The 208,239-nt window shown below is 40.8% G+C and overlaps 3 protein-coding genes across 7 annotated transcripts; all 3 read left to right on the top strand.

The window, feature by feature from the left end:
* The first annotated feature begins 16,754 nt into the window (after positions 1–16,754).
* CLDN34 (claudin 34) lies at positions 16,755–18,892 on the top strand. Its single transcript, XM_076328896.1, has 2 exons — positions 16,755–16,846; positions 18,190–18,892. Exon 2 carries the CDS (start codon positions 18,248–18,250, stop codon positions 18,890–18,892), a length of 645 nt encoding a protein of 214 aa, XP_076185011.1. The 5' UTR covers positions 16,755–16,846; positions 18,190–18,247.
* A 33,489-nt stretch (positions 18,893–52,381) lies between these two features.
* Positions 52,382–158,282, top strand: WWC3 (WWC family member 3). 4 transcript variants are annotated; one of them, XM_076357755.1, is made up of 23 exons: positions 52,382–52,605; positions 90,880–90,989; positions 95,791–95,994; positions 99,090–99,166; positions 101,597–101,676; positions 107,975–108,104; positions 113,655–113,804; positions 117,820–117,893; positions 126,995–127,237; positions 130,515–130,604; positions 131,738–132,312; positions 138,479–138,599; positions 139,443–139,517; positions 140,578–140,664; positions 143,114–143,306; positions 147,401–147,568; positions 148,301–148,452; positions 149,179–149,338; positions 150,517–150,681; positions 152,037–152,129; positions 153,167–153,397; positions 154,137–154,264; positions 155,716–158,282. In XM_076357755.1, the coding sequence occupies exons 1-23, from the start codon at positions 52,397–52,399 to the stop codon at positions 155,780–155,782; spliced, it is 3,582 nt and encodes a 1,193-aa protein (XP_076213870.1). In that variant the 5' UTR covers positions 52,382–52,396; the 3' UTR covers positions 155,783–158,282. The 4 variants fall into 4 exon arrangements, with proteins under 4 accessions (XP_076213870.1, XP_076213900.1, XP_076213890.1 ...); XM_076357785.1 differs by having other exon boundaries at positions 52,397–52,605; positions 147,401–147,550; XM_076357775.1 differs by having other exon boundaries at positions 52,397–52,605; positions 147,401–147,550; positions 148,289–148,452.
* Positions 158,283–158,977: 695 nt separating this feature from the next.
* CLCN4 (chloride voltage-gated channel 4) lies at positions 158,978–207,688 on the top strand. 2 transcript variants are annotated; one of them, XM_076357732.1, is made up of 12 exons: positions 158,978–159,029; positions 174,092–174,243; positions 174,583–174,682; positions 180,643–180,830; positions 186,849–186,971; positions 188,566–188,772; positions 188,865–188,945; positions 190,086–190,631; positions 192,940–193,126; positions 195,588–195,986; positions 201,629–201,845; positions 203,394–207,688. In XM_076357732.1, exons 1-12 carry the CDS (start codon positions 159,026–159,028, stop codon positions 203,482–203,484), a joined length of 2,295 nt encoding a protein of 764 aa, XP_076213847.1. In that variant the 5' UTR covers positions 158,978–159,025; the 3' UTR covers positions 203,485–207,688. The 2 variants fall into 2 exon arrangements, with proteins under 2 accessions (XP_076213847.1, XP_076213857.1); XM_076357742.1 differs by lacking the exon at positions 158,978–159,029 and adding an exon at positions 161,740–161,806.
* The last annotated feature ends 551 nt before the right edge of the window (positions 207,689–208,239 follow it).

Genomic DNA, 208,239 nt, shown 5'->3' with positions numbered 1-208,239 from the left:
CTTACCGCAGTTCCAGTCTGTAACTTAACTAATTATAATGAGGCACAAATTGTACGATGGGTTACCCACGTGGTTTAGCAGTTCACCTCTGAAATCCTGGGTTTCATTCTCCCTGCCTACCATTTTGATAATGTTTCTATGAATAAAGTTGTTCCATTTCGAAACAGGTTAACTTAATTGTAATTTAATACACCTCAGGAGAAAATCTGAACTGAAGTAAATTAGTAAATTCAGTCTGGTTCAAATAGCAGAAGGTAATTTCTCTCCCAGACTACAACAGCACACCTGCAAGCAGAGCAGGTATAATCTTTTCAAGACGGGCCATGCTTAGGACCTTTTTCTCAGTTGTAGCCGTGTGGGCAGGTACCTTATACGGCTGTTGTTTATTTCAGGCTAAGGGTTTTACTTCAGTCAAAGCAGCTGAGCCTTTTCTGAGAACAAGGCTAGGAAAATCCCTTTTTTTTTTTTTTTTTCTTTTCCTTTTTCCTCCTATGTTAAAAATTCTCGCAACGGCTTCATTTTTAGGTGCTTTGATATCTCTGCCTCAGAGGCAGTCTCCTAAATTTGGCAGGGGGAGATGGCACTGTGACTAGGCTGTGCCTTCCGCTACTGCCAAACATGTCAGTATTAGTGGAGTCTATTGCTACGAATCTAATTCTCATTCCCTCTAATTCTTCTGGATGCAACAAACTGCTAACTGGTAAGGTTAACAAGAAACTTACCCGCTAACTGTCATTACCTGTTGCCTGCTGCTGCTTTCGAAAAGCTTGCCTGGTGCTGGCTGCTGCCGTGGGTGGGATACCGAGAATATCTGGACTACTGATGCGGTGGTTTCTGGCATCTCTTCCGGGATGAAGCAGGGCGAGGAATTCTGTGCATCTCCTGCTCGCTAGGTGTGAGTTGTTAACCTAAAATACGATAGTACCACTAGAGAACAACCAGATTCCCACCACATAGCCGCTTTTATTGAAATATTTTTATTTGCTATTCGTGATTGCCTGTCTTAACACAGGAGAGATTTTAATTAAAGCAAAGAGATTTGTGACAGCGGAGCTGAAGACGTACAAGGTGTTGAAAGATACAGAGAATAATCATACTTACTTTCAGTAACATAAATCTCCAGCAAAATGGTTTCTAAATGAAGCCTGCATGCTACAAGTCACAGGTGAGAACACTTAAGAATTTGAGATCTGTGTTCATACATTTTAATGGAGTTAGTGAAAGAAAGGCTTTTCTTAAGCACATACTAAGTTGCACCTATGTTAACCAGACTTTACTGATTCTGAGCAACTTCCGTAAGAGGAGCCAATATTCGCTCTGAAAAAGCTGTGGTCTGACATGCATTACCAGGAGTCGTTAGTTCGCTGCTGTTCCTTGCGACAGCACCGTTTGCTAGCCGCCTCCTCATGGAGAGCATATTCTGTAAACCGGGTCATGGATGTACAGTTACAAGAATTTTACCAAAACGTTATTTTGGTAGCGCTGTAAAGCCCAAAAGCCTGAGAGGCATTAATGAAATCCTCCTGATGAAGATTGTTTCAAGCATTTAGTTTCTACATCTGTTTCACTTCCCAGCTGTCTTCACAAAGTGTTCGTTACTGGTAAATTAGGCTTGTGTCTTTTCTAAAGCCTCGGAGAAATATAAATACAATGAGCAATTGCAGACTAAATAATAAGCAATGGAAGATAAGATTATTCATCTTGTTATCTAAATAGAAAAGCATGAGTCTTGTGAGTACCATTCGTAGCCACTCCCAAGAGTTACAGATTCAGCAGTTTTCTCACGCAAGTGTACGGTTCCTCCAAAGATAAAAAGGGAAATCAAGCTGCGATGATCGATGTGGCCAACATTGACCTGAAAGGGGTGGAGCAGGTCAAGTTCTTTTTATTAATAATGGGGTGATACAGAGCTCAAGGAAGTGAAAACTAAGAAAACCTGGAAGGATCAGTGCCCTGAAGGAAGAAAAAATAAACAAGCCATAAAGTGCATCAGGGCTGTGAATTTCCTGCTTTTCTCTTTCTCCATACGTGATACAGCAAAACCATTCCGTCTCCATATGCTAGGGCAGGCATTTTTCATTACCGTGGTGTAAAAAAAAACCTTAAAGCATCTTTGAAATTTAAACTTACGGGGAACAACTCGGAATTTCAGATTCTCAGTTCTCACCGTGTTAGGAGGAGGCCATCGTGCTGTTAAACGCACTCAGTAACGCCCCTTTCTTGGCTCGGGAGACACTGGCACGGCTCTCTGGCGCTAACGAGCACTCAGCACTGAAGAAGTCATCCTTCTGCTCTAGTCATCCTAAATTCTCTGAACAGCCCAGCTAGCTAGGTGTGCCGAGATGCTTAAGTCACCTGGGGTGTGAGATGAGGGTGTTTTCCATCTTGTACGGCACACCACACATTTACCAAGTGACCAACCTGGCTTGTTCTCCGGGGTTTTGCTTCCACAATCGCCACCTCTTAAGAGCTTGCTTTACCAATCAAAAGGTTGAGGGCAGAGCAATATCTAATTCCTGCTTAAGCTGGACCATCACACGCTGCCAGGAAAGCACGATTTAGAAAGCCAGAAGCAAAGCAGGCCTAAATATTCAGCCCAGGCATTTGGGTATCAATAGGGAGTGGAGGATCTTGGGTTTACTTACATAGTTCATGGTTGGCAATCAGTGAATTAAGAACCAGAATTAGTCCAGGGAGAAGGGCGACCAGAATCTGCCCCGCTGCCCTACCTACCCTCCAGATGCAGGATATAACATCTGGCTCTGAATCCAAGCTTAACGTGCTGGCTAACTGCAGCATTAAGGTAAGTGCCAAAGGCTGTTGAGGATACAGCTACAGGTACACCTTTCTCCTGTTTTTTTCTAGTCTGAGGTGCCTGGGTGCAGACACTGATACTAATATCGGTGTTGAAGTCTAACTCTTCCTCTTCAGTGTGTATGGACTGCTAGATCTGGATTACCATTTAGGTACATAGCTGGGGACCTAAATTAGGAGCTTAATTGTCCTTGATTCCCTCTATAGGCAAGCTGAGATAAGGTTACCAAAAGAGCTTGGTTCAACCCAGATACCTCTCCCTTCCCCACCTCCTTCTCTTTCTCAAGGAAGACAAAGCTCCTAATTTAGGCATTGAAATCAAAAGTGGGATTAATCCATGCCTTAGGTGCCTAACTCAGCATTAAATTCTAAAAGCCCAGGTATTGCGGAACGCAGCATTAATTGCAGGTCCGTTTGTCTAATGCCTGCACGTACTCAATCCCTTTGATGTGTATACAGACTGTATGTCTCTGGGGTTTGAGATCTACGGATTCTTACAATGCTCGGTTCAGTCACTCTGTTCTCCAAATACTCTCTGTGTGTTTGTATACATTTATAGTTTGAGAAGTAAATAAAATAGCTTTTCCTCCTATTTTTACGGCAATGGGGAAAAAAAGAACCAGGTGAGTAAACTCTGTTGTCACATTGGTTTTGCAAAGGTGGAGTTATTTAGAGTAGCATTTTTTTGCGATGGGCAGTTCCACCACGCAAATAAGAGAGAAGATTACAAAAGAGGCACAGTGATAATGGTTACCACTTACCACATACAGCAAACAATGAAGAGGAAAGCTGTATAGAGCAAGATTGGTAGTCTGGGTGTGTTCAAACAAATTGCCATTTCATACAGTGACATGCAAAGCAATTAATCAAGGAGCAAGCGATGGAGATCACATGGATGGGGTGATGGAATATAGACCAAAAAGCAGTGACTCTCAAAAACTGCATGGGGTCACAGTGAACGAACAGCTCAGATGAACTCTATGCTCTAGGAAAAAGGCTGAAACAGTGTCTCGGAAGAGAAGGGGAGCATGGGGAAAGTAGTATCTTGCTATGCAATATTACTGAAAACTTTCTAAACTTTCTAAAAATATTGTGTCTAATTCTACTATCCATATCCAACGCAAAGGTGTTGAAAAACTGGAACACATGAGAAAAGACTCATCTAAATTATTAGAGAGCAGCAAGACTATCAAAACTGAGATTTAAAGATTTCTGTGCATGCACTACCCAGCATCACATACAAAATGAGACTCATTTAGCAGAGAAAGGAGAAAGTCCTGTCAAGAACCAGCAAGCGCAAGACAGACACATGAAAATAAAAATTAGGTGCAAATGTTCAAGGGTGTCAGGAGTACAGTACCGGTGTCATGAACAGGGGGGAAAGCGTGCGGTGTGAAGGTTGGGCGTTAAGTCTCTGGAAGCCAGGAAACTCGGAATGAAAATTTTATGGTCACCATAAATCCACCTTTTGTGTTTGAAGTTCTTACATTACATGGTCACATACGAAGGTGTGACTACTTTGGTAAATATTTATATTGCCAACGGTTTTATAACTGGGGTCTTAAAAGAGCAGAGGTAATTATAACGTGGCTTTTGTAGACTGACAGGTCAGGAAAATAGGTGGGAGTTTGCAAGCCCTCAGCTTGCAAATGGGGCTTGAGTGCTCCAGGCGGCACGTCTCAGTCAGATGATCTTTCTTCTTCCATTACAGACCCTCTCCACGCCTGCACCTACAGGAATTGTCACAAACTCTTCTCCATATACTAGTTCGGTTAGTTACTAAGCTTGCTTTTGTTTTTCCTCCTGTTTTCTGAGAGAACACGTTGTATACAGGCGAGTCTCCTACCAGTGCTCCTGTACTGACAAACTTAGCTGTCCGTAAATACATTTCCCTGGGCCAACATAAAGCTGATCTCACTTCATCATCTCCTTCCAGGTGGTTGCCCCCCCTTTTTGAAACTGTCCCCCGTGTGTGCTGGAGCACACGTCGTTGGAGGATCGATGGCCTTGCATCTCCTTTGCCTTTGTAAGCTGGCTACATAGTGCTTTCAGGGAAAGCAGGGGCAGTTTGACACCTCTTTCCCCCAGCGCCCAGGTAAATGATAGACTAGCACAAGGATAAAAAGTAGAGCTGTCTTATCTTTGGGGCAAAGTTGCTGCAATAAAATGCTTTCAAAAAGCAGCTGCCTTTCATGTATTTAAGGAATATGCCCTCTCTGGAGCTCTTTACGGAACTGCATCATTCTGCTCCCCAGCAGCACCCTGCTTTTGATGATAAGATCGTTCATAAGAAATCTATTTTGCTTTCTGCAGAATCCTATTTTATTTGTGTTCTGTCTCGCCAGAACGTTTGTATCTGTTTCCTACTGCATCAGTCTTAATGGCGTATTGATCAGTTGAAAGATCACAGTCATTGTTCAGCTATGACGATAACCAGGAAGGGGGGTAAAGGCACAGAAACCCTGTGATCCTGAAGACCTTCTCGTAGCTGAAGCTATGAGATCATTAGCTGATCTCATAGCTGATCAGCTAATCTCTGATTAGCTGATCATTAGCCATGAACAGCTAATGAGCAACCAGTGATTCACGTTTCTCCTAAAGCAGTACTTAAAGTGCCCTGTAATTTGTGCAGCAAGTTGCTTTGTAAAGCTTTAAAACCCCCATGATAAAGGCTAAAGGTTTCTGTTGATCTCTTACTTTCTTTCCCTTTAATGGAAATTTATAGGAATTTGATTTTCTTGTGACTTCTAACGGCTGGTAAGAACAAGCTGCTAAGGCAGCTCCAATGACGTGAAAAAAGCCTGGCGTTGTAACACCGCGGCGCTCCCGCGGTGCAGAAACGCTGCCAAGGCGGAGCAAAACCCGAGTGTGACATGTTGATAACATCCTCCCATCAGGTGGTCTTTTCCACTAGCTCTTAAATGTCAACAAGTCTGAGGAAAATGTCTTTGTTAAGCTTTGAGTGACCTACTTTGGGGTATCTGGGAATAACCAGAAGACTACAAGAGTGCATCTAATTTTAGCTGCCCTTCATTTTGTGCATGTGAGCTTTTGTGTTCTGCATCTCCAGGAAAAACCATCGATTTCTTGCTGAGCCAAAGACAAATTTTGTTGGTTTTAAATCAGCCCCATGTTGAGTCACGATCACAGTGAAATCCTCTCTCATGGAATTATTGAGTCTGTAATTGTCATCTCACTTTTGCTTCAAAAACTAATACTGAGCCCATTCCAAAGGATCTACGGTTGCTGGTCTCTGAAGAAAACGTCTAAACAACCCATGCTGGAGATAATCTGGGCAGCTGCGTTCTCTTTGTTTCCATTTCCCCCTTGTTTTTAATTGACCGATAGTAAAAGGGTAGACTTCCTCATAGGAAGTTTCTCCAAGTCTAGCTCAGTAATAAGGGCAATCTGGCAAAAGTTAAGAACAAAAAAAAAAGAGTTGTTAGTGTGTCAGCAGGGAGTCTGAGGACACTACTGGTGGCATTGATGGTGGACTAAAGACCTCTGACATAGTTTGGATAGAGAAGCACTAAACAAGTATTTGACCGTTGATAGGGATATTAGTGCTGTGCAAGATTGTTTGGAAGGCAGCAAGTCCGGATATGGGTGAAGTACAGGCTTCCCAGCTTCCAATGCCTAAATTGGACATTGAACACTGTCTCTCTTGGTAGGAGGGGCAACATATACTGTCCCTCATAATGTCAGAGTCCACTGGAGTGTGAGATTAAAACGTGTTTAAATCTCACCCTCACTGGACAGAAAAAGATATAAACAGAACTAACACAGAGGATGGTAGGGACTGAGCATTTTGGACATTTATTTGGGACTTCACATAACAGAAGAGAAATCAAAGCCAGCAAAATGCAACGACATAATGGCAGTTGCACAACAAAACTATTACCAGGTTCTCTGGAGCCAGAGAACCTCCCAGCTGATGGGATCAACCATAAAAGCAAGCAGCACCCGCTGGCAGCTGTGAATGGGGTGAACGTAGTTTGGGATTGTGCTGAGCAGCTGATAATGTGTAGTGTTTCCCTGTGTAGTCTGTTGAGGTTGGCAGCGGGTGCCTCTCTTTAGAGGCAAGCCTTGGGTAGTCCGACCGCTGCAGGCTCCCAGGCTTGGCAGGACAAAGAGAGTGACAACCACTCTAAAAGCCAAAGTCAAGCTGTTCAACAACTGAGCCCTTTGCCATGCTATGACAAGAGCACCCCTGCCCCAGGGCTGTGTTTAGCAACACCCTGCTGCGGCCCGTCCATCCCACCACCGCCGGCCACCTCCATCTGCAGAGGAACAGGGAGCCTACCAAGTGGGTAGGCTCCCAACCCCCTCGCCTGGAAGCTTTCTTCCCCCTTCCTAAGGCATGCACGATGAAGGGCAAGGGGTTTTAACCCTTTCAAAAGCCCATCTTGCTTTTGGATGTTTATTATTGCAATAGCTGTAGAGTTTATCTATGCGGGTGTCCAGTGGGCTGTTTATGGGATTAGCCTCAACAGTGGGGCAACGATTGCGACGAGGTCATCGTGCGCGCTCTCTGAAAACACATCCTCATCTTTTAAGTGTCCTGCTTTTCAATGTAATTTAACGTACCGTTGATAATGTATTTGTGATCCACGTTTGAAGAGGCACAGGCAAAATGGGCAGAGAGTCTACCGCGGCTGGGCTATGAAGCACTTGGTCATGTGAGTTGTGTCGTTTGGTAGAGTTATTTGTCTCATCTCTGAATTTCCCAGGTTTCAAAGAACAACTTAGTTTGGCCATAAAGGTGTACAGTTAGGAAAGGTGTTTATGTAAATATTTTTCTCAGACTCAAGCTGTGGTTTTAGAGGCCCACACTTGGGTTCAGTGTTGGATTTGGAGGGGTGTTGGTCTGATGATCTGCTGAGGACAAGCGGTACAAAGAGTGAGGATGCAACAGCTCTAATGCCCAGTTCACCGATCACAGATGGGCAAGCTGCGTGCAGGGCCTCCCTGCTGTGCTTCCTGGGAGAAGTAACCTTTGTCTCGAAACAAAAAGCGAGAAAGTACTTGGACCTGAGCCTCCGAGCTGTTTACGGGGCTCTGTCTCATGCCTATTTGGTACCGCTCATTGGACAATGTATCTTGTGCAGCATCTTGATTTCAGGCTGGTTTTTTCAACGTGGCAAATGAAAGGAAAAATAACTTGAAACAAATATTTCCTGTTCTGTGGTATTTAACAATGAAATTGTAAACCACAGAAGGGACTGGGCTTGATCTAAAGGTCTTTGAAGTCAGCAGAACTATTCCCATTGATTTCAATGCGCTTTGGGTCAAGGCCACAGGAGGAAGAAAGCAAATGTTTTCTGCCCAAAAAAGTATTAACCATTGGCATTCAAAGAACAATAAAGTCTGATGCGTAAAATGTGTTCCTTTAAATAAGGCAGTCAGAAACTTACTTAATTTCCATCTGCTTCCTAATAATTTGTCACTAATACACTGAAAAGAAACACATTTATAGAAGTCACAATCATATACTGAGTAGAAAAAACACTTAATACTGTCGTTTGCTTCCTATCTTGCTTCCATTCCATTTTGTGTGTATTGTATTTCTCACTAATGTAATGGTGCTTATGCTGCTGGTTATGTTATCATAGACTAAGCACTGTAGATTTCCAGTTGAATTAAAATTCACTGCACTGATGGCGTTTGACAAATATATCAAAATTATTCTTTTTCTGTACAATTTAATCTTTAAAACATCACAACGTTTTTTTTGTGGCCGAGAAGAAACAGGTCAGAGATACAGAATTTGGGGGGCAAAGAAGCGTTGTTCTGGGAGTAGTGTAGGTGTTGCCACTCCTATCACGTGGTTAGTCAAATAGGCTGCGTGCAGCAGCTTCACATGTAAAATCAGCAATAGGTTTGCCTGCAAGTTTTGTCTCACACAGTTATTAAATCCAAGAAAAGGAAGCTATCTGCCAGCTGCCTACTGCCCAAGGATGCTGTCCTTCTGAATCAGCAGACCCATCATCATGTCAAAAGGCCGTACTCAAGCCTAACACGTGACACAAGCCCATCGGGGTCTGTGTGTTGGGGCTTTTTGGCACGCAACAGCAAAGCCTGAGCAGCTGAGTTTGCCCGTGCAACAAGCTAACACCATCTAGCTGTGACCAGCCAGAGAGGAGATCCCAGCCTGATGAGCTGCAGGAGAAGAGAAGACTGCGTTGCCATAGCCAGGCTGCGTTACCTGCACGTGAAACCAGTGAGTCAGCGTCAGCTGGAAGATCTAGCAAGAGAGGAGGGGAACTGCATTAAAGGTGATGCAGAAAACTGAAGGATATGAGTTAATGCCATTTTGCAGCCTTCTTTAGGGGTGGCAACCACCAGCCATGGTGCGTGTTACGGGTGAGAAGCATTTTTTCAATGAGGGCTTTGCACTTCAGGATACTCCTGTGAAATAAACTTCCTTGTCTTTCAACACCAGCCCTGGAAATGTCTTCCCCCTGTAGAAGCCAGTGCATCGTTTGGAGATTAGCATAGTTTATTCTAGGTTTCAAAGCAGGAGAAACCAGAACGGAGTTAAGAACTCTCCTACCATTTGTAAGAACCATTATTTACATTCCCAGGAAAACCACAAAGCAAGGCAAACATAACATAATTAAAAAAATGTGGGGTTTTGGGGTTTTTTTTAAAAAGCATCCGAGATAGCAAGCATGGTATATTTGTACTAAAGTATGGGTACTGCTAACCACAGTCCAACAAGAGACTGGTTCAGCTTGCGTTTACTCCTTGGAAAACCTCCTCCTTCTCCCCTACATTTCTTCCCACTGCAGAGCGGCACTAATTTGGGTTGCACAAATACAGGAGGAAAACTCTAACAAAGAAGAAAGGGTTATGAAATCACTTCATTCTCTTTCAGATGAGAATTCTATGTCCTTCAGGCTGTCAGGCTGGGACACTGTGGTGGTCTCAGGCCGGAAAATCATGTAATGACAAAGGCAGATTTTCTGAAAGGGTGTCTTACAGAAAACTGAATTTTCCATGGAAGTGATCTATATACTCCAGTAAGTGCATTAGAGCAATTAGAAAAAACGGCGTATGGTAGAGCTTTCATATTTTTATAATATGTTAATGATTAACTGACTTCCTACATCTTTCTTGACTTAGTGGGAGAGTGACAAGGAACTGTGAGGTACCTATTTGGTAGCGTAACAAGTCGGACAATTTGCACGGGCATTTTTTTCCACCTCCCTTCTGGAACTTGCTTCATCCAGCTGACACTGCTTCAAAGCCTTAGGCAACCCTCAGACTCACAGAAGTAAGTCTCCTTTTTTTTAATATGGCTTATTTTATGAAGTGCTGATAGAGAACAGATGGAGAGAGATTTAAATATTTATTTGTTTCCTATAAAGAATGTTTTCCCAACTGGGAATTGAAGAATTACGTTTTCAAGCATTAAATCATAGGGATATTGCTAAGAAGAGACCTTCTTAATTACTATGCTGTTGGGTTTTTTTAAACTCCCTTTCTGCTGCAAGACTTAGATTGAACAAAGGATTTGGTTAGTAAGCCATGTCCAGTACAGACCAATAAAGCTGCATCTAGGCTATAAAACTTTACAAAAGCAGGATTTGAATGTTAATTTCAAAAAGCACGTGGTGCCTGGCAACATCTAAAGCAAAAATATTTGCTTAAAACATGAAATAAATGGAAATAAATGAATTCCTGTTTACACAGGCTGGGAAAAATAACTTTGTGCATATTTTATATAGGACGAGTTTATCACGAACTTTCTCTTCAAGGTGGTTACAAGTTGCAGTAGAATTCCTAAAGCAAAACCGCCTTTCAGCAGGCAGACGGACTGCAGACAGGGAGACTCGTACTTCGCTCTTCTACTGTTACATCTTTTAGTGTATTTTATTTTAGCTGTGCTATCACTTACAAAGAAACAAGTACTGTCTCCTATCCTTTTGGAAAGCTCTCCTTTCAACCACCCACCCAACGTCTACGAAGAAAATCTCATCAGCAGGTTGCTGCGTGCAGGTCGTGTGCTCTCCCATTCCCCCTTCTGTAGGCAGTTCCTTACGCACTGTCGGCACAGGCAATGCTCGTTCCTCCTGACCGGGTGCCCGTGCAGCACGTCCAGGCTGATGCTCTGAGTGCTTCAGGTGTTCTTCATTTCTCCCGCAGGCACGAGGCAGCACTAGTTCCCGTTCTTTTGGCTGGAAGGTGACTCCTCCTGGGTGACATCTTCCCAGGCCCCAAGTCTGTATTCAGTGCCCTCATCTTCCCCGTTGCGTGTGAGCTCTCTGGGCCCTGGATGTGGTTGCCTTAGTCACACTTCTGACCCCTTAGCGCCCTTTTCTCTGTGCCAGACACCCAGGGTAGGCAAGCTTTTGGGCTTCCCTCTGCTTTCTGAAGCTTCCTGAGAGGATCCTATCTCAACACAGCCAGTGTATCTGCCTTGGTTTTTCAGGGGCTGTCGTGCCTGGCACATCCCTAAACTGTTGTGCTTGGGCTCTAAATGGAGATCCCTTCAAGGCAGAGGCAAAACAATCTGTAGACACTATGATAATATAGGGTCAGCTGGGTCCTGGGTCAAGCCTGCTGCCATCTCACTGCCTACAAGCCTGCAACATTTCCTTATTTAACGAGAGCTTAAGGTGGGCTGAACCACAGAAAGTTAAATTAGGTCCTGAAAAAACAGTGAGGAATATGTAGAAATGATCAGTTTCTCTTCACCCTGCCATCAAAGCAAATCAAACAAAATCTTTTCCTGAACTAGGCAAAGAACTTTTACACAGCTAAATTTCAATGTATTCTTACTCGGTGGAACAGAAGTGAAGATTGCTTTGGTTTACTTGTTTTGAAACACAATGAGAAAGTGGCAGCGGCAGAGTTCATACCACTGGACATTGGCATTTGGGAGGAAGGGGGTACATAACGTGTGGTAAATCTGGAGGTACTCTGTAATGACTTTTAAGACTCTGCCCTACTAGTTTGTCTTTTCTAATTGAAAATGAGTATGTTAGTGACAGCTGAAACCTAAACATGAGACATCAGGGTTCAAGACTTCATGAATGTCAGGGAACCTGTATTCAAGGAAGGGGTCATAAATGCAGCTAACTTTGTATCGAGGAAAATAGGAGCAAAAGAATTCCCACACTGTTTATTTAAATGTCTTTTGAAGAAGCTAGGAATAGACTGATTTAGCAGCTACTGCTGGCAACTCTTGTGGCAGGGACCACAGCAAGAATATAACCTTAGAGATAAAGCCACACTTCAACCAGAGCTGTGCTGAGACAGTGATGACAGAAGGATAAAAAACATTTCTGAAGTTCTCTTCTAGACACATCCAAACTCAGGGGTCTAGAGCATTAGTACAGCCTTTGAGTATCATGTCAAGGATCATGCAATTTGTGTAAGACTTCCACAATTTCACATGACAGACCCCAGCTCCGTCTCACACTTCCCTGCAGCCTCTTCCTGTGTCTGAGATCTTATGTTCCAGGTGTTGATGACTGGCCCACCCAGCTCTGCCTGGTGCTTCAGGTCCCAGAGGGGGCGAGATACGGCAGAGGGGATGCTGCTGCTGGGGAATGTATTACCTAGCACATACCAACCTCTAAAGGACTTCTGCTAAATGGCAAACTCCCTCCGTGCCGCTGAAAGCTAGTGCCATCTGGCCCTCAACACATCATATGAAATGATGCATTTAAAGACAAGTCTTGCGGGTGATTGCACGACTGGGGGCACTCTCTCATGCCACCCTACAGGTTGGACATCAGCCCCTGGCACAGGCTCTGACCCCGTGAGCGAGTCTGAGACCCAGTAACCTGAAAGACCCAGTTATATTTAAATGCACTAATTAAGAAAGTATGCTAGCTTTTTCTCCTGCATTTACCTGCAGGTTTTTTAAAATCTTTGTTTCAGGAGCTTAATGCAGGTTGAGTTTTAGAAAGCAGATCTGAAACCCAGCTGATGCATATAGATGGCTGAATGTAATTAAAACAGCTTTTCAGAGGACCCAGTATTAATTCCAGAAGTGAAATGCACGTGGTGCTATTTAGGTTTCTCTGCTCTGATATCATAGCCACAGCCTTTTGTCACTAGCCATTACTGGAAGTAAAAGAAGTGTTGACAAAATTTCAAGTATAGCTCCATTTCTCTTTGCTCCTGCTGCCGAGAACATCAGGAGGTGGGACTGTGGCCACAAAGAACTGACCTTTACCTCTTTGACTGCAGCATTTCATTTTAGTCTTTTTAAAGGTAAGCCTGATGCACAGATGACCCAAAAAACCCTCTATGAAACCACCTGGCAGTTGAGAGAGCAGCTTGCTTCCATTTTTTCTCCCAGGAGCAAGCTTGCAGCTGTAGGAAAGTCAACACAGCTCCCGGGCATCCTCATCTCTTTCTTGTAGCTAAGAGGGGGAAAGTCATGTCTCATTCTGTCCCTGAAGTATATGGGAAATGGCTCAACACACTTTTCATAAACAGCTACTCACTGTGCAATGCTTGATTTAAATAAAAATAAGCAATGAAGATGGAAGGATCCTTCAAGTTTCTATATTTGGATGAATTCACTAGCATGTATCATCTAGCTTCTGTCTTCTCTGTGCAAATTTCCATTGAATGCTAGCAAGTTTACATTTTGCATTTACTCATGTAGGATATTTAGTTAAAAATACATCCCTGAAGGAAAGCTCTTCCAAATGAAGGAAATGAAAGATGTATTAAGAGAGAAAATGATAGCAAGGGACTACCAGGTGAGAAGCCTGTAGAAGCAGCTCTCCTTTTTTAGCTATTGCTTCTAGACTTTCCAAAGACTGTCCCCAGAAGCTGCTGGAATGCTTGTTGGATTGGACTGAATCTGTTTTAAATGAAAATGTTGATGAAATCATGGGACACTGAGAGATGGAACTGTAGCCGCCTCTTAACACGCTTCTCTTGTTTCTTTGGGCGAAAACGGTTTTCAGTCACGTTTTTTGTCCACTGGCATACACTCCACGTAGACCTAGCTTGCTCCTCCTGGCAAGATTGCCTTTGTAGGCTACCTCCATCCCATGAAATAGCTGGCATGCAAACTCTGAATGCTGAAATCTGCAGCTCTGAGTGAGCTTCCAAACCAAGAACCGCATGCCAGTAACACCAACTAATTATTCAGAAGACCTCCTGTGGCTGACTGAATATGAGTTCATTTGCCTTAGGAAATTTCATATCGTGATCGTATTACATCACTGTATTATTCAGACCATATAGGTAATCCTACTATGCTAATTAAATTAACTCAAAATATTTATGTAATTACTAAAGCGTGAAACCAGCCAATAGATTATGCCAACGCAGTCCGTGCTAGCACAGGCTGCCATATGATCTGGGCTTTGAACTGTATTTTACCCAATATAGCTCTAAACATGCAGGGACTGAGCTTTCGCATTTTTCTCTCGGAAGGCCGGAAAGGGCATTTGCGCAGGGACCAAAGCGTTTTATTAAAAAAAAACCCACACTATTTCTTCGCTTTTTTACGCGAATGGCAAGTTAGTGACGGATCAAACTCTTCCCTTCTGAAGGGGATGCCTCTGGCTTTGACAGCTACAGGAAGGGCACTGCTGGTGTCGGAGCCGCGTTCAGGGCCTGCATCACCCGCCGCGGGCGGGGAGCTGGCCGGGTCACCCCAGCCCGCACGCTGCTCAGGGAGCCCGGCTGCTGAGGCGGTAGGTTGGTCCTGCGGAGGGCGCCGCTAAAGCCTGGCGCTGCCGGTAGCCCCAGCCACGGGCAGGGCCCCGCAGCTCTTCTTCCTCCTTCCCTCCTGCCTTCTTCCTCGAGGTCTCCCAGCAAGTCAGCCGCAGAGACGGGTGAAATCCTGGAGGGAGACGCCCTCTGCAGCTCACTCCCGGTTTTGCTTGGCATCTGCAAGAGAAATGTCTTTTTTATTTTTTTAAATGCTTGCCACAGTAGTCCAGAAAAATAAACGTATCTCGCCATGTTTGGGGGAAACAGAGTTTCCCTGATGCTCTTGGCCCGCCGGCAGGCACACGGCTTGTCCTCGGCTGGTGCCGCAGCTGGACCGCCTCGTGGGATGCCCCCCGTCCCACGGCATGCCCGAGGTGCTGTGGATGCTGTGACCTGTGGCAGTGCTCAGGCTTAGGGTTTATGTCAGAAACTCGAGACTAAGTATGTTCTTATCCAGAGCCTTCCCTTAAAATCGATGCTTCTGGCAAGTTGTCCCGGTTTCGGTTGGGATAGAGTTAATTTTCTTCCTAGTAGCTGGTACAGTGCTGTGTTTTGGATTTAGGATGAGAATATAACATTGATAACACACCGATGGTTTAGTTGTTGCTGAGCAGTGCTTACACTAGTCAAGGACTTCTCAGCTTCCCGTGCTCTACCCACTGAGAAGGCTGGAGGTGCACAAGAAGCTGGGAGGGGGCACAGCCAGGACAACTGACCCAAACTGGCCAAAGGGACATTCCATACCATGTGACGTCATGCTCAGCACATAAACTGGGGGAAAGCTGGCCGGGGGGGCCGCTGCTCGGGGACTGGCTGGGCATCGGTCAGCAGGTGGTGAGCAGTTGCATCGTGCATCATTTGCTTTGTATATTCTTATTATTACTACTATTATTATTATTAGGATTTTATTTTATTTCAATTATTAAACTGTTTTTATCTCAACCCACGAGTTTTCTCACTTGTACTCTTCCGATTCTCTCTCCCATCCCACCGGGGTGGGGGGAGTAAGCGAGCGGCTGCATGGTGCTCAGTTGCCGGCTGAGGTTAAACCATGACACAAGTGATACGTATCTGTTCTTATCTGATGATACCAGCAAAACCTATAGTGTATTTATTAATATTCATAATGATAGAGACTGGCATCAGGAACTAGATCTTTGTTTTAATTTTGACATGTTTTCATATGGCAAGCAAATTCCTGTAACTATTTCACCTTGATATTTTGTTCCTTATTTTCTTGCTGAATCTTACTCCCAAGAGGTGGTAAGTATAGGCTTCTGTCTGATTTTCTGAAACAGACAAGTATGGTAACTGTAGTTCAATTTCATCATGGATCTCAAAGGTACTTCTTTTTCACCTTGATTTTTCTCTAAGTCAGTCAGTGCTGTCAGGTTAGATCAAACAAGTTCCAGTGGGCAGGGTGTGGAGAAATGAGCCAAAATGAATCATTTCCTACATAAGCACTTTTTTGCGTCTAGACATTTGGTACCTCATCTAAAGCTCATCTTTGTTAGCTGGTTATTCTCCAATGTTTCCAGAATTTTTGTATAAGCCTTGAATTCTTTCTTCCTGCGTGTTTGCTTGTTCTGTGTTTTTTGTGAATCTCATGGGGAGAAAAAGATCTTTTCCTAATTTTTAATTTTATAATTCAATTCTGGACACCATTCTAAGTAACCTAGCACATGAAGGTTTGATAGAGGGCTCAGTAATCATGGATACGATCTCATTTAATTCTGTGGGAAGACAGGTGAGTAAATTCAATCCGTGAAGATACATACTGATATCATACTCTGAACAGCTCTCAGTGACACAGATCGGCCTGCTTGCCTGTCTTTTATGACCTTGATATCAGCAAGTTGTTTAAATGAATGTGTATGAGGTATACGAAAAGTCTTACAGAAATACGGGCTCTGCGCAAAATGGAGTCTCAATATGGTTCAGGCTTGGCCTCTGTGCGCTCAACTGATTCCAACAGAAGCAGAAGGGAGTCAGCGCAGGGCTCCTTTGACTGCGCTCTTTCCTGTCTAGCGTCTTCCCATCACTAGGCACGTGCAGAAATGACACTGCTTTGATGTGGAACTGGGACAGACAGAAAACCATTCATCATTTCCTGGGGGGCTACTATGCTGTACGGCTGGTAACAACTGTTAATTAGATGGGGGGGTTATAATCACTTCGTAAATAACGTGGCAGATTGAGATAGCGTTTATAAATTGGTTTCATTTTAAGTAGGTAAAAACACAGGAGGCCAAAATGACAAAATTGCAGATGTTGCCGTGTTTGGCTGGCGTCAACCACTCTGTCCCATCCTCTTAACACTGGCATCAGCTTCGGGACTGAAGTAAGTATATAGTGGGCACCGGTATGAGAGGATGGAAAATGTTTGCTTAAGGCCATATTGTTATGAAGACATTTTTTATTTAATATTTCCACAGCTGGATTTTTGCAACTAGATTGTATCACTGAATCTGTGAGGTTAAGATAAGTAAATAGAAAAGTTATTGCTTTAGTAACAAAACATAGTTGCAGATCTATCTTCTCGTTATTAGAGTGAACTTGGTACAGTATTTCTTCAGTCTTGAATGCAATGGGAGCAGGAGAAAAGGTATTTTAGATAACTCATAAAATACAAAGATCCCTAGAACCTTTCAGATCTGCACAATAAAATCAAGGCCACATCTTCTCCAATCACAAATCATTCCTATAATTGTTCAGAAGGTGGTATGAAAGGTGGGAAATTAACAGATTTTTTTTTTAATCAGAATAAAACCCTGATTTGCACTCAGAAAGTACAGTCAGCAAACAAACCTAAAATCTTTTGCTAGGCTAAATGACTAAAATCTTTTCCAACACAGCATTAGGATGATTTGAACTGGAGAAGTTGGGCAGGTTATGAATGAGTGCGATTTGTGAAGGTAAAACACTGAAGAAACCTTGGTTAAAGTTTGAGGCTGGGAAAGCAATGGCAGCGCATCCAGGCTCCAGCCCCTGCACAGAGCGTTATATTTCTGATTAATTCAAGTATTTCTGCTAATGCATTCACAGTTAAATAAGCTAAAAATGGTCAAAGTTCAGTGGTCGTTATTAGACTTCGTGGCCTGGACTTGCTCATGCCTCTGAACTACGACGTTTTCTGTCTAACGCTGGTCCCAGCAACTCTCAGTAAGGGCAGCACAAAAGCAGAAGTCTGTCCAGGTTGGGCTGCTGCACCGAAAACACAGCTGCCAGGAGAGAAGAGCGTGGCTTCTGCGGCTGCTTTGTAGGATCTCTTGCAACAGACAGGACCCCGAGGATTTTGTCAGGTTTAGTTTCTACTAGCCAGTAACACTAGGGCTCCTGATCACATGTAATGTGTATAAGGACCTTTGAACATAACGGTGAATTACCAAGGAAGAAAATAACTTGGAAAAAGATGTGAATTTCCCTTTTGGGAATGCAAAATGGAGGTTGTAATGGGAGCTAATCAGAGACCCTTTCTGCTCCTGGTGATACAATGAAATATACAGAAATAAAGCTTAGATGTTATTTGTCTGTAGGCATTAAACTTCAAGAAATCACTACAGTTGGGGAAAGATGACTACCATCCTCCCTCTGTACACGTATTCTCTCCTGCTTTTTCACTAACAGGTTCACCCGTTCACACAAATAACTGCCTTTGTAATTTTATGCTGTGTTTCTTTCCAGTGCCTCTCTTTCTTCACGTGGCAACCGTGTCTGCGACAGAGTAGAAGACCTCCAGAGGATGAGCTCCCTGGTCAGCACCTCGCACCTCCAGCTAGCTGCTTTTGCTCTGGGTACGGTAGGCTGGATCCTGTGCACGGTTTCAATGGGAATTGTGGAATGGAGAGTGTGGCACGTGGACAACACCACCATCATCTCCTCTGGCATTGCCTGGGTGGGGATTTGGAAAGTCTGCTTCATCAGTTACCTTCACGTCTCGCCTGGCTATGAAGAACAGTTCTGCCATAAACTCAGTGGCTATGACTCCTTCATCCCCCATGAAATTTATGCTGCTCAGGGTCTCCTGTTGATCGCCATGTGCATGGGCTTGCTGGGACTGAGTGCCACAGTATTTGCTCTGAGAAATGTTTATATGGGAATCACTCACAAAACTCTCATTACCCGTTTCTTCCTGGTGGGTGGCTTCTTCTACATATCGGCTGGTCTGTGCGTCCTGATTCCTGTGAGCTGGAATTTCTATTCTGTAACGCACAACCAGAGCATCGCTTTTCCTCCTTCTTACTACATGCCCTCCAGCCCAGCGGCGCAGGAAGCTGGTGCTGCCATTCCTATCGGGATTGTAGCCGTCATCCTCCTGCTGCTAAGTGGGACTTTTTCTCTCTCGTACAGATTTCCTGTGACCGCAAACGCTATCGCGAAATCCTGACAGGATAAATCCCCCCCGTGCTGTTTCACAGCAAGAGCATAGTCAAGAGATAAGGACGGCAGCACGAGTGATTTTATAGTCAAGGAACTAAAGAATTTAATTTTAGTCTACAGTAGCCACACTATTTTGTTATACGAACCAGCCGAATTACCATCTTAGTTGTCACATATGACCAGAGGTTCATCTTTGAGATAATTGCTGTTGAGCAGCAACTGCGATTAAGTTTTACCAGTTGTCCTCTTTTGTATATACAAACATTATTGATTAATTTATTTTTTGTGTAAGATATTTACCATGCTCAAAGAGCTGACTCTGAATTAACTGTCCTGTTAGAAAAATGTGAAATAACACGTGTTAAATGTGAACTTGTTTCCTTGTTGGTACTAAACTATTTTGTCCATTATTTAATTGCATCTGTGACAAGTCAAGACTTTTAATGCCAATAATACGAGCGTCATCATGGTTGTGTCAAATGAGTCTTCCCTGAATTGTCTTACAAAGGTCTTGCCAGTTTCTCCTCTTCCTCCAGGGCACATAAAGAGCTGTGTCTTTAATGCTTCTATTTTTCTTTCAAGCTATTTGCATCTTATGTTGCAACACGTTTGCCTGCGGGCAAGGTACACTCTTAGTTCCTCATTTAGGCGGAGCCAAAAAGTCTGCAAGTGTTTGCTTCTTCATCAGGCACTTCACTGAATCCAAAGGCATTGCAAAAGATGGGAACAACTTCTACAAGTTATTACAAAACTGCTGTCAAAATCAGTGCTCTCGGTACCCGGGAATATTCAGTGCAACTTTCAGGTTATGATTCATTTGACCTGATGTAGACATCTATACCTAAACCGGTCACTTCAGGCTCTGTTTATAGTCAGTCTAGAGACAAAGACAGTCTTTTTCCAAAATAGATGCCTAGAATGGCTGGAAGAAGACTTGCTCCCTAAAAACCTGTTTCTTTTAACCCACTGTAATGGCTGTAATAACTACAGTTGCTGACTCTGGCCTATGCAACTAAATTTCACCCAAGCTAGATAAAGTTAGGTGAAATGCATCTGCCACTTAAATGGCATTTCATATGCCAGTGCCATTAAAAAAAAGAGAGGTATGTCCCAAACACTGCAATAAGGGCAATTAAAAAAAAAAATAAATTAAGAGTTTGGGAGGAATGAGTAAAGAGTTTTGACAAACTGATGATCTCTTGAAAACAGGTTCCTCAAAAAGTTATTACATTTTTAAAGAAACGCTACAGGAATCTAAGTATTTTAGTTTTACTCTTTTAATTGTCCTCCATTTTCTAAAATACTCATGGATTCATAGAAAGAAAATGTAACAAAAATATAATAATTCTTGTACATGACAAGAAAAGGTAAAATGACAGCAAACCAGGTCTTATTGCTTGTGGCTGTTCCTACCTCAACTTGTCCTAGCAGTCCAACTCTTCCTCCACATCTTCCACACGTTGTCGTCTTTGCTGTACTGTCTGTCTATACAGAATCCCTACAGCACCTTCATTTCCTCTACGGTCTTCCAGTCTCTTCTGAAAGAGCAGCTTATCTCATCATTGGTAATTTTTTCATCTGCTGCAAGGGTTTATCTTTTGGCTGTTTACAATGCTGCAAAGGACTTTCAAGTGGTGTTTCAATGAAGGCGAGTGATTTAATAGCTTGTTTATTCTATATTGTTTCTTGTTTGATTTCTACTATACACCCTTTACAATGTTGGTAGGTTTCATTTTTAAATGTGCAAGTCAATAGAACTGTTATCTCTTCCCACAGGGCCTAAATAATACGAGATTTTATCTTCTTGTAGTTGTAAGGAAAAAAAAATCTATCCATGTGTTTATGCCAGCATTTCCCCACACTAATAAACCACCAATATTCCCTGGCAAGGAATTTGAACTTTAACAGAAAATGACTGATTCTTCAACTTTTTTTGAGTTCACGTATGCACAGAAATGTCAATAACCGCAACTGTATTTCTCAGCTATAGTCACTAAATGATTGGATTCGATTTACATTTATTTTTCTTGGCTAAAAGAAAAAACAACAAACAACATCAGACACACGCCAAGTTTCTGCATTGCTGCCACAGCTGTTTCCACCAGGGATTCTGTTGCTCTGTCCTGATGCGTGGCTATAAAACACTGGTGGTGTGTCAGACGTAGGCTAGATGGCGAGGAAATTCCCCATCTAAACACTGGAATAGATTACCTAAGGAGATGTGTGGGTTTTTAAAATAACATTTTGTCAAAAATAAGTTTAGACCAATAGTGCCACGATGACTGTAGGTTCGAGTGAGCCTGTCTCAGGACAGAGGGGTGATGTAGATGGAGCTCTTCGCATCCTTTCCCACTGTACCTCCTAGGTCTCTAACACAGAAGTCTATCAATAGTCACGTGGTCCAGATTATATGTTGATATATGATAAAATGTAGTCTATGGTCAAATACCAGGCTACATTAAAACTCCCAGTCCTTCCCTGAAGAAAAGATAGGAGAAAAAAAGAATCTTAGCTCAAAACAAGGGAGAGACAAAACTTCCATTCATTTCAATGGGCTCGAGCCTGTCTAATCTTGATCCCTCAAGGCTGTGTGATTCATTAAATTTTAGTGAATGTTTGTGTTCATTAAGATTTTGGTATTGGAGGAAAGTAAATCTCCTGTGCTTTTACTTCGCCAGCGAGGAGGCATAGTTTCTTTGTGTGTATTTTCATGACATGTTTGTTTCAGAATTTGAGAAGCTAAGTTACCTCTCAGTAGGTCGGTTTGTTACCGTTTCAGTTGTGCTTGTACAGCTATTTTTAGGGTTGTCTGCAAAATTAGGCAGCTGAAATGATTTCAGTTTAAAACTCAAAAATGTAAAACTTTTCTGGAAGGCTATTTTTAACCTAGATGACTTGAGGGAGCTACGCTATAGCCTGGCCCCGCAATCATTTGTAGTAGCATAGTTGAGGACAGGCAGCGAGCTGTAGTGCAAAGACAGGAGTGAGTGGTCAGGGCCTTGAGGTAGAGAGATAAGGGGCAAGAACCTCTCAAGCAAATTTCACCACTGAAGAGATCCTATCGCGCAGCTCCGTCTCCAGCTTCGGTGCAGACTGGGACCTGCTGCCTCCCCAGTGACAGCACCGCTCGCCTTGTGGGCTCCACCCTGTCTGGGAATGTCTCCACGCTGGCCTCAGTCTACACATAAACCAGTCTCGCTTTATTTTTTCTGAGTTGACAATAAACAAGTATCTTGTGATTCACTCACGTGTCTGAATTCACTGCTGGGGGAATGATCTGAATACTAAGACTCCCTTTGAGTTCTGCTGGGTATCTAGGCATCGTGGTAAGGCACTCATCTTCGGCCTCCGTAACACACTCCTTGGCATTAATCTACCGCACGATGTGTTTTGTTAACCTTATTTATGCATACCACCTACCTCATCTGTCCGTTCATGGCCGCAGACCAAAATGTCTGCGTGTGAATATGCATTCAATATTCTTCTCAAAGATGGATGCTCAAATAGCAGATGGAGCTGAGAAGTGCCCAATAGTAAAACAAGCCAATAGCACAACGTCTACTGATGTTTTCTTCCCAGGTGAATATGCAATTCTGACCAACATCATTTGTGTTCAGGTAAAGGAAGAGGGAGGAACTGGAGATGTTGTACTGCAGAGTAGGTCACCAAATTAGTCGAGTTAAGTCAGTAAACAAAATTTTTATTCAAGTCAGCAGTTTTACATGAATAGAGTCTTAATTGTGATTGTGAGTTCTTTAGCTGATTAAAAACAATGCTAGTCTCAGAAAGAAATGTCTTTGTTGTCACATGGCTTATGGTATATTACAATGATGAGAGGGAGGGTGGTTTTCAGGAGAGAGCTATTTTTAGACCTTGGACCATTTTTCCCTTAGAATGGAAAAACTGAAATGTCACAGGCAATTTCCTGTTCTTTAGGCCATTAAAGTACTTCAGGACAAAGAGGTTTTGCTTAAAAAATGTAAGTCTGGCTGGCATAGTGTTTAACAGCAAATTGTTGTCTTAAAATAGGAAACCAATGTACGTTAAATTAAAGGTTCCCAGAAGAGACACGTTCTCTGAAAAAATATACCTGTCTCAAAACTGAACAGGGTTCCTTTCATTCTTGCCAACATCTGTATTGTCAGATCCAGTATCGGCTCATAAAAACATATTTTTCAACTGACATATTCCCTTTCCACTACTCAAATAATTTACTCTATTTCACTTGCTTGAGAGAGGTGAGACCGTTCAATAATTAGCACGGTGGTTTGGAGTGTATTGGCTCTCAGTTATTGTGTCAAAACCAACTAGATGCCAATCAAGAAAATTTAAGTGAATCGCATCTCAGAATTATAAACCCAATAAATACCAGCTCATAATTGGGAATGGGGTACAGTACGCACTGTTAAGATCCAATTCACAAAACGGCATGTCACCCCCTTTCTCTTGGGATATATGTGGAAAAGACCAAGTGCAAGGGTACTTCCCAGAATGGTATTTTGAAGAACCATATACATTATGGGCAGGGTTTTATACCCAGCACCGTCCAAGGCTACTGCACATGCAGGCTGGTTTCCAGCAGCTGAATATGCAGACCCATTATGGAATAAATTGGTAAAGGTAAAAAAATAGATCTCGCTTTGAATTAACGTTGCCAGAATATTACCAGATACCTGAGATCAGCTGATGAGAACAATTTGTATCTGCCCATCCAGTCTGCCCCACATGGCCTCAGGAAAGACATTGCAAGTAGGAGAGAAAGCATATGGGAAATTGGAAACGAGAGGCATTGCACCCACTACGTAGGTATATCGCAGCTGCCGGCCGACTGAAATTGAAGGGGAAAAAATCCCTTGCACAACAGAAGTGCTTAAAAAACCCTGAAATGCTACGGAACTGGAAATGAAGCATTCGCAGCTTGGGGAAGAGATTGGAAATATCAGTGCTATTGCTAAATAGCAGTTTGAAGGTATGGGAATAAAACTGGCCAATATGGAGATGTTTCATCTATCTCTAAGAGAACTATGCAATACCCAGTAGCTAGCCGTGGCCAAAAAAAGGACTAGATTTTGGGGTGAATTTGAAATTACTTAAACCCAGATTTCTAGTGATTTGTCTGTGTAAAGATGTGGTCATCCGCTTACTAGCCTTTCAGAAGTCCTACTGAAAATCTTAAGCTGTCCATATGCAACTTTTGGAATAATTAATATCAGTGGACCTCAGAGCCTTATTTACGCCTGAGCTTTAGTATTACAAATAAAGTCTGACCCATAGTCTTTCCATACGACAGTTTCCCATTTGTAAAATAAAGATAGTAGCAACTCACAAAAAGTTACAGCAGTAAATACATTAAAGATTAGCATGATGGGAGCCACAGAAGGCACTGAAATAGATCTGCTGAACCACTGGGTTTTGTTTGTACTCCAAAGCTGTACTCAGGGATGCAGAAGTCCCTTGGGTGTGTGAAGCTGCCTTGCTGTTACTAACAGAGCAGAGGCAGAAGAGAAATAGTGTCATGCAAGGGAATCGGGGGGGGGGGGGGGGAGGAGGGGGAAGAGGGACAGCAAGGGAAAAGAAGGAAGAAAAGGAGGGAGTGAAAAGGAAAAAGAGGCAAATTCCAGGATGTTATAAAAATACAAAATATTATCACTATTTGACTTCATGATAATAAATATTTAATAAAAATTTCAACAACAGGCAGAAGGGCTGACTAACAAGTGATGGGTCAAATATGGAAAAAAAGATGAACAAGAAAGCAGGAATCACGTGTTTCGAAGAGAAGTGAAAATGAACTGAAGAAAAGCAGAGGAAAAAAGAGGCAGATGATACAGAAGGCAACACTGCAAAAGAACAGGGAGGGGGCCCAGGATGCTCCCATCTAACTACACCGGCTTTGGCAAAGTCCTCCTTGATGACAGTGACTCGGGTGGGAACCGTGTCCTTTTGCAGCACTGAGGATATCAGGGACCCAACCGAGCGAGTGCAGGCAGCAGCCGCATGTGCTGAACCCCACTGTGCTGCTCAGGCCAGGCAATAAAATAATGTACTGTACTTATTTTTTTTTCCCTCAGTGCATCCATCCTGGGCCGCGTTTGCCTATGACATGGCTGTGGCAGTTTGCAGAGGTGTCTGGACCATGCCCTGTTTGGTACCATCCTTCAGCTGATCCATGTCAGGTATGCTGGGCTGGATGCTGGGTGTCACCTCCCGAGCAGCGCCGAGCATGGCATACCAATGATACCTCCATCATCTCCTCCAGCACCGCTTGGGTGGGAACTGGGAAACTTGAGCAGTTGCTGTGGAGTCTCCAGGGACTTTTGAATAAAGGTCTGTCACAGAGTCAGACCCAGTGAAGACGTTACCCCCTGGAAACCTTGTTTGCTCAGATGCTTTCACTGGCTGCTACGATCCTGGGAACACTAGGAAAAACCTATAAGCTTTGCTCTAAGAAATATTTATAAGGGTTGTGCTCAGAATCCATGTATCAGCTTTTTCCTAGCTGGGGGGATGTTGAAAATGTTCGCTGGCGTATGTGTGTTAATCCCTGTGAGCTGCAATTTCTGTTCTGCAGCGTGCAGCCACGGTGTCTCATTTCCCCTTCTCCCCACGCCAGCCCGGGGCGCAGGAAGCCGGTGCTGCCGCTCCTACCGGGATTACGGCCCTTGTCCTGCCGCTCGTGAGTGGGACCCTTTCTCTTTAACATAAACATGCTATTGTGCTGGATGCCAAGGTTCCTTCTGATAATACAGGCTTCAGATGCCTGTGAGAAATGTGAGGCAGGGCTAGAGGATAAACATAGCAACCCAGTGACTTCATCTGCTCAAGGAGCTCTCTGGGTTCAGCTGTGACTCTTCAGTGACATTCACAATTTGCTGTTTGAATTCAGGGGAACAGAAATAAACCATGCAACAAATGACTTTCACCCAAAGCATTATTTCTTATTAACTAACTCTGAAACACTGCTATGTCTCGGTCGGGTAGCTGAGTTCACTTCAGTGTTGCTGATGAGTGTTATTTCTAAAGTGACCTTCTGCATAGGTAGCCTTTGTTTTGCTTGTTTTCCAGAGGTATGTAAATTCAGTGTTTATTTAATTAAATTTTGCCTACTGTAATCAAATGCTGTATCAATGGACTCTTTTCCAAAAGGCACCTAAAGGATGCTTTTTTTAATAACATTGTTTTAGAACTGACCTGCACTATTTCACATAGAGATCACGGCCTGCATTATGCAGGGGGACAGACAAAATATTTGCCATGGTTTCATGTAGCTTTAAATATTATAACCTATGATAGGAGTAAAATGGCATTGCTGAAGTGACTGTACTTTTTAATGTGAGGGTTTCAAACTAACTGGTATAATAACCCTCTGGCAGGAATGCGCTCAGCACATGCCAGTTCACCCTATCTTTCTGTGAGTGCAGACGGTGAAAGCATACCCCATGAACCTATCAATGTGATTAGTTGCAAGAGCATTAATATCTTATCTTCTTGCTGCTGTTTCTCAGAAATGTTTGTATCCGCCAGGACATCTCTCTATAAATAGCTTCATTTCCAGTGAAAACTCAGGAATTCTGAGACTTACATTTTGCAGCTGTACATGGTAAACGTTGCTTGGTTTGCTGATAGTCCAGAATTCCCAGATGGTCCTGGTGACATTCAAAGCCGATGCAAACAGTCACCAAAGTTGGTGGCAGTCTTCAGTGCCGCCAGAGTCCTTCTAGCTGCCATGCTCAGTCCAGGCCTCCGACGTTGCTGTCAGGTGCTGCTCTCTCTTTTGAAAGGCTGGTCATCAATCCAGTCGAAGACAGCATTGACATCATCCATATCCTATGCCAGGAGGAGTTTTGTCCACAAATTTCACAAGCTTTGACATGAACATTTAAACAGCAGTCATATGAAGATTGTTATTATCGGTCAGAAAAACTTGCTTCTGACAAAAGCATTGCTTGCTTCTCAGAGACCTAGCAGTGCTTCAGAAAATCTGTTTCATTAGTGAAAAAGATTTTTTGCTGCCACAAATACAAAGCACTCTGGAGTAGGTATAACCAAAATGAACCTGAGTGTGAAAAGGTAATTCAGGCTTTTAGCCTGAAAAGTGGGTCTTACAGGAGTCTGATCCTGGAAGTCAAAGGGAATCTAGGAAAGTACTCAGCATCTTGCAGGATTTCTCTTCAATTCTAGTCTAAAAAGGCTAAGCTCTGATATGGAATGTAACTGCCTAAGGACATGCTGTCAGAACTTCTCGGTTTAAGCTAAAGAAAAACTAGATAGTTTGAAGAAAACTATCAGAAGTCCATACCACCTAAATTACCCCATTGTTCTATTTGCAAATCATGTTGTTTCTAGAAAATCTGACAAGGAACTCAAATTCTTTTTAAATTACGTAAATTAAAACCACCCTTATTGTAATGGCCACTCCAACGCCTTAAGAGATCTAAAAGATTTTTTTTCTTGTCTAAACAACCAGTGCAAACTGAAGATCAAGAGTGAGACAAAAAAACACACGAGCACGCGAGCAATGAAGGACAAACCATGAGAGGCATAGGAGAAGAGCACACTGAACAGGAGAACTACAAAAAAAAGGTTGTGAGGGGTAAGGGAGAAGAAAGTTGAGTGAGTCACTGAGGACAAAACTGTGAGAGAGGCAGGAAAATGCTAAGAAGAGAGAAGCAGAAAGGGAAAGCAAGAGGACGGTGATTTAACAAAGACAGGGAAAAGTAGAGGATAAAATCTGGTTGGAGATTCAGAACATACAGTTTTTGCCTGTGCAGAATTCAGCCTGAAATGGTCTTCTACTCAGAAAATGAGAATGGACACTTTTACTTTACGGATTCAGATTCAGAAGGAAGACAAAAAGAGTAAGTTACACAGAGAGATAACTTAGCTGGCCTGTGATTTCATGGTTGACAGAGGACCTAGCACTCAAATCTGGAGAGCTTAGAGTTGGTACATCTGGCAGTGGAGAAAGCAAAAGACTGCAGATTTATATAACACATATAAAATATATTTTGCAGCATACATGAGTCTTGGAAGTTCCTGTCCTCATAGTATTCATCTGCCTAAGCCTTTCTCAGGAATTAACTTTTGGAGTTACAGGGGTTTGTAAATGTATGGCCAACATCTTATTTGGGATGACCAACATCTTCATCCTGAGTGGGTATATCCATGTTAGTTTCTCTCAACTAATAGCTTTCTCTGTCCACTCACTGCAGTCTGATGTATCATGCTGCAAGAGGAAGATTTAACCCCAAAGCCAGTTTAATCCATTGTTTACACAAAATCTTAGAAATTGTGCTCAGTTACTGGAAAGCCAGCAGAGGAAGCCCATGTTAACACAGCCTTTTACAAATGCTCTCTCTAATGAATTCAGTGCTGGTGAGTAAACAAAAAAAAGCAGAAAGTCCCAAAGAAAAAGAGTTCTTTGTCTTTTAAAGCAGAAACAGTTTACAGCAGAGTGGATAGACATGGTAAGAGTAGCTTCTGCTTTCAAGCTTTTACAAATAACAAAAGTTTTTATCTCAGTCCACTTTGGCAGATTGGTGTTGGTGACCAAAGTCTGGATTAGGAACCACAAAAATGCTGTTACCCAGCTCCTGTGGTAAGTGATCTAATCACTGTGCGATGGCTAGACGCACAACTGTTGGGAGATGCATTCATGTCTGAGAAGTACTCAGAAAATTGTTTGCATTGCTCAGACAACACCTGGATGGCTGAACTAAGGATCAGTGACTTAATACCATTCAGAGTGAGTTGTAAGCAAGTAGCTACAGATACCAGCTTGGTTTTAGGACAGGCTGCCTTTTCGCCAAATCATCACTGGGAAAAAGATTATCAGCCGACATCTTAAAATGAAACCAATTAATGTTAGTTGAGAAACTGGGTCTTGTCCTATAATACACATACATGAAGATTAAATATGTTTAAAAACTCAACTAACCTTAGTTCAGCCTTCTCGGAGTACCACCTGGCAATGGGATTATGGAAAAAAAAACCCGCATGTAACTTGTGATGTCTGTGCTAGTTATTTGAATCCCCTTTTCTGATCACTTGTCAAATACTTTACTTATTTTGCATGAATTCTTTTTTCTCTTTTTTTATTATAGGTATTTCTGATGGGCTAAATTTTGCTTCTTTCAACTGAAAGGTTGAAAGGCTGAGAGAACTAACTGATTCAAGCCTGGGGATTCTTGCAGAAGGAAATTATAAAAACTGAAAGGAGTTGATCTTGACTGAGAAACTCTTTACACCCATGAAAGGCATAAAAGAAAGTTTCCTTCTTATGTATTTAAGCAAAATTGTTAAAAGAGAAAGATTCCTCTTAAAATAATTTGGTCAAGTGTTTTAGACCACAAATGCAATTGCAGCACTATTGACTTGCAACTGCCATCCATTGCATCCACATTCATTTAATAGAAATCTACCTCCTTTAAGAATTTCACTGTTAATTAAATAAGTTAATCATTTCAGACTAGACTAGACTAGACTAGGCTAGAATCATTTAGGTTGGAAAAAACCTTTAAGATCATCAAGTCCAACTGTTAACCCAGCACTGCCAAGTCCACCACTAAACCATGTCCCCAAGCACCACACCTACACGTCTTTTAAATACCTCCAGGGATGGGGACTCAACCACTTCCCTGGGTAGCCTGTTCCAATGCTTGACAATCCTTTCGGTGAAGAAATTTTTCCTAATATCCAATCTAAGTTTCCCCTGGCGCAACTTGAGGCCATTTCCTCTCGTCCTATCGCTTGTTACTTGGGAGAAGAGACCAACACCCACCTCGCTACAACCTCCTTTCAGGGAGTTGTAGAGAGCGATGAGGTCTCCCCTCAGCCTCCTTTTCTCCAGGCTGAACAGTCCCAGTTCCCTCAGCCGCTCCTCATAAGACTTGTTCTCCAGACCCCTCACCAGCTTCGTTGCCCTTCTCTGGACACGTTCCAGCACCTCAACGTCCTTCTTGTAGTGAGGGGCCCAAAACCGAACACAGTATTCGAGGTGCGGCCTCACCAGGGCCGAGTACAGGGGCACGATCACTGCCCTACTCCTGCTGGCCACACGATTTCTGATACAGGCCAGGATGCCATTGGCCTTCTTGGCCATGTGGGCACACTGCCGGCTCATGTTCAACCAGCTGTTGGCTAGCACTCCCAGGTCCTTTTCCGACAGGTAGCTTTCCAGCCACTCCTCCCCAAGCCTGTAGCATTGCATGGGGTTGTTGTGGCCGAAGTGCAGGACCTGGCACTTGGCCTTGTTGAACCTCATACAGTTGGCCTGGGCCCATCGATCCAGCCTGTCCAGGTCCCTCTGCAGAGCCTTCCTACCCTCGAGCAGATCAACACTCCCGCCCAACTTGGTGTCATCTGCAAACTTATTGAGGGTGCACTCAATCCCCTCATCCAGATCATTGATAAAGGTTAAATATCTAAATTAAAATCTTAGGACAGTAAGTTAAGGATTTTTATAGATGCAGCCCACTAGAGTGAAATCAAGCAATAATTTGTCATTGCTACAAACTCCTGAAATTACTCGTTTGGTTTACCTACTGGAGACCTGGGCTGGGATGAGGAATGTCTTGGTGCCAATTTCAGACAAAAGTTTGGATGCCCACATGTTAACGTGCTCTAACATGTGAATTTTAGAAGCCCAGAAACCTGAGTTTTTACAGCTTTGTTCCCGGCACAGTGAATGGGAATAAAATACTGAACTGTATTTTTCTTCAATGGGATTTTTAAAAAAAACAACCACCTTCCAACCTTATGCACAGCGCAAAACACCACACAGAGTTAAACATCTGGAAGCTCTGGGGATATCCTACTCCTCTGTTCCTTCTGCTGAATCTGGGTCACCCAGTGGCAAAACAAAAAAGCAAGATTTTGATCATACAGAAAAGCTTGGCTGCATAGCTAGGGGCTCAGCAGTGCTAACCGCAGAACCTGTCTCGTTGCTCAAGATAAGGAGGGCCTTGGACCCAGGTCACTCACTTTTAAAAGAGGTGTGCTCTTATGATAGAAAATTGTGATTAACATCCTTGCAGACGTTTTTTAAAGTAGCTGTCACTGCATGTTGTGAGGGGCTGGATCATCTTGATGAGAGTCAAATGTGCTCTGTCTGCGGCTGCTGCGTTTTAGGGTGTTCCAGAGCTGTGGATGGATCATGTTTTTAGAGTCTAATGGGGCTTTAGCAGGAGTTACCTACCTGGCCAGGAAAGTCTTGGGCTCTTGCTCAATACAGAACTTCAGGCATCATTAAAGCTTTGCAGGACACAAAACGCACAACTTAGACCTTGGACCACCCCAGAACTCAGGCCTTTCCTTCTGTAAATTCATACTCGTCGCATGCACTGGGTTTTTCAGTGAATGTTTAGTTTTCTGCACAGCCAATATCATACCCAACAAAAATGTGACAACAGCTGATCACCTTCAGGTTAGAAATTTCTTGTCCATCATTTTTTATATGGCCTAATTGGACTTGCTTTCCATAAATTAGGGTGGGGTTTGTGTATAGCATTAATGCTTCTTATAGAACGGAAACTATGGTATACTGAGGATGTGACTTTCAGCTCATCTGTGGACATTTTATGGTTCAGACTCTGGAAAGCTCCACATTATTTGAAAGAACTCTTCTAAAAGTTTTTGTCATTTGTGTTATAATCCTCCTGCCTCCACAGAAATTACTGCCAACCAAGACTGCCCTATGCTAGCTGCTGCCATGGAGATAGCAGTGCTGTGCTTGGGCCTCTTTGCTCTGTGGAATATCTCCAACAAAGAGTTTAAAAAATACATCACATTTTGTCTAGCGGGAGGAATCCTAAACGCCATTCCCAGCAATGCTGTTTTAATGCCAGTAATCTTGAGTTCAATTAGTAGTTAAAAATCAGGGCATTTCTTTTTCTCCTGAATTCAAATTGTCCTCCAACCCAGGAGGAGGGTTCCTCCTCAAGAAGCTGGGGATGCTGTTTCTATTGATTTAACTTCTGTTGTTATGCCATTCTTAAGTAGGGTCTTAATGATCTTTGGCATATATTTTTTTATAGGGTACATCCTACCAATAAAATAAAATAGTCTAAATTTGGGCTCTTGCAAACAACCAAAAAAGAAAATTCTTTCTGTCGACTCAGAACAAACCTGTCCTCCTTGTAGCTCTGGGTTATCAGTTGATTCATGGTGCTCAGAGAAAGTATTTGTTACCGATAGTTGCTCTGGGACTGTCTGTGTGTGAAATATCTTGCATTTTTAAAAGAACTTTTGCAACAAAAACCTGAGGCCAACCTCTCTCCCATTGCTGTTGGATATCTTCCATGGCAAAATTGTACATATGTAAGGGTTATCATGGATCTTGCAGCTATTCATGGAGAAAATCTTTATCTTTAGTTTGGCTAGCCAGTTTCAAAATGCATCTTTAAAACAGAAGTTTCATAAAATCTCTGGAAATGGAAAAACAAAATTAAGGATATCTGTGCTCGGCAGAAGATGGAATGGCACCTCATATGTTATGTTGTTTTGAGGCTTTAAAAGCACAAGAAATTAGTAGAGTTGCTCTTTAAAAGCAAGGACTGCAAATCTGAGAAATGTCATCAAGTGGGCAAACTTGCGAGGACTGGGATGGGGAAATATTGTCCACAACGGCCATGTGAAATATTTGCAGGTTTTTAGGCTAGCTTTACTTTCTATGGCTTAACTCATGTATATGTCCACAGCCACAACTTTGTGTTTATTTTCACCTTTCAGAATGTATGAGGATTAGAAGGGTTTGTCTGGGAGCTGATGGTGGCAGTAAACCCACAGTTCCTTCCCTATGCCACTTCTGTTTTAAACAATAATCAGACTCAGGGTCACAAAAAGGTGTGGACAGCCTGCACCATGCTCATTTGTGAACAAGCCAAAGCAGAGACAAGGCAGGTGTATCAGCAGCAACAGAATTAAAGGTTGCTGTCACATGCAAGGCTTTATACAAGCAATGGTGGCAGGGGCAGTGAGCCGGTAACATCGCTTGTGAAAGACAGACACAAGGACTACACAGGGCATCCTAGGGTGGCCTGCTGAGGGGTCTACAGTTGAGAAAGCAGAGCTTTCCTTCAAATAGCTTCAAACCATATATATGGTTAATAATTGGCATGTTCAGTCTAGGAAAAATAGACAGGTCTGAGAGAAAAGCCTATGAAAAGGATGTAGTGTAAATGTCAGGGGCTCCTCAGGTTCAATTCCAGGGCCAGTTTTGTTCAATATATTTATCAACGATCTGAATGCAGGAGTTGAATGTGCCATTAGCAAGTTTGCTGATGACACCAAACTGGGAGGTGCTGTTGTCTGTCTTGAGGGACAGGAGGCCTTGCAGAGGGATCTAGAGAGATTGGAGCATTGGGCAATGATTAATGGCATGAAATTTAACAAGACCAAATGCCAGATTCTGCACCTCGGACAGAGTAACGCTGGGCACAAGTATAACTTGGGAGAGGAGTGGCTGGAGAGCAGCCCTGCAGAGAGGAGCTGGGGTTACTGGTCGACAGCAGGCTCAATACGAGTCAGCAGTGTGCCCTGGCAGCCAAGAGGGCAAACCGCATCCTGGGGTGCATCAAACACAGCATAACCAGCCGGTCAAAAGAGGTGATTATCCCGCTGTATTCAGCGTTGGTGTGGCCTCGCCTTGAGTCCTGTGTGCAGTTTTGGGCCCCACAATTTAAGAAGGATGAGAAGGTCCTCGAATGCGTCCAGAGGAGGGCAACAAAGCTGGTGAAAGGGCTGGAAGGCATGTCCTGTGAGGAGCGGCTAAGGACTTTGGGCTGGTCTAGTATGGAGAGAAGGAGGCTGAGGGGTGACCTCATTGCTCTCTACAGCTTCCTGAGGAGGGGACGTGGAGAGGGAGGTGCTGATCTCTTCTCCCTGGGATGCAGTGGCAGGACATGTGGGAATGGTTCAAAGCTGCACCAGGGGAGGTTTAGACTGGGCATTAGGAAGCATTTTGTAACCGAGAGGGTGGTCAAACACTGTAACAGGCTTCCTAGAGAGGTGGTCGATGCCCCAAGCCTGTCAGTGCTTAAGAGGCGTTTGGACAATGCTCTTAATAACACGCTTTAACTTTTGGTCAGCCCTGAAGTGGTCAGGCAGTTGGACCAGGTGGTTGTTGTAGGTCCCTTCCAACTGAAATAGTCTCGTCTCTTCTCTCTTCTCTCTTCCCTCTTCCCTTCCCTTCCCTTCCCTTCCCTTCCCTTCCCTTCCCTTCCCTTCTCTTCGTCCTCAGCACCCTCGGCTTCCATCGACTGCTCTCCTACCGTCGAGCACCATGACTCACTAACATGGGCTTGGCACTCCAACACTGCAGAGCTCTCTGGAGGAGGTACGTGGCTTCTTGCCCCCTCCCTCCCCCCAAAAAAAAGATACTGGAAACTGTCAGACAGCTGCCGGGGAACCGAGAGCACCACAACCTCACGGCGGCCCTGTAGGAGGCCGGGGGGGGGGGGGGGGGGGGGGGGGCGCGAACAGCCCTCAGTGCCGCGCTGCCGGGAGGCGGCAGAGGGCGCCCGGGTGAAGCGGCGGGGCGGGGCGGGCCGCCCACTGCCAGGGGAGCCGCCGGCGGCGAGTGGCGCGGCAGGAAACAGCCCCCCCACCCTGCCCGCCAAAGGCCGGTGTTTCTGATGGAGCACCGCAGTGCCGTCTGTACCCCCTCACCCGCACCCCGGCAACAAAGGCTTTGAGAAGAAGGAAGGTGGATTTAACCGTTTGTATCCATACGCGTGGCAGGCATTTTAACAAAGCACTAAGCTTCCATCACGCACCACGGAGAGCAAATAAATGCCTTTGCGGTGGTTTCTTTCTCCCTGTTCAGGCCTGGCAGACCATTATGGCCCGTATGGGAAAGGAAGCGTCTCTTTCTTCGGACCAGCTGGAGAAGGAGCGAGGGAGATGCAGGCCCAGGTCGGCACGTGCAGGTGCTCCAGAGGGCTTCAGCTGCCCGGGCCTCTGCCTCTGGGTAACGAGACAGAGCTGCTTCAGTCAGAGAGAGCGCTTCATCTGGAAGTCCTACCTCAAACCGTTTTCCTCAGAAGGCTGCCTCTCTCTGCTGCCTACAAACACGACAGGGGGAGACCAGAGTACTTGTCCAGACAGGAGGTTTTTAAGGTGATTTATTGTAACCCCCCCGCCACACACCCATGGAGAAGACAAGGTGAGGCAGCATGTGAGTGTGCATCAATGGAGGTTGTCCATGAGTGACATTCATAAACGTTTCTCAGGAGATGCGTGGCCAGGGCGCTGGAGAACTGGTTTTGATGCAGGACAGATGTGATAAACCCTCTACATCCCTTTAGCCCTTTTTCTCATGATTCCAATAATTTAATTAATGCCTGCCTTTTTTTTTTTTTGTTCCTTGTGTTGTTTCATTGAATTTTTGCAACACATGGTGCAAGGTATGTTAGTTGTATTCATTCAGTAAAGATTTTTTCCCCAAAATAATACATAGTTTAACAAACTTGGGCCTTTTTTTTTCCTTTGAACACAGGGACATTTTTTACTATTGATGTTCACAAAGTGTTTCTTGAGGTCAAATTTAGAATTTGCAGGAAGGGGAATAAAGATGCCCTCAACATTTTTTTCTGAAATTTCAATACATTTTGTCTTACTCTACTGACTTTGAAGTTCTAGAACTTCTAGAAAATCAATCTGAGAAATTCATCTGACTCCAGTTATACAGGACTGAGACCATAAAGCCTGTTGAACCGTGCAATATTGGCATGCTGTATTGAGCTGGAGCCCTCCTAGGGTGCTTGCTCTGTTCCCACACTGCTCGATGTTACTCTGGTGTGGTAAAAGGATGTTAGTGTTATTTGAAAAACATATGTTCCTGAAGGTACTGCTATGTATATATCACAGGGCAGAATTAAATTTACATATAACATTTCCAAGGTTCTGCTTTGTGACACTGAGACTGAAGCTTAGAGGCATGGGTCTAGTACAGGAACATGGTACCATGGTAGACCACTCTGTCTACTGCAGCCTGGGCTGAGACAGTCACTTGCATGGTAATTTATTGATGTAGATACAAAGGATATGTTTATTTTACAGCAAGTCTTTTTTTTTATGCCTAAATGATACTACTGTGTCAAAAATAATTACGATTATTCTGAAAGACTTTTCTTTTTCAGTTTTTAAGGCAGAAGACAATCTTTGTCTTCTGAAGACCTCAGTTTCCTACTGCCAGAGATATTTTTCTTCTTTCTCTCTTTAATTTTCCTGGTGCTTGACATTGGTAATCTCCCCTCCACGGCGCTGACACATCTCCTACAGTTCAGGAAAGCAGACATTACAAAAAATGAGTCCTGAGAAACACACTGTGTATCACATGCCAAACTCTTACGAATGTTTCAGGTTGTTCACATTTTAATCTGGCCGATGAAGTCAATCTGGAGGACGGCCTGGACAGGTGGTGATGAGATGTTTGGATTCAGTTTCAAGGCAAACCATCAAATGACATTTCTTATGCCAGTAAAAGGAAACCAACCTGAGGAGCCTTCTGGTAAAGACTTCCTTCCTTTGAAGAATTTATGGAAAGAAAAAAAAAAAAGCTTTTTATTTAAAATTAACTTGTGGTTCTCTCAAAGACACAACTAGAAAGAGTCTTGACCAGGTAGGAAACACCTGATTTTTAATATTCTCTCTAGTTTTCAATCTATCATTAAGGTATGTGGGTAGCAGAGTATGACATCCACTTTAACATTCAGAAGGATTTATATAATTAGATATTACAGAATGAAGATAACACAACGGTGCAGAAATCTATCAAAGACAGCTAATGAGTTGCCCTTTGCTCTACCATTTAAACACATGCTACTTGAGCTGGTGTCATTCCACATTGATTTAAGGAAGCTGGGAGAGGAGGCTAGCTGCACAACGCACTGTACTCAGATTTTTCAAAAGGTTTAAGGGCGATTGGTGCTCAACTGCTTTTGACCAGAAGCGTTTCTTTTTCTTTGACTGGAAGTCAGTATTGGACACCTAAACTTTAAGTTCCCTTCCATTCCAGCTTTCAAGTTTTTATCTAAATGAAAAACTGAAAATTCAGCTGGGGTGGAAAAGGGAAACTCCTTAGCAGGTGACATTGATAGGTAATAAAAGACAGAAGACAGAAGGCAAAAACTAGCTATGCAAGACTAATACTGCCCAAAAAATGAATGGTGCTATACCTAATTTAACTCAGATGCTGTCATGACAGCTCTCATTTGGTTAAGCATTACCCATAAATCTACTTTCTAATAAAGATCTACAAAGCTGGAAAGAAATTGCAATACTGTGCAGCAAGAGGGAGTGTTTGCGTTTACATAGGTATGTGTTGCGCCCTGCCTAGTGGCATAAACGTTTTTTCTGGCTGAAAATTTTCAGGCTTGGCCTGGGTTCCAAACTAAATCGAGATGGAAAGAAAGAACTTCAAGTAACATTAGTTTTGGGAAAAGATCTTAGACCTATATATAGGCAGCTTTCAGTAAATACAATGATATGAAAGATGACAAAACATGTAATATGAAATACTGAATTAAAACAACAGACAGAACCATGAAATAGGTAGAACTTCTATTCTTTGTTCATAATTTTCAAATTGGTTGATCACCAAAATGCATATGCCGTGTGAGTGAGCAGCTTCATGGATATGAATGAGTGAAGGTCCTATTGAACAGTTTCTAGGACTGTGGCCAATATTGCCAACACATTCAAAAGATTTTATTTTCTTACAACCAGGAAATAAAAACCCACAATCAATATTAGTAATTAAATTGGTTTATTTTTAATTGGCATATACATAATGATAATAATTAATGCATTGTTTTTTACTTCAGTGCTGCCATAAGAATCTGTTTGGCTATTTAGCTTTTTTAAAGACTTCTGAAGATTGCAATTCAATGTTTCCTTAAAATACAAGCGATTGCCTTTGGAAAGATAGCTGTTTTCTCTTGTTGGTTACTGCGCTGGCTTTTACCCTGCAGTACCAGGAGCAGGCAAACTGGAGGCTGTGGTTTGGGAATCATACCACTACCTCTGCCTCTGGCATCGCTTGGATAGGAATATGGAAAATCTGTTTCCCTCCAAACTAGAGGTGTCTGTTGAGTATAATGTAGTGTGCTGCCTTGATTTTCATGTCAATGAAATATTCTTCCCTCTAGAAATGCCTGTTGTTCAGATGCTTGTGTTCTCTGCGTGTTTCATGGGAAGACTAGGAATACTTTTCACCTTCTCCTCATGGAAGGTATTTATGGAAACATTTCTCAAAGACCAGTTGGAGGTGAACACGTGAGGCAGGAGGAATGTCATTACGTCTTTTCAGGCCTCTGCTTCTTGGTCTCTGCGAGCTGGAATTTCTATTCTGTTGTAAACAATGGAAGTATCTCCTTTCCTCCTCCTTTCCGCCTGCCCTCCATCCCAGCCAGGCAGGAAATGGGGTTTGCTCCTCCTCTAGGGACCCTGTACGGCTTCACATTGCTTACATACGGGATCTTTCTCCGAAAACCTGTGAAGCCTCCTGTCGAGATAAATCCTGTGATCACGCCACCTTAGCTGTCGATCAATGGGGCACACTTGGTCACAGCAGCCGGTTGCAGGAAGCTCTTTGGCCTGCAATCCTATACGTATAGGTAATAATATTTGAGTTAGCTGCGAACAAATAAAGCTGACGGTTGGAAGTCACAAAAATAAAACTTGTTTTTGCTAACTGGCTAACATTTGCAAGGAATTGGCAATGTGATTGCCAGCTGCTACAGCTTGCAATTGATGTCACCTTCTCTTTGTATATAAACATTAGTCATTTACTAAAGAATGTAAAAAACAGGTGTTCAGTATTCACTGGTAATCTGTTCTTTTAATGGGATGCTGTAAGGTAGCACCTGACATAGAACAATTCCTTGTATGCTGCTTGTTATTAACATAAACACACTTGTACTGTTACTTGTGCAGTGCCGTTGGTATGCATCCTACAGAAAAGATAAACAAAATGACAGATGCCTAAGCCAGATGAAATTACAATTAACCTAATGACAGACAAAAATAAAGGAAGTGTGGCAGGAAAATGTGAAAGAACATAAAAATCACTGCAAGCTACGCTCACTAACTTTTTTTTCTTTTTAAAGAGGCAGTTCTGCATTTTGTGGCTAATATGGGAAGTGAAGGTTGAAGCTGCAAACTAACAGAGGGAATTTTGGCTTCCAAACATGACTCTTTAAAAAGATTTTGAAATGCAGGAGTGCTTTTCACATAGGATGAGAGAAGATACTGAAGACCAAGAAATTTGCATGGAAAAAACACAGTGATTTGTGGAAAAAGGGAATTAAGCTGCCTTCTGAAGGTGTGCCCTCCGAAGAGCTTTAAACTTAACCTTCCTATCAGCTGTATAACGTAGCAGGACTTCTGATGCCGTGGCACTCAAACCTACACTTTTGTTTGAACTGCCAGGAACAGATTTCATTAAATCATTTCAAATTCATGGGTAGACAAGTCCAAAATTAAATTAAGAAAACATTTAAATAAAATACATCTAAATGAAAATGTATTAATAAAAGGTACCCTTTTTTCTACAGTAGGTTTTAAATTTCTCTAAATGGGGTACACAGAGATATTTACACGTAGCTGCTTTGGCAGAGGAAAGGCTTACTAAATCAAAATCAGGCCTCCCTGCTTTTCAGCCCACCAGGTACCCGCTGAGACTGAGATTCACCCAGCTGGCTGCCGTCCGGTGCTGCCCTGCAGCCAGACCCCTGGGTGGGTGAATTGCAGCTCGGGTCCTGCTCTCACAACCCCAACGCAGCTGCCCGGCTTTCGGTTCCCCACCTCACTCGTACGGGCACAAGGCAAAGGGAAGGAGGGGCACGCGGCAGCGGGGAGCGTCGCCTTTCCGCATGGTGCAGGTAGCGGGCTCTTGCTCGCAGGTGCTTCATTCAGTGTGGTATCGCTGGAGCTGGAGGTGAGCCCATTCGCTTTGGTTAGGATATAACAGCTGCGTCAAGGAGTGATTTGTTCAAGGCATGTTCTCATGATGTGAAACATGCACGTTTCATGTATGTTGACTACACCCTAACAACGGACTGTCCTTTCTCATGGTAATTGCAATGGGATGACGTGATTTATGTCACCATTGAAAAACACAGCATAGCTCTAAACTAAAGTCACCAGACTTTTTTTCTCCCAGGTATAAGGGGGATGCTAAAAATGAGAATGAAAAAAACGCTGTTGCTAATTACGGTAATTGCGGGCTAGCATTTAAGAATGGTAGGGTCCTGTTCTGCTGAAGAAGGAGCTTGAAAAGTCCAGACAGACATGTATAAGGAAAGTGTGACACAGTATTAGTGTAATACGCAGTCATAGCACACTGGCAGTCTAACTGCAGTCAGACTTTGTGCAGATATCATCAAATTGTTTTTTAAGGATTAGTGGGGTGGCTTTGAAGATACTACTGAAGCACTCCTCCTCTTCAAGAGAAGTTACACTGGGATGATACACATTCAAAAAAACAATGATCCAAAGAAAAAGTAATCTCAATTTTCATTCATGTATGGTAGTCACACTTTTTTAATGTAGGAGATAGACAACTACCTAAAAGTGGCAAATTTTTAAAAAGGTTAAGTTCTTCCAAAAAAGTGTGAAACGCCCAGCTGAGGGTGAGCAATCAAGCAGCACCCTAGCAGAGCTAAAACATTTTTCTGTGCTTGTGACAGCATCGTTTGCTTTTTGTCACAAATTGTCATAGCCTCCCAGCCAAAATTATTGGAATTTTTTCCATTGTGCATGAAGCATTTTTACACAATAATTCCATCTATTCTTAGCAAGATGTTCTTTGGTGTGAATTCTATCTATTGTTAGAAAGTGTTTTTGAGAAAATATGATTCTAATCTTGTGGCTTTTTGCCTTGATATCAAGAGAGTTACTACCAAATATGCAGTCATATCTTTCGTTAATAAAACCAAGTTACAGGATCTATTCATAGAGTAGTACTAAATAATGATGGTGTTGGGGGGGGAGGATTATATGTCATTTTACTTCTAGTAAAATGATACTCCCAAAGGGTAATGATATTGGGAAAAATAGCTGCTATTAACCTGGTTCATATACAGTCTGTCTCGTAGAAAAAAAAAAATGCATTGGAATAACCTCTGTGGAAAGGAAAATGTCATTTATGAGTTTTTCCAGCCAAAAGCAAAATTCTGCTATTTCAGCCCTAAAGCATACCACTCATGTATGCTTCAAGGGGCATATTTTGTACAGTGCGGTCCTAAAACTTCATCATAATGTTGTCAGCCATGGCAAACAAAGAAGCCACAGTCAGGAGTCTCAAAACGGAAAAGAGAACGCCACCTGAAATGGTCATTGCTCATTTTCTAGACTTTCCTTTATTCTCACAGCAGAATATAGGACATCCTAAATATGCCGACCAAAACTTCAGCAGAGTGGTTATAGAAAAGCACGTACAAATAATGTATGCCAACTGGATGGCAACAGGAAGATCCAATGGACTACCATAGCTTTCATGCACACAATTATCACATGCTGAATAGCATTGTAAATTAATGCTTTCTTTTTTCTTTTTTTTTCTTTTTTTTTTCTGTGTGACCTCCCTATTGTTCTATCAGATCTGATAATGAAATTAAATCAGTATAATGCATAATCTTCAATTCAGGCATAGATTAAAATTATGTCTCGCCAGATTTAAGGCACATGGCACATACTGTTTGGTTTTGGGGTTTTTTTGGTTTGGTTTGTTTTTTGTGTTGATTCAATTCCATGAAACATTTAATGGCCCGCAGATTTGTTTTCTCCCGGTCATGTCAGTGACTGGCAGAAGTGGTGTCTGAGACCTACAAACCAAGGAATACTTTAGTAGGCAGCTCACTCTTTTAGGACAGCCAGGCCTGAAAGCTGGGCATGGCAGCCCCCTTTCCATCTTTCGACTGGATGTCTGCAGGATACTAGCAACGGCTAAAAGGAAAAAGCTGCAGTCCCTCAGCTTCCCCCCCCCCGGAAATTTCCCTCTGGCAATCCCAGTGTCAGAACTTGTGAAGGAAACACTCGTGGCCCTTGGACCTGCAGAGTCTAATGTCAGCAGCACTGGTCAGTGCCATGCTGGTCATCCATCATCAGCTTCTTACTCGGCGTCCTTATAAACCTTTCAACTTTTGTTTTGACAGAACTTCGCATTTTTCACTTTTGCATCCCAAAAGCTGGAAGTGTTTAGTGAATGAGGCAAGACACTGCGCAAAGAGAAAGTCTGGTGATTAAATCAGCTGCTTCCCGCCCCGGAGAACTGTCTTGCGGCCTTGCCTTTGCCACAAAATTCTTCATTCTTTGTGATGATGGGCAGCCGTTTGTAACAGATATTACTAAAGGATAGTATCCATCATCCACTTCAGGCAATTCAAAGTGTGTGACTTGGACATAAAAATCCAGAGCTTCCGAACTAGATGCCTACATTGCTGGTAGAGTCAATGGAGAGGAAAATACATTCACTTTTCTAGGGGTACGGAAGAGAAGTTCGCTCCGCTTGGAGCCAGACCACATCTTCAGCGTTACATTGGCATGACACAAGGCGTAACTCAGCACCGATCTCCCCAGCATCAAACCGCTCTGACGGTACTGACCTTGACATAAGTATTTTTCTGTGCAGATGAGGCATTGGATCAAGTAATGAATAAAACCCTAGGTTTTTAACTTTGTGCCAGATTGTTCTGTTTAGTGACAGAAGCTCACTGCTGGATACTGTTCTTAATTCAATATAGTGAGCTCAGCAGATGCTTTTCCTTAGGCTGTATTATTGCTATACCAAGTATAGCAATATGGTTTTTACAATACTAGGCATTACAGAAACTTGCAGATTTTCCTATAGTAAAGGTAAAATAAAAGAAAAGAGCCTCGATTTTACAAGTTTGATTTTAAAGGGCTGAGAGATCTTAGAATTAAATTTTAAAAGCCAATTACAGCTTTTTAAACACTGGAAAAAAGTCTAAGCAGCCAAAATGATCATTTAAACTTTCCTTAACATTATGAGAGATCCACTGAGACTATTAATCCAGCTATATTTAAAAAATAATCTCTGGGCGTCAGTTTAAATGGAAACGTTAATGTAAACTTAACAAGAACTTGAGGATATCTGAACTTTAAAAGCTCTCAGAGCACACAGAAGTCTTCTGCCTAGGTAATTTGCCTAGGTAGTTTTGATGAGACGATGTTCACTAAGGGATGACGGAGGACAAAAATTACAAAGGACAATCATCAGACTCATTTTGCTTACTTTTATTTTGCTGTTTTGAACATTAGAAATTAAAGAAATTAGAAATTCTTTGCATATATCCTGCATCTAGCAATGATCTGTTGCACCACTATAAAATATTGACTTGATTTCTGAGGGTGTTGTTGGCTTAAAAGAACAGTATCCATCCAGCTGGGTTGGCAGTGCTGTCCAGAATAAATTAAAAAACAAAAAAAACCAAAACCCAACAAAAAAAGAAAAAAATAAAAAATCCCTGAACAAATATCAATGACTGCTATGTAAGAGGAACTATTGGTTATGAATGTAATACTCCTATAACATTAATCTAATAGTACTATGGCTGTGTTTTTCTGCTCTGGGCATACTGGGGAGTTCTGTAAGGAATTCTGCTTTTCTGAACTGATATAGCCTTTGGGGGTTCTGAGATTCAGCACTTCCACGCACGTCCACCGCATGTGAAACATGCACCGAAGGCCAAAATAAACCATTGAATTGTATTTTTGCCTTCATTTCAGAAAGGATAGACTAGTGGGGACTATTATCCAACCCTGTTCTCTAATTTGTTGGTCAGTCATCATGGTGAATGAGGGGCAATGATCACTCCAGTCCAAGGTGAGTGAAATAAAGGCTGGGAAGATCACAAAAACCACATCACGGCAAGGATGGAGGGGGGATATGATGCATCTGCATGGAGAAGACAGAGAATAATCTGAGTTTCCATTAGCACAACAGATAGGAGGCATCAACTGGTAATAGCACGAAGGTTCAAAACAAAGGTAATACTTCTTAAAGTGTATAGATAAAGATCTTTGCCATATATATTGAGCATGCTAAAACAATTGGATGAATTCAATAAAGAAAATCCCTCAGGAGCTGTCGAATACAAGGATAGCAGCTCTGGGCCAGAACATCCCGAGCTGGAATTCACTGGAGATGGGAAGATGGTTCTCGAGAAACATCACTATGTGTCTGATTTGGTCTTACACTCCTCTGGGCAGCTGGTAGTGGCCACCGTTAGAAACACAGTACTGGGCTGGATGGACTTTGGTTCGACTTGATAGAATCATTCTCATGTTACAGAGGTTTTATAGCACGTTTCCAGTATCTGAACCACGACGTGCATTGCCAGCGTTATTCTCGTATTGCTGAACTGGAATGTATACTTGCTGGAACGCATGTGAACTGGCATGTTTCTTTAGCTGGAAAAAAAAAGGAGGTCACGGGGGGTTGTTTTGTGTTGTTTCTTTCCCTAAGAGTATGCAATACCACAGACAATACATCTTTGGATGAAAATGAAAAATGAACTGTAATAACGTGCTTTTGTGAAGCAAAATCGGGCATATTCTGCCCAGCAAACATCTTGTGTTGGAATAAATATCTCTCCGGTGATGTCAATGTGAGAACAAGCACTACAGTGTTGTTGAAGTAATTGGGAGTCACTGAGCGAATGTGCTGGGGAATCCTGCAGAAAGCCTATATATGGTAATTTATCTAAGAAGTTCTCTATTTCTGTTTTTTAAAAGCTTTATGCAGGAGAGTGAATACATTTACTGTCCTTCAAATCGACACAAGGCACATGCCAGTCTCGAGGCCTTCCAGCGAGCACACTGTCCGAACGGTAAGCAGCACCAGCAGCAGGGAGGGGGCCTCCTCACCGTGGGGTGGCACAGCACGCACACTGGCTCTGAGGCCAGCAGGCAAAAAAACATGTCCCGTTGGGGCTGAAATGCGGTGGGCTGTGGTCACCGGCTGTATAAAAGCATGCTGGCATGAGAGATTTCTTTGTAAAATCTAACAGGACAAATAACTCTCCCTTACTTTAAATATAAAGTGAAATGAAACTCCGGCAGATAACTTTTTTCCTCCAAGTTTAAATTAACTAACATTTGGAAAAAATCAAGCTAACTTCAACAAATTTTTTTTTAGACAAGTTGCCTTACAGCAACTTGTTACGATGACACAAGTAACACAAAATTGTCATTGCAGTCACTGAAGTTAGTATAATACGGTGTAAATACAGTAGAATAAGCCTTAAATTATAATCTGCCAGTTGAAATACATTTTTATATGCTGGAGTTCACAATTTTGTCTGCTTACATCTCCGCAGGTTCTCCCTAGCACCCACCATCTCGTCCTCCAGCCTTTGGGTCCTCTAGGTCAGTTCCACCCTCTCTTCTACCATCCCGTTTTATTTTGGGCACGTGACAAGTCTGAGCTCAGACTGGATCTGTTTCTCAACGTTATTTTTTTAATAAAAATCAATAGCAGCATGAATAATGAGGCAAAAGGAATAATAATGTGCCAGTATACAATCATACTGCAAATGGTTTGAACCACTAAAGCGTTCCAGGTCCTCTGTGGCCAGTTACAAAGATCTGGATTGAGGAGGAAAAAACAATTGTATTCTGCCAGGAGAAGCTGTTAAATTCCTGTGAGTGAATGTGGTCCTGACTTAATTACCGCTTCCAAGACCCTATTTATAGTTGTCTGGGAAAGCACTTAAGTGAAATAGACTTAAGTTTGCAAATAGAATAAGTGGGTGAGTATTCACAGTGAAGGCAGAGATGAGAGAGAGGCAACTGTCAAGTAACCACCCCGTACCCTCTCCAGCCCTGTGGTGGGATGTTAGAGCAGGAGTTTTATATTGACTGAATTAGTTTGATGACTCATCAGATCCCTATAGAGAATTTTAAAAATCTAAGATTTTAAATGTGCGATTTATGCACAGCACTTCACGATGAGCTTCAGACTTGAAAGCTGACTGGGACAGAGCGTACCACAGGAAGGCATGTGAAAAATTTCTTGCATCTCCGTGAGAATTAGCTTTTCGTAATTATAAACATCCTAAATATTTTGATAGATAAAATGCTGAATCTGGGCATTTCAATGGTTGGCAAGCTGGGGTGTAGCGTGAAGAATGGGATTTGTCCAGGGGAACGTGGTCAGTGGGATTTCCTGAGTACGCGCACTTACACTGTTCTAAGCAAATACTACTGACAGCTGATAAATGAGTGAAACGTTATATTAGGAACGATAAAGAGAAATTCACATTGCCTTTATCCTGGGCCTTTTAGAGACAGATGAGTAGGTGCCATGCAACGGAAGATTAGAAAGGGATGTGAAAGTTGGATGTAAGCAGGCCTGCACACTCAGAGGAATTGATCTATATTTAAATCTATTGCTACAGTTATTTAATATCTAACTTCTATATATTTCATAACTTTTCTGTTTGTAGCTAACCTAGTCTTACCAAGCTGTGAAGCCTAGAGAAGTATCATATCTTACTGTTTCTACATAATTTGGTTTCTTTAAAATTTTCTGTTCAATAATTCCACCTATATACTGTGTATTAAATCAATGTCATAAATGAAGAATTTTGGCATGCGACGGAATTTCAAATGTGCATTAAAAAAGCACATTATATACATATTTTAGTGATTTGTAGGTATAATTACATAAGAACAAAGAGTTGTGTATACATTTCATTGCACTGAGTATCTAAGCACTTGCTTCGCATTCATTCAAAGGCTAACCACACCCTTAACACTTGAACTAAAAATACTGTAAGGTGCTATTCTCTTCATGTGCCCAGATGTACTGTCCTATTTGTCATCGACCTCACGTGTCATCTATGCATACTATGCACTATGGCAATGCAACTCTTCATGCAATTTCCCTACCAGGAAGTAAAGCAGCAAACAATAGCTTGTTATTATTTCCTTGGCTGGATGTGGACTACTGACCCAAAGACACTAACTACAGACCTTCCATGGTCCATTTAATTGGAATTACTATGGAGAAAAGAAGCAGGGGGAAAAATACCAATGACTACAAAAGGCTTGTAGGCCTACTTCTTTTCTCAAATGTACTTGTTGCTGCAGAATGAATAAATCTTCCTCCATATGCATGCCTTATGATGAAACACCCTTGTTTATGAAATCTTTCGGTTACACTTCATGTTAGATTCAGACTTATCCTGTTTTTTCCCCCTGATTTGGGATTGTCTGTTTTCTATGTGGAAATACTCTGTCTCAAGAAGAGTATCTTACCAGACCTGCCCAGTGTGTAGAGGGAAAGACTTGCTTCTTTCACGTGTACACAGACAAAGCTCCCTCCTCTGCCTCCCACCCTGAAAGCCCTCAGGGATTTTACATTTCTGCTTTCCGTCTCGGCACCCTTCACACCTGTAGCTGAGCCAAAGAATGATCATCGACAGACCCTCTATTCCCGGAGCCCTGCTCTTGGCTGCTGACAGCAAGTGAGGGTTGAGGGTTTGCTACTCTTCGTTCCTCTGAAGTGGGTAACTGTTGATCACGCTTCCTACTACATACCTTATCTCTCCGTGCCGCCTATTACGCCATCCCTGAATCCCTATGTAATCATCAGGAATTGGCGCTCGTCCAGTTGCCCTTCCATGCCGTCTTAATTGCTACCTTTAGGGCCAATGTCCCACCTTGTTTCACGTATTTAAACCCAAGATCCCAAAGATCTCTCCTTTGCCCAGTGACCCTCTGAAAGAACTTCAGACACCGTATCCGCCTGCGGCTGCAAAAGTGGGGCAGCCAGCCCAGTTTCCACCGTGCTGGAGGATGCTTAAATCTCTGTACGGCAGCCCAAGGAGAGCCTTCCCACGAGACAGATTTCCCAGCAGTAAGGCAATTCAACCAGCTAACAGGTTGTCATATGCAGTGTGTAGATTGATTTTGTTTGGAGATATGTGTACACGTATATGTGTGCGCTTCTATCTCTATCTCTAATTTATCTTTACATTTATATTTATGTTTTTACATACACGTGTATGTGTGGTGAACAGAAGAGACCTGGAGGGACAGAGCTAATACGTCCCAGTCTCTTGTGAGCCTTTTGTTCTGTTGGATATGGGAAAAGTAGCAAGCCCCAGCTTACAGGATGAGTGGGATAGCTGGCCATCAGAAGGACAATGATGACAAAGGAGCCTTCGCTTTCCCATTCCAGAAGACATCTATGATCACAGAGAAGTGACAATTTTTAGTTAGGTGTGAGGGCAGTGTAAGGGTCCCATGCAGGTTGGAAGATACGGGAGATGGGAAATAAATTGCAAATAAGTGCTCACAACTAGAGGATGAGGATGGAGTTGTTATTATACACAACGAGGTAACAGTTCTGACTGGCTGCCATTTTCCAGCAACTGTGAGAAAGAAGTGGAGTGCCAAAATGAGGTTGGGATTTTTATGCAGAATTAAGGGCTTTTCCTGTGGGCAGTAGGAAAGTTGGAACTTGTTATCTACCACCTACAGCGGGAAATGTTGTCTACATTTTCTATGGAAAATGTTGTGATATCAATTACGGACCTGGGTGTAAGAGCATGTATAACTGAGAAGATGTGTAGGTAGAATCTGTGATTATAAACACTGAGGATGGCAAGGGAGGGTACATGAAGAAAAGCTACTTATGTAATTTTGATTTAATGGGAATAGGTGTGCCTGAGAAATGAGTGAATGTGTGAACAATGTTTGTGGGTGGAAAAAAATAGAAGGAAAACAGGTGTGGAATGAAGGTGTGTGAAATACATGCAAATTGAGATCTGTATTATGTATATATGGAAAAGATGTAAGTGAGACAAAGGAGTGATGTAAATTTACATAGATATACCTTTATGTGAAATAGAAGATATTGGCATCTGTGCAGATTGATTAAAATATGCACTGCAAGCATTTAATTTCCAGTGGCAGACTTCAGTCTCTTCTAAGTCTACGTCTTCCATGTTATCACCTGTTCCATACTATGCAGGTTGCCTTTGTTTGGCAGAGAGGTTTCTTTCTGCAACGCAAAACAAAGAGATGCTGTGTTGCACTGGGTTCTTCATCCCTCTCTTTCCCTTTATCCTAATGAAGTATGACAGACATGGAAGAGGAAGGAAAATAAAAGGGAGGGAGCAGCGAGACAGGCTCAGGAGGGTTTCAGTGTAGGGTAAAGATGGCACAGAACACATTGCAAATTAGTGCTTTGGCATGAAAACTACAGTGACTTTTTCAGGTTCTTCTCTTCTTGCCTTTTCATGTTACTCAAAAATAATCCTTGGCTCTCGAATGCTTTGTTCATTTCTTCCCAAGGAACAGGCAGAAGGATGAGGTAACATCCGAGGAAGGGTACCATTCTGGCCCGAAAAATAATTGAGAGTTCCTGCCCGGCATCTTGGCATGAGCATGCTGCAGACTGAGGGAGTTTCTATTCTCGTGAGGCAACCGCTAGCCCTATCATTTCCTACTGGTTACAGTAGGCAGCTCTGTGCACACTTGGCTGGATTCTTGGAATCAGGTTTTTCAACACCTTTATTCATGAGCATTTAAGAAGCTTCAGCTCCTAACTGAAGCTAATGATTTTTCTAAACACAGAGAGCCTAAAAGTTAAATCTGAAGTCTAGGACAGTTTTAAATCTGAGTTTTTTAGGACATGTTCTCATGTTTAGCCTGCAAACTTTGCCCAGGCAGAATCTAAGGATTTTTTTCATGTTTGTTCAAGATTTAGGGACATGTAACCTACCAGGTGCAGAAGCAGCTACAGTGCACCTGAAAATCTTTGACCTGTCCTTTACATAGCAGCATATGCATCCTCAACTGCATTTATAATGAATCTATGAGATCCAGGCCACACTGGACATACAGCTCATGTTTTACACGGAACATGTGTATCATAATTCTGCCTGAGAAACCACAGCCCAGCCAAGTCCTTTTCTGGCTCTAACCAGGAGCAATTTGCCAAAGTTAAGACAAGAATTTAGTCGAAGGGCTATGAGCTGAATGAAATGTTCCATATTCAATCACGTCATTTCCCCTCTTGCCCACTGCTGTGTTGAGCTCCCCACCCCCATTTGAAATCTTTTTGCTGCCTCTGTGGTCAGTCCCACACCGTTTCTGCAACCTCCGTCTGTAGGTTCTTCACTGAAGCTTGACCCTCTCTTGGGACTCTGGGGACTGATGAGGAAGAACCAGCCCATGTTGGAGGGCGATGCTGCACGTATCCTCAGCAGGGCTAATTAGTCTTGGTGGATTATTATAGCAACCTGGCTCTACTGCTTCCAGGTATTATGAACTAGTCCAGTGTCTTGGCACGGTGCTGTGCTGTGCAGACATTGTGCTAAGGTAATTGCTGCAATGACATTAAAAGCAATGAAGGGAGAGCTGAGCTGTAGTGCACAAAGGAGAGGTTTGGTTTTTTTTAAACAAGAAAATCCAATGTCCCAAAACGTTGTTAATACAGACCTGGGCCATTTGAGAATACCTACCTCTGCTAAATAAAACCTCTGAAAATCTGGGAGACATACTTAAAATAATAGAAACTGCAACCACTGAAAAATAGGAGTTTGTACCATGCCTTAATTCTGCCCTCTATGAAACATGCCTCAAAAACATCCGTAACACACAAGCAGCACCTTGTTCCTGGACATACTGCTGAACTCTTGGGACCACATGAGACAGCCTAACACCCAGCGTTTGCTGAAGCAAACTCTCTGTTCAGATGAGCTGATCCAAACATAAGCTGTCATGCTTTTGAAGATCGGATCTACAACCTCGCATTTGCTAAATTTTACACCTTTACCACATTTTTAATCTACTTCACCGTTGCCCTCAGAGCTTCATACACTGCTTTGCTTTCATCACTAAACCCACGTATTACTCTCCTATCACACCTCACTGCTGACAGTAGCCCTGGTAAGAAGACTGCAGTCTACTACTATTGAAATAACCTATGAAACATAGGCAAAACGCCTGATCTGTCCTATTATCTATACTGCCTCTCTCATGCGCTGCTCTGTTCTTTGATAGCTAATGGTCTGGGGGGAGAGAGGGATAAAAGAAAGAGAGAGAAAGGCCTAAGAAGTCAGGAGCAAAAGTCCATTAATTTCCTGCATTTATAACCACACTGCAGCAATTAATGTTCATAGAGCTGTAACTTAAAATGGTGAATGCAAGTGGAACATAATTGGAATTGCAATATAATCCCTGGCAGGGTATTGCCAATTTCAAGGGGCTTGAGTTAAGGTTGGTTGAGAATATATTGTTAACTGCTTTCCTAGTTTTCAGCAGCTTAGCCTGCATTACCTTAACTCTTTATTTCCAGATTTTCAAAGGTTTAGCTGAAGTCAGGCATGGAGTACCACAGGTCAACTTTAACTCTGTTCTAACTAAGTTTTGGGGAATTTAATTCTAGGTGGTAGCTGGAACTCTGCATTGTGGTCTCCAGCAGGCTCAGGTCAAATCAGACACAGCTGCTTTCTGCTCTACAGGATGAGGTTAAGGGACCGGACTGAGATGTCAGGCGAGTCGGATGTATAATTTTCCACTATACATTATCCAAGGATCAATACAACATGATTGCTGTGACTCGTGTGGTCTTCAACACCTCCCCTCCATCATCTTTCCTGGCTCTGCAGTGGACCTCTGTCCCTTCCCCGCATCCCTACACACATCCAGTTTGCTCAGCACTCCCGAGGCTTTTCGGGCGGGCACGGCGGGATGCATGATCCAGGGAGGGCCAGGCATGGCTCCCCTTTTCCTTCGCCCCAACGGGCTGTGGCAGAGCACAAGGCCCGGGACGGGACAGGTCGGGCCCCGGTGGGGCCGCAGCCACCTTCCCTCGGCCCGGGCCCAAGCCGGAGGGCTGCCGCCCTCTCTCCGTAGCCGACGTGTCTGGGTTTGGGCCCGGCTTCCGCGGCGCGGGGTGCGGCCGCCTGGCCGGGCCCCGCCGCCTCCCTCCTCCCCCGCAGGCCGGGCCGGGGCAGGAGGACCCTCCCGCCCCGGCCCCTTCCTCCGGTCCGGCCCGGCCCTCCGCGGCGTGGGAACAGCCGGGCGGGGCGGAGGCGGGGGCCGGGCCCTGGCGGAGGGAGGGAGGGAAGATGGCCGGGGCAGGCGCCGGGCGGGAGCGGGGGGAGGCGACGGCGGGGCGCTGCTGAGCGGCGGGGCGGGGGCGCTCGGGCCGGCGGGCCGAGGTCGGGGGCTGGGAGCCGCGGCGGCGCGGGGCAGGTCCCGGGCGGGGTTAGGAAGCGCGGCGGGGCTGGTCCCGGCGCGGAGCGGGGCTGGCGCGGGGGAGGATGAGCCCGGCGCGGCGCAGCCGGAGCCGCCCGAGTCCCGCTCCCTGCGGGGCCGCCTGTTAGTGCTGGAGGAGGAGGAGGAGGAAGAGGAGGAGGCGGCGGGCGGCCGCGGCCCGGACGGGACGGGAGCTGCCCCGGCGGCGGCGGCGTGCGGGGAGCGGGTTTCGGCCGGAGCTGGGCGGCGGCGGCCCGGCGGCGGAGCGGCCATGCCGTGGTTGAGCGGCGGGCGGCGGCGGCGGCAGCAGCAAGTGGCGGCGGGACAGGGCGGCGGGCCGCCGGCGGGCGGGCAGCGGGGCCGGGAGAGCTCGGAGCTACCGCTGCCCGCCGGCTGGGAGGAAGCGAGGGACTTCGACGGGCGAGTCTTTTACATCGACCATAACACCCGGCAGACCTCGTGGATCGACCCCCGGGACAGGTAAGGGGCGGGAGCCGCCGGCGGACGAGGGAAATCCCGGGGGAAGGAGGGCCGAGCCCGGTTCACGGCGCCGGCCCCGCCGCCGAGGGGGAGAGGGCGCGGAGAGAGACGGGGACCTCTCTCCGCGCCCTCTCCCCCTCGGCGGCGGGGCCGGGCCCGTCGGCGACATTTTCCTTCCCCCGGCCGTGGCCGCGGGGAGGGTGTGGGCGACGGGGCCGCCGGTGCCGCTGTCGGCGGGGCGCTACGCCTCGCCTCACTTCGCCCCGAGGCGGGAAGGCGGGCTGGGGTAGGGGGGGGCCCTGTCACACCGGCCCTCCTCGGCCGATGTGTGTGGAGGGGCAGCCCCTGCCCCAGCGGCTGACGAGTTTGCCGCCAGCGTTAGTGTTAAGTTAGATTAAAAAAAAAAAGGGAATTAAGGCTCTCTTGCCAGTGGTGGGTGCTCAGACCAAGCGTTGTCTCTGTGTGGGGGGAGATGGGGCAGACAGGAACATACTGCCTCTGTTTATACTCCTCAAATACTGGACTAGCCCCACTGTAACCGAATGGCTTGGCCATCCTGATTTATTAGCCGGGCCGAACTAATTGGCAGCAGCAGGCTGGAGGCATGCTGAAGTAATTTGGTAGATTACCTCCTCATAAAAGATAACGCTGCGTGGAGGTAAGCAAACCGGTAAATTCCTGCAGTTAATTTGACAAATACGCGGTCTGCTACAAATTACCTGTCTGCTGCGTTGTTTCGGGATAGCGTTTTCATGTCTCTTGGGCCTGGCGGTGCGTGGTAAGATAGGGTTAGGCCTTTTCATTTTAATTAGGGTGAATAAATACAGGTAGGGTTTACATATTTCAGTAGAATTGTGTTATAAGCAATATTTAAGCATTATAGCTTGAAACTGGTGGAAGCGTGGACTATCTGTAGCGGGTACTGCCCGGTAAATACAACCTCGCTTGAAAGCGTTTGCCTAAAAATTTCCACGCAGAGTTAGTGAACACAAGTGTCAGTATTCTACGTGTCTGCGAAATAAGAAACATATGTCTCTGTGTATGCTTTTCTATATTAAACAATGTTTTTATAGTAAGTGAAAGTTGGACAAGGACAGTTTGAACCTCAGCCAGAGCTACCTTGCCAGAAGTATGCCTGGAATGTTAAGCAGGCCACAGAAACATTTAAGCACAGTCTGGGTTAAAGACTGTAGTAATTTGAGTGATTCCTGCAGTCTTGCACAATGATACATAACTGTTTAAATAGCCTAAATATTTACCTACCAGATCAAGATCTTTTGTCTCGTTATTTAGACGTACTTATGCATGCACATATTTTTTTGCTGAGGCATTAAATATTTGTTAGTATGCTTTAGATAGCACATTTTTCTACAATATGTATATGCATTTTAATGGTAGCTTACTTGTAATATGCTGTTTTAAAGGTAACTGGTGACATAACGTGTATGTGGCTTCTCTGCATGTCATCCTTTCCATTAAATTTCAGAGGGTATGCGGTTTCGTCTTCTGGAATATCTTGCATACAGACAATAACGAAAAAGATTTAGCCATGTACTGGAGTGTTTAAATTCAGTTACCATTCAACTTAAATAGTATTGCTAAAGTTATGACTTCATGTTTTGAAGAAATAATTGAAATGCCCCAAGATGCTTGAAAATTTGTCTAAATATTTCACACCAATGTTTAAACTTAGAGTTATTTTTCACGTTGGGTAAGAACAGGCTGTAGAGCAGATATTGAGACATTTACATTGGGGCAGATAGAAAAGATGTGATGTTTTCATGCGTGCACATTAGTAGTTTCTACATAATTCAAGTAGCAGGAGCTAGTTTAATGATTGCAGAGTTAATTTCTGGTTGAGAATAGACTACTGTTGTTACTTTAGTGAGATGTCTGTGGAAAGTGACCAGCCTTTTTGGTTTTCATTGCAGCTATTCAGATTCCCATGGGCAGCAGCAAAGTAGGAAAGGATCAGGTTAGTTGTGTTCTGCCAAAGTTTGGGAAAGAAAGGTCAGAGCAGCAGGGAAATGGTACTGAAGCTGTATTTTTGCAAAAAGAAGTTGAAAAAGTGGAGGGCAGAATAACCTACTTGTATCACATGTACCTCAGCGTTTTGAGTTTGGCATAGAGTGGCAGAGACCAGCCCCCTGTTTCTGTGTTTGAGTGGTTTCGTTTCTATCCAGGAGGAATTGGACAAAACTATGGGACCTCGGGCCACGCTGCACTTGATCAGGGCTCTGAGAATCAGCACCTCCAAGCTTTCCTATGGGCAGTAGTCTCATAAACATCCCCACAGGCTCCTCTTTCCCTGAAGCTGGCACTTAGCAGTTTGTTTTTCTGTTTGGCATTCCCCCTGAGATTTCTCAGCCTTTTGTATAGTTTGGTTAGTGAATTTAATTTGAAGCAGTTATTTGATTAAAAAAAAACCAAACCAAAACAAAAATCTCCTGCCTCCCCAACGTTTTTCCCATTGAAGCTAAGAAGAGAAGGAAATACTATTTGGAGAAGTTCAGGAAGGAGAAATGTGCTCTATAAAGGATTTTGGGAGTTTGGGAAAGAGAAGGTGACGAGGGCAAGGGAGGCAAGTCAAAGTAGTACAGAGTGAGAGGGGATAAAGGACTCAGAAGTGGATACCTTATGATTTTCTATGGTAAGAAAATTGGAATAAATGAAGAAAAAAGAGGGAGGATAGTAGAAGAGTGATAAAATGAGCAGATTTGAGAAGCATCCTATCTTTGGTATCAAATCAGTGGTTAGGTTGGGGAAGATACTGTGTCGATCTGTGTGGATTGTGTGTAATGAATAGATTGCGACAGTTATCTAGCAGATCCTGTAGATCTGCACTGCATGATGAAAACACTGCATGTTTTCATCTTGCGGCAGTAGTCGTCTTTTATCTTAATAGATTGTAAGTTCTTCAAGGCAGCAAACTGCCTTTTTATCTTGTGTTTGCATAGTACTTGCTATATTGGGATTCTGGTCAATAAGTGGGGATTGTAAATGATCTTATAAAAGACTGACTATGTTTGTGGTTGATATTGATGATCCTCGTGGCACCGAGGATCTTATTTCTGTTGCTGTTTGTTACAAGACTGTGTTTTCAAGTGATTAGAGCTTAGCCAAAACTGTTGGAGTTTGGCAAAAGCTTTCCAAGCTGGTGAGTCTTGTTAGATTTGTTGTATGTGGAAACTTCAGCTAAAATACAGTGTTGTTTTTTTGGAACAGCGCTAGGGGAGAGGGAGTGTTTCCTTCAGCTTCTTAATGTGAGTTGTCTTGTTTGTTTGAAGATTTAAATCATCTTGTTTTAAACTTGTAAGGTGTAGCAGTGTTTTTGCACGGAGAAATTGTCCATTTGGGCCAGTTTGGGAGGCATTGAAAAATCAGCTGGGTAAAGAGTTGGATTTTAGCAGCTGCATTTGCAGAAACTTCCTGCAAGCTGGACTGCTGGTACGTTAATTGAAATCAGGGAGTTTTTCTGTCCTGTGTCCTCATCAGCATCTTAATTCTGAGACCTAAAAGCTGCTTAATTTTAGCACAGGAGAAAAACCCTGGCCTTGTAGAGGAGGTGGGTTGGAACAAGGAGTATGGGAACAAGTGAGGTTTTCCTTGGAATTTGACAGAGGCGGGGAAATTTCGGTAGGTTGTGGAAAGCAAAGCAGTCAGGAGTTGGGGGTAGGGAGAAGGAGGATGGCACCTGAAGCCTGGGAAGAAATAAGTAGGGGAACTGGACTGAAAACCAGTAGGGCAGGGAAGAACAGGTAAGAAGAAACCGGTCTGATGAGGGTTCAGGGTATGAGGGTGTCAGCTCTTTTCTTGGCTGTACAGGGAACCCCGAGGGAAAAGGAGGAGCACTGAGTTTGTATGAGGAATCTTCAGAGCCAGAAAATACTCATGTGGGGCAGCATGCAAAGTCTAGGTGAAGAAGGGAAGATAGTTGGAAGGGGAAATACAAGAACTATGTGTGAAATGTGAGGATGGGGGTCAGGAAGTGTAAGATGTGCTGGACAAGGAGACTGATGAAAAATCAGAATTGTAGAGATTGGAAATAAAGACTAATGGGCTTGAAACAAGGAGTCAGCTTGAGAAAGTCAGTAGGCAGGTATCTATGTTATTAGGGGTGCAGAGTAGAAATGATCAAGTGAGTAATGGGCAGAAAAGTCCAGAAGCGCTGGCTGTTTTTTGCTGAACTATTTCAGGACTCCTCATTCTCATCATTTATTTGCTTTTAGCAAATGTCTGTATTGCCCAGTTTGTCTCTTCTCTCTGTGGGGTAGGACAAAGACAGCCCATTACTACTGTTGTTTCCTCTGTTACGGCAAGTGGCAAAGCGAGGTGTTAAACCCATGTGCCGGTGCGATGCTGCACAATGTGATTTCTTTCCTCAGTTTGGTTTTATAACGGAATGGAAGATTGCAAGTAAGAAGCTTAAATCAAGAGAATATTCATGTCAAACATTCAAAGCTAGAAAATGCCAGACTTAAGTCGCTTAACTACTTGTTTTGTATTAAGAGAGCATTTTTAGTGACAAACGACTTTTTCATATATTTTCTTGCCTTATTTGACACATGGAGAGGAGCAACTCTGAGGCCAGATCAGAGGGCTATGAAGTGGTCGAGAATTGCGTCTAAATTTTTTTTCCAAAATTGGAAGATGTGCCTCTCACTAGTGAGGCAAAGGATCTTTTGGCACACCAGCATGTGATACGGTTGGAAAGGTAGTGGCCTCTTTGTCAAGGCAAGAGAATATCTCCTAGAGTATTGGAATGTATCTCTACAGTTGACATTACTCAGCAACCCAAAGACAATCAGAAGAAGCATTTAGATAAAGATTTTTCACAAACAGCATTTTTCTGGGCCTAGCTTAAACCCCTGCACTGAGGGTCACAATTAGTGTCATTCAGTATTAGAATTCAAATACTTGTATTCCAAAGCATCAGAAAGGTGAGGGCAACAGAATAGTTAGTACCACTGCCATTTTTGAAAGTTTGCTTGAGGTTTGTATGTGTTTTCAGACTTTTCACATCATACTTCCTTTTTGTTGTATTTTGATTATCAATTGTGTTAACTCACAATTTTGTTTTGAACTAATGCTATTTGTGGAATGGGAAGAAAACAAAGTGTTTATTGATCGTTATTTTAGTATTCCCTCTGAAAATATTACGATGACCAGACAGATTTAAATCACATGCTTTATTTGACTGCAGACTGTTAATGTAAAACATAAAATGTAACCTATAGGGTACAGAAATATATTTTTGGAAGTGATGCTTTGAAAATGTTTAAAGGGGAGCAGAACTACTGAAGTACTAATTTGGTTGTGATTTTATAAATTGGCTCTCTAGACTGTCAGTGCCAAGCTCACAAGAGATGGTTGTAAAGGGGAAAAAAACAATTGAATGAGTATGGATCTGGAAAATATGCTCTCCCATGAGAGCAAAAGAGCTGAATTTATTCAGTTGAAGAGGTGTTTAAGAAATGGTTTGAGTACTGTTCATAAAAAGAGATGATACCAGAGACTTTAGAGCTCTCTTGTTTAGTAGACTTACAATATCTGGTAGTCAGAAGTTGAAACCAGAAATACGATATGTTTTTAATAGTAAGAGATATTAAATGTCGGAGTAGCTTTTCCACTCCTTTAGCTCCCTAGATGAAATGATCTAGTTCGATTTTTTTTTTTTGCCTGATTTGCCAGCTATCACTTGAAGTCCTGTTGTCTATGACCATCTATTTTTACTGCCTCCATTGCATGATATGTCATTTGACGTATATATAATATATATATAGCTAAATATATCTCATAAGGATTGGCAGAGCAGCCATCCTTTCATTAGAAAGTGGAGAGCTTCTCTATCTGGTTGCTTCTCTTAACACAGCGAGGAAGAAATCCAATTTATCCCTGTCACTTGAGGCATCTGGGTCACTGCAGTTGCACATTTGATTACCTCAGGTTAGCAGTAAATACAGTGGACTTGGTAGAATTTATATTAAAAGCATTGCATATAAAGTTGTCCTTGAGATCCAGATGTTTTGAATTTTCTGTGCAAATGTCAAGCCTGGATGCAGCCACAGTGTGGATGGGAAAGCTGTGCAGCTGTGTGACTGCTCTCCTGGCATGTGACTGGGAATACATGCTGCAGCACATGGTGTTAAGAAAGGGCTGCGGTGCCCTAAGCTTCCCTGGGCAATCTGCACATATTATTGTTCAGAATAATTCAGTAATATTTTTAAAGGCATGCTGTAGCTGACATTTGTTTTGAAAGTTTCACATACATATATATATATATATGCCATGATAAATCTACTTCTCTGCCTTTTAGGAGGGAGATGCATTCATATTTTTTTTCATCCTGGCCAGTAGGTCTTCAGACAGGCAGATACTTTACCTTATATTGTGAGCGAATTCCATGAAAATGTTTATGATTAAAAATTGATGTAGGCACAAGTGTCCTAGAATTAATGTTAGTTGGTATTAGGTATGGTTTTCAAGCTGAGTCTTTCATTTGATTGATAGATTCTCATAACAAGTACATGTTAATCAGCTGATTCATGGTCAATAATTTAAAATTTTTTGTTTCTTCTCCCCCCCCCCCCCCCCCCCCCCCTTGATCTCAGCTCTCTGATTTAAGCGTTTCAAAAAAGTAGCTTTTAATTTCTTGTCAAATTTATGTTGCTTGGGAAAAAGCAATGCCTGTATGAAGTGAGCATTCACATTTTCTTGTAATTCAATGTTGTTAAAAATGAGTACTACATCTCCAGTCATTGAGGATTATAAATGTTTTTAGTAGTTTTTCAGTGTCTCAGAAAGAAGAGGTGGGAGGCAGCCACTCTTTCTTCCTAAAGGTGAAAAGTTTTCCTTATAGTACAATGGTAGTGAATTATGGTTTATTTAATTGGCTTTTACTGGTTAAAATACATATACTTTGAAAATCTAGGTTAGGTGGCATAAAACTGCAAGACCTAACGCACGTGGGCTAAAGCATCAAAACAGCTATTGAGCCAGGGTAGCCTCATTAACAAAAACATGCTGTTAAGCTTCTTAACGTTTTGTTAAAGGTGAAGGGTTTTTTGTGTGCGTGTGTAGGTTTTACCTCTAAATTGAAGTGTTTTCAGCAATTAGATAAGGAATGCAGACACCTGCCTTACTGTATTTGTGTGCATGCAAGAAAGGACTAAATTAGCACTTGTGACTTCAGCGTGTTACAGCAATGCGACGGCAGATGTTACGAGGGCTTTTTCTTGAAGGGTTCTGTGAGGTGGTATTGACTGCCTCATCTATGAGTTGGGCCTTACAAAATGAGAAACGGTGATCTGTCAGATGTTGTCAGTGCTCGAAACTGTCAGAGAAGGTACTTTGCTATTTCTGGTATGTATAAATCAACATATATCTGAGACAGTATAGGCATAATGGTTGTATTTATTGTCATTAAACAGCACCAAGCATTGTTAAAAGAAAATTGGGTATCTGCATTAACATTATCTTCTAAAGGGTGTGGGGGGGAAGTGTCTACTTTTCAGGACCTATAATCTGCACGTGTGAGAATGCAAGATTTGAAATATCACAAGGCTAGGGCTGGGTTTTAAGTTCTATTATCTGGAGAAAAAATTCCTTGTTAGGCTTGGATTCTAGTGATAAGTTTAGTTTGAGAGATAACAACTTAGTGGTTTTAGTGAATGTAAATACAGTGACAGTACTGTGCAAACATAAGAATAAATGACTCGTAGGCAATAAAAAAAATTAGAAACTTATCTATAGCAAAGTCCTGTTAACAAGCTTCATAGAGATGCCTGTTAAATGTAATGTTGGTTTATAATTTTGTGTTGTTTACCGGAAGGTAGAGCTTTGTAAAGTTGTATGTGAGGCCAAACAGAAGTATTTAGTTGATATTTTGGTGAAACAAAGTAAAACTAATGCTTTTCTGCCTACAGTTAAAAATAGAACTTCCTGAATATCTTATCTGCTGCAGATGTGACAGTTCACATGCACCAGCAAAGCCAGCCAGTATCGCAGCTTTTAAGTAATCTTCAACTTCTTTCTGGTTGAAAGAAGCTAGCTAAAGAAAACACGCTCTAGGTACTTTTCCTACCTCTCCCCCTGCTGTGGCAGAGCAGCGTGCACACTCAGCAAGGTTTTGCAATACAGCACCCTTGAGCTACTGGTTAGCTGCTGCCAAAAGCAGCAGTGTCCTCCCTGCCAGCCACATGGTCTCGCCCCTCTCTTGCACTGGTACTGGTGGTTATCCAGCCTTACGGTAAGATGAATTAGCAAAAAAACCCTGTGCAATATTTAATTTGTCTCTCTTTGGGGAGGGTAGTTTTCAGCCGGTTTAGTTCCCTAAGCTGACTTACCTTCAGGGCAGATGGGTATTTAAGTGGCTTATGTCAATTAAGTTTAATTCAGTAAGGAATTGGCTTAGGCAAAAGTGATGAGTCAGTTTAAAATCTTCTTTGAGTAAATCCTCTTTGTGAATGGCAGTCCTGACTACTGATTTTTAAAATACCCCCATAGTAAAACAACACATCTCTAAATAAGCTTCAAATTATGTTTAAAAGGAAGGATTCACTTTTCAGATGTAAGATGGATGTATAAAAGCCAGCAGAAGTTGATTAAATAGGTGTCAGGGTCAGTTTTTCAGTAGAGTAGCAGCGTTGAAATGGCTATTAAGAAGTGAGAGCGCTAGAAGCAGCAGAACTGATTTGGGAACTGAGTTTGGGGTATTGGCAGCAGCTTGGAAATGCTCATGAAAAGTTTGGTGAAGTTAGTGGTGAGTGTTGCCATCGCTGGCAGGGAGCAAAGTTGGTGCGTAAGAGAATTGAATCTAGGACCGGACAAGTGTCTGGGGAGGATATCAGCAGTGCAGTACCTTGGAGGTGTGTGTGAGAGGGAACTGGATATAAGATCAGCTAGATGTGGGGAGATCTTGACAGTGGGGCACCTCCAAGGAAGATCTCAGTTTGGTGTAGAAGCATAGGGTGTAACTGGGGAAGGGTGGAGCGTGAAAAGGCATCTTGAGGTAATAACAAAAACCACAGAGCAGCTATTGGGGTGACTTGGAAGGTGGCTTTGTCACCAGTGTTTGGACCTATAACTCATCAAAAGATTGTGACAGTGTGGCTGGGGAATTTTTTAAGGGACTTGAATGGGTCAAGGTTGAAATTGCCAGGTTGTAGAGGAGGAGACTGTAATATTTGAATTAGATGAATGAGACTTTTGTCTCTGCTGATGGAGAGGAGCAGAGATTTTGATGTTGTATTTTTGCCTTGCTACCAATCCCAAGCCTATTTCATGGAGATAAATCCCTCAGTTCTTAACTAGTCATCAATGGCAAGGGAACAGGGATGTAGGCTTTGTTCTGCCATGCTACAAGGATCTTGATCGTTTCTTGATTCTGTTCCAGATAGGAAAATTAATTTGGACTTAGTATAATTAGGGTGTGCTAAAAGCATGGCGAGGCATGATCTGTCACTTTTAATGGCCCATTGAGTCATTTGAGTCAGCCATTTAATACAGCTAGCCTCCTGGCGAGGCATGCTCTAGGCGTATGTTGCATGATTAAATAGGCTGGAGTATTTCTCAGTTTGTTTCTCTGCCTGTCTTTTTGTGGGCTTTTGCTAGAGTACAAAAGGCTCTTGCGTCCAGTGATGAGCTTGGTGATCTCCCCGTGGTTTGCAGGATGGAGGCGATTCTGTGCTGTACTGTTGGTTCTCTTGGCTGAAGGAGCTGATTGCCATCAAGGACTGAATTAGTGAATATCAAAACCTGAAGCAACTAGGTTTTTTATTTTTGTTTTCAAAGACTTTTCTATTTCAGTATATTTAATTGGCAGTGGGACAAAAATAAAGTACAGTGGTATCAACACCCTTGAACCAGCAACAGAGAATCAAAGGCTATCTTTCATAGCTTTCTGAAAGAGTTATTTTCAAGATGAAATATCTATGGAGAATCTTGTTGAAACTATTTTGATTTATATTGTACTTAGGCTGAAGCTCTTTCACACACACAGTGATTAGGATTCTTTATGGCAAAATGCGAAGTTTGGTATCAAAGCTGAATGCATAAGATTTCAAAATTGATTTATTTAACCTTGGATTACAGTTTAAACAGCTAAAAATAAGACTTTTAAAAAAACCTTAATACACAACGCATTCGTAGAAAGAGTGGCTTATCCATGTTTGGGAAGGCAGCTGAAGTACTGCATAATTATCCAATTCTATAGCATAAACAAATTGTGACACACTTCTCAAAGGAGAATGCAGTCCAAAGTTACTTGACTTGAACAGCAATTCCACGCATACTGAAAAGGGAATTTCAGAATAAAAAGTAAACTACCATTGGGGGTTTTTTTGGCAATGTAGGGATAACTAGTAGATGGAGAAAGTATTGCATGTGTTTGGAAATTGCTGTTTAAACACTCGTGTGTCCTCTGCTTCCCCCAGATTACATCTTTTGGATAAGACTAAGACTCCCAGTAGGAAAGATATGATATGGCACATAGGTAAAAATCCCCGAACCCCAAACTTCAGAATAAGTTAACCACAAAACCCAAGAGAAATTGATTTAACTACCATCATGGCTGTTGGATCATATATCAATTTTAGTAGTATCTAAATAGTCTCTAACACCATAGTTGATGTCTTAACACATATTAATGATAATCATCAGGTTATGAGGTAGAGAAAGCGTAACTGACCTCTCCTTTATATAATAAAAAAACTAATTGGAAATGCATGTAAAGACTGGAAATGCAATAGATAATTTGTCAAAATTCAATTAAAGAACATGTATATTCATATTGCATGTTTATATGCATATTTCCAACTGTGTGCAGGGTACTGAGTGATGACATGAAAACAAAAAAAGTGCACGCCACTTTGTGTTGGTTTGAGTTGTCTTATCTTTGCTTTTCTGCCAGCTCATAGTTTATTCAAGGAAAAACCTAGCAGTGCTCTTGCGGTTATGGGTGTACTGAGATTTGTGATAAATAGGCACCATGTGCTCAAGACTCTGCATGGGCATTTGAATTCCACTTCTGTGGTTAGTGTAGCTACTCAGTTGGGCCAACTAAATTATAGAATGATTTGTTTAGAAAAATGTTTACTAGTACCAGCTTGCAGAACAGCTGGTTAAAAATGCTGCCCTTTGAAATGATGGTCTAATTTCTCATGTGTCTCGAGATTCCTCTGAGTAATCAAATACAGTCTTTCCCTAAATACACCTACACGTGTGAGCTTCCAGTTTCTTCATTTGATAATGCTTCAGACAGTGAAGTCTGAAGTCTTCTTTTAGAAGTACTTTGATAATCCATTGTAGCCTACTTCTTAATCGCTGTTTGATTTTGATGCTTCTCTCATCTGTGTGGCAAAAGACATAGTTTTGACTAAATCTCCGTGTTTCACAGAGGTTTTAAAAAATTATTTTCCACAGAAGGAAAGCAAAAGCGTTTTAATTAAAAATGGTCAGGTATTTTTGGATCTGGACTGGTTAACCATAAATTTGTGTTGGCTGTAGGGGAACTTTGGGAGTAAATCTCATGTCATCAAGAGGAAGAACTGTTATGAAAACTTCTTTTTGATTTCATTCTTGGAAACTGCAGCTTAATGCACATATGGTCCAGTGTTTTAATGTACTTGTTTATAGCCAGGACTTCAGAAAAAGAAGTGACTCTCCAGTTACCTGTATTAATCAAAAGTAGCTACAACATACTTACATAGGAGTCCAAGAAATAACAGATTTCTTAAGTCTTGTGCCTTAGTCAAGGGGAGCATGCACAGAGACGGAACGAGAGATCCTAGGGCTTGGCCTGATCCTTCCTTTCGCGTTGTTTGTATTTAATAGTTGTCTGTGCTTTGAGAGTCTTCCGTACTGATTCAGCTAAACTTCTTGATTTCTCAAAACACCGTGTAATGCACTGAATTTAAGAAACGTTTTTATTTTGCCTTAATGAATGGGTAGTTTCAGGTAAGTCCCTTTAAATTGATCTGCAGTGTGGAGCATGATTACCATTCTTGAAGTGTGTTGGTTAAGTGCCTTCTATTCAGGAGGATGATGAGGGAAAAAATTAACTGCTGAACCCTGCGTACGTGTCTTAAGCAGTGTTAAAGTGGTAGGTTGGGATTTTTTTTTGTTTTGGTTGGGCCGTTTTGGTTTTTTTTAAATAGGGTATAGCTACAAATGTTTTTCCAATAAATTGTGAAATAAACCCTTTAATTTTTGCTTTTAAAAAAAAATTATCCTATTTTGGAGCAAAACGTCAGGATGTTTATGATCAGGCTGACTCTTGCATTCTGACTGATTGATGGTGCTATGAATATACTGTATTTCCAGTTCCAGGGGTTATTTTCCTATTGTAAAATAAGCCGCTTTGCAAATTCCTGGTTGTCTTTTTTAATAGTGTTCTGTATGTGCTTATATGAAGTTTTGGAGAAGTGTTAAAAATTTCTTCAGTTAAACATGATAGAAGGCTTTCAGAGCAAAAAGCCCTTTCAGTCCATGAGCAGGTATCCAAACACCAATATGCAGGAAGGAATATGTGGATGTTTTGTGCAATGTCATTTAATCATCTGGAGTTTCAGGCAACTTACCATCTACGAGATTTCTTACAGCTATAGCCTCAGTGCTTCTGTTGGTAACTGTTATTCTGACTTTACAATTTGGAAAGCTGGAGTTCAGAAATGTTTGTGGGAAATGATCTGTGGAAGGTTTGCTGAGTCATGATCAGGGTTGGTTTTTTTATTGTTGTTTTTTTTTTTTTTAAAAGAAAAAGCACAGTAGTGTTTCCTATCATTGGCTGCGAATGGCACTCAGAACCTCCTAATTCTTTGTACTGAATCTGTGCTTAGCGATTCAAGGGAATTATCAACTACCTTCACTTTTAATGCATTTTCAGAAACAGCTTGTGGGAATTCTGGCACAAATTTTGATATCCCAACGTTTTCTCTTCTAGGAGTGTGTCACATGCTTAGGAAAAAAGTCTTAAGTTTTCCCAGAAGGGCATCTAAAAAAACCTTGAACATTTCATTGAGCTTAGATGTAAACCTGTTTTCATGCTAAGCCAGGTCATAGGATGTCTTTCTATGACTTCCTAAAAGGCAAAACACCAGACGGTTCATATGGATGAAGATAGATAGATATATTTATTTTGAACAAATGTTCATAAAATTTGTCACAATTTTCTGGAAATCTGACAGACTAGATAAAGCGCCAGTGATTATGGAAAATAGTCCACTTTTGTAAACATCTCCCTTCCACTGAAATAGAAAGTGCCTTGTCCGTAGACCTTGTTACAGGTAGAGAGTGAACTCTCTTGTACCAGAGTATGCTGTACTATTGTGTTAGGTAAATTACTTCTGAGAGTAATCTTGTAGATCTGTCTGTGCCTGTTCAGGGCTTCTGTTCGGTAACAGGATGATGTAGCTGATCTTGTTCTCTGGACATCTGCCTGCTAGGAGATGTTCTGTTTCACAATAGCTGCCAAACAACTCCAAAGCGATAATGCGCTTTCATTACTATTGACGAGGACTCAGTTTGGATCCTTGAGTTAAAGACTTTCTCTCTTTTGCTGGTTTCTGACTTGTACGAAGCTTTTTGGCCGTTACCCGATTCTTTTGGAAATAGTATCTGAAAGAGGATATTGATAACGTTTTTCCTTATAACACCTTACATGTAAGGGGTTCAGAATTTTTAAAAAGTTTTGTTGTTCTTGTTTTAAAATACAGCTGCATCATTTTATCATTAAAACTTACTGTAATACATTCCTGGAATCTCTCCTTTGTGTAATTACGTGAGGTATGTAAACATGTGGGGTTTTTGAAGTTTTGCACATATGACTGCCCACACTGTTCTTCAGATTTGTTTTATTCTTTCTGAAGTCACTTAATAAAGAAAATCATGTTTATTTTTTACCTCAATCACAACCGTAAGTTTCTTTTCTTTACATTTAGAATCTATGGAACATTTAGAAAAGGCTTTTCTATCCTTTTTAAAAAATAAATTACCCTGTGTCCAAAACTCTGGTTCCATTAGGAACACCCCAAAACTGTGGATAGTGTCCTGGCTGTGGAAATTTTCTCCTCACCCTCCAGTCCATGCATGGTGTTCTTTAAAATGCAAGTCTTTTGAGATCATACATTCATTTTTCTGTCTTTGGCCTTTAATGTATGTGCTCTGAAGCTTATTCTTCAAAGTGGATGAAGATTTTAATACTAATACCTGTATCCAGATATTTTTAGGATACGTCTCCTGTAAAGACAAAAATAAAAAATAAAATCCTGAGATGTTACACAGATTAATAGGCTCTTAATGTAATGTTAGTACATTATGTTAAAAATGAAATAGTTCCCCTTTACTGTGATTTCTGTCTCAAATTAGGAATACGTCATTTTTTTCTCCCCATTAGCAAAGATGGTCAGATGTCCAGACTTTTACGAGAATAAATTCCAGATAGTTGTCAGAGCACTTTGGTTAAAGAATTTCTGAATGTTTTAAGATACTGCACCTGGTAGAATTTAAAATACATGAATTTTGTTGGGGTTTGGGGGGGTTTAGGTGTGTGGCTTGTTGTGTGTGGTGGTTTGTTTTTTTTTTTTTTTTTTTTAGAAGAGGGAAATCTGTGCTATGAATAGAAAGCTAATACAGGAGATTTTCCTCAAGTCCCCATTTTACCCATTTTATATACTCTCTATGCTAGCAGGCACGCTTTTAAAATGTTGGTTGGTTTTTTTTTTTCATGGTAAAAATAGCTTGCAGCTTATTGAAAAACAAGGCAGACCTGTGCCTTAAAATCCAAATGAAACTGCTGCTTAGATGAGGCTCTAAAGAGGGCATTTATATGTTGTGGAATGAATGGCATGCCTGCGCTAACTCCCGCAGGCCGGATATTTCCAAGGTATCAGACAGAGCTGTATATACTGCTCTCTTCCTCCTTCAGATCAGAAGGTTTCTCCCTCAGCAATGTCCGAAGGACCCCTGGCCCCGGCGGGGAGAACAGGGTGGGGAGTGGGGGGCAGTGGGGGTAAAGACAAAAATGGGCAAGGTAACTATATATGTGTGGTTTTGATTTTTATTTTTATGTTCCACCCAAACTGTCCTGTGATAGTTCCTAGGCTCCTTGTACTTTGTGAGCTAGCGTTGTTTTTCTATCATTGTTCTTTGAACAGTGTAGTTAGGAATTTCCTGTTCACGTTTTACTACAATGGTTTGTTTAAAATGACAGACCACAGTCTTTTTCCTGACCTAAAACTAGATTAGCCTTGAATGTTGAAGAGAAGTCGGACAAATAAAGAGGATAGACTCTATTTGCTTATGTCATGGAGAGGGGCCTTTTAACCACAGGCTCAGTTATATCAAATACCACAAGTCATGTTTCTTAAATATTTATTAAGACAAATAAACATAGTTATTGTATGAACTGGCATGTCTCCAAATTCCTCTCTCTTTGATTCTCATGGGTGGGTTGCTTTTAATCAGGAGAAATATTTTTAATCAAACTTCGATATCTACTGGATTACTGAATCTCCAGTTCTTCACTCTCCCCCTGTTGTTACATGTACAAAGTGCAACAAAAGAAACCTCAGCAAAGTTCAAGTTAAAATGTGGCAAGAAACTGTCAGGAAATACTGAAATTGGGAATAAACCTGTCTTTTCTCACTACATCTGGTGCCTGTGTTAAGGAACAAGTAGCATAGTCTTCTTATGTATTACCAGATGTTTGCTTTCAAATTTTTTGGGAAAAAAATCTCTCAAGCCCAGCAGTGCTAGATGCACAAGGAATTGCAGCATCCTTATTATACAATTTATGTTTACTTAGGACACGTTCCTTGTATAACACTGCTAATGTAAATAGTGCACACCTGTATTGATGGAACAGTACAGGTAATAAGGCTATTGATTTTTATCTGGAAAAAGATAAAATTTCAGTGTTTAAAAACAATATATGACCTCCAATTTGGGTTTTTATTTTACAGAAGAATTACTGTAACAAATTGTGTTATGGCATGGCACAAAAGTCTTATCCAGTTTTGGAGGGATGGCGTATTGACCTGCCTGAGTTGGCTACTAAGATCATTACTGACAAGCGTCAAACTCGTGAATATACACTTTATACAGTGCTCTTGGGTATTTTTAATGCAAGAATGTCTGTGAAAGTGTGCATGTGAAATTCTGATAAACCTGCTAAATTAATTTTTCAAGCTGGGAGATGCCAGATTTGTAAGGTTGCAGAGTCTGTAGCTGATATGACACACAGGCATGTCATTAAAGGGTGTTGCCAGTTAAAATACTCAGCTGTTATGGTATTTCCAGCTTAGCATCTAACTTTGTTCCACCCAGCAAATAGTCACATAAATAGGACTAGCTATGAATTTTTAAAAGAAATATTTAATATATTTTAAAAGAAAATAACATTTGGAAGGGAAAATATTTGGGTAGCTTGCACGTGAATGTCTAGGGTAGGGCAGGGAGATGCCTTGCAGGGTACCGAGTTTGATGTGCTAAAGAAGCTCGCAGTAGATGTTATGTGGAAAATGTTACCATTTATAGAAATCAGGTATTTCCGTGAGTACCGGAACTAATGAAGTCTGGTTTCCTGTGGGTTTGTGTCTTACGGCTGATTGACTTCAGTGTCTGGGAAGGTGAAAGTTCTGCCGGACGCTTTTTGCCTTGCATTTGGGGTATTTGCATCCACTTGCTCCCGAGCAGATTTCCTGATATCTGATGAGGTGTAAACATGGGCTTCTCGCTTTCTACTAGGCCTCCTCCTTTCATAAACTTTCATAGGTATTTGAATTACCTAGGGGGTTTCCCTAAAATTTGAAACTCATCAATGGAATAAAAGCCAAATAGACTTAGGTCTATTAATTAATATTGTTATTAATAAAAATCACATATCCATATTTTTATAGGAGATGGGACTACAAGCTCTTGATTTTTTTTTTTAATGCCCCTGTTGTCTGCTAGCTTTCTAGTAGTCAGTTCATTGAAACAGAAGCCAATTCCTAAAAAGCAAGTGGTGTTTTTACATAGTAAGTAATAGAAATACATTTTGAGATTAGCGTACCAGATTTTATGGTAGAGGCTTGGACTATAATAGTTCTGTGGTGTGTATGCAATGGATGGGTTATTCTCCCACAGATGAAACAGAGCATTAGACAGATTTAAGTTTCCAGTGTAGCTGTTAGGCTGCGTTGCCTGTGGTATGCTGCCTGGCTTTTAGGTTTGGTGTCCTGTATGCGTGAACAAACAGTGCAGTCTTGAGTAGAGATCCAGAGTCCTGCAGAAGGTTTATCAGTGAGATACGTGCTATTAATGGACCTCCTGGAGCTGTTAGCAGTTGTTTCTTGTTCATAAGGATCAGAGATGTATTGCGTGAAATACTGTCAAGGCTAATGGGTGCCATTGGTTTCACTGTCAGCAAAGATTGTTCGCTTTGGTTTTGACCTTCATTAGGCACATATTTTTCTACCTGGAAAAGCTGGAGCTCAGTAAGCTTGGGTGTGAATAAACAGGGCCCTCGATCTTCCATGTGAATGCTTTCCGTGTAGCAATACGGGCGAGTAGTTTATTCCACCGGATGAAGTAAGTGAGGTGAATAAGGTGAGTAAGCAATTTCATTATGAGACACTCTCAGCTGTGTCTAAATGCTGTGTTGCAAATTCGGCTCGTGCTTTGAGCTGGTCGGGAGCCAGGTGGCTGTGGTTAATTCATCACTGAACCTGAGCTAACAAGCCCTGTGTAGGCTAGGTTATATTAGATGGAGCTCTGTGCCATACTGAAGTAGCTAGAAGCTGTATGCATGGGAGCCAGGGCAGAGCTGCTTTGGGTCTGCTGGAAACATCCTGTGTAGACAAACTCTAGAAGTGTTTGTGTGGAGTAATTAATTTACTATATGAATTTACAGTAACTTTACTGAAATGTTACGTTCTTTACAGAGATCAGTTAACGTTCTTTTTGTGCAAGTTGTAGGCGCTAGTTATTTCTCGTAAGGTTGTATTTATAAAGCATACATGTGTATTATCATAGGATGTATCACCAGTGTTAGTTAAATGGATTCATAACTTTCTTGCCTGTTGATTTGCAGTAGTATAGCATTTTGTATATAATAAAGTTATATTAAGCAAAGATCTTTGGAATAAAGCCATAATTTCAGGAAGATTTCTAATATAATCCAATCACAATAGCTGCTTGGAAAGAGAAGTTGAATCTTCAAAGTAGACAATTAAATTACTCTCTTCAAATACTTGACAGAAACAGAAAAGCGCCTTTAAATTTTCCTTCCCAGTCTTCCAAAATCCTGCTTTAGATTCATTGCCCTATCTCCCAGCTGTATTACCGCAATGCCTTTTCTGACCTCCTCTTCTAGTTGTTGTGAAATACCAGTCCTAAAACGTTGTTTGCCTATTTTAATCATGCCTCTCCAAAACAAGAGGGGGTATGGTTCAGTGGTACTGGTTTGGGATTTGGGAGTTTGGGGTTCAGTTCTCTGCTCTGCCACGTGTTTTTTTGTATACTGTTATTTTTAAACTCCTTGTATCTGGTGTTCAGGTGGGTACTAATTACGGTATTTCTTAACTTTACAGTGATGTTCTGATTATAGATGAATAATGTGATTGTATGAATACAAATAAAATGAGAGTAATGTAAAGATTCAATTCTCTTCTTTTTGGCTTTGTTTGCTAACGTTCATGCTTTTCCATTGTAAAGAACTTCCTAAAATCAGTGATACTTCAACACTTTCAGTTACAGCCTTCCAAAAGCAGAAGACCTCAGTTCCTGAATCTTTTATTACTTTGCCTAGATATTTGAAATAAAGTTTTGCTGATGACACCAGGAAGAAATGTAGCAGTGAGCGACCTTGATTTGAGGATGGAATGGTGTGGTTTCTCTCTCCCTCTCTCCCCCCCTCCTTTCTACCTTGCTATCAAAGGCAGTAGGTATAATGTTTTTCAAGGAGCATTAAAAATTGTTGGGGTTTATTGATCTTCATATTACAGTTGTGCTTGCCAAGCACAATATGATAAATGTAGATGTTTCTCATTTTCTGCAAGTGGACTTTCTCTCATGTTAAGCTGTGTCTTTTAGCTATATAGCTTGAGTTAAAAGTTTTCTTTGTATTAGGTTGATGGGGGTGAGTAATAGGTGTCTGCCACAGTACAGAATGGTTGGCAGCTTAGCCTGTAGTGGTTTTGTTTGGGAAAAGCAGTAGCCATAAGGTCATCAGAATACTTTGGAAATTAATAAGATGCGTGTGACTATTGACAGTGTGTGACAGGAAAAGCTGTATTTATAAATGAGTGTCAAGTACCCCTCCAGTTTCTCCTCCGAGACGCTGCATTGTGAAGCACGATCAGCACGCGCTGCTCCTGTGCCAGCTCCCCGGGATGGGAGCTGCGTCTGGCTGCTGGGCGCTGAAACGAGCTCGAGGAGTGCGTGCCACGAGGCAGCGCATGCCACGAGGCAGCGCGATGACGCTGGTGTGGTGCTCGCGGAGGCACCGCTGGAGCGGGCTGTCCTTGCGTAGGAACCATCTGCCCTCAGCTCTGGAGGGTTGGGGTGGCTCCCGGTGCTGTGAGAAGGCATTTATGTTCTTCCAGGAAAGAAAGATGGAGACAGTACTAAGAAAGGAGTATTTTTGTCATCGTTCAGATAGCTATGCATTTTGTACGGTCAAAATTTACACTTACAAAAGCTTGTGATTAACAGTAATGTAAAGGGAATGGAGTAATTTGTGCCGTTAGTGTGTGTGTATGGGGAAGCACGTGTCTGATCTGGAAGGTGTGTTTGAGAATGCTTTTGTAGTTCTCTTGTTTTGGAAATTGGAGATCAAAGTGGTTTAGGTTCAAAACAATGGAAGAATGCGCTGGGCTTAATTGTACAAAATACATGAGGATGAGCTGTTTACTGAGGACAAGTTGAGTTCATTTTCATGGCTACTTTTGAAGGAAGCAAGAAATGAAACTAAAATTAATCTTGGATCTCTGAAGACAATGATTTCCCCCCCCCCCCCCCTTCCCAACAATAAAGTTTGGATTTTAGAAGCTGCCAGAAGAACTTGTCCATGCTTAAAATATCTTACAATATCTTTAATACCTGTTAAATTAAACCATGTGTGAGACTAGCTGCTATTGAAAATGGCAGTTAAGAGTCCATATACAAGAGCTCTTTAAACATTTCTGTTTACTTTTATACTGTTCTTGGACTGCATAAAATGTTACATTGTGAAATTGTTTTGGCTCAGTTGTCAATAAATTGTGTGTTAACCTTTTAAGTATTCTGGATTTATATTATGGCAACAACGATGCCATCCCGTCCTTTGCTTCTGTCAGCATTCATTTTCTGGGAAGAAGTAAACACTGCATAGTGCCCCTTTTATGCATTTGCTGGAATTTTGAAAAGTACAGATTATTCAATCAGTATAAATGTGCTTGCGTCCATGGATGTCCACCCTTAGCATCATTGGAGTGCCACCTCAGAAAGCAGTGTATTTTAGAGACGTCTTGGATAGTTGATATGCTGCCTTGCACGTTGCTCTCTGTTTTAGAGAGTTTGGAGGGGTTTTGGTGTTTTTTTTTTTGTTTGTTTGTTTGGTTGGTTTTTTTTGGTGGGGTGGGATCGGTGTTCTTCCCCAAATCAGCATTCCACTTGAGACTTGCCTGGTGTCTGAAATGAGTGTATTTATTACTGCTTCTTTATTGAGAGGAGTTAGGAAAAATTAATCATCTCCATAAAACTAACTTTTGCAGGAATTAGAAGCATTAACTCATTGTGAGTAAGAGGCATTGCTCAATATATGGCCAGAGGGAAGGAGGGGGTCTAGACCAGTCATATCTGTAAAACTTAGGCTTCCATTAAAATGTCGCACAGCAACAGGGTTTAACTGGGCGTGCAGTGAGGCTCCTTGCATTAGAAGGCTGTTCTGAAAAGAGATTGAAGATGATTAAATAGGCTGAAAAGCAGTGCTGCTGAATGGTGATTAAAAATACCTTGTTAATTGGGGGGGGGGGGATAGATTTAATGCAATACGGTAACAGTTTATTTAACCGGTGATATCTTCATTGTACTCTAATTAGAATTTGAGGGCAAAATTGTCAAGGAAGTTAACTTCTTGAGGATGTTAAAAATTTAGGATCAGACTTTCAACTATAATGAGTAGGGAAGGGATGGACTGAAGACCTTTGCTCTTCTGACAGCTTCCATCTTCAGTAATTCCTTGCTGTTGTGCTGCGGCAGTATGAAATCAGAAAATCCAAATCCTGTGAATAAGAATCCTTTGGATTTAACGCTGGGAAGAGCCGAGTGGCGATGTATGTAAACATCTGAGTTCACTTACGGGGAACACAGACCTGCAAAAGGAAGCTAGATGAAGGGTGATGGTAGAAGACAGGCTTTCCTGGCAGCAGTGGTGGTCTAGGAAACAGTGAGAAAACCTCTTCTTCAAATTAGGTGTTCAGTTGTGACATAAGTACAGGATCGGGGAGGAAAGAGGGAGTACTCCTGTTTCTTTTTCCACAGCTGTCTTATGAGAGGCTGTCTTCTTGCTTAATGGGTAATAGTAAAAGGTTTTTAGAAAACGATACGACATTAAAATGTGTGGAGCAGAGTAAGTGCGTAAGAGTCATTACCACATTTTTCTGGGAATTTCCTGTCATGCTTGTACGCTCTCCTGCCTTCCTGTGCGCCGTCGTTTCCCTTTCAGTTCACTCGGGTTTCCTAATAGCCTTTGAGGAGCTGGTGGTAAGTTTTTGAAGTCCCGGTCTCTTAAACAGGCTTTAGTCACAAAGTTTTCAGCACACATTAGGCATCTGCTGTGTGGAATAGTAATCGTGGTTCAGTCTGCTTCGTGCCCTTCTTTTACTGGATCTCCTGAAGCATTGCTCATCAACCCAACTAAGCAAGCAGGCTTGCACCGCTTCTGAAAACTGTGGATTTTTTTTTCTCTTTCAAGCTACTCAGAGATTGAATCGGTAGATCTTTCAGTAATTGGAAGTAGCTTGTACTGTTGGGAAAAGTTTGCCACCTGTCTCAAATTCTGCTGATCAAATCCTAAGTCCAGGAGACAGTTTTACCTACCATCCTCACTTCAAAGACCGAGTGTCCCACTGATGGTTGGAGTAAAAGAAACTAAAAGTTTAGATGCTTCCTCTGCTAGTAACACAAAGGGCTGTGAAATCCAGGGAACAGTTACTCTGACAAGGCTTCATGTAATTTCTGTGAGCAGGTGATTTTCTGTATTTTAAGTAAAGGAAATGTTATGTCCCTTCTGCTAGCACTGGGAAGAGCTTAGATTTCTAATATGTCAGACCTAAACCCCCACTTCTCTTCTGAATGCGTCTGTCCAACCTGCTTATTACTCAGTACCAGACAGGTCTCTTGGAAATGCAAATGTTTTTCTCCTCCTTCCTCCACTTCTCCTCCTGCAGTTGATTTAATCTGCATTTCTGATGTCTTTGTGGCTTTTCTGTTGTTGCTTGTAAGTGCTCTCTGCATTAAAGATAGACTTGATCTTATTTGAGAAAAAGAAGAGAAGCTGGGCAGAGATTTTAATTGCAGTTACTATGAAAAAATAGTTTTTAGTGAGCATATTGATGAGGATATGTCTCAAAACACAGTAGCTGCCTCTCTTTGCACACCTTTCTTTTAACAGTTGTTTGGTCAATCAGTCTTTACATGTGCTTTAGTAGTTCATTTCCTTCATGAATATCTAATTATTTCCTGAGTAGCTCCCAGTGTGTGTTGGTTTTTTATCCAATCTTAATAGATAAATGGATTAATTCGGTGGTTTCCAAACATGTTATCCATGTCAAGTTCCTATGTTGTTAGGTCTTAACCTTTCATGAGCAATGACGGAAGCGTTCGTATTGGGGATTACTGTTCCTGGGGCAACAGTGCCATTGCCTAGCAGTGGATATTCCAAGGTGCTTTTGAGGTTTTGGTTTTTCATTTGCTGTATACTTGACTTTGTCAGAAAAGAATCAGACTTTTTAAATAGGCTTTGTTCTTCCCCTAAACTTTAGAAGGCTCTTTAAGATATGGATCCTGGTGCCTAAATGTACTCTTCCTAACTGAGATACTTTTGTGATGCATATGTAAGGTTTTTTCATGTTTATTAAAGTTGCATAGCCAAACGTAGACACATTCTAAAATGCCAGAATTAAGGTCTACATTGTCATTATTGTGAAATCATTTTTATTTATGTGGCTGCATTCTGGTTTTGTTTGGGTGGGTTTTTTGGTTCCCCATCCGTTCCCTGCCCCCCGCCCTGAGGAGTGAGGCTTAGTGTACCCTTAGGACACTGCAAGTTGGATTAACAGCTTTTTATGAATAGTAGGAGATCTTTCTCAACTCCCGCCTACTTTACATTGCCTTTTTTGCTCATCTGATAGCAAAGTAAACTGATTCCATTCAGTAACCGTGGGAAAACCCCCAAATTACTACTTTCCCCCTTCCCTGTTACTTTTTTTGCAGTTCTAGAGAGTTGAAGCATACCTACTACTAGCTTACTGTATGATCAGATAAGTGTCAGAAGTAGTAGTGCTATGAAATGATGGGATTGTGCAGTTAGGGCAGCAGAGGAGGATGCATTTGAAGACAACAGGGATCTCTCCAGTTCGATGGTACCAAGCTGTTAATCCAGCTTTCATACAAAACTGCAGGTGGAGTTCATGGTGTAGTTGGAGAAGGGTAACTACGTTCAGTGGAGCACACAGGGGAGAATGGAGCCATGTTCTGCTTTGGGTTTTCGGAGTCCGAGAGCAGAGGGATGTACAGGACAGCACCTGATACATTGGGTAGTCTCGTCTTTCCCCATCCTGCTGTTTAGGCTGTGGTCTGTTCACAGTACTCCCAGCCATTCCCATCTGCTCCAGCTCTGCTGTTAGTCCTTCTCCCTGTGCTTCTCCTTCTTTCCTGTCTGTGCCTCCCTGCACCACTTCCTGCTTTCTGGTTGCCACCTCTTCTTCCAGCACCTGGTTCCTGTTCTCCTCATCCTTCTGTATTACGGTGTGCCTGCTTCCTTCTTTTCCTCCATGGTGTTCAGGTGCTAACGGGGATTGCATTGAGACTGGAAGAAGAAACTGGCTTTCTAGTCTCTGTTCCCAGGATACAAGGAGCAGGGAGCAGGGTTGTACTGGAAATGTTTTTCTGGAGCTGCTCCGTGCAGCTGGAGCAAGCCTCGTGATGTCCTGGCACACTGGGGTTGAGTGAGTGTGTAGCGAGGAGAGGTCCTGAGAAGCTGGCGCATGTTCAGGGTTTCCGTACTTGACAGAGTTATGTTGAGCATGTGCAACAATATTCCCCCTCTTCCACACCCCTGTGCCTTGACCAAACTTGAACGTTTTTCCATGGGGATAGTAGGAGACCTAAAAAATTCACATCCCGGTGTTAGTAGCGCTGAGATTATCTGGGAGACTGCTGTAGGAATTCTAGCATGGGGGTGTGGAGGGACAGCATTTTTTCTCTGCTTTGTTTCAAATGGCTGAGCTGTTTTAATTGAAACTTCTCACAAGAGATGAGAATGAGGCACACCCGCAGGAGGGAGAACTTCAGTCAGAATGATTTCAGTCTACCAAAATTAGAAGCAATCAAAAAATTGCCTAACGAGGCAATGCCTAACGAAGCATACCAGACTTCCTAATGAATGGGTGGCACTGCATTATAGTAATGTGTAGATGATACAGCTTTATACTAGAGTGGTATTCGGACACCTGCTACTTTTTGTTTGTTGATATGCAGTACTTACAGATAAACAGTTCAGATACATATTCTGCTTTTTCAATATAAACAAACGCTGCTCTTACCACTATGGAAAATATGCTCTAGGTCAACCACGAGATGTTGGGCTTGATGCAAGAATTACCAGCTGAAGTTTTGTGGCCTGTATTATGCAGGAGGTCAATTAGATGATGACAGTGGTTCCTTCTGACCTTAAAATATGGACCTGGACAGCTGGGGCCACTCTGTGCTGCCGTGGTAGAAGTTAGGGGCTTCCTGTGGCTCCGACTTCCTCGAAGGCTCAGGGCTGGGAGGGAGGGAGCTGAAGCTGGCTTTCTGCAGCTCTGAAGCTCTTCCTCCTAGTACTGGAGCTGCTCTTGGATATGGGGAATTGAATGCTGTGCACTGAAAATATCTGCATTTACTAACTGCAGAGGAATGCGTAAATATAGAAAAATATGCAAGTACAGAAGATTACCCCCCAAAAAATGTTACTGTGTGGTGCAAGGGGCCTTTGGGTGGGCAATATCCAAAGGGAAACTTTGGAAGAGAGGCCTACAACTTCTAGAGGGACTTGTCATTTACAAATGATAATAATGCAAACCGCACAAGTCAGTTTCCTGAGTTGCTGTAAATGGAAGCGTGTTTTTAACACTCCTTCTTTTCTAACACAAATGTAGGAAGCTGGCAAAGTAGCTAATTTCAGTGGTCTAGAAAAGTTTAAAGTGAAATAATCTAAGGAAACGGAAGCCTCTATTTTTAACCTTCTCGGTCATGGGAGATGGGGAAGAAGAAGAGGAGGCCATCTACTGTTGAAGTCTCTTTCCTATGTTACTGTATAAACTTAATCTAATTTCCACTGCTGTTTTAGTGAAGAAGTACTTGTTACTTGTGGATGTTCAGTTATGTTCAAATTAAGAGCAGTGTAGTTTTGATGGCATGGTGTGTCTTCTATAATTGTGCTTTCTCTCCTGTTGATTGTTTCTTACTTTCCCATTTTTTTTTGTAGATCTGAAATTTTATACTGTAAAAAAAAATACATTACTTGTGCTGTCTTACTCTTTGATTTAGTTTCTTATACTGAAAATGAATTTTTCTAATAGTTCTAAATACTTTTTATATTGGGTTTGAGCAGGTTGTCTTAAGATTTTTTTTTCTTATTGCACTATTATTATTCATAAAAAGTACATTATCAGGCTGGATTTCTCTGGATTTTTCACAAGATATTTATTCCTGTATTTTAGCAAAAGCATGACAGTGAAATTATGAGTAACTCCTCGTATTACTTAGTTGGAAGTACTTTATTGGTCTAGCTTGAAGCTTAAATATAATATATTGCACAACTGCTGGCAACCGTAGAAGTAATAGCACCAAACTTCATAACTTCAACCTCTTAAAAAATTTCAGATGAACATAAATCTGTAAAACTGTCTTTTTCTTTAGGATATATTACTAAATTACTAATATTGATTGGGGAATACACTGTGTTAGTTTGCAAGGTCAGCATTAAGGAGGACTGTAGGAGGCAAGTTTATTTGGGGAATGGTAATAATACTGGGATAACTAAATATTGGGGAAACAGGGGCTAAGTTTTCCTAAAAGCTTGAAAATTACTGGTTGAGAAGGGGGTCAACCTGGAGTGTGGAAGCAGCTGTAAGATTTTAAGTACATATTTTAGAGAATCTTCTCCCCAACACCTGCATTAACATTATATATTTGTAGCTTACATGAATTTGTATTTGTGACTGGTAGGTTGAGAATGTTGAGAATCAAAAGCTTAGAAATGATACAAACTAGCGTGTCATAAAGTGTAAATAATTTGGCAGCTGTATCTGTAATTTTAAAGTAAAGGCAAAGAGTAAGCTGTGGAGAAGAAAATGTAGCAAATCATTGCAGAACCATTGCTTTCTTCCTTAGGTAGTTACTGGGCTTTAAAGAAAAAATTACTTAGCAGGGGGGGTTGTTGCTCCAGTGGTATAAAAGAAGCAAAGATTTTAGGGAGATACAATTTCTTTTGTTAGATCTCCTGATATGTTTGGAAAATAAAAGACACATTTTAAGCACAGTTTTCTTTAATGGGTTTATTTTTCGACGACTTTTAATGCCTTAAAGGTAACCATTAACTGTTTTTGTAATACCAGTTAAAATACGGAGCTTTTAAATAAGTAGGCAGATTGAGGATGTCTGTATGTGTATGCTAATGTATACAATATCCACTAATGACTTGTCCATCGCCACTTCTAGGCAGCTGAAACATGCGCCCATATGTGCTTGACTAAGGGTCTCTAACTCTTGGAAGAGTGGAAAAACCTTAAATAGTGAGGTGACTGCCATAGATTGCCACTTGCAAGAAATGGAGTCCGAAACCAAAAGCATCAAAGATTCTGTCAACATATGTCCACTTCAGTTGCTTAGAGCTAAGTCAAGCTTAGTAGCTCTTCAGGCAAGTGATTGAAACGGTGCCCTTGGATCGTGTGCGTGTCACATTAGTTGCACTCTTTCACTCCCACATAAAGTATTGCTTTGTTAACGTAGTTCAGAAACTTAACAAGAGAAGCAGTCTGGAAAGCCTGCCTTACAAATCTGTGGCGTAGTTTGGGTAGGGGTCTGCTGGAGCGCAGTGTAATGCCCTCTCTGCTCGCAGGTTTCCCTCTGTGCCCATGGGCACCCACTCCACAAGGGCAGGGCTGTGGCCTTTTGCAAGGCAAAATTTCTCTGCCGTACGGGCAAAGTCGGTGCGTGACAACGCAGTAGCACGTTAGAAGACGTTACACAGAAATGGTACAAGAGTCCATAAAACTTCCAGGAATGTGATAATTGAACATGTTTGAAAAATACCATATGTGGTACTTTGAGGAAAAATACAGGACAAGTATAACACTGTTTTCAAGCAGGCTGGAGGAGGAGAAGGAGGAGCAAAGCTGTTCTGAAAGGTTAAATGAGAAACTCTTGTCTTGAATTTCTAATATTAGCTGGCAGCGTAGACTTTTCTGGGTGTGAGGCATTTGTTTACTATTGTACCTCACAATTTGTTTTTAATAGGATGTATGTGAAGTCACAGTATGCATATTCTTTTGGCACTTATCTACACATCACTTTGTTCCAAGACTTGAAAAGAATGGTCTCCTGAATATATATTTTTTCCAACCATTGTTTTATACTCAGTCCAGTTGCATTTACTTTTTCCTCCCATTGTTTGTCACTTTCTGCTTCATTTCTCCAGAAACGGTTTCTGGTAACTTTTAACGTGTGTTTTCTCTTTCATTAGTATCATTGAGTAATACTTATTGGTGGAAACAGTTTCATGAAATTAATTTCAGTAAAATTTAATTGAGTATACTCCAAGTATAGTAAGTTTCTGCAGGATTGGGGCTTAAAATATTTTGAAACATCACATTACTTAAATTTTCACTGATAGTAGTGCTGAGCTTGTTTGTGCATGTAGACATGACAGATGTCTGTTTCTAATCTCATTAGACTTCAGTTCACCTCTAGGGGAACACTAGTAGTTAAGTATAGTTTGGCTATAGCCTATTCTAAAACACTGTTTCTCCCAGACTACGGAAGTATAAAATCCCTTTAGCATCATGTTCGTTGGCATGTTTTCTAGCATAATGGGCCTTCTCAGTGTATGAGAAGGGTTTCCTTTGGTTAATAAGCAGTTATAGACCACACCAGGATGTAATTGCGTATATACCTCAAGATTCTGGTGTTAACCTCTGTGCATCTTCAACTACTTGCCTTCTAGTCGGCCTGAAGATTGCCAGTTAACCTAAGATTCTCAGTTCTGCTGACTGAGACTTGTCTAAAGTGATTTAAAGCTATAATCTGCTCACAAAAGTGTTTTACAGTGCTTTCTTTATTGACGAACGTTTAAGTTAAGCCTCTGTCATTTGACACTTTAATGGTATTTGGACAAATCAATAAATTGCACGTGTGTGTGTGTATGTGTATATACATATATATGTGTGTGTATATACACACGCATACACATGCATACATATTTAGTTATCTCCAGTCTGGCTAGTTGGTGAAGAAGAATGATAAATTTAAGGGGGGGAGGCCTTCCACAGTGCAGAGCCAACCATTACAAATGTACAGAAACTTGAATTACCAGTAGTTGTTAGAACATTTTAGGAAAAATTCTGCCATAACGTTTGGGATAATCACATAGACTTCAAAATTTTGAAGAAAGGTTTAGTCTAGCAACGTCAGACTTCAGGGTAACAAGCTAGTCAGCAAATGCTGACATAATCTTTCTGGATATAGGACATGTGAAGTTAGTGAGAGAACACAGTAGATGGGAAGACAGTTTTGAAGAACTTTACCCTTTTGCTTCTGTACTGCTTGAGAGATAACCAAGATACCTTAATAAACTAGAAATGAAGGAAGCAGTGTAATAGTGAGGATGTGCTAATCTTTTTAGATATAAACTTGAAGTGATGCTGCAAGATCTGCAGGAAGTACTCCACTGCATCATAGTGTCTTGCAGCATTTAAGACCATTTTAGTTACTTGTTATTGAGACGTAAAGTTTCTTTTGATGCATCCTTTTCTTCTAACAGGTAGAACTTCATGGGCTTGAATTTGGAGTTCTAGGGCCCATTTTTGTTCCTCCTTGTCTGCTGGGGACCTCCCTTTTCCTGTCTGTTTCATTTTCTTCCTGCTTTGAACTCCTCCTGTTATTCTTGTTCATGTGCAAAGGGCTTATTACTAAGAACTTGCTGTTAAGGTCTCACAGATGCACCTTTTCACCCTTGCTCAGCTGACTTCCACTAGGAAAGTGCAGGTGTTTCCTCCTCATCTGGTAGTTGCATACAGAAGGTGTGACCAGCAGTCAGAAGAGAAAAATTTTGTGTGTGTATGCATATACTTACACACGAGCACATACACAGTCCTCTGTGTAAGGGTGTAGCAACTCATCACCTCTCCCAGGGACTCTTCTACGATGGTTTAGTGGTGGGCAGGATTGTGCCCAAGTAAGCTAGTCAGAAATTTGAGTTCTCAAACCAGAAGAGTCATTGTAAAACTAAGAATACAACTGCCAAGGAGTTTGTTAGACTGAACTGAACCTAGTTCAGAGCCTAGATCTTTAGTAGACAGGCTTTACTAGGCTCTTTACTAGGCTTTAGTATGTACTGAGGACATAGAAATCCGAGAGCTGCATGACTTGCTCTTCTCCAGCAGAAGGTTGCAGAGTGGTGGTTTGCAGGATGGAAGAAATAAAGAGATAATCTGCAGGGCTGGCCTGTACTAACTAGGACCTCAATTACCAATAGCATGTAGTTGGAAAACACTGTTTTCACAGAAATTGGTGAAAAAGTTACAAATGTTAATTCCGAATCAGTGAAACTAGAAAACTAGAACACTGCTTTACTTGCCTGCTCTAAAGCTGTGCTGTGTCTGGACAGGTGTAGTGTCATGTTAGGCTTCTTACACGGGTGGAAGAATTCAGCTTGGTTCTCAGATTCTGAAGTTCCCCATTAAATTTTCCTTATCTTTCAATTTAGGCTTTTGATTTTTATCTGGGGTTTTTTGTTTGGTTTTTGGGTTTTTTTGAAGTCTCTCCCAATATGCAAGTCCTTAAGAAGACCTTGTAAATATTTAGAGATTTTTGAGTAACAAAGGCAGCTTTATTAGGATTGGCAAAAGAAAAGTTGTGAATATCTTGCATGTTACTGTTTCTAGCTAAGAACATGTTCAATACGAAGGTCCAATTTGACATCAGTTTAGTAGAACTGTAGTCTCCTAATTTCCCCCCCTTAACTGTCTTATCTGCTGCATATTCCTGCTGTCCTCCTCTTACGGCTTATTCCCAGCTGCCATATGTAATTTTGTCTGTTTTCTGGTCTAGATGTCAAGTCACCTGCTGCCCAGACTGCCTTCCTTCAGCCAGCCCCTCCAGCGATTGCCTCTGCCCTGCCGCTAATCTTAGGTTCTGGCTGGTGGCTTTGTACAGTTGCCTGTAACTTCAGGCTATCTGTGCATACACAAACAAAACACGTTTTAAAATGCTCACGGACAGTCTTACTTAACCCCTCTGCCTCCTTTTTTTTTATTGTTTATTCTCTGTAAAAAAAAAAAAAAAAAAAAGTGGCGGGGGTGGGGAGCAATTGTTTTAAAAGCACTGACTTTTAACCTGGCTGTGATTTTTGAAGGAGGAATTTCAGTCGTCTTGATGAAATGCGGGTATATTTTCAGTAAGAATTTCCGATAATATTTGTGTCCTGAATCTGGATATGGATCATAGCTGCTGTTAAGAAATGGATAGCTGCTTGGAAGACTTGGCTGCTTGAGTGGAACGGTTTCAGCAGTTCCTGAGCAGCCAGACAAGTCACACGAGAGCTGCAATTGGACATAGCATTTTATTTTATGTTTCAACATACTAAGCCAGTATTTCTTAGCTGTTTTGGGAGTATGATAAAGGATAAAAACAAAAGTATATTATTTCTCTGTTGTTGCTTGTTAGTTAATGCTTACTGTTTCTGTAATAGTGAACAGAAAGGAGGTTAGAGGGAGTCCTCAGGTACATTTATGTAGATGTTTGAAGTAGGCAGTATAAACTTCTGTTACTTCTTCTAAGTTAAGAATTATATAGGGTGTCTCCTATCCATACAGGTGGGTGCCTTTGCATCATGAAATCTAACTGTTCAGGGTTTTCATGGCCACCTGCCCTATTTAGCATTATATGTAGCAGAGAATGTTACGTATGACAAAGTTTTCATCTAATATGTGTATAATACCCTGCCCATTAGAAAAGTGTTAGTGGGATTTAAAAAAAAATGTAAAGGGACTGCCTAGCATGAAAAAGTGAATTCTTTTTGTTTTGGAGTCAATTGATTCAATATAGTGCACAACAGAAGACGTTGATGATCTGAAAGGCTGTGTGAAAAAAAAATCATTTCATTCAGGTTTAGGATGCCAAAATAGAGTACTCGTGCTCATTATTTCCATTTTTTCCTGAATGGTTTTCTTCAGTACAAGGTCACAAAAAAGGCAGATAGCTGATACCACTTACTTTTCTTGGTCCACATAAGCTCAGGTGGCTGTAAAAGAAGGGCATTTATGGACTGAGGAGTAGGATGGCCGATGAAGTTACCACCTATGCTGCCCTGTTGCACAGATGTTGGAGCTGCTTTCTACTCAGCTCCTGAAGCACTGTAGCTTACAGAGTGGGGTTAAAAGGACCTGCCACCAGCTTGTTTGCCACGCTGTAAACAGCAGCAAACCATGGCTCGGGAGGTGGTGATTGACAAATAACTCAAATATTTGTGGGAATGACATGCTTGTCAGCTGTCTCAGCATAGGTTGTCCAGGTTTGTAATACTATGTGTTAAGGGCAGTTAACACTTGTTTCCATTAAAAAAAATTTAAAAAGTCATCTAATAATGAACACACATTTTTCTCCACACTTACAGATGTTGATTCATTACTGTAGCTGGCTAATGCCATCTCTGTGCCTTCTGTTTTGCACATCGATGTACACTGTGTTGGCTTATGTTACTGTAAAATTAATTGAATCAAATACACTGATTTGACACTATTAGCACTTTTCATGTGCTTATTTGCGGTTGTTTTAAAATTACTGCAAAATACAGTGTGATCTTAAAAAGACTGAATTTCTAGTGGCCTTTAGAAGAGCTGGTGCTGTTATTTCCTTCTGTAGGGCAGCATATTATTTCTAAGGGAAACGTATCCCAGTGATGACTTTGAATGCAAGTTACTTTCTTTAAGTCTTTGTCTTAAGCACAGAATCTCATTTGTGCAAATTTCTTTCCGGCCATCTGTACTGTGGATTTATTTTAATGAAGGATTGAGTAGATGTTCACTAAGTTACTTTATTCAGAACTCGAGGTTAAATTATGCAGTAAAATGAAGATAGATCATTTGGATTAAGAAAAAAGTTCTAAGGGATTTTTATCTTGAAAATATACATATAGTTTGGTGAACTTTGTTGTACTTTTGACTAAGCAGTCAGTATGTAATTCGCCAAACCTTATTTCAAAATCCAGTTCGTTTTTATGACTTGGCTACTTGAGAAGAGCTGAGTCCGTAATAGAGGACGGACAGTGAGGAAAGCCATGGTGTACTCCAGAGTGCTGTAACAGGGGGTCTGGAGTTCATGGCAGCGTTTGCTGCAAACAGCCTGTGCCTGGCTGGCGTGTGCTGCCACGAGGTGAGGCTGCGTGGGTCTAGCTGGTGCGCGGCTCTTTCTGAACCGTGCAGGAAGCTCCTTGCTTCAGCAGCCGGGCAGCGTGTGCGGGACGTGTCCTTGCCCTGCTTGGTGGGGCGGGAGGCAGTGGCCGCTGAGGAGGCGGGTGCTCACTTCAGGGCAGCCTGCTTGGAGGAACTGGCTGGGTTGGGGCTGCTGGGGGGTCACGGCACAGCTGGGTAGCCACAGACCCTCTCTGTGTCTCACAGAGAGGGTCCTGCAGGCCTGGAGCGCACTGCTGCCCCGGCCCGAGCTATGGTGGTGGAGGATGTCCATGAAGTGCCTCCAGGACTGCAGTGTGATTTTTTTTTTTTTTTTTTTTTTTAAAAAAAAAACAAAGTAACAACCACCCCCCAATCCTCCCCCTCAGTGTAAACAGTTCTTCTTGTCCATGTCTGTGAAACAATAAAAAAATCATCTTCTATTACTGCTCAATTTCTTGGGTTGGTTTTTTTTTTTGCTGTGCAGTTGGAGGGAATAAGAGCCATGATACAAGACGAGGATTAGTTGAATTTTATAACAAAGGCTGTAACTTAAATTCATGTTTGAAAGGAAGTAAGAAAAAAATGTCTGGCTGAAAGCTTTTAAGTGTGTGCGTGATTTCTCATTTTGCCTTCTCTCTTTCTTGCCTTGTGACACTTCAGTAATATACTCAGCATAATACTTCACTTTGGATAAACTGTTGCTAGATTTATCAGAATGTTTAATTCTTTTCTAGTTATACTGTTACTCATTTTTAAATTGCCTGGTATTTTTCAGATCTGTAATGTGAATTAATACAGTTTCCTAGCCTGTAATTTGCATTTGTCAGGCAAAACCATTTATCCCATTAGACAGCTCTTTAGACTGAGATCACATGTAAGAGAATGTTTGTCCTAGTTGTCTGTTGAGGAGTATCGGATTTTATTAGACATTTTCTGCCTCTGCTGCTAGACCTGACCAAAATCAGGAACAAAAATAAAAGTACTGTTGGCAGTTGCTGTTCTTGCGTCCTTCCCTCTGTCTCACCTACAAATGGTGGCTTTTCTTCAGAACTTGATGGTTCTTTTTCATAATTAGCCCTCGTGGTTAGTGCTTTCCTCTTAATCCAGGCCCACTTTGGGGAAGATAAGGTGACCTTGGATGTAATTCAGGCATCTAGATGTTGTCTGAGAGATGGCGTTTCTACTTTGGAAACACCTTTTCGATTTCCTGTTCAAGATCTTGCAAAAACAGGCTCTGTTTGTCTTAATTTAGTTCCTCCCAGGGGAAGTTTTGCTCAATTATACCTACGGATTTCAAGCAGCTAGGGCCCTCTGATATGGCATCAGGGCCACGGGAAAACTGAGGATCTTATATAATATTTTCTCATGCCTTGTGTTTTTAGTGATCTGGTTCTGTTTTTGAAAACCCATGACAATGAAATTGCTGTCCCACGCTATCGGTCAAACTGTGTTTTGAGAGTTGAAGTATGCCTTTTCTTTGAACCCAGAAGTGTTCCTTTATTATTTAAAGGTTGAGGTTTTCTGTGGTTTTCTGGGGGAGTTGAAATTAGATTCTGTTAACAAAGTATAGTAAAGCTGAGAGCAGTTCTGTAGTAATTCATCTAAAATGGTATTTAGCCATTGCCTTTTGCTGTCTTCTTCCCTTCCCACCCACTCCCTGCCATGAACTGATGCATTCAAGAAATATCTGTTGCTGCTGCATCTTCAGAAAGCTGTAGTAATGTATTCTGGAGTCCTTCTGTGTTATGGGTAAAGATATGAAATAAGTACGCAAGGAGGAGGAAAAACATCTCTTAGTGTTACTCAACTGTTCGGTTTTATTTTGTAGCTTGATTTCTGTATTCTAACTGTTTAGCTTGATAATTGATGCAGAGAAAATATTAATAAAGCTTGGGTTTTCAGACACGTCTGTCTTACTGCATGCAAATACCAGACTTCCATTTCTTCTTAACGAAAACATTTAATTTGGGCAGAGTTAGAGGTGACAGATCCAAGGCGCATGACAGTGCTCAAAGATTTTTCTTTCAGCTTGATGTGCAGGATTCGGTTTATGGGAAGCTTTTTTGTGTTTCTGTATTTGAAGGGTTTCAGAGTCACAAAAGATTGGGTGCCTAATGACTGAAGAGCATCATTACTTTTGGAAAGGATAAACGTTTCAAGATAATGAAGAATCAGCAAATCAGTTAATCTGAAGTTATGGTTGGCTCTTTGATATATGCAAAACTGGCCCCCGTGGATGACTGTCACTTGTACGTGGCTGTACATCCAGTGGCTGCAACCAGTTAATGTTGTAAACTGGTCCCAGAGGAATTCTGTCTTCAGCTGGAAGTTCAGAACCTTCTTATTAGTGTCTACCAGTTGTCGTGGGGGGGACAGGAGATGATCGCTGGTGGCAGATAAAATGCCTTAGTTATTTTTCACTACTGTGAATAGCATAATTCAGGGCAGCCCTGGTTTTTATTTAATTAAAGATGTCAGCATTTTTATTCTGTCTTTGTCTTTATAATGCTTTGAAAAGTTTTTTGTCTTTATTTTAATACTTTGAAATGTTATAACAGATGTACTTGTACCTTGTACAATTCTATATAAAATAGAAGCAGAGAAGACCTGTCCTATTTTACAGTGCTTAAGCTAATTAAAAAAAAAAACGGGGTAAAGCAGTATTTCCAGAAGATACTTAATTTCAGCAGTCTACTGCTGTAATTTGTTGCTGACCTCCAATATACATATCTGCATTTGTTCCATTTTGTCTTTGTTATTCTGGAAGCCCTTAGTTTCCCTAACTGGAAAAAAAATAATCTTGTCCTCAGAGTTGTGCTGGTTAAACCAGAAATGTATTTTTTCAGTTGACTTAGTTAAACCAGTGCAAAACACAGGGAGAAACTTCCAATTCCTAGTTTAAGCTTTGCACGTTTTGACCTAGATGAATTGAATGAAGAAGGTTCAAGCTACATAGATATAAATGTGACTGAATTGAGAATCAGTGTGACATTTTGCTTTGTCTGAAGGGAATCCAATTTGGAGCAACTTTGAATATAGTTTAAAATGAGAACATCACGTTAATAATGGTCTGAATATCTGGAAGACAGCTTTTTATGTGTTCTTTTTCTTACAAGGTTTCCTTCAAAATCGTCAATTAAACTGTTCATGCATGCTTTATAACCTTGGAATGAAAACCGGTTAGACCAGATGCATTGGCTTTCTTCAGTCTCCCTTTTCCAGAAAGTGAGCGTTGTCCTTGTCCTGGAAGTCTGAGCCCTGGTGGGATCACGGAGAGCATTGAATTAAAGTTCTTGTAGTGTGAAAGGTTAGAGTATCGTTTGCAGGTTTTATTTACGAATAAAGGGTGAGGGTGCGTTTATATAACAGGCAAGCATGTCTCATAACTCATTCCAAAGAAAATCTTGTCTATAGTGTGGTAATTTAGGAGCCAATGTCTAGACTACTCTGAGAAATTGTAAACATGATGTCTTCAGAACAAAACCGTGAGAGTTTAAGAAAAAATGTTGCACGTTATATTTTTGACTGAATTCCAGGGAGATCAGAAGTATTTTGGCAATATATTTGGTCTGCCTGACTGCTAGATGAATTACTGAAAGAATGCATATGCCAGTCCATAGTAACATTTTCTTTTTTGAATACAGCAGCTTTGGATTTGCATGATTACATGATGTAAATGACATATTTGTCAGAAATGGAAAATTTTTACTTTAAATAGTGGTGCACAAGTTTAGGTACATCTTCATCTTATTAAATTGTTTATACATGTTTGAGAATCCCTAAATAACTTGATCTTTGTACTGTTGTACAGAGCTGTTCAAACATTACATTTAAGCTACTGAGGATTTTTTTTTTTTCCTACTACAGTTAATTTCAAACACTTTAATCTCAAGAATACTAAGATAGTTTTAGGAGGCAGGTAAATGCAGTTTTTCTGTTTGCTGTGTGCGAAGTTATGTGCTTTTTGTTAGTGGTTGAACGGTGTGCTTACAGGACCATTGGAATAACTAGAATGTAGCCGTAGTAGTATTTCCATCACTTGAAGTCTTCACCATTGGATTCTTCTGGTTGGTTTTGTTTTGGGGTGGGAAGGACTTCTAGTTCAAAGACAGACGTTTTAGGTCAGACAAAGTTATTTTTTTATGCAGGTGTTACCAGATGAAGTGCAATTACCAGTCCCAATGATCTCTCTATTCCGCAGTGTATTTGTAAGCATAGTCCAAATCTAGTGCCAGGAAACCTTAACTGGGTATTATAACATAAGAACAGAATTTCCATTTTACGCCAAACAGTATTGTGCTATAGGTTATGCTGAACTTAAGTCAGTCCCTAAATTAATGCATGTATTTAATCTTTGCAAAGCTGTCATCATTCTAAGTAGTAGAAATGCCTCAACAAATAAACGTTGAAGGTGTTGGATCTATATCCCATATATAATTGAATATATACTATATTAATAGCTTTTCTGTAAAGGAATTTTATGGCACCTTTTAGAAGAAAACATTATCTTAGGGGTTAAGTAATGATTAAAATGATGATTTGGGAAATAGACATGATTCAACTGAATGTTAAGGATTTTTTTATTTGCATCATTTGTTCTTCCTAGATTTTTTATATACCTTGATGTTCTAGAACAACGTTGGTTTAGAGTCTTTCTGTAGAATTTGTAACCCAGTATTTTCAACGTTCCTGTCAATGCTGAAATTGCTGTTTTGGTTTTCTATTGCCCACTGGTCTATCAAGAATTTGCCTAGCAACGGGTGTGATATTTTAAGCTGCTAGATAGTAATGCTGTTACTTATTAGTTACTATTTCTGCTCTAATGGCTTCAGAATTCTTTAGAGACATTTGTTTGTCTATCTTCTTTTTGAGGGAGAGGAAGTAATTTGGATGGGTCTGGACCAAGAGAATATCATTAATAGTTGGAAATGTATAATTGAGGAGAAATCTATCGTATAGTGCTTTCTTAAATTTTATTTCATTTTTTAAGGACAAACAATTATACTGCTTTGACACCTTAAAGAAGTTAAAGCCTATAAAGCATCTAGTAATTTTTAGCAGTGGTGAACTCCAACTTCACGTTTGTGTTCTTTGCAATATGGGAGAAAAACTGGCAGGACTGCATGCCATTGTGATTAAACTGTTAAACATAGAAACTTGAAGGGAGAAGCTTGTCTTACCTGTTCAGGGAGTATCTGTCAGCATATTTAAATGAAATTTTATTTTGAAACTGTATGTTTGTGATTATTAACACATTCCTAAGCAGCATAACTAGTTTGTGATCAAATGATGGAAGTATCTTCAAAACATGTAATAACATTCATTGCACTGTAAACTCTGCACCTTTTGTATTTATTTGTGTTATTTTTATTTTTTACAGGATTACAAAGCCATTGACATTTGCTGACTGTGTCGGTGATGAGCTCCCTTTAGGATGGGAAACTGTTTACGATCAACAGATTGGAGTTTATTATATGGACCACATAAATCGTGAGTAGATGTATGATTATGTTTAGGAATCCTAGCAAGCTGATGTTAACTGATGGCATTAACTTTGTTTCTGATACCATTTATGCACCTCATGCTACAGTGAGAAGATGTATGCAAGTACATTTGCAGTATACTTGCAGTATCTGTTTTCTCATCTTTCAAATAGGGGCACAATCCCTCTTCCATTTGTAAAGAATTTTACAACCTATGATTGACTTATAGTGTATAAGACTATTTTGTTTTCCTTTGTCATACTGTGGAGTATCAGTAATGTTGTTGCTTTTTGTCATATGTCAATTAAGAAGATTTTTGTGCTCTACTCCTGTATTTCGTATTTTTCCAGTCGTTCATAGTTCACTCTTCTATATTGAAAAACAAAATACATTGAGAGAAATGTGCTGATTTTTAGTTAGAAGCACTATGAAATACAATAATCTCATCCTATCTTAAGCAATGTATGCTTTATGCTTTAATACAGTACAAAATGCTCTCAAAAAGACAACAGATGTCCCTTTTGGAAACTAAGAGGGAGAAATTTCCAACATTTTCCCTTTTGGGCTATTGCTGAGCTTTGTATTGCCACTGTCTGGCACGTTTGCCAGTTCTACTTTTAAAAAAATGTCTTGTCTTTACAGCTTTGTACTACTGCTGCTGTTACTGTTGTGCTGCTATCATTAAGCTTCTTATCACCAATGAGTGAATGCTTTCAATATTGTGGGAATTGGCAGTTGGCACGGAGGGAGAAAAGAAGAAAGTAGTTATATGGGCTATCACAGCAATGGTAAACAGTATAATCTGCAAAAACAACCTCAATACTATCTACTTGAAATCCAGTCAATTAAAAAATAGAAGTGTAGAAATAGTTTTTGGCTTCCTGCCATCATTGGAATTACTTGTGTATTGTGGTTTCACAATTTCTTATTTAAAAAAAAACCCAATAGAATAACAAATGTTCCCATGATATTGTTTGACCCACACAGGCACTTACTTGTTGTGAAATTAACAAAGATCACAAATTAAATAATAACCTTTAAAGAGCTGTTAATGCACTGATCACAAGGATAGATAGCCAAGACAATTGAATGGCAATAAATACAGACTGTTAGGTAATTCTTACAATAACTCTGTTTAAAAGAAGTAGTGGCTTAATGATTGCTGTTTAAACTGTCACGTTAACTTTAGTTAATATTGAAGTTTAATAAGAAGTGAAGTTTACATCGGAGTACAGTAATGGAGTGCACTTGCACCAACAGATGTACATGTGCGTGAATGCACATATTAAAAAAAATACCAACGAGGATATTGGCAACTCTTCTTGAACTTTTTTCTTGAACTTTGTAAAAGGCTTTAGGAGTCCCTATAGATAACATAAACTCCTATTGCAATGCTGTGACTAAAAAAGCTACTAAAGCATCCTATCGATAGGCATCTTTGATAGGAATAACAATCACCATCGCATGCAAAAGAGATCACTTCCTTTTGCTTTTCAGACTTTGTTATTAGCTGCTTTACCACAGGCATCAAGTTTGAACTTACGGAAAGGATATTAATCGTTGTAGGCATGTCAGATCTGGCTTGCATTTTTTTCTGTGCAATTGAGAGCAAAAACTGCAGAAGAGAGTCTTTGCAGAGAGAAATTGAATTCCCAAATGCTCAATGGGAAGACACAGAAAGAGATTAATGTAAATGGGTCTGGGAAAGTAAAGCTAATCATATTAGGAATTAAATAAAGGTAATATATGAACAGAAGGCTAGAAACTTCATAGGGCCAGTGCTGAACTGAGTGAAAGGAATCATTCTGCAATTAACAAGGTTGCAAAATTTGTCTCTTTCATGATAACTAATTACTTGCAGCCCACAGATATTATCCTAAATGGTAATTCAACCGTCACAGCAAAATGGGTTTGTCACCCTTAGGCTAATACAGTGCTTGCGTATACAAGCAAGATTTATATTCAGAGGGAAGACAGAGTTGATATTATAGCTGGATAATCATTATTCAAAAATTAGTAGGATACTCGGTCCAGTTTTAAACCGTGGACAACAAAGGTACCAATCAAGACTGCATTAACCTCCTTTGTAGAAGTGAGAACTAATGAGTAGACAATCGTGTGCGTCATGAGATGGTGTCAGGCAAGTGGCAGAGATGCTGTAGGAACTGAAGAAATACTTTCCTGAAATGAGTCCCTTAAATTGTATTCTGAACTATGTCTAAAATACTTGGAACGGCAACTTCCACGTGAAAACATTCAGACTGCCTTTTGTGGCTGACTGGGTTAAATGCTTTATACAGCATTGGAGTTCTGTGTTAATTGACAAAACAGAAGTGCTTTGGTTTCAAGAAATACTGTGAGAAAATGCAAGGGATAATTCAAAGAGAGTCTTCTAAAGTTATGCTTACCAGGGACCTCTCGCGCTTTGTGCACTGTCTCAAGCATTTTGCCCTTCCACCTTTTAAAAGAAAACAGTAATAGATCTGATTTTTCCAAGCCTCTTGCTATGTTTGTTTACCCAGAAAGTAATAAAAAGATTTCTAGGCAATAACTTTCCATTTATATTGAAAAACCCCAGGAACAGAGGAATCTTCTGTAAATCTCAATGGTGCTTCCAACCCTGATCTCCATCTTGTTCTGCAAATTCAGTGCTTTGTTGACACCCTTACTAAGCTGCTCTTGGCACTTGTCCAACCATTGCTTAAAAACCTTGGCGGCTGCCAACCGCAGAATTCCTTTCCCTCCTCCTCAGAGTCTTGGGAGCCTTTGAAGTCTCCTTTAACCAGTTGGGCATTCCCCAGTGAGGGAATAATATATTCTCTGCATTTGTCTGAGGCTGTTCTTGAATTACTGTAGTAATTTTTTTTTTTTTTAAATTGGTTATAAAGAAATGAAGGAAATGAATTTTATCATACAATGTAGCTTTAGTTTTGTTGTTACATGGCAAACTGGTGTAGAAATCCAGGGCAAAGTGAAGCCTCAGTACTGTATAAAACAGAAGAGAATGTCACTACTGCACTGAAGAAGTTTTCTGTCTCAGAAGAATGCTGCTAGCTTTTGAGATGGCTTCTGAAATAATTTGATAAGAGATGCAGTGCCCTGTAGTATAGGACCTCAGAAGCTTAATGTGTGATACAATGTAACATTTTACCCTTGGCTGTTTATTGAGATTAGAACTATTAATTTCCCATTAAAAAAGAGACACTTACTAGGATCCAGCTTTTCTGTCTCGTAAATATTTATTAATTTCTGCATAGTTTCCATAGGGAATTAGCAAGTTTAGGAATATTAAATTTACACAGGTTTCAGGAATACTTAGGGACAGATGAGAGAGCATTGCAAATTATCATGCCCTCAGTAAAGGATGGGCTGCAGCGTGAACTCTGTTTTCTTCTGCTTGCCCTCCATGCAGAGAAGGATTTATGGAGACTGGAACAAGCCACAGCACATCCTGTCCTGGGCTGCAGAGGTAGTTTGGGGGCACTGGAGCCAGAAGGTGCTGCTGGGGATCGAGGGTCCCTGGGCTGTGGGGAGAAATTGCGGAACTATAGGCACGATCTTTATACTGTTGCAATGTGAGGAGTTGTGGAGAGAGAAAAGTTACAGCTGTTGAGAGAAAAGGTTATTAGGAACCTAATATACAAATCTGTTGGAAGTACTGTTCATAGATGAGCTTCGTGTTTTTGTTTATGTATTTTTCAGATGGCTCTCAAATGGTAGAGCTGCTAGCATGACCTTGACGCCATTAGAGTTCTTAATGTGTTGAGCTCAATCTTTCATAGTTTCTTATTTCATCACTGACACCAATATACTGAATTATGTACACAAGATTAATATAAAACATAACTGGCTTTCATCTCTTGTGAGAAAGAGTTTGGAAAAAATGACGAGGTGCTTACCTCCTGACTGTGCTGCGGGTTCTGCCACTACTTTGAACACTGATACTGCATCTGCAGCAACTTCTTACCAGTAGAGCCTCAATCATCAGAAATTAACATTCACTTAAACACGAGACTTTACATGGACATCTTCATGTAAAACATATTTGCTAGCTTGAGCATCACCACAAAAAGAAAACAAATGAACCAATAATTTTTTAGGATTTTAATGCCTGTGTCCTCCTCACGTGTCTTTGCAACTGCAAAGACATTGCTGTACGGTAATAACTTTGAAAATCATTATATATGGGAAAGATTTTGCACTGGAAACCTATTTTTGATTTGTGATTGAATATGAACTGTTCTAAACCCTGGAAAGGGGAAGCATGAGAGTGCTGTTTCTTAAGACAAAAGAAGCAGCAATTTAAATGCTTTTATGGATTTGAGATTAAAATGCTACCTTTTCTGTTGAATGAACTTATTCTTCTTAATTACACATTTGTAGTCACTGACCTTTCAGGATGTTATAGTTGTGAAGCTGTATATAGTATCTTAAGGTTGTTCCAACCATTTATAGAGTTATGGGTTAAGCATTGAGATACCTTTCACTCTCCTACATGGTTCTGGGTTTTTAGGTAGTTCTCAGAATTTTCAAGTTGGCTACGAGGGAAGGTTAGAGCCAAAACACTATTTTCTCTGGGTTTGCTCTAGTTTGTAAAGAAAAGAATCAAATTTAAATGCCTTTTATATTTGAAAAGGCTTTTCCTGTTCTTCCACTCTGCATCCTTCCTTCTTCTCGTCCAGGCTGGACTGATTTCGAGTGCTGTAGTGTTAGGTGTGCTAGTTGAGAACAGACCTTAACAAAATAATTTGTACTTTGTGGGATAAAGTGTCTTACAAATTTTTTTTTTTTTATGCTTTTCTCCTTAGAGCTCACACAAATTGAGGACCCCAGGGAGCAATGGAGAAGGGAGCAGGAACGCATGCTAAAGGAATACTTAATAGTTGCCCAGGAGGCACTCAATGCCAAGAAAGAGATTTACCAAATAAAGCAGCAGCGTTTTGAACTAGCCCAAGAAGAATATCAACAATTGCACAAAATGTGTGAGGATGACAGCCGTTCTTATGCCAGCTGTGAGTTTACTAGTCTTTCCTTGATTTACCCACCTGCCTCTCACAACACAGGGTGTAAGAAATAGTGTGAAGTGTTTCCATCACCCGGTTCTCCTCTGTATGAAGATCCTGACTACAGAAGTGAGGCACTATCCTTTGACTCTGCTATTCAGGGACTTCCATTTCCTGTTAGGTCTATTAGAATATGCCTTTTTAACATTAAACAGGGATATATCCCAGGTAGCATCTCTAGCCATCTCGGAGCCAGCTGTAGTGATACTTCATGCAAAGCAGCAAAGACAAGACTGAATGTTGTTTGACCAGCCACTTACTTGCACTCCTAAATTCATAGATTATTCCACCCTTGACATGGGGGTGAACAGTCAGCTTAGGGGAAGCCTTCTGCGGATCTGTGCTCGGTTTATTGGGTTTATAAAGAGTGAGGGACAAGGTGTTGTGGTCAAGAGTACCTCTGACCACGAAGTCGGAAGTGGTGTTTCATTAGTGCACCTCGTTCTTCAATGCCAGCCTCTGATCCTAATGCTGGTGGTGTGGGTCGTAGAGCCTTGATTTCCTGCCCTTTTCATTCTTCAGATGTCTCTGGTAGCTTGGAGTAGATGATACACTTTTTCTGAAATCTGAAGTTGTTGCACCACTGTCATGGCTGTTGGCTGGTGCAACAGGAAAAGGTGTCTTTGCTGAAGAGTCAAAACAGTCTAGTTCAAAGTGTATCAAATGGATATACCCACCAGCCACGTGGAAACGTAGTGGAGTTTCACTGCACTGGTGGCTTTTCAGTGGCCGCTGAAAAGCGGCCAAAATTATAGCCATTTTTTAACTGCAGGATTTGCTGGTAAATGCCAAGTACTTGATAAGCATGGGAAGCTCTGCTTAGCCCTTTCTGAAGATGTTCAAGAAACCTTACTGTGGAGGGGGCTTAAAGCAGGCATCTGGATAGAAGTGTTTAGCTACTGATCCAGTGGTATTTATTAATCCAAGGTAATTCATATGTATGCCAAAATCCTGAATAAAAGATGTTTTCTAGGGCTGAGGTGTCCCAGATGGTCTTGACCAAGTGTTCTTTTACTGTTGAACTGGGATTATCTCATCTTTTTGTTTAGTTTTAAATATATGTATTCTGTGATTTAGTTTGTGACATAACTGAACAGTTGTGACTAGTCTTATTTCTCCCTGTTATGTTCAAGTTTCTTAAGAATTATTAAGAAAGATTAATTTTTTTTTTCCTTAAGAAAGAAATTTTAAAAAAGAAATTTTTGTTTAAAGTGTGTTTACTGTTTAAAGACTTGGAATAGGGTAAAAGATAGTCTCATCAGTATTTTTTTTTAATTATAAAATCTAAATATACATTTGTTACAGTACTTTTCTAGGAGCTTGGGTTTTGGTTTTTGAAAATTTGCAATAGTTCTGTGGGATATTTTGTTGAATTACTTCAGGTGAATATACAGAAAGAAACTTCTGTTGAAGATGGTTGTATACTAGAAAAATATAACCTGTTTTTCATACTTTTAAAACTCTTGGAAAAACACGTTGCTTAAAACAGCAACAAAATATGACTGAAAGTGACAAAATTGGAGGTTGTCTGTAGCATGAATGCAAATGCTATGTCAATTGACTTTCATGTTTCTCGATCTTCTGATAGGTTTTTTTGTAGGTATATCTGTGGAATTGATAATGAGATACTGTAAAGTCATTTAAATAAAAACTTGTTTTGAGGTGAAAAAATATTTTAATTTTCTACAGATGTGTTAATATATTTTATGCTGGTTTAAGGTCATATGCATCTGTTTTGAGAAAATGGGATGGGCTGATTAGTCCAATGATATATTTAAAAAAAAAAAAAAAAAAATCCCTTAGGGGATTAATCATGCTGTCAACTCAAGATTCCTCAAGGCTTCTCCACTTGTTTTTCTTAATTTGACTTCTCCACTCCACTCTGGGATGCTTGCTTCTCCATTTATTGTACAGAAATCTTAGGCTCCTAATTCAAGTGCAATTAGATGGCCAAAGTTGGGTGCTTATACTGTGAATGTTCCTGCCTCCACCACCACTTGTTTCAATGTGTTGCATTAAAAGAACTGAAAGTTCACACTGTTTTCCTCCGCTTTGCTTGTGGGTGCTGCCATTGACTCAGTGTTGTGTGCTCATGAGTGGGAGGTGGTGTGAGCTCAGCGGTTGTGGGTTGGCAGGGAGGTGCCCATGCAGCAGTTTTGTGACTCAGTTGTGATCAGCACTGTTTAAAAAAAAAAAAAAAAAAAATCCATAGAAAATCCTGGATTTAGAGAATTAGTCCAGGCATGACTACTCATTTTGGCAAGTTCCTGCACGCTTGACATGACCTTGGCATTGCAGTATTCTTTTGAGAGTCGAAAGGCTCAGCGAAACGTAGACACGGATATGGGTTTCAAAGCAGCAGCCTTCAGCTCTACAAAAGGATGGTGGGTCTAACAGCACAACCCCATCCGCTCGCATACCAGGCATTTTTCAGTGGACCAGTGTTGCTGTGAATGGCTCACTCAATAAATCATGGTTTTACTCAGCCTATCCTCTAGGACCTTTACTTCATCTGTCTAGGCTTTAGGTTGTAATGCCACAGCTTGAAATCATTGCCTGACTCTAGATAGGCTGTGTTAAGAGCTCGCTTGCCAGAGGTTGATCTGTGTGTTGGTCCCCTACACTGTTGCTTTAGGAGGCAACTTCTCTCCGTAGCTGATTGAATTTTGTTCTGACATTAGTTTTGTTACTTTAGTCCCTATCATACTCTTATGTCAACATACCTAGGAAGCAGTTAGCAATTGTTAATGTTACAGAAATGGCTTGCATCAGTAAATGTCACCATCCTGTCGTGGAAACCAGTTGCTTTTAGGCAATACGCATGCAGTGCTGCTATATACAATTTTTGTTGTTGTTCAGGACAAAAAAAATTCAGACAGGCCAAAGATAATTCTTCAGTTGTACTTTAGCACAGAGGATTATTTTAAAACTTAGTGACTTGTAACACAAAGAATGAATGCAATGGTCTATTAAATAGTGCCACATCTTAACAAGTGTGTTAAAGAAGAAAAAAAAAAGTAAAATACTGTTTTCCATCTGTTTAGCATTCTCTGGATTTTCAACTAATACCAAGTATGACCCATACCAGATTAAAGCAGAAATAGCCAGCCGTCGTGACAGAGTGAGTAGTCTTTTTTCATTTTGTAAAACTACGAATTAGGCATGGAGAAGGGAGGGGGACTATGTGGTTTTCTTTTACCTTACATTTACACTGGGTGTTGCATGCATTTTTGGAACTATTAAAAAATGCTTTTCTATTCTGACCTATTGTTCTGTTAAAACGAGTCTATATTATGAGTGACTTGCAAAGTAATGCTTTTTTCCCTGTTACAAGCGTAAAGATTTTTGTCACGGATGTCAGAGACAAATTCAGCCAGGCTTTCAGAAATTGCTTTCTCTGTGCGAACTGCCACAAGTAGTAAATACTCTGCAGCCAAATTCTCTCTTGATTAAGTGCAGTTCAAACCCACTGTCTTCATATTTTCCCATTTACCCATTTTCGGTGGGTTTCCATGGATGTCATTGAACTCTAGATTTAGCCATTTATTTGGAAATCTGTTCACAATTCAGTAGACACGTTGGCCAAATAGAACTTTTTAGCTGATTTGGCCAGAGTTCCTCTATGAGGGGAGTTCAAGCATTCTGACAGCGTTAGGCAGTTCTGTAATAAAAATGCTCCCTTTTTTTTTTTTTTTTTTTTTTTTAAAAAACTAGAATCATGCTTTTGTTACTGTCTTTGCTGAAGGAAGCGTAGTTGACTTTTTGAATTTCTCCCACACTGCTTTAGCAAAGAGTTAAAGTCTGCACGTTGGTTTCAAGCAAATTGATACAGCAGTCATAAACAATTATAAAAAGCAGTTTATAATATTAAGCTCTAGAACCTAGTTCTAAATTGTATGTTTCTTTTTATTAATGGATAAAATGGGATTTAGCATGCCAGGCACTCAGCTCACAAAATAAATAAAAAATACTTATCTTTGCAGGATAGCGTTCCATTTTTGTTGTAGTGGCCACTTTTCACATGAGTGCCTCTGAAAATAAATCCCGTTCACCACCCTTCAAAGGCATTTATTCTATTTGTATATGTTTACTACATGCTGACTAGTGTTTGCTTGTTTTACATACTCTAAATGTCAGCATATTCTAAACAAGAAAATAAGCCTTATTTATTTAAATAATATTTAAAGAAAATAAACAAAGTCTTCACTTATATGACTATTTTTCTCTGTTCATGCATCTTAAAACAAAATGATCTCCTAAGTGCATAGGATAACCTGTTCAACTGAACATGTGCATAGGCATTGAGTTGTTACAGGTAATAGAATAAAATATGCACTATAAAGTGTTTTTGTACATGATGCATTTTTTCATTTTTACTTTTGGTGAGTGTTGAAAGAGTTCGTGAGGGTATAGGAGTTTTTTGGGGGCTGCTGTGATGAGTTTTGAGGAAAGGGCAAGAACACATGGGGAAGGGAGGGCCACGCAGGATGGCATGACTCTGGCAGTCCTGGTTTGCATCCCCGGAACCACTGTGAAGCCCCTTACTCTTGGAGTAGAGCTGAAAAAATTAATCTATGCCTGGATATGTAGGCATTTTCTTTTACTCTTTTTTAGTAATAGTTTTGTCATTTATTTTATTTGTCATTTATTGACGTACATGTGAAAATCAAGAGCTCTCTGGGTAAATTTTAGAAAAAGTACCAAGTTTGATAGCTTGAGAAGAGAGCTTTATTCTTCCATACCTGCCCCTCTTTGGACTCTCAGTTCAGTCTTACGCCTCACCACCACACACTGAAACACCTCCATTCCCCCCATTTGTCTGTAGTCCCTTGAACCTTCCTCCCGCCGTTGCCCTCAGGTATCTATCAGCTTTGGAGGGCAAGAAGCTATTTCTTTGCAGATCATTCTTGGTGCTGATAGCGCTCTTCTAAGGTGTGCCTAACCTACTCAGGTAACTTTTCGTAAGAGCACAAAAATATGTTTATGGAGACATTGCTGCTTTGTCACTTTTGATATATGCTCGCTAGTTTGATCAAGGTAATTGACAGGGGGATTGAGAGGGCAGGACAATATGAAAATAACTGTAGAAAATCATGCTGCCTTTTCTGGGAGAGAGGCCAGTTCTGTTGCCAGTGATTTTGTTTTCCCAGATTGAAAAATTAACAGCACTGAATGTTCAGTCTTTTTTTAAGTTGACTAAAGAGTTGAAGACAGTTGAGAGGTGTCTGTCTGCTACAAGGGGAGAAGAAAAATCATATGGATTGAAACTCGCTAGCTCTTAGCATAAGCTATTGGAGATAGAAAACTAATAGAATAGATGAGGAAATTGGTACTTTGAAAGCTGAATGTTGTGACTGCTGTTTGATTGGGTCTTATGATATTTCAGAAACTCTTCTGTTATTTTAATGCAAATTTTAAGGCAAAAAAAGAGAACTTAGATTATCACTTCCAATTTTTTAAAGTAACTTAAGATTTTGTATTTGAAAAACGATTATTTTTATTACAAAAGTTTGTTACATATTATTACTTTAAATTATTTTGTTATATTCAGCTTTCTAGGCTAAAACGAGAATTGGCACAGATGAAACAGGAGCTGCAATATAAGGAAAAAGGAGTGGAAACTCTGCAAGAGTAAGTTAAGAGTTTGTGGGATGATATTTTTTTTTTTCTCTTTACTTTATTCACCTTGGAATGGATTTCTTAGAAAACCGTTGCCAAAAAAAAACCAAGGCAGAAACCTTTTAATTGCTTTGCTTCAGAGTTTCTGCTATGATAGTGGTGCGTGGTGAGAACAGTGTGAAATGATGGAAGAAGGGTTGGACAGAATTGATTGGAATGGTGATTTCATAGATCCACATGCAAAAAGTTTTATAGGCCCTGTTCTTTAACTCTTCCTGAAAATGTTGTTGAGGTGGAATTAGATTTTTTTTAAAAAATATTTTCCAAACATTTCTGGAGATACCTACCACCTGGAGCGCAGCCAGAAGCACCATGCAGTGGAGTAGTTTTCCTGTGAACAGTACCGAGGCTTTCTGGCTGGGCACAGTACTTCTCCTGGGAGGGAGGCGAGGCTGTACACCACAGCACTGCTGCTTCCTTTTACCTGGTGGTCAGGCTGTCTCATCTTGCACAGTATAGATGATTTGTGTGTGCACTGTAAATCTGATGGTCTGTGAGACCTTGGATTTTGTTGCGTGTGTGCAGAATGAGTGCGTGTAGATGTGACTCCTTGTCTCCTCCCTGTGAGGAAAGGTAGCTCGGGGCAATTTGCCACTGCTCCCAGGGCTATTAGGCAGCCTGTGCTCAGTTTCCTTTGTGCTCAGTGGTGGCAAAGGTTGTGAACTGTTGTGGTGACCCTCTCCCTGCCACTCTTCCTGCAGGCCATCAGATGGGAACTGAGTGACTTCCATCTGTGCGCTGCTTAGTCACCTACACACGTAGCACATATGCAGGATGCCCAGTAGGATAGGGAGAGAGGTTGCCAGGCCATGGAAAAGGTGGCAGGTGAACGCAGGTTATTGCGACTTCCAGATCTGTTCAACAAGGCCAGAAGCTAGACCATACGTTGAACAGCTCTTGGATTTGCCTTGGACATGCGGCCATGCATTTAGAAATCTTGGCCATTTTTCCAGCTTGCATGTGAACGAACTGCCTAATGCAGGCGCTTCCTGAAAATGTTGGAACTGTTGCATGTCTAATGCGTTTTGCAGCATAAGTACAGTATCTGTGGAAATATTTTGAAGCTTTGGATTTATTGCGTTGGTGCTACAAAGCATGGGCGCACACTTCTGCTTCAGGAATCCTGGCAAAGTTCCAGGGATCCCAGAGCAATTAGGTCACTTATTTTCCAACTTTGGTTTTGATTGGTATTATGTTAACAAAATGATATAAAGGGAGATACTCAGATTTTACTTTTAAAGGAGAGGGAGTAGCCCATGCACTTCATTTTGGTTTTTGGTTTTGGGTTTGGTTTTTTTTAAGCTTACAAGGTTCTTTTGTTTTATAATGCATTTTAAAAGCTTCAGAGAAGAAAACTTGTTCAAGCAAAATCCTTCGTTGGCAGATATAATGTAATCGTTTTCAGGCATAAACATATTTTTATTGACTACACGAAGCATTTACAGGTAGGGGAATTGTTAATGTATGATATTGACTGAAAATTAGTAAAATAAAGCACTCAATATATTGAAACAGCAAATATTTTAAGTAATACTTTAAGTACAGCCAATGTTTTAGGATGGTGGCCTAGATACGTAAGCAGTAACAGAACAAAAGCAATTTTATCTTAAGATTCTTAATCATATTTTCTTTAAGTGAGTAAGAATTGCCTTGCCTTTCTACTTCATTTGTTTTCCTTCTCCTGCTTATTGGGGTTATTTTAAGGGTATAGGTTCAATTGTTTTGTAAAAGGACTAACCACTTGACTAGGATGATGAAAGTATTTGAAGGCCATTTGAAACTCAAGATTGTTTTAATTAACATAATTCATTTAAGATAGTCCAGCAAAGTAGTGCAACTTTTTGAAAAGTAAAGTCTGTGCATGATTAAGAATACAAATGTTAGTCTTGGATTTTAGCCCAAGTGAAGGTGCCCATACTCCAGGATGGGGGTATAGGAGAGACATTCAAGAGAGGAATTATTTTAAAGCAGCATGTGATTAGTCAGTGGTCACTCTAATCATCTAGTTTAAAAGTTCAAGCATGACAACTCAGTGCTTCGGTGCTGCTCATTGCTGCTGTTGCTACAGTCACTCTCTGTCCCGTTGGTGCACTGGGTGGCGTTTGTTGTTGCTTGCTGAAGCTGGGGAGAACGTTTTGCCCGTGCATTATCCAGGATTGCAGTGAATTTCTGTCGGTGTTTCTGCCTTGCTGAGCTCTGCTCTCTGCAGTGACTTCTTCGCTTGTGAACCAGAGGCTTGTGGGTTTGTTTTTGTTTTGTGTTTTTAAGTGATTTTTTGATTGCTTTTCTGATAAGATATGTGCTTTCTTTTGAGTATTTTGCTTCTGGTGTGAAGTGAGCCAATTTGGACAGTACTTGCACTGTCTAACAACTGAAGAGAGAAGTTTCTCTAGCCTCCTCATGTAGTAAGCAGACAAATCAGGCTAAAAGGCTAACTGTGCTCTAGGTTGTCCCTGGGTGATCTGTCCCCTACTCCTTGTATTTGTTGGGAGAAACGGGTCACTCAAGTCAAGTGCCAAAGCGGAAGTATTTTACTTTTTGCATATCCACAAAGTAAGTGTACTGTCTGAAAAGAAACTAATTGCTTCTTCTTTAAAACAAAAATTCTGGGATCCCTCCCCCCCCCCCCCCCCTTTTTTTTTTTAAAGTTTCTTACACCTCAGACATTTCCCCTGTTTGTTACCTTTTCTAAATTTTTGGTCTGCATAATTTTTTTCCTTCTTGTGCTAGGTCAAATCTTCAAGTAACTGCCAAACTAGAATGGCATGCATCCTGTTCAGCTGTTTTAAAGCCATGTTCTTCGCTTTATTTCAAGTACAAGCCAAGAGCAATATTAGGAGCTGTCACACTTTGGGCTTTACATCTGGCTGAATGTTTGCTTTGAAAGTCTGACCGGAATGGCATTATGAGCAGGTATCAGAACCTGCTGCCGTGCGACTCCCTGTGCAACCTCTGCTGGGTATAGCTGTCAGAGAAGAGACAAATTCTATGGTGAGGGTGGTTAGGTTGCTCAGTATTTCCAGCGTTTTATGTTGCTGTCTGATTCAGATGCCTTTGTTAAATGCAAATCTCTTGCATTGACATTTTCCACGTACAGTGTCTGCCTTGGACTGTGTTTTGTTTTCTGTTCTTTTTAATTTTAGTAAAATGGCTTAGCCATCTTTGAGGAGAATAAAAAAAAACCCCAAACCACAAAACAACTAGAGAAAAGTGGGGTTTTGTGGGGGGAGAGAGAGGATTGAGTGGTTTTTTAATAGCTCTACAACTCCAATACAGTCAGAATTTCAAATTTTGTAGTGCTGCAGTTTTTTGTTAGGGCTGTATTTTCTACAGTTTCATCCAAATTTGACAGTGTTGTGATAAGCCTTTGGACATCCCAGTCTGCCTTTGCCCTCTGGAGACTTTCTAGAGCTCACTGTTTAAAGCCTGCAAAGATCCCACCCTGCGCAATGGTGTTCCTCAGCCTCCACAGGCGCCTTTACCCCGAGGTGCGGCTGATCCTGTCGCAGTCCAGAGTTACAGGGTTAAAGATGAGCCTTTCCTGGAACGAATCCCTTCCTCTGACCCGGCAGGCAGCAGGGAATGAGAGAGCGAGGAGCAGTTCCTCCTCCCCTGTGTTTTCAGTGACCCTTCTGCTCAACGGCAGGAATTTTGGAGGAAGAAGGCGTTTAGCAACAAAGGAAATGAAAACTCGGCCAGTTGGCTGTGAGAGCAGAGGGAACGCTGAGAGAAGTTGGGAGAGATGGGGAATTAGGACTGACTAAACAATTTGTAGCTACGTACTAGCTTAGAGGATATGAGACCTGACAAAAGCTTTAAAATTAGATTTTAACTCAACTACAGACCTGGGCTTGGGGGGGGGGAAGAGTCTTGCGTATTTGAAAGCGCGTGGAGGAAAATAGAGGAACACGGAAACTGCCTTATAGGACTGAAACTGTTGCAAGTGTATTAGTAGTCTGTATATCCTGGAAACATCTTCCTCAGAAAATGTATACTTTATTCATAGTTTTGGGTATTAGTTGAATGTTCTTTCTACTCATACAAAGGTCTAATCTGTATTTGTATCATGCCATTTTCCATTAATAAAATGGAAGATTCCTGTTAACTTTGTGGCTTTCAAAACTAGAGCTTTATGAAAGGAGGGGAAAAAAAAAACCCTAACACAATAAATAGCTAGTAATTTTGTAAGATGCTTAAGTCAGTTTGGGTTGACAGCAATACTGATGTAAGCTCAAATATTTCTGGCAGTAGAAACTTTTCTGATTCTTTCCTTAAACAAATATCAATTCATAAGTTGGGCTCCAAAGTGACGTCCAGGAACACAAATATGTGGGTAACTGGACAAAAATCTGGTAGAAATTAAATAATTTCCTTTTCCTGAAATGCCACCTTGGACCTGGCAAACAGTATAATGAGCAGTTGTGTAGGGAGGCATTTTCTGGTCTAATATTTGGGTGGAATCTACGTTCTTAACATTAATGTAACCTTCAGATAAAACCACATGTTATCTTTTTCATGAAACTTTTAGTGAATTGGATTAGTTGTTTTACCATGGTTTTATCTAATCTTTTCAGGATTTTAGCTAAAAATTAGTGAAGGCTCAAGTAAACATCTTAAAAGGAAAACAAAACCAACCAAACAAAACCCCCCAACTTTAATCCACATGACATTTAAGTCCTTTCTGGTTCTCGAACCAAAAATCATAAAGGCTTATGTATTTTCTTATGCAACATGGGGAAAAGTTGTTTAAGTAGAAAGCTGAGGTTCAGACTTATTTTGTGTTGTCCAAAAGCAGGAACTGTCAGAAAAAAACCAAACAAACCAAAACTGTAGAAACCCAACCTGTGGGTTTTTTCCTAAGTATTGTGAGCTGCACAATAAAACCATGGGATTTTCATTCAAGCCTTTTGATTTTTCATTTTAATATTTTAATTTTAAAGCAAGTAATCTGCTGCAAGTGGAACTTCACTGATTTTGTTTAACTGGCAGAACATGCTGAGTGAGTGTTGTTGACACTCTTAGCTTAATATAAAACCTTTCTTGAAACTTTTAGGTATTCTCAATATTTTAAATAGAGTTTGAGTAGTCTTGTCATATGTGTATAGCATACCCTCTCTTAATACATCTTTTTATAAACTGATGTCCTATGTAACGACTGATGTATGTTTTATCTTTAGTTCTATTAACCAGAGACACCTTCTCCTGGAGATGTTCATTCTTAGCATTGGTGTAGAGACCATTACAAATACCACCTTTTTTCTATATACACACTTTCTATGCTAGATTAACAGGAAAATTGAGGTTTTCATATTTTAATAAGAATTTAACACAATTTTTGCTAATTCCTGTGGGTAGCCTGTTAAAATCCCATAGCCATTTGTTATAAATCCAGGACCAAATGGTTCTTCTAGTAAGTTCTGCAGAGTCTCTGGTCTTGTTCTTTATCTATAAATCAAAGCAAATTATCAAGATGACACACTGGACTAGGCTTCTGTGTCCTGATCTGTTGTGCATTACTATTGTGAGCTGTTGGAAAAAAAGTTGAAAACTCAGACGGTGGATGTCCCACTTCAGAGAAGATGAGAGATTTTTATGTCAAGATGGAAACGTTAGTAGTACTTCAGCGTGATGTAGTAGGTAGTGCTCTTGCTCCTTGCTGAGTTTGCATTTGAAATCTTCTGGGATGATCCCATGTGATGTTCCTTAGTGCGGGACAATGATGTCTTCTAGAAAAGATACTCAAAGATGCCTATAACAGCAGGAAAGCATTTGCAATAAAATTTTAGGAATTAAAAATTTCTTCCCAAGAAAATGAAATGCCTTTCTTGGAAACTTCTAAAACAAAATCAGATAGAAGTCCTGAAAGAGATGTTGCAGTGTGTAGTGCTGCATGGGAAATGTGACAGCTAGACTGCAAATATCTTCATCTTTTGAGTTATTACCATGTAGGTTAGTTTTAGGTTGATTTTATTGTTGTTGCATGAAATAGCCCACAGACCTTGCCTGTGAGCAAGCTCTGCATTAGGACATTAAAAACAGGAAATTTGTTGATTCTGCAGAACCTGGGTAGATAATTGCATTGCTTTTGTCTTTAAAGTGTACTAGGCACTGAGCGCTGCATTAATTCCAAGTAGAGTATCATTTTTTTCCTGGAAATAAAGTGGTACATGAATAAACTAGAGGTCTTAAAACATCTGTGCTCTTTCTAATTATGTGAAAATTCCTGAATATGTCTTAATCTTTTCAACAGGATTGACCGTAAGATGTCAAGTGCTCATACCAATTATAGACTGGATGAAGCACAGGCTATAATGAGTGAGCTTCGAACCATAAAGAAAGCTATATGCACAGGTGAAAAAGAAAGGCAGGACCTTATGCAGGTAAAAAATGTGCTACTGAACAAAGAGCTGCTAAAAAGTAATAACCTACCTGTATTTTCTTGTTTGTGATTGCATTGGGGTTACCAAGTTTAAATAAGGAAGTGGGATGGCCTAAACAGATTTTTCTGTTTGATAATTGCCAATAGCAGGCAGCTCGAAATAGGTAAGTAGACATTGTCTATGCTGTGAACATAAGACTTCATATGTATTTCATATTTTTGTCTTACATAATGTACTATCCTTACATTTAGATCAATGTCTTTATTGAATATAGTTTTCCATTGCTGCTGACTATATCAAAGACTGCTATGGAGTAATTATGCTGCATTTTAAAAAAAAAAAAATCTTTTAAGTTTTACAGTATTTGGTTTTCATTTTGTTTAATGTCGTCTTGTATTACCTATAATGAAGTAGGACTGAGAATTCATGTGCTAAAATGTTTACCAGTTTGTCTACCATGTTTTTCCTTTTATAAGCATTTCACAAAACTGCATCTCTGTGTCACCATGCCACAGTTTGGCAGTTCTCCTATTTTTGCCCCAAACTCTCCTCTTAAGTACCCATATCAAGACACACATTAATTTCAAATGTTCTCACAAAACCCTCAAAGAGTATGATTAAATAGAATGTATACAGAAAGCATCATGCAAGCTTTAGATTATTTTATGAATCAGAGCATGAGGATTGAGGGGAGATACATGCCTGAGTAGTGATCTAACTTTTGAACAGATTCTGCATCCTGGTCTGATCTCTCAGTTGCTGTTTGCGTTATTAACGTGATGGGAGCTTGATCAAAGAGTGACGAGCTTCTGCCACCACAGGGACTTTAGTATAGACTTGTCCAAATATGCTGCAGATATAGAGGGGTGACAAGAACAATTCTCTTCACCTAGTCTTCAAACTGCTATATGGAAGAAAGCATCTTTATTACCTAAATTTTTGGGACCATACTAAATTAGTGTTGCCATTCAAACATTTTCTTTCAGTTTTCTCTGCAGCAGTGTTTTGCTGGTATTTTTTTTTTAATTGTTAAATGATATGGGTACATAGAATGAATTTCTATAGTCATACAATTATTCAGTCTCTAAAGCATTACCCAAAGGTCAGCTGATGGACCACAAATCCTTGTTCAAGTAGACAGAACACTTAAGTCACTATGAAAAGTTTCTGCCTTGGCAACTTTTGACATATTTGATATTTTGTGTTGGCCAAGTTTTAAAGTGATTCTCAGTCTTCCACATGCCTGGCTAGCAAGAAATGATTAGAAAGGCAGTTCTTCATGGATGCAGTGACGCATGTTTTAGGAAACTAACTGGTAATTTAAAGACTTGTGTGTGAGATCTTGGAGCAGCTTAACTACTGGCCTTGTTTTGACTCCCCCACTAGAATTCTCCCCCCCCCCCCCCCCCCCCCCGCTTTTCCTTACGTTTTCAGTCCTCAGTGACACTAAACCCAGCTGTAAACATTGAGATGCCTTGAAAATCATAACTGTTAAACCAACTTTAAGTGCACTTGCAGTTTCTTTAACTCCCTCAACACGGTATTTAGAAGTCTAGGATCAAGCTTAGCATCAAGGATTGGGCAATGCTGGCAGCACCAGAACGTAGAGGTTGTACAAGACAGAAGCAAAAATGAAAAGTGTTGCCATCCTTCTTCATGGGTCTGCATGACATGCAGGAAATACCAGTCTAGGAGGTATCATTTTTGTAATTAATGACAATCTGTTGTGATAGCATCCAATAATAGACATGCAGTCCAGGAGAATCTAGAAAATACTTGTTCCACACAGGCCTAGCATGCAAAACAGTTCTGCATGTTTTGTTGCAATTGTAATAAGGGATTAAATGCCATAGTTTACAAGATCTACAGTTGTAAAAATTGTGTATTTCTGCCAATTTATTGTGCTCTGCAAAAATATCCAGCTTTCTGCCTGATATTTTTTTTTAAATTTTGACCCAAAAAAACCTAAGTTATTTTTGTTGTCACCAAACATTTCTGTGCTTTGCCTTTTTATAATTAGTTAAAGATTACTGTTATGGATTTATATAGCTTTGTCAAACAAGTGCAAGTCTATTTTAAGTATCTTCCTAATGAGTTCAGAATTTTATTTTTAATTTCCTATCAATTTTGCATTTTCAAGGACAAATCAATTTCTACATTTTAAACCTATTGTTGGTAAGGCAAGCTTTCTTATGAAAAACTTTGTTTTGAAAGCTGTTTATAGAGGAGTTCGAAGTACTGGGTAAACAGCTGGGGATTTGTTTCAGAGAAAGGAAACAGACAATTTCTTGCTATTTCTTAATTTAAATCTGGCCAGTGTAAGCAACAGAACTAAACATAGTAGAAGTGACTCAGTCGTGTGTAGGTGCTTGGAAAATTGTAGCTGTCATAGAAATATGATAATTGGATTGAGTTGTGTGGGAGAGAAGGCTGACAAGGGAAGGAGAGGGTGGTCAGATTTAAATTGGGTGCTGTGGTTAGAAATAAAGCCAAATATGCAGTGTCACTGCTCCAAAAAAGTGGGCTAACTTTTTATATAAGATTGAGCAATCAAGGTGTGTGGCTAGATTCCTGTAAGCAGCGTGTGTGTCTCTCCCCACCCTGATCCCTTTCATACTTTTGTTTCTGTTCCAGTATGTGCATATGCTTTTAAAATGTTGTCCTTTATCTTTAGGAAGCATCGGAGTTTGGTTTTTTTGGTGTTTTTTTTCTTTCTTTTTTCTTTTCCTTTCTTTCCTTTACCAGTTAAATAGGCTAAATAGGTTAGATAGGAACTGCACTGAAATTGTATGTGGCAGAGGGCTCCCAAATCGGATAGCAACAGAGCAATGATGAAATGACAGTGCTCATTTCTCTCTTTCGGGTAGGTTTGGGCTGGTGTGCCTAGAACTTCACCTCCATACGATAGGCTGGTCTGGCAGTTTCTGTGGGATTGCCACAGAATATCCTCCTGTGGGAGGATATTATTCCTAGCAGTTTATGTAAATTGTTTCTATCTAAAAGTATGCTAACTCAGGCTGTAATTTTCCATGATTGCTGGAGGCTGTCCTTTCACTCATCCAGCTAGAAGGACTCAAAGCATATATGCTTATCCTAGAGCATAGTCACCTATGCACGTAGATGTAAGTTAGGTGATGCTACTTGGTGATTGCCACCTGCCAAATGCTGTGTAATTTTTAAGTAGTATCCAGGGTTCAGCAACTGTGCCCGGATAGGAAGCCTGGCCAGCAGCCAAGCAGCCCTTCATTACCTGCTAGGGAGATGCTGGAGGGCGTCAGGAGCACAGCAGGAGTGTGTGAAGTAGCTGAAATATGGGAAGAAGTTTAGATTTAAGTTCTGGCATCAGGACCTTTGGTGTTATGTATGCCCGTAACATAATACATTAGCCAAAGGTGCCAGATGGGACATAGTTTATTTGGGAGAAACCTCAGGCTTTCTGTATGCTCAGTTTTTGTTCATGTCACTGGCTCAGCTTTACTGGGAAGAGGACAAGTTAGATGTTTGTGTAGCTATGATTTGAAATTATTATTTCCATGTCATAAACCCATTAGGGATCCATCTTGATCCGCCATACAGCAGGAGACTGACAGGACTGGATGATTTCCAGTGAGTTTTGAAGAGCATTGGATGGGACTCTGCAATTTTCAGTTTTCATAAAGTGGAAGACACTGGGTTTTTTTGCCACGTTGCAGAGCAGTTCATTTTGCAGCAAGTCTGGAGGATAAAGAGACACTAGCTAGGGACTTCTCAGCAACGTAACTTGAAATTGAATTTTGCTTTCTCAGGACTGAGAAGAAACTATTTTGTTTGTCCTTCACACTAAGAAGGGCATACTAGGTACCTACATCTCTCTTTGCCTTTCCCCGGTAGGAAGAAGACAAAGTGTGTGTGTGTTCAGGGGGGTGGGAGGGAGGAGCAGAGGCCCCCAATTCTTGTGTCTAGGGAGCCCACCTGTTCCTTTGTCCTGCACCAGGCTGGGTATTTTCCCTCTTTTTCATCTCTAGTGGGGACAGGCGTGAGGGAGGGACCAATATATAATGGGATCGAAGGGACAGACTATGTATGATGGAAATGGAGGCCACCAGAAAAAGCTGCTTTTTCTGGCTAGTTTCAGGCCTGCTGCAATTCCTGTGGATGCTTCCTAGGCTCTGAATCTGGATGCCTTCATCTTCAAGGTGGTCTTGCCATTCTGTGAGCAGCAACCAGTTGCTCTTACACAGGTTCATCTTCTTGACTCCATTAGTTGAATTTGTTTTAAGAAAAGGCAGCGTTGCTGTCTCAGCCGTTTTAAACTGCACTCTGAAGACTGAGAAATCTCCTGGTAATTGGATATGCACAATAACTGGGGCTTGTTGCAAATCACCTGTTGTCAGAGCCACTGAGATTCCTGAGGGCCAGCCTTTTCCCATTGCAGTGCTTCGGATTTGTCTCCGATTCTGTAGTTCAGACACTGGAATAAGCAGTTTTGAGAGTTTTTATGTTTATTTTTAGAACCAAATGGTTTGAATGGTTGACTTGGCAGTGCTGGGTTAATGGTTGGACTTGATGATCTTAAAGGTCTTTTCCAGCCTAAATGATTTTATGATTCCATGAATATGTTATGATTTATAAATTGATACAGTTCTTCAAATTTCTGATAAATTCTTTTCACATCATTTGATTGTCCTTTGTCTTCTGGTGAGGGGGAAGAATCAATTTTTTTTTTTTAATGTTCTTTTGATGCAGAATGCTCAGGGTCTTAGTCATAAATGAAAGCCTGCACCATGGCTTTGTTACTAACACTACATTATCTCTAATTTTTGAAAAGTAGAGAATGCACAGTCAGAAAATAAAATCAATATTAACAATTTTATCTTTTTTTTAAAGGAATTATAAGAGCCTGTCAACCAAGTTCTTATTGTCAGACAAGTTCTTGTTATTATTTTGTGTGATTCTGTCTTATTTTCCCCTTGCAGACTGCTTGAGGTCTCTGCTTTACCCTCACAGTTTGTGTCATTGGCTGGACATCTCAGAGATGTCCCTTGCTTAACCCAAAGTGTAAAATATCTCTAACTATGTGAACCTTGGGTAAGGGAGCACAAGGGTGAAATCAGCTGTCATAAAAATACAATCAATATGAAGTATTCATCAAGTTGGATGTGATAGCAGTAGTGGCTAAGGAATGTAACCTGTGCAGAAGATGGCAAAAGGGCAGGTGAATCACATTTGTCTTCTCTATCAACTAACCTGAAAGTTGACAGCTGTTACATTTAAAGAACTGTAAGCCATACAAAAGCTAAAACATTCATAGGTCTAAAAGAAATAATAATAATAAAAAAATCTGTTCACTGTTAGATGCATCTTTTAAAAGGAGAGTTTTACGTCAAAGCAAAGCTTCTGCATGTTAGTAACACTATGATGAATTTTACTTTCTCTAAATAGCTCTTTATAGGCAAGCTACCTGTCATCTTTAAATAGGTTTTTTTTTTGTATCAATAAAAGAATTATAAAAAATCTTTTTTTTTTTTTTTTTTTTTTTTTTTTTTTTTTTTTAAATCTCTCTTCCTGTAGAGCCTGGCCAAGTTAACAGATGGATTCAGGAATAGCTGTTGTATTACAGATTCCCTGCAGGATCTCCAGCACAATTCTAGTTCGCTCAGTGACTCTTGTTTACCTCAGCAACACTGCGATGCTTGTTCTCAGACTGACATCACTGGAGAGGTATGTGTTCCTACGCGAGATGTTTGCTGTAGAAAATAAGCTGCTTTTGTACTATAGTGATACATCGTTATTTCCTGTTTTAATTTAAGAGGTGTTGGCTGTAGCAGAATGAAAAATCCAAAGCAATATTGATGGTGAGGGAGTTGTGTTTGCTGATTGTTTCCAGAGCATGTGAGCAGCGCTCATGAGTGGTGGGCTTTGTGGTTCTGCTGCTTGAGCATGGCACAGGGGTGTAGCAATGCGCTTGCAGGTCAGTGATGGGTAAAATCAGCTCCCTGACTCAGCCAGCCCGGCAGAGTGCTTCTCGCGTCATCACTTTGGTGATCGCAGGTTCATCTCTGAGTAACAGCTCTTGCTGAGGTGTCCACAGACCTCTTCTCTTCTTGTCACCAGCTCTGACTTACTGATGCTTGTAATGATGCAGGAAGGAAGACAATGCTTTGGCCAGCTTGAAGTTGCAGTAGAGACCTGACTGTGCGATAGTGTGCCATGTTAGTGTTTTGGTAGTAGTGATGGATGTTGTTGTTTGTTTTGGGTTGTTTTTTTTTTTTTTTTTAAATCTATTCTTATCATGCTTGTCATCATCCTTCATGCATTTCAAAGATGTAGGGTAGACCTCTGTTCCTTTCTCCTGTCTGAGACAAGGGAAGTATTTGTTACAGTCCCAAAGTATGTTTCTTAAAAACTTAACAAAACTTCTGATCTAGTCTGTCATACCTTTTATGCTCAAATGTGCCTTTAAATGTAGTACTTGAGAGGAACATATTATCATTCCTTGGAAATAGTTCTGTGTGAATGAAATTGTGTATTCCAAATAATAAAAGTTTGGCTTGCACCATGGCAGCCTAGCAGTTCTTGAGCAATAAAACATTTGCTTCTGTGGATGAGATTGACAACAAAGCAAGAAGACAACCTGTTTGTAGTTCTGTAGTACAATAGTTTGGATTTTACTCCACATTTGGTTAGAAATTTTTATTGAATCATAAAACTTTTTAATTGTAGGTTTTTATCATCCCATTTCTCCTCTATTGTCGTCTTCCACTGATGACTAGTTGCCAAGTTGGATGTCTCCAGAGGGCCTCTACAGAAGAGGAAATCTGTGTTTTTAAGAAGATATACTCCTAAAGCATCTAAGAAAACTTAGCTAACACCAGGCTCTTTCAGTGTGTTAGGTAGATGGTGCCTTTGGGATGTCATTTTTCAGACTGGTGATGCATGTGATTCATAGAATCATAGAATAGTTTGGGTTGGAAGGGACCACTAAAGGTCATCTAGTCCAACCCCCTGCAATGAGCAGGGACATCTTCAACTAGATCAGGTTGCTCAGAGCCCCGTCCAGCCTCACCTTGAATGTTTCCAGGGATGGGGCACCCACCACCTCTCTGGGCAATCTCTTCCAGTGCTTCACCACCCTCAGCATAACAAAATTTCTTCCTTCTATCTAGTCTGAATCTACCCCCCTTTAGCTTAAAGCCGTTCCCCCTTGTCCTGTCACAACAGGCCCTGCTAAAAAGTTTGACCCCATCTTTTTTATAAGCCCCCTTTAAGTACTGAAAGGCTGCAATAAGGTCTCCCCAAAGCCTTCTCTTCTCTAGGCTGAACAACCCCAACTCTCTCAGCCTTTCTTCATAGGAGAGGTGTTCCACCCCCCTGATCATTTTCGTGGCCCTCTTCTGGACCCGCTCCAACAGGTCTGTGTCTTTCTTGTGCTGAGGGCTCCAGAGCTGAACACAGTATTCCAGGTGGGGTCTCACCAGAGCAGAGGAGAGGGGCAGAATCCCCTCCCTCGACCTGCTGACCACGCTTCTTTTGACGCAGCCCAGGATATGATTGGCCTTCTGGGCTGCGAGTGCACATTGCTGGCTCATGTCCAGCTTTTCATCCACCGGTACCCCCAAGTCCTCCTCGGCAGGGCTGCTCTCAATCCCTTCATCCCCCAGCCTGTATTGATACCGGGGGTTGCCCCGACCCGGGGGCAGGACCTTGCATTTGGCCTTGTTAAACCTCACGAGGTTCACACAGGCCCACTTCTCCAGCTTGTCCAAGTCCCTCTGGATGGCATCTCATCCCTCAGGCATGTCAACAGCACCACTCAGCTTGGTGTCATCTGCAAACTTGCTGAGGGTGCACTTGATCTATCTCACTGTCTATGTCATTGATGAAGATATTAAACAGTACTGATCCCAATACAGACCCCTGCAGGGCGCCACTTGTCACCAGTCTCCATCTGGACATTGAGCCGTTGACCACTATCCTCTGGATGCGACCATCTAACCTATTCCTCACCCACCGGACAGTCTACCCATCAAATCCGTACCTCTCCAGCTTAGAGAGAAGGATGTTGTGGGGGACCCTGTTAAAGGCCTTACAGAGGTCCAGATAGATGACATCTGTAGCCCTTCCTGTGACTATAGACACTGATGACTATTCATCAGTGATTCTATTTGCTAACCCTTGATTTCCAGGTTCATAATTTATTGAAAGGGCTCATTTATCTTCTGTATTTTTAGCAATAAACCAGTTTTGTATTTCTAAAGCATAAAATTGATTTTTATTATGTTATTACTTAAAGCATTGTAGTCACTCACTACACTTAAAGATGTAGTCACTCCATCATAGAAGGCCACTAGGTTGGTCAGGCAGGACTTGCCCTTGGTGAAGCCATGCTGGCTGTCTCAAATCACCTCCCTGTCCTCCATGTGCCTTAGCATAGCTTCCAGGAGGATCTGTGCCATGATCTTCCCAGGCACAGAGGTGAGACTGACTGGCCTGTAGTTCCCCGGGTCTTCCTTTTTTCCCTTTTTAAAAATGGGGGTTATGTTTCCCCTTTTCCAATCAGTGGGAACTTCACCGGACTGCCACAACTTCTCAAATACGATGGACAGTGGCTTAGCAACTTCATCCGCCAGTTCCTTCAGGACCCATGGATGGATCTCATTGGGTCCCATGGTCTTGTGCACCTTCAGGGGCCTTAGATGGTCTTGAACCTGATGTTCTCCTACAGTGGGTGGCTCTTCATTCTCCCAGTCCCTGCCTTTGCCTTCTGCACCTTGGGTGGTGAGGCTCGAGCACTGGCCGGTGAAGACCAAGGCAAAAAATTCATTGATTATTGAATTCCAGAATGAATTACCAAAAGGAAAATAGCAGCATTTTCCCATTCACAATATGCATTGAGTGCCATCCAAGACAAGCCAAATACAGTCTGAAAATTGTGTTTATCAAGTATAGATTTTTTGTTAGGAAAATAAAGTACATAATTCAGGAAAACAATTAACATCATTATTGGTAGTGGAATGTGAGTAAAAGAGGTGGATTTTTTCCATATGTGGTGATGATGAAGAGAGCAAAAGCAGCAGTTAGATGAGAAACCCAGAGGTGCAGCAATGTATTTAAATAGGAACTTGGGTTTTAACTATTAGACCGTACGCAGACTTCTGAGGAGGGGAACTGCTGATGCCCTAAGATGGAGAGAAGTTGCTGTAGAAGCTAGACTGTGTACAGTAGGAGTTGTAGCATAAATGTGCATTTTACAACTGTTTCAAGGATCAGGTGTTGTTTTTGTAATAGTGTTTAAAATGCACTAATGATCTAAGTGCTGGGTAACACATCACAGTACAGGGAATGTAATCTGAATTACTTCTAATTAAGCTATCTATAAAATAGCTGTATCAAGTAGTAAAATATTTCGATTAAAAATGCTCTTTATGTTTTAGGCTTCGATAAAGTTGAAAAACTTTGACTATTCATCAGTGATTCTGTTTGCTAACCCTTGATTTCCAGGCTCATAATTTATTGAAAGGGCTCATTTATCTTCTGTATTTTTAGCAATAAACCAGTTTTGTATTTCTAAAGCATAAAATTGATTTTTATTATGTTATTACTTAAAGCATTGAGGTTTTTTAGTGAGTCCAGTAAGTGAGACTAATTTATCCCTTTCTTTATTGTGTGAGTGTTCTTAAAATCTCATTTCTCCCTCTCTTTTCCCCCCTCTCCTTGCTCGTCAACTCTGCAAAAGTTTGGGTTTGATGACAAGACAAGACTTGTAGACAAAGTAAGACTGAACTGGCAATATGAAGAGGCCAAGAAAAGGTAATTAAAGATAAACTTGTTGGTTTTTATTTTTACTCCTGTCATTAAAGTTTTCAAAGTAGAACTGGAACTAGCCTCCTAGCTGAAATGTCTTTAGGAAGACTAATTTGCTTACTATTGAGTAGTTCACAGATAAAAGCTTAGGTAAACATAAGACTTTATCATAAGATTATTTTATTTGTTTGCAGAGATAAAGCTAAATGTCAGCCCTGTTCTATACTGTATAAACACAAAATTGCAGTAGTTTAATTGAACTGTTCTACATGTTTTCCCCTTTTTCTCAAACCTCAATATAAACAGTCTTTAAATTTACACTTATCAGCCTGGTCTGTCAGTACGTTCAGAGCTTTGCATACCTGTGTTCCAAGTTCAATGTACTGAAGTTGTGAACTCAGAGTGAAGAAAGAATGCAGAACTTCCTGTGAGATAAATGGAGATGATCAGAGCTGAAGAAAAGGGTACATAAAAATAAATGTTGAGATTGAAAAAAAATTCTGATAAAAATAAAAAAAAATACTTGAAATAGTTTAATTCTTCACTAAGTCCTTCAGTCTAATTGCTTATCATAAGTATTTCTTTTGTGAAGGTGAGTCTTGCAGTGTTTTTTCATGGCTTTGTAAAAGTAGTCTATTCTTACTTAGTACTATTTTAAAAATACTATCTACTAGTATAGATTAGCGGGTCGTCATTTAACCTCATTGTTTTCAAACTGTTTGCCACGTATTCAGGACAAAAGTGTAGATATAGATGATGACTTGAACACAGTAATTTTATGCACTTATGATTATTTTAATTTGTGTTGATAGAACATTCTCTTATTAAGTTGACTGACACTTAAAAGATTCTGTATAGTTAACTTAGAAAACCTTAGTTTTTAAATTTTTTTTCAGTTAGGATTTTTCTTCTTTCTATTCTACTTTGTCTATTTTGCCAGTTTTTTACGTCTCTGAGAACAAGGGTTAAAAAAAAAGTTCAATACTTTTGCCTCATTTTTTTCATATTATGGTGACTTTTTCTTTGGGAGAAACCGTAATGCTGTCATATGCCTTGGCAGGGATTGGAAGCTTTATAGGCAATTCGCCATTTTGTTGTTGTTGGAAAATTTACCCACATTTGGATGCAATACAGGCTTCAAAACAAAATTAAATTGGTGCAAGCGTGTTAAAGATACACAGCTAAATCTTCAGGATTTGTAACTGGAATGAAAGTCTGCATTGTAAAATACTGCATGTGAATACCAGTGACTTACCTAATAAAGGCTAAATAATTGGGCAAAAAAAGGGGCAAAACAAAAACTGGTCAGTGTCCTGTTTGGTCACAGGTTTAAGCCTTAGCACTTAATAGTCCGGTGATAATTTAGGGGTTCGGTACAGTTGTTGAAAGAAGAAGGATAGAATTTAGTTTTATACTGTTTAGTTTAGCAGAGCCACTGGTGCTGTGAAGATTGTATTAAATGTTTTTAGTTAGGTTTTCTGACATACCTTTTCTATGTGTTTTTCAGAACAATTCTCTTCTTGTGTGTTATAGTGTACCATTCTTGTGTGTCATTTCTCAGCTGGAAATGCTGAACGTTTGTTTATGCATGGAATGCAGTATTTCTGAACCTCAGAAGTGAGCTAGGGTTTGATGTTAATTACATGTAGAAAATCTGGGCAACTAACCTTCCAACTAGAGAATAGTAATTGCAATAAGGGTAGTTTTGCTGTCCCGGGATAGCAGTTCTGACAATGGTCCGTTATTTAGCAAAAACATGTTAGTTGCTTTAAAATAGTAGCCTTATTCTGCCCAGTATGTTGTACGGAAGTAATCAGCTTTCAGCTTTTGAGTGGAACTGCACAAAGCTCGTTGCCCCTACCAGTTATCTCTGTGGTTGCATTCTTCATTTATCATGCATTCCTTCCCCTTAGCTTGCTGGCATTTCTGTAGGGCTTTTGTCTCTACTAAATATCTTTGTGTTCGTTCTCCCTTGGCTGGTGAAATATCTACTGTTACTGCACAGCGTGGGTGACGGAATGTGCTGTGATGGATTAAAATCTACAAAGTAGAAAATTAAAATGCTACAGTATATCATAACTGTAAAGCAGTATATTATGACTACTTGCTTGTCAAATGGGGTGTGGAAACATATAGCAAATAAGTACAGCAGACAAACTGTCTTATTTCCAAGTTTTAATGGGAGACTTTTAAAATACACTGTGGGAGAAAAGTATGTCTTTTCCCTTAAAGGAAAGCAGGAAAAAAGCCCCACAAACTGAAGGGCAGTGTGTCACATTTTAGTCACTCTTGTGAATCTAGCCAGAAGATCATACAGCTCTAGTTATGAGCAGAATATTTGCCATATGTAATAAAGAAGTTTTTAAAAATAAAAACATGTTCACTGTATGTGGTGTCTTAGCAAGGAAATGCAGTGTTGGGATTTCTGAATGAACTGTCTTGAGGAATTCAGGAGATGAGACCCAGTGATAGCAGAAAAGTTGGCTTATGCTCCCAAAATATCTCTCCTCCCTCATAAAAGATAATTTGATTTTAATTCCTCCTTCAGAAATCTCTCTAACTACTGAGTGGTTTGGCCTTTGCATAAATTAAGACATTCACAAAGCTTTTTTTTCCCCTTCAGTTTCCCACTGGAAGGAAGTTGGATGATTTGCAATTTAATTTTTCCCATGGGTATTTCAGATGTTGTGAGCTGTGGGTTCTGACATCTTCAGCGCACTGGGGAAGAGGTCCTCTCTCCTCTGTCTGATCCAGGCTCTGGGAGGAGGCGTGTAAATTCTGCTTTTTAACTTGCCAATCATGCTGAGGAGAGGCTCAATCACTTCTCTTCTGCTCTTTACTCTTCTGTTCCCCCCAATTATTTTTAAATAAACTGTACCTTATTTCCATGAAATTTCTCCTCTCAGATCTGTCAGTGTGGCCCTCCAGAGAAGCGGGAGGGAGGGAGGATGGTCTTTTTGAACAGACAGCCCCAAGCTGCCTGGATAAATACCGTTTTTAGTTTCAGTTGCTAATTCAGTGAGACCACCTCTCATGAAAGCATTTGCACACTGGAAAGGGTACCCCTCGAGCACTTTTCTGAATAGACTGTTTCATAGAAAGAGAAATCAAAAGCAAATTGTTTTTCTTTGATAACTCTTAAGTTGTGCAGTTCAGTATAATGACTACATGAAATGTCATTGCTGCAGTGCCTCATATCCTGTGAAGTGTATTAATCAATAGATGTAAAATGATCCCTCCAATAAGAAGCACCAAAATTTTTAACTGTGATTTTTTTTAATTTTTTTTTTATAATCCAGCCTGATGATAGCTGACTTTAATGAACTAATACATCCAAGCATCTTCAACTAGCTTATCTAATTTGGGTGCAAAAGCAGTAATTTGTTTATGCCTTCTGTAAATTTGAATTCAAAGATGTTGTTTTTCAGTTCAGTTGTTTAAATCATACAGTGGCTGTCAGCAGTTTCATTTTATCCTTGAAAAAGCCTCCTCCTCAGCTATGCTTAATATTTCCACATTCCCTTTAAGAATGTTACTTCTTTCTTTTCAGTATAGTTGCTGAATAGTTACTTTGTTGCAAACTTGTGGTCTCATTACCAAAATTAATTTTCAGTTGGGCTTTTAAAAGCACTAGTGCAAGCAGAAGTGTGTCAGTGCAATTTGTGCTTGTGCTGACAAAATGGATGTTGGTTAGATATTGATAGCAACACTCCAGTACTGATACAATAAGATAGTCAAGTATTTTCCTGTTAAAATTAATCTTGTGTAGGCAGGTTTCAAGGTGTAATTGCCTAATTTTTAGTGAAATTCAGTGGATTTGTATGTTTTAGTCTGCTAAACTAATCTGAAAATCTGATTTAGGGATGAAGTAATTTGTCTGATACCACATAAATATCTGGCTCAGGCATGTCAGCTAAACCTAAATCTCCCAGTGTCAGTTTTTAAACATAAAACTTTTTCTTTGGGTTATAAAGGGAGCTGAGCCATGCTCTTGAACTGTCTTTAAAGTTCATTATACCAGTTTACCTGTGGATTGGGGAAAATACTAATTCCTCTCCTCCATTGGTTTTAGCAGGCTTTGCAGTTTTCCTAAAGGTGAATACCTAATTTTATCTGCAAAATGCCAGTGGACTCTGAAGGTTTCATGAGTGTCTTAAGCCTATTTAAGACCTTTTTGTTATTGAACTGGGCTGCCAGGAAGGCTGGATATTCTACAGAGCATACTCGTGTTGTCCGCCAAAGCCACAGTGGCACATACTTGTAGAAGCAGCCAAAGTAGACACAGTGGAGAAATTTTGTGAGCACTTGGCTGAGTTCCCCAGCTTCTTGTTCTTTCCATTTCTTTCTTCCCCTTTCTCTAGCCTCTCTCTTTGGATATAAATCGTAATCCACTCTCAAGAGGGTCCGTAAATATCAGAAATTACTGAGTTCTTACACCCTTCATTATGTGTCTTCAGTCCCACAGTTATCTCCTCTGGGTATTGCATGTGGGAGAAGTTCCCTGTTACCTGAAGTGGCAGAGAACTGGGTCCAACTATAAGCCCCTTATAAGCCTAAGAAAAAGAGTAAGCTGGGCTGATTTATGTTGATCGTCTCTGCATATTTGTGTGATCTTAGCCACCGTTCTCCTCCAAATCATAACTGGATTTTTTTCTTTATTTTATCCCCACCAGTCTTCCCATTCCACAGGTAACAAACGCCTCAGCTGTAGAGTGGTCTGGTATGTCACCCAAAAGTCTAGGCATTTAAATGTAGGGGGATATTGTTTTTTCCTTGGAAAATTCAGAGAAAGTAAGTTTGAAGAACTTGTTTAAGCTAGAGAGACCAGAGCTTGTTAGGTTAGGAAGTGCCAGCTGTAGGATACCCATAATTTGTCCCTTTTATGAGCATGAGTTAGGACCTTTGTATTGCTTCAGAGTATTTCCCTCCCCAAGACACGTGTCTTGTTCATAATCTGAGTAATGGTCTAAACATGGGGTTAACTGTAATTGTAAATCAGACTCTTTCATCTCACAAAAAGTGATTTTTTTACTTTAATCTCACTTCTCATGCTATATTTTAATAAATAACCTCTTCTAAACCGAAATGTTCTCAAGCTCAGCAGTATAATTTCATTAGTGCTGGGTTCAGATAGCAGTCTTGAAAAAGGTTATAGATGCTAACAAAATCTTTTAGGTTCCCCAGATATTTCCAATGACAGAAGGGTTGCCCTATTTTGTCTAGGCGGGTCTGTGTAGATATATAATGATTCAGACATGCTGTAAATTCTGAAAATACGTGCTTTTTTGCCCCCGTGATGTAGTTTGTGTAGTAAACTACTGGCTGTACTGATCTCCACCCTCATGCTACGTCTACATTATCTTGGGCTAGGCATTGTTGTAGCTACATTAGTATGGCCATTTCAGGGCAAGTTTGCCGTTTCCAATCAGTGTTTACTTAAGATCACCAGGTTAAACCTTTGTCATCTTATCTGTGCCCCTCCTGCTTTCCTGCTTAACAGGAGCTGTTGTATTCATTTCCATTTGAAATTTTTAAATACCGAAATAAGCAGCAAGTTGGTCTGCCTACCTAGGAAACCAGTCATTTGATACCACCTACTCGAGCTGGAATGCAAGCTCCTCAGCACTTGTTATGCAAGGATGGGAATGGGCAAAATGCCTGGAATGTTGATGGCTCAAAATTAACTGTTTTTTCCCCAGGAGTATGTTAAATTGCTATATCAGTAGGGACCTCAGTATCTGGCATTAGGCCAGTTAAAAGTACTCTTTTACAGTGACTACACTTAAGGACTAGTATCTTAAAAAATACCCAGTAGGAAAGAAAAATGTGGCTGAAAAACAGGTTTCATAAAGGATCCTAAATCCCCCCCCCCCAAATTGCAATCTACGTCAAGTCATTGATTTATTTAAGTGGGTTTTAAGGTAGGTGAATATATGTGCTGAGTCTGAAAACGCAAAACAGCGGCTTTTTTGTAACATACCAGCAATGAGAATGGCTGGTGTAGTATAGGTATAAAATCTGGCATGGACAAGTGCAGTGAAATTGCTTATTTATGCATTTATTGTGTTTGGGAAGAAAAGCTTGTGTTGGGAGAAGACAAATTACAATTACGGAACATGCTTAAGAGGATTTTTTTTATTATGTTTTTAGCAGAACTGAACATGACTCCTCAGATATTTTTCTTAGGTTTGAGTGAGTGAGACCATAAAAGCCTTAGGGATGTTTTCTAGCCAAGGAGATAAATTTTAAAAAGTTTATCACTGGTAGCTTTTTGGAACAACGTACCATACAGAGGGAGTCCTCAGTGGAAAGCAAGCAACAAAATTCCCCGAAAACTTCAGTTCATTTGCAGGAAATACAGGTTGCAGAAAACTGGCTTTATTGGTGCTGAAGTTTCCCTCCCAGCAGATTCCTGCATTGTGTAGTGTTCTGCGAGTGCTTTTTCTTTGCTTAAAGTAGAGACGAGAAGAGCTAGTTGAAGTGCTAAGAGTGTCAAGGGAATCAAAGTAAATACCTAATCAGATTTTGGAACTCTTCAGTGGTACAAACCTTGTCCACAGCAGTACTTTTCCCTTTAATAACAGTATAATTAAGTTACTATACGACAACTTCCTACTTTCAAAGCATCATCATAACAGAAATTGAGGGGAAAAAATAAACTTTAAACTGGAATGTCGTACACAAAGGGAGTTACATGCTCTCAGCAAGCTCAAGAGCCTAAATTAAAACCTCTTGTGTTGAGGGTGGTATTTTACTCTACAGCCAAGCGGATTCAGTGGTTAACTAGCACTGAAAGGGGGGATCCCACCTTCCCCTCTTGCCTGCTGGTACTCCTCTCTTCCTTATTGCCTGCATTAGCATTTATTTGTTCCTATGGTCAGCTTCTTAACCAGCTCACCCTGCATTAGAAAAATAGCTAGCAAAACAATTGTAAGTGTTAAAATGGAGAGGGTCAGTCCTTCAGCTCTCTTAGAAAACAACCCAGAGACTTCACCAGACACATCTCATCTTCTTTCATCCACTGTGTAAGCTGTGTAAGAGCTTGTGAACACGGTCACTTAAATACTTTGCCAGGGCTCATCTGATTCACGCTCGCTTGCTAAGCTATGATAACCCAATTGTACCTGAATTCTGTAATTCTGTTGAAAGGACCTTGACTCCCCATTTGTTTCATTTGGCACTGAACACTTGAAAATCAAGCCGTATACGCCTTCAGGAGGGTTTACTGAATCTTTAACAGCGTAGCAGCCTGGGTAGGGGAGAGGAGGGGTCTTGACTCCGCTCGCTCTTCCTGGCCCTGACGTTTGGTTGATGGGGTGAGGTGTTCTTCAGGAAGCTGCATCTGGAATTCATGCACAATAGCCGAGGCATGAAATACGTAGACTATATGTATTGATTCACAGTGGTGCTTTCAGTAGCTATTGGCAGGAAGTTGGTTATTAATGCAAGGGGAGGAAATGGTATTGAAGGGCTTGATAAAGTATTCTGCTTTAGGCTAAAATGTAACATAATAGCAAGTAAAGAACTTGGGTGTAAATGAAATCTAAGGGGGGGGGAATCTATTTGACGAAATTCACAGTAAAATTCCTATTCATGTATGAATGCAGTCATTGCAAAATGACTTATATTAATACTTTATTTCCCTTCCCCTGATAATAAGATGGCCAAATACTTTCCAGATGTCAGTATGAAATACACATCGCATGATGTTTTTAGATGGGGAAAACCTTACCTTTGTCATGTCTATGCCTTTTCTTTTATTCTTAAACATGTTATCACATTGTGGATCTTCTGTGGATCTTCTGTTTGCTTGTTACGAGCTTTTACCTTGCTTTGTTTGTTAGTATCTTTTCTTTCTTACCAGATATTTTGGAAAAAAGATTACTTAAACTAACTTACCAAAAGAATGAATGCATATCCCACTTTTATGGCTGGCTGGCTTTAAATGTGCTTTTATTTATTTATTTAAAGGGTGATAATCTTTTATGGTGCACTGAACTTTGAATGCTACTATTTGAAAGTGAAGATGAAACTGCATAGCTGTTGTACAGTTCTTTAGTTTCAAATGTTCAAAAATCAGAAAGCTAGATTTTCTCTTATTTACTTTTCATTTTAACGGTAACATTCTCAAGTGTCTAAATTGCCCATTGTAAGACAAGCATAAATACCTAGCAGTAAAAGAGTGTTTTCCATGTTATGCTTATATACCTTTTGATTTTGCCAAAAGAAACGTGTGAAATTTCTAACTTTAGGGTTCTTTCTAATATTTATAAGAGTTCAAAATTTTTTTTTAGCAGAACATTTTCTTAAAATGTCAATCGTGGAATTACTCTTACAACTGTTGTTTTGTGTAGTGGTTCAGCATATTGAGATATAGGAAACTACTTTTGGCTATAAAGTCTACTACAAAAAAAATCGTTAGCTTATTTAATTGCTTGATTTGATGATGGATCCATCTAAAGCCACCTGTATTTTGTAACCAGTAAATGTTTTTTCCAGACCTATGTGTTTGTTTTACTGACAGCTTATTTATTCTTAAAAGTTTGTTGCTGGTCAGGACTGCCTAATATTTTCAGCCCCTTGAATCATTCCTCTACTAGGCGGGACGTGAACATACAGACCTATTGTCACCAGATAAGCATCTCCCCTTCATCCCCTTCAACTTCTCACTGCGCTTTTGAAATCCCAAGTTAAGATCTGACAGTGGAAGAATGAGGAATGAAAGGATGTTCAACTTCATCAGCTGTACAGGGAGCAAACTCAAGAGCTCTAAAATATGAATTGATTTATTACAAAATGAGAAAGCTGTGAAGAGAGGTATTGTCCATGTGATAGATAATGTACTGTAGTTCTTACACAGCTAGACACTTAGGAGCACTTGCAGTTCGTTAGTGTTTTAAAAATACACAAAACAAAACAAAAAAAAAACCACCCCCAAAAAAACAGAAACAAATAATCCTTCCAAACTCCTCTAAATTTTCACGTTTCGAACTTTAGAAGAAAAAAGTCACAGAAGTCAACAGGCTTCAACTTTTGGTATTTTTCCTCTTAATTGTCTTCACCTTTCTCTCTTCTGCGTTTTGAAATACATTTCTCCTCTTTTAAAGAGTTTCGAATATACAACAGCAGCTGGCCTTGCTAGACAATGAATCTTGGCCAGGAATGGCTGAAGCGGACAGGGACCGTCTTCAGCTCATCAAAGAGAAGGAGGCTCTTCTTCAGGAGTTGCAGCTCATCAGTCAGCAGAGGCGATCCCCAGAAGACATTGCACGTTTGGAGGAAGAAAAAAGACGCTTGGAGGATGAAATTCAACGGGCTCGAGCAACGTCTGCTCATGGGGCCACTGAAAGGTTTGGGAACTAAAATCGTTTTCTTATCTACTGTAAGATCCATATAGGTGGTTTCAAAAGGAAGAGTAGGGAGTTTCACTGTGTTTGGGGAGGGGGGAAAAATGTTACTAGAGTAATTTGCTTTCAAAAAAGGAAGAGACTGCTCCTGACTGCCATTATTTAATTCTGTCTGTCTTGAAGTTTTCTGAAGGAGAGTTAGAGTGATGTTGACTAGTTAGCTCTCCTTTCATTCATCTAAAAAGTCTGAATAGGAAGAAGAGATCAGAATAGAGTCACAAAAGATGCTTGGAAAAAGTCTGAATGATACTGTCTGATAATAGAGACCTGAATAACAGTGCCTGGATAGTGAAAGATTTTTCTGTTATTTTGCAGCAGAATAATCATCTCCAAAAGCATCAGAACAACGATCCTTTCCTATATTTGGGTTCTGACTTATAACAGGAAAATTAAATGATTACGTTTTTACTGTCTCTTGTATACAATTTTTCCTTTTAATTTGCAATCTCAGTGGTTTAGTTTGCAATCTCAGCAGTGGGAGCACATCCCAACTCTGACATTCTGAGAACATGGTAAACAGAGTAATTCTTGAAAACTTAAATTAAATATCAAGTTAAATGTAAAAATGAACAACTCCCAAAACATATTAATGGAAACACTGTATTTATTTCAAAGGTGCCCAGTTTTTCCTGTAGCCAAAGAAATGGACAAAACCTCTTAACCTTTTCTTGTTACTGTAGACTGCTGTCCTGGTTTCGGCTGGGATAGAGTTAATTTTTGCTTCCAGTGAAAGTGAGAAAGTACTTGTTCTTGTTTCCCAGACTCGCTTCTCTTAAATAGTGGTAAAAACTCAGGTTTGACACTTGAGGAAAACTACATGAACCAGCTTTAATGTGACCTGTGTAAAGGTTAATATCTACATAATTAAGGCACTTTTAAAATATTTGGAAGTGCCTTCCATATACAAATTTTGAGAACTTCAGTTCCTTTGAAAAAGCTTACTTCAGACAGTAAATTCAGGCAATAAATAGAAAATTCACAGCCAACCTACAGTTCAATGTTATATATTGTTGCAATTTTTGCAATGTTGTTACATTGGCTTTCCAGCTTAAACTGACAGAAAAGGGAGTTCACTTTACACTGCAGTGTAGTAAGTTTTATTTGTTGTTTTTGGGCTCTCATGTTAGGTAGTGCATACTATGTTGGCAAGAAGGCCAAGCTATTTTTCCATGTAGTTCACGCTGTGGAAACCGGCGTTCCAATGTGATACTTGATATTTCAAATGCTAGCAAAAAGTTGAGTAGAAGTTAGAATAATATTGAAGGGCACTTCATTTTTGTATAACAAATTCGAGGAAAGCTTAACTATTAGTAGTCCTAATTTATTTGTTTGTTTGTTTTAGACTCAGGAATAACCAAAACCATTCCTAGTTCTGCTTTTCCATTTCCACTTTCTCCTAATCATGAAATACAAAGAAGTTTCCTCTTTAAATAATTACCAGTTCTGTTCTGTTACTGTGCTTTAAAGGCACTGAGTTATGCGCAGATCAGAACTAATTTAAAATCTGTATGACACAGGTGAGGTTTTTTGTGGTGTTTTTTTTTTGTGTGGTTGTTTTTTTCCTTTAAGATTGGCTGGCAGCCTTAGTTGGAGGCATTTCTTGCCCTTTAGCGCAGGTACCTACCTTACAGCGTTGGTGACTGCAGAGTGTAGGTTCCTAAGTTTGTTTTTTGAAGTAGATGGCATGGATACCCTTTCTTTTCCCTGCAAGCTTTTGAATCAGTTAAGTTTCTTGCATCCATTTGTTGTCTTCTTTTGGTTCCTGCATGCAGTGCCTTTATCACGTAAGTTTACATAGCTGAGCTGCAGCCTTTCTCACACCACTTGGTTAACCTGGTCTGGGGTCCACAGAAGCAGGAGAAAAGCTTCAGCATTGCACACGCTCGGGTGTGCAGCTTCTGCCTGTGGTTGCAATGAAGGGAGCCTCCCCAGAGGGCAGTGGGCTTGCTGGAGCAGAGCGCTACAGCCCCCTGCCAGCATATGAATTGATGAAGTTGGAGGCCAAAGAAGTTGAGAGATTTATGTTTTTACTGCTAACAAAGACTTTTTTTTTTTATATCTTAACCATCCAAAGTTTATTGAAACTAATGCTGCCATTTTGTTTTATCCAGAAGGACTCCCTTTTTGTTGATTTTTTTTTTTTTTTTTTAAATCCTATTCGTTAACATGTTGAATACTAACAGCTGTCTTTGCAGCTGAGGAAAGTCTGAAGCACTCAAATAAGTTTGATCTGCTTTCTCCAAACTGTCTGTCAGAATCCCAATTTCCAGCCAACTTGTGAATGCACGGTTGGAGCAGTAACTTTCCTGGACATACAAATGTATAACACAAAACACGCCCTGATCTTATTTTGAAGTTCAGTGATTGGGCTTGGAAAAACAAAACACCAGGAATACTTACAATTCTGGGTTCGGGAAAAGAATAAATGTGATATCGATAGATAAAATCTATTCTTCGAAGTTTTAATAATCTCAAAATACAGAATTTAAGATATCTTATAGGTGTATGAGACCGACAGTATTACAGATACATTCCATTTGTGTTGTGGCAGTGGTACTGAGTAATTCAGCTGCTTGTTATTAGAATGGGCAAAAAATAAGTTGCAGCGAGACATTTTTGTCATAGCTTAATATTCAAAATGCTGTATCACCTGCTTAAATATAATGATATATAAATGTACTTGAAACACCTAGAATTAGAGCTTAAAGTTGTGTTTTATGGTTACTGCTTAACAGAAGTCCTTCAAAATTGTTCTTTTTATCTTTTAAATTTGATACTAATTAGCTTGGATAATAGTGCTATTTGGAATATTTTTTTCCTGTCAAGGTGACAAAAGTCATAGTAGTTCTCTGTATTTTACTGGCACAATCAGGTTGATGCAAGGGGAAAAAAAAAAATCTTGTAGTGTCTGATGTTTTTACCTAGGACTTTTTATGACTTTGCCTAATTGCTGTAATGTGTTTTCAACATCATGACTCTTACATTGTGCCTCAATTACTTTTGTTGTTTGGGAATTCTGCTGGAGTCTTGGTTCTTGTGTTCTTGCTGGAGTTACCATAGCTGCATATGACCTGCATAAATTTTTCATTTAACAGCAAAACTTCTTTTTATATTCCAAACTGCAATGCAGTGATATTTTTCTGTACTTGGAAAGCTCCTAGCACTTCTTGAGCACTACTGTAATGAAGAAAAACAGTAATATGTATCTGTTTAATTATAGGATACTGTTACAGGAAAAGAGAAATTGTTTGCTTATGCAACTAGAAGAAGCTACACGTTTAACCTCATATTTACACTCCCAGTTAAAAAGGTGAGTTATATAAAACCATCAGGTTTTGAAGTTAAACTGCAGCAGAGAAGAATATTAATCTATAAAGTTTACCTTTTTAATACTTTTATGTATGCGTGCCAAGTAAATTAATTTTTTACTAAATTTATGCAGTTTGGTCTATGGAATGCGATGATTTGGATGGAGTTTTATAAATAGTATTAGTGATGGCTATTTGGGCTAGATTATTATGTATATTTCAGAATTTTATATGTTATCTTATTTTCTGAAAAGAAGATATGTACTTAAAAGCTGTTGTAATATTGTTACAGTTTTACTAATATGAAGATAACATTCTTTTAAGTTCTGTGAGGTTTTAATATTCTGATACCTTCTCCAAAGGAGGGGTTTTTTGATCCCTGGTGAGATGACAAAATTTTGCCATTTAAATATGAGAATGTGCTAAGACCCACACAGAAGCCCAGAATGTTTTGCATAGTCACACTCGCAGCTGCCTTTTTAGGTGCAGCTCTTGGGGATTGCTCAGCTCAACACCACACAAACATCAAAAGCTCAGTTCCTGCTGAGTCTCGCTTCATCTCTCTCCATCACTTGTATTCTTCTCTCACTAACTGTCTGAGAGTGGTAAGAGGAACTGGAATAGGATTCATCCTAAAGTCTTATTTATTTTGCACTGGAAAAACCTGTGAGTGTGAGGCTTACACAGCAGTTTGTTAGGACTTTCCAAATTCCTTCGCACTTCTTCTCCCTGATATGTCTGTGGCCCATCATTAACGGAAATTCAAGCTGGATCATGGTAATCTACCCTTCCTAGCTTTATGCTGATCCAGATCCTGGTCTGGCGTCTTTTCTGCCAGATTATGGCTGCTTACACGTTGGAGGAAAGAGTAGGCTCGTCCTGTTGGACCATTTGTCTTCAGGCACTTGGTTCTGATTTGGCTGTCGCTTGCACTGTTCCAGTCATGGTTGTGCTTGAGACCAGGGCAAGAGACGCGAGCTAGACCTTAAAATGCCAAATCATCTCTGCGTGTCACTGTACTGAATACATGTAAAATTGCTTGTGTAATCTGGATTGACGTTTTTATGTCTGCGCTGGTGTTTCTGATTGTATTTGAAAGGGTCTTTTTTGTTTTCTCTTTCTTTGCCTGCCGTAGTCTGTCGGCTAGCACCCTCACAATGTCCTCTGGCAGCAGCAGGGGATCCCTGGCCTCCAGTCGAGGATCCTTGGCATCCAGCAGAGGCTCCCTCAGCTCGGTCAGCTTTACGGACATCTATGGCCTTCCGCAGTACGACAAATCAGACAGCATTACAGACTACGGGCAGCATTTACGCTTTGACATAATTCCCTTCGAGTCTCTCACAAAGGATGTGCCATACACTGATGCCATTGGACACTCGAATTTCAATAAGCAGCGGAGGTCTCTGGATACCCCGCAGTCCCTGGCATCCCTGTCATCGCGGTCCTCCTTGTCATCGTTGTCCCCTCCGAGCTCACCTCTGGACACGCCATTTCTCTCTGCATCTCGAGATTCTCCATTAGCTCAGATGTCAGAAGGTTTTGAGGAGATGGCAAGCATAGGAGCCCTGGAAATGCTGAGGGCTCAGACCACAGCATTGGGTGACGATGATACACAAGGAATGAGCTCATCTCAGACGTCCACTTACCCTGTGGACAATGAAGGGCTGCGAGAAATGGGACCACAGCTGACTGCTGTCCAAACTGGTGGAGGTGAGTTTCTGGACATTATTATTTTGTCACATTATCATAGAACATGTCACACAGACCTAAGCATACTAACACAGTAGAGATTGTTCCTCAGTTTGGCTTATTTTACTTCCATCAGTTAAAAATTACATGGTAGATGTTAGCTGTTTTAAAAAAAAAAAAAACCAAAAAAAAACCAACCGAATAAAAAAAACCCCGAAAACCCCAAACTTCAGATTTAGGGCAAAGAGGTGAAAGAGTAGAGAAATCCTTGTAAATAGATCTTAAAATAGTGGTGAATTGGGTGGAAGAAAGGAAATGGAATACGGACTTTCTTTGGAGCATAGTGCATCAAGGAATAAATATTTTGATCTTGGGTTGGGAATTAGTTTTAAAAAAAAAAAAAAAGCATGGTTTAGTTACTTCTGAGGCCCCCAATTGTGCCCATGTTGCCATTATTCTGATAATTTAAAGCAGTACAAACCCAGGGGAGATGGGGACGGGGGGGGGGAAAACCCTCCAAAAAAAACCCCAAACACAAAACCAGGCACAAGGTGATGCTGCCGACAGTGCTTGAAGGCTGGCTGACTCCATGCTGAATTCATACACACCCCAGACCAGGTTCCCAATGTCGAAGTTCTGCAGTGGAGCAGAAGCCACAGTGGCATGGTGGTCATGAGTGCATGGTGCACTGTGCTCGTGAGTCGAGTGCTTCCTTAGCCAAGGAGCATCTTTTGTAGGGGGTGTGTGAGAAATTAAGCATCTGCTTGAGTGGTTGTCTCAGAGAATCTGTGACCGCAGAGGAGCGATGTGTGCAGTTACCACAGCACACATACTGTTGAGTCTCCTTTTCCCGCTTGACTGTGAAGTTGATGGACCTGCTTTAGCTTGCATTGGTGGAAGCTTCTGAGGCACTACAGTTGAGAAACATAAATTAGAGAGATCAAAAGAGGAAACAGGAACCTTTTCAAAAAACAAAACAAATTTAAAAACCTGAGCATACAGGCACATGAGAAATTTCTTTTCCTGTTTTAATCAATCAAATGAAGAACTGCTGTTAAAATGAAGAGTATTCCTTCATGGTGACATTTTTGTGTGTTGGCTTGTTTGTATTTCTAATAAAACCATACCAGTAGAGAAGGGCTTTTAGAGAATGTTTTTAATATTAAGGATTGTAATTCCCATCCCATTTCTATATCCAGAATTCTGTGTTAGCAATTGCGTAGAATGTTGCATTCGGGACTTAAAACATCAGGAGTAATGTGAAATATAACCAGAGAATGTATCATATTATCCTACCAAAATCTTATTTGTCAAGTGATAATGAGAAGGAACATTGACAGTATCTAAGGAAAAGCTTTCAACTTTTATTTTTAAAAAGAAAATGTCATCACTGTGCTAAAAAGCCTGTATTGCTTGAACAGCATTTGCGTTTAGACTTACCTACTTTCCTTAAGGCAGCTAGCATTGCCAGAAGATACTGCTGCAGTGTTTACATTTACTAGATGTAAACATTTTTAGTGCCCATATTGCAACTTTCAGACCAAAATAAACAGAATTCCAGAGACCAGCATGTAAGCTTGTGCTTAAATTAGTGCCATGAAGAGGCTTCCTGAGGCTTTCTTTAAACCTCAGATCAGACCACAGCATGTCTTCACCCATTGTGGTAAGTGAAACTATGTTAGTAGTTCATTTATAGCTCGTATGTGTTTCCTAGAAATGAAGGCCTGCTCTGAGGGCCTAGGGAGCAATAGGATGAGGCTGAAGTTCCTGCTTCGGTTTTCCTTTTCTCCTTTCTCTGTCACGTTTCTACACATTTCACATTTCTCTGAAAACCTCTGGCAGAACACGAGTGTGCTACCTGCTGTCACTGCTGCAGTGTCCAGCTCCAGCTCCTAGTCCAGGGGTTACAACTTTTCTCTGTGTAGAACAGAGTGCTTTGTGTTACTTTTTGAGGAAAAATGTATGGTTAAAAGGTAGCCAGGCTGTCTTTTTTTGAGTTTGTTTTGTTTTTGTCCTTAATATTTGAATTGGAAAACAATTGCTTAAGAAAAATTTGCTTAACCTTTCTGATTTTTGGCTGGAGTCATGACTACTTTGAGCTCCACACTCACTAGCTGGTGGGTTTGCAGTTGTAATGCAGTTGCTTGCAAGTAGCAGTTGGAAGTTTTGAAATTGTTTTGGTTTTGTACTCTTTTCTTGAAGAACATGATGGAACATTAAGCTCATATATCACAGTTAGAGAACCCCCAGATGTTGGGGGGTTTTGGTTTTCACTAAGGTACTATGCAGTGTGCTTTGTTGCTGCCACCCAATGGTCTAGTAGCATAATGCGATGCTGGAAAACCAGTAAGTCTCAGCTCGGACAAATCTTTTGCCTGCTCCTTCACTAGACAAAACATAAGGTAATTTTTGCAAATTCCGGGGGCTGGGAGGGTTTATCTGAAGCAGCACTTGAGCAAGTTCAAGGAGCTCTTCAGGAACTGTAATTTTGATGTTCAGTTGCTGATCTGCTGTTTTATTGTTCTGCATCTGTCTCAGGGACATACTGTGAAATACGTTAGCATGTGTGAATGGAGGGAATATGCCTGAGAGGTTAAATCCATCGTATTTATAAAGCTGGGAGTGGGAGGAAACATGTTAATAAAATATTGGGCTTTAATATCTTCACTATCTCGTCCTCTCTATCCTAAAATAATCTTTCAAGTGCTAAGTTTCCTTTAATGCCTAAATAATCTCTTGTTCGCAAAATATTGTCATAGATCTAAAAGATGATTTATCATTGTGTGCTTTTCATTTTGTCTTGTTTCTCATGCGGCACAACAGAAAAATTCACTGTAAGTGAACCTGAAATTACTTATTGTGCTGATTTTGCCTGTAATTCCCAGTGTGTTTTTGTGTGTGAAGTGTTGGTTGTTGTTTTGGTTTTTTTGAGTTGCATGTGAAGAAACAAGAGATTTTGCTACATTTGGTTTTGTTTGATATTGTGCTGTATCTGTTTAATCATTATGGCATACTTAATTTTTTGCTATGTCAACTAAACAGTATATTCATGGCTGTAGTTTAAATTCCTGGAAAAAGTGTTCTGCGAGCTTCAGCTTTATTATATCATAGTAATGCCTGACAGCATCATGGTAGGTAAGGTCTGTTTGTGTCTCTGATTAAGTTTTTATGGGAGTGTTTGACTATTTTATTAGTGCATTTTGAGCTGACGTGCGGTATTTGTAGTCTCCTAAGCTTGTGAAACATGCTTTAGATTTATTTATGGTTTTTTAGCTAATGAAATCTTGGACACCAACATTTCCTTTGAAGTTTACTTTTTCAACTAATGACACCTGAGAATATTCTTTTAATCAGGGCTGTCTTATGTTTATCAAGCTTTGGCACCCAGTAGTTCTGAAAATTCATATATATTGCTCACTGATTTTGTTATTTAAATAAGAAAATGAAAGGTAATTATCTATCTTAGAAACTTTATTTTTAAACAATTCTTTAGCTTCCAGCATTGGAAGGTCTGTAACCTGTGCTAAACCTTGTTCTGTTTAAACAAAAATCTGATGTTTCTTTCTTCTTGACCAATTTTTCCTGCTGACTTTTTTTTTTCCTAGTCATGGGCATGTTTTGGTGTTTGCATCTCTCCCAAATTCGCTGGGATTGTCCAGATGTTATCGAATGCTTCCATGGCTTGCAGGCAGCAGGCAAATCATTGTCAAGTTACAACATTGTTGTAACATGTCAGTTTTTCATGTCATCATATTGGTGCTTCAGACCAATTTTTCCTTCCAGACAAATTGAGAACATGAACCTCCAAAGCAGAGAGCCCATGAGGTCTTTCATCCGCTACATCTATACAAAGCGTTCACACGGAGGGGTGAGCCAAAGGCTTATTTACAAAAAGAAGTCATCCTAGTGTAACTTGTTGAAATTAGTACAGAAATTATAGAAGCACTTTCATACAAAATTTATACACTTTTGTGAAGTTCAGCCTCTTTCCAGTGATGTAAAATTATTGGGGAAACTTTCACATTAAAAGATGTCTCTACAGAGTGCTAGTTTTGATTCTGCATAAATAACAGTGACAGAACTCAGAGGTGGGCTCACCAAATTAAAAGTTCTTAAAAAAAAAAAAAAAAGAAAAAAAACCAACCAAAAACCAAACCCACCACTTTGTACAAGTGATATGGAGAAGAGTGTGGTTCAAATACAGTTTCTTTGCTTTCTACGAGCTAGCTTGAACTTGGCTCTCATTTGTGACGAGGATGAAATGAGTAACACTGCACGATGTGTGATGTACAATGAGGATGGGATGCTGTATTTGGGCAGGGGGGAAGGACAGGTGGTTCTTTCTCCAGGCACAGAGACAAATGCAGACTGGGATGTCCCTGGTCAGCAGATACATTCGCTGCACAGCTGAAGATGGCTAAATCCTTCATTGGATTTGGAGAGGAGGGGTCTGTAGGGCTACTTATGGATCCAAAAGGGCAGAGAACTGGCTCTGTCCAGTTTATGGGACATCTTTCTTGGGGTTTTTTTGGACATTCTGGAACAGAACCAGGGAATTTTAGCTCCAAACAGGACCCCATGGTTTTTGGAATATCTTCTGGGATTTTGTGCTGTTGGTGCCCTTGATAAAAGGAACGTACCTTGGGCCAGCGCAGGACTGCTGGGCTCAGTGCATGCTGTTTGCCAGTCCCACAGTGAGTTAAAGCTAACCTTAGCCAGACACTTCTGTTGACAGCAGCGGCGTGGTTGTATTAATTTGGGGGATTTTTAATCAAGCTTCAATTCCTGATGTCCTGTCCTGGGGGTGCTTGGGTGGGAAGTGAGATGGGTCCCATGCAGAGGGGTGGCACAGTTGTCTGTACCTCAGCTGCGCTCTGCAGGTGGAGCTCAGGCTGTTGGCTGGTGCTCTGCTGAAGAAAACCTACTGATTAGGTACCAGCCTTTTATTTTTGATGCCTTAAGATAACATGTAACAGAGTTACTTAACGAGTTGTTACTTTGAGTAAGGTGTGTTTCATCCGTAGTTGGGGTAGTAAGCAGTAAATGTCAGTTGGTGCTTGCCTCCAGTGTGATGTGCACAGTGCTACTGTCACTCCAAATGGTGTCTGCTAAAACTGGGAATACTTCCGTGCTGTCTGGTTTAAGTTTCTCAGCATGGGTAGAAGCAAATAAGATGCTTTCCCTACCTCTGAAGTGGCACCTCTTTGCCGTTGCTTTTCTGCTTTGAGGACAGTCATTGAACCTTAAGCAAAAGGGGGGAAAGTTGGCAAAAGTTCTTCACTGCACAGTGAAGAAACTGCACTTCTACCAGTCTGTTTAATGGTTCTCTCTAGGATGCAAAAGAAAACAACCTCAAGTTAGGAGCTGTCATTGAAGTGTCAAAACCTTAACCTATACAATTCTTCAGCATTACAACTTGTGCACCTACCTTAATGGATTGGTAGCTGCTATACCTACTTGCCTTTGCAAAACCTGATGTGTAACATCATTTTTGTTGATGTGCTTACAACATGAAAATGATTGCTGAGTCGCTATTTATGGTGTTGCTGGTGATTCGAGGAAGGGTGGAAGAGGGGGTTGAATATTGCTTCCTCCTCCCCCAGTCAGTTTTCAAAGTCATTCACCAAGAATTTGAAAAAACAGTGGTCTGAGTGAGTTGGAAAGCGCTGGTTCTTTTTGATAATGCTTCTCAGACTGTAAATAAAAGCTGCTATTATGCAATGGTATAAACAGTATGCTTTGAGACTTTGTATTAGGAAACAAATGAGAACAAAACCTCACATTGTGTTATCAGATAACTTCTTAAAAGAATTAGTCTCTGTGTTTGTTTTCAGCCTATTGTATGTTCAGTAGGTAAATCTTAAAAGTTTAGGATATCATGTGTACTTAATGTAAGTCTTCCTCCAGGAGGGATTATTCTACCAGAAAAGCATTTAATAACAATGCAATTGGTTTATACTTAGTCTTGTCAGAGAGAAATTAGCCACCAACTTCCTTCCTTAATTCTCCCACAGAAAATCTCCTGTCGATTGTATTCTAGGTTTTTAACTTAAAGTTAGATGAAAAGGCAATGAACTGTGTTTGTGCCAACTGTTTTGCCACCAGTTTTGATACAATAAATGTTTCTTGTTTAATTTTTAAGAGGTGGCCTTGAGCTGATGTTGTCTTTACTTTTTCTCCATGACAGCTGTAACTCTGCGAGGAGACAGTGGTAGAAGATCGGAGAGGAGAGCCAGGCGAGTTTCAGCATGTCTCTCAGATCATTCACTGGCTAGTGACAGTGGCGTGTTTGAAGCTTTAAGCAAAAGGTCAGGTGTATAAATGCATAGTAAGCTGGGAATATTCCTGTTCTACCACACGGTCTGAAAGAATTCGTTGTAAACTTCTGAATACGCTTTCAAAATTGCTAATTCTTAGTAACGTAAGAACATTAGATTGCATGTTTTAAAGGAAAGAAGCTTTTTGCATCCAGTTCCACCGTCATGTTCACAAGTGCCAAGTCCCTTTCACTTTATTGTCTCTAACATTTTAACACAATATACTTTTCCCTTGAAAGATAGTTTTCTCAGCTTATTAGTCGTAAATCAGTAATTTTATTTCAATCATCTATAACAAAATAAAATTACACAGAGTGCGACTTACAATTCTGAGTAGCATGTGATAAAAGTATAACTGCAAGGAAGAAATATGTGAACTGCTGAAAATCTAAAAATGTGTAGGTTGACCAAGTGTTTGAAGGATGGGTAAAGACGTGCTATTTTATACAATTGTTTTAACACAATAAACAGTAACTGGGAAGAAGATAAGATTTTGAGGATGCTAAAGAGAAATGGAAGGCAGACTAAATATCAAACTACCCTAAATATCTTGAAAGAGGTATTCTGAAAACTCATTTTTTGAAATTGTGAATTACTACTTCTGTGTGTTTTTAAATAGATATCGTATAGAATCATAGAATCATTTAGGTTGGAAAAGACCTTTAAGATCATTGAGTCCAACCGTAATCCCTTCTTAATCCCTTCTGTATTACCAGTCCCTCCTGTATTACCAAACAATTGCTTATATTCATAAATCACAAAATAAATGTTCATTTCATTATGTTCTAACAGCTTAGGTCAGTATGTAGTTTACAGTACTTTCTGTTCCTGCAGGAATGAAGATCTGGAAGAGCCTGTTTATGGTGATGCTGCCAGTAGTGAAGAACCGCAAATACATGTTGGTTTTCTGTGAGTAGTGTTACTCCTCTTTCCCCCTGTCAACTCAGCAGGAATTGCTCACTAGTTTTCTTGGTTTTGGTTTTTAACTTTCTAATAAACTTAACTGCAGTGGATAGTTTTGAGAAGTTTCTGAATTGAAAGCCAAAGTTCAGTGGATGTACAGATTAGTCATCACATGCCACTTTCTGCTGGGGATGTGCCTTAACTACAGTTCATTCAGTGTCCTTTCAATGCTGGCTGATAAAAGGGCCTTCGTTACTTCTTTCAGTAGCATTTTCATTGTCTGGCCCATTAATGAGTATGTGGATATAGGGATACGTCTCTGTGCGAGATCTGACTTTTATGCCAGATGAAGGAGGATTACCTTAGGAAAATCACAGATGAAGAGACACCAATACAAATACAGCTCCCAAATACAGCTTTGAAGTCCTGTGCTTAGGGCATGCTATTGTTAGTAGTGGGAGGAGCGTGGGGAAGGGCAGATTATAGGAGTGCAAGGCAGGATGTCGTATCTTAAGTCAGCCCTCCAGAATCGTCTCTACCCCTTGGAAGACTAATTCTGAAGATTGGGCGTTTCCAAATCTCAGCCAGGTTTGTTAGTTCCATTTCAAAATTCATGCTGATGTGAAAGAGTAGAATTTTTTATTTATTTTCATTAACCCATGAAAATAATGCAGGCTGATTTGTCTAATGTAACCGATGCATTACATATGTGCGCGCATGTGCACACACACACATACATGCATATGGTGTAACTGTTTAAACCAAGGAGTGTATTTTATAAAACCTCTTCGCTATCAAGAGTCACAGTAGGGAATATTATTCTTTTCAAATTGAATAATGTTTAATTATCTTAGTTCTGATAACTTTGTTACTGTAGCTAATATTATTAATAATGTTCTGCTACCAGAGAGTGATATCTGTAATTGCTTTTGATTCAAACTGATTAAGAGATTTGTTTAACAGCAAAAGGTGCTTTTACATTCTTAAAATCTTTTTAGTCTTTCATCTCCATCTCTTAAGCAAAGTATTGATGCTTGTTGACTAACACAGGAAATTTGTTTTCCAGGCATGACAGTGGAAGCGAATGTCTGTTAGTCCATGTATTACAGCTGAAGAACTTCAGTAGTCTAGTTGTTAAAGAAAACTGCAAAATGTAAGCTTAAATTTCACCCAAAGTCTGATCATTTCTTGTTTTGTGCCACAATGGTAAATACCACAAATTTGTTTGCTTTCATGCAAAATTAAGCCATTTCTGGAGAAGATGGTATGTCTTAGTTTACATGAGGATAGGGTTAATTTTATGGACACAAGGTGTCCCTTTTGTAGAATCTCTGTCATAATGGTCAGGTAACAAGCATAGTCTCTAACGACCCATGTTCTTACGTGTTTATTATGCACAGGAATGTTTGTTCAAAAACATCAAAGTCATGCATCCATCACCCCATGCCTTCTGGCCCAAAAGCTGTCTACGTTATTTGCAGTATTCCAGAAATACTATTTCCTGTACAACTTTTCTGCAGCTCATCTGCGATGTATCCCAGAAGCAGCTTAGTGTAGTTCCCTCAAATTTCTACTGTAACGTCTATATTAATCAGTGAGAGAGATACCTTGCCCTTTATCTTAACCAAAAGAAAAAAAACAAAAAACCAGGACCTCTGCAAGCTTTTGTGGCCATTACTGCTCTCCTTGAATATCTGTGAAACACCTTTTGAAGGTAATTTTAGCACAAATACTAGCTGAGAATCAGTACAAACAGTTGAATTTTTTTAACCTCTGTCGGCCTGTGCTACTTTTTCAAATTCTGTATTGCATTATATAGAAAGTTGCTTAGTTTATTCTAATAAATGTTTCTTAAATAATGGCAATGTTGCCATAAAACACAGTCTTATCTAGTGATATGTATCTTAACATATTTTAAAGAAACTTGACCCGTGAAAATTGTTGATCTTTATCTCTGGGAGAGGTTGTTTGAAAACTGTGGAAAATGAAGGTGTGATAACATTGTTATGTTGTAATATAAGTCATTCTGTGGGAGCTGTTAAATTGACATACATCTCACTGAATGAGTTGATCTTTGTTGAGAACACTTGATCTTGCTAACTCTGCAAACCTCTAGTGGAAATTCTTCGTATCAGTGAGTGCATCAGTGTCGGTCTTTTGCTTTGTTTTCAGTGTGAGTGCAAGGGCGTGCTATAGGGAAAAAATGTGAGTATTGAGTAGTACTCAGCCATATTGCCTTGTAATTGGAAAAATAAGTAAGTGTCATCTGAACAAAGTCAAGTAGAGTCAGCAAGGTAAAAAAAGACTCCAGAGGGTTTGTTGGACATTGTTATCAAGGCAGTCAGGTATCTAAGCAACTCTCAAAAAGGCAGTTCTGTTCCCCATCCTTCCCTGTTAACCACTTGCACAGGAATCAATCAGTTGCATGGCTGCAGGGTAAATCAATTGGTTTGACTGGTCAAAAAAGAAGTTTATCTTACCAAAACCAGAAAAAGCTTTTAGCCAGTTTAATGAATTCCTCCATGCAACTGAGCATTCATTGAATCAGAGTTACGGGGGGCGGACTTACCTGCAGCAGCTGATGAACGGAGGAGTTGGATTGCTCTCTTCTTGCATCATGTAAAGCTGTTTAGCTAACTGATGCTCCACATGGCAGCACGGCAGTTCCACCACAGTGAGCTTTTCCAGTTGTCCTCTAACCATTTACTCGGTGGTGGTGGTGTAAGAGTTCATGCAGCTGTGTAGTCAACTTGAGTGAGCCTCTGAGCTGGATTCTTTTAATCCTTAAGCCTTATTTTTGCTAGGTTAGCTTTTTAACCCAGATAAGTTTTCTAATCTGGTTCACAACACAGTTGCATGAAGCTGTTTGCTGGCACGAGGGAAAGTATGGCAAAAACCAGGATATTGCAGGGGCTGGACAAGCAGTCAGAACAGGGAGAACACAGAAACAACTTCTCTAAGTAGCTCTGCTGCCTTCTGTCAGATTAAAATAGTTTTGGATTTTGATTTTTGGCTTGGAGTCTCAAATGAGATGGTACCAGATATTTAAATTTGTTTTTTAAGATGACAGGTGGGTGCAATGATTGTAGGCTTCTTTTGCTATCCTTTTGTGCTGAGTTTCTTAAGGGGCAGGGGGAAAGGTATGCTTAGTGGGTGGAAGGGAGAAATGGATCAGTGACACCAGGGCAATTCAATCGCCTAAACATAGGCATGTGTTTCCATTTGAAATATCATAGCATAGCACCTGGCCTCCAGCTGCTGCTGCTCAGGAAGGCCGTAGCTCTCCCATAGATCCTATGTCGTGTTTGCTAGCCCCATGTAGATGCCTCGGATACCTCGGGGCATCTCAAATGCCACTTGGTGACTGTTTAAGCACAAAGTTCCAAAAAAATTAGTTTTAGTTAGAAAAAGGTAGGGTTTCCAAATCAGCTTTGCAGTTCTTCTGTGTTAAGAATACAAAGTAAACTCCTGTAACGAAGAGATTCCAGAGCAGATTATTAACGTAGAAGTTACACTGATGTTTTTGCTTAGCTTGATTTTAAGAAATGCAAAATAGCTTTCTTTATCTCAACTGTACTATTTGTCTATTTTGCTGTTCCCAGTCACGTGAGAGTTTATTTGCCACCACTTGAGTCAGGCACACCAACCACTTACTGCTCTAGAGCTTTGGAATTCCAAACTCCGTTAATATTTAATGAAGTTTTCCGAATCCCTGTGCATTCAAGTGTTTTGAAATTAAAATCACTGCAGCTGTATATCTGTTCAGTTGACCATCAGCAACAAGAAGAACTGTTGGTAAGTGGTCCTTTTTCTTAAAAAGCTCTGTGATATGGGAAACTAAACTTACTTAAGGAATAATTTTTGAGATTGAAAAGAGAAAGTGAAGACTTTATTTTTCCATAAGAAGTGCCAACAGAGTTATGTTAATGTGTCTGTTCACATATGTAATTATGGTTGTGTTAATAAAAAATACATAAGTATCTGTGAAAGGCGGGATTTTTAAAAAGTTGAAATATGTGCATTTTAGGTTACAGAGTCTTGGAAATAATTAGCAACATTAGCAGAGGTTGAGAATTGGAGCGTTTTAAGCAGTGTTGAAAGTAATGTTATGTGTACTATTTAACTGTTACATTGCAGAGGCATATTGAAAATTGGTATAACATTTACATTCATTGCTATGGGATTTAGTAGATAAGAAGTTAATTCTTTTTTTATTTAATGCATTTCTTACAAATGCCTGCTTTGGGGAAAGTTGAAAAATCTGCCATTGCTAAATTTTGGTGCAAGAGGGAAAGCATTGTCTAAAAATGAAACTTTTCCCCAAAGACTTCATCTGTCAGCTTTTAGACTACAGTGTGCTCAAGACTTCTGTTTCTGCATGGCACTGTAACATGTGCATGATGAATCAGTATAAGTAAAATAGTTTCCTAATAAAAAGATTACAACTCCCTTCTTGCTATATAACAGTGGTCCAAGAAGACTACTGTTACATCAATCTTAACCTTGTTGCAGGACAATAGTGGTCCAGGCCAGTTTCTGTTACACCTTTTACTTTAAACTGATGGGGACGTCTGATGTAGATGCATTCAAATAAATGTAGCAGTTGTTTAAATAGGTTACGTGTGTTAACTGTGTTAACTCTAGATGTGTTAAATGTTAACTTCATTTAGCTATTTTCAAATGTAAATATACTTAAATAAATCTGCCTTGGGGCTGATATCCTGGCTATTTTGAAGTCAGTGGGCTGGCATTTCAGTGAGGTGTTCTAATGGATTAGTGAAAATTTTTTTAAGCCTATCAAAGTAGTTAAGAGGTACAGGCATCTCACTGTCATGCTGGACTATGGATAAGAGGTGTTTATTTGAGCAAACTGGTCAAGAATGCATGTTTGTTAGTCCACCTTTAAAACTAGGTAGCATCTTATATAAACAGTGGTCTTAATGTTGATGGAAGCTGACTCAAGGTCTTGTCCACAGTGGGAAGTTTTGTCATTTTTGCACTACAACCTAATGAAAGAGAAAGCATCTCGAGAACGGGCTGGATATATTGGTGTAAAATGCTTTATACTGGTATAGCCTGTTCCTCTGGGAAGCTAAATAGCTATTTCAGTGTAAAGCATCTTTATATTGACACAAGTCCATCTAAGTTTAGGGTGCTTTTATTTTAACTGCTATTAGTGAATTAGCAAAAAATGATAGGCCTTCAAGTTATGTTGGTAGGATTTTTTTCTCTTTCATAGTCTTAGTGTAGTTTTGTTAGAAATATTTGTCTATAGTAGTTGGTAACATACTTTAGCGTAAGTTAACAATGCCACTCAAAAAGAGAGAAACAATGCCATGGTTTCTTAAGGTAGGTGCATTGAAGTATGTATTTAAACATGATGATTGTTGCCCTCTTGCTGTAAATTGAAAATAAGCATTTTCTCAAACTGAGGAATCATTTGCTACCTCTCTGTGGAACTGCTGTGATGGCCTCTATAATTGTCTTTCAAAATCTCTTCCACTGAGATTACAATTTTTTCCATCCATTTGTTCATCCCTATATTTCTGACGTTTTTGATGACTGCATTCTTTTCAATTAGATTATGCCAGTTAAATGCTTTCCTAAATGCAGAAGCCAGGCTGGAGTTTATCCTAAGCTAAACACATTTTTGTACAAAACAGGGAGGGGGGGGGGGGAGAAAAAAATATTCAGGCAAATAGTTCTAAACTTCGCTTACATAGAGAAGTAGATCTACTAAATTTGTGGGATGGTCTTTCCATTCCCTCAAACTTCTACTCATATGCCCTGCCTTGCTGAAAGATCTCTTTCAGTTTTCCTACAGCTTTCTGAAACTGTGCTTCCTTAAGTTAGCTTATTTCTTCCCTGGTGGCCTCATCAATGTTGAGATAAGGGAGTTGTTATTTTCCATGGTTAGCATATATAGCTCATGTTAAAACATCAAAGAAATGCGATTGCCTTTCTTGGCGATCACATGGCATTGCTGTTTCACTCCCAGTTTCTGATCTTTTACAGCCCTGACCAAACAATTATTCCCCATGTCTTAATTTATTTGAATTCTTCTTCTTGATTGTAATATTTGTCTTTTTGCATTCCATGTTTTTATTTCAGAACATCCATCCCATTTTTTAACATAATTTTAAATTCCGATCCTTTTCTCATAAATTTTACAATCCCTCTGTTTGACATCACCGAGAGATTCATAAATGCTTTTACTATTCTGCTATCCCAGTTGTTAACAAATGCATCAGAGCAGGCACGTGACAGACCGCTAGCAGAGCCACCTTGGTTTCTTCATCCTTTTGAGCGCCCTCCAAATCTTGAGGTGGAGGCGAAATATTAATTAGTCCTTTCAGTACTGATAATTATTAATTGGGTTCGATGGTAATTTTCTACCCAATTAGTCATTCACTTTGTAGTAACAGCTTCTGTGGCATGCTTTCTTAGCCGCTTAATAAATGCGGTGTGTAGGGGAGTGTCAGACATCTTAAGAGTCAACGTATGCTTCTTCCAATATTGGTGACAAGAAAACAGCTTTCACCTCTGCCTCTAAAACCAAACCCAGCATGTCTTATACGTTTTCCAACTCTGATGCAAAAGCGTGAGTGTTCGATACATGTTTCTTTCTTACAGTGTGTCAGAACAAGTAGATAATTAGAAGACATCTCTGTTTTATGTATAAAAGAAAAGGTATCTCTCTTTGTAGCATCCAATATACTGACATAAAACGACGTTCTCAGTAACATGTTGTATCCCGATATGACATTCTTTTGTTAGTCTCAAAAACTTTTCTCCATTGTCCTTTATACACCTGTTTAAACAGAGCCCCAGGGAACATTCATCTTGGAAAAACAATATGATGATTTTTTTTTAATTATTATTTTCTAACTAACTGTTTCTTTACCTGCTTAAAGTTGAATGCGGTTTCTGTATACATTTGCTACTGCCTTTACAATTAGAATCATTGCATCCAGCTATTTGTTCTGTGAGAGATTAAAACATTTTTTCCATGATTTTTTCCAGTGGTATAAATGAAAACATTCTTAGCATGTGGTCCATTAGTATGGAAATGAACAGGTTGTAGAGACAGCCAGATAAAGCCAAAAGCAGTAATTAAGGCTAGCTAATAAAAAATCATCGCTAGGTCCAGCTAGTGAACTGATTCAAAAAAAGAAAAAGGCATGGATTTGCTCACAGCTCTTTTTCATTTCGGTCAACACCACTCAGAAATTTCTTACATGAATGGATGGATGGAGTAGGGCTACTTTGAAGTTGGGAATACTTTTAGTGGGAAGCCTCCATTAAACCTGTTTTCACCTGATTCTGGGGGATGTAAGGCTGGCTTGGAAAGTGGAAAAATGGCTTTATAGCCCATTTGACTACCTTATGATGTAAATAGGCAGGAAAAAAAATTGTTTTACATGACATTTTTTCCCCTTTGGAAGATGCCTCTGAGGATCAGAGAATAGAAGGCTATCTCAGAATATAGTTATCTCAAAAGAAAACAGATTAAAGTAATATTGTTAAAGTAATACTAATTTAAGCAAATGTAGAAATCAGATATGTAATTGAGAGGGTTTTTTAAATAAAATATTAAGAGTTGTCAGTTGTAACAATCATACCTACATCAGTCATACAAATTTCATTTTTCAACTTCAAAAAATTTAGTATCTACTCTGGTCCTTTCTGGTAGTAAGCAAGAGGCAAGAAATTCAGTATCTTAGACATCATAACAACACAGAACAAAACTGTCTATTTTTAAGAGACACTATTAGTATTTGGTAAAGTGGGGTTTTTACATTGTAAGTAAAATACTCTTTAAATGAGAAGGTGTCTATCCTGCACTGTATGTTTACCTTATTGTGGTCAATGCTTTTTGTTGTTTACAGGGCATTGCTCAGATAAACCTGACTGATGCAGAGAATTCTGGTGACATGCAGCTTCACTGGTATTCTGTTCAGATCTTCACTGGTTCAGACCCCCAGAGAGCAAAGAACAAAAACCAGTGTGAAGAAAGTATTCCCCGGTCTTCTGGAAATGTAACTAGAGTTAAAACAGTATGGCTCTGAAAAAGTGCTTTGTTTACTTTATTTGACCTGCTGGGTGGTTGGTTGTGATCTTACCTGGGGCACAGAGGTGATACCTTGATTTAGCTCTTGTGGCAAGAGCTGGATTTTAAAAGAATAATTAAAAGCTAGATCATGTCTGGACAGGTGCTTGAAATAGTACTCTGTGTATGTTTGTATGCACACTTCCAGTCCAACTAACTAAAACTCATTAAAAATTTCTGCCACTGCACTTCAAGAGGTTGTCAAGAAAGGTTGTGCAATTTCCATCCTTGGAGATTTTTCAGCCCTTGACTGGGCCCAGGGCAACCTGATGTGGCTATGAAGCTGTCCTTGCTTTGGGCAGGACATCAGACTAGGTGACCTCCGGAGGTCTCTTCAGACCTAACTTGCTGGATAACGCTCCACAGTGAGATGAAGTCTGCCTGGTTTCTGTGAGAAGTTGCATTTATGGAACACCACATACTTTTTGATCATTAAGATTCAGGACAGATGTTTTGGGGTTGGGGTGTGTGTGTTTGTTTTGGGGTTTTTTTGGGGTGTGTGTGTGGTTTTGGGGGGTTTTGGGCGTTTGGGGTTTTTTTGGGGGTTTGGGTTTTTTGTTTGTTTTTTTTTTAAGGAACATACAGTGGCTATGTTTTTATTTCATTTTCTCTGAATAATATACATTAAACACAATGGCTTGTTCAAACAGTTTTATCTGAAGTCTAGTTTACCTTTCAGGATGCAGTGACAGCCCTGTTAGCTAGGACAACTGCCCAGCTGGAAGCAGTTGAGAGAGAGTTGGCAGAAGAGAGAGTGAAACTGGAGTACACAGAGGAGGAAATCCTGGAGATGGAAAGAAAGGAAGATCAGGCAGAAGCCATATCAGAAAGGTAAAAATAGTCGTTTAAACACCTCATCAAACAGCCGAGTGATATTTACACTGTGGGTATAGCCTGAAATACAGCAGGTCCTTATTCTGAGATCTGCTTCCTGTTAGTGTTACAAGTATAAAATTCTGTTGTTATGATGATGTGCAAACAGGAGAAAACCTTATTTGAATAGCTGGCTGAGTTTAGAGGACTTGGAATTTGGGGAGTGGGAAAACATTATATCAGACAGAAACTTTTCTAGGGAGGCAACTGTAATGGGTTTGCAACAGCACTGTACTAAAAAAAAAAAATAATTTTGTGGTGACATGGGAAACTGTCAAAGAAAGATATGCATTGCCATGCTTATGGAGTGAACATGCAACACAGCTCTTACTATTTCAGGGTTTATTACAATGCTGTTTCATCATTAATAATACTCCTAGTTTGTTACATGAGTTAGTTTTTGTTATTGTTTTCTTAGTATTGTTTTAAAGACCAGAACGTATGCTTTAAGAAAATTAGGGAAGATGATTTGTTTGGTTGGTTTTGGCATGAAATGTGTTTGCTTGTCTGTGCATCTGCAGAAATGCAAGCAGGATATGTTCTCCCTTTGAAAATTGTGTATTTTTATTAGAGAAATAATAGTCAAAAATGACAAACACCTAGATAATGAAATATATAAATGTGATGCATAATTGCATGAGTTTCTTTAATACCTGCAAAATTCTTGTGATGTTCTGACTTTAGGAGTTGGCAAGCAGAATCTGTTGACAGTGGATGCAGTAATTGCACCCAGACTAGTCCTCCTTACCCAGAGCCATTTTGCGGGGATTCATTAGCTGGACACATGTTTGCAACTCAAGCAGGCCAGTACAGTTCTGGAAAAATGCAGCCTCCACCACTAAAGGTAATGAGAGAAAACACTGCAGTACAGAAACTGCCATGCTGCCTGGTGCACACAGAAAGTGTTACTGCTGCTCCTTGAGTCTGAGTCCGAATTGATCAGGAGAGAAGAGAATCAGAAATTACATTAACAACCCTGTGTGAGCACTGCCTTCGTGACAGCCGTGTGCCTTTTGAGTTGTCAAAAATGCCCTCTTTAGGGATGGTTTTTTTTGTTTGCTTGCTGGTTATTTCTGGGCAGAATTAGTTTTTTACATCAAAAGGCAAGCTATTTTTACTGTGGCTTTTATCTAATTTGTAAATATGTACTCGTATCAAATGTCTGTGTTGACCCGAAATTGTAGCAGAAGAGATCATGATCAAATTCCAGCGCTCTTAGAAATAAGGATTTCTGAAGGAATTGTGAAGAAGCTTAATGTTTTAAGACTTGCATTGCTGTTTCAGTGTTACAATAAATACAGCTGAAAATTTCAGAACAATTGTGCTGAAACTGATGTATTTAAAATCTTTTGTAATCAAGATATGAGACATTGAAAACAATCCTGAACAAGCTGAAATCGGCACACTTCCATTGAAGTAGAGGAACGTAAGCCATTTGTGTTGCCTTTAGGGAAGATCATACCTCCTACTGAGGAGTGAGTTATCTTAAAGTTTGGAAGCTTTGCTAGAGTAGTGTATGTTTTCTGTATTTCTGAATAGTGTTCTTGTATCATTGTTTCAACAGTCTTTCAGTTCCCTTTTGTTGAGTTTCTTTTCTTCATTTGACTTCCTCCACTTTTAAGGTGGTTGCTTACTTCAGAGTCACCTTGCTTATTGATAGGTGACTCAGTTTTCTTCTGTTGAGGCTGGAGATCGGGTGGTAGTTTGGTTAATGCCCAGTTGCCAATGCTGAATGCAGTCTTTGTGCTCTGCAGCTATGATTCATGTTATAACTGCATCTCATAATTGTTACTGTTCCAGCAAAGGCTTCTGAAAGGTAATCTTATAATTTTGAATGACCTAGTTTCAGAACTTTTTAAAAAACCGAGGTGATTCATCCTCTGGTCTCAGTGCTCATGAAAACTTGAACCTAGCTAGCAGGGCAAATTGTTTACTTTTGATATTGTTGTAATGTCTGATTGTTTTTGGTGAGAGAGAGAAAATAAGGAAAAAACAAAAATTTTTCTTTCATTGAAATTTTAGGTGGATAAGGAAACTAACACTGAAGATCTGTTTCCTGAAGAAGTTGCTATTCTTCCAAAAGAGAGAACTAGCCGCAGGCCACGGGGTTCTGCTTTTGTTCGCAGTAGCACTATTGTTCGTTCCCAGACCTTCTCGCCAGGAGCACGAAGTCAATATGTTTGCAGAGTGAGTAAGGCTTAAAAAGAAGGGGTGGGGCGGGGCTCCACACAAGTATTTTGTACATTTTTGATAATTTCTTCTTGAGACTTTATTACATTTATAAGAAACACGTACTACTTTTTAATACTAATGAATAATCTTTCATTGAATTTAAACGTTGCAGTGGGGAAGAGGACCCCTGGCTCTTTTTAAGAGTTTAAACCTGAATTTGTTTCCTTTAAAATTTAAGAATCTATGACAAATTAGATACTAAACTCTTTTCCCTGGCAACCTTAGATGTTAGGCTAGGGTGATGGATTTTACAGAGGTACAATGCTGTCTAATGAGGTGTATAAACAGTTAGCTTCGAAGCCGTGTTTAACTTTCAGGTACCTAAAAGTTTGGGAAAGGGGACTGAATGCATAATCTTAGAGTTACTGCGTAAATATTCTTACGACTCTGGTTGCTGTCATGAATGTTGGTCATAGGATGCTTGTTACAGTGGGATTCCAAAGTGCACTGGTGCAAGTAATTGAGGATCGGCACAACAGTTTTCAAGCTCATGTTAGCCGGTTGCTACGTTCAATGGCAAAAGGCTTATAAGCAGTTGGCTCACAGTGTTGCAGATCAATACATGGGTATTGATTTTGCAATATTGGTGGAATGCACACAGCTTTAATTGTACTCTTTTCATAAGCTTTTGAGAGCTTGAGTTTGAAAATGAAGTAGTGATTTTTAACTTTTTATGCTTTTTCCTAAACCAAGGATGATCTGGTTTTTGCTTTCTTATTTACATTGCACACAGTGCATCTATGGACCCCTCCAAATTCTTCAGTTTGATTTCTGGATTCTGTATCTGTTTATGATATAGGGAATGTGAGTAAAACACCCTCACACACCAGAACAAAGGTAGTGCAAAAAGGAAAAGATTGTTAAAGACCCTCACTTGATCTGCATTTACTTAAAATCGGGGGGGGACGAGGGGGGAACGGGGGGGGGGGGGGGGACGGCAGAGTGGAAGACTGTATTGTTTGTGCCCATGACAGTAAATGCTTTAGGAAGAAAGAATATTGCCTTTAACTCTCTGCTCCCCTTTTTTTTTTAGATTACATTGTCTTGGATATTTAGTAGAATGCTTGATGAAACTTAGCTGTAAAACACTGGTGGTTTTGAAGTTTTCTTGAATTATTATAACTATACAGTATAAGCACTAATATTTATATATAAATCTTCATAAATAACTAAAGCTGAAAAAAATCAGTTGCTTAAGACAGTTTCAGTGCATTTTTAAAAATAAATCTCAAAAGAAAAAGAATAATCCAGATGTCTTACTGTAGATGACCTTGTAAGCAACCTGTATTTTCAATATCTTTTCTCATCAGCTGTATCGCAGTGACAGTGACAGTTCAACTCTGCCAAGGAAGTCCCCTTTTGTCCGGAATACATTGGAGAGGCGTACTCTACGGTATAAGCAGGTATACCTAGGAAACTGGTTTTTACTTTTCACTAAGTTGCTAGAACACAGTTACTTTTATACCTAAGCTTTAGATGTCTACAGGTACATTCTGATGTTTTTAGGAAATGTATAAGGCTTCTGTAATATAACTGGGAGAGGGGTGCGTGTTTCGGGTTTGGTTTGGGTTTTTTAAGCTAAAAGGTAGACATAGAGAAGTGAAATACAGTTGTGAACAATTATTGAGGAGAAAAAAAAAGTGTGGCAGACAAAAATTAGTTTAATGGGGACTGAATTTGTATTGATTTAGATGTAAACTTTGTTAAATCTTTAAAATCTAGTTTATGATGCAGGGTGCAGGCCCAGAGAATTGTGTGTTAACATGACAGTAAAACATCCAGCTCCCCTCCCATGCAGCCTAGCAAACCATAGTATTTGAGGCCCAAGTATTCAGGAATGAATAGGTTAAGCTCTCCTTTCGCCCTCATGCCACCCCGTACTCTGCAGAACAAGTGGGCAGAGAAGGGCAGGTAAGGTGTTAATGCCTTGTACATAAATTGCATACAGTTTAGCCTGGTCAGCAGAAGTTAATTTCTTGCTGGTAGGCAAGTAGACAGCCGTGCCTCCCATTTTGATTCAGAATGTATCTTGAAACCAGTATTGAATACAGCCCTTTAACGGGAATCTTGCTCAGTACATTATTTTCTGACGTCATGACGCTGTTACGATGATAATAAAAGGGATGCAACATGAAAAACTCGTAACACAAAAGTTTAGTCCATAAACTTAAATTAGGATAATATTTATAAGCCAAAAGGAGACTGTAAAAGGAGGTAGTAGAAAGCATTAATTGAAAAAGTTTGTATGGTACAGAAAACCCCTACAGCTGGTTAGCCTTTCACTGTGGGATATAAATAATCTCTCCAAAACTTTGTGTCAAGAAATACTCTGTGTGTGAAGTAAGTACAGAAAATGTATGCTTTATATAGCTAAAGATAGACCAGTATACCATGTTGAGAGTAATACATTGTACATTTTATTTTAATCCTAATAACTCAGCAGTCCTGCAGATCATCTTTGGCTGAGCTTATGGCAAGGACGTCCTTAGACCTGGAGCTGGATCTCCAGGCATCCAGAACTAGACAGAGACAGCTGAACGAGGAGATATGTGTTTTAAGAGAGTTGAGACAGCGTCTGGAAGATGCCCAACTCAGAGGGCAGACAGATCTACCCCACTGGGTCCTTCGGGATGAGCGATTCCGAAACTTGTTGAAGGAAGCAGAAAGGCAGGTATGGTAACATGAGATGAGCACTCAACATGTTCAGAAACTTCTGGTTTCAAAATTTCTTGATTGTGACACGATGTCTAAAGAGCTGTTTTTACAGAACTTCAAACAATGAATGTTACTTCTATATTCTTGAAGTTAACAGAATAAAAATTTTTGCATTGATTACTACCAAACTGTGTATTTATTTGAGGACAGTTACTGGAGAATGGCACTATTTGCCAATGGCACTTTTTGTTTTGGTTTGGGGTTTTTTTGTTTTAGGTATTTATTATTGGAACTTTAATAATTTCCTTACTTCTGATCTTTGAAAGAAATTTTGCTGATTTGATATTTCAATTTTACAAGTATTTGGAATGTTCCCTAAGTATGTGATATTTTTTTTCCCTGTTCTTGGAGAAAGAAGTTATAGGCAAAAAGTGGCAAAAACTGCACAACAAACAAAATTGTCATTGCATTATTGGAGACAAAGAGTGAGCCTAAATTTATTTTAAGGTCTTGTTTGACAGATCTATGTGAAGTAAATTTCATTAATTTAATACATATCTGTCTGAAGAGCATTAAGAAATGAAACAACACTGTCAGTCTTTTGAATTTATAATTCTTAGATGATCAGCTATTTCAGACAATGTACTTGGGTGCTTTCCTGTGGTGAGTGGGAAAAAATCCATTATTTTAACCTGGGTATTCTTGTGTTTTACTTATTCACATGACCATTTTAAGCATTATATTCTTGTTCTCAGACCAGACAGACCAAATTTGAACACCACCAAGAGCAAGCAGCTGAAAAGATGCTAAAGAAAGCATCAAAAGAAATATACCAGTTGCGTGGGCAAAATCAGAAGGAGCCTATTCAGGTGCAGACTTTTAGGTAAGTGGTAATGTGTAGTGAAATAGCATAGCAACAGTTCATTAGGGAGGTTAAAGCTCTCTGAAGCATATAGCTTAAATTCTGTGTGTCTTCTATATAGCCAGTAATTTTTAACTGTATTTTAACTTGATTGATTTGGACATATGAGTTTCCTTTGAATTATTTGTTATGCAAAAAGCCAAAGCTAAGGTAAAATCACAGTGTTACAATTCTAAAACACATAAAATTTAAAAAAAAAAGTCTTCAAGTGCAAACATAGCCTAGGTGATTCTTTCAACTTAGTCTAGTCACTATTAAGTTCAAATGATTTTGTCAGTTCTTCAATGCAAGCCTGTGGGCATAAGTAGTTTCTTTAATGTAATGCATATACATTGCTAGTAACACTCTCTCCCTAAAAATTACTCAATAATATTCCAACTTTCTCTCAAGAAGGCTTTTCTTTGGACTTTTTTTCCTATTTCATCTGTGTTTACATGGTACATGTCCTCTCTTAGCTTTATTTTTTTTCTGACAGTTTATTTTGTGTACAAGTGGCATTGATAATCAGTGTGCATTTCACAGGAAGACTTTATTACTTCAGCATTAAAATTTTTATAATTTTTATTGGGAGAGTAACGGTAGGAGTAAGAAAATGTTCGTGCGACATAGATGTGGAGGACAGCTCAGCTACAATGTTACATTATGCTATTTCATCCAGTGTTTAGATTTTTAGAACTTTTTTGCAGGGAATACTTAAGTGAAATAGAAAAGCTGTCTGTCCTTTAATGTAATTTTTTTGCTTAAATTACATTGGGAAGGTCTTTCCCACAAAGGTGAGGAGGAAGTAAAAGGAATAGAAATTTTAGGGGTGTTTTTACGTCTTAGATTTCTGGTGATGAGAGAGGGGAGTTTTATGGTTTGTCTACTGAGATATAGAAAGAGATGGGGAATTGAATGAAATGAGATGTAGAAAATGAAGCAAAAGCTGTCTTCCTTGTTTAAATTCTCGCCTTTTTTATGGACACATCCATTTCTTATGACGCTTACTTTACAGCATGTACTGTTTGCTCAATAAGGAAGCAAAAAGATAACTCTGAATGCCGTCTTTTTTTCCCTTTTTTGTAGGCATTATTGCAAAATGTACAAGGGTGAACTTTGCGTTGCAGAAGGGGCTTATGCAGGGCTTGTCCTGTGAAACCTTTTTGCGGTCAACTATGACTGATGTTCAATGAGTTGTACAAAGCTTCCACCTAAATTTTCAAAAATAGTGATTGTGTTCAATGGAATGTTGCCAAAAGTATACAGTGAGGTTTAATAGTTTTTGTAAGTTTCTTGTACTGAAATAAACCATCAGTTCAGTATGTAAGTAACAAAGGCTAATGACTAACCAGAGTAAAGAAACCATGTTCTCGGGGGAAAAAAAATTAGGCATATATTTGATTGACTTCCTTTTTATCTTGTTTTGATCACAGAGAGAAGATAGCTTTTTTTACAAGACCAAGGATTAACATACCTCCTCTGCCAGCTGATGATGTATGACATGTTGCATTGTAAACATGAAGTATTTATCGCTTTTATTTTAATGAAGTTATTAGATTAGCCAAGTTTCTTTAAAAAAAAAATTTGTGCAAAAGCTAATATACACGTTTTGTAAAAAATAAAAAAAGTAAAAAAAGTAAAAGTAAACAAAAACATATATATAAATATATATATACATATATATTTTATAATAGCGACTGCAACAAGGCTTGGTTTTTCCTTGTTGTGAAACTGACATCTCTGAAGACAACTTATTTTATAAAAGATCGACTATCCTGTTAAGAGCGTGTACAGTTTTTATGCTGTTTTATTTGACTTAAAGGCTGGAAGACAGAAACAAAGTGAGTTCAGGCAAATTCACTGTAGTGTAATTTATTTATAGTGCCTTTTTTCCTTGAAGGAAAATACCTACTTTAAGATGTATTTTAAGACTGAAATTTTGTTCTTCAGTATTTGTCATACAGTAGAATGGAACCATTGAGCTGGTTTTGTTTCTGATACCTGAAATGAAAATACTATGTTCTACAATTGTCACTTTTTTCAGCTTTATTATCTGTAGCATATTATGTACATTGTATCCTTTAGCACTGTCTGTGTTATAGCAAAATATTATCACCTGCAATGTGTTTAACACTGATTAGAAGTGATGTTAAACATTGCAGAATTCATTTGCATGTTCTTACTGTGCACTAATAGATTGTTTTCATTTCAGTTGTGTCTGAAGTATCTTTATATTCTTAACTAGATTCTCAGTTTAACGGAGGAAGGAAAAGGGTGACAGGTCTTTGTTTTGCTGTTTAATGAAAAGGGACTTAAAAGAGCAACGTGACCTAGCTGTGTGGAAAGACCGCTAAAGGAGTATTATAGCGATTTTTACAGTTCTAAAGATTCTGATCTGATTCAGGAAAGTACATATGTGCTGATTTCGGAAAGCAGCTGCATTAAGTAAGGGTGCTTAGACACACGTTCATCCTAAAGGATGTGCTTTGAGGTTACTGCATGCAAGTTCTGTTGAACAGTGACACTTTCCAGGAGGAAGGTGTATAATTCTGGAAGGTGTAGCTCACTTGATTGCTAGTTGGACCAGCTAAAATCCGCTAAGAAATCATTTTACTTGTGACCGTTCGTTTTAATGAAAGACTGTCACCCTAAATTCCCGAGAATGCCAGTTTTGTGTCCTTGCATCCTGCAAGTATGTAAAAATACTTCTTTACTAAGCTACTATAATAGAGTTTCTCATATTTTTCTAATTATACGTTACCTACAAAGAGAGGTGCCCAACACAAGACTGTCTTTGCAAATTGCTGGAATCTCCTAGAAGGAAGATCACGCTGTCTCTTAATGAAAGTAAAGGTCAAATTGGTTTCAGATTTTCATATGTCAGGAAATCAAAACAACAGCAGCCAAAAACTAAACAGACTTACCAGAACCAATCAGAATATCTTAAAATATTTTTAAGTAAGTAAGTGTTCTTTGTGAGTTTCAAGAGCTTATACTCTGTTACCTTGTCAAAGATCAGGAAAACCTGAAAGTGAAACTGAATTGCTTTTACTTGTCCAAGCTGAGGCAAAAAGTAATGGGGAGAAAAGATTGTAAACCTAAATCATTAATCAGTGAGGACGATTAATGCAGACATTTAATTTTAAGGTAGTATTCCCTGTTTCCTAGTATGGCCTATAACCATTACAGGCATCAAGTGATTTGATCGTATAGCAATATATGTGAAATTAAAGTCTATTTAGCATTTATCATGCTAACCATCCTGAAATCTGTTTTTGCCAGTAAGCTTCGGTGGGTGTATATTGGGTTCCTTGGGTGCAACTAGCCATGTTCAGAAACTATGCAGATGAAAACCAAATAACGTAAGAAACTTTTAGTGTTTGGGTAAAAGTCTAGGGACGGCGAGCTTTTCAGTGCTCATTACTTGAAAAGACCAGTCAGTCGGAATTTCGCCTCTCATTTTCAGCGGAGGCCCTTACATAGTAGTGTTTATCAAGAGCTACCATGCAGTGACAGCAGAAGTACGTGCTGTATACTAAGAACAGACGACACCATGTTCCCATGAGGGTGGTCCGAGAGTGGAAGAGGTTGCCCAGAGAGGTGGAGCTCTCTGTCCATGGAGGGGTTGAGGACTTGACTGGACGTAGCCCGGAGCATCCTGGTCGCATTAGGCCCGATTTGAGCAGGGGTTGGGGTAGGGACCTCCCTTCCACCCTGAATTGTTCTGTGACTGTATAACGAAGGGACAATGTCTGGTGGCCTCTCTGTCAGGGGGTTCAGTTGGTGTTTTTAAACAGTGACCGCTGTGAGACGTCGTCGGCGTATCTTGTGGGCCTGTGATTCTGACTGCTGTAATGAGTTCTGTCTTGATGTGGTAATGAGTTATCGTATTCAGTATTCATCTCTCTTGTTTTTGTCACAGTTCTGTATGATTGTGTCATTTTTGTATTATTTGAAAGTATTTCTTCTACAAAATAAAATAATTTGCCATAAACAGAAATAGAGTTTTGTTATATGTCAAAGTAGAAGACACTTGTTGAATGGTTTATATTTGCCACGTTCACGATGCTTTCATAAAGAAATTTTGTATTTTGAATAACACTGTCGTTTAGGTGAATGTAATGAGTTTTCAAAGAAAAGTAAGAGAGGAAATCTGTGAAATCAGAGATCCTAGAGAGGTTACACTGAAGACCTGAAAGGGATGCAGAGTGTAAGGAATGGCAGGTATGTTCTCCCACGTGCTTATCGCTCACGATAAGCCGACAGCTGTATCAGAGGCTCATAGTTGAGTATTCCCGGAATTCATGGGTAGCTCCACTTACAACACGTTGAACTGCCTTTTTTTTTGAACAGAAGTTTGTACTTTGTAGATTTGTATTGGAAGTAAGTTGACATTATTAGTTCTGTAATATCTTACTTATAACTGATTCCAAGGTGAAAGCCACTCAAAAGAGTACGAGCTAACTTTTTTAGGCCGAACTTTACTGCTGCTTTCACAAAGGAAACGTTAAACCTGCATAACTGCAGAAAGGCCATTTCTCAGTTTCTCTCTGCAACCCTAAGCTGCAGGAGCACAGGCAAAATCATAGTGCTGACATATGACTCCTGTCTCTGTCCAGTGTTTGCAAGGCGTTAAGGGTATGACAGAGTTTAGGTTATTTTTAAACGGTCTGCTAGAAATAGTCATTTGGAATACCAACCGTCTCTGTCTCGCTACCATCAGGATCAACAACAAAAGCTATAATGGGTATGTCAGTACGGATTTTCTGTTATAAGAATGAAGTCTCACATGTGTTTCTTGCTGCAGTTCTTGTAAGCACTTTGCAAGAGTTAAAGGTAAGTGCTGCATAAAAAGAGCAAATTTCTTTTCAATAGGAATTAGATGAACTGCGTATCTTGTTTTCAGCGGATGTAAAACTGAAGTTTGAATTTTTAGGGAAGAGGGCACTTTACAGCTTGTTTTGCATCCACTCTCCTCTTTAACTGTAGAGTCATAGATCTTTGAGAGGAGGAAAAATGTATTTACAGAGAGACTTGAGAAACTGCAGGCTAGCAAAAGCAAGAACAATCTTTTCCAAAGCATCATGTGAAGAGTATTTTCTTTTTCCTGAGACCGTTCAATTGACTATCGTTGGAAGAAAATACCAAAGAGTAAAGCTGATTTGGTTTTGGAATCTGTAAATGTCAATTAAGTGATTTGCTTGCACTTTGGAAAATCTCAGTGTTCTTGGAGTTAAAAGCTTCTTAGGAGCTGTTTCTGGCTTCTTATTTCTAATCTCTTAAATTTGTACATACATACCTAGGTTATAGAATCACATTTTCTATCAAGAATTAGGTATTCTGTCCTTTTAGCTTGCTTGCAGACAGACCGTCTGACTAAAAATACACATTCAGCAGAGACTCGATGAGTTCAGCTGTGGTAATAGAGAAGAGAAAGTTAGGAACTGAATTTAGGAAAATCTGTTCAGGAAAAAAATGGGAGATTGAGACCCCTGTGCTCATTTGGTTGGTGCACAAAATTACCGTGCTGTGTCTAGGACATCGTGTTTGTGTTACAGAGTGTGTCTTGTGGCACAGAAGTTCCCAGGTATAGGTGTTTGTGTCTGACCAACTAAACGCTGCTTGCTGTTTTCCGTATTTCCCTCTCATAAACTGATTAAGGAAAATTGCAGATAACATTATCAAGAAAATAAATTAAGTGCTCAGTGTTTGTTTAACTTCCTCCACAGAATTGAATTGGCCTATTAATACCGATTTTAATGGGCGCAAAGAGCAGACGCTGGCAGGAAGGTTAGGGCTTCTATCACTTTTCGACACTTCACTGGCGTGGTTATAGTAGGCCTGGGGCTGTTACTGAGCTATGAATGACAGAGCGCTGTGATCTGCAGTGCTGTGTATGAGGGGCATGACCAAATCTCTTCTCTAAAGGCATGCTGCTCGCTCCAGAAAGGTGTGGGAACTTCAGGTGAAGCAAGCCAAGTGTTCAAATTTCGTAATAAAATCCAAAATCTGTGGCTTCTGTATGGGGAGTCCGTATCGGAAATAAGGAGCACAGGAACTTTCTTCAGCATATACGCGAGGTTTGGAGGAGTTGTGTAGCCATTCTGAAAAAAGGTTTGTACACCCTGTATCAACTGGCTTGCTTTGCTGGGCCGGGCTGCCTGCTTAGCGCATCCATAAATACCTGCTCAAACACACTGGGACAAAAAGGTCTTCCAGAACTGCGTTCCTTAGCCTTTGAAGTGAGTGGAAGTCACGCATGCGCCTTCAGTCACCCATGGATATTTTCATGTGTGCTTGTGCAAGATCTCCCTCTACCTAGCCGTTGCATCTGCTTGGTAATAGGAAGCACGTCCCTGGATACCCTTCAGGGTAAAACCAGTCTGCACAATATTCAAATATGGGAAAATGAGCAGTAAGGTGAATGTCCTGAAATAAAACACGTTGCACATGTACAAACATGTACGTGATCTTCACAAAGAACAGTTACAACCTCTGTCTTGCAGAATGTCATCCTAGTGGCTTGTACAAAGGTTGTACGATCAGAACTTTGGAAATTATTATTTTGTTGTAGAACTCAAAAACATTGTAGAGTATAATAAAATTCTTTAAAACAAAAAAAAAGCCCAACCCCCCCCGCCAAAATACGGTTCTGAGATGTAATACTCTGTTAACCAAAATGTGAAAGTCAGGCTAATTGCCTTTTCTTATATATATATATTTTACGATGTTCCAGCTTTTAAATATTTGATGGGAAAACTTAAGGAGAAGTTTTGAAAAGGAAAAATAGGCTGGCATATAGGAGTGGATCTTTCAAGCAGTGACAGTTGCATTGAAGAAAAGGCAGAAGGCTGCAAGGGGAGGGAGGGAGGGAGGGAGGGAGGAAGGGATGGTGGGGAGAACGAAGAAGTGAAGGTAACAGGGATGAAACCTTTGAGGTAAGCTTGCAAAGCTTGAATATGACACAGAAGATGGAGGGAAGTCGGTCTGGATAAGTTTGAAATGGAGCATCAGGAGAAGGAAAAATGCAAGGGATGGTGAAATTGTGGTTTGTCTCATTTCCGAGCTGCTGTGATTACGTATTCTGTAGAGATGAAAGAAGATATGACACCTGGGCGTTGCTGCAGAGTCAACAGGAATACTTCTTGGTTTGCACGCAGCATGCTTACCATGCTTCTTCCTCGTGAAAAATGTGATCGTTGTTGCTGTTGCAAAAAAAAAATCCACAAAACCCTTCTAAAAATAATTAGCTCAGGTTAGGGGGGGGGGGAAAGCAGCACATGTTGTAATGGTGACCGAATAGGTAGGGCAGGGTAAGGAGGCTTGCAGTTTAATCCTGCGGTATTACAGACTGGTCCGTCTCCCTCTGGCCCCGTCTCCTGTCAGATATCCTATAGACGGAGGATGCAGTCACATGATTGTTACTGCTTCCTCCCCATGACATCACTGCTTTTGCAGCCATACCACCCAAGAAAGGATGCTATTAAAATCTTTGGGACTGGGCTAAATGATGTTGCGTTGCAGGTAAGCAACATAATTCTTGGAAAAATTGATTTGCCGGTTGCTCTCGTGCTGCCGTCCTAGAGCTCCAGCTCTGTCGGGCAGAGTTTCTGCTGGAAAATAAAGCGGCACAGTTTCCCTGCAAGCAGAGGGTTTGCAGGTGCAGAGGCTGCCTGCTGGCTCTGTGCTGATCTCCCGGCTGACATCTCCAGCAGAAATGCTGCCAGACGGAGCTTTAAAGCTGAAGAAGGCCCTTTGTCCCTGTGTTTTGCTATGGCTCCTTCGGGTGCCTGCTGAATTCTGTATTTATGTGAGCAGCCATCATCATCCAGTCGTGCGGAGAGAGAGCAGCAATACTGTTTTGCTTGCATTCCCTGCTTTTTTTTTTTTTTTTTTTCCTGGATGCCTAAAGGAAGTTGTTGTACAGATAGATGTGTCTGAGCTTATAAAGGAATGAGGATTAACTTGCTTAGGGAGTTAGTAGACGTATTTGGGGAAAGAGGCTTTTCCTTTATTGTTAATTTTTGCTGACGTGGTTTGAGAGTACCTAGTCCAGCAGGTTTCCTGCATAATTTGCTGCAGCGTAAGGTAGGTTTTGCTTGTCGCCCAACATAAGCATGAAAAATTATTTTCCAGAACGGACATACAAGATGACAAGCAGATTTTTACTTCTTACACAAAATGCCAATCACCAAAAGGTTGAAAAATCCACGCTAAACTGCTTTTTTGGACTGTTGGTATTTATATGAGCAAAGTCCAGAGTCTGTTTTCTTTTCCTGGTGTGGGTGTTTAATTATGCACTCTATACAAATACATGAAGATGTATATTTGTGGAGAAAAAATGGTGACTCTTCTGTGGTGGTTTTTTTCTGTATTGCTTTTTTAATGTATTTTAGGGTATTAAAAATATTACCTTTTTAAATTATTCTAATACAAATGTTAGAATGCAAGAAGCTAAATTAATTTTTGAGCTTATACTAGTCAGAAAAATAAAATTATACTTTTTTTTTTTTGCTTTTTTAAGAATTCTGATAAATAATTCTGTGCCTTTGCCAGAGAACAGAGAATGACTCAGCTGCAGCTTCATCAGGCAAAGAGTCAGGTGACTTTTCACTCCTTGTCTGCAGGAAGTTTTCTTATTCTTGAAAATCCCGTTCTTTGTTCAAATAAATTTTTCCCACTGTTGGAAAAATCTGAAAATTTGGCAGGCCTAGGGTCTCTGTGCGCTCACCCATACACTCGTGGGGGAGATTTTGGATCTCCTGTGCTGAAGGAGGTTGTACGTCCTAGTGAAAGATGAATTCTGGTTTCCAGTGATCAGGTATGCAGTAGTGTCAGGATCAGAAAATAAGAGGTGGGGGAGGAAATATATAATGAATCATTGAAATGAAATAAGAAAGGACAACGGTTCTTCAAAACTGAAAAGAAAAAATAAGTTTCTGTTTTATTTTTCTCTAACAGAGCCTCTGGGTTTTTTCCAAGACTGAGCCTCAAAAGCGATAGAAATACAAACCTGGCACTGTGTGAGGTGGCAGGGGGGTTGCATCCTGACGGCGCCTGTGCTGGGTTTGTTCTCCCGACTCCCTCTGAAGTCAAGGCTGGGTCAATTCTCTCCAGCACTGGGCGTGAGGCGAGCCGTGCTCTTTGCCCACGCGAAGTGTAAAGCAGGGCTGCCACACGCGGGTTTTACAAGTGCGATGGGTTCCCCCCCCCCCAACTCCAGATCATATTTGAATACCTTATGGAAATACGTGTGGGGTGGTGGTTCTCCTGGTCTCCTGATTTGAGTCAGGCATCTTTTGTGCAACAAAAGATGAGGTGCTAGCCTTAAATGTATTCTGGGGCAACTCAGAAATTAAGGACTGAAGTCCTTTAACAATTATTTAATATAAAAGGGTGACTCTGGAAACATCCCCAGCTGGAGGGCTCTCTGCCCAGCAGCACCGGGGTGCCGTGCCCTGGCTCCAACACACGGCTGCATGGGTGCCCAGCCCCTGCACACGTCGGGGTCTGCCTTGTAAAGGTAGTACCTTTTCAAAGGTAGTGGCTGGTGGCTTTTAAACAAGGACTGGAGGAGGAGAAGGGGATGGTGTTGGAGAGGAGCGTTTGCCCCAGGATTGGGCCCTTCCTGCCTGCCTGGAGCAAATGGGCTCTCTGGAGTGCCACAACCTCCCCGGTCTGGGAGCTGCTTCATCGTGAAGCTGGAGGGGAAAGTGAGCGGGATCGTAACTGTAGCCCAGTGCTTGTGCAGGGGGAAGGGGGAGGCTCCCACCCCCAACCTCGCCTGCGGTTCAGGACCATTTCGTGTGTGTTGGTGGTCAGTGTTGTGTCGCATGAGCGCCTCTCAGGTCTGCCCTGCTCTCAGCTCGGCATGGTGCACGACCCTCAAACAGTGATGTAGTGCCCGTAGGTACCAGTCCTTTTCCTGTTCGCTTTTGCCATCAGGCTGGGTGCCCAAGGGGGTGTATGTGTGTGTGTTGATTTTTCCATTTAGTGAAATGGAATCAGGTTGTAGAGTAGGAGTCGATAATTCCTGTGTGTGTGTGCATACATACACACCAGGTACCGGGTTTTCTCAGATTTCTTCATCTCTAGTCCAGCAGAACCAAAAAAAATCACACACGATCATTAATGCCAAAAGAGAAACTCTGGCAGCGTTACAGTAGGCTGCTATTCCTAAACCACTTTTAACATGTTGCTCTCAAACATCACCCCAAGGAAAAGGTTTCCCCGTCTTGCAGGTGGGGGAGCTTCCTCTCGGCGGTACGAAGTAACTCGTCTGTAACTGCGCAGCCCATCGGCATCAAATGCAGCAGTACGAACCAGCGCCCTGCGAACAGGAAAACGTTACCCTCCATCTGTGTGAAAATGACTCATTGCTCCCACTCAAATCGTGAGAAGTGACATGGTAGAACAGATTAATGGCTTTTCTACTGTAGGTTTATCAGCTTTGTTTCAAGCTGAAGGCTTAAAAAGGTTTTCAGCGAGAGGTGCGTTTAATGCCATTGAACACCCCATTTAAGGGGAGAGCTTTTTAGGAGTAACTATATACCAGGGCATTTCCCTTCTGACAGTGCAACTCTGTTCTCGCTGAATGTATTTGTCTTTCTTGCAGTCCAAGAACCATTTTTCCCCCCCTTAATCCTATCATTTACTGAGTGAGGAGACAAAGAGCAGCACTGGAAACCCAAACCCGGTGCTGCAAAGCTCGACCGTGTATGGCACGAAGAGGAAAACTGTACAGCACCCCCAATCCTTCAGCCCTGGCTTCGAGCTCTGTGGCAGTAAAAACAGCTGCGCCAGGAGGGAAATTCCCCCTCTTTTTTGTGAGGAAGGGGACTAGAGGGAAACCAAGAATAGAAACTATACTTGTATATTAAACTATACATATATTCTATATAATAGAAACTATACTATACTACTGGTAGCCTGATTTCCAGTCTGTCCTGTCTTCTGAAGTTTAGTCTCTTACCCCAGATGCCGAAGGGTTTCTGAATTTTATCTGATCAAATCTTGTTTCCTTCAAGAAGCAAGGGTGTGCATGGTTGATGCAGGCCCGCGGGACTCATCTGCCCAAGCTGATGGGCTGTTAGCTGAGGGGCATCCTTTAATAAAGATGTTTCAGCTCAGTTTGAAAAATGCAGATGGATGTTCCAGAGCCAGCAATGCTTCCCTCCTGCTTTTTCCACAGCCCCGACATCAACGCTAACAACTAAATTTACTGGAGAGACCTTTAAGACTAGATGGAAACAGAGAAGTAAATTTAGCATTTTTTTTTATATGGAGCCAATTTTGAGTTATGTGAGTGCAAAAATTCCACTTGGAGCTCACGGGGAAAGAGCTGGGATTTTTTTTCCCCTTCCCTTTCTGACATAACTCAGCAGCTGAACTAAGTTTGCTCAGACTTTCCAAGAAAACTCGAATGGAGACCAGACACATGATACTTCATACCAAAAGAAACTGGCTTCCAAAGGGAGAATTGTCCTGGGAAGGAGTGGGGAGTGGGATGCCGGGGCAAGGTGTGCTCTCTCGGTGGGTTTGCCCCTCGGGGGAAGAGAAGCGTGGTGACTCGGGGGCCTCCCAGGAGGAGAAAAGGAGAAGACGGAGTCAGGCCATCTCTGAAGGGTCAGGAAGCTGTGATGGTTGGTTATCAGCTCCCGGGGTGCGTTGGTGTACCCCGTGTCCCCCCGTGCCTCCCTTTGCCTGCGCTCCTGGCCAGCCTTGTTATCTCCTCTGCGCTCACCCCGTGAGCACATGTGGTGGTTGAGGAGGGGCGGTCGGAGGCTGTGGTTTGGTCTGCAGGAGCCTTTTGTGCCGCAATTTTCCGCTGTTTATCCCAAATGTTCCCTCTCGCCTTCCCCTTCTCTCCCAGGCACTCTCCCCTGTGATCTGGTGGCCTGCGTTTTTCGAGCTCTGCTGTGGCTTCATAATTTTTTCCATAGAGGTTACTCAGGGTAAAGCTGCACATCAAAGATGTGACTGTATTTAGCTTGCCCACGCTATCATAGCAGGGAACTCCTTAATATGTGGTGGTGGGGCCATACAGTAGAACACTGCAATATTTTACAGTAAGGTTTCCGATACTGCAGCCTGCCTGTGCTTGTGCGGCGGGAGGCTGAGGGTTTGCAGTGCTATTTACTCGTATATGGGGGCTGCGCAATTAGACCTTGAATTGGAAGAAAAGCATTTGCCAATTTTAATATCCCGATTTCCCTCTGTATTTTCCCAATTTAACTATTCTCCACTTCTTATGTGCCGTATTATATTTCCAAAAAAGGCCTGTAACTGGGTTCAGCGTTTTCTTATTTTTCCAGGAATCTCAACCTTGCTCTGATCCAAGGCCATTTTAACATTTTTTTTAAACACCGTCGTTAAGACAGAAGGTCAATAAATCAGTCGGCTTGTTCAGCCTGAGGCTTCTAAGGTGAATAGTCTTAAATTGCCCATGGATATTTTTCAACCTGCAGAAAACCGGTCGTTCAGCCTGCTTGCTTTTGCTGAAGACACCTTCCTTGTGAAATCATCACCCAACAGCATCTTACTTCTTGTTTAGGAGAATGTTTCATAACTGTTTACCTGCAGCCTATATCCTGTAGGGTGCGATGTAACATCGCCGTTTCTAGATCGTCTTCTACAAGGTGTGGCGGGTGGTGGAAGGGGAATTACATCCACCCCCCTTTGTCTTCTTGGCTCCAGGCTAAATAGACCTCGTTCTCCGAGCCCTCCCCAAAAGGTGTATGTCCCTAATCATCTCTTTGTACTTTGCATTCACCTCTTTCAAGGTGACCCCGTTAATAATCTTGCTTGCTGACTTCCTGAGCTATCAGGCCCATTTTCTCTGGCCAGGTGGTACTGAAGACCTGTGGTGTACCTGTGCTCAGCTCTGGGAGCTTTCTCCCTCAGCCTTATCCTCTTCTGGCTCTTTTTGAACGCCGACTTCTTCAGCTCACTCTGCGGGCAGCACTGACCTCCTAGTTACCTGGATTCGAGGCCTGGGTGGAGAGTGCTCTGCGTCCATCTCTGCGACTAGGTCTAAATCCCTTGGGATGGGGGGTGGATGGGCGCTGGCAGAGCACCCGGCTCCCAAGACGAGGTCCCTTTGCTCGACAGGTCACGTTGAACAGTTAATGGCCATAAGGCTGCGGCACCATGCTTGGCTGTTTTGAGAATACGGTACTACAAACGGTCGATACGAGTATTAAGGGCATAGAGAGTGGCAAATCATCCGTCAGCACAAAGGAGTCTTGTGATGATCACCAGTTAATAAAGCGGTAAGATTGCATTGTTCATTACTGGGTACTATGGAAAATAAATTCCAGGCATTTTCACAGCCCCCGTGCTCCTTCGTTTGTGCAGTACATGCTGTCATGTCATGTCATATGAGCACAGCTGATCTGACCAACCATTCAGATCAGCGGCGTGCTCAACTCCAGTGGAGTCATGATTGAAATGGCCATGAATCATTTCAAAAGCATTGTGTCTGGAGTACGATCTCCCTGTTTTCTCATTGCATCTATATTGGTACCAGAGCGTAGAAAAGCTGAGACACGCTGTATTCTGCTTTTGTGTGTCGGCTAACTCATGCCACATTTGGAAGAGATGGAACAGATGATGATTTGGATGCCCTGGAAAAGTCACTGCAAACAAATGTGAATTGAGGAACTTGCAGCAGGCCTTTAGGCTTCTGCTGTCTTCCCCTAGCCTCTTGCCAGGTTCACTTCTACCTTACGCTATAGCAGAGGAGCCATTGAAGAGAGGTATGTTTTGCTGCCTGCATACTGTTATGTTTCACGTAGCAACCCCCCCACACTACTGTCTTCAAGGAAAACAGCATAAAGATGAAAGCGTGTAGGTGAATGTTCATCTGCTAGAAACATTTGAGGTGTTGAAGCAATTCAGTAACTGTGATCTGTTGAAAGTAACTTGAAACTTGTTGGAATTGCATTAAAAAGCGTACTGCCTGCCTCAGTGCAATGTGTCCAATTAAAACAGAAAACAGGATGAGGAGAACGTAGCATGGAACTAGCAAGTCTAGTAGCAGTAAGCCAGGGCCAAGACTTTTCCTTTGATGACTGTTCAGCTAGTTGTTTCCCATCAGTATACTTTTCAGCTTCTTTGAACCATGGGATGTTTTGGTCTGTGCTTGCCATGTCAAATACGTTTCAGATCCGATCAGTCAGTCAACAAAATACCTAGAATGTCAGTTCCCTGATAGAGCTCTTCTAGCTGTGGCTTTTACATTTGCACATGCTGTAACAGTGCTATAAAGCTGAGAGGTTGTCAGCATTTCCATTGTAAGGGTAATTTATCGCTCTTCTATAAAACTTAGCTCCAAGCTGCAGTGTATCGTACAACTGGTCCGAAGAACATGATGAGCTTACTCACTGTGAGACCTGCAGAAAAAACATGACCTTAAATATGATAATAATACTACCTTTTCATTCTTTAAAAAATAACAAAAACTCAGTAAATGTAACAGAAGAGACCTGCAGACCATGCGATACCTGCTGTGCTTATTGGCGTATCCCAGCCCATCGGGCAGCTCACTGTGTTCGCACCCCAGCTTCTGTAGGTTGGTTGCACTAATCTCTTCTTTGCTTCCTTTACACAGGAGGCTTCAGTGATTACTTACTTTAAAATTATCTGGCTTCCTGCAGGCCTCACAGGCTAATCTTTGGACTCGCTCTTTTGATCCTTACCTTTTGCTGTTCTCATGCAACACCTCAGATGTTTGTAGGGGGGCATCTCTGTCTTTCTGCCTTCAGAGTATTGTGCACCAAGCATGACTAGCTGGGAGATCTGCGACTGAACATCAGGTTGACCTGGCGCAAGGTTTCTGGAAGATGTCCAGGGTTATGTGGCAACCAGGAGAGCCTCTATCAAAAGGCACAATTGCCAGCACTGTGACCTCTCTCGACTTGTGAATCGATCCCTGCCAGGACCTTGCTCCATCTGCAGGACTGCAGTAGTCTGATGTGGGTCTAAATCCAGGGAAATCTGCTAACCAGACTCCAAGGAGGAACTCTTTTGACTTTAGGAGTTACATAGTTCAATCAGATTTCTTTGTTTCCTCATTCAGCTCTTAGCAAGAACCTGTTTACAATTATTAAAGCAGAGTGTTGACAAAAATGTTCAGTTGTAGGTATGCTAAGCTATTCAGTGAGTGCTTGCTGTGAAGAGCTGAAGAAGGCGCTCTACTGAATTGCAGGGAATAAAATTGCAGATGTAATTCAAAGTCAATAGAGGCAAAGCAATGGGGAAAATGTCCCTAAGAGACCACAGAACGATGGGCTCCAAACAAGCCTCTGGAGCACAGCCTGGAGTCATAGCAGACTGCTCAGTGAAATGTTGGATGTCTGCCCTGGGAAAAACTGGTGGAATACCAGGAATTATTAGGAAAAGAATAGGGGACTAAGCAGGAAACGTTTGCCCTTACACAAATTGTGTTGCATCAGCATCTGGAAAAGTAGTGGAAAGGACAGCAAGGACGTCTAAGACATAGAACAACGAAGGGACAAAATACATATGTCAAGCAGTTACTCAGCAAGATTCAACATCTTTCAGTGTATATAAGCTCTATCAGAGTATCCAAATCTGTCAGATGCTCAGGTGTTAGGAGTAGCTCTGAGTTGCATTTGTTACTAATTCTGCCTGTAATGGTATTGCAGTGTTTTGAATTGGTAGTGTTGGACTCATTTGATGATGAGATGTGGATGTCTACCTCTGACATCTCTTCGTAATCAGTGAACAGAAACTAGCACTTCTGGGGAAACAATCTGTCTCATTCTAATGTAGATGTCTAAAATACATCAGAGAAATTGCATCTGAATAGAGTTTACCTCCCCTCATCAGCTATGAAAGGAGGCTAGATTTTAGTGTCCAGAGTCTAGTGCAGATTTCTCATGCCAGATGAGACAACTCGCACCACAAATGATGATTGTCATCATCAGAGTGGATTGCTGCAGTACATCTGGCTACAATTCATGTTTGGATGAGATTAATTTGCCCTTAACCTATGTGTATTAAATTAAAATATCTGTAACTGAGTTATTTGCGTAAGGCTCCAGTTCTGCTGGCAGAACGGGAAGCATCTCTGCAAGCATCTCTAAGAGGGCAAGTTAGCTTATCCTGAAATAAACTTTGGAGATTGTTTCAGATGCCAAAGTAAGGCAAGATAAATAAATGCAAAATAAAGAAGAAGAAAGTGATACTTATGGTGCTTAGTGCTAGGAAATAAGATGGGAGCTCTATGGTACTCAGTCCAAAAGTGCTGTAGCCAGCCATTTGCATAATCTGATATCACATCTCCGCTTTCAAAAGCGTGGTACCTGAAGTGAACTTTAAGGCTGATAATCATCCCGCTAGCTACAATTTCCAGGTATTGGTATGCTACCTAGAGTTCAAAGTTTGTTTGTTTTCTTAGTCTTCCATAGCCCTGTGGTCTCTAGCACATTTTTCTCTCCCTGGACATGTCGTGTAGCACATATTTTTGGGGTAGATTCAGGCTGAGATTGTAATTATCCTACATACTTGTGGTCTGGCCTGGTATTATCCCTCACAATACTGTCATGTGCTGGGCATTGACAACATACTTAAAAAGCTATTTTTTACGTGATATAACTAGCACATTGGGTAGTTTTCTTGTAGCATTAAGGAAAACTTGCCAACGCTTTCAGCACAAGAGTTCCCAGAAGTTTGTTTATGTAGCAGGGGGGGCTGCCTCGTGCAGGCCAGCAGTCTGAACTGCATGTTCTTTACAGGTCCTTCTTCGCTGTATGGGAAGAATAGGTTGAAGTAAACGATCTGCAGAATATCGCAGCATCACAAATAATGGCACGGTGTAATCCTTTCACCTCATTTCAGCTTCCCATTCCAGTCCTCGGTCATGGTTTACAAGACACCGAACTCAAGGTCCACTTGCAACTTCAGCTCCCTGGTGTCAGCCACAGCACCCCACCTTCAGACTCTCATTTCCCTTAGCAACTGTAGGAGCGTGCTCTCATCTGCTTGGCTAAGTATTGCAGTTCTCAATTGTCACTCCTCTTAACTGCTGCTTTTTAAATCGCCTCAATCCTGTGGCAGCTTATTTGTGCTCAGCAGTGCCGTATGGGACACCTGCTCTGCATTTGGTTTCCTTCCCTGGGCTGCGACTCCCTTGCTTGATTCCCTTTCAGACAAACATGCCACGGTGCTTGGAGATTACTTGATTTCTGCACTTGAAAGTGCTTCTATAGAATTATAATGGAGACCTGCTGGTTGCCAGTAAGATAATGCTTTTCTCAGCTGCTTGTGCTGAGCATATTGTCTGTGTCGTCCAAAAAGTCCTACCCGGTGGAGTGCAAAGAGCAGACACTGACAAAGCTGAGTATTCACGCTTGTTACACCCCTGAAGTCACCCCTGGGGGAAAAAATTAAATGGAGAGGATTCAAGTAAAACAGTTGAAAATGGAGAGAGGGGGAAAAAAATGGCAGTAAATAAAGGAGGCCGAGCAGAGCAGCAGGGTGTACAGACAGTTGATTAAAAGCTTACCTGCCACTTTTTTGCTTGTTCCAATTACAGAATTGGGAAATTTCCTCACAGATTCAAAGATCCAAATTCTTTACTTTGGGGATCCAAATCCCCATTTCTGTGCCTGATGGATGAAAGTGGGTAGCAGTCGTTAGTACTGTGCTGGCCTCATCAGTGACCTGCAAAAGTTATCTTGTGTCTGTCAAGGAGCTACAGGCTCTGCAGGGTCAGTTCTATAAAACCCCTAAAGTCTGTATCTGTCCCCATTTTTTCTTATGTGTTTTCATGTGTTTTTTTTCTTGTAACACCCTGATAGCTGGTTTATTTTTTCAGGCTTGCCATTTCAGATTACAAACCCTAGGTACTCTCTGGAAGACCCCGTTTCCCAGGCACCTATTTTAGGATGGATGGGATTAATCACTCTCTAGAGCAACACTTTGTTAAGTGATGTAGAAGCACGTGGCCGCCTCCTCCAGCCGCCAGGCCCCGGACCCTCCTGCCCGGCCACTGGAGCCCAGCCTGCGGACCCGGGGTCTCTGCCCATGCTGGGGGAGATGGCTGGCATTTTCCCACGTGCAGGTTCAACCAGTAGCAAAGCTGAGCACGTATCCCAGAGACACACACACACAATTAATAGCCCTTCAATTAGTGTGAGTGGTGAAGTTTGTTTCTTGACATTGTCTCCATGTTTGCTCTGTCAGGTCTGTGTCTCTGTGTATTTTGTTTCTGGTTTCCCCCTTTTTCCCATAGTTTCTCAATTGACAAGGTCCCCGATGAGACAACCTGGCTGGAATAGACATTCCCACACTCCCACGTGCCCTCATCAGTGAGTGTGACTGACCAGGTTTGGTTCCCATCACCGCCTCCCTTATCATTTTCATCAGGTTTGTGTCCCTGTATATTCTTGTTCATGGCTTCCTCCTTTTCTTATTATCCCTTGTTGCATTGAAAAAGGTCCTTGACCAGATACCTTTAAAGGAGCAGGCGCTCTCCTGCCACACAGCCTTACACCATCTTTCTCTGTCTCTAGAGGCAGCCTAGGTGGTTCTTACAGTCCAGACACCAAACTTTCAGATGGCTGAAGTTAAGTTGGATGAATCCAACCCTGTGTGCCTAAAGTACTTCATTTAGTAGATTCTCATGCTACTAAAGGCTCCTTTCATCGGCAATGATCTCAGGCACTTCTGGAGCTTGTCATTTAGTGACTACTTTGGGACCTGACCTTTGAAGGAGGTAAAAGTCATTTTTGCACCTAGCCAGATGTTGCTGAGCTCTCTGTGGGAGAGGTACAGTGGTTATGAGTTAACTTCTTCATGCTTTGCTTATGTGGATTGCATGAACAAGGTATAGTTTCTAGGGCTTCAGAGCAACAGGCATGGATGTTTCTCTGCTTTCCTATCTGTAGTCTGTAAACCCAGAGAGCACGTCCCCAAAAAGTTCTGGGCTGAAAATGTCCACTCAGCCTGTGTGCCACACTCCAGAGTGTATGTTATTTCACAGCCTACTTTGATCTCCTTTTTAACTATCAGATGCCTCTGGTAACTGCTTGTTTGGGGATAGGTATCTTTGCATTTCCTCTTGTGCTCTAGCAGGACATGTGGTGGCTGTTTCTCCCCCTGCTTTCTTAAAAGCAAATTTGGAAAGTTTGCATATGGGACAGAAGGTAACCACTCAGGTTCTCCCAAGAATAGTCCTGCTCCTAGCCCTTGAGAAGCAAACTTGAAGAAGATACTGCATTTCCAGACCTGATGCAGAGTAGACATACGGTCATCTCGAGCTTTGCCTTCTGAGCAGTGGAAGGAAAGCGGATCAATGCAGGGAGATTTGAGCGTGCAAAACTAGACAACACTGCAGTGTTATGACTAATGGTGCCATGTAAAATCTACAGTTCATGATGAATGGTAAATTCTAGTGTATTATCATTTGTTTTCTGAGCTGGTGACCTTGCCTACTTGATGACCTCCGTGCAGGCAGGGAACTTCTTCCGACATGTGATCAGGATGTACCATTGCAGAAGTAGTCCAGAAACATCCTGGGTGCTGGGGCTCTGTTTTCAGGAAAGCTGGTATTTCTGCACTTTTTGTATCTGCTTTTTAGGGTTTGCTGAGCTGTTGAAGTAGTCTTCAGCAAAATACTTTTTCTAGTGGCAATGCATAGATTTCAGTCAGTGCCCACCAGGACTGCTGACTCACGCTCTCTTGACTTTGTGGTTTGTGGAGGTATTTTGGAAAACTTGATTCTGAAATGCCTGGCAAAGCTGCATGAATTTATTGACATACTTGTTTTTCCTCTACATACAGACCCTAATATGGTCAATGCAGGAGACATGAATGGTTCTGGCAACCTGATGGATTTTCTGGATGAGCCTTTCCCCGACGTTGGGACTTACGAAGATTTCCACACCATCGACTGGCTGCGGGAGAAATCACGCGACACTGACCGCCATAGAAAGGTAAAGATGTCTGGCTTTGATGCATCGCAGTCCCTGGGTTACAGCCATCCTGGCGGTGAGAAAAACAAGCAGTTTTCCAAAGTTATAGCTTCCTACCTTGTTGTATGACTTGAGGAGGACTTCTAAAAATATGGATGTGATATGTCTTGAGTTTATAAATATGAAAGGGTTTCCAGCAACTTAATGAGCAGAGCACCTCTAAAAAATGATTTGGACTGGGGGGAGTAGAGAAATTGTATACGCTTTCTAGGAGGTTAAATATTTTTTGTTTTAAACATTATACACTAAAACTGTGTCAGCCTGAATCAGCAACATATCTATATATATGTTTAATTTCAGATTACAAGTAAAAGTAAGGAATCCATATGGGAGTTCATCAAGAGCTTGCTGGATGCCTGGTCAGGATGGGTTGTAATGCTTCTCATAGGACTACTGGCAGGTATGTGTGTGTTAGCGTTATACAGTTGTGCCCGGAACCATCTCACTCAAGTTTGCTGCAGTGCCATCTGCTTCTCTTTTTATTTCATTGTCTCTCCACTGATGTTTCAAGCTGAAAAGACAACTATGCATCCATGCAGCTATAATGCTTAATAAAAATAGCCACTTGCAAAAAGTCTCCTGCTGAGTGCTGACCTAGAAAAAATGTTATTCACCAGTAGAGGGATTTTTCTATTGCTTTTGGAAATACATCTGAGCGCTCTACGCTCGATGGACGGCTTCGACTTTCTGAATCTTTGATTCAGAGAAGTCAATTTTATTGGTAGGATTTTTTTTTTCCTTGTCTTCACTTACTTTAATTCTGCAAGTAGATATTATGATATGGGGAAAATGTTGGTTGTGGACACTCAAAGGGGAGCTTTGTAAATTGCTATATCCACTGGGTTATCTTCTTTATATATGTGTGAAGGGAAAATGCAGTTTCAGACTCAGTTTCAGATCTGCTTCCAGGCCAGACAGACATTACATATTTAACAGCCTGCTCAAACTCAGATGGCAAATTCATTAATTTCTCAAATTGCTCCTGTATTCTGCTCAGTTAAGCACATCTTCCAACTTGGAAAGCTGCACTTCTATTACCAAGTTGAAACAGCTACCATTTTTTATGCTTTTTCAGTGATGTCAGGGTGCTCTTGTATCATGCTGCTTGGTAAAAGCATGAATGATGTAAAGTTTCACAATTTCCAAATGGTGTGAATTTCCTGCTTACCAACTGTCAAGTTAATGTGCTTATTACAGTTTGTTCAGGAGCCTCAGAAGTACTGGGGAAGTTCTTGAGAAAATGTTGCTGAAGTGACAATTTTGGCAAATTGTTATTTCATAGAGGTATACTTGTTTCCACAAAAGCTCTGATGGGAGAGTGAAAAGGGAAAGACAGTATGATAGACTGTGTACTACCAGGGCTGCTGAACCCTGTCTGAAGGCCAGGGTTGGCCTCATCTGGGATGGAGAATTCTGCTTGCAAATAAAGTTAGAGCAAGCCCTTGGGGGCTCTAGTGACCTCCCACAAGCTGGTCAATAATCCCCTCACTCATACAGAGAATGTGATACACACTCACTCACTCCCATGTTAGTAAAAATATCCCAGTAGGCTTGTTTCAGTTCCAGTTTGCAATGAACCTCATTCTGAAATCCTCAAGGTTATCCAAAGCTGGAGTTGCTGACCTCTGATATGCTCTAATGCTGGTACGTCCACCTTGGGAACAGAGGTGGAGGATAAGCTGCAGCTGAGATGTGTTAGCTTTTGCAACCTTTTCAATGACAAGGGTGCAGAGCAACATGTTTTACCTCAGAGTCAAATCAAATTAGTCTGGTTTTAAATTGGGGCAAGGACTTGTGAACCAGCTGGAGAACAAAAATTACCTGCGTGCTCATGATTTGGGCTGGACTCTGTAGACTTTTTCTGCCTGCCGTTGAAATGACACATGCTCTGTGCCTCCAGTGTTTCTGGGACAGGGCAAAGATGAAGAGTCACCATCTCAGCGTCAGCGAGGGGTCAACATCCCTTTGACAAGCGGGGGGATTATTGTTGAGTGGATGAGGTTTCTTAACCATGTTTGGGGAGGGAGGAGGTGAGGTTGGTGGTGCAGTCAAGAGGCGCTTCACGTCATTTCCCTCTCTACTTGAAATATTGCCTGCTCAGAGAAGCTGGCCTGCCACGAGGGCACCTTCATGATCACACAGGGTTGTGTGGACCAACCTGGCTCCTCCATGGTCCCTCTTCCCCTGCTGAACAGGCAGAAGCCACTGCTGCTCCAAGGGGAGCAGCCTGGCTCAGCTGCACGGACACTGGGCAAGCTTTTGGGCAGCTGAGTCCAGGCATTACCAGAGGCAAGGAGAGAGGGTGGCGAGGAGTGGGAGAGGAGGGGGAAAGCAGCAGGAGTAGTATCCAGGTGTGAAGGTCTTGTGGAGCACCCTGCCCTTGCTGCCCCCTTGCTGGGGATGGAGGACAGCAAGGTGGGACTCCTGAGGAAGGGGATGGCAGGGGCCTCCACGTGTTTCCAAAGGCACTTGGAAGAGTTACTCAGGCCCAGGAGTTTACAGTGAGCTTAACTGATCTAGAAGCCTAAATACCACCGATTTGGTCAACTGAATCTTTCAGGTTTTGCAACACTTCAAAGGCTGCACCTCCACAGCCAACACAAACTGACATGGCCAAAAGTAGTAACCTCTGCCCTCCGGCATCCCTGCCATCAGGCCCTGTTGCTCTGTGCATGTGCAGCTGCACAGGGGGGTTGGATCCGGGAACTGGCCTGGTGGAAAAAATGGGGTTTGACCAGGTTAGTTTTCAGTTGATCCGTGGGCTCAGCAGGGTTGGTTACCACAGGGCCGCAAGCAATCAAAATATTGCTGACAGAAAGGAGCTGATGGAGGGAGGAAGGAGAGGACCATCCCATTTGGAAGTAGCCCTCATTCATGTCATTTTTGGAGTGTCATTGGACCCACATCCTTCATTAGTCCCAGAAAAACATAGGTGGGAAAGGGACCTCTGGAGGGGGTCTGCTCTGGCTTTCTGCTCACAGCAGAGCCAGCTTCAGAGTTAGAGCTGTATGTTTTGAGTAACACCAAAGTATATTAAGAATGTAACAGCAGCCATTTGGGATCAGACCAAAGTTTCACAAACGAGTGTGCACACGTACATTAGCCTGAGCGGAGCCCCTCACTGTCGCCACAGTCTGACATGTAACACCCATAAATGCTGTTTGGTGTGGAGATCAGATGAAAACTGCCCACAAGATGCTCCAGACAAAGATAGTGAGTACTACCTGGGACTGTCTCAGTCAGAAAGTTTGCACACTTTCTGGAGAAACACAAAGCAATGTATGGGGAAATGAGCCTAAAAATTTTAGGTGCTAGCGCCAAATTTTTAGGCACTTGTTTTTAAGGAATTCTGAGTTTTTACTTTGCCCATCCTGCCTGCAAACCAGTGGCTGTCCCTCAACCTAACCATTACTAGCCAACTGAAGGTATATGCTATTTATAGAAGATCACCGAACGAGCCTGTGTTTTCTAAAGCTATGTGACAAAAAGTACTATTGTACTAATACTGAAATGCTCCCGTACTGGAGCTGGATGTGCAAAAATCCCCTTTGTAATTCAGTGTCATGCCACTTGGGTGATACTGTTTTCTGGCACTGGTGCCTTGGGAAAAATATGTTTTCAAAGCAAATTTTTAGCATTCTCATTAGGGCATTGTAAAGGATGAGTATTGGCCATCATCAAACAAAGGAAAAGGAGAGAGGTAAAAGGCTAATATCTAAAATGAAGTTCAACATTTCCTTGCTTTGGAGTGCTTCATTATTTTTCATTCTGGGCAGGAGGTTACACAGAAGAGGGAACAAGTTCAGTTCCTTTGATGGAGAAGTAGGGAAATAAACTTATGCTATATTGCAGAGGTGCAGTGACATGTCTAGACAGCCATGGTAAGCACCAGAAATGAAAGGCTTGACTTGCTGAGATGCTGAACACTCTGCAACTTCCATTAATTTCGCTTAAAGTTGCAGAGATTCAGAACTTGGAAAAATTCTAGCCCTGGTCACTTGGCTTGTGAAGGATTAACTATTGCACTGTCATGCTGCAAGATTTTCTCCTCTGTAAAGCATGTAGCATTTTCCTCTTTATGTGGATCCCAAAGCATTTGGCGAAAGGGATTTTTTTTCTAGAGGTACCTTTTCCTAGAGGCACTGTGGTGCATGTGAGCTTGTTATATTAGTGAACTGAGCGTTTGTTCCTCATTCTGTTTATTAACTTTATTGGGGAACAACATTCAAAAGCCTGCCTTCCTTTGCACCTTCTGCTAGGTAGCATTAATACTCAATTGGCTGATTAAGTGTGATTTGAGCTTTGAAGATTGGGATAACTGCAGAGGACGATAAAGGTCCATCAAGAGATGCAAGAGGCATCAGCATTTGGTGCTCATGGCCAAGGGCTGAGGATTCTTTGTACTATTTCCTAAATGAAACTATAAAGTTTCATTTCAGAAAATTGGCGGAGAATTTAGAGTTTACTGCAAAACTCGGTAAGCTATGCATGCTGACGTTAGTAGCAACGCAGTGATTTATCATCATCTAAGCATATGGTTCATTGTTTCCATAGAAACTTGGGAAAATGGAAAAGAGTAAGCAAGAGAAAGCCAAGGTCTTCATGAAAGAAAATAATTGGTACAGACATCACTACTCCCTGCTGCAGCCTTTTTTTGTGATCTTGTCTAGTGTATCTGTATATTTCTTCAGATTACCCCTATACAACAAAAATTCTTCACTGCTACCCAAGTCACGTCACTTGTCAGTGTGGTGACAAGTGTCCTGCTTAAGGGAGTGAGAAGATAGATTTATGTGTAAGGCTCTGTGAACACTTGTGGGGTTTTTCTGTTCTGTGGAATAAAAAACAGGCTACATATGCCTGGATTATTTGAAATGTTGTTTTTTTTTCTTCTTCTTTCACAGAAATGAAAAGCAGAAAACTTTAGTTCCAGGTCAAATAAACTGGCTCTTGAACCCACCTGTGTGCCCCAGCTGCTAGGGGAAAGGGGAGCAGCCCCCACCCCTGCTTCATGTAATTGCATTCTTAGCAGGAGCCACATAGCTAAAAGTTTTGGAAACATAAAACCAAACCATTTTTCATTTTCCAAAACGTTTTTTCAGTGTTTTAGTCCTACTGAAACGCACCGATGAATTCTGTTCAAATTCATTACCGGTTTCCTGAAATTGTGTTAATGATTACCAATAAAAATGTAGCTGACTTCTACTTTCCGTTGTACGTGAGTGGGGTTTGGTAAACACTAAATGACTTTTCTGTCAGTTGGCGGTTTAACGCTTTCCAGAAACTACGGACATAGGGAGCGAAGGCAGGTCTGCCTTTCTGTGTTCTGGCTGCTCCCAGCCTCCCCGTTCCTGCTGGCGTTGCGTTCACCAGGACATATCTGCTCCGAGGGTGCCGGTGCTGGGGCGGGTTATTCTCGCTGATGAGCAAATGCCCTAGAAAAGCAGGATTTTTGGTTAAACATTGGAAGAGGCTGCCCAGGGAAGTGGTTGAATCCCCATCCCTGGAGGTATTTAAAAGACGAGTAGACGAGGCGCTTAGGGACATGGTTTAGTGGGCATGGTGGTGTTGGGTCGATGGTTGGACTCGATGATCTTAGAGGTCTTTTCCAACCTCAATGATTCTATGATTCTATGATTTTCTTTTTTGTGCCTGGCCACATCAATTTCACCCTTCTCTGTGTCCGGTGGCCACCGGGTGTCACTGTAGCTCTGTGTAAGTACTGGGGAAAAACTGAAATAAGGGTTAGTTTGGTACAGAGAGGATTTGGAGGATAATTTTATTCTGCCTTTGGATTGCTAATGAATGTACACACCGAGAGCCCGATTCTGTTAAGTTCATAAGTCAGAATTTGGCATCCATATTGTTTCTGTACTGAAATCATCCTTCTAAAAGGCTGCTGTGTTGGGACCGGTAAGGCTATAGGAAAACATACGTCTCCTCCTCCTCCCCTACCCCTGAAATACAGCGTGGTCTGAGACCTGCAGCTTAGTATGTGTACAGACACCCCGCGTGAAGTCCTGCTTATCTCAGTCAAATGGTGCACCTGCCTGGCACAGACTGCAGGATCAGGCCCTACATCGGTTATGCCTTCCCTATTTGGCAATCAGTCAGTATGAAAATGATAATATTTAAAATAAAAGCTTTCCGAGAGAACACTGAATGTCAGACAACATGTTGGTGTGGCCGTTTCTTCGCGAACTCACTGTTACCCCCAGTTGTTTGGTATATTTGTGCTTACATTGCAGCTGCTTCCCCAAATCGTGAGTTTTTGCTGTTATTATAATTAGATATATTTTCCTTGTGACTTTGTGATATTTTTTAATGCCATGGTTTCTTTTTCCGCATTTTTTTTTCCAGGCACATTAGCCGGAGTGATAGATTTAGCTGTGGATTGGATGACAGACCTGAAAGAGGGTGTCTGCCTGTCTGCCTTCTGGTACAGCCACGAGCAGTGCTGCTGGACGTCTAATGAAACTACATTTGATGACAGGGACAAATGTCCCCAGTGGCAGAAATGGTCTGAACTTCTTGTAAGCCAGTCTGAGGTACGGGAGACCTGATTAGGTTGGGGTCACAGCAGGCCGGGGAATGCCCTTTTTTCATACTTGCTGATGTTCCCTCCAGAGAATTTCTCTGAAAGAGAAAGTAATGAACTGAGAGCGCTGCAAAAAAAGACATTTCCACAAGCAGTGTCTACTTAACTCGGGAGAGGTCCTATTGTTTCAGTGTCACGTGTGGTGGAAATTGGAAAACTGTGAGATCGCTCTCTCTTTTTATCGGTATTAAACCAAAAGTGTTTCATAACACTCATAAAATAACCACCAGCGGACCTGAGCTGCTATCCATTTTTTTTTCTTTTAAACATGATCTTATGGGACGAAAAAGATGATCCCTGACAAATAGATTTAAGAGGAAATTTTTGGGATTGCAGATGGATTTGATGTATTCAAATGCTGTGAGTAGTAGTGGGAGCTGCATAAGAACTGCTTGTTATGCCCTTGCAATCAGTTTCTCTATCAGACAGCAAAATATTTAGCTAGCACCAAAAGCTGGGGAAATAACGGGCTCCCTGGGAGGCGGCCTGTTGGGGTTTAACCCGGCAGGCAGCTAAACGCCACACAGCCGTCTGCTCACTCCCCCCCAGTGGGATGGAGAGAGAATCGGAGAAAAGGTAAAACTGGTGGGTTGAGATAAAGACAATTTAATAGGACAGAAGAGGAAGGGAAAATAATAATAATAATGATAAAAGAATATACCAAACAAGTGATACACAATGCAATTGCTCACCACCTGCCAACCAATGCCCAGTCAGTTCCTGAGCAGTGGCTGGGTCCCCCCAGTCAACTCCCCCCAGGTTTTTTTGTTCAGCATGTCATCATGTTTGGGTCAGCTGTCCTGGCCGTGCGCCCTCCCAGCTTCTTGTGCACCTCCAACCTCCTCGCTGGCAGGGCAGTATGAGAAGCTGAGAATCCTTGGCTAGTGTAAGCACTGCTCAGCAACAACTAAAACATCGGTGTGTTATCAACTAATGTTTTCATGCTAAATCCAAAACACAGCACTGTACCAGCTACTAGGAAGAAAATTAACTCTATCCCTGCCGAAACCAGGACATGGCCAAAGTGAAAAATTTGCAGGGGGAGAGGACAGGAAGGGAAAAGCAGATCTGGATCGACATGAAACTTATATTTTAAGAACTTTTTTCCTATCCTTTTTTGTAAATTGTAGTAATTTTAAATACAAAGAATGTTGTTTCAAAGCAAAGCAGGTGAAAGTTTTGTTTTTAAGACATCAGAAGAAGCCTTTCTATACTCCTTTTAGCAGATGATACTTCTATAAAAAATATCAAAAGGACATTTTATTTTCAGTCTAAGCTATTCAATGTATTGAATAATATTGATCCCTTCATAACTCAGATTTTTTTGGCAGAACTGTTGTCTTGAATCCCTCCTCCCCCCCATTTCTACAGGTGACTTGAATATGACAAAAATGGAATATGACATGGAGGTGGGATGAATGTGGCTTTGAACAGAACTGGCTTAAGTATGCAATCGGACTTCTAAAAAAAATATCTGGTAATGCAGTTTGGTCAATAATAGGAGAAGAAAAGATATACTTCTATGGGAGAAGTCATCTCCAGCCAGGCAATTAAAAAATGGGTGACTTGGAGAGACTGTCTCGGATCTTCCCCCAGTGTGGAGGTGGTCTGGTCCTGCAGAAAGTGTTTGAGGGCACCTTCACCGCCATACAAGTTTGTCATTCACATTCCCTTCCGTGCCACTTCAGGTTTACAGTACGAGTAGTACCAGATTAAAGCATCTGTGAATAAGTATAGCCCAATTTTCCATAGTTCTAATTAACCGTAGTGAAAGTAGCGGGGTGCTCACTGTTCCTGAATATTCCCACCATTTGATCACAGGCAGAAATCTCTCTGCACAGGTGCCAGTCCACAGTGCCAAGCTTCCCTTTGCCAGGGCTTTGCTAGGTTCACACCGGTCTTCAACAACAGATGGTTTGGGTGGTTGTGTCTTTGTAACAGTGAAGAAATATTACCCTGGTATAAAGTTGCAGGACTGGGGACGATGTTGTAATTTAAGAGAACAAAAATATGTGGGAAGGGAAAAAAGAAGGAGAATGTTACAATTGTTATGGGATTTGGAAATCCTGTGCATGTGTTTGACATGCTGTTACTCTGAAAGGCTGGGATATATGAACAGAGCATATCCTTGAGAAAATTTATTGCTTTCACCTGCTACTCAAAATCAGCAGTCATGACTGTTGGATGCTGGGGCCGATAAGAAAGGTATCAGCTAGGTGGGCACTGTGAAACTTTACTCACTTTGTATTCAGATTGGGTTTCTCACCCCCTAGTATACTGTCACAATGGAAAAAAAAGGTTAATCTTGCCTTAGTTTTAGGCTCCTCTTCAAAACAAATGGGCCTCTAAGATCTGTGGGTTTCTGGCTGCCACGGCCCGATGGATGCTGTAAATATTAATAATATAGCTGTCTATTACTGTCACATTGAAATCCCAGGCAAAGCACAACAAAAATGTGAATATGGAAAGTAAAAATTCTGTTTTGTAGCAAAAGGCTTAGGATATGGGCAAGTCTTGCATGATTCCTGTAGCTGTAGAGGACTCTAGGAGGGATCAAAATACACGGAATTTGACTGCATTTCAGGATAATTTTGCCTTTTTTTTGTATGTTGCTTTATTTTGTGCCTGATGTTTGGGTAACAGCCTTATAAAATGCACAGTACACAGAAGGACTAATTTGGAGCACATTTTAGACAGAAAGCACTTGGAACAGTTTCCTTAAAGGTACCCTGGTCAGACAAGTCTTTTTTATGCACGACTGTGACTCTTTCTCATCACAGACAACTAAGTTTGACATTTTGAGGACTAAGATTTAGATCAGTTCTTCCTTGTGGTTTTGCCAATTTATGGCTGTGATAAGCCCTGTACATATGTTCTCACTGAGAATTGTGGCGTTTCCTATGGCATCTCTTGAAAAATGTTTTCATTCTAGTCCTCCTATAAAATGAGCCCAAAGCAGAGTCTTGATACAAATTATTATGGAAAACATAATAGCACATCCGAAACATACCAGGCTATGTTTTCTTCCCTAGTTGCTGTTTTGTAGGCCAATGATAACCGTCATCCCTCCGGTCCTGAACTACTTCCAAAGAGCAGGTGAAGAGTTTTTTGATGCAAGAGAGTTTCAAAACCTCAAACTCACTGGAGGAGCGGGTGTGTTAAAGCGCGTCAGATGCCATCCCCTTCAGCTAGATCTCTAGCAAGTATCTGGTGACCCAGAGCTTCCCTATTCTGCACATCTAGGTTGGTCCTAACTTGAACATCACTGGAGCTGAGGACCTCATTTCTGGTGCCTCACATCTGTCCAAAGCAGAGGAAAGGGCCCCATGTCTTCCATGGCTCGTGACACTGGATCCAGCAATGGACTGGATTCCCATCCCTGGGCTTCTGGATCTCCTGTCATGAAGCTGAGACCTGCAAGACAAGGAAGCCCCTCTATACCTGGAACCCACTTCCCAATTTGTAATGTCCACCGGAGGGAGTCTGCAAGCTGTGAGATCCCAAGTCAAGTCAGAGTAGAGCTCTCAGCCTCTGGAGAAAACAAGCATTGGTCAGCCATGGATGTCATCCTGAGGGATGTGTTTTATTTCAGTATTCTGAGTTTGTGAGAGTTGTTTTCAGTTGTGCTTCATTTGTACCTAAACTGGACTGACACCAGATCTGAAATACTGCTAGGTCTTGCAAACTAAAACACAAAGTTTTGCTGAGTTCCCCTGCATGCTTCATTACTGTTGCTGCCAGGGTAAGTCCTATGAGCCCCTAGTGGAAAAGGTCTTAGCAGAATCATCTCTGCTGATGTGTGGTTTTGGCCTCTGATTCCAGTGTACAGGCTTAAGATTTTTACTGATTTAGGGCCTTAGTAATGGCATATAATGAATGAGAAATGAGCCATTTGCTATACTGAGTTACTACTACTTCACTTCCCAAAGGTTTTCTTATTATTAATCATTAGAAACTCCTGCAATTGGACCTGCAGAATGCCAGTTATCTAGAAAATGTAACAGAGAGAGTTGTCCCAAGGGATAAGACTGAACTGACCATATAGACTCTTCTGGGGTCCTGCCACAGTGCTGTAGGTGTGTATGTGTGATTGCAGTAACGAGCTGACATAGTTTTCATGTGACTTCTGAGATGTGAAAAAAGAGGAGGTAAAAAGAAACCAAGTTAATTTGACTCCAGTGAATTTAGAAGCAAAACTGGAGCTTTCAATCAACGTTGTAGGGCCAAATTGCTGTAATGACATTGGTCGTCTTTGGAGTTACTCCAGGTTCACACTGACAGGAGAATTTTGCCCTGGGGCAACATATCCAGAGTTTTCTCTAGAGGAAGAGTAAATATTGCCATAGCTGTTTGTAATTGAAAGCACTAGGAGAAGACATTCATGAGGAAATGAGACCATCTTCAGCTGTAGCAACAAAGATCCATGGTTACTACAGATGGATGTCACTCACTGTAAGTGTGGGATCCATGACTGCTTAGTCTTAGGGCATTGGGGGATGGCATCGTATCGCTCTTCTGCTGTTATTAGCAAAGCCATCTGCTAACTTCAGCAAGCACAAGAGGACCTTAACAAATTGCCCTTCTTCCAAATATACCCATAAGGATAAGGGCAGTGGTTCCCTTACTGTCTTTTCAATGGGACAGAGACCTGGAAAATGAGGCTAGCAAGCATTCGTACTGTTAAAGGGTATTTCCTTGCAGGCTTGCAAACAGGGAGACTTCTCAGCTCTAGGTTTTTTATGACTGGGAACTGGGCCTGGCCAGCTCTGTTAGCTGAAGACACGATACAACTGATTAATGCCTGTTTTCCTACTTGATTTATCATAATGTTGATATCCAGGCTGCTGTCCTGCAGAGCAAAGACAGGGGCCCCGATGTTCTTGAGCAGCTGGGATTGCATCCGGTAGGAAGAGTTCACTTAGAGGTGAAGGATTCATACCAATTCATGCGCTGAGGTTCATCTTGTTTTTTATTCTGTAGTGTCATGTTGCTAGAGGAGATTGTTTGAAGGCTTAAGATCCTTGTACCAATTCGATGCCTCTGACTAGATTCTCTTTTGTCTGTGTAGGTGGGGTTTTTGAAATTAATGTAAAAAATTATGCTCGTGAAGAGGGAGGGGTATTCCAAGGCAGATTTTATCAACAGTTTTGACTTGACCATTGGGGACAGGTGGAAAGCTTGAAGGTCACTACTGACTATGCTTTCACTGTGGCACTGCACGGTCAACCGTTGCTAATGATGGTTAGCATTTCCATTCTGTCAGTAAAATAAAGCTGTTCAGTTGGAAGATAGGTTTATTATTGACTGGAATGCTTTTAAAATATCAGGGCAAAAATGATTGAGATGTGTCTGAGTGGGATCTGCCAAGCTATTGTGTTTTCAAATGATTTTCAACCCTATCATAGATAGCATCATATAGAAGGAAAGAATTTATTTATGGTTTTACCCTTCCCGTTTGCGAACTGAACTGGCTGCTGATATACACAGGGATGCCATTTGAAAAGATCAGCATCTGCATGGAGAGCTGACCTTTGAATACCAGCCCTCAGAAAAGGATGTATCAGGGTCTCATCCCCTGTCACCTGCCATGGGATGAAACAGCAGATGCCTTCATTAGGTGGTTTTTTATTACCAATTACTTTTGCCCTTATGACAGATTTGTTTGATGTTTGGGAATTTTTTGTGGTCGGCTTAATTTTTTAGTGCTTGAAAGATGCTCTGTTTAAGGTGTTTGGGTCCCTTGCAAACAGACTGTATGGACTGGGTTAGGTATATATTAGTATGCTGTTTCTTTCAATGAGTAATAAAATTGTTGGAGTATATAAAGCCATTTGTCCTTCCCGAGGAAAAGCAGCAGCTAGGACGTAAATGAAAAGACCAGGCTCCATGCCATCATGATTCCTAGTAGAAGTGTGAGATTTACCAACCTGCATTTGTCTAACAATGTTTGTTACTGTTATTTTTCTAGGGTGCAAGTGCTTACATTCTAAACTATTTTCTATACATTATGTGGGCTCTATGTTTTGCTTTCCTGGCAGTCTCCCTGGTCAGAGTGTTTGCTCCCTATGCCTGTGGCTCTGGAATCCCAGAGGTGAGTTTCTCTTTGTGGATGGATATCCAAAACCAAACAAAACAAAGAAAAGATAATTTGCCGCCTTTTCCTATTCCAGAACTGTACTATGAGGCAGCATAGGAACAAGAAGATTGTCTTTCCATCTCATCTGCCTTCATTCCTTTGTCTAACATGCTTTTATGGTGGCCATCTAAGTTTTTCATAGTAGAAAATGTTCAAATGCCACTGTGACAAGTTAACGTACATACTTCTTCATTGCCGGAGCTTGAATTAAAAATCAACAGCTCCCAGTCATCACTTTACGGACTCCAACTTTTTGTGGCTGAGGCACATACTCACTAGAAGATTATACAGAATTTTCCTTGGATGAAATTACTTGGGGCAGTTACAAAAGCAGTCATTTTCTAGGCTAGGCTTTAAATAAAACCAAAATAAAATAAAGAGGGAGGGCTACAAAAGTAAGGTTTCCTAAGCTACAGAAGATGCAAGTTGCCCATCATTTGGGATGCCTGAAAAGTGTCTGGCTGTCCATCTTCCACAAATTGTGTCCTTGTACACCATGTCATGCTGGCATGACAGCATTATGGCAGCCAAAATCTCTACTTGGTTTTCAATATTTTACATATTGAGCCTCAGTCCCTATTTAAGCTGTTAAAATGAGGAACCCTGTAATTCAAGCAGCATAGCTACACAAAATTTTTGAAATTGGGGCAGTGTTTTGTTAAAAGTGCTATAGAACCACTGGGATTATTATTTAGGAATCTGGCAGACAGAATCAACAGCCCAAATTTTAGAAATCTTGGCATACTTTTTTTCTTCATCTCTAGGGGAAGCATCCAAATGTTTCATAGCCAATCAGGGAAAAAACCCACCACAAATAATTTTAAATATTTAAATAATTTCTATGTTTCAAAGTAGTCACATGTGTGTGTTTGTTACATATTTGATATAGCTGTAAGTGTTTTTAAAAAGTTTTCATAGTTAACTGTACATCTAGTTTCCAAGTGGTGAATCTCTCATGTGAGGTGATGCTCAGCTCAGTCCGTTTCCAGGGCTAGAGTCCAAACCCAAATCCTACCCTGCAGCCAGTGTGTCATGCATGTGCACTGTGCTCTATTCTAGCCACTCACATGCAAAATTGAGAGGAAATGTGTAAAAATAAGATCTCTTGGACTTTCTCATTTCATAATACTTGCATGCTTTTATGGCATGGCCATTCCAAATATTTAGAACTTTTTTTCCTTGTTTTAACTGGGAAAAGTCTGTGGTTGTTTATTTGCTTTTTTCTGCTTTGTTAAAGTTGGGTCTAGTTTAGCTCTGATCCTGTAAGCCAAGGAGATACGTAACAGTTTCGTATTTCTACTGATCTCTGTAAGACTCCTTACCGACGCAGGGGACCACCCATAAGAATGGTAAAAGTGTGGTCTGCTTAACCCCTGCTCAGCTATCACTGTGGGAAAGTTGCCCTACCTACGGTTTCTTTCCCTCCGTCATTGTCTCTTTTCAAGGAGTCTGCAATTTTTTTTAACTCCGCTGGGGTTTTAACTCCATTTGCAAGTTCAGAGCAGAAAAGGTTTCTTCAGCTCTTCAACATGTTCTTCCTGCTTTCCAGATAAAAACCATCTTGAGTGGGTTCATTATTAGGGGCTACCTGGGAAAGTGGACACTCTTAATCAAAACAGTCACCTTGGTTCTGGTGGTATCTTCAGGCCTCAGCCTTGGGAAAGAGGGGCCGTTAGTCCACGTGGCCTGTTGCTGCGGAAACTTCTTCAGCAGCCTTTTCTCAAAGTACAGCAAGAATGAAGGAAAGAGGAGAGAGGTGAGGTTGGCTCAAATCATCTCCAATTTCCCTGCCCAGATACTCGGTGTTTCAAAGGACTCATGCCTTGTACGTAAATATTTGCTTTGTAGGTGCTCTCGGCTGCAGCTGCCGCAGGAGTTTCTGTTGCCTTTGGGGCTCCGATTGGAGGCGTGCTTTTTAGTCTGGAAGAGGTGAGACCTGGCAGTTCACTTGCTTCAATAAATATACTTTCACTTGATGCCTTTTTCTAATATTCCTCTTTATTTTTCAAATATTTATATGCTTATTTTTCTTTTTGTCATGGTTTAATCTCAGTCGGCAACTAAGCACCACGCAGCCGCTCGCTCACTCCCCCCCACCCGGTGGGATGGGGGAGAGAATTGGAAGAGTACAAGTTAGAAAAACTCGTGGGTTGAGATAAAACCAGTTTAATAATTGAAATAAAATAATAATAATAATAATAATAATAATAATAATAATAATAATAATAATAATAATAATAATACACAAAGCAAGTGATGCACGATGCAATTGCTCACCACTCGCTAACCGATGCCCAGCCAGTCCCCGAGCAGCGGCCCCCCCAGCCAGCTTTCCCCAGTTTATGTACTGAGCATGACGTCACATGGTATGGAATGTCCCTTTGGCCAGTTTGGGTCAGCTGTCCTGGCTGTGCCCCCTCCCAGCTTCTTGTGCACCTCCAGCCTTCTCAGTCAGTAAAGCATGGGAAGCCGAAAAGTCCTTGGCTAGTGTAAGCATTACCTAGCAAGAACTAAAACATCGGTGCGTTATCAACTTTGTTCTCATCCTAAATCCAAAACACTGTACCAGCTACTAGAAAGGAAATTAACTCTATCCCTGCCGAAACCAGGACACTTTTAAAGCAAAAATAATCTTTGGTTTCTAGTAATAAGAAATAACCAGGTATTTTAGCATAGTTTGAGTAAAAGAAGAACACTGGCTTTCTGGAAACAAACAAAATTATTTAATCCGGAAATGTATCACTGCACTGAGCTTTCTCCAGCTTTCAGCTTGCTGCTGCATATGGGCCAAGCTGCTGAGCACCCGTCTTATCGTCTCTAGCCAGCAACTTTGGATTTAGATTTATCGATTTTTCACTGGTTGCTGCTCCCTATCTGAAAACTGAAAATACCTTTTTCTGATACCTTTGTGAACAATTCTGGCTGTGGTAAGGACCAGTAAAGCCAGACATAGAGTCACAGATGAAACACATGGCGATGGCTTACTGCGCGCAGTGCTCCAGTGAATAACTAAAGCAAACACCCTCTGTCACACTCAGTGAAGTGTTTATGGTCTCTGCTTCATTTTAGGTCAGCTACTACTTTCCTCTGAAAACCCTCTGGAGGTCATTTTTTGCTGCTCTTGTGGCTGCCTTCACACTGAGGTCCATCAATCCTTTTGGAAACAGCCGGCTGGTCCTGTTCTACGTGGAGTACCACACCCCCTGGTACATGGCCGAGCTCTTCCCCTTCATCCTGCTTGGCGTCTTCGGTGGCCTCTGGGGAACCCTCTTTATCCGATGCAACATCGCCTGGTGCAGGAGGCGAAAAACCACCAGACTTGGGAAATACCCAGTCCTGGAGGTTATAGTGATAACGGCTATCACCGCCATCATCGCCTACCCCAACCCCTACACCCGGAGGAGCACCAGTGAGCTGATCTCAGAGCTCTTCAACGACTGCGGTGCCCTGGAGTCCTCGCAGCTCTGCGACTATATCAATGACCCAAACATGACCCGCCCGGTGGATGACATTCCCGACAGACCTGCCGGCCCTGGAGTCTACACCGCCATGTGGCAGCTCGCCTTGGCTTTGGTGTTTAAAATTGTCATCACGATATTCACTTTTGGCATGAAGGTAAATCAGGGACAAGCGCAGAAGCTGTCGCGAGCACACGGCACAGATGGGTTGCCATCAGCAGCTGTGGTCTGTCTGGCAGGGCTTGTGTGCCTCTGACCTACACCCAGCCACACAGGTGTAGCTGACGTGCCTGCTGGTTCACCCGCCTGCCAGCACCTTGCTCTGTGGGCCGCTGTCGCAGCAAAGGGATGAGCCCTGCTTTTCCACCTTCTAGTCATCTGCAGTTTTATTAAGTGAAAAAGAAATCTGGGTGTGAATTTAAATTCTTGCCAATAAGCAAATTCAAGATGATTCCCACTGCAGCTCTCTTTCAGCTCTTTCAGGGGTACGGACTACTTACGTTGTTGTTTGTCTTGTTGGATTAATGTCTTAATGTGCCTCAAGGTAGCTATGCTCAGGGAAGTAATAGCTTTGAATTTACTGATTTACACATTTAAAACCTCACAAAAATATAAAAGTAGCTGAAAAGCTCTATTTTTGAATCTTTTTAAGCACTGTAGCTTGGAAAAAAAGAGGGAATGAGTGGGAGGACTGACAGATGTATCATTTGATTATTCTGGATTTGCAACTTTTTCCTTCCATTCCTCCTCCCCATAAATGGGTGATGAAAGGTCCAAGAACAATTTATCCAAGCTTTCAATATATACAAAGCTGTTGGTGGTGAGTTTTATATACCTGATTGCTAGAGCTCATATAAAACACATATCCGTCTGTCTACAGCTCCCATTATCTGAGCATTTAGTTCTGGATCTGATTGCAGCAGATTATGGGACGTTTTTGTGAGTTATACACTATACATTATGCCACACTCAAAGCTAAAGCATCTCATCTTTCTCTTAAAAACTGAGGTGGAACTGAGGATCCATCTTTTAGAAGGCCTGTTACCCCAAAGATAGTAGGAAGTTGTTGGAGTTTTGCTTTTCTTTCGTGTTTTCTCCATTTAGGATGTCCCTGATGACAAGAACTACTGAATGGTAGAAGGTCACTTAGGACCAGTGACTGAGTCCTGCTGATTTCCTGAGCAGGGAGAATGAGTGGGAGTTTTAAGAGCACAGGTGTAATATTTCTGGAGGAGGATTTGAAATGAGATGCCCTTCACTGCAGAAAGTGATTTGTGCTGGGGCTGGCAGCCAGTTGTTTTTATTCTTGTTCATTTGTTTAAAAACTGAGTTTGGTTCGTTCTTTGATATGTGGTTCTTTATATATTTAAAATTTGTTAGAAGCAATTGACAGTTTCAACTATTCTGGAAAAGAACAGACAAAATAGCTTTACCCACCGAATCTAGAAGGCCCAGTCTGACTGTATCAACAAAATTAACACTATATGGTGGGGAAGATAGCTCCTGCTGTTATCAGCGCTAACGCCCCTGGGCCACACCGAGGTTGTTAGTTTAGTTGTCTAGGAAACTCAAGGTATATTTTCAGAATTAAAAAGATATAACAACCTTTCCTCTCTAAAAAACAACAAAAACTCCATGCAAGCCCTTGCAACAGATCTGAGTTGTCTTCTCCACCAGGAAATTTGTCTCCAACTTGACAGGTGCACTTGATATCTAAGAGGAAATGCACTTAGCCAAGGCAAAGCGAATTTTCATTTTCTTTTCTTTTCTTTTTTTTTTTTTTTCATTTCAATGCTGTTTTTTAATGATTTGTGACTTATCTGTGTAGCAGACAACACGGTAATGATTCACAGAACTTCCTGGAAAATATATAGCAAACTGAGATGAAGAAATAGCTGTCTCTGAGCAGTAAGCCTCCTTTCTCTAAATTTTTATTCTGCGTTTGACATTTAATTTAAAATCTGGTCTGATTTAGCCTGAAAGAGTAGTAATAAAACCGTAAAGTACTCCATGTGATAGAGGTTTAAATCAAGATGTTATTTTCAGTTAAGCTTATTCTCAAGCCCATGACAGAACCATCAGCAGCTCCTGACTTCCTGCTGAGAAAGCAATAAAGGCAAAAACAGGAACAACTTGACTTTAAAAGCAGACTATTATTGAGAAACACCGCTTATCTATCAATTTCAGTATGATGCAGCAGGTAGGATTCAAAATTACTTTAAAAAAATGCATTAAAATTTTACAAAGCTATTAATAGGCATGTCGCCACACAAACTCAGTCACTGCAGAAACCTATCTCAGACCGCGAGGAACATCACTGTAGGCTGCCAAAAGGCTATGGCCTCTTGAGCTAGCATTTAATAAGGAAACTGGATTCTCTTACCACTAATAATAAATTGTTTGATCAATAATTTCATTACTAGTCATTTTTGTCAAAGTGCTCACGTGTCTATATTTTATTCAAGATCCCCTCAGGTCTTTTCATTCCCAGCATGGCTGTTGGAGCCATGGCTGGCAGGATGGTTGGGATCGGAGTAGAGCAACTGGCATATCACCATCATGACTGGATCATCTTCAGGAACTGGTGCAGACCTGGAGCAGACTGTGTCACGCCAGGACTTTATGCTATGGTGGGAGCGGCAGCTTGCTTGGGTACAGTACCTGCTGATCATTGCTTCACGCATGGATAACATTGATGTTTGGGGACCTACAAATTGTTTATGAGGGCTTTGTGTTTGTGTTAGGTGCTATGCTGGCATTTCTGGATGTAATAGATGTGATGGGCTAAAGCGTAGGCAGCTTCCACAAATGGTCTCTCCAGTGATCTGCCAGGTAGTCAACAAAAGAAAGGCATGCAGTCACCAATGCCTATTCCTTGTAATCTGTCAAAAAGCACATAGAAGGAAAGAAAAAATTAAAGTTAGGCTACAGGTTTCCAAGAAGGAGTGTGTTTTGCTTGGGTTTTTTCCCTTTTGATGTAATGAAATCCACTGTAGCTGGACTAACGCTACTTCCTTGTTTAGACTGTGCTCTCTATCACTGCAGGGAACAAACTTCCCAGTTCTGGCCAAATTTTAAGCTACAGAGGTAAAAATTCTGGGTCTTATTTTGGCTGTGTGTCACACTATGGTCAACTGGGCTGTCTTTTGGTTTTTGTTTTGACTATAGGCCAATATCTGATTACATTCAATCAATAGGATTTATTGGATATAACAGGAATGATCTGTTAACTATTAAAGCGAGATCATTGAATAATACCTCACATATCAAATTTCTATTCATAGATACAACAGGAATATTACAAGCATACCATCTGAACACGTTTTTGCCTGATCATATCTTTCCCTTTCTGTACTTGTATGTTCTACCTCCTTTTGTTGTTGTTGTTGATACCGTCATTAGATGATGAAATAATAGTGGGGAGGCATAACACATGATTAATGTAATTGGGTAGATTTGAAATAAAGACGTACTCAGGGAAGAGCTGGAAAAGTTTCAGTTTTGGAGCCTCATGTTAGAAAAGTAGGATCATTTGTGCGATCAGTTATAGAGGAAGGAAGGGTGGGATTTGCTTGTCTAAATTTAATGTCTGTAATGTAGACATCAACATCTGAGCTAGATGTGTTGATACCCTTCACAGTCAAAACAGAAAAATGAGATACTGGAAAGATCAGTCTTATCTGGCAACAGACATCTAAAACCAGGCAAACGAACAGATGAATTTGGCCTCAAAAGTGCCTGTTTTTCTCCAGAGATTATAAAGGCAATCTGGATCACCCCTTTGGATGTGAACACCTACAGCAGTTTAGACACATTAAAATAGCTAGGATGAATCTTACTGTCAAAAAGAGTGAAGTGCTTCCTCTTGTCCATAAATGATCTTAATGTTCATAAAAGAAATGATACACAAAAATTTTCCTCTGATGTTCTAGTTGATCTGCTAGTCAGCAATCACTTCCTCTTTTAAAAGATCCAAGTCAAGGTGCAGTGATTTTAATAGTATAGCGAGACATACAGCAGAATGGTCAGTGCTTGTTCTTAAGTCCAAGACCTGTCTCGCTTAGAGTAAGAGATATAGAATAAGTATTAAATGATCCTTACTTTGGTATCTGCTCTCAGCTTTTCAGAGTCAGAAGTTTAAGGCATTCCTCAGACGAAAGTCATATCCGGATCATTGTGTTAAATAATCAACAATTTAATTTTCCTGTATGCTGCTAGATTAAAAGCGTCTTTTAATGACCTGTTTCTGATTTCTCTCATCTAAAATGGTGCTGTATTTTGAGGCCTAAAAATAGCAGATTTATTACATTTGCCTTTTGAACAGAGGCAAAGAAATGTTACCTAATAACTCAGTGATACATACACACTTGTCTGCAGTTATGTGATTATTTTTGTCCTTTAATGTAAACTGAAGGAGTAAGGAGGGTTGCTTTATGAAATTAATACAGAAAGACTAGATTGAAAAATGCAGCTACAACCCTGTCTATGGCCGCATGCCTGGATGGCCTCAAACCAAGTTGTATACGGTTCAAACTGCATGTTATACTGATATCAAAAGCTAGGGTTTAAGCTGTAACATAGCTCTTGCAGTGGCCCTAAACTACCCTTATGCAGACTTTTGTAACCATGTCATGCCCAGAGATAATGCTTAGCTTTCTCTTCAGTATGAATGCGATAGGTAAACCAATGTGAAGGCCAGCTATCAATGCTCCTACCTGCCCCAGCCGTGGTACTTAGCTGATTCTTGGAGTCATTTTAGAGGGCTAATGGCAGGATTCAGTTTTAGTTTCTCAAGTATCCAGTGTAGCTGATTTTTTGGCATGCTTTCTGGTTTGATAGCTCAGTCTTTTAGCATTCGTTATTTGCTTTTCAATGTTAACATCTTTGGCTTGAGCAAGTTCACTCAATCTTTTTGATGAAAATTGCAGTAGATGACAAATCTCTTTCTTCAGTGAAATAAGCCCAAAAATACTTCACAAAGTATAAGGGCAAAGTACTCAGCATGGATAACCTCATGCCTTTTTGAGTATAAGACTCAAAAATATAAATGAGTTGCTTAGTATGTATATTTCAAGAGCACTGAAGGAAACTTGACTGCTTTCCTTGTTGGCAGGTGGCGTTACCCGAATGACGGTCTCTCTGGTGGTGATTATGTTTGAGCTAACTGGAGGCCTGGAGTACATCGTACCTCTTATGGCTGCAGCTGTCACAAGCAAGTGGGTGGCAGATGCCTTTGGGAAAGAAGGGATCTATGAAGCTCACATTCATCTGAACGGCTACCCATTTCTGGATGTGAAGGATGAATTCACCCACCGAACCCTGGCAACTGATGTCATGAGACCAAGGCGTGGTGAAGCTCCTCTCTCTGTTCTGACACAGGACAGCATGACGGTGGAGGATGTTGAGACATTAATCAAGGAGACTGACTACAATGGCTTTCCAGTAGTGGTTTCGAAAGACTCGGAGAGACTTATTGGATTTGCACAGAGACGAGAGCTGATTCTTGCAATAAGTGAGTAGAGTATCAGTGTACATAAGTTTGATTTTGATAGGAATTTTGGTAGGGTAGGATGTTACCAGTGTTATTCACCTTGAAGAATGGATAAATAAGAACCAAATCTAACTTTTTCCCCAAGTCTGGCTTTTACTAGTTGCTACGACCCATAGCTGGAAGCTTTTCTATTATAGCATACCACCTGGGAGACTTCTGTGGGCTTGACTTTTGTGGGCTTAGTTTTGTTGTCACTCACAACAGTACAATACAATTCTGCTAGAGACAAGAGAGATAAACCCAACTCATATGGCCAGAAGTTTTGTCAGAACCAGATGAAAAGCCACTGCAGTGCTGAGCTTCCTATAGTATCTGTGGGCCACTGGGGCAGTCGTGAACCTTTGTCACCCTGTGATGAAGTGCAAGTCCCTGTGCTTCTTTCTGTTGCACTATCTCAATTTTTCTCACATGCAGGCTTTTTGCGCTAGGTGTGGAAAGCTTTTCAGTGGAGGATCTTGTTTGGTAAAGATGGCTGAGTTTTGTCAAGCATCCAGTGGATAGCTGGCTGGTTGCCTGAGAGCCTGATCCAGGTCTTTACAGGTTTTGACCCATCAGGTCCTTTCCTGGTTGGCCTGATGGCTAGGTGGGGATTGGAGAGACAAGTATATTGGATGAAAGCAAGTGTTCCCACCTTCCCCGTAGCCAGGGCATCCGGAGCTGCAGAGGTCTGCGAGCCTGGGAAATCCACCCCACGGTCCACTCCCAATTCTGGCAGTCCTGTGGTGCTGAGGGCCAGCTGGGCAGGCAGGCAGGCTGCTGACTGGGCATGGTTGCCTTATACTTTTCAGGGGAGTGGAATGTCTGGCATATCCAAAGCTCTTTAACATGGAATTACTCCATTCTGTGTAGGCCTGTTTCATCCCTCCGCTTCAGGCACCTTTAAAAAGCTGTTGTCTCAGATGGAAACTCCCATATTCTTCAGAAAAGAAAATCCGTAAGTGGAAAATCAGGGCTATTTTAGAGGGCCACTTTCCTGCTCACTTCTCACAAAGCTAAAATAAAATTTAAAATAACAGTGCTCTTTAAAGCACATGGTTTTTTAATGCATATTTATTTTTGTCTCCTGGATGTAAAAAGACTCCGTCTAAGTGATTAGACAGAAAATTTATATTAATTTATTTAAGGACACTCAGCTGTTACTTGATTCCCTTCTTCTCATCCCATAGCAGAAAGTCACCAATGCTGCATCAATACTACATGCAGAAGAAGAAAAGAAATGACAGAGCCCAGTTTTCTCCCCTTAAAATGTAGTGCGGAATTCTCTTCAGTAAGAAATTCTTTTCTCATTTTTTCCCTTCTGTGGTGTAAGTTGTCAGTTCAGTTAGAGAAAATAGTTTATAAACTGAATTAATTTTGCATTTAGTTATATCACTGATTTCTCAAAACACAGGAAAGCAGAACAGGCCTTACTGCCAGTTCTACAGCTCCTCTAATTGTACAATTGTAATTTAACTTCCAAGGAGCGTGGGAATCTAACTTTTTCATTAAAAGCCCACTATCACTGGTTGCTCCTTCCTCGCTCCTCCAAAAACAAGCAAAAAAAAAGTCTCCATGAAGTTATAAACCTCTGTATACCAATCTCTGTATAAGAGGATTTTAAAGACACCAAGATGACGTCCAAGGCTACTAGCTGCAATACCCCTTTGAAACAACTGATTTTCTCAGAGGGCTAATCTTCCTTTGGTAGTAACAAAAGATGCCTTGTATGGCCAAGCTAGGAAAGTAAATATGTGTCTGAAGTTTCACCAAATGTGTAAATGCCAAGAGCTGATACCATTTATAAAAGAGTTTGTATTTTATCCGGCTTTTGCTAATGATTTTCAAATGTCTTCTGCATTCCCCCGTGAGAAGTAAAAAACCTTAATTAGATGTATTTAGCGTACCCTGTGTCTGGCTTTTACACTGTCTGTGCCATGTCATGGCTGTAACACTTGCTGCCATCCGAACCTCATAGCCTTTTGCGTCTCCTTTGCAGGGAGGTATGTCAGTGGGAAAATTGCATGGAGTGAAGATGCAGAGCCCTCACTTTAAAAGCAGAAAGATCAGACGTTGTCTGAAGCGAGTCAGAGAAGTTTGAGGAACCGAGTCTTTTGATTCAGGCCATAAATGGCAACATGGCTGAATGGGCTTGCTAGGGGATGTGTGAAAATGTCCAGCTATGCACTGATAACAAAGAAATCAGTTAAAAATAAACTCAGCGAACATTTTAGATCAAAATGCTTTCCTGTTCAAAAACTGTTTCTTTGATGTCCACATTTTCCAGAGGAAAAGGTACTGTTTCCTGATCAGCTCTAATTAAGAGCATCTTTCATAGGATCTGAGGCAGAACTGAGATTTAAAATCGAAAACTTCTCTGCATAGATAAGTTTTCCTGTAATCTTCAGCTGTCAGGGACCTTTGGTGACCCTTTTTCTCTTGGGTTGAGTATGACAGCTCCTGATGTTATTCTGTGGCGACTGTGATAAACAGTTAATATTTCCAGTACGGTTTGTGTCTTTGTGACCTAAAATCTGGATTTGGTTTCACTTTTCCAAAAGACACAGTATATGGTTCCAGTACAGGGCAGGGCAAGACACTGGTTTTGTACCGTGCTGGCAACTTTTTGATAGCTAATGCTCTTTCATTGAAGGCCAAAGTTGTTTTGCGTTTATTGCAGAAGAAGTCATTGTTCATCATTTCCCCAGAGTGGCTAATGTGTTGCAAACCTTCACCTCAGCTTGCTTCATAGTTGTGTTCATGGAGCCATACGCTAAGTCTCCTTAAACTACAAAATTACTTGCCAAGAGGTAAACATCACATTTGGTGAAGCATCTTTTATTCTCCTGTTCAAGTTTTTATCTCCTGCTCAGCCTGACAGCATACAGAGATACTGGAGTTATGTCTGGGAAGAGTATAAGCCCCATCTGTGCAGCGCTGTACCCAGGGAATGAGGTCTTCTGAAAAGCAGAGTCAGGCCCGTACCAGTATCTCTTCTTTCACTGCATTGTGCCCTGCAGAATGCCTCCTCAGTTTGAACGAGCTTTGGTGCCTCTATATGACAACACATTGCACTATGTAGACATGCTTTCAACCAAGAAGCTTCAGTTGCTTTCTCTGGCCCAATAAATTGTGCATCAGCAGTGTGGTGGCCCAAGGAATACTCTGGGGAAGTACTCCGATTCCCTCACGCAACTGACTTCTTGGATGAAGGCAATGGCCGTTAAATCCTGCATCAAATGTGTGTTCACACACAGCGCTCTGCCTCGTGATTCACCCCTACATAATTTCTTTCTTACTAAGTGGGGCACTAAGCATGCTCTAGAAATGCATCCAGTCCCTGTAAAGTGAATTGCAATGCCACTTCCAATTGCTCAGAAGCACCTTCAGGAGGATTGCATCCTTCCTCTGGTCCTTGTTGGGCAGGTAGGCAGGTCAGGTGGGCAGAGTCACCCCCTGGGAATAGGTGTCTACATTTTAGATGGCACCTACTTCACAGTCTTATGGAGGGAATTATTCAACCCTGTAAAGCTCTTCTTAAATTTAGCCAGCTTCGGAGGCATCGTACAAAAGGCAGAGTCTTGGACACAAGCCAGGTGGCCTGTATAATGTACTTTTCCCACTGTGGAGTTGAGAGAGCAACATAGTTAATGTAGGCTGTGAACCGTGAACTCCTGAATATGAGAGGCCGTTTCACATTTGAGAGAACAAATTCACTCTCTAACTATGACAAGAGCCTTCTGCATAGATTACTCTGTAAAACCAGACATCGTCATCCATTTGCCTTGCTCTTTCTGTTAAGCTATATCTGTTTTTCTTACCCACTGACTGCAAAAATGATCTGTTCTTCTGTTTTACCTTTACTCTAACTCCCCCATCCAGTGGGACTGCGTACAAAGTCCACCATTTTTCTGATGCCACTGAATTTGCTCAATAGTACTACATCATTCAAATTTCTCAAGAGAGATGTTTGACTTTGAAGAGTGAAGTCATGGCTTTGGCTAATCACTGTTATCCAGGGTCACTGCTGCCTTGGGAACAGCAATGCGGTAACTGAAATGCTCGGGCCTATTGCTTTGGGTGCAGCTTCGGGAAGGAAATACCTAGCTGTCAAGGGTTTTTATCAAAGGGTGGGAGTTACCTTCAGTTTGATTAATGTTACCTCTTACCACAGATCATATATCAAAGAGCTATGCAGGCATGTTCACACTTGAAATTAGATGTATGATTCAAAACAAGATGAGACAAACTTAGCATCATTCCTATAAATTGCAATAGGGCTTGTAATATGTGGGGTGAGAAGGTTGAAAATCATATACTGTACTGATATTAGGTTTGAGCCAGCACTGCTTCAGTTCCAGAAATATTACAAGACAATGATCGTTAAAGGGAAAAAAATGCAGCTGGAACATGTTGGAAACCATTACTGTCTACACATTACAAATCGCAGGAGCAGGTTTCTGCGCTTTGATTGATGGCAATGAGCTCCAAGAATATATACATACGCTTTGAGTATGTCTGATTTGCTGTACCTCTCAAGAACAGAAACAACCTATATTAATCAAAGATAATAATTCCAGCCATTTCCAAGAATTTATACAAAAAAGAAGAAAGAGTTAAACCCTAAGAGCCAAACACATGATATGCTTATTCTGGGGAGAGAGAAGTTGTCTATCATTTGGAAATCCATCTCATATATTGGTCATGCCCTGTAGTGTTGAGTATAAATCAGGTAAACGCTACAAAGAAAATAAACCACTTCAATGCTAAGAATTCTTGTTGGAGCATACTTTAAAGTAAAAGGCTTATACTGATCGTGTAAAGTCCAGATGTAGTGTAAAGTTCACTTCATAGTTTGATCAAAGTATGAATGATAGCTTTTGAGCTTTTGAAAGTGGTCAAATATGTACTGTTGAGAAAAATGTATCAAACTCATTTACTGCTATATATTGTTCCTCCCTTTACTATTTTCCTCTAAGTAGGATGCTGATTTTTTCTGCCCTTTTAAAATCTAGATATGCAAGCTCTATTTAAGGCATTAAGTACAAAACCACAAAATTCACCCTGCTTGCCAGAGAGGTGTGCTGGTCTAGAACAACACCCACGCTGCCCCCAGATCCCTGGGATGTGAATTTGTCTTGCCCTAGCTTTGTGTTCATAAATCCATTCACCATGCCCAGATTTCCCCCACTCCACTGAGAAGTCTGGGAACAAGCATACTGCTCCAAGCCAGCTGGGACCGTACACAGGCTGTTGACTCTACTCCTCTGGGCATATAATAGAAGTTTCTGTTGTGATTCTCACAATGGAGGAAATGATATATAATCATTTGAATTTGACAGAAATCGGATCAGTGGTGTTTGTGAATGCAATGAGCTGCATGTTTATTCAGAAAAGCATTATCCCAACCAAGCAAAAGTATGTATGTGTAAAAAATATCACTTACATTTGCTTCAAGAGAACAATGTCTCAAGGAAATTCAGGTTTCCTCTGTAACCCCAGCTTCCGGGGCCTCAGTACGTTTAAGACAAAAAGCTACTACCACCTTTGCTTTCCAAAGGAGGATAATTTTTTTGTTTTGTTATCAAGCCTAACTCACTGACTACCTTGATCTTTCTGTTGTACAGAGAATGCAAGACAGCGTCAGGATGGGGTGGTGAGCAACTCCATCGTCTATTTCACTGAAGACCCCCCAGAACTGCCACCCAACAGTCCCCATCCACTGAAGCTGCGGCGTATTCTCAACCTGAGCCCTTTCACTGTCACTGACCACACGCCAATGGAGACTGTGGTAGATATTTTCCGGAAACTCGGACTCCGGCAGTGTCTTGTCACTCGCAGTGGGTGAGTAGATGCTGAGTCAAGCACGCTTAGAGAATCTGAGGAGACTTTCTTCAGCACTAACAAAACCACTGTTTTTCCTGTTTAAAGCCAGGTCTAGACAGTAGCTAATTAATCAGCACCTCTGAGACAGTCAAGTGCATATTTTGATTTTTGTCTATTTTGTGAATGGAAGATTAAGGGAAGCTCACCCAGTCTCTCTCCAGGGCAGCAAAAGAAGTCGGACTCAGAACAAAAATGGCCCTTGCCGGGTGTCATGTTTCATTCTGTTCTCTCAAATCCCTAGTGTATTGTCATTTAGATAAGGTAAAGATAAATACAAAATAAACGGTTCTGACTCCCACTGTCGTTCAGTTTTCAAGAGGCAGATCTGGCAAGTAGTATTGTTTGCAAAGGACGTGCGTGTTCCTAGACATCCAGCTAGATTAGATGCTTGTGAAGACTGTAATAGAGATGTCAGTGGAGGAAAATTAATCTGCTCTGCTTTCTTTAAAGGAAAACGGAAAGGCATATAAACCAAAAGTCCACAAAAAACAGATGAAGAAGTGTGGGCAAACATGAAATTAGAAGAGTAAAAAGCTGCACCATGTGCACTAGAAATAACATCCCATAATTCCAATGGGATTTGAGCTATTCTGAGAGCATTGCTCATCTCAGGATCTAGTGGTAAGACGAAACTTTACAACAGGATAGCAAAACCAGAGCCACCATTTTCAAATGTGGAAGACTAAAATTTAGTTTTCTACAAAAAGCCTTTTTGTTATTCAAATATATTGCAGCTGTTACTATCAATGAAGTGTCTTCAGCATTAAGAAAAGAAGGACCATTATCGGGACACAGATTTAGGTCCTGATTTTAAACACTTGGATTTGGAAATTTTGATCTTCAGTTCTAGCACTTACAAGAAATGAAAGGTGGAAAAAATATAACAATGACATAGTTTCAAAATTCAGTGCCTCGTGGCCTTCAAGGACTGGAAATAAAAGCCCTTGAATGCTGAGGGTTAGGAAATTTTTGACTCTTGGGGCCAGACATCCCATAGGCCTCATCTTTCTTGACAGATATCATTCATTTATGTTCACATAAATGAGAAATTATCACTCAGATTTGAAGGAATTATGCTGTTGGACAGTGCTTTCAGAAAGTCTGTGCTTTAGCTTAGTTTGTGTATTACTAAACCCCATGCCCTAGCTCAGGGCATTGGTGCCTTGGTTTTGTGCTGTTGGTCCTCTGCAGCCTGAGCCTAAGGAAACTCATTGCTTTATTGTACAAATTGTCAGTAGTTGTAGCTCCTCGCTCAGTCATGCTCCCAACAAAAAGAGGTAACAAACCGAAGTATTTCACTTAATGTATTTCACTTAATGATCATGGCTGGGGTAGTAAAAATACGTGAGGTGAGAATGCTTTTTATAAAAGATAATTATTGGGGAATGGATGAGATGGACAGTGCTATGCTGAAGCACTCGCAAAATGTCCCTGCAGCTGAACAGGGGAAAAAAACGGATGATAAATGAGATGATTGTTGACCTTTCCTTTCCTTTTCTCCTCTAGGAGGCTGCTGGGTATCATAACTAAAAAGGATGTATTAAGACATATGGCTCAAATGGCAAACCAGGACCCTGAATCTATCATGTTTAACTAGACTGGTAAAGGAAGAAGAAAGTAACCCCAAAGGAATCCCTTCTAGATTAACACAAAGGCTATGTTTGGTGTTTCATTTTGTTTAAAGGGAGAAAGTAATGTGTATAAGGAATGGCCCAATATGCCTCTGACAGAAGGAGTGGGTGCAGGACGGCACTTATTTAATGAGGAAGGCAGTTTAGAAGCTCCGAGCAGCTGCAGACAGCAAGCTGTGTTTCCTTAGTAAGATTCCCAACAGCTCAGCTGGAGCGTTGGTGGGTGTAAGTGATGTAGTGCTTAGGGACAGAGCCAGGAGAGCCGGTGGGATGCATCAACGTTCACAGTAACTCTCGAGGCAGGTGTGAAGACTAGCAGACACTGTTTATGTATAAGCTGTTAACAGATGTAAAGATTTGTGTTCCAAACTAGAGCGTGTGTATGAGTAATGTCAGTTGGTTTTGTTACTGAAAGAATGGCTATTTGCTACTGAATTATACCATTTTCATGAGGGAAAAAAATCGTCATATTTTAAAACGAAAGATTTTGTCATCTTCATTTATTTTTGTAAAAGTTAAGTGAATCAGGACTGGAGTTAAAGGAGCAAGAACACACTTCAACTCACTTCAAAACGTAGTGTCCTCTGCTCCCTGCTTTAGTCCTTTGACAGAAATGCTAGACTGTATAAAATTCAATCAGCTTCCCTTTATTAATGTTGAAATGTGACTTATTTGTAAGGATTTATTATTTCTCTATGCAATTTTGCATACAGGTACTGTAATATTTAGTATTATGTGGTTTGATGTGACAACGGGAAAAAGCATTAAAGCCTGTGGAGGAATTTTCAAAGGCACTAAAGGGAGACTGGTATCCAGCTCTCATCAATGTTGGTGACAAGAGATTGAATCCCTCACCTGTCTCCCCTTGTGTACATCATCATTTTTCACAAACTAATGAAGTTCTGCATTGATTCCTGATTCTCCATTTAGTTCGTCATTGCTATTTCTTGGCATTTGTCTGCACCTGCCAAGAGATTGCTGAAGTTAATTTAACAGTCACAGACATTTATTCTATAGCAGATCTACTCTATGCATCTGCCAGTCATAGGACTGTGGAATCCATCTCCACAACACCGTGGCTGGATACGATCAAAGGGACTGAGAATGCAAACAACAATAGCAAAGCTTTAATTATTGACCTGTCTGCAGCAAGAACACAAGATTTAACAGCCCCCGGCAGGGACCTCCAAGTCACTCAGGTAAAAATGCTAAATTTTCCTAAACCCTTGTTCTGGTCCTATGTGAGATGCACAGAGTCAACATTGTCTGTGTTAATATACAAGCACTTTACTGCTATCAGTAACAGAAGACCAAATTCTACTCTCAGTAACACATAACCCACACCGCCCAGGGTTTGCTTTATAACTATAAGCTTAAAGCTTGGAGAGAGGTTGCATCCTAACTTAGATGCCCTGAATCCCCTTCAGACCTTCTGAGAGTCTGGACCTTTCATTGAGGCATCTAAGACCTTTGGTATTTTTGTTCAAATTCATACAGATACCGGTAGCTCAAGTGCATTGCATCCAGATGGTCTTCATGGACAGAGATGAGGGGAGTCCTTTCATGCCAGAAGAGCCTGTTGCTTACTCCAGACAAAAGCCAGGCTGTTGATCCAACATGTAGGCAATGTGCATGATTATTGTGTCCCTGAACTGAGACAACTAGCCAGGTGCACCCTAGGTTAGATGCCCAAAGTTACATGTCACAAATTCCTCCTCTTATCTCCAGTGACCCTGCTTCCTTCTGGCATGTGTCCCACTGCGTTCACACAAAGTATGGCCCAAATTGTTTAAGTAAAAGAAACGGAAGTAAAGGCATAATTTTAATCTGCTAAGTACTCCATTTAACAATAGTGTTTGCAACAGACTGACATAAATATACGTAGTTGTGGCCAAAGCCCATAAATATTTCAGTGTATACTTTTTGTTAACTGAACATCTGCAGTACAATGTATTATTAAAGGGATATTGTTAAAACTATGTAAACTACAGAACTGAGCAACCCTTTCCTTCTGAGAATAGGAAATACAACATAATACTGTTGTTTCTTGTGTTTTTCTATGAAGCTATCATCAGCCAAACTCATAAAAAACCAACCAAGTCAACAACCAAGCTCATAAACATTGGATTCCCTCATTTGAACAGAGATGCCATCATAAAATCAGTGCATTCCCACAACTAAACCCAAAAGGGGCTTAGTACGAATGTCAGTTCCTACCCAAAATTAGAATCTAAGGGATTTGGAGTAAGATAAATAGGCTGACTTTTGAGGGCAATCTTGTTCTGAAATTAAAACTGAAGGACTGTGTTCTACTTTTCACTTTTATAGCGCTTAATGTTAATACATACATGTTTGATGAACACTTTCTCCATCTTCCTTTATATTTACGTAGGAAACAAGTGTGCATACTCTCCCCACTTGAACACTAAAATACCTCTTTCGCTCATAAACCAAGAGAAATAAATTGAGAAGTGAATTTATCTGCTATTTGAAATCAAACTCAAGGCTTCACGTATGTCAGGGAAAAGGAGAGATCTAAAGCCTTCTCTGTTAGCCAAGGAAATTTCAGTCCATGCTGCATTAGCATGTAAGTCCATGGCAGAGCTAACTCTGAAGAACACTGATAGTACTGAGGGCAATGTTTGCTAACAGGAACCAGGATGGTATATCAACACTGAAAAAATTGTCATTTCCTGAGACAAAGACACGGAGTCACCTAACTGAGATTAAACTGACCATGAATACAAACTCATTTGGGTATTGACTTGGGTTATCATCTTAAACTCAGTCCGTGGCTATGCATAGGCATAAACTTTTGTGGCTAATTCCCATTAATATCCAGAGGCCTGATCTACTAAAACCAACAGTCAGCCCTATTACAGCTTGTCACCTCGTCTTATTAGACTGCATATGAGGAGCCCTCAGGGCTTAAGAACAGGATCCATAAAACCAACATGGTGGTTTGTAAGAAACAACAACAGAAGGAATTGAGATGCATGCACTTATTGTGGGTGCAGTTTCACCCTGGGACTACCCCCCCAGGCAGAAGGCAGGTAAATGGGGGTCCAGCTCTTTTCTATCAAACACGTTCCTCTTTAGATGGAATGGTTTAAATATCTAAGGGGTCAAGGAAAAAAGCTTTGGATGTGTAACTCTACGTGGGTGGTTAGACTGCTGCTCCTTGTTCAAAATATGTTAAACCCCCTTAGAGCAGGGACCGATATCTAGCTCTCCAGAAATGACATAGCCATAGCTAGCTTCAGCTGCTTGGCATTACCAAGGCTGAGGTGATGCTAGAATGACAAGAAGGGTTTTGAAACTGGACAGACTTTGCTAATTAGAAAACTTAGCACTTCAGACACTTCCAGAGACGGTAATTGGCTGTCTTTCTGTTGAACTTCCTCCATGCTACTGTCTTGATTGCTCTTTTAGCTTGACTGGCTGAATGGGGAACGCTCTTAATATAAATTAATAACATGCTTTTCTCAAAAAATGCAGTTCTGATGTAATGTTTTAATGTATTTCCCCATAACAAGCCCATTATCTGTCACTGTCTTCCATCTGTATTCCCAAATATGTCTCAGAAGTTACTGAATAGACTCCAAGAGGCATAGATCTCAGCCTTAAGTATTTATTTCAATTTTTAGAGCTCAAGATAGTCACGTAGCCTGATCAATCTGAGAGTTACATAAGTACTTTAGTATACAGTGCTCACTTTATGCAACCTCAGTTCAATCCTCGTGTTCAAGCAGTTGGACTTTGAAGATGTCAAACTAAACATGACAACAAAACTCTTTAAATGATGCAAGTTCAGTATTGTACCTTTGTTTTGCATGAACTGTGTTACAGTTACATTCAGCTTCCAATGTGTACTTGAAGCAATCTGTACCAGAAAGTTTATTATTAAAGTACAGAACATGGATGACATCAGCCAGACCCTTTGGCTGTCACAGTGATACTAATTATTAATTCTTATGCTTTGATGAAGCAGGGAAAGAATGTTTAAGGATTACAGGAGACCCACTGATTCCGTGTTGGAATGACACTATAATTATGAATATTGTTTTGCTTTGGTTTTGGGTTTTTTAATTGTAGAAAAAAATATGTATGTTGCACCTTATCAAAAACAATGTTTGGACTCTATTTTTTAAATAAAACTGACTTACAGTACTGAAAACATTTCTTGAACAGCTTATTAATTGGAGAAGTATTTCACTTAATGTCTCGGTATGATTTTGATGTTTCCTTTTCCCACCTATAGGGATACATCAAGCCTGATGAATGATTTAGGATATCTAATTCAGTTACGAGTTAGCTAATATTAAGTAGGGAGTTAGTAAAGTTTATGCAGTGGACTTCAAAGAATCAGCCTTAACAGTTGGCTGTTTTATTTTCAGAGAAATGTTTTTTACTTCTTTACTTTTTTTACTTCAGCATCATTAAACTAGAGATGTCGGGGGAGGGGAACCTCAGTCCATCCCACTCCTACCAGTTTGATGCCAGGGCCAGCGATAGATGCCCAGAGCCTGGAGAAGGAACACAGGTCAGCAGGAGAGCGCCTGAAGAGCAGCACAAAGGAACTCCAGCCAGTAAGACAGCTTCATCGGGGGCCCAACTTAAATGCCTCTATGCAAACACACGTAGCATGGGGAATAAACAAGAGGAGTTACAGATGTGTGCACGCCTGCAGGGCTACGACCTTATTGGCATCACGGAGATGT

This window comes from Aptenodytes patagonicus, chromosome 1 (assembly GCF_965638725.1).
Source record: "Aptenodytes patagonicus chromosome 1, bAptPat1.pri.cur, whole genome shotgun sequence".
Taxonomy (NCBI): domain Eukaryota; kingdom Metazoa; phylum Chordata; class Aves; order Sphenisciformes; family Spheniscidae; genus Aptenodytes; species Aptenodytes patagonicus.
The sequence above is the reverse complement of the archived record's forward strand: the minus strand, read 5'-3'. Positions and strand labels throughout refer to the sequence as shown.

Excerpts from the sequence above, each read along its gene's own strand:
- WWC3 (XM_076357755.1), top strand. The coding sequence starts at position 52,397 with ATGCCGTGGTTGAGCGGCGGGCGGCGGCGGCGGCAGCAGCAAGTGGCG. Across the intron at positions 127,238-130,514 it reads GCTCATGGGGCCACTGAAAG|GATACTGTTACAGGAAAAGA; the intron begins GTTTGGGAACTA and ends GTTTAATTATAG. Across the intron at positions 132,313-138,478 it reads TGCTGTCCAAACTGGTGGAG|CTGTAACTCTGCGAGGAGAC; the intron begins GTGAGTTTCTGG and ends TCTCCATGACAG.
- CLDN34 (XM_076328896.1), top strand. The coding sequence starts at position 18,248 with ATGAGCTCCCTGGTCAGCACCTCGCACCTCCAGCTAGCTGCTTTTGCT.
- CLCN4 (XM_076357732.1), top strand. Across the intron at positions 174,683-180,642 it reads TCTCATAGGACTACTGGCAG|GCACATTAGCCGGAGTGATA; the intron begins GTATGTGTGTGT and ends TTTTTTTTCCAG. Across the intron at positions 195,987-201,628 it reads AGAGCTGATTCTTGCAATAA|AGAATGCAAGACAGCGTCAG; the intron begins GTGAGTAGAGTA and ends TCTGTTGTACAG.